At 46.5% G+C, this 288,358-nt stretch overlaps 2 protein-coding genes across 6 annotated transcripts in view; one reads left to right on the forward strand and one right to left on the reverse strand.

The window, feature by feature from the left end:
- Positions 1-8,977: 8,977 nt before the first annotated feature.
- On the forward strand, positions 8,978-125,071 carry MAPK8 (mitogen-activated protein kinase 8). Of its 4 annotated transcripts, none has more exons than XM_074999903.1 (13): positions 8,978-9,053; positions 61,855-61,946; positions 83,446-83,612; positions 84,745-84,874; positions 85,712-85,770; positions 85,883-86,021; positions 91,838-92,003; positions 99,070-99,141; positions 101,731-101,913; positions 105,069-105,193; positions 106,674-106,737; positions 118,999-119,076; positions 121,009-125,071. In XM_074999903.1, the coding sequence occupies exons 3-13, from the start codon at positions 83,491-83,493 to the stop codon at positions 121,152-121,154; spliced, it is 1,284 nt and encodes a 427-aa protein (XP_074856004.1). In that variant the 5' UTR covers positions 8,978-9,053; positions 61,855-61,946; positions 83,446-83,490; the 3' UTR covers positions 121,155-125,071. The 4 variants fall into 4 exon arrangements, with proteins under 4 accessions (XP_074856004.1, XP_074856008.1, XP_074856006.1 ...); XM_074999907.1 differs by having other exon boundaries at positions 121,004-121,169; XM_074999905.1 differs by lacking the exon at positions 8,978-9,053 and adding an exon at positions 9,972-10,153.
- An 8,124-nt stretch (positions 125,072-133,195) lies between these two features.
- Positions 133,196-288,358, reverse strand: part of ARHGAP22 (Rho GTPase activating protein 22) — a 180,557-nt gene continuing 25,394 nt past the window's right edge. The window contains exons 3-9 of one of the 2 annotated variants that reach the window (XM_074999409.1): positions 189,562-189,690; positions 167,473-167,680; positions 150,946-151,078; positions 142,963-143,036; positions 142,518-142,639; positions 140,390-141,281; positions 133,196-134,057 (exon numbers count right to left, since the gene is read on the reverse strand). In XM_074999409.1, the coding sequence (XP_074855510.1) occupies positions 133,829-134,057; positions 140,390-141,281; positions 142,518-142,639; positions 142,963-143,036; positions 150,946-151,078; positions 167,473-167,680; positions 189,562-189,690 (1,787 nt within the window). In that variant the 3' untranslated portion in view covers positions 133,196-133,828. Of the gene's footprint in view, positions 134,058-140,389; positions 141,282-142,517; positions 142,640-142,962; positions 143,037-150,945; positions 151,079-167,472; positions 167,681-189,513; positions 189,691-288,358 lie in introns of both variants that reach the window. The other variant, XM_074999408.1, reaches the window with a different exon arrangement.

Raw genomic sequence — 288,358 nt, forward strand, 5'->3', positions numbered from 1 at the left:
GGGGATGCTAATGAGACACTTTGGGACATGCTAATGAGGTGCTTCCTTAGCATAATAGCAGCTGTAGCTCTTCAAAAGTGCTGCTTTCAATTGAGTGTGGCTTGTCTAAACGGGGTCATTTTCAAAAGGACCCCGCACGCTTCGAAATCCCCTTATTTCTATAACCAAATATTCATTGCAGTGCCTCATTAGAATATCTTGGAGTGTTGCATTAGCATCCCTCTTTCAAAAGGGAGGTGCTAGTGTAGACACAGCCATATTGGCATTAGAAAAGCTTCAGAAAAGGGCAACTAAAACTAAGTGTTTGGAACAGGTTCCATATGAAGAGAGATTAGAGACTAGGACTTTTCATCTTGGAAAAGAGAAGACTTAGGGGATATGATAGAGGTATATAAAATGAGTGGTGGTGGAGAAAGTGAACAAGGAAAAATCATTTACTTGTTCTCACAATATAAGAATTAGGTGACACCAAATTAAACTAACGTGCAGCAGGTTTAAAACAAAAGAAAATTCTTCTTCATACAGCACATAGGCAACCTGTGGAACTCCTTACCAGAGGAGGCTGTGAAGCCTAAGACTATATCAGGGTTTAAAAAAGAGCTAGATAATTCAGGGAGGTTAGGTCTATAAATGGCTATTAGCCAGGAAGGGTAAGGAATGGAGTCCCTAGCCTCTGTCTGTCAGAAACTGGACATGTGTGTCAGCAGAGAAATCATTACCCATTTGGTTCATGCCCTCTGGGGCACCTGGCATTGGCCCCTGTTGGCAGATAGGATATTGGGCTGGATGGACCATTGGTCTGTCTGAGCCAGTGTGGCTGTTCTTACATTCTTCTACCCTCTCCTCATAAATCATGTGTCCCTGCCCCCTAGTCATTTTCATTACCCTCCACTGGACTCTTTCCAATTTCTCCATGTTCTTTCTGTAGTGAGAGACCCAAAACTAGACCCAATACTCCAGATGTGGCCTCACTGGTGCCCAATGCAGGGGAGTAATCACTTCCCTCAATCTGCTGGCAATGTGCCTAATAATACAGCCCAATGCCGCTAGCATTCTTGATGCTTATCCACTGTAATCCCCAGTTCCTTTTCTGCAGAACAGCCACCTAGCCAGCCTGTAGCAATGTCTGAGATCCTTCTGGCCTATGCCAAACCTCACACTGTTGGCCCAATCATCCAATTTGTTTAGGTCACTCTGGACCCTATCTCTACCCTTCAGCATATCTATCACTCCTCCCAGCTTACTGTTATCTACGAACCTGCTGAGGGTGCAAACTATCCATCATTCAGATCATTAATGAAGATGCTGAACAAAACCAGCCCCAAGACTGACCCCTTGAGGGGCACTCCATTTGATACTAGCTACCAACTAGGCATCAAGCAATTGATCACTACCCAATGATGATCTAGCCAGTTTTCTATCCACTTCCTAGTCCATTCACCCAAGCCATAATTCTTTAATTTGCTGACAAGAGTACTGCAGTAGATTTTATTGAAAACTTTGCTAAAGGCAAGATATACCACGTCCACTGCTTATCTCTTCATAACAACAAGGAGTCCTGTGACACCTTATAGATTAGTAGATATTTTGGAGCATCAGCTTTCGTGGGGCAAGACTCATGCATCTGATGAAGCGGGTCTTTGCCCACGAAAACTTATGCTCCAAAATATCTGCTAGTCTGTAAGGTGTCACAGGACTTCTTGTTGCTATCGAAGACAAACTAACATGGCTACCTCTGTGATACTTATCTCATCATAGTTGGTCAGGCATGACTTGCCCTTAATGAATCCATGCTGACTGCACCTGATTGTCTTCCTTTCCTCTAAGTGCCTCAGAATGGATTCCTTGAGGACCTACTCCATGATTTTTCTGGGGACTGAGATGAGGCTGACCGGTCTGTAGTTTTCCAAATTCTGTTTCTTAATTTGAACGTAGTATCAGCTCTGAGCCTTAAAACCTGTCTTTATATGACAAAAAACACTGGACTGTGACAAATGCCCATAATGTGGAACGCTTGTTTTTTTTCAATTTTGGTTCATGCCATAACTGCCAGATTTTATTGTTAATAGATATAATGTAGTTGCAAAGGTGTTTTCTCTTTATATAAATTAAGCAATTTTTAAAAAGAAAAAGGGAAAAAGGATTTCCATAAGAAGTACCTTGTTGGCTTGATGACTGGACCAAAAGTTCCTACTGCAAATTTCTGTCTCTTCAGCTAAAACAGCAACTTCTAGCCTGGAGGGCAACCCCCAACTAGAGCAGGGCTCTGCAACCAAAATAGGGAGAAGAACCATTTTTTTGTTTTTCAAATTCAGTTACAAAATCAATCCTTCATGAGCTGCAATGCACATGAATGAGTCAGTTCTTAATAAATAACATCAAACTGTGCTTTTTATCACCCCTATTTTAAGAACAGCACACACAATTATTTGTACCCATTAGAAAGTTGTTACCCGTCTCCAGGCTTTACCCACCTCAGCCCCCAAATCGGCCTCCTATCCCCAGGCTTTACCCCCCCCCACCACACACACATACAACCTGCAAACTAACCCCCACCATCTTCAGGATTAACCCCTCTCATTCTCCCTCTCCCCATCCTGCAGGCTTAATTTGCCTCAATGTGCGTAGTTCTGCTGCCTCCCCACCATCTCCATTTTTCTTTTCATCTCAAGTCCCATCCCCTGGGGTGTCCTGCTGTCAGGTGTTGATTGTTGGGATGTCTCTTTGTCTTGGTGGACCCTCTGTTGATTGGGATGAGTTTGAGCCAATTTTTAATGACTGTGTTCATTCCTGCCCAAACGAAGCAAGGGGACATACGAACACCTCCTGCAGTGGTAGGTAATCAAGAGGCTTAATAACGATGCTTCTAGGAGTCAAAGCCCTCGAAAGTGTCATGTCAGGCAATATATTTACACTAGTCAAGAACCTGCTGCCTAGATGTTCCTGCAAGAAAGAGCACTGAAAAGCCAAATGAAGGATGTGAGGTCAGAGAGTAAGTAGCTGAAGTGCACACTCAGCCAGGCACTGAGAGACAGACACTGGGAGTGAGGCACTTGGGAATCTTACATTAGGGTAGCACTGGAGCTCTAAAGAAAAAAATGGTGCCAAAGCAGTTATAGGAGAAAACACCAGCACCAAGCATCAGATTGGTGAGATAGAGTGCTGTACATTAGGGAATGCTCACCTCTTGAGCACCTCTTAGGGGCTGGGTGGGGACCACAGTCCTTTTCTCTATCCAAGACACAAGAAGTCATTCTCAAGACACGAGAAGTCATTCTCCTGCTCTACTCTGCGCTGGTTAGGCCTCAGCTGGAGTATTGTGTCCAGTTCTGGGTACCACCGTTCAGGAAGGATGTGGAGAAATTGGAGAGGGTCCAGAGGAGAGCAACGAGAATGATCAAAGGTCTAGAGAACATGACCTATGAAGAAAGGCTGAAAGAATTGGGCTTGTTTCGTTTGGAAAAGAGAAGATTGAGGGGGGACATGATAGCAGTTTTCAGGTATCTAAAAGGGTGTCATAATGCAGAGAGAGGGAACTTGTTCTTCCTTGCCTCTGAGGATAGAACAAGAGGCAATGGACTTAAACTGCAGCAGGGGAGGTTCAGGCTGGACATTGGGAAAAAGTTCCTAACTGTCAGGGTGATCAAACACTGGAACGAATTGCCAAGGGAGGTGGTAGAATCTCCATCACTGGAGATATTTAAGAAGAGGTTAGATAGATGGCTTTCAGGGATTGTCTAGAAAGTGCTTGGTCCTGCCATGAGGGCAGGGGGCTGGACTCGATGGCTTCTCGAGGTCCCTTCCAGTCCTACTCTTCTATGATTCTATCCAACCACTCCCTGTAGGCTGCCAGACATCCCTGCTGAGCCCTCCATGGCTTGGTCCTCTGACCAAGTCACAAAGTCCACACGAACCCTTTCTACAGTAGTAGAGTCTAATAAATAAATCATCCTCACAGTGCCATCTCAGTGCTGTTCAAATCAATGCTGTTCCTTTCTTGGGATTTATGCCACATGGCCATCAGGGACAGCTAGGTCTGTCCACAGGTATGGGGATTTGTCCCTGTTAGGGACACGCTGATGGAGGGAGGTCTGGTAGGATTACCTGTTCTATTCATTCCCTCTAGGGCAGCTGGCATTGGCTACTATCAGAAGACAGGATATTGGGCTAGATGGTCTGTTGGTCTGAACCAGTATGGCCCTTTTTACAACCACCTGTCCTTTAAGGGACATCCCTGGATTCCCCTGTTTGATTTGTCTCAAGTAAGAGACGGCTGAAGCCAATCTGTACAGAGCAGTAAGCCATGTAAACCTTGATTTGAAGCTTGTTTCCAGAGTAAATTCAGACTGAAGAAACATGAGCAATAAGTCATGTAAACCTTGATTTGAAGGTTGTTTTCAGAGTAGATTCAGACTGAAGAAACATGGCCTTTTAACAAAAATTCACCCCAAAGTTACAAATAAAATAAAATAAAATAAAATAAAGCTTCTCCTAAAACTGCACTGAATTGTGCACCTAAAATAAAAATCATGGATATTGCTTCAGATTTGAGACTTTGCCTATTAAAATGTTAAATATTCAGAAGTTTTTCCACCTCATCCCTTTGGTTATGTACTTGTAATACAAGTAAGGAAATGCTAAGAATTTAGAAAAAATTGTGGAAAGGGTAAGGTGTATTATTGACTAAATAGTGTGCTGCACAGGGCTACCATATGCTATATTTTATTGCAAAAAAAAGAAAAAAAAGTTCAGTGAGTGCTGCACACAGGGGAAGGATAGGGCTTTGAACATGATAGCCAGGTCATTCTCCCAATTTCTAAAAAAATTGTGGAATTTCTTATGTTCATAAGAACGGCCATACTGGGTCAGACCAAAGGTCCATCTAGCCCAGCATCCTGTCTGTCGACAGTAGCCAATGCCTGGTGCCCTAGAGGGGGTGAACCGAAGACAATGATCAAGTGATTTGTCTCCTGCCATCCATCTCCCGCCTTCGACAAAAGGCTAGGGGCACCGTACCTTACCCCTTGCTAATAGCCATCTATGGACCTAACCTCCAAATATTTATTGAGCTCTTTTTTAAACTCTGTTAGAGTCCTGGCCTTCACAGCGTCCTCTGGTAAGGAGTTCCACAGGTTGACTGTGCGCTGTGTGAAGAAAAACTTTCTTTTATTAGTTTTGAACCTGCTACCCATTAATTACATTTGGTGTCCTCTAGTTCTTATATTATGGGAACAAGTAAATAGCTTTTCTGCATTCACTTTCTCCACACCATTCATGATTTTATATACCTCTATCATATCACCCCTCAGTCTCCTCTTTCTAGACTGAAAAGTCCCAGTCTCTCTAGCCTCTCCTCATATGGGACCCATTCCAAACCCTTAATCATTTTAGTTGCCCTTTTCTGAACCTTTTCTAATACCAATATATCTTTTCGAGGTGAGGAGACCACATCTGCACGCAGTACTCAAGATGTGGGCATACCATAGTTTTATATAGGGGAAGTAAGATATTCTTTGTCTTATTTTCTATCCCTTTTTTAATTATTCCTAACATCCTATTTGCTTTACTGACTGCCGCTGTACACGGCGTGGATGTTTTCAGAGAACTATCCACTGTAATTCCAAGATCCCTTTCCTGATCTGTTGTAGCTAAATTTGCCCCCATCATATTATATGTATAATTAGGGTTATTTTTCCCAATGTGCATTACCTTACACTTACCTAAATTTCATTTGCCATTTTGCTGCGCAATCACTCAGTTTGCTGAGATGTTTTTGAAGTTCTTCACAGTCTGCTTTGGTTTTGACTATCCTGAACAGTTTGGTGTCATCTGCAAACTTTGCCACCTCACTGCTTACCCCTTTCTCTAGATCATTGACGAATAAGTTGAACAAGATTGGTCCCCGGACTGACCCTTGGGGAACGCCACTAGTTACCCACTTCCATTGTGAAAATTTACCATTTATTCCTACCCTTTGTTTCCTGTCTTTTAACCAGTTCCCAATCCATGAAAGGATCTTTCCTCCTATCCCATGACCACCTAATTTACATAACAGCCTTTGGTGACGGACCGTGTCAAAGGCTTTCTGGAAATATAAGTATACTACATCTACTGGATCCCCCCTGTCCGCATGCTTGTTAACCCCTTCAAAGAACTCTAACAGATTAGTAAGACACGACTTCCCTGTTCAGAAACCATGTTGACTTTTGCTCAACAAATCATGTTCCTCTATGTGTCTGACAATTTTATTCTTTACTATTGTTTCTACTAATTTGCCCGGTACTGACGTTAGACTTACCGGTCTATAATTGCTAGGGTCTCCTTTAGAGCCCTTTTAAAATATTGGTGTTATATTAGCTGTCTTCCAATCATTGGGTACCGAAGCTGATTTAAAGGATAGGTTACAAACCGTCGTTAATAGTTCTGCAATTTCACATTTGAGTTCTTTCAGAACCCTTGGGCGAATACCATCTGGTCCTGGAGACTTGTGACTGTTTAGCCTATCAATTAGTTCCAAAACCTCCTCTAATGATACTTCAATCTGGGACAGTTCCTCAGATTTGTCACCCGTAAAGGACGGCTCAGATTTGGGAATCTCTCTAACATCCTCAGCCGTGAAGACTGAGGAAAGAAATCATTTAGTTTTTCTGCAATGGCATTATCATCCTTGGTTGCTCCTTTTATGTCTCTACTGTCCAGGGGCCCCACTGCTCTTTTAGCACGCTTCCTGCTTCTAGTGTGCTTAAAAAACATTTTATTATTGTTTTTTGAATTTATGGCTAACTGTTCCTCAAAATCTTTTTTGGCTTTTCTTATTACATTTTTACATTTAATTTGGCAGTGTTTATGTTCCTTTCTATTTTGATCACTAGGATTTGACTTCCACTGTTTAAAAGATGCCTTTTTATCTCTCACTGCCTCTTTTACATGGTTGTTAAGCCATGGTGGCTCTTTTTAGGTCTCTTACTGTGTTTCTTAATTTGGGGTATACATTTAGTTGGGCCTCTAAGATGGTATCTGTGAAAAGTTTCCACGCAGCTTGCAGGGATTTTACTCTAGTTACTCTTCCTAGTTCAGTCTTACCCAAAATGCAGCAGTGGAAAGAATATTTTATTATACAGCTATAGGCAGATTGCAAAAACTTGCTAAATATTTACGTTGGTAAAGCTGAGCTTCCAATGAACATTATTTGTTCCTTGGACATTTAAAGAGCTTTATTAATTGATTAAAAAAACCCAAAGATGTGCTGAAAGTTTTTAACACACGTAAGTAAAATTTTAAACAAGCTTATGATGACTGCACCGTATGTGTGAGAGCAGTAGAAATGTACACATGCCAGATAAATACCTGCTCTGCTATAGGAAATGGTTTTTCCCTAAAATGTCCCTTATAACAAACCCTTTGTCCCTTACCTTTTATGTTGTGTTCTTTTTATTTCCACCTCACAGAGGTGGTGACTCTCGGGACCAGTTCTCAGTGGGGAAGGAATACTTAGCAGGGGAGACAGAGCTGCACACAGCCATGGTGGGTGTGGGGGGGACTGCTCCCCGATCGGGGGCATATGTAACTGGGGCCCAGAGGCACAGAACAGAGTAGCTGGTGCCATGGGGGACTGTCCTGGGGGGCCATACGGAGGTCAGGGAGCTGACTGTCTTGGTGGTGTACACAGAGACAGGGTCTGTCCTAGCGTGGGACATGAAGTTGACAGGCACATCATTGGGGATGGGGGTGAGAATGGAGACAAAGGGGACCATCCCAGGCAGGGGGCTTGTAGAACAGGGGAGTCTGTTGGGGTGCACAGGGAGCAGGAGTGGGGGGTTGTCTGAGGATGAGAGATGCAGAGGCTGGGGCCTCTGTTGGGGGGCACACAGAGCTGGGTGCCTGTCCAGCAGCTGGACCTGGGGGGTAGTGCACAGAACAGGCTCCTGTTCAGAAGGCAGGTGGGGGAGCAATTGGGGGGTGCACAGAGCAAGGGGGTCTGTCTGGGGGAACCAGGAGAGGTGATGGGGGAACACAGAGCAGGGGGGGTCTGTCTCAGGAAACTGGGGGAGGTGATGGGGGGGGAGAGTGGGGGCTGGACTGTCTGGGGGAACTGGGGGAGGAGAGGGGGGTACAGGGAATGGGGGGCTGTGTGGGGGTGCACAGAGCAGGGGGGTCTATCGGGGGAACTGGGGGAGGAGATGGGGGTACAGGGAATGGGGGGCTGCGTGGGGGTGCACAGAGCGGGAGGGGTCTGTCTGGGGGAACGTGGGGAGGAGAGGAGAGGGGTACAGTGAATGAGGGGCTGTGTGGGGGTGCACAGAGCAGGAGGGGTCTGCCTGGGGGAATGTGGGGAGGAGAGGAGAGGAGAGGGGTACAGGGAATGAGGGGCTGTGTGGGGGTGCACAGAGCAGGAGGGGTCTGCCTGGGGGAACGTGGGGAGGGGAGGAGAGGAGAGGAGAGGAGAGGGGTACAGGGAATGAGGGGCTGTGTGGGGGTGCACAGAGCAGGAGGGGTCTGTCTGGGGGAACGTGGGGAGGAGAGGAGAGGAGAGGAGAGGAGAGGGGTACAGGGAATGAGGGGCTGTGTGGGGGTGCACAGAGCGGGAGGGGTCTGCCTGGGGGAACGTGGGGAGGAGAGGAGAGGGGTACAGGGAATGAGGGGCTGTGTGGGGGTGCACAGAGCGGGAGGGGTCTGCCTGGAGGAACGTGGGGAGGGGAGGAGAGGGGTACAGGGAATGAGGGGCTGTGTGGGGGTGCACAGAGCGGGAGGGGTCTGCCTGGGGGAACCGGCGAAGGTGAGGGGCCTGCCCGAGGGTGCACAGAAGGGAGATTCTGTGTGAGGGACGGGGGGAGCACCCAGCGTGGGGGTCCTGGCACGGGGGCTGTGGCGGGGACGGCCGGGAGCGCTGTGGGGGCCCCTCCGGGGAGGCGGGGGGGAACCGGGCCCCGCGCGAGCCAGCGGCGGCGGCGCAGGGGGCGGGGCGCTGCGTCTGTGCGCGCGGCCCGGGCCCGGCTCCGGCTCCGGCTCCGGCTGGTTACTGGGCGGCCGCGGCGGAGGCGGTGGCGGTGGCGGTGAGTGCGGGGTCGCGGCCTGGCCCGGGGCTGGGCAGCAGCAGGAGGCCGGGCCGCTTCGGCAGCTGTTTCTGTCCTGCGAGGCTGCGGGAGGCCGAGCCGAGCCGAGCCGGGCCGGGCCGGGGTGGGGGTGGTGCCGGCGCTGCTGTGTGGCTCCTTGGGGGAGGGGCAGCGGCGCGGGGCGCACGAATTCTCGGGGGGAGGGTAGCTGGGGGAGGGGCCGCTCAGGGGGTGCGATAAGTGGCGGTTATGGGGAGGGATGAAGGGGGTAGGTGCAGTGGTCTGTTGGGGGAGGGGCAGCTAGTGGGGGTGCACGAAGGGCAGCTGATGGGGGAGGGGCAGCTGGTGGGACTGCCTGCAATAACAAATCGTGTGGGGGTGGGGAGGCTGAAGGGGCAGTGGTTTGCTGGGGGGAGGGCAGCGAATGGGGGTGCGATAACGGGCGGTTGCGCGGGGGGCGGCTGAAAGGGGTCGGTGCAATGGGCTGTTGGGAGGGGGAGGGCGGCGGGTGGGCATGCCTGCAGTGGGGTGCAATAATATGGGGGTGGTTGTGGTGGGGGAGGGGCGGCAGAAGGGGATATGTGCAGTGGTGTCGTGGGGTGGGGGTGGCTAGTGCGATGCTCGCAGTGGAGGTGCAGTAATAATGGGGGGCAGTTGGAGGGAATAGTGATCTCAGTGGAGGTGAATATGGAGAAATGAGAGATAGTGGGGGAAGAAGGGGTGCTAAAGCTGGGGGCTGTACACAAGAGGCTCTTGCTGTGAGCATTTGATTCAGGGGCTTTCATCATCTGTTCACTAAGTTTCATCTTTTTTGTGTTTTATACATAGGCAGAAGCAGGTGGATGGCTTTCCACAGGTTTTTGGTCTGGGAGGAAGGAGGGAGAGGTGCATGACCTAGAGGTGGTGGTGAATGGGGACCAGGAGAGCTTTCCCAAATGTGGAGATATGTTTGGAGGCGAGAGAGACAGGAGAAATATCTTTTTGTTGATCAGGCAGTAGAGGCATTAGGGCTAATGTACAACAGAGAGACACCTCTCCTTCGGACCAAGGCAACATAAGCTGAAGCTCTGGGAGGACCTCTCATCTTGCATACCTGCCCTGTATGGAGGCTTGGTAGAATTTGATATTACTTTTTTTTCTTTAAATAATTTTGACAAATGTTAATGTTATTTGAAAGTGTAATTTCCATCAGTTTAAATATCCACAGTTGTGGAAAATAGTGGGGGTTGGTCAAACAAAAATTTAGTTACAGCAGACATTAAGATTTACAAATCTCAAGTTTAATAGTCATTAAAACACAAATTGTCAACATTATGCCAGAATATACAAAGTAAACATACTTAAGTCAAACTCTAATAGTTTCTCAAGTAGTATTTTTCTTAATTGGCATATGTACCTGTAAATTTTTATTATTGTCAATGGAAATGTGTTTTGTTTTGTGTCTATAGTAGGATCACTGTTTATCAACACTTACCAATAATAATCTTTTTGTCCAAACTTACTTGTACTTACAAGCTTTTTGGGAGAAGGAGGTTTGAGTTGCTGTAAAATGTAGCAGTTTGAAATTAATGAGATCTGTAACAAAATTCCTTTTTGTCCTTTTGAATGTTTGACCTCCAAAGACAAACTGCTTTGTCCCTTCACTATTTTGTCTCTTTTAACCCTGATTTTTTTTTTGTCAAAAAGAAGTGAAGTGTTTGCAGCTTTTCTGTTGCCCATTTTTTAGTTGTTCTCTATTGCAAGTAGTATCATAATTGACTCTCAAAGCTTCTGTTCCCTCCCCCACATTTTTCTCTTGCTGTGGTTTTATTAATGTGAAGTACAAGAGTTTTGTTAATGGTCTCTGTTAGTAAGCTGTGCATGTGAATCCTATAAGCCTTGTTTCTTCCCAGGTATGGTGACACAGTTGGGTTTATACTGTCTTGCTGAATTTCAGTGTTACATAGAGGGGCCTTGGAAAAAGTAATACAATCATTTTTCAGCCCTGGCAATGTATCTGCTTTTTTGGCCTGACTATAGTTATGTAAACAGAAATAATATTTTATCTATCTATTTGGCAAAGTCCACTTACTCTAGGGTGAGTGTGTGAGCAGAATTTTTCAAGCTTATACTACAGTGTGGTTTCATTTAGCACTTTGGAGATTATTATTGGGAACAGCCTGCAATAGATTCATTTGAAAAACTAGTTTAATTTTAGAATTACAGGCAAATGCACTCCTGTTTGGCTTAATCAGGTGTTTTGAACAATGGTCTGTAGCATGTTTTATTTATTTGCATAAATTAGTGTGCCCTCAAGTGTTGAATTCATTTAGAATTAAATCATATTGTAGCCTGAAAGGGGATAGGGTCAAATTCTTACTTAGGGGACCTAACTAAAAGTGAATAGTCACAGAGAGGTAGCTGTGTTAGTCTGTATCTTCACAAAACAAAAAAGCAGCCCTGCAGCATTCTAAAGACTACCAAAATAATTTATTAGGCCTGTCCCATGAAAGTTCATCACCTAATAAATTATTTTGTTAGTCTTTGAAGTGCTACAGGACTGCTTTTTTAACTAAAAGTGAGTTCAGTGACTTTTCACACCTTTTGTACTGTACTTTCTGTGAAAAAGAATATATAATAAAGACCTCACTGATGAAATTTAAACATATGTACAATTCTGTTTTGACTCAATGGAGGCAGCCATCTTAAATTATTTTTCTCATATCTGAATCTAGTTGCATTTTTGTTTTGCATTGTTTCTGTGAAGTAAGTTTTACTAGGTAGAGCAAAACACTTTCCCTCATATATATGAAATTGTTTTCTTCACAGGTGTGGTCCTCTGCTTGCAGAGTGAGTTGAATGAAGTCTCTGCTAGTGCAGGATTTTAATTGTACACTTGACAGTTTGATGTCCATTCTTGTATTCTGATCAGTGAGATCTGATTTACATAGGTACACACATATGGAGATACATATGGGTTTAAAAAAGAGCTTGATAAATTTTTGCAGGTTAGGTCCATAAATGGCTATTAGCCCGGGATAAAGTATGGTGCCCTAACCTTCATAACAAGGGCAGGAGATAAATCACTTGATCATTGTCTTCTGTTCTCCTTCTCTGAGGCACCTGGCATTGGCCACTGTCGGCAGATGGGATGCTGGGCTCGATGGACCTTTGGTCTGACCCAGTATGGCCATTCTTATGTTCTTACACATGTCTCATGGAGCTAGCAGGGACCTCAAGTGGTCATTGAGTCCAGTCCCCTGCCTTCTTAGCAGGACTAAGATAAGCAGCGTGTATCTCTGACAGATTTCTTTTCAATCTGTTTTCCCCAGGTCCCTAAATGGCCTCCTGAAGGATCAAACTCTCAACCCTGGGTTTGCAAGGGCACTGCTCAAACCACTGAGCTACTTCCCCTCGCCAAAATCAAACCAAAAAAATACGAAACAACCCGCTCCCCCAATAGCGTGATTAGTCAGGGACCCTGTCTGTGGTAATGGCTGAAACGGCTAAGCATAGGGTTTGGGTTCTGAAGAAGGCCTCTGACATATTTCAGAAAAATTACTCCAAGTTCTGAACAAGCTGTTAGCTTTTTTTTCCCTGTTAGTTTTAATTTAACCTTGAAATTCTTGAAATATCAATTTATCATTGAAGTGCAGGGAGTTGGGGGGAGGAATCGACAATGGAGATCTGAAATTTTGGAAATACACTAGTCTTTCAGAATGGAATTATAGTCTTTAAAAAAGACTATAGAAAAATTATAGCATCTGATTTTATAAATGTGCTTTCTGTGCACCCTGAAAACCATATTATCTTGCTTTTTACTGACCAGTAAGAGTATTACTCCTGTTAGTCCTGCAGAGCCCATTTAGCAGTGGTAGGTGGAACATGATTCACTTCTGGCTTGTGCATCGTTACTGATAGAACTGCTAAGCAGATTTGTGACTGTAGAATCTTCACTGAGATGATTCAGGAATTAGAAGAGAACCAGCTTGCTTTTGTGATTTTTTTCAGGTGAGTTTTCAGGGTCGGTAGTTCGCTGGGTGGTGGTGCGGGGGAACCACTGCTTTGTATACTGAGCAAATTTGAACTAGAGTTGCTGAGAGACAATATGTTGAACTTCACAATGTTACTTTAAAATAATTTTCCATAATAGGAGAATTAGTGTAAAAGCTGTAGAAAAGGATTTTCCAAGGAAAGAACAGTTTTGTCAAACATGCTGATTTTTAGAGAGCAGTGCTTCTGAAGCTCTGCAGAAATGCATGTACAATTTATTTGGAAAATCCATTAGGTACATTTGTTTTAAGGTTAGGTATCTTTAATAAATTTAATAATATTCAGGTTCTTGATCTGAGGTACCTATAAGTTTAGGATACTTTTTATGTCTTACTAGCGGCCTGTGCTCTGAAGCAGTTCTTTAGCTACAGAGATGAAATTTTGATGTGGCCATTTTAAGCAATGTGTTAATGTTAGAAACTTGTTGGATTGTGGTTTTTTTCCATTAATGTTCAACAACAGTTTGTTGCTACCTTTCATTCTCAGCTATAAATACTTTTTTCATTTCTAGCAGACTGTTCCACAAGAGGTATGGAGTGCACATTGAACATTCCAGTTGTGAATGATCAAATATTGTTCATATGTCACAGAAATCACATGTTTAATGGAAAAAAAGTTGTAATTTGTAATGTGCTGAGAAATATACTACACTGTCGCCGTAGATGTTTTTTTTCTCCTAAGTTGCAGTTGAGGCATCTCGTATTAAGTAGAGATGTACTGTGTATTCTTTGACAAGTTATTCTGCTGAGTCTCTTTTGGTCAGAAGTACCCTTTTAATAATGGGTATAAGATAGTTCATCTACAAAATTAGTTTAAAGCACTAAGTCAAAATGTTCTCAACAGATTTCTTTGGCTATATTAATAATTAATAGGTATTATTAATAATAATAATTATTATTATTAATAAATGAATTAAAAAATTAAAACAACAGTTGGGTTAAGTAAAAATCTATCATTTATTGCTCTCTTGTCAGCTCAGGTACTCCACCAGACCAAGAAGCAAAAAGGAAGTTACTCGGAGAGCTTCTCCCACCTATCCCTTACAGTGTAGACCCCATGACAATTTGACCTAAGATATGTCGCCTCCAGTTACACTATTTGTGTAGCTGGAGTTGTGTACCTTAGGTTGACATTAACACTTGGCGTAGACATGTTTAGTATTGGTGGAAAATGTGAGGTTGGTAGCCTCTGGGACTTTTTGGGACACATGTAGCCTAGATGGCATCTGTACTTAGCCCTCTACTACTTCATTCTGCTGGCATACTTATGTTTCCGTATTAATTCTACGTATTTATCTATCTAAGGATACCATACAAGATGTTTGTTCTGTTTGGTTGTATGTGCCATCGAGGTCAGACTGTGAAAGTATTGTCATTGGGACTGGGAGAAATGCCTGTTCATGTCATGTAGGGAGCTGAATATTAACCTAGAACAGATGTGAGCTGGTAACTGGGGGTGTGTCCATGAGGAGGACTTTCACTTATTCATTTGAGCCAGTGCAAACACATAGATGGACACTTGGTGGAAAAACTGGCTGTGGGTTTATTTTGCGGGGGAGAGAGAGCCCATGGTTTGAGCATCGGCCAGCTAAACCCAGGGTTGTGAGCTCCGTCCTTGAGGGGGGCCATTTAGGGATCTGGGGCAAATACATATAAAAAAAAAAAAACTCTATTAGGGATGGTGATAGGTCCTGCTGCGAGTCCAGGGGACTGGACTCAATGACTTCTGAAGGTCCCTTCCAGTTTTTTGACATAGTATCTTATCTTTGTAAATTTTGCTTGTGGAAACTAAACCAGTATAAACCGGATTAAATGGGATGTGTTTGCCAAACTACAAAACTTCACTGATGTGATTATAAAGAAAATTAGTTACACTTTTATTTAGACCAATGAAACTTTGTGAGGAGATCAGCCTTTGAAGTGAGGGGTTCTTTATCTCATTATCAATGCCTTGAGGCATTCTAATGTGCTTTGTCTTGAAAAATATCACTGTAAGCATGTTAATCTTAGAATTTAACAGGTAACAATCACCAGCAGCTGTGGCAGAGTTCTTTTACTCCAAGACTTGAGCAATGGTTAAAGGATAATTTGGTGTGTTGTTTTTATGTGCCCCTGAAATAGAATAAGTTTTTTGGAAATATTTCAAAGAAAGTTGGGGTACAGCTAGAGGGAAATCTTGGGGAAATGATCCAGGAGAAGGCAGAGAATTCCTCTTTTTAAAGCTGTAATGCTTTTATTGCTATTGTGATAGTTATTTTGGGGAGTTGGTGCTGCTGTGACTTGTTTACATCCTACTCATTTATCTTCATTGAAGACAGTAATTTAAAAATAATCCAAATTGTTTTTTTGGAATTTTCTGGATTAGAAGGAAACTTGCCTATAAATAGAATTTTTTTTTAAATTCTTTGTAGGGAATACAGGTGGTTTATTTTAATGGTATATTGTAATATTTAGAAACTAATAGTTTAGGACTTTCCCCAGAGAAGGATTGCTATTGGAATTCCAGTGTTATGCCATGAGAGCACAGCATGCAAATACTCTGAAGATATGTCTGTATGCATTGAGATATGAGTGCAGCTTGTGCAGACATACATGCACCAGCACAGTTAAAAATAGATGTGGCAACACAGTCTTCAGTAATCTAAGTAGGTATCCGAGGTCTCCAGCATGCATGTACAGTCCATGCTGAAATCTTGTGCTCCCATACTCATTCCAATAATTTCAACTATGACAGTGCATATATACCTGCCTGAGCTGCAGTCACACCTCACACTGCAGTATAGACATTACTATGCTATCCATGAAGTCCTCCAATAAACCCAGATTTAATATTGCCGATATATCTTGAAAACTTTCAGAACGTCTATGTATTGTATAAAGACAGACAAAAAGGAGCAATCCTAAAATCCATGTTGGGTAAGTTTAAAACAGCATTTGCCAAGCTGTGTTCTGCGGAACACTGGTGTTCCGTGCAAGGTGAATAGGTGTTCTGTGACAAAATTCTGATGATAACATTTTTCCTTCTAAAATATTAAATTTGAAATTGTGTGTGTATCAAAAATATTTGAATAATATTTAGATTGCAGTTATATTACTATTTATAATGCATTCATAATAGTATAATTATGCAACGCATGCTGAAACAGTTGATTTGGATTATTTCGTCACGAGTTGTGTTCAGAGAAAGCATGTGATGCTACATTTGCTATGAGGAGCCAACTCTCCAGCATCGTTCCTAATCAGGGGTTTCAAGCGAGTAAAAAGTTAATCGCAATTAGTGTGATAAATCGTGCTGTTAAATGATGATAATGCTATCTAACCCTGAACCCCAGTGGGAAGTTTGTTTGCACAAAGAGGCAGCTTTTGCGCTGTGTGGGTGTCTCAGACAAAAAGAAGTAGAAGGATAAACAAAATTTCTTCTTTATTTCAATTCTAGACTTTTGAAGTCCTAACAATATCTAGGCTTACTAAAAAATAACCATCAAAATATCTTTTTCAGACTTATTTTGTAAAGGTTCGTATAAGGCCCTTAGGGACAGATTTTTAAAAGGATTTAAGCTACTGGCAGTAGTATCCATATGCCTTCAACACTGAAATTTCTGGCCATTAGTGAGTATTTAGGAATCAAATTCTATGCACAAATGGGACCTGAGAAAAAGCGCCAAGGCTCTTGATAGAGAGACAAAAGAACAATTGGATTATAACAGGAGTAAAACACAGGGGAATAGGAACAGTGGCCAAGATGCTTCACTGAAGTGCTGGTAGCTTTATGCAAACATAGAAACTGGGATCCTGATTCTTTTAAACACTGAATGGGGATGACCATTATATGGTTGTGGGGTGCATGTAAATAGTTCACTGGACCATGTCTACTTTAGAAGCTAATTAACATCTTATACAGGTGGGTGGAGGGGCTCCGGTCAGGCCCTGTGATGCTCTGTGGACATGGTCCTGGGACATGGCAGCCAAGATCCTGGCAGATGTGGGGGGAACCCTTCTGTCCCTGGCCCCCTGCCATTTTTGCAAATTCTGCAGCTGTCTTGTCCTGGCTAAGGAAACTTTTAGCTTCTCTGCCCTCTTATTCCTGGGTTCCCGCTCTGCCATGTCTGGCAGGGCCTGTGTCTTCCCGCAGGGTGTCTCAAGGTGTGGCTACCCAGCCTCAGTGTGGCTCCCCACACTCCCCAGCAGCTGGCAGCATCTTTTCTGGGCACAGGGCAGGGAATTGCAGTCAGCTCTGCTGGGAGCATCCCAGGGCCAAACTCTCCCTCTGCAGCCTGCCTGACTGGGGAAGCCGGGGCACCCCTCCAGAGGCTGTACTGTGGGGGAATCTCTCTTATCTTCTCCCTCCCCCAAGTGCTGCACACCCTGGTCCAGGTGTTGTGCAGGGGTTCTGGCCAGGCTGGGAGTGCTGCCCACTCTTGGGGGGCAGAGGGATTGCCCAGCTGGCGATTCCTCTCTTACAGCTATAGCCAAAGCTCTGGAGGACCAGCAGCCCTGGCTGGGTCTCGGGGATCTGACTATACTAAAGGGAGCTAGTGAGCAGAAGCCCTGCAATGGCTGCTGCTCACTTCCTGTAGGTGGCTGGAGGGACCCAGCAATCCTTTGTACCCAGTGGCTCCTGAGTCCTGGTGAGAAATCTTCTGCGTTAAAACCCCTGGCCCAACTCCCCTGGGGTCAGGCAGCTTCTTCAAGCACTATGTAAGTATTAGGGCTGTCATTTAACATACCTGAACTTCTACAATTAATACATTTTTTTTTCTGTGTTAAGTCTGTCCTGTTTTTTTATGGGGATTGACTCATGTTAATTGACAGCCCTTTTCCTAATATTAAGCAGATTGGCAATCAAAAGATGCAAAACCACTGTTTTCATTTAAAAAACAAAAAAACTGTCAAATGTTATTTTTACAGAAAACTACTGGAAAATAAAAATAAATAACAAGTTTATAAAAACACAATTATTAATTCATAGCTAATTAGTTTTGTATTTCTTCATAAAAATCTTTTTAAGCTTTAAGAAAGGACAGTCCTTTCTATTTTTTGTGCTAAAGTCCAACACTGACTATCCTGCTTTCCACTGTTGTTGATGTTTTGTTTTGAGTTTGTACTTAACTTTTATACTTAATTATAGGGCTGCTGTCAGAAGGACATTAATTTTTCATTCAGATGATTTTCTCTTATTTGTTGTTCTTTGTATAATAAAAGGCCTCTAAAAATGTAACTCTTTTAAATCAACTTCTGAGCATTATAGTAACAGAGATAGCCATGCTAATCTATATACTATCAAAACAAAAAAGCAGTCCAGTAGCACTTTAAAGACTAACAAAATTATTTATTAGGTGATGAGCTTTTGTGGGACAGACCCAGTTCTTCAGATCATAGCCATACCAGAACAGACTCAATATTTAAGGCACAGAGAACCGAAAATATGGTTATGGTCTGAAGAAGTGGGTCTGTCCCATGAAAGCTCATCACCTAATAAACTATTTTGTTAGTCTTTAAAGTGCTGCTGGACTGCTTTTCAGTTCTGAGCATTGTGTGGTAGTTTTTCAATATGAAACCCTCCATCCTCTATCCTCTCCCCTGCCCCCCCCGCTGCCCCGCCTAGCATGTATGTATTCCATCAGTATGTTCCAAGCCCAAAAGAGTTCCATGGTCAAATTAGTTTGGGAAATGCTGGTTTAAAAGATACCTTGAAAAGTATAGGTGTCAAGCAAAATTGAACAGAGAAAATACAGACTTGAACAGAGATTTCATGCTGTGGAGAAAAACAAATGAACATTTAAAGCCCTTTGGCTGGGGCAGCAATGTATAGCAGACCTCCCATTGCTGTTGGTGAGGTTCCGCAATCAACAGTGTTTGTGAAGAAATTTAGTGTTTTAAGCCTCTGAGTTGTAGAGACAGAGCAAGGGGCTCCTACCATTGCGTGTGCGTGATTGATGCATACTGCACTTGATGCTTTGTACACAGTGGAACTCCAGTTCTGATGCTGTGAAACAAGCTCATATTGGTGGGACCACATTTTTCTGCAGGTATAAGACAATCAGCAGTGGCTACAAAACTTCTGCATGCGTAAGGCCAATTTCATGGAGCTTTGTGAATTGCTTTCCCCTGCCCTGAAGCACTGTGATAACAAAGTGAGACCTGCTCTTGCAGTTGAGAAGCATGTGGCAGTTGCTCTGGGGAAGCTTGCAGTGCCAGACAGCTACCACTCAGTGGGCTATCAGTTTAGAGTGGGCAGATCTACAGTGGGGACTGCTATCATCCAGGTAGCCCAGGCAATCAGTACCCTTCTGCTAGGAAAGACAATGACTCTGGGAAATGCACAGGACTTAGTGGATGGCTTTGGCAGGATGGGGTTTCCTAACTTGGAGCCGGGAGGGAGAGAAAATAGGTGGAACGCACATAACTATCTGGGCACTGGACCACCTTGCTGCAGAGTACGTAAACTGCAAGGGGTGCTTTTTCATGGTGTGCAGGTGTCGGTGGATGAGGAGGGTTGTTTCACTGATACCGATGTGTGTTGGTTGGGAAAGGTGTATGATATGCACGTCTTTAGGAACTTTGTTTAGAAAGATGCAACATAAAATCATGCTTAGAAAGCTGCAGCATGGGACTTCCTTCCCAGACCAGACAATCCACATTGGAGATGTGGAGGTGACAGCAGTGATTCTGGATGACCTAGCTTTACCCTTTGCGCCCTTGGCTCAAGAAGTCCTACACAGGCAGCCTGGACTGCAGTAAACAGCTGTCAGCTACAGGGTGAGCAACTGCAGAATGGCGGTTGAATGTGAATTTGGCCATTTGAAAGCCGTGTTCAGGGCCTCCTGACTCAGTTAGACCTCAGTGAAGGCAACATTTCCCCTCATGATGGCAGCCTGCTGTGTATGTCATAATTTATGTGAGAACAAGGGGGGAAATTTCATGCCAAGATGGAGGGCAGTAACAGATCACTTAGCTGATAATTAGGAGCCACCAGACACCAGGGCAATAAGGAGAGCACTGCTAATCAGGGGGTCTTTGGGGGGAAAAAACCTGCTTTTTGAATGAGCAGACAGGGATACAAAATTCATGTCTGTTGCTTTTAAGGAGGTCCTCCCAAATGATGTGTGCTTGTCTCTAAGCTCTTCTCCCCCTCTCTGCCCCCTCTCCCCCGAGTCATGCGACACAAGACATAGACTCTTTTTTTAGTTCAATTATTTTTATTCAGGGGATGCTAAAGGATTTTGTGGCAAGGGCTTCAGCGGTGGGTAAGCAAGGGCATTTTGCCATTACAGGTGGGGGAATGTCAGCCTTCTGCTCTCAGAAGTGTTTCTGGGAATAGAATGCAAGGCTGCCCTTAACTTCCCCTCTGCATTCCGGGGTGCTGAGGGAACATGGTGAGGGGGACATGTGGAACTCTGTGCTCCTGTGTGAGGGACTGCAGGAGCTCTGTTCACTGCCTTATCAGCTGCAGCATCTCACGCTGGGTCTCCAGTTCATGTTCTCTATACTCTCTCATTGCCTCATGAACCACTTTCCTTTCTTCTTGATCAGCTTGGCTCTCATCCAGCATGGTTCTACTCCACACATTAACTGTGTGCGCATGGCTTCCATGTGCTCTGTGAACATATCTTCCCACGTTGGTTTTCTCCTATGAATCTGTGCCAGTCTTCACAGCTAGGGGAAAGGGTGGCAGAGGTGGGGGTGAGCAGTGGTCAAAGAGCCCACCGATGAACATACTGCAACAAAACATACGTGAATGCCAGACATGGAGGAGGTATTTACTGTAGATAAGTTTAACAACACACAAAGGAATCTCATAAAAGAACCTCTGTGAAAGACAATAGACACGTACTCCCTGCAAGGACAAATTTTGACTTTTAAACATCCTCTATGCAACACGTACTGCATAAAAATTTGGAGGGACCTCTTTGACACAATTTGCTTCCAGCCATATTAGAGCACAGATTGGGAGCATGCTTTCAAGCCTGTAACTGCAAAAGCAAAAGCAAAAGCAAAAGCAAAAGCAGTTTTTGCAGCTGTGCCTGTTGCAGACAGATGGGGTGTGGGCCTATGGGCTGTGGCAGTGGTGGTCACTGAGTTTGTCTGACTCTGTCACCTCTCCCTTTGTGTCAGCCAAAATTTCCTCTCCCCAGCAGCCTAGAGAAGGTACGAGATAGTCCACGCGCGATGGAGCATTTTGTGCTATCATATAGTAGCTTAATGCTCCTTCCTCTGCTTCTTCTAGGTTGCAAAAAGAGGTATTAGTTTCCTTAGAGCAGGGGTTGGCAACCAAAAGAGCAAGAAGAGCCATTTTTCCAATTTTGTTAAAAAAAAAAAAAAAATCAATAATTCAAGAGCCGCAATGCGTGTAAACACAAGACAGTGCTTAAATAACGTCAAACCTTACTTCTTGTAACCCCTATTTTGAGAACAGTGCACACACAAAGATGCATAATGCAATCCATGTTTACTTCTGGGCAGTCACAAACTTTTAATGTATTCCGTTTTCTCACGCTTTATGTGTGTTTGTACCACTGTCATCTTGATTTTTCGCTCCTGAACCTTCTCTGTCTCTCAGGAGCACGCTATGGGGAGTTATCCCATGATTTGAGATCACATATCGTTTGCTATTTAGATACAGTTGTTCATTTTTGGGCTTTTAGATGTTCATTTATCAAAAATAATGAGGAGGGTTTTACAAAGTCCTTAAAGAGCCACAGATTACAGACCCGTGGCTGAGAGTGACTAACATTGATCAGGAATGTATGCTCTCTGAAAGTGGCCGCAAGGCCAGTCATTATGCTGCACAGCTCTGTGGTGCCATGACACCCGTTTACTTACTGGTGGCTTGGTGTCGAAAGGTGTCGTGGAGGAGGTTGGAATCAGGCAGGCCTCCACAAAAGCTTGTGAGAAGAATTAGAGTACCTGTCTGAAAACTTTATGGAGATGTTCAAGAAGTATCAGCGCTCTGTCCCCAGACGCATTAGCAGGCGGTTCCAGGGGCCCTGGGTGTGTAGGTACAACGGCCGTCATACATCACATCCAGTTGTCTTTGCCCACTTTTAGCATTATTAAAAACAAGAACTAACCAGAGGTGCCCACCCCACCAAGAGGGTCCTGCTGCGAAATGTTCAGAGAGGAGAGGATGTAATCCAGTGTTAAGAAAAGTTTCCGGCTGTTGGTGAGATCAGCTGCTCCATTCTCCTGTTGGCCACTTTTGTCCTCCTCATCTTACACATTCACCTTGTTCTCCTTGCTGTTGCCAGAGGATGCCTGAGGAGTCTTTTCAGAGGTATCCACAGACTGTTTGGGGGCAGTGATTGGGGTCACTCCCTAGAATCCCTTGCAGCTGTTCATAGAAGCGGCATATTTGTGGCAATGACCCAGAAAGTTTGTTTTGTGGTATGCCTGCCTGTTCTCCTTTATTTTCACTCAGTACTGCTCGGCATCCCTGGTGTATCCTTTTCCTCTGTGTCCTGTGAGATCTTGGCATATATGTCTCCATTTCTTTTGCTGCTTCATAGCTTTCCCCACACAGATTCAACCCTGCCGCCCCTGGGAGCTATGAAGTCCTGCACACTCTGTGCTGGAGCTCATATGCGACCTGGGAATTTATGGCCAGATGCACACCTGAGGTGTGCTGTCTGCTCTGGTCACCATGCTAACCAAACAGAAAATGAAATTTCAAATTTTCCTGAGCTGATTCCTGCACACCTGGGGCATTGTGGGACACCTTCAGGACGTTAAGAATTTCAAATGTCATAATGCTTCATCTGCACTATCCAAAGGTCAACCATGCAAAGTCAAATTTGCTGTAACTTCTTGTTAAAAGCGGGAGTACAAAAATCAACCTTAGGAACCCTTAAAGATGCCGGACCGTCCCCTGTGGTGTGGACTGATCCCTTAGAAATATGACCTAAGTCTCCTAAATTTGACCTAGTCTCCTGAGCTATGTCTAGATTGCAGGGCTTTGTCGACAAAATGGACGTTTTGTTGACACATCTCGTGGAGCATCCAGATTGGACAGCATGTTCTGTCGACAGTAAGTTGACAGAATGCAGTGCTTTTGTTGACAGCTGTACCCCACTCACCAAGAGGAAGAACACCACTGTCAAGAGAGATCTGTTGACAAAAAGTCAGTCTGAACGTGGCGGGGGGGGGCTGTCTGTGTCTTCTGTTGATGGAAAAGGCCGCCAGGATGATGTGCACATGCCCTGGCGGACACTGTCCATAGCAACCAGAGCACTATGGTTCCTGCCTCCAGCCCCCTTAAAGCCACAGGGAGCCCTGTGAACCTTGTGGCAGGAAGCTCGGAGTGTGTGAGCATCAGAGCTACAAGTTGCTCACTGCAGCGTCCTCACAGGCGCACCTAGCACCCAGATGCAATGGTAGAGGCCTCCCAAGACCACCCCTAGGGCCTTCAAGGGGGCAGTCCGAGGGTACCCAGGATCCAACCAGGGGCTCCAAACGCCGTGCCCCCTGTAGGCAGGGCAGAAATCCAGGCCCTCCTGTGCTTGTGTGCAGAGGAGAAATGCTTGCAGGACCCCCAGGCCCACCACAGAAATGTATAGATTTATAACGGAATGGTCATCACCCTGGAGCAGGTCTAGGAGAAGGTAAAGAACTTCACCAGGGCTACGTGCAGGTCTGGGATGTTCCAGACCCAAAGCTCTGGGGCAGGACCAACAACATGCCCCTACTACAGCGAGCTCAATGACATCCTGGAGGGGGCACATCATCCTATGCTTGATCTTTGGCACAGGGCTCAAGGCACCCCCACTGCAGTAGGAGCACCCAGAGGAGGAAGAGGAGGAATCCCAGCCCTAACGTTTGCCAGAGCCAGATTTGGAGGCCAGCAGCCTCGCCCTCATTCTGGACCTCGTCCTTGCCAGCCAAGCCACCTCCCAGGCATCATAGGAGCTGGGCAAGGGTCCCTCTGGTGAGTACCCCATGTGTCACACACACCAGGGTGTGGAATGTGGGTGCAGATGTGGTGTGCTGAGAGTGTCATTTGGCTGGCTCATGTGGAACCTCATGATGTGGTCCCAGCATGTGGAACCATGTGCAGTGGTAGCATGCACCACCCAGCCCCAGCAGACAGCCCCCATTCACAGGAGACCAGATGAGTCCCAGTGATCAACCAGGCCTTGTAGCAACAAGGAAGAGTAGCCATTGCGGTTGATGTACTTGGCTGTGCTATGCTCTGGGAGACGGATCAGGATGTGGGTCCCATTGATGGCCCCGATGCAGTTTGGGAACCCCAGGGCAGCGAATCCTGCCATGACTTCGTCAATATCTCCCAGATGCATGACCTTCGTAGCAGAATCATGTTGATGGCCATCACAACCTGCAGAGGAACGTGACCAAACACACATGACAGGGACTGAGGAGGGAGTCCCTGGGACCTGAGAGGGGTCTCATGGCCCCCTCCTGTCCCCCCGCTCCCCCCAGCTCTCTGGGAGCCCTCCTGTGAGGCCATCCCCCCAGCAGCAGGGTTGTGCGAGGGTGGGAAGGCACAGTCCCCAAGGGCTGGGGCTTCTCCCACCCTAACTCCACCCTTCGCACCCCTGACCCTGCTTCCTGAGGGTCTCCTTTGGCAGGAGACACCCCCCCCACCCATGCAGGGACTGCAGCCTGAGAATGCATTACCTCCATAAGGAAGGTCCCCGTGGTGGACTTCCCTAAGCTGCACTGGTTGCCCACTGAATGGTAGCTTTCAGAGGGTGGTGAGCTTCCAGATGGTGATTGTGACTTGCTTCTCCGCACGGATAGTGGACCACAGCTGGGTGTTGTGCCTCCAGAGGGCAGGGACAAGCCAGGCGAAGAGCTTCAGGAAGGTGATCTTCCACATTCAAAAGTTCTGGAGCATGACCACCCAGTCCCACCAGTCTGAACTGGTGCGGTGCCTCCAGAGCCATGTGTGCACGCGTGTGCCTGCAGATGTGAGAGTCCCCAAAGTTGGCCTCGGGCTCGGGCTCGCCCTCGATGAGCAAGAGGACAGCAGTTGTTGGCAAGTTTGGCAGATGCTGCAGGATGTTGGTGAGGAGTCCCTGCAAGCCCAAGGGCAGCTCCAGCAGCGTGGCTCCCAGGAACCAGCTGTGTCACCAACAAAGTCATGAAGCCCTGTGCTAGCTGTGTTGTCCCTCAAGGAAGTAGGCACACCTGCAGCAGAGTCAGAAAACCAGTGTCTGGGGAGTCCCTTTAAAGCATGCGTCTTGGTGGGACTTCTGGAAGGAACAGGTAACTAGCAACCCTGGCCGACATGCTTCCGGATGCCCCTTTTGCCAGTAGAGGGGTCGGGCAGTCTGACAAGCAGTTGATATCATGCTTTGCTCCTGTCTAAAAGGCATGTTGGTTGTGAACCTGCCTAGCCTTACCTACCAGTTTTGGATTAGATTACTCCATCTGCTGGGACAGTAGGTTACTTACCTGGTCTCCTAACAACTTTAGCGCTTTGTCTCAAGTCACAGTCATGCTGTTTTGGGGTGTACTGCTCCCACCTTCTGGTTCGGCTGAAGGCAAGGGGTTGTGGTCAGATAGGTAATTGCCCATCCGCGTCCAAAAGGTTGCCATGGTGGCACTTGTTAAAAGTTAGTGGTCAGGTTGTCCATTGGTGATCTCCAGTGTACCTCTAGGGTAATTTTATTTTCCCAACCCAAACATGCCTGCTTAACCTGTATCCAATTAATCTGATTATTTCTCGGTCTCTGGAAAGAAGTTAATACCTTGCTATTGAGTAGACAGCAATACAGACGCAATCCAATGGCACACGGCTGGCGTCTCCACCTGCAGCGAGGCAGCTGCAGCCTCATAAACTAAGTCAAACATAATTTTAACCCTTCCCCTGCTTCTCTCCTCCCCAAAAAAATTCTCATTCTCTGTGCAGCCAACAACTGGATATACTGACTAGAGAGGCTGTGGAATTTCCATCATTGGAGTTACTGAAGAGTAGGTTAGATAAACGTCTATCAGGGATGATCTAGTCCATGGTGTCCATCCATTTCAGAAGCAGTAACTGCCATAGTGGCTACTGTACAGTAAACTCTCAATTTTACGGACCCTGATTTAACGGACTTTGGGAACAATGGGCATCCCCCTGTTGTTTCCGGATCCCGCTGGGGTCTATAAAATCCTAAATCCTTCCCCTGCTGCCACATAAAAAAAAAAAAAAAAAAACAGGGAGACTTAACCACATACGCAGACTGGACCCTGATGGGAGAAGCGTGCAGGGGCTCCTGCAGGCTACGAGGTGGCCCCTCCACTGGCACATGGCGTGCACCTCCACATGCAGCGAGGCAGCTGCAGCCATGCATGGTGAGGTACCATTAGCTGCACACAGTATGTGCCTCAAGCCGCATGTAGCGAGACGCTTTTAGCTGTGTGTGGCTAGGTGCCTCCAGCCGCACACAGTGAGGCAGCTGCAGCTGTGTGGTGGCAGGGTCCCAAATGCTGGGCAGGATCTAAGCCAGGGTGGGGTTCAGGGGCTCCTCCAGTGGTGGCTTTCGTCAGTGGCAGGGTTTTGTTTTTTTTTTTAATTTATTTAACTTATTTTATTTTTTGCTTTTGGGTTGTTGTTGTTTTTGGGCGGGGCAGGGTTGGAGGGGGGCAGTAAACCCTTGCATGTAACAGACTTTCTGGAATACCAGACACCTATCCCTGCATTAGTCCATTAAATGGGGAGATATCGTATAGTAAACTAGCCCCATTATTCTGCAAATATATTTATTGTTCAAGCCCACTAGCTAGACTCAACCAGTCAGATAGCCACAAGTGGCTAGCAGCTAGCATGGTGGACACCACTGCTCTAGATGGTGCCTGGTCCTGCCATGAGGGCAAGAGATTGAACTTGATGACCTCTTGAGGTTCGTTCTAATTTTAGTATTCTATGATTGTATGTTTCTGCAGAAATGATCAGCAAATACTAGTTTTCACTTTTGAACTGGCATCATTATGCTTTAGAATCAACATTTTACTGGAAAGAAAAATAGGGCAGTTTACACCTTTTAGTGCCGTTACTTCAGACAGTATCTCCAGACTCTCTAAAACAGCACTTCTGGATGACATAAATAAGGTTATTTGTGCAAATAGATGTGCTAAATGCTTTTTTTTTAATTGAAGAATAACATCTCCTGGATGCAAAATTGATGTGCTGACTGAATTAGTACAGCAAGAGAAGTGGTGTAGTAACCTGTAGGCAGGAGTTAGAAATGTATTGTTTAAATCATTGAGGAATGTGCCAAACAGTACTGCGTTTGACCAGAATGGCCACCTTCGAGTCCTAGAATTTAAGAACCCTTTTGAAGGAGGAACATGTTGGGAAGGAATCCCAATGCGGAAGGAGGGAATCTGGAACTGATGAAGTCTAGCTGTGAGATAGAACAGATCAATGACTAATAGTGAAGTACCTCTAAGGTGTGTGACAGAATTGGCAGACACCTGAAAGGCAGGGGCCTTATTTGGAATTCCTCTTGCCTGGTAAGTTTGCCCTTTTTGCATGTAAATTGTGTAAATATTTCTTATGCACTTTTACTGTGACATAAAACTCATTCCAAACTTATCTATGAATTCACTGGTACCCAAATAACATATCTGTGTGTAGAATTAAGTCCAGAGATCCTTCGAATTCTGACATCCTTTACATTTAATCCACCACGCTACACTCGTCATATATTCAGCATTAACAATGGACTATGGCTGATGTGTATAAATATCATATAGTAATGCCTTAGGCCTTATTTTTATCGTTTTAAATGTTTTTATAAGCTTGGGAATGATAACTACTTCTCTGTACAGGTTTTGTTTTATGGAAGCCTATCTCTTTCACCCATGTGTGGAGTGGGTTGGAGGAAAATTTAGTGTGCGCAAGATCATCTGATTTCATCTGAACTATGTACTTCACGATGGATTAATTTAATAGTTTTAAAATAAACAACAGTGTGGCTAAGCTTTTTACTTCCCCCAGTGGTTATTGAACAATGTCTCTGCTATTGTTCCATACAGCGTTTCAGTCAACCTTCAGCGCATATAGGTTTTGCAGTAAAATGACGATCCTCACATTTATATTGCCTATTTTGTTGTACTTTTTGCAGTTGCATAGATCCAGCTTGTTGTGTGACCACACTGGATGCTTATTCCTCTCCTACTCTTAGGTGCCATAAACTAATATCATAACTGATATTGGGAGAATATGCAACTTTAAATTACTTAGTGGTTATGTGTTAGAAATTTAAAGATATTATATACTAATTCCTGAGTGTGTTCATTTCAAATGAACAAGGAGAAAAACATTAATCCAGAGCACAGCTGGAAGGCCTAATCACTGTAATTATGGATTTAAGTGTTCTATGGTTGTGGGTTTTTTCTTTTTTTTTTTTAAGTCCATATATATACCTCTGGCAACTCTTTTCATTGTTTAATTAAACAGATATTATGGAAGGGATTACAGCATACAGTACAACAGTGACTACTAATAACATCTCTGAGACCAAGATTTAGTTTTGACCATTATTGAATAGCTTTGCAGTAAGGCCATAATGTGTATAGAGGGAACATGTAACTTAGGATAGCATGTTGTGGTGGCTGAGGTACTTCCATTCCAGGCCCTATTGGGAGGGTGTACGAATGTGTTCTGAAAAAAAAATCCTTTATTCTGAAATGTCTCATGTTCGTGTTTCTGTAGAAAAACAATGGTGCTGTTTATTTCATTGTAATAATAATTGGAGAACAAATTTCTTAAGATATGAAATCTAACATGCTGATTTTATATGTATCATTTATTGCTGTGAGTATCATCTCTTGCTGTAAAACTTCAAGCTTTGTGTGCATGTGGACCTGCTTTGGTCAGATGCATAGGAAGGTCATTAGTTTAAGAATACAGTGGGACTAATTTTAAGAAAGCACTGCTAGATGGAGCCACCAATGACAGTTTTAAACCTAAATGTTATCCCGGATGCTTAGCTGTTGTGCTGGTTTCTTAACACTTCTTAGGTAGCTGGCTTGAGCGTGGTTTTTTGTTCTTTATTTATGTTTTTATATTCTGAAAATTGAGCAAATCCACTGGATTTTCATAAACTTTCTGCTTGTACGGCTTCTGAATTTTGGGGTTAGTGTGAAATATATCTGTGACATAAACCTCAGAACCTTCTTTACAGTTTAGTACTTTTGAATAGTTAACAACCATGGTATAGTTTAGTTCTTCCATACTTAACAATCAAGTCTTCTTGAAACACCGAGCTGACACCCTTTGGCCATTTCTTTGGGAAAGGATTAAGGTTTGGAAGAATTAAGGTTTGGAAGATGTCCGTCTCCCTCCCTCCCTTACACCCATCCCTGCACACTCATCATCCTGTTAATTGTGTAAGAGAATTTTGCTAAGAATAGTTTATTAAGCTGCTGTGCTAACATCATCTTAGTTAAACTGTAGAATTGCACTGGTTGTCTTTTGATGGACCCATTTCGATCACAGCTTATAGCTGCGTCTACACGTGCACGCTACTTCGAAGTAGCGGCACCAACTTCGAAATAGCGCCCGTCGCGTCTACACGCGTCGGGCGCTATTTCGAAGTTAACTTCGACGTTAGGCGGCGAGACGTCGAAGTCGCTAACCTCATGAGGAGATAGGAATAGCGCCCTACTTCGACGTTCAACGTTGAAGTAGGGACCGTGTAGACGATCCGCGTCCCGCAGCGTCGAAATTGCTGGGTCCTCCATGGCGGCCATCAGCTGGGGGGTTGAGAGATGCTCTCTCTCCAGCCCCTGCGGGGCTCTATGGTCACCGTGGGCAGCAGCCCTTAGCCCAGGGCTTCTGGCTGCTTCTGCGGCAGCTGGGGATCTATGTTGCAGGCACAGGGTCTGCAACCAGTTGTCAGCTCTGTGTATCTTGTGTTGTTTAGTGCAACTGTGTCTGGGAGGGGCCCTTTAAGGGAGCGGCTGGCTGTTGAGTCCGCCCTGTGACCCTGTCTGCAGCTGTGCCTGGCATCCCTATTTCGATGTGTGCTACTTTGACGTGTAGACGTTCCCTCGCTGCGCCTATTTCGATGTTGGGCTGAGCAACGTCGAAGTTGAACATCGACGTTGCCGGCCCTGGAGGACGTGTAGACGTTATTCATCGAAATAGACTATTTCGATGTTGGCTGCACGTGTAGACGTAGCCTATGTGTGACAAAACAGACCTGCAAAAAATGTCATTTTGGACCTTCTGAACGATCCGTGGTGAAGTCCCACTGGACAAATATACTGTAGGCCGATAAAATGTAGTGCCATAAAGTATTTGTTTTTTCCAATTATGTAGCACTTTTCAGTAATGCTTGTTGTAGAAAAGTGATATTTTGTTGAAATGGTTTGAATTTTTTAAATTCAGGTCACAGTTGGAAAGTTTGCAAAAATACTCAAATTTAGGAAAAAACGTACTGCATTTGGTAACATTTAATGGACAGCTGGTAAGCTGTTGATTATGTTCTGTAAACAGCATACCTTTTCAGGAGCATCCTGTTGACACAAGGATTTTAAATCATTTTGAAACAAAGTGAATAGCTTGCCTTTCCATTTTAATTGTTTCAGTAGTTTTGTTTTTGAAAAATCTGTGCTGTTGTCTAATCTGTTTTTAATTAAATGATTTTCTTAAGAATACAGCATATGCTCCACAGATACTTTCCATTTAAGGGTAGATCATTCAGGTATAAACTCCTACCATAATAGGTTTTGTTATTTTAGTGGTAGGTTCTAAGGCTGGGGTGGGGAGCTTTTTTGGGTCAGGGGCCACTGACCGTAGAAAAATCAGTGAGGGGCACATAAAAATGAGAAGAAGAAAACCCATCTTCTCTGATGTGGCCCCTGACAGAGACACCTCACTCCCCTCATGTTCCACCTTCAGAGGTGGGGGATGGAGGTTCGGGGCTTCTCTCCGGCTAGATTAACTCTTGTGGGGGCCTGAGGTGGGACCAAAATTGAGGATTCAGTGTGGTAAGGAGCTGCTGGGGAGCGGGTGTGGGCTCTCAGAGGGCTGGCTATGGTCTGAAGAAGTGGGTCTGTCCCACGAAAGCTCGCCTAATAAACCATTTTGCTAGTCTTTAAAGTGCTACTTGGCTGCTTCTTGTTTTGATGCTGAGGGTGGGGAGTCTTTATGGGAGGGTGCAGGAACTGGGTGTGGGGTCTGGGCTAGAGAGGAGGTGCAGGAGTGAGCTGGAGGTATGGGAGATGGGGGCATGTACCTGGCACAATTCACCCTGCTGCTCCCTGACACTGATCCTGCGGCACTGATTGGCTGCGATTGTTGGTGAAAGTCTCCAGGCAGTGCTGTGCTGCTGTTCCCCCAGCTGGGGGAGTGGGAGAGGTCATGATGGTGATGCAGAGAGCCTGGAGCCACTTTTTTCCCCAGCCAAGCAGAGCCCATGGGTGGGATCTGGCCCTGGCTTGCCTGACTCTGGCTGCAGGCTGGATGCTGGGGAGGCTGGATCCAGGCAAGCTGTGGTGCAGAGCTAGCCTATAGGCTGGTGGTTTCCCACTCCATTCGAATCAATGAGAAACTAGCTGCAAAAATTTTGCCTGTGCTAGAGAATTTACTGTGCAGACCAACACATTGTCTGTATAACATAGCTGTAATAAACCTAATTCTAAAGCAAGTCATGACTTGCTACCTTTTTTCTTTTTTTTTTTTTTTTAATTATCAACAGTACGTGTTCATTGCTATTCTTGTGCTCCTCCATGCCTCTGTCAAAAGGTATATTCTTTTCAGTTAAATGAGCCTCATGGACTCACCACATCCAGATATGGACAGTGTACTCCAACTACTGACCGGTGACTGATGTTAAAAAAACAATTATGCTCACCTGACTTAAAAAAAAAAAAAGCGGTCAAGTAGCACCTGACTAAATTATCATTAATCACACTGTAAATGAAAAAGATGTTTCAAGGCTGAATGAAATGTAAGTAGAACAGTTACAAGCCCTGAGTTTTAATATTAGCAAATTACATAAAACCTACGTCGTGGCATTTAAACACTTGAGACAGTGTGTTTACCCTGGAATGCATGTGCTGACTTTTTATACCCCCTTCACCTCCCATGATTCCAGGTTACTCTATCCCTCTTCCTGTACTGAACAAGAAATTTAAATTTTTCCTGGAGCTGGTAGTATGTGTATGTGTGTACTTCTTGCTATCTTTATTCTCAAAGTGAAGGAGTATATGTTAGAAATAGATGGGATAGTCCATAAGTGCTATTGGTGGTAGGGAGACTGTTTCTCTCTTTCTACTTCCAAAATGCGAATTTAGTTCATTTTGACCTAAATACTTGAAAAGTAGCCTAGGTGAACAGTCAGGCTGTCACAGGATGGAACAGGATACTGACCTCCAACCAAGAAGAATGTGTATGTGTTTCTTAAGGTCTTTGAGTCCCTCATATCCCACAAGTAGTCTTATTTTTGGAAAATATGAATTGGACTATCTTTTTGACAATCTCTTTTTCTTTGTTTTTAGATGTACTAGTGCTTCCTACTGCTTCAGCAGGGGTTGGTGTCTCTGTGGGGTCCAGAACGCATTGTGGAATCAGAATAGATTTGAATGCGAAGGAAGCCCAACTTCTGCTTTAGTTTGTACCTCTGTATGGAATAATTTGGCTTGGGTTGCTTCCCGTAGCTCCCATTGGCCAAGAATGTCAAACCGCAGCCAACAGGAGCTGTGAATGACTGTATCTGTGAATGCTTAGGTAAACAAAGCATCTGGTGGCCTGTCAGAGGCTAACCCTGGAAAACTGTGTCCCCCCCTTGGGTCCCTTATTGCCCACTCCTGTTGTATGAAGTTTTAATTTGTACTGATTTTGTTACTTTTTTAATGTAGCTTGTTGTAAATTAGGCAAATATCTGGATGAGTTGGTGTTCTCAAGATGTCTGCATACTCCCAGGAGCAGCGCTCTTGATTCAGAACCACTGAGTTGTGGGATGTGATGTTGGTGTTTTCCTGGCATCTGGGCTCTTTCTAAGAGCAGTATTCTAGACAGGTTGCAGTTTAAAGCTCTTGCTTGCATCCAGAAATATCCCAATCAAATAACACACACCGCACAGCACCCTCATGTCAGCAGCCTAGTTTGGTGGACACAAAGACTTTCTCTTGTTTTTCACATGTACATGGAGGGGTTGGGAGTTCACAAGAAGGCAGAACTCAAGGAGATCAGAGACTGCAGTTACCGACTGCTTCTCCTAAAAAAAAAACTGACTTGGAAGCAAGTATGTTTCTCTCTGCTAAAGAGAGTTACCGCCTTGATTTACAGTCAAGATCCTTCTTTACTGACTGCCAGAAGCAATCTCCCCCTCCTCAAACCCTTGCACTGGTTGTTCTTATAAGTCTTGTCTGTTCACCTGTTCTCTCCTCTGGTAGCTGCATCTCTGTGTCTGCAGTGGTGGGAGGAAGGAACAGGTGGAATGGCTCAAGATGGAGGATGGACAGCACGATGCAATGCAGGGTGTGTTTGTTCTAAGTTTCTGTAATATAAGGGCTACTCTAATGCTTTGTATACCGGCTTTCAGATGTGTGTAATTTTTTTAACAATTCCATGGAGACATTTTCTTGTCTCTCTAAAACAGTGATTCCCATAGGGATAATGCCAATTTAAACATGTTTAGACTTGGATTTATGTTTCACTAAGTAGCTCTAGAGAACATAGATATTAAGATGAGAAGGATTTAAATTAAGGAAATACACAAATAACTAAAAGAAGGGCCTAAACATTAGAATGACTCTTTTTCAGGTATATATGTGTTTTGTTTTTTTTTCTATCAGTCTTCTCCTTTCCTACCTTTCAACCTCTATGGCTGCATCTACACGTGTCCCTTCCTCCAGAAGGGGCATGGTAATGAGCAGCCTGGAAGATGCTAATGAGGCATGGATGTTAATTTACCGCGCCTCGTTAGCATCTGGCTATGTGATTTGGAGTCCAGAAGAAGCTCTTCCAGACTCCAAAATATCTGTGTAGATGCATGGCCCGGGGGGCTCTCCGGGAAGGAAATCCTCCTTCCTGAAGCCCCCTCTTCCTGAAGGGCTTCCAGAAGGAGGGTTTCCTTCCGGGAGATCCCCATGGGCCACACGTCTAAACCTCTAAGAGCAGTGGAAGTGTTGGTAGTGTGCTAAACAACATTGACCTCCCATGTTCCTGGCAAATTCTCTCATTCAGCACTGGTCAGGTCCCAGGGGTGCCAGACAAGAGAGGTTCAACCTGTATTACAGTAGCTGAGCCAATTAGGTGATAATGGTGTTGAAAGTCATGGCAAGGTTTGTGCTAGACAAGGAGAGATCTTTTATTTCTCTTTGAAAACAAAAGGGCAGTCCAGGGGCACTTTAAAGACTAAGAAAATAGTTTATTAGGTTGTGAGCTTTCATGAGACAGACCCACTTCTTAAGGTCTTGCAGGTTACATGCATTTTGTGGTGTTCCATCATTCAGATCAGACCAAAGCTGTTGCAAAGGGAAGCATCCTTATTTCCATTAAGTCTGACCACAAACTGAGAAACTGAATTACTAACTGTCTGAGTTTATAAATCTGACAAGTGGTTACAACCATCAGGGAGATTATTGGCTCAGTATTAATGGACTTCATGATCTTTCATCGAAGACAGTCATTTGCATAAAACATACTGAGACAGCTCTGTTAAACTATTTCTAGCTTTAAAACTTCATGAGCAATGACGTTTCCTGAACAACTGATTGAATTCACAGGTATGAAACAGCCCACACTGTATCTTTATATTAGGCTACATTTTGCCACCACATTTGCAAGATGTTTTTTCACTAACACTGTTTATTTGTTTTTCTGTGCAAAGCCTGTCAAGTGTTCTAGAATTATTACTTTTGAGTGTAGAAAGCTGGTTGTTCAACAGCCTTTAGGGCAATGTCTTGTCTTTGAATTTCTTGTGGTAAATGAATACCATGTGTGCGTAAGGGAAAAAAGCTATATAGCAACCTCAAATTTAAAAGAAGGAAAATATATCTTTAGTTGTCTTCACTTTTGGTTGAGGGCATGTACTTCTGTCTACTTTTCCCATATCTGAGTGCCTCCGCCTTGCCGTATTTGGCCAACTAATTCAGTGCGTAGGCAAGACCCAGTAATGTTCAAATATGGTCTGTACTATGTATGTGTCTTAGTGTCCTCCTGCAAGCTCTGAACCTTTAGCTGTGGGCCAACCTTCCCACATCTAGTGTCAGTGTAGCATACAACATCAGCATAATAATGACTGCTTGCTCAGTAATTGAATTTGATGGTGGCATTTTGTGTCTTCATGAAATAGGCCCAGAGATAGGCATGTCACAAAATCTCACAGCCACACAGGCTATCTATTAGTGACATAAGGTAAACAGAGACATCGTATAATGGAGATGTACATTAGACTGAGGAGAAAGCACTTTCAGTGTTAATTAGTGAACAATCCAGAGACCTCATTAAACTTGTATCAGCACTAACAGAAGTTAAAGCAAAACAAAACAGCAGAAACGTACCACTTTAAAGACTAACAAAATTAAGCTAAGGCAGTCATCCGGAAGTTGTTGAATTCATAACCATCTGATCTGCAAAGACCTAATTTAAATGCTGTGCAGAGAGAGAAAAAAGGGGAGGAGGAACCATCACAACAAACTAGGAGGCTTCTTTATTTAATGAGCTTCAAACCCCTCAGAACACCTTGCAGTCATAAAGGTATAGTGCAACCTTATTGCAGTGTTCTCCCAATTGAGATTTACTCCTTACCTCAAATCCCTGATCTGTGTTACAAATGAGATGTAATAGAGCTTGGATCCTTGCAAAATATAACTCTTCAGTTCTAAGGGCAGTGTGGAAGGTGAAAATGTTAATAAAGCCAATATTGCTTTGCATATACCTATGCAAATTACAAGATTGTGTTTTAAGAAGCAGAATAGTTCATTTTCCAGGGTGTTCCCTTTGAGCATTTGAGGAACTCATTTGACTAAACATCTGAGAAATGGGCTGTATTTAAAATGCACAATTTAGCAGATATCTAGAAGCCTTTAAAAGTGACAGCTGGAAATTAGGAAAGCATTCAAGGCAACCCCACCATGCATGCAAATCAACTATGTATAAACTGAATTTGTATTTCAACAAGAACTAAATGGCAAATATTAATACTAGGGACTTTAAACACCACTGAATAGCATTTGCTTATTTCTCCTCCCCGCCTCCCTCATGATGTGTTACCATATAATCATAATCCCATCAGTTTTGTGCTACTTTTTAGATGACTTGGTACTATTTTCAAAGATCAATTTTCTATACAGTAACTTAACTTATTGTAAACTGTCACATTTACATGTGGAAATTACTTCTTTTTGACTTTGTCTCAAAAATAGTTGAGCTTTTCAAGCTTTTGGCTTGTCTATACTTGCCCCCAACTTCAAAGGGGCAATGGTAATCAGGGTGATGGGAGATTACGAATGAAATGCTGGCATGACTATGCAGCGCTTCATTAGGCTAATTCTCCCCCGCGGCAACTTCGAAGTGTCAAACTTCGAAGTGCCGGCATGCATGTAGCTGTGGGCACTTGGAAGGCCCCAGGCTACTTCAGAACACCTTTATGCCCCAAAATTTTGCAGGCACTTCAAAGTGCCCGTGGCTACATACATGCTGGCACTTTGAAGTTCGACACTTCGAAGTTGCTGTTGGGGAGAATTAACATAATGACCATATTACAGCAGCACTTCATTAGTAATCTCCTATCACCCTGATTACCATGCCCCCTTCGAAGTTGGGGGCAAGTGCAGATGAGCTCTGTCATAATTTAACCAGAGCTTCTATTTAGGGCTACTTGGTTTGCGAGAAATAGACCACATTGCTTAAAAGTAGCTCCAAGAGTGACTATTAGGGAAGGGCGCTACCATAGCTCTTTTAGGTCTTTCGTGGTACATACTGGATGCCAAAAGTGGTGTCAGAGTTGTATCTCTTATTAGATAATGCTGAAACAGTGTTAACATGGACCATCCATTAATTAAGTCCTACGGTTGCCATAATGCTGTACAGTTTGTCTTTATAACACAATGTAGGGAAATTCTGTAAAGTGAATGGCTGATGGAATGTCAGTTGCTCTTTGTTTTCTAAATTGTAATATCAGGTATCCGTGCTTTTCCAATAGTGGCTGCAGGCCAGTCAGAATTAGTTGGAGAAATGATGTGCTGATATCTTAATTGCTTATTAAAAACTGAATGCAGTTTTGAAAAACGACCTTTTCAATTATGCCTCTTCATCTCTTTCCCCTGTATCCCCTCCCCAAAGTTCCATTTAAAAGGATGGTTGTTTCCTGCCCTTCTAAGTTTCCTAACTTCCCTGGAGATGAGTTTTCCCGCATAAATACTCTTGCTGCTGCCATTCATTGGCATTGTGGTAGCTCCTAGGGACTCCAATTATAGACTGGGAGTCCCACTGTGGTGGACTCTGCACAAACACACTATTAAAAAGATGGTTCCTGCCCTAAAGAGCATGTGCTCTGCCACCTACTTAGGTTTTGTTCTCTGAATACATCTCTCCATGCTCATCCTACTGCTGAGACTGTATTAGAAGAATGAAATCTGATAACCAAATCAAAACACAAAAGCAGTACAGTAGCACTTTAAAGACTAACAAAATAATTTATTAGGTGAGCTTTCGTGGGAAAGACCTACTTCTTCAGACCATACCCATATCAGAACAGACTCAATATTTAAGGCATATTTTTTATTCTTATTTTTTGTTTTCTTTATTTTATTTGTTTTTATTTGCCGTAAACATTGAGTCTGTTCTGATATGGCTATGGTCTGAATAAGTGTGTCTGTCCCTTAAAAGCTCACCTCATAAATTATTTTGTTAGTCTTTAAAATGCTACTTCACTACTTTTTTGTTTTGATAGTCTATAGACTAGCACAGCTTTCTCTCTATTACTGATAACCAACTGTCTTCTAAACTTCACTTCCTCTTTCGGATGCTTTCCAGACCTTCCAATTGCTTAACTTGTATCTTAGCTCAGTCTCCCTGAGAGTGTGAGGGTTTTTTTTTTTTAAACTCCTTCAACTAACCCTAGAGGTGCCCAATTAATTAAAATATAATTGCTATTAAGTGGGCATATTTTTGTTACTTTCTAAAATCTAAATTTAATCTGAAGGATCAGAATGGGGGAAATATGTGAAGTCTAGTACCTTTTGTTTGCATCTGCATGGCAGTTTTTGTAATAGTAAAGTATTCTGTTTGTAACTGGTCTCCTTGATGGCATAATAATTCACTGTATGAATGCATTCCCGATGTGCTTTTGCCTTATCAATGAGAGCTGTGGGTTTGTAGCATTTTTGAAAATAAGGTTACATTAAATTGGCTGCCTAACTTTGGGCAGCCATTTTTATAATCTTGGACCTGCTATATTTGAGCAAGTAGAGTAATAGTAGCATCATAGAAGATCCAGGAATGGGAGAGGGAGAAATATAAAGGGGAAATTGGTATTTGTAAAGCCGATGGAGCTGGGTCATCAGCAGGAGGCATAGAGCCCGTGATTTTAGGGGCTAAAGCCCTGGGCTGGCCTTGCTCACATGGTAGAGCAAAGGGCTTTAACCCCTATAGCCACAGGTTCAATCCCTTCTGCTGACAGCCTGGCTCTGTTGTTGTTACAAGTGGAGGCTTGCCCAGGCTGAACTGCTGGAAGATCTCAGAAGCTCAGGATGTGCTTCCTCAGCCAAAGGAAATATGTAACCCCAGAGACAGTGAGACCATGTACTCAGGAGAATGAAGTCTGTGCTCTACAGCCTTGTCTGAGAGCTGGCTGGCCTTTAGCTCAAGTGGTAGAGCACAGGGGTTTAGGCCCAAAGGTCACAGGATCAGTCCCTCCTGCCAATGACCCAGGTCTGTCAGCATTACATCCTGTTAGAGTAAAAGAGGTGGTAAGTACTTTGCGGTGTTGTCAGATGATTCTACTGCATTGTTGGGTGAAAAAGTCATTCTGGTTTAGTACCTCACAATCTTGTAATGTGTTTTCTCAGTACACCTGTGATATAGGGAAAGGTAATGATCCCCATTGTACAGAGAGGCTAAGTGACTTGCCCAAGGTCATATCATACAGGAAAGCTGTAGCAGAGCAGGGAATGACATGCAGGTATCCCAAGTCCTAATTTACTGCATTAACCGTGGAGTGACCCTTCCTCTCTATTGGTGACCATCAACTTTTCTGATGCTGAGTACTTCTGCATCCCTCAGCCCCTGTCCTTGTTGATAGCTTCCTGTCTTCTCAGGTTTTTCTGTGTGGCTATTTTTGTGCCTCCTCTTCTCTCCTTTCATTCGGGCTTTTGTAAGTCTGCTGCTAAAACTAGGCCTTGATGAATTCTTCTTCAGCTCCTCCGCTAGCCAGCAGATATTCTTTTAGAAATGTTGTCTAGCAGTGCTGACCTTCTTGATGCCTTCCCATGCCTTGTGCCTTTTTTTCTTGGTACATGTTCCCCACCACATCAGATTCCAGCCTTCCGCTCTGTTTCTTCTTGTACTCCTGTGACCGTGAGTGTAAGGGTATAGCTCAGTTACCACATGAGGGTGATAAAATTGTCAATAACAGTGATGTAGTGTTGAGTGAATATTTCTGTTCAGTATTTTGAAAGAATCAGGATGTTTTCATATTTCACAGTGATAATGAATGCTTTCTATTTTAACAATAACCAGGGATGGTATTAAATGGCAGTTACTAAAGTAAAACACTTTCAGATTTGCAGGAGGTAATTACTTACAACCAAATAATTGGCCAAGGGCTCTGAGCAATTTGTTTTGGGTTTTAACAACTCTTGGAACATTGAGAAGCTTCCAGAATACTTGAAAAAATTATTATATTCATGTTTGTCCTTTTAAATTATCAGCACTCTGTTAACTATAGGATGATTAGATTGATGTAAGCTATGAAAAGGCTGATTCAGAACTGTCAGTACAAAATTAAAAGATAGCAATTTAACTATGGCCTAGCGAAATGGTGGTGTGTCGATGGGTCTTGTCAAACTTGAAATGCTGCCATGAGATTACATAAATCTTCTGTAAGTAGTTTGACTTAACACTGTATCATATAAGAAGCCCAAGCCCAGGTGGTGATGGTGGGTTGGGAAGCTGCTGAAAAGATGACTGATAACAGCTGTTAGTTAATAGAGTTCACGCTTAGGGATGTTTCTAAACGTCCAATTGGTCCTATTATAGCAGTGGCCCAAGTGGCTGTTTTTACCATTTATATCTGGGTAAGTGAGCGTAACCTTTCCTTTTCTTTTCAATATGGATCTGCCTGGCCACTGTTGTTCATGTCTTTGTTACCACAATACTAGACTGTGTGGGGTGCAGTGAAAAAATCATGTGGAGACTGCGTATGGTACAGAATGTAGCATCCGGCTTAGTGATCAGGGTGTGTTTCTGGGAGCACATGCCCCCAGTGTGCTGGGATCTGCATTGGCTGCCCATCAGTCTCTGTGTAGGATTTTTAAATTGTTTATGACATCACATGGAGTCCAAAATGGCATGGAACTGGCCTGCATGAGAAATTGCCTCTATCCATGTGCGATACTGCTGCATTTGTGGTCATTTGGATGCCTGAGCTGAATTCCTCTTATTGTAAAAAGAGAGGGAGAGGCTGGCAGGACATTCCCTGAGACTGTGGCACTCTTGCTTTCTCTCCTGAACTGAAAGAGCCTGGTTTTGGTGTCTTTGAGCTATTATGTAAAAGTTAGTTAGGCTTTTGGTGAGGATGAAGTCACATTTGTGGTAATAAAATAGGGGTGGAAAGGAGTTTAAGTGTTGCATTCCTGTTGAAATAACTAACGCTGCTTGGTTTTCATTATGTCAGTGATGTTAAGGTGGCTAACGCCTTGGCTAGGCATATCTTTGGATTTAAAATTAAGAGGTGAACTTCTCATCTTAAAAAAGAGACACTAGCACTATAGAAAATTAATATGGAATGTAATGAACTGATTTAAAAACTGGAAAACTGGAGGATCTCAGTCACTGTAAATGGGGAATAATCAACCAAGAGCAGGTTCTCATGGGGTTGTAGGGCATCTTTTCTTGACCCATTGCCATTAAATATCTTTATCAACATCTCAAATTTATAAAATTACAACTGAAAATTCGTCAGTGTCTCATAAGTTGGCCACTACTTTGCAGTACTACAGGTCAGTCTGGGTTGCTTGGTAGTCTGAGCTCATTTAGACAGTGTGCACTTTAATGCAGCCAAATGCAAGGTTGTCCATCTAGAACCAAAGAGCATATGTTACATTTAAAGAAGAGGGGAAATGAATATGGCAAAAGAGTAACTCTGAGAAGGACTTTAAGGGTTATGGTAGGAACCACTAAATATGAATTTGCACATGCAATGTTTAAATGTATCAAAGTCAAGTTACAGTAGATGTTTTAAAAAGTAGCATGGGAATAGGGAGTCTGGGGACAAGTTTTTGGCTGGGGGAGGAGCACAGAGATTGGTGTAGGTAGTGTGCGTGCAAATGCTTTACATATGTCACAATGCTGTGTGACATGTACAGACTCAAATTTACATAGTGGATGAGATACATAGGTCCTGTGTCACCCTGAATAGATGCAGGTTATGGTAGAAATGGATTAGTACAGTACATGGGCATATTCTGTTGGATGACAGAGGTGTGGTGGGGTGAGCGGGGAAGGAGTTTCAAGAAATGGATTACAAAGCTGCCAGTTAGTACTTGGAGCATAGCCTGCATTTTCCCGAATTGAGGTGGGTGGTTGTTTTAGAAAACTCAGTCCATATAAGGTGTTGCGGACACTTCCCTTACGGCAGGAAGAGTCACTGTTTCTGGCTCAGTTCATAGGATTAGAAGCAGAGCATGTCCTGTGGCATGGTGTAGTTTAAAGTTTGTTGCTATCCAGAGAGTCGTAAATATTGTCTGTCAAGGGAAGGCAGCATGTGCTTTGCCCGACTCTGTCCCTTGTTGGTCATCTTCTGTCCTGGCTGGGAGTATATGTGTCTGGTTGGAATAAAGTGGCTGGTGTCCCGCCTTGGCAGGTGGCTTCCAGTGTCTTTCTCTGGTATTAGAGTACATAGACTTGGGGAAGCAGGTGCTTTCTCTAGTCGTCTTTGTCCCTTTTCATCCTCTTCTTGGCTGTCTCAGTAAGAAACATAGTTCTCAGGGAAGGAAGGAAGCAAGGGGTCTTCCCCTAACCTAGTCTGCCTCTCCAGCACCAAGCACCATCTAGGCTGTCCCTGACAGATGTTAGTCTACCTTCTCTTAAAAATCTCCAGTGATGGCAATTCCACAACCTCCCTACGCAATTTATTCCAGTGCTTAACCACCCTGACAAGAAGTTTTTCCTAGTGTCCAACCTAAGCCTCTCTTGCTGCAATTTACATTCATTGCTTCTTGTCCTAACCTCAGAGGTTAAGAAGAATAATTTTTCTCTCTTCTCCTTGTAACAACCTTGTAGATACAGTGAACCCTTGAAATGTGTGATTTCAAGTAGCTCTTAACTCACATTAACACAAGTTAAGCGCAACTCAAAATCCCCCTGGCCCTGCACGGCTCCAGCTCATCCTCCTGCCCCATGTGGTCCTGGTTCAAACATCCCCTGGCCCCAGTTCACTGCCACCCCATGTGGCTCCAGTTCATGCCACTGCCTGCGCAGCCCCTGCTCTGGCTCACCCCTCCCCATGTGGCTCCAGCTCATCCCCTGCATGCCAATCTCTGGCTCACACCTCCCCCGCCCCCCAGCCCTGGTTCATCCCCATTCCTCACAGCTCCGGCTCACAACCCGCCCCCCCCCATGCTGGGCTCTGCTCGGCTCCCTTCTCCCCCAGTTCACCTCCACTCTGTGTGGCTCTGGCTCAACCCCCCAAAGGGTGACGCAGCCCCATCTCACCCCCCTGACCCCCCCAGGCTTAATCCCCTGCCCTCCTCCCACGACCCCAACCCACCACTGGGTTTAACTCTTTCCAACTGCCCCCCCCAACCCCAGGACTTACCTTGCAAAAGGAGCTCCAGGTGTTCCTGCTGCTTCCCAGCTGCAGAACATGTGTTCTGCTGTGGAAATAGCGCCCCCCCAACTTACACGAAATCTGAGTTATGCAAGGGTGCATGGGAACGCAACCCTCTCATAACTCAAGGGACTACTGTACTTTGAAAGCTTTCATCATGTCCCCTCCAGTAAATCCTTGCTACCCTAGCATCGAGAGTGGGATTTGCATCTCTTCAGCCTTATCTGCACCAGAAAGGTTTGCTGTAGAGTATGGTTTCCCAACCTAAGGGTCAGGACGCAAACGATTACATTTCAAAAGGGTGGCTGGCTGGGCTGGGCAGTTCTGCAGGTGGCTCTTAAGAAGCCATTTACACTCCTGAAGTCGTTCTCAACCTCTTAACTGGATTAACAGCCATCAGGCAGTTAAGCCAATCAGTTAAATTGAGAACCATTTCAGCTGCAGGATAGAGAACTGTATACTTGAGGAGCAGCAGCAAGCTCAGGTAAGGGGGGGGGCCTGAGTCCAAGGTTAGGAGGGAGGGCAGAGCTGATCAGTTCCCTGGGTTCCAGCCTCCTCAGGAGGTGGGGTCCCTGCAGCTCCCAGCAAGGTTCCTGGAGCTTATGAATATGTAACATGAGGAGGCACAATTTTATATTTTTGCCTCGGACACAAAAATTAGCAGGTTATGGCACTGCTCCCCCTGTTTTTGAATTGCATTGGGTCACCAAGTCTTCCTGAATTGTCAAAATGGGTCCCCAGCTGGAAAAGGTTGGGAACCGCTGCTGAAGAGGTATACCCTCAAACCTTCAGAATGGAAATGCAGGTTATTTAATTTCCACAAATAAAATAAGTTATCCTGGCAAAAACACTTTTTTATTGCTATGACTATATGTATTCTAGGGCTTTTGCCAGCATAGCTATGAGCTATATCTGGCGTCTAGTTCCCTTCCTAGTCTTTAAAGTGCTATATTTCTGCTGTTTTGTGTTGATAGCATAGTTATGCCAGCAAAACTTATAATGCAGAGGAGACCTTACTTTAACTGTTGACTAGTAAACTGAAGTTTTCTGCAGCATGGATTATATTATACATTTCTGTAAAAATTTGTGGCACACTACAAATCTGAAGCATAGAAGATAAAACTAGCAAGGTGAACTACATCTCATTTATAACGGATCTTTTTAAACTACCACAGTTTAAAAGGTGACATCTCCACTTCCTTTGAAGTGTTTTGTTTTAAAACATAAAATTTACAGCATAGCACAAAACATGTTATTAATATGGGGACTATTTGCATTCTAAATGCCTGTTTTTATGGTGCTTATAACCTCTCACTGTTGGCTCCTAGCAGCTGGTGTGCATTACAGAGATGCCATACCCTGGGCAACTGCGTCAGCTCGCAGGCGAAACACAGTGAGGGGGGTCTGGTCTGTCTCGCATACCAACCTTATGGAGGGACTTGTTCCTTCTCCCTTCTAATGCACAGTCTTAATGGTGGACCAGGAGGTGTGGTGCTGCAAATTGACAAGTCTTGTGAAGGCAGAGGAAGACGCCCCACTGCCTTGTGGGTTATCCTGGGAAGGAGTAAGGTGAAGGGAGTAAACCCTGACAGAAAATCTGGAGGGGAGTCCTAAGGTGGTTCTGTGTCAACTTCTGGCACTGTCCTGGCAAGTCCTGCAGCTGAGCTGGTACCAAACGCAGAGATTATCCTTTTCTTTGGACTATATCAGTAAAGCCGAGAGGGGGGGCCTGGTGTTTGGGTAGCCCAGGGTCTCCATAAAAATTGCCCAGGCTCGCATCTGGAGAGGTACTCCAGCATCGCTTAACAGCGTTGAACCAACACGGGAGGCAACAGATACTGGTTATAAGCTCTTGCTCGATTGGACATATGCTGCAGATGTAGCAAGGACTGTCACTCTCATGTGGGCCTCCACAGTCACAGTCATAGAATCATAGAAGAGTAGGACTGGAAGGGACCTCAAGAGGCCATCGAGTCCAGCCCCCTGCCCTCATGGCAGGACCAAGCACTTTCTAGACCATCCCTGAAAGCCATCTATCTAACCTCTTCTTAAATATCTCCAGTGATGGAGATTCTACCACTTCCCTTGGCAATTCGTTCCAGTGTTTGATCACCCTGGCAGTTAGGAACTTTTTCCCAATGTCCAACCTGAACCTCCCCTGCTGCAATTTAAGTCCATTGCCTCTTGTTCTATCCTCAGAGGCAAGGAAGAACAAGTTCCCTCCCTCTGCCTTATGACACCCTTTTAGATTCCTGAAAACTGCTATCATGTCCCCCCTCAATTTTCTCTTTTCCAAACGAAACAAGCCCAATTCTTTCAGCCTTTCTTCATAGGTCATGTTCTCTAGACCTTTGATCATTCTCGTTGCTCTCCTCTGGACCCTCTCCAATTTCTCCACATCCTTCCTGAACTGCGGTGCCCAGAACTGGACACGATACTCCAGCTGAGGCCTAACCAGCGCAGAGTAGAGCGGGAGAATGACTTCTCGTGTCTTGTTCACAACACACCTGTTGATGCATCCTAGAATCATGTTTGCTTTTTTTGCAACAGCATCACACTGTTGACTCATATTTAGCTTGTGGTCCACTATAACCCCTAGATCCCTTTCTGCTGTACTCATTCCTAGGCAGTCCTTTCCCATTCTGTACGTGTGATACTGATTGTTCCTTCCTAAGTGGAGCACTTTGCATTTGTCCTTATTAAACTTCATCCTGTTTACCTCAGCCCATTTCTCCAGTTTATCCAGATCCTTTTGAATTATGACCCTAACCTCCAAAGAGGTTGCAACCCCTCCCAGCTTGGTATCATCTGCAAACTTAATAAGTGTACTTTCTATGTCAATATCTAAATCGTTAATGAAGATATTGAACAGAACCAGTCCTAAAACAGACCCTTGTGGAACCCCACTAGTTATACTTTTCCAGCAGGATTGAAAACCATTAATACCTACTCTCTGGGTACGGTTATCCAGCCAGTTGTTCACCCACCTTAGAGTAGCCCCATCTAAGTTGTATTTGAGTAGTTTATTGACAAGTATATTATGTGAGACCGTGTCAAATGCTTTACTGAAGTCTAGGTATATCACATCCACCGCTTCTCCCTTATCCACAAGGCTCGTTATTCTATCAAAGAAAGCTATTAGATTGGTTTGACATGATCTGTTTTTAACAAAACCATGCTGGCTGTTCCCTATCGCCTTACCACCTTCCAATTGCTTGCAGATGAATTCTTTAATGACCTGCTCCATTATCTTTCCTGGCACAGAAGTTAAGCTGACTGGCCTATAGTTTCCCGGGTTATTCTTGTTCCCCTTTTTATAAATGGGTACTACATTTGCCCTTTTCCAGTCTTCTGGAATCTCTCCCGTCTCCCACGATTTTCCAAAAATGATTGCTAAAGGCTCAGATACCTCTTCTATCAGCTCCTTGAGGATTCTAGGATGCATTTCATCAGGCCCTGGTGATTTGCAGACATCTAATTTTTCTAAGTAAATTTTAATTTGTTCTTTTCGTATTTCAACTTCTAAACCTACCCCTTTTTCACTAGCATTCTCTATGTCAGGCATTCCTTCAGATTTCTCAGTGAAGACCGAAACAAATCGTTAAACATCTCTGCCATTTCCAAATTCCCTGTTACTGTTTCTCCCTCCTCACGGACCAATGGCCCTACCCTGTCCTTGGTCTTCCTCTTGTTACCAAGATATTTGTAAAAAGCCTTCTTGTTTCCCTTTATGCTTGTAGCTAGCTTGAGCTCATTTTGTGCCTTAGCCTTTCTAATCTTGCTCCTGCATGCTCGTGTTGTTTGCCTATATTCATCCTTTGTAATTTGTCCTAGTTTCCATTTCTTATACAATTCCTTTTTTAGTTTGAGATCATGCAAGATCTCCTGGTTAAGCCAAGGCAGTCTTTTGCCATGTTTTCTATCTTTCCTACGCGGCAGGATAGCTTGCTTTTGGGCCCTTAATAATGTCCCTTTGAAAAACTGCCAGCTCTCCTCAGCCGTTTTTCCCTCAGTTTAGCTTCCCATGGGACCTTACCTACCAGCTGTCTGAGTTTACCAAAATCTGCCTTCCTGAAATCCATTTTCTCTATTGTACTGTTCTTCTTCGAGTGGTCCCCGTGGGTGTTCCACAATAGGTGTCGGGCTCGCCTGGCGCCGCAGATCGGAAATCTTCCAGCAGTTTCTCCTGGATTGCGCATGTGCTGGCGCGCGCCGTTCCCCTGCACACCCCCACGCACCCCCGGCCACGTGCGCGATCCGGTCCCCGCCAGTTCCTTCGCAACTGCCATCGGCTGCAGACGGAATCCGCTCAGGCTAATGCCAGAGTCAGATTAAATAGTGGTTTTCTACATGTAATTTGTTGTTTTGGTTACTAAAAAAAAAAAGAGAGAGAGAAAGCAAAGATAAAGAGAATATCAGCAAAAAAAGAAAAAGAAAAAAAGAGAGGAGCGGAGAAGAGAAGAGCGGACGTGAAGGCCATTTAGGCCGCCCGCTGCCCCGCAGGCCGGTGATCACTATTTGGGGTGGAAAGGCACGGATTAAGTGCTAAGTACCCTATTAACAGTAAAGGACTCACCGCAATGGCCTCTTCAGGCTTTAAAGGTGTGAGTCACGCCGCGAAGCTATGCCGGCCTCCGTTGGGCATAGCGAATGCATCCACTGCCTGGGGGAATCACTCACTGTGCTAAGCTCACAGCCAGGGCCAGGAAGGACAGAGAGATGAGGCTCAAAATGCTCTTGTTGATAAGGCTCTCCAGCCGGACTTGCCAGAGAAGCCTCACCCAGAAGGGCCCTCTGGGTTGCATAAGAGGAGGGCAGCTTCTCTGACCTCCTCGGTGCAGAAACGGAGGAAACTCTCCCTGGCTCGATCCTTGACAGCGTTTTCAGCGAGCAGGACGAGCTGTGCATACAGCCCCCAGCCGCATACTCAGGCAAGCGGCAGCGTGGCAGCACACGTGGCAGAGGCTGAGCCTCCGGTTACACAATAGCCGGCACGCACGACGCCCAGAGCGTCAGTGAGGCAAGTGCTGGACCCGGCAGCACCGGCCCCCGCGGCACCGACGGTGCAGGGGCACCAGGCACGGCGCCTGCAGGCGCCGGAGGAAGCTACCCGCGCGGCACCGCAGCTGATTGTGCCGAGCGCGGCGCCGACAGCGGGGCCGAGATCCCCGGCATGGGAGGGGGCGGTGCCGGCCCCGCAGGGGAGGGGCAAGGCGAAATCAAGAACCTGGCACCGCAGCCCATCTCCGGACAGGGCTGCGCTGCTGTTAGCACCAAGCCCTCCCCCTGTGATACACACGCTGCACCGAAGGCCTGTGTCTCCACCGGCTTATCCAGAACCTCCTTCTCCATTCCTCCAACCAATGTCACCATGGCTTGGGCCACCTTCACCATTTCTGGGAGTGGATCCCCTGGAGTACTCTCACAAGCCAGTTTCACCTCTGTGTCGTCGCGGAGGTCTTGCTCTCCCAGACATTAGGGGTACACACTCCGTGGGTGGTCCAGGTCTACGTCCCCGGACCCTTGCCCATGCTGCTATGGTCGTCCTCATCATGCTGGATGCAGACACCTCAGGTCTACGCCCAGGGGCAGGTTCCCCCCACCCCCCGGCCGCTTAATACCCCCATGGATACTCTCGATCGGGGATGGAAACACAGTTGTCTCAAGGGGAGTTAGTTTTAGAACCCCGAGACTTTCCTTCACAATCCTCCAGGGAGCAAGTGTATCATCGACCACAGGAGCCTGAGGGTTTGAGGGAGGTTTACCCCAGTGGTTCCTCCTCATCCTTTCCAGATGAGGCCATGGCCCCCGGGGATGTCTCCCCCCCGGATGACCTTAAACAATTTCAGGAGCTATTTAAAAGGGTAGCTTTCACGCAAGACATTCAAACGGCAGAGGTGCAGGAGAAACATCACAAACTCCTGAAAAATTTGAGACCCCCGGCTTCATCCAAAACTGCTATTCTGCTGGACGAAGCCATGACGGAGTCAGCCACGACCATATGGCAGACTCCGGCCTCTCTCCCGCCTACGAACAAGAGAGCGGATAAGAAGTACTTCGTCCTGGCAAAGAGCATGGAGTTCCTCTTTAGTCACCCACAACCAAATTCCTTGGTGGTCGAATCGTCCCAGCAGAGGTCGAAGGCTTCTCAGTACAAATTGGGGAGATCGAACAAAGATGCTAAGAAGCTAGAGCTGTTTGGCAGGAAGGTATATTCCTCTATTACCCTGCTATTGAGAGTGGCAAATTACGCGGCACACCTAGCTAAACATAATTTTGATAATTACTCCAGACTTACTCCCCACATGGATTCACTTCCGGAAGACAAGAAGCCGGTGTTACGCAGCATCGCAGATGGGAGTCCAGATTGCCCTGGACGTGGCGGACACGGCAGCACGTTCAACGGCTACAGCAGTGGTCATGCGTAGAGAATCTTGGCTCCAGACATCGGGTATCCCGAGGGACCTATAGGCGAAGATCGTGGATCTTCCCTTTGACACGCAAAAGTTGTTTGCAGATTCAACCGACTTGGTCCTCCACTCCAGTAAGGACTCGAGAGCTACACTTAGAACCTTGGGCACTTATACTCCCCCATACAGGAGGAAAAAATTTTATCCTCAGCAAAGACGCTACGCTTACAACCACAGCGCGCTCAATATCAATGGGGCTACGGCCAAGGGCGCCATCAACAGCAGCAACAGTACAGAACTCCTAGGCGACGTTCTCAACAAAGCCGTACACCCTCAGGGCAGGCCCAAAGGCAACAAGTTTGACGGGTATGTCGGGGGGCTGCACTATCAATACCATCGCTCAATGCCACTCTCATCTCATGTTCCATCATCGCCTCAGACCGTTCCACTCCCAATGGCAAAAGATCACCCACAGACAAATGGGTGCTGGAGATCATAGCCACGGGTTACACGATCCCCTTCCAGTCGCTTCCACCGACAAAGCCTCCCACCAGGCCTCACCTCAGGGGCGCTGCCCACGAGGCGAGGCTCAAGCAGAAGGTGGATCACCTTATGTTCATAGGGGCGTTGGAAAGAGTGCCAGAAGAATTCCAGGGGAAGGTTTTTATTCACGCTACTTCCTAACAGTGAAGAAAACAGGAGGCTGGAGGCCCATCTTAGATCTTCGGGGCCTCAGCCGTTACTTGCGCAAGCAACGTTTTTCGGATGATCACAGTTGCCTTGATACTCACGGCACTGGACGATGGAGACTGGGTTGCAGCCCTCGACTTACAAGATGCTTACTTTCATATAACAATCCACCCGGCACACAGATGCTTCCTCCGCTTCACGGTCGGCAAGGAGCGCTTCCAGTACAGGGTTCTTCCGTTCGGCCTCTCCTCGGCCCCCGGAGTCTTTACCAAAACCCTGGTAGTGGTGTCAGCCTACCTGCACAGACAGGGGGTGTTTATTTTTTCCATATCTGGACGACTGCCTGCTGAAGGGGACCTCGAAGGCAGAGGTCTCACGCATGATACGCGTCACAGAGGACACGTTTTCTTCGTTGGGCCTAGTCATCAACCTCGCAAAGTCAAAGACCGAACCCATACAAGATATAGAGTTCATAGGGGCACGCATACACTCTCACAGCTAGGGTGTACCTACCCGACGCCCGCTTCCGCGCCATCAGTTCGCTGGTGCAAGTCATCACATACAGCCCCACGGTGCTGGTCTTAACGTGCTTACAGCTGCTGGGCCATATGGTGGCAGTGACGTTTGTGGTACAAAATGCCAGGTTGCACATGCGAAGCCTGCAGCATTGGCTGGCGAGCGTTTACAAACCAGCATCCCACACTGTCCACAGGGTGGTGTCGCCCACAACAGAGGTGCGCAGATCCCTGGCGTGGTGGGAAAACCCCAAGAATCTGCTAGTGGGGGTGCCCTTTTCACCAACCACAAATTTCTATTTTTCTTACTACCGACGCCTCCCACATAGGATGGGGAGCATACATTGGCGACAAGGTGACACAAGGGCTATGGTCCCCTGCAGAACAGACACTGCACATAAACATACTGGAGCTCAGAGCAGTGTTCAACGCCTGCAAACATTTTCGAGATTACCTACGTGGCAAAGTAGTCGGGATCAATACCGACAATACCTCCACTATGTTTTACATCAATCGACAAGGAGGAGCACGATCCTGTGCCCTATGTGCGGAAGCAGTCCGATTTGTGGAACTGGTGCACCGCCAACAACATAACGTTGAAAGCCTCGTACTTGCCGGGTGCTCGCACCGTGAAAGCAGATCAGCTGAGCAGGTGCTTCACACTCACGCACGAATGGCAGATCCGCTCCGATCTGCTACGGCGCATTTTTCGTACATGGGGGTTTCCCCAGATCGATCTGTTTGCCACCCAGTACAAAAAGAAGTGTCCCCAGTACTGCTCCAGGGCAGGAGTGGGGCGGGGGTCCCTGGGGAACGCATTCATGTTTTCATGGAGGGGCCGCCTACTTTACGTGTTTCCCCCCACAGCGTTTATCCACAAGGTCTTGCAGAAAGCCAGAAGGGAGAGAGCTCGCATGATACTCATAGTCCCGACTTGGGATTGGCAGCAATGGTTTCCCTTGCTTCTGCGCATGTCGGACCGCCCACCGCTCCCTCTAATGGTGGCACCGGACTTACTCACGCAGGCTCAGGGGTCCATAGTGCACCCGCACCCTCAGGGTCTGCACCTACAAGCATGGCTAATCCATGGCTCAGCTCCTTAGAGAGCACGTGTACGGAGGGAGTACAACAAGTCCTGGAATGTAGCCGAAGGACCTCCACCAGGAGGACTTACAAGCAGAAATGGACTCGATTCACAGCCTGGTGTTCCGCCAAGCAGTTAGCTCCCCTTGACGTTCCTATACCTGTAATACTAGAATACTCATTGGACCTCGAGAGAGGCGGGTTTTCTCTAGCCTCGCTAAAGGTCCACCCTGCCGCTATATCAACCTTTTGGCATACAGAGGAAGGGCCCACGGTCTTCACCCATCCTGTCGTTACCAGGTTCTTGAAGGGGGTGGTAAACCTGTACCCCCCTCGGAAACCGCTTCCACCATCGTGGAATTTGGACTTGGTGCTCAGCACGCTATCGGGTCCTCCTTTTGAACCATTAGCCACAGTTCCCCTACGTCTCCTTGCGATAAAAACAACCTTCCTCCTTGTAATTACGTCAGCCCGCAGGGTGAGTGACCTTGCAGCAGCAATGGCAACGCCGCCCTGCACAGTATTCTCAAAGGAGGCGGTAACCTTAAGGCTGCACCCAGCCTTTGTTCCAAAAGTCTCTTTGGAGTTTCATCTTAACGAGGCAATAGTTGTACGCTCGTTTTCCCCGAAGCCTCACAGCTCCAGCAAGGAGGCACGCCTGCATCTCCTGGATGTGAGGAGGGCGTTGGCCTTCTTCATAGACAGAACTAAGTCCTTCCAGAAAACGGACAGGCTTCTAGTCTCTCTCGCTCCCAGGTCAAAAGGAGAAGAGAGACTCTCAAAGCACATTGTGTCCTGTATAAAAATGTGTTGCAAGCTTCGAAAGACTCCTTTGCTGGCCCCGCCCAGGGCTCACTCCACCAGGGCGGTGGCGGCATCAACAACCTTCTTCAAGGGCATCGCATTAAAAGACATCTGTAGAGCGGCGACCTGGTCATCCTACGACACCTTCGCCAAACATTATGCCCTGCATCGGGTGTTCGAAGAGGATACCTGTCTGTCGACAGCAGTCCTCTCGGGGGCAAGCTGCACATAAACCAATTACCCACCTCCTTACTTGGGTTACTGCTGGGTAGTCACCTATTGTGGAGCACCCACGGGGACCACTCGAAGAAGAAAGAGAAGTTACTCACCTGTAGTAACGATGGTTCTTCGAGATGTGTCCCCGTGGGTGCTCCATCACCCGCCCATCCTCCCCGCTTCGGATCTCTGTCCAGTGTTTTTCAGGGGCATCCGAGGCGGTTGGTCAAGGAACTGGCGGGGACCGGATCGTGCATGTGGCCGGGGGCACGTAGGGGAGCGGCACGCGCCGGCGCATGTGCGATCCAGGAGAAACTGCTGGAAGATTTCCAATCTGCGGCGCTGGGCAAGCCCGACACCTATTGTGGAGCACCCACGGGGACACATCTTGAAGAACCATCGTTACTACAGGTGGATAACTTCTCTTTTTCTCTTCTACCCTTCCTTAGAATTGTGAACTCTATGATTTCATGATCACTTTCACCCAAGCATCCTTCCACTTTCAAATTCTCAATAATTTCCTCCCTATTTGTAAAAATTAAATCTAGAACAGCTTCCCCCTGTAGCTTTTTCAACCTTTTGGAATAAAAAGTTGTCTGCAATGCAATCCAAGAGTGTATTGGACAGTCTGTCCCCTGCTGTATTAGTTTCCCAACATATACCTGCATAGTTGAAGTCCCCCATCACCTCCAAATTCTGGGCCCTGGATGATTTTGTTAGCCTCATCCACCTCTTCCACCTCGCTAGGGGGCCTGTAGTAGACTCCTAGTAGGACCTCATCCTTGTTTTTTACTCCTCTGAGTCTAACCCAGAGACTTTCAACCCGTCCATCTCCACCTCTGTCCAAGTGTGTACATTTGTAATATACAAGGCAACACCTCCTCCCTTCTTTCCCTGTCTGTCCTTCCTAAGCAGGCTGTACCCTTCAATACCAACATTCCAATCATGAGTATTATCCCACCAAGTTTCTGTGATGCCAACGATATCATAGTTGTATTCATTTATTAGTACTTCCAATTCTTCTTGTTTATTTCCCATACTTCTTGCATTTGTATATAGGCATCTCAGACATTGATTTGGTCTTGCCTCCCAGTTTTGCCCTGGCCCTCTTTTTACTCTCCCAGTGTAGCCCGTACTCCCTCCCATTTCAAGTTCATCTCCCAGGTATCCATGCTCTCCACTTACCTTCAGGCTTTGCTCCCCTGCCCCCGTCGAACCTAGTTTAAAGCCCTCGTCACTAGGTTAGCCAGCCTGTGTCCGAATATGGTCTTCCCCCTCCTCAAAAGGTGAACGCCATCTCTGTCTAGCAGTCCTTCCCGGAAAAGGATCCCGTGGTCAAAGAAACCAAAGCCTTCCTGGCAACACCATCTACGCAACCAAGCATTCACTTCCAGGATACACCTGTCTCTGCCTGGGCCCCTACGTCTGACAGGCAGGATTGAAGAGAATACCACCTGTGCCCCAAGCTCCCTGACCCGTGCCCCCAGAGCTCTGAAGTCACTCTTGACCTGCTCAGCGTCACACCTCGCAGTATCATTAGCGCCCACATGGATGAGAAGCATGGGATAGTAGTCAGAGGGCCAGATAATCCTCGACAATGCCTGCGTAACATCTCGGATACGGGCCCCCGGCAGGCAGCACACCTCCTGAGAGGAAATGTCAGGGCGACAGATGGGCGCCTCCGTCCCCCTCAGAAGAGAGTCTCCAACCATCACTACTCTACGTTTCCTTCTTGCAGGGGTGGCAGTAGAATTTCCAGCCTTGGGGGTACGGGGTAATTCTTGGTCTCCTGTATCAAGTGCAGCATAACGGTTTTCCAGTACCACGGTGGGAGGGTTCTGAGCAGGGGTGGGACACTGTCCGCTGTGAGAAGTAACCAGCTGCCAGTGTCCACCCTGGTCCACCTCCTCCAGTGGTTTATCAGCCATCCTGTGCACTGGGACAGTTACCTCCGCAGTCTCCACCTGAATACTATCCAGGAACTGCTCATGGACTCGGATACTCCTCAACCTGGCCACCTCCTCCTGTAGCTCCCCCACCTGCCGCCTGAGAGATTCCACCAGCAGGCACCTTTCACACTGAATATTCCCCTCAGCCTGGGTATCAGTAAGTGGGAACGGCAAGTCACAGTCCTTGCAGAACCACACCAGGATCTGCGTAGAAACATCCATGGTCAGGCAGTCAGTCTGGCTACAGGCACAAGTGGAGGAGACAGCAGTAGCGCTGGCACAGGTGTTGCGGGTCTTCCTAACCGTTATAGTCCTCTCTGTCACACTCCCTCCCACACTCCCTCTTAAACTCCCCTGTCTGCAGCTCCCTGTCCGCTTCGCTCCCCGGCTTGCTCCTGCCTCTGGCTTTTAAGCCTGCTGGCCTCTCTCAGGCCCTCCCCCTATGAGTCACACAGGGGAAGGCTGATCAAGTGAGCAAAGGGTCAGGCAGGCGGTGCCAGCTGCCACTGAAACTGAAGCTCCCCCCACCTGGAATCAAAATGGCAGTTCAAATGCCTGAAGTTAAAGCACACGCTCGCTCACCCAGAGATCAGCACTCTCACCTGGTAGCTCACTTGCTCTCCTCCCTCTTAAACTCCCCTGTCTGCAGCTCCCTGTCCGCTTCGCTCCAAATGATGATCTCAAATGGAGTGTCGAAAGGCACGATCCATAGTCTACGCAGACTGAAGGAAACCTTGGACAACCTCCTCCATTCCTCCTCCAGCTCTGTTTCAATTCACGGTTTTTATTTATTTATAAAAGCAGTATAGAACTGCTGCAGACATGTTTTACAACATGCACCAAGGAAATTTTCACATTGTCTGACTTGTCTCACTTTTTCTAGGGAGCTGTTTGGTAGTAAACTTAGGTGTTGAATAAAATCAAGATGCCTCTTCATATCATGACACTGCAAAAAAATCATCATTTTTCTTCAGCGATCAGTATTAAAAGATAATGTAAAGTTAATTCCTGATGATATAATAATCATTTTAACTGTCTGAAGTATAGCTTTTTCTTTAAATAATGCCAATAACTGCGTTTACAAGACCAGTGCTGTAACCACTGAACTATCCCACCCCTAAAAGGGAACTGCCTTGTAATTGCAAGACGGGAACTCCCCATGGGGCTTGGAACCAGGAGCCTGAGAGGAAAAGTCTCATGCTCTGCCAGCTGATCTACCCAGGCTGTGTTCTCATATTGGCAAACATGTCATCAGGCTTTGCACTAGGAAGTGAGTTGGGTAAAATGGTGATATATATTGCATTTTGGCATCTAGTAGAGATGAAAGTGGAAGACCTGGAAGGCAGGAGTAATTATTTATCCCAGATGCAAAATTATGTTGAGATAGAGTTAAATTGAGAGCATGCCTGCCTTATTTAAGCATATAAAATATTGTGTCTATATCTACACTAGCCCCCACCTTTCAAAAGGGGGATGCTAATGAGACACTTTGGCAGATGCTAATGAGGTGCTGCCCTTAATTTGCAGTGCCTCATTAGCATAATGCCAGCCGCAGCAGTTTGAAAGTGATGCTTTCAAATAGCGTGCCGCCCGTGTAGTCTTTCTTGTCTTAAAGATTGTTAAGCTGGGAAACTTTCCAGCTTAAAATGGATGTGTGTGGCTGTTGGAGGGCTTACAAATATTAACTTATTTTTTAAAAAGTCAATACAGTACCTAGCCATGCTTAAGATCATATTATGTCAGTGTTTGCAGTGTTCATTGTGCATTTCTGATAACATTAACTAGTTATCTTACTATCCTTATTTATGGCAATTCAGCAATTGTTAAGGGCAGCCTCTGTATTTATCTGCTACTGTAGGTATCTTAGTTTCACTTATGGGAAACTAAGGCAGAAAGGATAAATGACACTTGCCATGTCAGTACAGAGAAATAGTGATCTATGTATAGATGTAGCTGGCTCTTAAAATAGCTTCCAAATGAGCTCTGCACGTTGTTTTGTGTGATGTGAATGTGTGTCTGACTAGGGTGGCAGTTTCAAGCCAAATTAACCCTTGGCCATTGCTTTGCTGAAAGGTGACCATACAAGCCACTTCTACAGTAGCTGTTGCTCTGTGGAATTGCTTCCCTTCCTTTGATGCTCATAATTATCTCAGACAGACAATTAACATCCCCTTACCTCTCACCCCCTTTCTTCAATCCTATTTGATTTGTCAGTTTTTATTGCAATTTTTTTTTCTTTTTGGTCCTCCTATAAACGTCAGTCTGCATTGCAAATGAAATTGATCTGAAGAAGTGGGTCTGTCCCACAAAAGCTCATTACCGAATAAATCATTTTGTTAGTCTTTAAATTGTTACATTTCTGCTGCTTTGTTTTGTTGGAGTACAGAATAACACAGCTACCTCTTTGTTGCTCTGTGGGACAGCAATGGATGGGGTTGTTGGCTTTGAATGTTACGGTAGCGGGATGTAACCACACAGGCACTAAAATCAATAGAGCAGCTCTGGCTGAAGCTCATCCCCTCAGGGAACTGAGATAACTCATACCAATGGATGTCCAGTGACAAAGCAAGTTTGTGTGGCTGCCAGAGCAATTTCCACTGGTGCAAATATATAGTTCACAATTTCTGTCCCCATATAGTAGCCTAAGGTTACTGAATGAGTTAGTGTTAGCACCTGGGCTAGAAACAGAAATATCTTGCTGTTAGTAAAATACTAGACTGTACTGCTTCTTATGCTATTAAAGTTCATCTCTTTGTGGCCAGAGGCCACAGCTGCTCAGCAAAGAGGCCAGCTATGGAGCTTGCAGCAACATGGACATTATCAACAGAAATTCAGATGTCCTTGCCTCTTGCAGCTATGAATTGTTTTTCAGGTCAGCTCTACTCCCTTTCCCTACCCTGGAGGAGGTCAGTGGGTTTAGGGAAGGTGACTCACAAATAACTATGATTGTCGGGAGAAACCAGTGACAGACTTTGAACCTTAAACCAGTGAACTCTGAACTGTTTTCACCTTATACACAAGTAAAAGAGGTAGGAAATTTTGGATGGTGAAAGCTCAGGTTTAGGATATCCCAAATGCTGGATATCCATGGAAATTGAAGACAGGAGGTGATGGAGAATTCTATGCCAGTTTGCAAGTGTGAGGGAATTTAGGAAGATATGTGATTACCAGAATTGGTATCTGGTCTGGACACTGAAGGTTAAAACTTCTACGTGCGAACTCCTATTCTACATTCCATTTGTTTGAGTTGATACTGAACCAGAATCCCGTTTCCGAAATCATGTCTTGAGGGCACCCAGCCCTGATGCATTGTTAAAATTTTAGTTCAATACAAGAGTGTGAAAGTGTGACTCCTGACACTTTCATTTAGCTGACCTACCCCAGGGGAGGCATGGTTCTATGGATGTAGAAATTTTTCCTACTTCTATTAGCTATCATTTCTTGGGAAGAACTTTTTTTTCCTCATGATACAGTAAGTGCATAACCTACAGCAGCATAGCTGTAGATGTTCAGCTCTAGCATCTGCAGAATAGATGAGCCTGAAGACAAATTTGGGAGGGATTTCATTCCAAATGCTGACCCAGTCTGTCTCTACTTAGCTTTTGAGAGCCACTGGGACCACAGCAAAAGGTGGTATGCCTACAGGGAGCAGCAAAAGCACATTTCATTGTTCTGATCATCATCTTTGATGACCATGTCAGGTAAAAGCTGTGACTCATTTGGGGAAAACAGAGTATCTGGTGATCTTATTCTTGACCACAAGATAATTAAAATTATCATGAGCACTAGTGGTAAATGATCTTGAGACGTAAGTGTGCATTTCTTATTTCTGATTTTAAAGCTGTGTTTCCTAAACTAATTCAGGTTTTAACAATAGAACAGCTAACAGTTAAAGTGATTTTTATTTACATTATTTTCTCATATTTTGAAAAGGGCTTGGTGACAGTATTCAGTCTCACTTTCTCAAGGAAGATGTTCAGAACTTTGTAACATCGTTGTAGGGTGTTGGCCTGCAGTATTTGATTAATATAGTTCTCAATTAGTTTGTCTTAAAGTGAAACATTTCTGGTGGAATTTGAACGTATTTTGAAGAAAGAGAAGGGAAAATGTTTCAGAAATTAATGTTTGCTTTTTGGATGTCTTTTCCCTGACATTTTTTTGACACCTGTATTAAAACCATGCTTGTCTGATGTCCACGAAAGAAGCTCAACAGTTGTTTTGAGAGTGGAAAAGCAAGATGGTCTTTGTGGGATCCCTCCCCCATCATCACTAGTGACAACAGTCTGGCACACTCCCTGCTGGTGATGGCAAATGTTAGCTTCTCATTAATAGGAAAAAAATTAATTCCATATATCTTCTTTCTTCCCATATGTGTTTCTATAAATATTGCTTGAAACTGGAACAAAATCTTAAACTTTAAACAGACAAGTTTATCTTATGTAGTTTAACTACATTCACTCTTGCAAATGATGGAAACTACCTGTACAAGAATTTTAAAAGTTTGCCTAGTTTAGTTTTCTATTATGTATTACTAAACCCTTATGGTATATTGGTATTGCCAAAGGGAGGTGTAGATGTACACGTGGTAGCTGTGATCAAGTAGTGTGGCCATAACAGCTTAGGCTAACGTCACAGACGGGGTTGTATTCAGCTGGCTCTCACAAGGTGCAGCCTGTGTTGCTCAGGCCATTCTGCTATTTTCAGTGTACTAGCTTGTTCAGAACTCATGAAGATGTCTACCCAAGCTGCACATCGCATATTCTTAGTGCCTGGATATATCTACTGTACAGCCACGCAGCTGTGGTAGTGCCGCTGTTATAGCACATAAAATGTGCTAGGTTAAGAAATTAGTAGAAGTTAGTCTTTGGCCTCAGATATGTGGGAAATTGAATTTATCAACGTAAACAAAAGTTAGAGATCAGCTGGAGATGTGAAATGGGAAGAAAAAGTTAGCAGGGACTTGACCCTGGGTTATTTCATTGGTATGGTGGTTAAAACTGGTTTTATCAGGATTTTTAATGAGTGTTTGATAATTTGGAATGTTAAATTAAAATTTTTCTGTATTGATACTATTGGGAGGGACATTGGAACAGATGTTATTTTAAATAATGTGTAATGTAAAGCGCGGACAGAAATGTTGATATGATAATTGGTAGGTTTAATGTTAATTAGTATAATAATGGGTTATAAGAAGAGTGATGGTGCATAATTGCCAGAGAGTTAAAGGTTATACTTCATTCTCTTGTCCAAGGCCTGATCACCTATTGATACACCTTTCTATCTTTGAATGTGAGTGTAATTGTCATACTCACGTAAGTAGTAATCACCTGCCTCTTTGCTTAACTGACTGTTTTTCTTTTAAATTCATTCTCTTTCATTCTCTTAAATAAAGTTTATCATGCAAAGTGTCATCCAAGGTCCTCTATTAAGTTTAGTTGTCTGTAACTGACCTTGAGTCTCTAACCTGAAAGCTAAGTTTGGTTAATTGCATTCTGAACTTTAACAATTTTAATATTGTGAATATTTAAATTTCAGTGTTACAGTATGGCACTGTAGTGTCATAATGTAAACATTTCCTACCTTTATGGAAGTGGCTAATCTATCTCTGTGATATGCAGTGGCTAGTCTATGGAAGAATCCTTCCATCAACATAACCACATATACACCTGGAATTAGCTCTATCTCACCTCGGTTCTCAAAATACAAAGTTTTCCCCAGGGACAAGTGAGGTAGTTAAGACTATCTAATTTTTGTGTGTAGACCAGTCCATAGGCTCTTTCAGCTTGGCATTATGCTGAGCTGTTTTCATAGAGTGATAGAATCACAGAGCTGGAAAGGACCTCAGGAAATCAATTCCAGCACCCTACCCCAAGGCACCCAGACTTCAGGAGATTAGGCACCAATACATAAGCAGCCAAAGGAGCTATAATATATGGGCTTTGTTCTACGTAGTGTGTTTACAAAATTAGGTGGCGAGAGGCTTTTCTCAAGTGAAGAAATTCTATGCCACATGAAAAGGCAATAGAAATAGTGAGCACGGAACAGTTTTGGCTATGTGGAACTTAAATTTAAGCCTATTTTCCTTCAGAGCTTAATGGTTAGTAGGCTAGTAGACTGAAAAAATTGAAACTTTTAGAATCACACCTCTTCCTGAATCGGACAACAAAAAGTTGAATCCCTCTTTAGTTCCAAAATCTGGGTTAAATATGCAGGCAGAGGAAGAGCAGCAGATTAGCTAGGGTGGGACAATGTGGAAATGAGCACCAGTGCTCTCATTCCGATTGATATAGTAGAGGCTGGCAGCTCTTCAAGCACAGAGACAAGGCAGGCATGGTTTTGGCAGGCTAGTCTATTGAGTGGTCAGTCAGCACCTGTTGCTTGACTGTTATCAAATATCATCAAATATCCTTGAAAGAATGTTCCAGTATTAGTTGTGGCCTACCTTTGCAACAGCATTATGAAGCCTGCTTCAGTGCCTTGATCCCTTACTGCACAACGTGCTAATGCATCCTGTTTTTGAAAAGATGACCTAATTAAATGTTCAGCATCTTCCTGTTCTGGAATATTATGCAGTATTTGTTCCTGTGTACGTAACAGATATCTTGCAGTTAAGTTGGGTTTCCATCCTTCTCTCATGCCCTGAATGATGAACTTTAAACAGTAATGTTCTTCCACTGCAGAGCAGTCTATATATTTCAGTGATTGATTGCACTTTGGAATGAAAATGCATTATATTATATATTTTACAGTTATAAGACTAAGACAGAACATGAACTACAGAAAGTAGAGCGAAAGCTGGTCAGTACACTTGTTTGTTAGATGCAACACTTCCAAAAAGATCTAGCAGAACATACTGGTTTGTTCGTGTTGTGATGTGTTTAGTTTGGCTTCCAAAGTGCCTATTAATAAGAAGTTTCTCATTAATTCTTTCAGCTCCTTATCTTCCGTGCAGGGTTTGAAAATAATCCCCTTTCCTGAAGTCATGGCTTAGTGAGCATGCAGGATGTGTTCAGCTTTACTGAGAGTAGGGCTGTTTATTTTTAGTGGCTTATTCTTATATTTCTTCCACTTAACAGTTTTTATATACTTTCAAACTTCTGTGCTGCGAAAAGGCTCACCAGCCTCTCATTTTTTTTATTCAACTTCCAGGGCTTGAAAATAAAATTGAATGATTAGAAGACAACCACCTGAGGAACGTTTGAGATTTCAAGTCTATGAAGGCCAATTACGTTTGGAGCAAGGTACCTTTGGTGCTTGGGAAACAGCAAAATCGCAGTGGAATTAACATTTTGATTTGCAGTATAGATGAAGTACACCTTTACAATATGGAGATTTGTCACCATTAGCAGAGTTACTTGGCACACAGTGCAAATGTATGATGGATTCAAAAACATAACTCACTAAGGCTCTTTAATTGACAAAAGAACTGCTTAGCTATACATACAGCTAAAGAAATTGACTGAATTACAGATTAATTAGAATAAAGGAAAGATATAGGATAGTTTTGGGTTATGTTCTGTTTCATTCAGATAGAGGGCAAGCCTGTTAATACAATTTTAAAGAATTCAATAAAGGATATAGAATTTTAACTTCAAGTACACACGGTTAACTTTAAGTTACACCAATGTTATTGCATGGATTTTTCAGGTTTACTTTAAATGCTAATTTGTTCATTACCTATTTGTTTTTCTCCTGATTTTCCAATGTTAAAGGTCATGATTGATTGTGAAATTAAACTAGTAATATTTTTTCAACAGGGCACAGGCATACAATTACAGTTGGCTGGTTGTCAGTGAATCATCTCCCTCAGACACCTACCCAATTCTTTTTTTAAACCAGAATCATAATTATGCTGTTGATGCCATGAATTTGTGATATTGTGTGTGCAATTAACAGATAGTCATATAATCCTTGGAATTTGGAAGCATTAGGGGCATTTCTAAATTACCTTACTAATACTCCAGATTGCGAGGCAATGTGTCAACAATTGCTTTGGGTAACATTGGAATAGCTCCGTGAAAACTTTTAACAAAACCTCTTCGGGTAGGATTAAAAGATTTTAAATTTGAAAAATAATCTTTTAAACTTTATGTATTAAATTGAATGTTCCCTTTCTCGAGCTGAACAGTCCAAATATAATAGAATTTTTTTCTCTCGCTTATTTAACTCTTTGATGCAAAAACATCTTGAATTTGGATTGAGGGTTGGATAAACCTGCTTGCTGTAAGCTAGCCAAAATTTTTTTGGGTGAGTGAGGGGAAAACTGTCCCTTCCTCTGGAGGGGAATGGAAAGGAAGGCGCAGAACAGACCAAACTAGGTGTGTGGATAAGGAAGAAAGGGGTGAAAGGCCCAGCACGAACAGGTGGGCCTTCTGTAAGCCTAGGAGTGTAGCAGCAGAATGAGCAAGAAATTAACTTGGTAAAGATGCTGATTCGAAGATGTAATGTTAGGGGAAGGACAGCATTAATTAGCTTCGTGTGTAGTATATTCTGGACTAGGGGTAGGTAACAGTTTTTGATGGTGGGCCACTGCAAGATTTTGGCAAGTGGTGGAGGTGTGGGGTCTGGGATGGGGGTTGGGTTCAGAAGGGAGTTTGGGGTAGGGGACTGGGATGCAGGAGGGAGTCGGGGGGATCTGAGAGGGAGTTTAGGTTTTGGAGAGGTTTGTGCCTGGTGCAGGAGAGGACTCTGGCCCATGGGAAGGGTGTAGGAGTGGGTGCAGAGTCTGGGAGGGAGTTGGGGAGAGGAGGGCACAGAATTGGGTTGTGATCTTAGACAAGGGGCAGGGTGCAGAATCCAGGAGCTGGGATATGGGCACAGGGTAGGATTCTGGAATCTAGCCAGTGGAACTTGAGAGATTTTGAGGGTGGGAGTACTGTGCAAATCCTCTCCTCCCTCTGCTGAAGCGCAGAGAGTTTCAGGGAGCAGCTAGCTGCTTTGAGTGGCACTGCTCCGTGCACAGGAGTGGGTTGGATTAAAAGGCCCATGGGTTGTATCGTGACCTTCCCTGTTCTAGACTGATGGGATAGCTGTTATGATTACCATACCCTGGGTATTAATTAAAACAGTTTGTAGATCAGAGGTTTTGGTAATCAAGTATCAGTAGGAGTTGTGCTAAAAGGTACCTCCATTTTTATCTTCAGCTGGCAGGTGTGAATGTTACTTGTACAGCAGCCTGCATTCAGGTCTCAGCGAGAAATGGTTTTTATGCATTTGCTTTTATTAGATTGTAAGATCCTGGGGGCTGGGATTTTGTCTCATATAGTGGCACTTTACTGACCATGGTGTACTGGGTACTCCATTTGATAAACATTTAGTATGAGAAAACACTGAAAAGTCCTATCCAGTTTGCAGTTGTTACCACAGACGCTAAATATAGTCTGTGCCATGCAGGATGTCCGACTAGATCAGAGGTGGGGTACCCCCAGCCAGTGGTCCAGATGCGGACTGCAGCTTGTCTGGATCCAGACCCTGAGTCTTGGGGCTCACCTCCCCAGCATCTGGCCCACAGCAGAATGGAGGGTGCATACTCCCAGGCCAGAATAGGCAATCAAAGCAGTGGAGGGTAGTGCCTGGGAATGGGGAGAGTATGCAGATTCATGTGCATCTGGGGATGCTGCAAAGGTCTCCAGATAACTCCTGTGCCTCACACCCATACTGACCCCCAACTCTCATCCCCTTCCTCCCTTCTAGGCCCCTCATCTCCACCCTGATGTCTTTTTCAGATCTTGCACCCCACACCCCCAACCTGCACCCTGCTACTGCCTCCCACTTCCCAGAGACCTCACCCCAAACTCTCCTTCACCTTTCCTCTCATCTAGGCCCACGCCCTCAGCCTGCTTCTATACTCCCCTCCTGCCCAGACCCCCCAACACCACCACTCTTGCACCTTCCCTCACTCCCTTCCTACCTCCCTCCCATACCGTTGGCCCTCATAACACTGGGGGACCACATCAGTGAGGCTTTGTGGTTTGTTGTGGGATTATTATTATTGTGCATCTCACTTTGCTGGCAGATACAAAGCAAGCTTTTAACAGCAATTAATTTTAAAAGGAATTATCTGCATGTACAGGTTGAACCCCTCTAGTCTGGCACTCTCATCCAAGAACATCCATCGTCGGGCATGGTTTTGGTTAGCTGTACAACCACTTATAGGTGTGGCCAAGTTTTACCCTGGTTTCATAAAGTTTGTTTATAGTCACCAGTCCTGGCTCTTAGAGGACATTTTGGCGTAAATTATAGCTAAATAAATGCACAGAACACTAAAAGCCCAGTAAGCAGTGGGAGTGTTGGTAATGCTAGAGAATATTGACCTCCCATGGTCCAGCAAATTCTCTCTTTTGGCACAGGTCAGGTCCCCAGAATGCTGAAGTAGGGAGGTTCAACTTGCATTATTGTGGAGGGGAGGAAATGCAAATTTTTGTTACTGGGAATTTTTTTTTGCATCCATCTTCCACATCTGAAAGAGTAGATTTATTTGAACCCTTTAGCCATCTGTCATCAACAACTTCACTATTAAAAACAAATATTTCTACAGATATCACAATCCAGGTTCCTTATTTAAAAATATAATAGCTGGTCTAAAGAAATGGCTCCAGTTAACAGCAGAAGAGCACTTAAAACAAAAAAACAAAAAAAAAAGTTAAAATCTGTAGACAATTAAACACCTAAATCAGGCAAAGTCACTGGAAACATTGCATGGAAAATGGCTACGTGAACATTTTGACCTATGCAAGAGCTATTGTCCTCTGGAACCACCATATGTGGTTTCATTGTAAAAAGTACTATAAACTCTCAAAATGCACAACTCAAAATCCCTTTTCCCCCCAGCCCTGGCTCAACACACAGCTCCAACTCACCCCCACAGCCAGCTCTGGCTCACCACCCCTTGTGCACTTCTGGCTTAACTGGCCCCGGTTCAAACCCCCTGCTGGTTCACCATCAGAGCTCGGCTCCACTTCAGCCCACCCTCTGCGCACAGCTCCGGCTCAGCTCTGATTCAAACCCCTCACGTGTGGCTCTGGTTCAACGCCCCTGCTGGCTTGCCACCCAAGTGCAGCTCCAGCTCACCACTATTCCTTGCACAGCTCTGTCTCAACCTTCTCTTCCAGGTTCAAGCCGTGTGGTTCTGGTTCAACCTCAGCCCTGGCCTCAGTTCAAATCCCCCATGGCCCAGCTCACCACCTGAGCATGGCTTTAGCTCAGCTCCCTCCCCAACCTATGCGAGGCCCTGACTCACCAACCTTTGCTCCCCTGCAGCCCTAACCCACCCCAGGCTTAACCCGCCGTCCCACTCCCATGGCCCCAACCCACCACCAGACTTAATCCTCCCCAACTGCCCCCCCCCCCCAACCCCAGGACTTACCTTTCAAAGGGAGCTGCAGGTGCTCCTGCTGCTTCCCCAGCTGCAGAATGTGCATTCTGCTGGGTAAAAAAGCACCCCCCCCAACATAGGCGAGATTCAAGTTACACGAGGGTGCATGGGAACATGCGGAAATCGAGACACTACTGTATTAACGATAAACTGTTCCCTTACCTACTGTTGTTACTATAGTGCCTGTCGCAAGGTCAGATACAAACACTTTTAGTTGAATAAATGTGATGTAACTTAAGAATAAAAGCACTGTTCTGAACCTGTTACTTATAACTTTATACAGTCTCCTACAGCATTTGCAAACACCTTTTCTTGTTCTGTGGCAAAAACAAAATATGTTTGGGGTGAATATTAGTTTTCAGAACGCTTGCATTCCCTAATGTCTGTCTGTCAATTGTATGCTTTCTGCGGATTTACAATTTGCTGGTAGTATTGAACACACAACAAAAAATGTATGATGCCCATTCTTAATGGTTAACTGATGTGACCTTCTGATTATATAAGTGAGGTGGCACATTCTCCAACAACACAATGCAAGCAAAAAAGGTGATCTGCATATATAGTTGTAGGTGTCTCCTGAAGTATACAGTCCCCATATGACAGAAACCATTAATGCTCCCTCCTCAAGAGTGTGTTGACCCATTTTATCAGGGGTCGGGAACATTTTGAGGGGGTCGGAGGGCATTGATGCACAGAAAAATCCATGTGGAACCACGCATTAGTGAGAAGCACAAAAAAATCCACCCTACAAATATAACTCCCCCACCTTCACCTCATTGACCTAATCGCCAAGTGAGGTGAAAAAACCCTCACAGATGTGCCCCCAACTGTGAAGTAGGAAAAAGACTCCTCTCAAACTCCAGCCCCACAGGGTAAGGAGGGAGGGCTCCATGGGTGAGTACTTATCCCCAATGTTGGATTAACTCTTCTGTTGGACTTGGGTTAGTAGATGTTGTGGGAGGCCTCCTACATTCACAGGTGAGACCAAAAATTATGCATTCAATATACAGAAGCAAGGTGTATGTGTGTGGTTGGTCTGGGCAGGAGGAGGAATGAGATGGGGGCATGAGTGAGGTGGGGGCTGGATGGAAGGTAGGATGAAGCAGCAGAGTGGGGGTTGGAGTACAAGCAGGAGGGGGAATGTGGGAAAGGACAAAGGACTGGAGCATTTACCTGGAATAGCTCTGAGGGAGGAGCAGGGATCATTACGCAGCTCTGCTTGTGGTGGAGAAGCCCTCCATGCATGAGTTTGCTCAAGGGAGGAGGGGGTAGCTCAGTGGATTGAGCACTGACCTGCTAAACCCAGGGTTGTGAGTTCAATCCTTGAGAGGGCCATTTTGGGATCTGGGGCAAATACATTATAAATAAAAATCTGTCAGGGATGGTGGCAGGTTCTGCTGTGAGTTCAGGGGACTGGACTCAATGACCTCTGAAGGTCCCTTCCCATTCTTTAAGATAGGCATATCTCCAAAAAAAAAAAAAAATGGGGGGGGCAGGGGGAGATGTGGCCTTCAGGCCCTAGGTTCCCCACTTCTGCATTTTAAGATCAGTTGACAGTGGGCTCTTCAAATTTGTTCTGCTACCTAGGGGCCTGGTACTAAATCTAGCAGATCTTATGACCTCTAAGAAGTTGCAGATAGCAAGAGGGAATTGAGGACCAACCAGTTTTAAGAAGATGCAAATGTTGTATTCCAAAGACAGATAGGGTATCATAGGGCCACCCATGCTTTATGAAAATTAGCTAATGAATATGCATAACTCAGGTGCTTTATGCAAAATGGGTCATGTAATGGATTTTTAAAATTTCAATCTGTTGAGTCTGTATATTCCATTTTTGTGCATGTATCATTATTATATGTAGTGAAGAAATATGAAATGTGAATCTGGTTTTAATTGTAAATGTGATAATGAGGGCCATTAGTGGTACTTCAGGAACTTAACAGCTCACTACTCAAACCAATGATTCATGAATGGTTTTATTTTTCTTGTGTCTACTACTTACGATATGATTGGTCCTAGAAAGACATGTGACCATGCCACCTGACACTGGAATCAATCTTGAATGTGGAGCAGGGGAGAAAGAGAAGCTAAACAAAGGGTTCTGGCCCTGGGGAAAGTTAGGGAATGGGAAGCAATAAGGTCTTTGTCTTCATCTGGCTTTTGAAATTGCTAACAGAATATTCATGAAGAAAACAAAGGACTCTAAAGAACTCTGAAAAGCTATAGACCCTGGACAGAGTAAGGAACTTCTGACTTGAAGCATTTTACCTGAAATAAGAACAACTGTTTAGGACAAGCATTTGCATGTAACAGGTTTTAGTGTATTAGAATTAGCTGTCCTCTTATTTGTTTTAACTTAAATCCTGTTTACACTTGATAATAAAGTGTTTTTATTAAGCCCAGAGTAAGTGTTACCTAAGGGGAGCAACCACTGTGCATATCTCTTTCACTGTTAGAGAGCAGACATCTTTGTGAGTTTTCTCTGAGTAAAACTTTTACACAGGGTGAGATGGATTTTAATTTAGGGTTTTGCTCCCTTTGGGGGTTGGCTTCCTGGGTGCAATCAGTGGCCTTACAGCTAAGTTCTCCCAGAGCTGAGCTGGTTCAATGTCAGGGTTACTGCCCCCCTGCAGAGCAACACAAACTCTGTGCCTTGGCTGGGAAGATCAGAGCTTCTGGCCCAGTGGGGCAGGATGGTTGGGAGCCCCAGAGCAAGAAGGCAGATATTAGTGTCTAGATCAGCATGCTGGGTAACAGCACCAAGAGGGGACAGCCATGATCCAGCCCATCACAAGAGGCAAATTGTATAAGAAGAAAACGGAAAGGGCAGGAACCAAGGACGGATGGGAAAGGCAGGGGAATCAAGAATTGCAACTAACTAATCACACAGCAATAATTCAACACTCCCATAAGTTCTGAACCCCCTGTAAAAAAACAAAAAAAACAGAACCCCCCCCCCACAAAAAAAAAACCCCTTGAAAGTGCACTCAAGGCTCCCCACAGCCCTTAGCTGTCTCGTGGAGTTGGAAGTGGTTCGGGGGGAGTAGTGCATTCCTCATTGAGAAGTTGGTAGCTGTCTGATTTGGTTGGAATAGCTCTCAGGCCAGCTGCCAGTGCGGAAGAGGCCCACTAGGCTCATGTGGCAGGCACCATTTTGGGCACATCATAGTACTGAGCCTCAGTGTTCTCTCTGGTGTGTCATTAAGGCCTATGGCCTGGTATTTCTTCCTCTCTCCTAGCCCTTACTATGGGGATCATTCTCAAAGTCAGATTAGCAGGTAATTTTAGCTCCCCAGTAGTGCCTCTGCACTGCTTTGTGTCTATTAGACAGCACCCATCTGCTCACACCCCTGGTTGGGGCTACACTTACCTTGAATGTTGATGGCAGCTACCAAAAATTGATTTTGCAGCCATCAATATTCACCCCTGTCCCCATTGCAGAACCCAGTGGGAATGCTGCTCCCATTGGCATTCCTTTAATCCTTGTGGCTTGCAAGGAGTTCCAGGGTCAACATCGACCCCAGATCGCACAGTTTCGCGCAACAGCACCCCAGAAGATTGAATGTAAGCATTCGATCTTCCAGGATGAGTGTAGACCCAGCCTCAGGCTCTCCAAATGTTTTTTTAATGGCTTACACCAAAAGGATTTTCATAGTTATTTAATTAATACACTTCCTGAGGCTGTGTGGGGCTGGAATGTGACCATTTTCTGGTTATCTGTGCTGAAACAAGTAAACTGAAGTGACATTTATATTATTAGATTTTTGGATTAAGACACTTGGGCTCATGCTGCTTAGCACTAGTGTTTCATACTGTGTACAGATTAAAAAAAGATAATGTTGCTTCCATTTGGTTTATGCTCAAATTAAGTTGACAGCCATGAGAGCTAGAACCAAATTGTATTTTAAAATAAAAGCTTGGATTCTGGTTTACAGTTGTATTCTGGGGGAGGAGAGTTCTGTGGTAAATCTCATGGGACTGGAATCATACGTTAACGTACAAAGGTCCCATGTCACAATGATGTGTGCTTCTTTAGTTTTCTGTGGTGTCTTATTTCTTACATATGTTTCTTGTTTGGGCAATTGCTCATGTGCAGTCCAACAGGTGTGTGTGTACGATCATCAAAAGGGTTTTTCCCGAGTGGTATACGTTGGGCTGGTTGTGGAGTGCCCTAGAGTGGTGCCAGTGACAGTGGTTGAAGCGCTTGCTCTCTTACTCTTTAAGACAACCTGAGATGTATTTTGCTTACCTGTTTCTTGTTTGTAGTTCATTAGTGTTGTTGGTAGTTAGGTAGCTGCAGTTGGGGGGCTGGGGGTTTCACCCCTCCACCCTTTGTTCTGTTTTTGTTTCTTGCTTGAGTTCCCCTGTAGCATGCAGTGAGAGGCTTGGGGTGAGAACTGCATCTCTTGTGCCCTAGCCTGTGCCCAGAAGGGAATTCAGTATGGTTTGCCTCAAGTGCTCAGGTGAAGGACACTTAGTCTCAGAGGTATAGCTGTGGCACCATTGGGACTAACAAAGTTATTGGTTCATAAGCTTTTGTGGATAAAACCCACTTCATCAGACTGATTTTTGGAGTAGAAATACAGAAGCTAGGGTTTATATAGCAGGGAGCAAATTGGGGGAGGAGGAAGTTACCTGTCACTAGCAGGGTCACCTAATAAAGCAAATTAAGCTGAATGCATCTCCTTCCTGGGAAGGGTGGGGAAATTACCCTTGTAATGCAGAAGTGAGTTAAGGTCTGTGTTCAGTCCAAGGGTAAAAGTGTTAAATTTGTAAATGAACTCCAATTCAGATGTCTCCCTCTGTAAAGCTTGTGGTAAAATTCTTTTGTAGAAGAATGACTAAAATAAACCCTCAAGATACACACAATCAAATTGCACCTGTCTCAGGTTAATGTGACTGCCACCGCTGACTGGAGTGGCAGCCGTGAATCAGGTTGCTGTCCCTGATAGTATCAGGGAAACCGCTCCTGTCAGGGGTGGCAGCCACTGCTCTCAAGGGTGGAGCCATGAGTCAGGCTGCTGCCCCTGACAGGAGTGGTTTCCCTGTCTCCAGAGTGGTGGGGAACTAGGAACCAGGCAGCAACCTGGCTCCTGGCTCCCCCCCACTTGCAGAGCCCAGAAGCTGAGCAGGGAAGCAGCCCTGGTTAGTTTCCTGACTCCAGGGAGCAGAGAGAAGCCAGGTTGCCCCTGGTTCCCAGCTCCCAGACACTGGCTGTAGCCAAAAAAACTGAACAAGGCTACTGCCCTGCTCAGTTTCCCCTCTGTGCAAGTGGTGGGGAGCTGGGAACCAGGCTGCTCCCTGATTCCTGGCTCCCTGTTACTCTGGGAGCCAGGAAACAGACCAGTCCTTCTGGGTTGGTCAGTTTCCCAGCTCCTGCAAGCCCAGGGGAGCCAGGAACCAGGCTGCAGCCTGGCTCCGGGCTCCACTTGACTTTCATGAAAATTTGAGTTATGCAGGGGTTGCAGAAATGCAATCCCGTGTAACTCAAGGGTTTACTGTACTTTTAAATACATTAATGACTATCCAGGGAGGTGAAAAGAATTGCTAACAGGTTTGTGTGTAATTGCTTAAAGGTTGTTTCCTGATGTCAGGTTTATGACCATTTACATTTGGCACAGAGAGCGTCTGGTTTGTCCAGTATACACGGCAGAGGGGCATTGCTGGCACTTGATTACATTTTTTTATATTAGTGGATGTGCGAGTGTGTGACTTGTCCATCAGAGAAGCTGGAGAGGATGCTGTTGCTGTAATGGAGGTTAAGATAACACAATGAGGAGGAAGGACAGATAAGAGACTGCTGTAAAGAGAGAGCCAACAAAATGGGTGTCTGTCAGCTTGCATGTAGGTTGAGAGAAGTGGAAACTGAGCTGACATCAAGTATGGGAGACAGGATAGCGGAATTGGCAGTGGAGAAAGGTTGGTGAGAGTAGCGGGAAGAAGAGTCCTCTACTCACTGTGTTCGGTATGAGTTACAAGAGCACTGGTCAGAAAGTCTTAGTGTGGAGGCTGAAAAGGGTGAGGATTGTTAACATTTAGCTGGGGCCTGAAGCTAAGTGAACAGGTAAGGTAGTGACAGAGGGAGAGCCATGTTAGTCTGTATTCTATCAAAACAAAAAAGCAGTAATGTAGGACTTTAAAGACTAACAAAATAATTTATTAAGTCAAAACAAAAAGCAGTCAAGTAGCACTTTAAAGACTAGCAAAATAGTTTATTAGGTGAGCTTTCGTGGGACAGACCCACTTCTTCAGACCATAGCCAGACCAGAACAGACTCAATATTTAAGACACAGAGAACCAAAAACAGTAATCAAGGAGGACAAATCAGAAAAAGATAATCAAGGTGAGCAAATCAGAGAGTGGAGGGGAGGGGGGAGGAGCTCAAGAATTAGATTGAGCCAAGTATGCAGACGAGCCCCTATAGTGACTCAGAAAGTTCCCATCACGATTTAAACCATGTGTTAATGTGCCGAATTTGAATATAAAAGCCAGCTCGGCTGTTTCCCTTTCCAGAACGGTGCGATAATTCTTCTTCAGTAACACACATACCTTGAGGTCATTGACAGAATGCCCCATTCCATTAAAATGTTGACTAACTGGTTTGTGGATCTGGAGTGTTTTGATGTCTGTTTTGTACCCATTGACCCTTTGTCTAAGGGAGTTAGAAGTCTGTCCATTATACAAAGCATCTGGGCATTGTTGGCACATGATGGCATATATGATGTTAGTAGAGGAGCATGAGCAAGTGCCTGTGATTCTGTGAGTAACCTGGTTAGGTCCAGTGATGGTATTTCCAGAGAAGATATGTGGACAAAGCTGGCAGTGGTCTTTGTTGCAGGGAAAGGTTCCAGGACTGGTATTCCTGCGGTATAGACTGTGGCTGTTAGTGAGGATCCTCATGAGGTTGGGAGGTTGTCTGTAGGAGAGAACAGGCATGTCACCTAGGGCCTTCTGGCGTGTGGCATCCTGATTAAGGATAGGTTGTAGGTCTTTAATAATTCGTTGCAGTGGTCTGAGTTGGGGGCTGTAGTTGGTGACCAGTGGTGTTCTGTTCTTGGCTTTTTTGGGCCGATCTTGGAGTAGCTGGTCTCTGGGTATTCATCTGTCAATTTGTTTTTTTACTTCTCCTGGTGGGTACTTCAGGTTTGTGAATATTTGGTAAAGTTCTTGTAGTTTTTGGTCTCTGTCAGTTGGATCAGAGCAAATGCGATTGTACCTAAGAGCTTGACTGTAAACAGTGGATCTAGTCACATGTGCAGGATGGAAACTAGAAGGGTGTAGATAAGTATAGCGATCAGTAGGTTTTTGGTACAGTGTGGTACTGATCAGGCCATCCTTGATTAGTACTGTAGTGTCCAGGACATGTATCTCTTGCATGTTGTAATCAAGGCATAAGTTGATGGTGGGATGTAGATTGTTAGTCTCTGTGGAATTCTTCTAGAGCCTCTATACCATGGGTCCAAATCATGAAGATGTCATCAATGTATCTTAAGTAGAGGAGTGGTAATAGGGGACGAGAGCTGAGGAATCGTTGTTCCAGGTCAGCCATAAATATATTAGTATATTGTGGGACCATGCGGGTGCCCATAGCAGTTCCACTAATCTGGAGGTATAAATTGTCCCCAAAACGGAAATGATTGTGTGTGAGAACAAAGTTACAGAGGTCAGACACCAGATTGGCTGTGGTGCCATCAGGGATGGTATTCCTGATTGCCTGTGATCCGTCTTTATGTGGAATATTAGTGTACAGAGCCTCTAATTACTCTGTTACTAATTTATTAAGTGATGAGCTTTCATGGGCCAGACCCATTTCTTCAGATTATAGCCTTACCGGAACAGACTCTATATATAAAGCACAGAGGTCCAAAAATTCTTAAGGTTGGCACATCAGAAGAACAAAGGAACGGGAGGTTTGGGGAGGGAAGTTAAGAGTTAGATGAAACATCAAAGTGTAAAAGTCCTTATAATGGGCCAGGTAATAGCTGTCCCTGTTCAAACCACATGTTAATGTATCGAATTTGAATATGGATGTTCTGAGCATTCCCTCTGTAGACAGTTGTTAAAGTCCCTTTTCAGTAGAACACAAACTCTCAGGTCTTTAACAGAATGGCCCACTCCATTAAAGTGCTGGCTGACAGGTTTGTGTATTTGGAGATTTTTGATGTCTGTTCTGTGTCCATTCATTCTTTGTCAAAAAGTGTTTTCAGTCTGTCCTATATACATGGTGTGTGGGGGTATTGTTGGCATGTAATGGCAGTTGAGGGACAGGAGAATGTGCCTGTGATTCTGTAATTAAATGTGATTAGTTCTAGTGGTGGTATCTCCAGAACAGATATGTGGGCAAAGTTGGTAATGGGGCTTGTTGCAAGGAAAAGTTCTAGGATTAGTACTATTGCAGTAGAGCCTGTGGTTGCTAGTGAGAATCCTCATAAGGTTGGGAGGTTGTCTGTATGAAAGAACAGGTCTGTCAGCTAGGGCCTTCTAGAGTGTGGCAGCATGATTTAGAATAGGTTGTAAGTCTTTAATGATAAGTTGCAGTGGTTTGAGTTGGAGGGTTATAGGTAAAGACAAGTGGTGTTCTGCTATTGGCTTTTTTGGGCCTATCTTGGAGTAGTTGGTTTCTGGGTATTCATGTGGCTGTTCCAATTTTTTTTTTTTTAAATTCTGGTGGGTAATTCAGATTTATCAATGTTTGGTACAGATCTTGTAGTTTTCGATCTCTGTCAGTAGGATCAGAGCAGATGTGATTGTATCTCAGGGCTTGACTGTAAACAATGGATTGTGTTGTGTGTGCAGGATGGAAGCTACAAGCATGTAGATAAGTGTAGCAGTCAGTGGGTTTCCGGTACAGAATGGTATTGATCAGGCTATCAGTGATTTATACTGTAGTGTCCGGGAAATGTCTCTCTCATGTGGAGCGGTCAAGGCATAAGTTGATGGTGGGGTGCAGATTGTTGAAGTATCTGTAGAATTCTTCCAGAGTCTCTTTACCATGGGTCCAAATGATAAAGCTGTCATTGATGTATTGAAAGTAAAGGAGGGGTAATAGGAGATGAAAGCTGAGGAATCATTGTTCCAAGTCAGCCATAAATATATTAGCATATTGTGGGGCCATGCGGGTGCTGAACAGATTGAGAACTAGATCAAAGACAAACCCCTGATGGGTATTTACAGAGTGGGAATGAAGAGGAGGAGCCCATATACTAAGGGCCTAAGGGAAGTAAATACATATCCTTAGACTTCTGTTTCCATCCTTTGTTTACAGTATGGGCTCAGAACTTTTATGCCACTTTCCTTTCCTGTCTTTGTGACAGTTGTCTGCTCCAGTGAGGCAGTCCATATCTGATGATGGAGAACTTTTCCACCCTGTTCAGTGAGCTGACATCAACTCCTGTAATTAGTGAATTGAGCTTTTAAGTCGTGTGTGACAAAGGTACAATTTAATAGTTGGGACGAGTGCTAGTTTCACAAGCCTTTCTTCTCAGACAGATGATGTCCATTATGGCAGTTTAGTTTTAGCTTACATACTATACTAAATAATTTTAAACTATATAGTTTTAGTCCCTTCTAATTACCTTTGTTTTATTGCAGCTGCTAGCTGGATTGAATGCAGATCAGCTAAATGAGAACTGAATTTGCTGAACTTTTAGATCCTTGGAGAGTTCTAATTTTAGAACACACTTATTTTAATGACTTACACTAAATACATGACTTCTAAGGACATAAATCATACCAGCTACAAACACAAATTCTAATTTTTCTTTCTGGAAAAAAATTATCCCCATTTTCAAATTTTTTTAAATAAAGCAAATATACATAGTACAAATAAATAATCCTAAATGTTTCATAGGATCTTAGAACTTGTCATTGTTTCTGTTAAGTAGCTAAATAAATGACTAAATTGATGATGAATTAAAACATACTCTTTCTTAGCCATTAGAGCAGCGAGGGGCAACATAGGATAGTGAGTGGCCCACCTGAGTGGTCCTCCTTCATCTCAGTGGACCACAAGATTGTTGTAATCAAGACAGACACCTGGGGCAGAGTGGTTTTGCTGACTGCTCTTGCATACTTTAGATTTTGCGGGGTGTGCCAGCTGAACCATAGCAACACTTCCATTGAATGCAGAGGGAGTGCACAGCTCTCACAATATTGTGTACAATCAGAACACACCTCAGTTTTTCTTCGAGTGTCCACGTGGGTGCTCCACAATAGGTGTCGGGCTCGCCCGGCGCCGCAGATCGGATCTTCCAAGCAGTTTCTGCCGGACCGCGCATGCGCCGGCGCGCGCCGCTCCCTTGCGCGCTCCTGGCCATGTGCGCGATCCGGTCCCCGCCAGTTCCTCTTAACCGCCGTCGGCTGCAGACGGAATCCGAACTAGGCTAAGGCCAAGTTAGCGTATTCAATGGTTTTAACTGTTTTTTCTTTAAAGTTTTCAAGTTCTTAGGCTACTGCAAGTTAGTCGGTTGTTATTTTTCAAAAAAAAACAAAAAAACAAACAAACAGACAGCAAGCGGGACAGCTTTCAGTCCAGTCCCAGTAACAAGCGCCGGAGGCCAGGAGCATAGGGCCATCAGCCCTCCTGCTGCGGCAGGCCATCAGAAGGGGAAAACAGCACAGAGAAGGTGCTAAGTACCCGTTTAACAGCTGAAAGACTCACCAACAATGTCCTCTTCAGGATTTAAGAAATGTGAGTCCTGCCGAGAGGCAATGCCAGCGTCTGATGGGCACAGTCTATGCATAAGGTGCCTTGGGGAGTCCCATGTTACACAGAAATGCTCCTTCTGTGCAAAGCTAACAGCCAGAGCAAGGAGGGACAGGGAGATGCGGCTTAAAATGCTGCTCTTCGACAAGGCCCTCCAGCCAGACATGCCGGAGCGGCCGCAGCAGGAGGGACCCTCCGGGGCCCATAAAAGGAAAGCTGCCTCCCTCACCCCATCAGCGCAAAAACGGAGGAAAGCCTCCCCAGCCCGATCCCTGCCGGCAGCAACAGCGAGCGGGACGGGAGGAGCGAGCAGCCCCCAGCCGCAGCAACAGCTGATCGGCGGCGGCACGGAGAGCCACGTGGAAGCGGCTCAGCCTCTGATAATCAAGCAGCCGCCCCTCACCACAGGCAGGGCGGCGGCTAAACAAGCGCCGGAACCGGTGGTGCAGAGCGCGCAGGCACGCAGCCTGCAGGCACCGGAGGACACCGCACGTGCGGCACCGCCCTCGAGCGCGCCGAGCACGGCGCGGATGGGGCAGAGATCCCCTACACGCCAAGGGGCGGAGTTACCTCCTCAAGGGAGGGGGAAGGCTGCACACAAGACGAGGCGTCGCAGCCCCTCTCCAGACAGGGCTGTGGAGTTGCTTTCTCACAGCCCTCCGCTTATGTTGCAGACTCCAACCAGAAGGCAGGGGTCCCCCCTAGCCTACCCGGAGCCCCCTTCTCCATTTTTGCAGCCAGCCTCACCCTGGCTGGGACCACCTTCACCCTTCCTGGGGTTTGAACCGCTGGAATACTATTCAAAATCGCTCTCTCCAGTGTCCCAGATCTCTCGACGATCTTGCTCCCCTAGACGCAGAGGGTATGCACCAAGGGAGTGGTCTAGGTCACCTTCCCAAGAACAGTGCCTATACTGCCATGGTCGCCCCTACCATGCGGGGCATAGACACCATCGGCAATCTACTAGGGAAAGATCCCCACAGACGATCTCGTATCCCCAAGGACAATTGCGACCGGGGACAGAGACTCCAGCATCTCAGGGGGGACTGGTTATGGAACCCCGAGATTTTCCCTCGCAAACCTCTAGTGAGAGGGTGTACCATCACCAACAGGAACCGGAAGGGTCCAGAGAGGCGTACCCCAGCGGTTCCTCGCTCTCCTCCCCGGACGAGGCTACGGCCCTGGGGGACGTCCATCCCCCGGACGATCTCAAACAGTTTCAAGAGCTTTTTAAGAGGGTGGCCTTCACGCAAGGCATCCAGACAGCAGAGGTGCAAGAAAAACACCATAAGCTCCTCAAAAATCTGAGACCTCCGGCCTCCTCCAAAGTAGCAATACCGCTTGATGAAGCAATCTTGGAGTCCGCCACTATAATATGGCAGACCCCTGCGACTATTCCGCCTGTCCACAAGAGAGCGGATAAGAAATACTTCATGCCGGCGAAGGGCATGGAGTTCCTGTTCAGCCACCCACAGCCAAATTCCTTGGTGGTGGAGTCATCGCAACAAAGATCAAAGACATCCCAATTCAGGACAGGGGGAACAGACAAAGATGCCAAGAAGCTAGAGCTGTTCGGCAGAAAGGTCTACTCCTCCTCCACTCTAATGTTGCGAATGGCAAATTACGCAGCGCATTTAGCGAACCATAATTTCGACAACTATACTAGGTTAACCTCCCTCATGGACTCGCTTCCAGAGGACAAGAAGCCGGTGCTCAAGGCCATCGTGCAAGAAGGCTACGCGGCCTCGAGGACGGGAGTTCAGATCGCCCTGGACGTTGCGGACACAGCAGCACGTTCCACAGCTATGGCAGTGGTGATGTGAAGGGAGTCCTGGCTCCAGACTTCGGGTATACCGAGGGATCTGCAGGCAAAGATAGTTGACCTTCCCTTCGACTCGCAGAAGCTGTTTGCTGAATCAACCGACTCGGTCCTTCATTCCAGTAAAGATTCAAGAGCCACACTTAGGACCTTGGGGATTTACACCCCTCCATACAGAAAGAAAAAGTACTACCCTCAACAAAGACGGTACCAGTACCAGCAACAGCGTCCCCAGTACCACAGGGGTTACGAGCAAGGGCGACATCAACAGCACCAGCAGTACAGGACTCCCAGGCGACGTTCACAACAGAGCCGTGCGTCCTCGGGGCAGGGCCAAAGGCCACAAGTTTGACACACAGATCCAGGGCTGCGCCATCACTACCATCGCACAAGGTCATCCGAAGCGGCTATTCCACCATCGCCTCCGACCATTCTACGACCAGTGGCAAAGGATCACCACAGACAAATGGGTGCTGGAGATCATAGCCACGGGGTACGCCATCCCCTTCCAGTCGCTCCCACCGCCACGACCTCCACCCAGGCCCCACCTCCAGGACGCCTCCCATGTAGCGAGGCTCAAGCAGGAGGTAGACCATCTCATGCTCATAGGGGCAGTGGAAAGAGTACCGGAGCAACTGCAAGGAAAAGGGTTCTACTCGAGGTACTTCCTCACGGAGAAAAAGACAGGAGGCTGGAGGCCCATCTTAGATCTTCGCGGCCTCAACCGGTACCTGCGCAAGCAACGCTTTCGGATGATCACAATCGCCTCCATCCTTACAGCACTGGACGATGGAGACTGGTTCGCAGCCCTCGATTTACAAGACGCGTACTTCCACATAACTATCCATCTGGCTCACCGGCGATTCCTCCGGTTCATGGTAGGCAACGAACACTTCCAATACAAGGTCCTACCGTTTGGCCTCTCCTCGGCCCCCAGAGTCTTCACCAAGACCTTGGCAGTGGTGTCAGCCTACCTGCACAGACGGGGGTATTTATATTCCCGTATCTGGACGACTGCCTGCTCAAAGGGGCCTCGAAGGGGGAGGTACTACGCATGATACGCGTCACAGCAAACACGTTCTCTTCACTCGGCCTGGTTATCAATCTGGCACAATCAAAAATAGACCCCACACAGGACATAGAGTTCATAGGGGCTCACATAAACTCTGTTACAGCGAGAGTATATCTACCAGAGGCTCACTTTCGGGCCATCGGCTCCCTCGTGCAGGTCATCACTTTCAGCCCTACGGTGCCGGTCTTGACGTGCTTACAGCTGCTGGGCCACATGGCAGCGGCGACGTTTGTAGTACAGAACGCCAGGTTACACATGCGCAGCATGCAGCACTGGCTGGCGAGCGTATACAAACCGGCAGTACACACCGTTCACAGGGTGGTGTCGCCCACAGCGGAGGTGCGCAAATCCCTGCAATGGTGGGTAAACCCCAGGAACTTGCTAACAGGGGTACCCTTCCACCAGCCACAAATATCGGTTTTTCTCACTACAGATGCCTCCCTCATAGGGTGGGGAGCGCACATGGGCGAAGAGGTGACTCAAGGACTGTGGTCATCCACGGAGCAGTCACTGCACATAAATATACTGGAGCTCAGAGCAGTTTTCAACACCTGCAGACACTTTAGAGACCATATACAAGGCAAAGTCGTCGGGATCAGTACAGACAATACCTCCACGATGTTTTATATAAACAGGCAAGGAGGAGCTCGATCCCGTGCCTTATGCGCGGAAGCAGTCCGCTTATGGAACTGGTGCATTGCCAACAATATAGTCTTGAAAGCCTCATACTTACCAGGTGCGCACAATGTGAAGGCAGACCAGCTGAGCAGGCGTTTTGCACTCACACACGAGTGGCAGATCCGTCCCGATCTGCTACGGCCGATTTTCCACGCATGGGGTTTTCCCCAGATAGACCTGTTTGCCACTCAGCACAACAAGAAGTGCCCACGATTCTGCTCCAGGGCAGGACTGGGATGGGGGTCCCTGGGGGACGCGTTCGCGATCCCGTGGAGGGGCCCCCTGCTTTATGCTTTTCCTCCCACAGTGCTGATCCACAAAGTCTTGCAGAAAGCCAGGAGGGAAGGGGCCCGGATGATCCTGTTAGTCCCAACGTGGGATCGATAACAATGGTTCCCCCTACTCCTGCACATGTCGGACCGTCCACCGATGCCTCTTCCGGTGGCGCCGGATCTGCTCACGCAAGCCCAGGGGTCCATAGTGCACCCGCACCCCCAAAGCCTGCGACTGCAAGCGTGGTTAATCCATGGCTCAGCTCCCTGGAGAGCACATGCACAGAGGAAGTGCAGCAGGTCCTAGAAAGTAGCAGGAGGACTTCCACCAGGAAGACCTACAAGCAGAAATGGACTCGCTTCACGGCTTGGTGTTCTACCAAACAGCTGGACCCCCCTTTCGGTGCCTATACCTACAATACTAGAGTATTTACTGGACCTCAAGAGAGGAGGACTCTTGCTATCCTCGTTGAAGGTCCACCTTGCCGCCATTTCGGCGTTCAGACACGAGGAGGAAGGGCACACGGTGTTTGCCCATCCTATGGTTACCAGGTTCCTCAAAGGGTTGGTAAACCTATACCCCCCTCGGAAACCGATTCCACCTTCGTGGAACTTGGACCTGGTGCTTACCGCGCTAATGGGATCACCGTTCGAGCCCTTGGCCACGGTCCCCCTCCGCCTCCTTACAATAAAGACTACCTTTCTTCTTGCAATTACGTCAGCTCGCAGGGTGAGCGAGCTTGCGGCAGTCATGGCAACGCCACCCTGCACTGTTTTTTCCAAGGAGGCGGTAACCATACGGCTGCATCCAGCCTTTGTTCCCAAAGTTTCTTCTGAGTTTCACATTAACGAACCTATTGTTCTACCCTCGTTTTATCCAAAGCCTCATAACTCCAACGAAGAGGCGCGCCTACACCTCCTGGACGTGAGGAGGGCGCTAGCCTTCTACGTAGACAGGACCAAGTCCTTCCGGAAAACGGATAGACTCCTAGTCTCCCTCGCTCCGAAATCGAAAGGAGAAGGTCTCTCCTCGCAGAGAATCTCAAAGTACATTGTATCCTGCATAAAAATGTGCTACGAGCTCAAAAAGACTCCTTTATTGGCCACTCCCAGGGCTCATTCCACTAGGGCGGTGGCGGCATCAACAGCCTTTTTCAAGGGCGTTGCGTTAAAAGACATTTGCAGAGCGGCGACCTGGTCATCCTACAACACCTTCGCCAAACATTACGCCCTTCACAGGGTATTCCAAGAGGATACCCGTCTCTCTACAGCGGTCCTCTCGGGGACAAGCTGCACATAATCCGATTACCCACCTCCTATCTTGGGTTACTGCTGGGTAGTCACCTATTGTGGAGCACCCACGGGGACACTCGAAGAAGAAAGACAGGTTACTCACTGTAGTAACGGTGGTTCTTCGAGATGTGTCCCCGTGGGTGCTCTACTACCCGCCCATCCTCCCCGCTTCGGATCTCTGTTAGTGTTTTTCAGGGGCATCCGAGGCGGTTGGTCAAGGAACTGGCGGGGACCGGATCGCGCACATGGCCAGGAGTGTACAAGGGAGCGGCGCGCGCCAGCGCATGCGCGGTCCGGCAGAAACTGCTTGGAAGATCCGATCTGCGGCGCCGGGCGAGCCCGACACCTATTGTGGAGCACCCACGGGGACACATCTCGAAGAACCACCGTTACTACGGTGAGTAACCTGTCTTTCATATGCCATTGCTTTAAATGTGTGTCACTTTGGTAGTACCAGTAGGAAAAAAAACTATGCAGATGAAAACCAGCATAATCTGGCAAACCCATGCATGGGCAACAGAAAATAAAATATCTCGTGGACTGACCCAGTGGGCTCCCCCAAGGCCCACAGGCCACAAGTTGCCCACCACTGCATTTGTGGTAAAATGCTGCTTCTAGTCAAATGTGAAAGAGGTTTTATTATTAGATTCCCTTCTAAGGACTGCTGACTCTGTTAATAATGCACAGAACACATAATAAGAGAACTTGAAGCCTACTCAGTTAGCATTTATCTAAACTTCATTCACAGCAATGCACAGGTGAGAGAAAAGTATTTAATAGTATTTAATCACAATGACTCTGGCGGTGCATAGGCAGAAGAGAACAGAGATAAGGCTGCATAATGTCATAATGTAACCTTAATATTTTTTTAAATAGTTTATTGATGAATCTTTAGCCTAGGATCTTTAAGGAATATATACACTATGATGAGATGTTCTCCCTTCCTGTGAAGGAGGAGGAAGAATTTCCTTTCCTTCTGTTTTTTTTTTTTTTTTTTTTAAATAGTTCGTATTTGTCAGTCAGACCACCTGTTTCCCCAGTTTCAGTACAAATTTAAACTCCAAGGAGTTTGAAACTTACTTCCGGTAAGTTAAAAGGTAAATAGTACTCCTCCTTCCCTGCAACTCATCAGTTTTTCTCCATGGAATACTTTGGCTTAGTGTTTCAGTGTTTTATACTTGGTAACGTGGTAGGCCTCTGTTTGGCAGGATTTAGGTTTTAGCCTCAGGTTGTATATTAATAATTTTTGTTTCAGTAGTCCCTAATCATGGGACCCGGATCTTATCTGCCCCCCCTCCCTTTTTTTTTCCAAGTGTCATACAGGTATATGCAAACACAGTGTCTCTCGCCTGAAGACTTTGTAGTGTGAAACCTCAGAGTGATGGATCTGGTGTTGTCTCACTGGAGTTGTTCCCCATATAATTGGCAAACATGGATCTAGAAGAAGAAATCCTGTGATAAGGCAGCTTTTTTATTTGATACTTAGACAATCAAATTTTGACAACTACAATTGTTTCTATTTTGCAGGTTGCAAGTGAATTTTGGATGAAGCTATCTAACTAACTTGTCATCATGAGTAGAAGCAAGCGTGACAGCAATTTCTACAGTGTAGAGATTGGAGATTCTACTTTCACTGTACTGAAACGATATCAGAATTTAAAACCTATTGGATCAGGGGCACAAGGAATTGTGTGGTAAGTAAGCCATCAGCTAAGCAAACCAAATATATTACACACACATGCACACACACATTTTTCTTTACCTCACTTATTTCTAGGATCTGTTCTACAAGATACAACATTTCTATGTAAAAAGACTTAATACAAAATTTCTATGTTCTATGTGAAAAGATACACAATTTCTGTGTAAAAGGACTTACTACAATGATATATAAAAGGACCTGATATCATATTAAAAACTCCAATGAGAAAATGGTTAACACAGAGGTGTATCTACACAGGAGCTTGTACTGTGGTGTGATAGCAGAAAATGAATGTGAATTCTAGGTGGCTCTATCTTGTCATACTTGCCAGCCAATACCTGAAAGCAGTAGACACATGGTGAAGGATTGTTTAGCATATTAAAAATGAGAGGTGCAATGTGATGAGTTTTAAGGAAAAGTCAATGTCAGGATGAGTTTCTGGAGCAACATCCAGATTGTGCAATAGACTCCTGAGGGAAAAGCCAGAAGGCTCCTATCATGGGGTCTACTCACTACTGGGACATCTCCTCCTGGCCAGTTTGGGGATTATCGCCCAAGTCAAGCACTTTCTTCTCCCTCTCCTCGGCTCAGAGTGTTCTGTTTGTAATTTGCTTCTATTCTCACCTTTTTTTCCTTTCCACAACCCCCACTCCCAAGTCTGAAGAGTGATTGCAGCTCCTTCTGCTGCCTTTGTGGATATGTGTTTTGTTTTTGTAGTCTAATCTATAATGCCTTATGTCTATTAGCAGGTAGCAGGAACTCTGGCTTCAGTTAAGAAGCATTGGTATTTTGGGTCTCCTAGGAGATGGAGGTATATAAGACTTGCAAACTGTGAAGCTGGAAAATCTTTTCTGAACACTGTTATTGCTGCTGATGATGGAGATTCTTGTTTGTATACTCCTTGTACTGGAGTTTAATGGGAATTCTGGATCACTTGTTGAGTTGTAGCGTGACCTCGGAGATAGTCCATTAGCCTGTGTCAGAGTCCCATCTGTGAAATGGGAACAATACTCTTCCTTCTTCCTGAGATAGAAGAGCCTGTTCTAAGGAATAACCAGTTTATAAGGCACTTGGAGCCCGTGAAGTGCTGTCTCCATGTAACAGTGGTTTACTTTTAATTGCAGTGCAGCCTATGATGCCATCCTGGAACGAAATGTTGCAATCAAGAAGCTAAGCCGACCATTTCAGAATCAAACCCATGCTAAACGAGCCTACAGAGAGCTTGTTCTCATGAAATGTGTAAATCACAAAAATGTAAGTTAAATGTTTTGACTTCGCTGTTTGTAAGAAAAATACTGTTAGATGTAAAACAATATTGGCAGCTCAAGGTGGTAACACCTTACATGAGATAAAGGGTGGCCTGTCCCCATCTAAAGTATAGGATGATGCTTCAGAGTGCCACCACTGTGCTTTTCCTTAACTCCTGTCTCCACTCTTTGCTGAAGGCAGGAGACATGATGCAACTCCTCTTGGTGTGGTACAGTAAGGCAATTTGTTGACGTGCTACAGGTAACTTCATTCTCCCTTCTGTGCTGCATCTGCTAAAGACACTGTTGGGGAGGATGGGAAGGTGCAGCAGGTTTTGGTGCACGTGTATCAGGGATCTTGCAGGACATCAGTAGAGCATTTAAATAGGTCATTTTGGAGACGGCCATAAAATTAGAGCACCAGAGATGCTGTTAGGCCAAGTGGCTACTTATCAGAATTGCCCTGGAGATAGCTGGTAGGAGCCGCCTTCTTCCTTTGCTAGGGCTGAATTATCTTCAATTCTTCCAATGGTTCAGGTAACTGAAGGAGTTCCTCAGTCTTTGTGTCGCTTTGTCCTGTGACTACCTGGGTAATTTATTTGGTCATGCATTTTGCCAGTGATAATGCATATTATAGTGGAAAAATGCTGTAGTCTGAGCTCGGGGATTAAGTTGAAAGCTGGTAAATTCGGTTCTCAGCCAATGACGACTTTGTCTTTGCTTACTGGAGAGCAGAGTGCACTTGTGTGACCAGAAAATATCCTAGACCTAATTTTACTTCTTTCCACCACAGGCGAGAAAAATCGAATTGTTCGCATTTTGTGACTTTTCTTTCTCTCCATAGATAATTGGCCTGCTGAATGTGTTCACGCCACAGAAATCCCTGGAAGAATTTCAAGACGTGTAAGTCTAATTTTTATCCAGGTTTATTTAGTAGCTTGTCATAAGCATATTGAGTGGACTGGACCTCAGACAAATGTACCATCTAATTACTCTCTTGTTGTTGCTTCATAAGTTACATAGTGATGGAGCTCATGGACGCAAATCTCTGCCAAGTGATTCAGATGGAACTAGACCATGAACGAATGTCATACCTTCTTTATCAAATGCTGTGTGGTATCAAGCATCTTCACTCTGCTGGAATTATACATAGGGTTAGTGGTATATTATATTTTTAAAAATTCACGTATTGTTCTTGCCTTCTATTAAGGATCCAGGAGAAAAATCCTGTTAATATGGAAACCACGTATATACTCTGAGACTGTCATGTGTGAGTGTGCATGCGCACCTTTTGCGTATATGTCTGGAAATTTGAAACAAAAGTCTGAGTCCATCCTGAACTGAATCTCAATTTGCTAAAACTAAACTGTCTAAAATCTGTTAAATAGGTTGCATCACCTCCTTTAATTTACAGTAGAATTCTTATCCCAGTGAATATCAGAAGGAGAAAACACCTGGAGAGAGTGATATTTTTTCATACTAATTGATTAACCAACTAAGTTCCCGTTTCGTTTTTTGGTAACCAAACGTAAAATTCCATATATTTTAAAACTGACGTGATGTAATCTTTGTTTCTACAGTTTTTAAAATAACAAAACACATTACACACCTCTAAAAATTGTTTGCATAATTACCAAGTCCCGTGAGTGAAATTTTATGCAACTTTGTAGTTTGGAATATTCTATCCTGTATGACTCAAGATCTTCCTCATTGTGGTGTTTATATTAAGTTGAGATTGCACTCAGCTCAGGAAACTGAAGTTAAGGTTGTCCGTGCTTTGCAATACTGTGTAAGTTACATAATTTCATATGGTTTCTTAAATATTGAACTTTTTTCTTTAATTTTACAATCTTATAAGTAGGTCAGATCTTGTAATACTGTGCTTAATCTGTTTTCGGTGTTAAAATATTTCATTTTATGTATGTGTGTATTGATGTCTTAAGTTCTCATCTTTCTTTAAAGTATGCATTTAATTATTTTTCAGCACCCCCATACCTTCTCTTCAGTCATCAGTGCAGCCTTCCTTTAGGTGCAGTTCAGGGGATTAGACAGTTAACTATCCAGGGTAATTTGCTTGGATATGTATTTGCCGCAGAACTTTATTATTATTCTGATATACTCATCCTGTTGTGGTTGACCTCTAATATTGTGTGCTGTTATTATTTTCCATGTACTCTTCCTTTCAATGTATTTTCCTGTGTATAGCATATAAAAAAACTACAGAATATTGCATTTGTTTATTTAGGATGATGCCAAAAATGTGATCAATACTTTGTTAGATAAGGAATTGTCTTTTTTTTGTTTTTGACACTTATTGTCATTTAAAGTCTCTGTCATAATGCATATGCCCAGGGATAAAGGAAAAAAAAATGCTGCATATGAAACCTTGGTGCAGGTGTGTTCATCCCTCAGCCCGCGGGCCACATGCAGCCCTGGACAGCTAGTAATGTGGCCCCACAAGATTGTAAACTTTTAACATTATGTGATTTATATACATTAACTATATTATATATTTTATATGCGGCCCAAGACAATTCCTCTTCACTCAATGCGGCCCAGGCAAGCCAAGACGTTGGACACCCATGCCTTAGTGTTTCCTGTCTTTTGAACCCTTAGCTGTGTAACCTTAATATTTCTCAGTTTATGTTATGGACTTTCCAAGGTTTTTTTTTCTGTGGAGGAAAAGAAATCCCAATGGTGTGGACATATTTGGCTAGATACGACGGCTGTGGTTACACTACAGCACTCTGTCAACAGAAGTCACTGTTGGAAATGATTTCCCGCCAAAATTTCTGTTGACAGAATGCAGCCACAAAAAAGCCAGTTGGGAGAGCGCTTCACTCTGTCAACAGAACAGCTGGACTGCCCAGCTACTCTCTCAACAAAACAGGCTCCCGGAAGCACAGTAGACAGGGCTGCCCATTGTTCTGGATGCCCTGTCTGTCAATTGAAGCCCCCCAACAGAGCATCCACACACCATTTTTTGTCTGCTGAATCTGTCGACAGCAGCGTTGTGCCTCATGTCTTTAAGGCAGAACACTGCCAGTGAAAGTGCTGAGTTTTGTCAACAAGCTGTCAACAAGATGTGTTTTGTGTGTGGACGTTCCATCAGTTTTGTCAAAAAAAATGGGGTTTTGTCAGCAAAACTTGCTAATGTAACTGTAGCCTATGAGAATGCCCTCCCCTAACCCATGTTGAAATACATAGGAGGATCTTCCAATTCTGTGAGCTTTAGAAGTTGTAGCTAGTCTTCTTTCATACCTAAGCACATCATAATATAGAGCCCCTGCTTTCAGAGAATCTGCAAGTGAATGGAAATCTTTATGTAGTTATAAAAGGAGCAGTTTCTCCCACAGTGTTCAGTGTCATTTCAGATATTATTGCTGGTGGGTGATGGTTTGAAAATGAGGAAATCTGGCTTCAGTGCTTCTTGGTAGTGGTAATTTAGAATTTGTGCTGATACATTCCTGAAGCATTGGAATTGCTTCCTTCTGTAGTACAGTGTAATTTCACAAGACAACCTGTTCTAGCAAGACTAACTTCTAGCGCATTTTCTATGTAAATGGTGAGCTTTGAGTGCATTAGTGGCTCCGAATGACATGGATGGATGAATGGTCAGAGTAATATGACAGTTCATTCTCAGCCTGCCTCAAATAATCAGACTTCTGTTCGTGAAAATGTTGTATTGCTTAATTTTACATTGATTAATCATTATTACTTAAAAGTATAAAGCTTTGGCTTTCCTTGTGTCTGTCAAGCTGGTACAAAAAACCACCTGAAAAAAAGGATATTTGAAAAGGAACATAGGTAGCTTCAGCACCACACTCAGACAGATCCTCAGCAGCAATGTCATTAATGTCTAACTCCAATTTTCCCATTGGCGCTGTACATCACATTTAATCTGTTTTTGTGATTGTGTGTGGTGAGTTCTAGATATTGATATCTTAATAGTACGTGGGAGTCAGGAACTCCTGAGTTCTAAATCTTTCTCTGCCTTTAACATAGCGTAATTGGGTTGCTTAGCTTCTCTGTGAAATAGTCATATTTATCTCACATAGACTGAAGGTTACTATTTGCACAATGGTTTGAAGGTGTAAAGCATAGTACAAATAATAGCTTTTTGCAGAACATGTTGCATGGCTCAAACAGTAGCATGCTTGATATGCTACTGATACGCCAGAAACACAATGCGTGTAGTGTTAAGGCTGAACATAGGAAACCTGCAACAGTTTTTCATGCTAAGCAAATTGGCCTAACTCTTGGTTGCCACCCGTCAGGGCCAGCAGTCACATTAACCTGAAACACGCACAACTTGGTTGTGCATATCTCGAAAGCTTACTGTATACAACAGTAATTATTAAAATAGGATATGAACACAGCCCCAGCACAATGTAAAATATGCATGGTCTCAAGTAGCTGAAATATATCATCACACTTGAGTAAGAAGAGTAAAAGAAGTGAAGAACTGAAAGAGAGATCTCTGCTGAGCATCAAGAGTGAGACTGATATTTCAAAGGAGGAAGTAGAAAGAGTAGTGAAATGACTAAAGAACTACAAGAGCCCTGGAAATAAGATCATGGGAGAGGTGATAAAATATGGCAGAGAAAGTATGAATCAGGAAATACACCAGCTATGTAGTACAGTGTGGAAAGAAGGGAAGGCACCTAAGGAATGGACAAGATCCATGCTGGTGACAATATACAGAAAAGGAAGTGTGTTGGAGTGCAAGAACTACAGAACGATTGCCCTAATGAGTCATCTAGGCAAGGTGCTGATGATGATACTGACAGAGAGACTGAGATTGCAGGTAGAAGAACATCTAGCAGATGAATAAGCAGGATTCAGGAAAGATAGAAGTGTCATGCAACAGATATTGGCACTAAGATTGATAGCAGAGAAAGCTCAACAAAAGAACAAGAATATCTACAGTTGCTTCATCAATTTTTCAGAAGGCATTTCACAGTATAAATCAGAAAGTGACTTGGGCAGAGTTGGAATCATACTAGAGAACGTAGAGAAGTTCACGTACCTGGGAAGCAGCATAACGTGACCTAAACTGTAAGAAGGAAATAGCGACTAGAATGGCAAATGCAAGAGCAAGTTTGAAGGTGATGGATAAGATCTGGAAAAGCAAAGCGATTAGCTTAGGAACAAAGCTGAATGTCTGGAAAACGTGTATATTCAGCAGTGTGTTGTATAGATATGAGACATGGGTGATAACAGAAGATTCAAAGAGAAGGATTTTGGCATTCAAGAGGAGTGGTTATAGAAAGATCCTGAGAATAGAATGGATGCAGAAGGTCACCAATGAGAAATTACATAGGAAGATACAGCTGAAAGAGAACCTACCGCAGAAGGTTATACAATGGAAATTGCAGCTATTCGGGTATATCTGAAGAATGAATGATCTGTGAAAAATCAAGACCCTGATAGCATAGTGGACAGTTCGAATAGGAGAGGCAGACCTTGAAGCGGATGGGTAGATGATGTAGTAGTTTGGTGTGGAGCTAATCTACAGAAACTAAGCCACTCTGCACTGGACAGGGAAAGATAGAAGGAATAGTCAGGGAGGCATTGGACACCAGTGGGAGCTGAGCCCATGGTTGTTGTTGATGATGATGATGATTTTGTAAACAGAAATCTTCTGTGTTGGGTGGATAGAAGCACTATTTATGCAGCATATCTTCAAAAAAAAACCACATTCTCCTAGTGTGTGATTTGGGGAGAGATGGGAAGATGACTGACTTCAAAAGTCAGTGTGCACTAGTTCAATTTACTTTATATTTTGTACCAATTGTTGCAGCATTCTTTGTATGTTAGTGGGGCTCAATGGAAGACTGAAAGTTGTCATATAAAATTTCCTGTATCATGCAAATAGTCACTCTCAGGCCAGGATGAAATAACAAAATGCAGAACTAGTATTTCACACTCTTACACAGTATCTTCTGTCTCAAAGTGATACCAGATCTTGGTGTTCTGTGCCATGGTAATCGTGTCTTTTGGGATCACCTCCAGTGATTAGTTAGGTGGGAATGAGACATCTCTGCAAACCTTTTGATGTTATGGCCAGAGTTTGCTTTGTGACATCTGAAGATGTGGAAGATAAAACAGTTGCTTTGTATGCTTCTGCAGGCACTGTGTGGGCAGTATTTAGCTCATAGTCTCCACAGGTGCATTACAAAGCTGAGTTTAAAAGGGGCAGTGGAAAAGTCAAAATCTGGTTGGAGAACTCAAATGTTCAGTTGCAGATCTTCCAACTAAAATGTCTTAATTCTTGTTTTTTAAAGGGGCAGAGTTTTAGGGGTTCCATTGTCATTAAACTTAAAAGTTGGTTAAGCTATGACAAGGCAAGTAATTATTGCATACTTAATCTTTGCCACCATGAATTTCCTTCTGATCATTCAGAGAAATATCTACAACAAATCAAAAGAGGTAATGCAACCTTGATTGGTAGAATTGTTGGAGGGTAATTCAACTTTTTAACAGGTATTTTACCTATGAAGTTTTACTCGAATAAATCCAAAGAATCTTCATGTTTTGAATACTTTTTATGATGAAAAGTCCTCCTGTGATATGCTCTTATATTTGAACCATCCTTATTCTTTCATACCGTAAATTCTTTGAGCAATTTGTAATGCTTGTCTTAACATTCTTGCTAAAATTTCCCACTAAATTTAAATTATTTGAAATATTGCTAACATGTCTAATAACCTTGGTTTTTATTTTGTCCCTCTACTTGTACATAAACAGCTGAAGGTGTAATTCTTTGGTGGGTTGAAGATATGAAAATTAATTCATACAAGAGAAAAGTATCAGAAGACTTAAATGATAAAAATGGCCCAGTTTTTCCTATCTATCTATATAGATATATGGATATATCAGTTTATAGCAGTGGTTATTTTATTTAAGATGTGAACTACAGAGTGTTTTATTCTTGTCTTAGCAGTCATATATGATGTTTCTTTTTAAGGATTTAAAGCCCAGTAATATAGTAGTAAAATCAGACTGCACTTTGAAGATTCTTGACTTTGGACTGGCCAGAACTGCAGGAACTAGTTTTATGATGACGCCTTATGTAGTGACTCGTTACTACAGAGCACCAGAGGTCATCCTAGGGATGGGATACAAAGAAAACGGTCAGCAAATATAGTCTTTCTTTGGCATTATTTTTTATTTTTTGTTTTGCACACCACATTTTACATATTTAATGTTTTTCAAGCAAAAACTTAAGTCATATGTGACCAGAATGTATAATATGGTTACACCCAGTAGTTAATATTAAAGAAAACCTATCAGAAATGTTTACCTTTGAGCTCAAAAAGAAATTGGGGGTCTTGTTTGTTTAAAAAGATGAGTACCATGTTTGGAACAATGGTTTGTTTTCACCTGCAAAAAGTGAGAAATTCATTTTTCCATATGTACTACCTGCCTTGATATAGAGCTTTCAGTTTTAGTTGAGAGTTTATCAGTGGGCATGTCGGTAACTGCAATTGCAAATAATTCTCCTGAATTGACATAAAGGAAAAGGCTGCACCCAAATGCATTTGCTGCTTTTTGAAAGAGACTCCGAAGAGGGATATGCAGGTTGAGTCTGCTCACTACTGACATTAATTGGCTTCTGTGTTAAAGTGTGCCAGTTCTAAGAAATTAGCCTCCTCTTTAGTTGAGCATAAAAGAATATACCAGTGCAGTTGCCATGATGGTGCAGAGCATCCTCTTAAAGAGGGATTCTGTTGGGGTCCATAACAAGTTAAAGATTTGGAGGTCAAGGACAGTTCATGAGTTAGTCTAGTGTCATCTTTATGGCTTTTTTATCACTTTACATTGGTGGTAGTCTTCTTCTGGCCTTTCATTTGTAACTATATTATTAGTAGTAACAGAGGGGTAACTGTGTTAATCTGTACTCCAAGAAAACAAAACAGCAGAGATGTAGCACTTTAACAACATGATTTATTCAGTAATGAGCTTTAGTGGGACAGACCCACTTCATCAGATCAGATCATGTTTAAGTACGGAGGACCAAAGGAAAAAAAAGCAATAAAAACTGACAAATCAAGTACATAGGACTAAAGTAGGTGGCAGAGTGATGAGGGATGTTAAGTGACCTGCCTGAGATAATTACGAGCATCAAAAGAAGGGACGCAGTCCTTGTAATGTGGGATCTAACTGATGTCTCTGTTTATACTGTGTGTTGAATTTGAATATGTACTCTAGCTCCTAAATCTCTCGCTCTAATCTGTTTTTAAATTCTTTTTGTTCCAGGACACAAATTTTCAGGTCTTTAACAGAACGGCCCACTCCACTGAAGTGTTGACTGACCGGCTTATGTGTATTAAGTTTCCTGATGTCTGCTCTGTGTCCATTTATTCTTTGGCGAAGGTTTTGCCTAGTCTGTCCAATGTACATAGTGGAAGGGCATAGTTGGCACATAATTGTTGCAAGGAAAAGTTCCAGATTTGTATTGCTGTGGTGTAACCTGTGATTGCTAGTGAGAATCTTTCTTAGGTTAGGAGGTTGTCTGTAGGAGAGAACAGGCCTGTCACCTATGGCCTTCCAGAGTAGAGCATCATGATCTAGAAGGCCCTAGGTGACAACAAACCCCGCTGCCAGCTTTGTCCACCTATTTAGTCTGGGGATACCATCACTGGACCCAACCATGTTAGTTGCAAGATCAAGGGCACATTCTCATGCACTTTCAGTGACATTATGGCTGGGTCTACACTTGCCCCCAACTTTGAAGGGGTATGGTAATCAGGGTGACGGGCAATTACTAATTCTTACCTGCGGCAATTTCAAAGCGTCAAACTTTGAAGTGCCGGCGTGCATGTAGCTACTTCATTTTCAGAATTTTGAGGAGTAAAGTTTGATGCTTCAAAGTTGCCATAGGGTAGAATTAGCCTAATGAAGTGCTGCGTGTTTACTGCAGCACTTGATTAGTAATCTCCCATCGCCCTGATTACCATGCTCCCTTCGGAGTTGGGAGCAAATGTAGGCAAGCCCTATATATGCCATTATGTGCCAACAGTGCCCTGTCGCTATGTACATTGAGCAGACTGGGCAAAACCTTCGCCAAAGAATAAATGGACACAGAGCAGACATCAGGAAACACAATACACATAGGCCAGTCAGTGAACACTTCAGTGGAGTAGGCCATTCTGTTAAAGACCTGAGAATTTGCATCCTGGAACAAAAAGAATTTAAAAACAGATTACAGTCAGAAAGTTGTGAATTGGAATTCATATTCAAATTCAACACATTAACACGTGGTTTGACCAGAGACATCAATTACCTCACACATTACAAGGCCTGCTTCCCTTTCTTTGATGCTTGTGATTTATCTCAGGCAGGTCACTTAACATCCCCCATCCCTCTGCCACCTACTTCAGTCCTATGTACTTGATTTGTCTGTCTTTATTGCAAACTTTTTTTTTCTTTTGGTCCTCTGTCCTTAAACATTTCAGTCTGTATTGGAAATGAGATTGATCTGATGAAATGAGTCTGTCCCATGAAAGCTCATCACCAAATAAATCATTTTGTTAGTCTTTAAAGTGCTACGTTTCTGCTGTTTTATGTTAGTAGTAGTAGAAGAAAGCAAGAGGGATGCCACACAATGTTTGAGGAAAGTTAGTATTCACGGAATATCTGGAATATATGACACCTTTCCCCAGGAGTACCCTGGCCATCATTCCTGAAATACCAGCATTCTGGTCCCAGTTCTGCTACTGGCTTAATGGCCTTGCCTGCAGGTTGAACCTCTCTACTCTGGCACCCTCCGGACCTGACCAGTGCTGAATGAGAGAGTTTGCAAAATGACATGGGGGGAATCAATATTGTTTAGCACATTACCCGTACTTCCACTGCTTACTGGGCTCTTAAAAGGTATTTAGGGGTAAATTAGAGCTAAATAACAGCACACGATGTTGAGAACCAGGATTCGTGGCTGTAAATAAACTTATCTGGCTAACTAACATTATTCCGGATTACAGATGTTGCCAATCAAGCGAGTGCCAAACTAGAGAGGTTCAACCCTGTAGTTCAGGCCCACTGATGTTAGCACTCTGGGGCAGTCTAACGTGTGAGAGTCACTAGCTGCTCAGGCCTTATTAATTAGCCCAACTTTGAACATGGTTAAATGACCTGGTGCTTAAAAATGCTGTCAGCAGTAATCAGCTTATGTGTATTAGGGCTCCCTAATGCTGCTGCCATCCAAGGGGCTAAACCATTTTGGAGCATGATGGGGAATTTTCTGAAAACTTCATCTAGTCCTGTCAAGGCAGCTGTGTGGTTTTCAGCAAATCAGTTCATATCTTAATTTCCACAGATTGGTTTAGTATTTACAAGCCCAGGTACAAAACCAGTCCTCCGCCCTTATGACGGCTGTAGCTGTACTAGAGAGCTTACGGTGGCACAGGTGCAAATGCAGCAATTCTAAGCCAATGGGAAAGAGCTCTCTTGGCTTCACTACTGCAGCCCCTGCAATCAGCGGTAGCTATGTCAGCAACATAGGACTGTGCGCACCGGCTACACCCAATAGTTAATATTGAAGAAAACCTTTTAGAAACTTTTAGTTTTGATCGCTAAAAGAAACTGGGGGTCTTGTTTGTTTAAAAAGATAAAAGCCATATTTGGGACAGTGGGGTCCCACCACTTACATTGGTATAATTTATGTTGTTGGGATGGGGGTGTTATTTATTCCCCTGAGTTATGCCTGTCTTATAGACTTTGCCCAAGACAGTGATGAAAAAATTACTCTAGGTGGGCGAATGATCAGGGTTTTTTTCAAAGCTGGGGCCATATTTTCCTCCCAAGCCTGTTAGCTTGTATTGGTATGTACGTTCCTCCAAAATGCTGTATAAAGGGCTAGGCAGGAGTTCTGCATTACTATTGCTTAGAAGACTAGTGCTGAATGAAGTAAGTGAGGGATGAAGTTTCTCTCCCCCACCCTACCACTCCATCCCCTTCTCACCTGCATCCCTTAAATTGACCTAGTCCAGCACTCGTTTCTTTCTTTCTTTCTTTTTTTTTCGGGGGTGGGGAAGAGATTTAAAGTGGCTTATTAGAGGAGAAAAGGGAAAAGCAAACCTTGTTTAAAAAACAAAACAGAAGTTTTCCCTGAGTGAGAAACATTCTTTAAAAGAAGCATTGCACCTTTTCTGTTGATATTGCCTGCTGTCTCATAATTGTACAGTGTAAGTCCCAGGCCTTCAGCAGATTTCCTTGTTTAAAATAAATAAATAAATACCACTTATCTTTTGGAAGGCTAACAGTATTTTCAGCCTATTGACAGGAATTACCTTCTAACTTACTGTAGAGTGGAGCAAATATAATGGTTAATACCGATGTCTTATACAAGAATTCATACACTTGAAAATTTAAACCAGGCGTGTCCAACCTGCGGCCCGCGGGCCACATGCGGCACTGGACAGCTAGTAATGCGGCCCCACAAGATCGTAAACTTTTAACATTATTATGTGATTTATATACATTAACTATATTATATATTTTGTATGTGGCCCAAAACTATCTTCACTCAATGCGGCCCAGGCAAGCCAAAAGGTTGGACACCCATGATTTAAACAGTACATTCTCTGATGCACCAAAGTAGCCTGCGAGAGCACACTGGCCAGTTAAAAGTGGAAATGTAGACTGGGCAAATAGGGCAGTGACTTCCCATTGCACATTGGCTCATCAAAAAAGAGCTGTAAAAGATTCAAGGTTGATAGTGTGAAACTTTACATGAACTATCACATACATGGTAGCATTCTCTTGGATTTCTTATTTAGTGCTTTTGTGCGGAAACTTGATTTTTTAAAAGGTAAAAAAAATCAGACAAAAAATTGCTAAAATGGGCTTATAGATCAGCATGTGTCAGTAACTAACAATTGAAAACCATTACAGGGAAGTGGAAGTTGTCTAAAACCAAGTATTTTAAATCCAGGAAATTAAAACATCCTTGTAATATTTTACCCTTTATTAATGTGTTATCTCAGCTTTACTTCCACCTTAACATAAGGGTTTTGTTCTTTGAATTTTAAGAAGGCATAAGTGCTTCTCATGTAGGTATTTTAGACAACAGTTACCTTATCACAATTAGAAGAATAATCAACAAAATCGTCTTTGATCCAGATGTTTTATTCCAAACTTCCTGGAATCTCTTAAGGCTTATTTACATTTTAGTTTTACAACATCTGTGTAATTGACAGTGTTCTGTAGAGCGAAATTCTGGAAGTTTTGAAGACTGAACAAAATGTGGTTTCTAAAATTAATTCATTAATCTCTGGCTTTTGTTGAACGAAGAGACGTCTTGGATGGTCATATACTGTTGCTTTTCTCTCACTCTCCATGCAATTAACTTTTATCATTTTGAGCCCCCACACTATCTTTAGTACATTCTCTTCATGAGAGCAGAGAATTGCTTTGCAGGTGGAAAAACCAAAATTTAGAATCTTCATTAAATTGTTGAGAACAAAATTTTACTTTTTCTTTTTTGTCAAAAATGCACCGTTCATGAAATACCTGAAAATAATTTATGAAGACAGTATTACCACCAATCTTCTCATGTGGTCATGACTTTTATGCCACAACTCCTGTAATTATTATCTGGGATTTAAAGGCAATAAACCTTTTTAAAAATGAACCAGGCCCTTAATTTTAAGATCCAATATGTAAATTGTGATTGTGTTCAGGAGATGGATTTAGATAATATTTTTGAGGAACTCTTAAATATGGGGAATGGGAATATTTTTAATAAAAAGGGGCTCTGTTTGTAGTTTGTTTAGCTCAGTACTATTACACGTGCTTTATATATGCACGTTCTCTCACTTTATAAGTCGTTTTCTACTTCAGTGAAATTCTAAGTTTACAAGGAGCTAATTGTAATAATAAAAATGCATCACTGTGATCTCAAGAAAACTGATACACAAAAATCAGCACCAATATCAAAGAAAATTGGCATACCCGTGAAAAGTAAACTTGTACTGTAGTGGGGATGTCTTCCAAGGTTGTTATGGTTTTTAGAGAGAAAGTGAGAGGGTAGAGCAGAAAGTCTAAGTACTTGTCTTACAAGAACTCATATTATTGTGAGAGTTTGTTTCTTTTGTATCAGATGCTACGTTCCGGTGTTGCTGGAGAAGTATTTTTAAGTCAATTATTTCTAGTTTAACTACTTCCAGGAACATACTGATCTTGTTAACTGATCCTCTAAAGTTCTAAATGATCTTTCACTGCTTGTATTCCCTTTTAATTTAAAGGGAGAGAGGACTGCACAGTAAAATATATTTCAGGAAGTACTTGACAAAAGTTTCTTCTTTTCCCACTTAATCATATTTAACCATTAACCCTTAAATTCTGCTCCAAAAGTATGCACTCCTGAAACCCCTCTTTCTTCTTTTACGTGGAAATTTGGTTTTAAATGATTCCTTCAAGCACAATGAAACATTTAAATAAATGTACTTATCGTTGCTATTCCAAGCAAATCTGTCTGTGGAAATAGTAACGTTGTTCCAAGCCCCAGAATTTCAAGATAGGCTTGAAATTGTCTGATCTATGTGCATCTCTCTCACTTTATCTTTAGACAGTGTATTACACAAAAGACTGTTCTTTTGCTTTTGTTTGAGCCAGTGAAAACATAATTTTAAAAGATACTGTGTGTTAAAATAGTTTAACTGCTTAATACCACAATGGTTTCTTTTCTTTCTGTGCTGTCTGCAATTAATAGGATGCAGTCATGTTATGCTTCTTTAATTTTAAATGACCGTTTGCTTTGCTTTTCCTTCTTTTTGTGCTACAAACATAGTGGATTTATGGTCTGTGGGGTGCATTATGGGCGAAATGGTTTGCCACAAAATCCTCTTTCCAGGAAGGGACTGTATCCTTGTGCTTCTGCAGCAGGTTTAATTAGTTAGGTGATTAACCTTCTAATGTGCTCTTGTGAAAATGCATATGGGTCTATTTTTTTCTTAAATGGACATGAATTTTTGTGATACATTTCAAAAATTGTCAAGGTGAGAACTTCTGTTATACTCAGGCTGCATCTAGCAGTAGGACATAGTCTCTGCTGGTACTGTAGTTAGCACACATTCACCTTCACCCATTTCCATTGTTCATGGCTTTTTTATAATTCACGTATGTGTGGATTAATTTTAATTTAATTTTATTTTAATAACTACCTTTTATGTTAATGTCATTGCATTTTGTTTTCAGTTGACATTTGGTCAGTTGGGTGCATCATGGGAGAAATGATCAAAGGTGGTGTTTTATTTCCTGGTACAGATCGTATCCTTACTGTTGGCCTAGGGTATAGTTTTGAAAGGTCAAAGCATACTGCAGCATTTCAGTTCCATGTCGGAGTAGCGTGTGTCTGCTCCACTGCTGACTGCCAAGACATATTTAAATTCCTGTTCCAAAATACCATTTGTAAGTTCTGGTTGTCACAAAGATGTTTTATGGGAATATCATGTTTAAAAAAACAAAGCAAATTACTATAGTTTACAGTGCTGCATTTAGCAAGTCATGCAAACTAACTTTAGAGAGGTGAGCAGCTAACCACTTGGCCACACTGAGATTTTTTATTGCTTTTTTTTAATTTAGATGTTTATGTTGTACGTTTCCATTGCTTCCCAGAGTTGCCTTGGTAAAGTTGGACTTATTTTGGTGTGCAGTCCTTTTACCTGTTATATAAGTTGAGTTTTCTTTTCAAGCAAATATTTTATGGCATGATCTGCTATTCTACTAATCTTGGCTGTTGTCTGAATATTTCGACAATGTTGCTTTTTTATGTTTGTAAGCAGACATTGAAAAAACTCCTAACCGGTCTGGCTGGTGTTGGCATCGTCTCAGGATACGTTTTGTGTGCTATTTTAAAGGAAAGTTCCAGTGATGATTTTCTTAGATAGCTGGCTATATGGAGAGAGAAATGTATACTAAAAAGTGAATATTCAAAGCATTTCTATATAGAACTACCAATCCCGTGTTTTCTATTCAGTAAATTAGGTTGTAGTGTATGTCTGGGTATTGCTCTCTTGAAGAGACTTCCAGCAGGGATTTGCTAAGCAGAAACTGGACTGAAGACTCTGCATCGCCGATAGACTTTACTACACCTGAGAAGTTTTGTTTGTGCGGAGATTTTTTCACTTCCTCCCCCAAATGCTTTGACTAATTTAATTGGTTAAACCAAGCATTAAATTCTGTATTTGTTGGCATTAAGGGTAAAGTTACAGGGAAAAGCCAAAGTCTTTAAACCAACAGTGGACAACCCAGGCTAGTGAGTGGATCACATGAGTGGTCTGCCTTCATCTCCATAGGCTGCAAGAATGTTATAATCAAGACAGTCTCCTGGGGTAGAGTAGCTTTGCTACCTGTGCTCATGCACCTAGAATTGGTTAGGTGAGCTCATTGAACCATAGCAACACTTTGTCTGGATGCAGAGGGAGCACCCAGCTCTCAATCAAATGTTGTGTGCAGTCAGCAAACATCTTACTTCACATGCCCTTGCTGTATGTGCATGTCTAGAGGGGGGAAAAAAGCTATGCAGATGGAAACCAGGAGAGTCTGGCACCCCTGCCTGTGGGCAGTGATAAACAAAATGTCTTGTGGGCCCCACATAAAACCCTGATGGTCCGCATTGCAACCCATAGGCCACAGATTGCCCACCACCACCTTAAACTCTTATTTCTTATATTTCCAGATTGGAGCAGAATTATCAGTCTGATTCTGCATCATTCAGCTGTTGGGGGTGCAGTTATTTATTTGAGACGCTGGCCCTCATTCAGCTCGATAGCTTTAATCTGCCAGGTTTAGGCATGTAAGTAGCTTTATTGACTTCAGTGGGACTTGTTCCGTATTTGTAGTTCAGCACAAGTATTTTATTGAATTAGGGCCGCTTTCTGTTACATTAAGAGTTGAGAGCCCAAGTTGTCAAATATGTGTACCCAAAGTTTGGGTGCCCTAATAAAAATAGTTTTTTCCCACATCTGCTGAGCCGCCACAGTTTCTGTTTAACTCTACAGAAGGTATAAGTGCTCAACAGCCCTTACAGTTAAGCCCCTCTTATTTGCTAACTTACGTTTTGTTAATTTGTGTTTGAAAAGCTTGGCCTGAATTTTAAGACATACTGAAGTAATTTTCTTGTACTTATGACATTTAAAATGAGAAATGCACTAGATTTATGGGGTTTGTTAGATACATCATATTCCATAGGCATTTTATAATGTGCTGATGACTAGTGTTTAGTACTTGGGCAAGTTAGGAGAACAGGCTGAGTTCCCATTGACTTCACTGTAGCCTGGGTTTCAACCCTGGTGTGCTATCTGTAACCCAAATGTGACCTTTCTCCTACTTTAACACATGCCCCTTGTTGCACAGTCAGAGCTCAAGTCAGGCTGTCGAATAGCTAGCTAGGATACCGGTGACTGGCTTTGCCTGCAGTGCATTACTGATGCCAAGCAAGTTTGGGAGTTGAATCCAGCAGAACTCAACTATGTGTGTCTCTAGATAGTGATACAAATAGTAATGTGGTACGATCAGGAGGTAAGTAGTTTCTGTTGATTTTTGTTAATCTTTTATTTGAGATTTGCTTTAACTTAGTGGGTTTTTAAATCACTATGCTTTCTGTAAGTGTATCCTTTTGGCTGGTCTGGATATTTTATTGATAAAATCAATGTTAGCCTCACTACTCATCAGCAAAGCTTGCAATTATTCATCATCACTATCTTCTTTGACAAGATAGACCCAGCTGATAATAAGTGTCTTGTTCTTTATTACAGCTTGCTACCTTCATCTCTGTTAGATATGTTGTATTGTTTTAACATAGCCTTTATGCTGAGTGTTAGACATGCCATGTTTTTCTTAGCTGCTTGACCTTAGATATTGATCAATGGAATAAAGTTATTGAGCAGCTAGGAACACCGTGCCCTGAATTCATGAAGAAACTGCAGCCAACAGTCCGGACATATGTGGAGAACAGACCTAAATATGCAGGATACAGTTTTGAGAAACTCTTCCCAGATGTACTTTTCCCAGCAGATTCTGAGCACAACAAACTGAAAGGTAAGATCTTTGTAAGTGTATGTTGTATCATTTTTAACATTGTACCCACCTCATGAATGAAAGTTTAAATATTGTGCACTGTCAGATGAATTTTTTTTTAAAGAACTAAGCTTTAATATGGTGTTATCTACAGATGGGATGTATGTGCTGGAATTACATTTTTCTCCTGAGCTACTACTGCATATTTTTATAGAAGCTTCTTTCTACCCATAAACAGATTTTCCTTCACAACTGACACTGAGTGCTTTGAGGGGGATGTGGAAATTGGAGGAAATGAGGGGTGAAGGGAAAGACATAAAGGAAGAGTATTGTTGTAAGATGTGTAGCTGGAATTCTTTCTTTATTTAGAGATCAAGTAATGTACATCTGTTTTGTATCCTGTTTTGTGTCTACATGTGCCTTTGGCTCTGGGATCCCTTCATTCTTCAAATAAGAAATTCTGCCTGCTCGAAAACAACGCTGCTTAGCATAATAGACTAGCCTGGGCTTATCACATTATGTACTCTCGCAGAAGGTGATTAACCTGATAGTGTTTTGAAGCATTATGCTCTGTTGTTGCCTGGTCTTATAGAGCTTTTGGCAAAAATTACTGCAGCACAAAGGAGGATGCAAAGTGATTGCTGTTATAGCCCTGGCTGCCCATGGGACAGCCTAGGTCAGGGGTTGGCAACCAAAATAGCAAGAAGAGCCATTTTTTTTCCAATTCAGTAAAAAAACACAATAATTCAAGAACTGTAATGCATGTGAATACATTGGGAGCCACAAAGAAGTCCTTAAAGAGACACATGCCGCTTCAGAGCCACAGGTTGCAGACCCCGGCATAGGTTGTATCACAAAACAGGGATTTGTCATTTCCACAGTTAGTCAAGGAAGGGAAATGACCAAAACTATGACCGTAGCCCGTCGATATGCAGGAAGATTCATGGGATGAAGAAAGGAAAAATAGAAATGTTTAGAACTCTCCTCTTTGCCTCTGTGTTTACACATGGCAAATGGATTGTTGGACTCTTTATGTGTACAGTGAAGGAATTTTGCAACTGTGGAAGCTCCACATTGTAAAAACGCTGGCAGTGACAGGGACTCTTACACTGAACAAACTGAACTTTAATACAGCTTCTCTAATATGGCTCACTCTGCTGCCTACAAGATCTTATATGTGGGCAAGGATGTTTGAAGAAAGTAAAGAGTGCATATTTAGCAGTGAAAATAATTCACCGTTGAAACAGTCTACCTAAGGCATGGGTCTGTTCTCCACCACTGACCATTTTTTAAATCAAGATTGGATCTTTTTTTCTGAAAGGTCTGCTCTAGGAATTGTGGGAGAAGTTCTCTGGCCTGAGTTATACAGAACTCAGAACAGATGATCATAAAGGTCTTTTCTTGCCAAATCCATGTCCGTCTCTTAACCTCACAACTTCTTAGCAGCTACGAAACTTTCTCCTGTTGAGTTCTGAGTAATTCAAGTGATATAGATGCCACCCATTATTTTGATTGTTCTACAGTTCACTTCCAGAAATATTTCCAGTCAGAAATATTTCCCCTGATTTCCTCTGACCTTCTAAATGCTTCTCTCTCTCTCTCCCTCTTAATTTCACCCCTTTACTCCTAGTTCTACTTGTATAGACAACCATAAATAATTCTTTGCCTCTTCAGTGTTTATGCCCTTCAAACTCTTCTAAATTGTTGTTCATATTTCCCCTCCTGTTAGTGTCAAGAGCCTGAACAACTTAGTTTTCTCTGTCCCTTACTTCCTTTACTTCTCTGTGGCTTCTCACCAGTTCTGTTTCTTTCCAACACTGAGGTGCCCAAATACAGAATTGCCTGTAGCTGTGGTTTTGCAGCTGGAATACAGTGGAAGGGTTGACTTACATTCCAGCTTCATTTAATGATGTGTGTGCCATCAAGAATTTCATATTACACTGCAGTTGCTTTCCTAGTATATGCAGCTTGTTGAAATGATAGACCTTTTTCTAGATACACTGCCCCATATACTTCCCTTTGTTTAATCACTTTTTATTTCCTGTCCATCTGTTTAGCCCCTCAAGATATGTTTCTCTGGCCTTGTTGGAATTTGTTCCGTCTCACCTCTCAATTATTCTGTTTTCTTACTACCTCTTGTTCAAGACTATCAATAAAGATATTAAATAAAATTGGACCAAATTCTGATTATTTGACTGTAGGGTTAGAGACTTTTCCCTCTGTTTGCTGCAGGGATCTCACCTACTTACTTGAGGTCTGTTTGCCATATTTGAGGTCAGTAAGGAATTTCTCCCCAGGTCAGATTGGCAGCGATGCCGAGGAGAGGGGGATTCGTCTTCTAGAAGCCTTTAAACTGTGATGTCGGGAGCCGAGTAACGCAGCTAGAGGTTATGGGCCTATTGTAGGAATGGGTTGGTGAGGTTTTTCAGCCAGCAGTTGTGTAGGTCAAATTAGATGATCTTTCTGGTCTTGGACCTTAAAGTTTGATTCTATCAGCTTTTTTCATACTTAGTCCAGTTTTCATTCCACATCACGATGCTCAGATACAGTGCTCAGACACAAGCCCATTTGAAACCAATCCAGAGTTTAGTTGCTCTCAATTCACGTATCCGATATGTGATGAGAGGTTTATTTTGGCAGGAGGGAGTCCTTCATACAAAAGTATAGCTACTTATCAGATACTAGTTACCAGGTATCTCTTTTTCCTTTGTTTGGTATCCTCTATCACGTGGGGTTTTTTTTTCTTTTTTTTTTTAAGTTCCTGGTAGCTGTCCAGTTCTGATTTCCATCCCCCCGAAACTGCCATTTCAATAAATATCTAGTTGCTGGGCATATGTGTATCAGTAAAACTTAACAGACTTGAAAGTGTCATGTTGCCTTGTTTGCATGAAGGAGGGCAGTGCTCAAATACTAATTAGTAGCTCTTCCATGTAGGTTATTTTGTTCTTGTTACATGTGATTCAAATGCAAAAACTCTTGCCAATTTTACTCATTATTTTGACTTTGCTTTTCAATGTGGTATTTTTGTATAATACCAGCTTGGCTAAATCTTGAATTCTGTTCAGCCATTTTTTTGCTCTCTGCTAAGCCTTTTAAGTGTGTTTCTTCATAATATTTTAAACATTGTCTAATGTGCATTCAGCAGAAACCTAACTACAAAATTTCACTCTTTGCAGCCAGTCAAGCGAGGGACTTGTTATCAAAAATGCTGGTTATAGATGCTTCTAAAAGAATCTCTGTGGATGAGGCTCTGCAGCACCCATACATCAATGTCTGGTATGATCCATCTGAAGCAGAAGCAGTAAGTTCTTGGCATTGTTCTCTTGTTAGTGAGGTACTCTACTGAAGAAAGCAAATTGGAATGTGGTGACTGGTATAATTGTTTACCGTAATAATACACTCCTTTTCTGGCCTGCAACTGTCAGAATTGTAATTGAAATTGGTAGGCACATTTGTTAGAATATTCTTTCTAGGGATAATATTTCAGGTGATTGTAATTCATCTGTATTTCTTTGCATAATGATGCAAATATCACACGTAAAATGTCTCCTGAAAATCAGGCTCTTGATTTATTGAACCCAGTGTTTTCCATGGTTATTCCTATGCACACATGTTGCAGTTAACAGGAATTTTACCCTTTGGCTCCTGGGTAAGTAGAGGAAAAAGTTATTTTCACTAGTTGTGGCAATTTGGTAGTATCTTGACACTAACAAAATAGGTACTAGAGGCAAAATTCAGTGCAAGAGCATGTACTGTCATATGCTACCACTGATGAAAGTAATTAGTTGAAAAACAAAAGTATATCGCATGAAAAGTACTTCCAGTTTACTGAAATAAGATGAAAAATGGCAGCGTCAGAAGAAAGGGAAGAGTTGGCTGTGAACTAATAAGAAGTGAAGACAAAACTCCAGCCTCCTAAATAGCATTTCATGTAAATGGTGCAACTAAAATTCTACAGAATATTTACAACTGGCAGAGAGGAAAATGAACTATTGACAGTAAATGTCCCAAAAGGGCAGTCAGGCATGGAAGATGGTGAACCTAGATAGACCGTCTCCATCTAGCTACATTGGTCAAATATAGCTGTAATAATACAAGAAAGAGTATTAATCACTAGGGATGTGTCTACATTACAGCGATCTTTTGAAAGAAGTTCTTCCGGAAGATCTCTTCTGAAAAATCTTCTTTTGAAAGAGTGCGTCCACACGCACAAAAGTGGATAAAAAGATCAATCCGCTTTTTCGATAGAGAGCGTCCACACAGCCCCAGATCTTTTGAAAGAACGGGACAGGGATCAAAAAATCCAGTGCCGTGAGGACTGCTCTTTTGAAATAAAGGCCCACGGAGCATCTATACGTGCTTTTTTTTTTTTTTTTTGAAAGAAGCTTTTGAAAGAGGGTGCTCTTCCTGATCTTGGAGCAGAAAGCAGCTTCTGCAAGAAGAGCCACGTTCTTTTGATTTCCGATCGAAAGAGCGCAATTTGTATGTGGATGCTCCACGTGTTCTTTCGTGAAAGAGACTCATTTTCTGAAAGAATTTGGTAATGTAGATGTGACCAAGGAGTATGAAACTGACCTAAAGGATAGAAAAATGGTCAGATATGAGATGACTATTTTTCTAACAGCTTTGGTCAGACATAATGCTGCATTTTTCAGTTATTGGGTTGGCACCGTGAGAACTGTTCTTTGTACAACAGCCTGCCTGTTAGGAGATGTGTGTTTTCCCTTTCATTTCACTTTAGTTGTTTTGAGTTCTTTATCTTGCAACAATTCTGTTTGCAGCCTCCACCAAAGATACCGGACAAGCAGTTAGATGAAAGAGAGCACACAATAGAAGAATGGAAAGGTAAGAAGAACGTTTTAAATTTGTCTTTGGGGCTTGCCATCTAATAAAGGATTATTGTGTTACTGGAGTTCTCTTAGCAGGTTGGAATGACTAGCAGCTTCAGTGTCCCTCACAGCTCAGAAACTTGCAAATCATTTAAGTGTATGATAAGATGTGATTCTTATTGTATCCCTTCCAAATTCGTTAAGCACATACCATGCTTGCACGTCTGATTAAGTTTAGTTAATGAGTCTTCTTAAAAGGCATGGTTTTGGAAAGGAAGTTCTCTTCCATGGCAGAGATCAGGTTCTCACAGATTTCAGGTAAGATGGATGGGTCTCCGGCCAGTAAAGCTTGCTATGGTCCAGGAGATAAGGAACATGCTTTATTCCTTGAAACTTGTCTAACCTAGGAAGATTACTTGTTGCTGGTAGTGACATCAGCTGTGAGTGAAGCTGCCATGGCACTAAGCATGCTTTAACTGCAAGTGTAGCCGAGGATGAGATCATGGGCAGCACTGTTTCTGGAAGTGTGATGGAAGGATCGAGCCATGGTTTTGGGAGTGGTTTTATTCCTTAGTTATGCTCCCTGAAAAGAAGCTTATGATTGGCCACATCTGTACAAGAGAGACCAACCCTTCTTTGAGTAGCTACAGCTGAGCATTCTTCATAGGTGTGTGTGCACCCAGCACACTGAAGCCCAGGAAATTTGCCCACCAGTGCCCATAGAAGGGCAGTGTTTTCACTTCACGGCCATACTTCTCCCCCTGGCCATACTACTTCCTCCGGCTACGTGAGGCAGTGCTGCCCCAGTCCTTCAGCGGTTCGTTCTTACATCCTGTGTCTGGAGTCAGAACTCTGTATGGTGATAACCTTACAACCTTTCAGCTTGTGTAGTTTTTCCTTAGTACCATTGGTATTCACTTTATGTTAATTGTATTAGTTTAATTTCCGCAGTGATGTCCTTAAAAGGGTTAAATGTTGTTCTTTGTGAAGGGGGCAATCCCCACCTTCAGTCCATACATGCGGTGCTTGCGTTTGAGCCAGTCCATGTTAAAGAGCACTATGCTATTGGCAGATCAGTCAGTAAATAGACTCAAGAGGCTTGTGACCTTTGTCTAAAGTAGCACCTGCTTGAACAAGCTATGTGGCCTGCTTCAAAACTGAGGATTTTGTCAGGCTGGAGATTGCCCTCAGGTGTTTTGTGTTCTAGAGCAAGTGCCACGCCGAAGAAACAGAGGAGCCAGTCCCCGTCGTCATACGTCCACAGTTGGCTCGTTTATCTCAAAATTCTAGTTAATCTTTAATTGAAAAGCGCATATTAGATGGATGGGGACTGCTCCAGGTTTTGAGAAACCTTTTCTGCCTCCCCCAGGAAGAGCCTGACCTGGCACAATTGGTGCCAGAGCTCCGGCTGACACGGGTGCCTCTAAACCTCCCCAGATACTGAATAGGGAGGGTTCTGGACTTTGTCTGTCCTTTTTGTATGTATAATTTATACATTAGGTAATAGCAAATACAGCCGTTGCTCTTTTGTAATGAGATTTGAAAGAAAACTTGGTAAAAAGAAGTCCTCACTCCATGCTTCTGTTGTTGAAATTAACATCAATGCATTACTGAATCTTTGGGGTTCTTCTTCGAGTGTCCCCATGGGTGCTCCACGTTAGGTGTCGGGCTCACCCCGGCGCCGCAGGTCGGATCTTCCAAGCAGTTTCTGCTGGACCGCGCATGCGCCGGTGCGCGCCGCTCCCTTGCACGCTCCTGGCCACATGCGCGATCCGGTCCCCACCAGTTCCTCTTTAACCGCCATCGGCTGCAGACGGAATCTGCTCAGGCTACGGCCAGAGTTAGCGTATTTAACGTTTTAATCATTTTAAAGTTTCTTCAGTCTTAGATTAAGTTAGTCGGTTGTTGTTTTCAACAAAAAAAAAAAAAAAACAAAGAAAGGGAAGGAATTCAAAGCTTCCAATCCTAGTAACAAGCGGAGCACTGGAGGCCAGGAGCCTAGGGCCATTAGCCCTCCTGCCGCGGCAGGCTTTATCCGAGAGGGGAACAAGCACAGAGAAGGTGCTGAGTACCCTATTAACAACTCAAAGACTCACCACAATGTCCTCTTCAGGATTCAAGAAGTGTGAGTCGTGCCGCGAGGCGATGCCAGCATCTGATGGGCACAGTCAGTGTATAAGGTGCTTGGGGGAATCCCATGTCACTTAGAAATGTTCCTTCTGCGCCAAGTTAACAGCCAGAGCAAGGAAGGACAGGGAAATGCGGCTGAAAATGCTGCTGTTCGACAAGGCCCTCCAGCCAGACGTGCTGGAGCGGCCGCAGCAGGAGGGACCCTCCGGGGCCCATAAAAGGAAAGCCGCATCCCTAACCCCATCAGCGCAAAAACGGAGGAAAATCTCCCCAACCCGATCCCTGCCGGCAGCAACAGCGAGCGGGACGGGTGGAGCACACAGCACCCAGCCGCAGCTACAGCTGATCGGCGGCGGCGCGGAGACGCACGTGGCAGAGGTTCAGCCTCCGATGATCAAACAGCCGCCCCGCACTGCGGGCAGGACGGTGGCTAAGCAAGCGCCGGAACCGGCAGCTCCACAAACAGCGGCACTGACCCCCGGGGAACCGGCGGCGCAGAGCTCGCAGGCACGTGGCCTGCAGGCACCAGGGGAGACCGCCCACACGGCACCACTGAGAAGCGTGCCGAGCGCGGTGCAGACTACGGGGCTGAGATCCCCGACGCGTCAGGGGGCGGAGCCACCCCCACAGGGGAGGGGAAAGGCAGCACAGAAAACACGGCACTGCAGTCCCTCTCCAGACAGGGCTGCAGAGCTGCTTTCTCTGAGCCCTCCGCTCGTGCTGCGGACTCCAACGAGAAGGCAGGGGTCACCCCTAGCCTATCCGGAGCCCCCATCTCCATTTCTACAGCCAGCCTCCCCATGGCTTGCACCACCTTCGCCCTTCTTGGGCTTCGAGCCACTTGAGTACTATCACAAATCGGCCTCTCCAGCATCCCATGTCTCCAGAAGATCTCGCTCCCCCAGACGTAGGGGGTATGCACCAAGGGAGTGGTCCAGGTCACCATCCCAGGAGCAGTGCCCATGTTGCCATGGTCACCCCTATCATGTGGGGCATAGACACCATAGGCATACTACCAGGGACAGATCCCCACAGACGGTCCCGTATCCCCGAGGGCAATCGCGAACGGGGACAAAGACTCAGATATCTCAGGGGTAGTTGGTTCTGGAACCCCGGGATTTTCCCTCACAAGCTTCTAGCGAGCAGATGTACCACCGTCAACAGGACCCAGAGGGGTCCAGAGAGGCGTACCCTAGCGGTTCCTCGCTGTCCTCCCCGGATGAGGCTATGGCCCCAGGGGACATCCATCCTCCGGACGATCTCAAACAGTTCCAAGAGCTGTTTAAAAGGGTGGCCTTCACGCAAGGCATCCAGATAGCAGAGGTGCAAGAGAAGCACCATAAGCTCCTTAAAAATCTGAGACCTCCGGCCTCCTCTAAAATAGCCATACCGCTTGACGAAGCAATCTTGGAGTCCGCCACCACGATATGGCAGACCCCTGCGACTATTCTGCCTGTCCACAAGAGAGCGGACAAGAAATACTTCGTGCCGGCGAAGTGCATGGAGTTCCTATTCAGCCACCCGCAACTAAATTCTCTGGTGGTAGGATTGTCTCAACAGAGATCAAAAACGTCTCAGTTCAAAACAGGGGGAACGGACAAAGATGCCAAGAAACTAGAGCTGTTTGGTAGAAAGGTCTACTCCTCCTCCACCCTACTGTTGAGAATGGCGAATTACGCAGCGCATCTAGCGAACCACAATTTCGACAACTACTCTAGGTTAACCTCCCTCATGGACTCGCTTCCAGAGGACAAGAAGCCGGTGCTCAAGGCTATCGTGCAAGAAGGTTACGCGGCCTCGAGGACGGGAGTTCAGATCGCCCTGGATGTTGCGGACACAGCAGCACGCTCAACAGCTACGGCAGTGGTAATGCGAAGGGAGTCCTGGCTCCAAACATCGGGTATACCGAGGGATCTGCAGGCGAAGATCGTCTGTCTCCCCTTCGACATGCAGAAGCTGTTTGCTGAATCAACTGACTCGGTCCTTTATTCCAGTAAAGACTCAAGAGCCACTCTTAGGACCTTAGGGATCTACACCCCTCCATACAGAAAGAAAAAGTACTACCCTCAGCAAAGATGGTACCAGTGTCAGCCACAGCGTCCCCAGTACCACAGGGGTTACGAGCAAGGGCGACATCAACAGCATCAACAATATAGAACTCCCAGGCGACATTCCCAACAGAGCCATGCGTCCTCGGGGCAGGGCCAAAGGCCACAAGTTTGACACACAGATCCAGGGCCGCGCCATCACTACCATCGCACAATGTCATCCGAAGCTGTTATTCCACCATCGCCTCCGACCATTCTACGACCAGTGGCACAGGATCATCACAGACAAATGGGTGCTGGAGATCATAGCCATGGGGTACGCGATCCCCTTCCAGTCGCTCCCACCGCCACGACCTCCACCCAGGCCCCACCTGCAGGATGCCTCCCACGAAGCGAGACTCAAGCAGGAGGTAGACCATCTTATGCTCATAGGGGCAGTGGAAAGAGTGCCGGAGCAACTGCAAGGGAAAGGGTTCTACTCCAGATACTTCCTCACAGAGAAAAAGACAGGAGGCTGGAGGCCCATCTTAGATCTTCGAGGCCTCAACCGGTACCTGTGCAAGCAACGCTTTCGGATGATCACAATCGCCTCCATCCTTACGGCACTGGACGATGGAGATTGGTTCGCAGCCCTCGACTTACAAGACGCGTATTTTCACATAACTATCCATCCGGCTCACCGACGATTCCTCCGGTTCATGGTAGGCAAAGAACATTTTCAATACAAGGTCCTACCGTTCGGCCTCTCCTCGGCCCCCAGAGTCTTCCCCAAGACCTGGGCAGTGGTGTCAGCCTACCTGCCCAGACGGGGTATTTATATTCCCGTATCTGGACGACTGCCTACTCAAAGGGGCCTCGAAGGAGGAGGTACTACGCATGATACGCGTCACAGCAGGCACGTTCTCTTCGCTCGGCCTGGTTATCAATCTGGCAAAATCAAAGATAGACCCCACACAAGACATAGAGTTCATAGGGGCACGCATAAATTCTATTACAGCGAGAGTGTATCTACCAGAGACACGCTTTCGGGCCATCAGCTCCCTCGTGCAAGTCATCACCTTCAGCCCTACGGTGCCGGTTCTGACGTGCTTACAGCTGCTGGGCCACATGGCAGCAGCGACATTCGTAGTACAGAACGTCAGGTTACACACGCGCAGCATGCAGCACTGGCTGGCAAGCGTATACAAACCGGCAGCACACACCGTTCACAGGGTGGTGTTGCCCACGACAGAGGTGCGCAAATCCCTCCAATGGTGGGTAAACCCCAAGAACATGCTAACATGGGTACCCTTCCACCAACCACAAGTATCGGTTTTTCTTACTACAGATGCCTCCCACATAGGGTGGGGAGCACACATGGGCGAAGAGGTGATGCAAGGACTGTGGTCCTCCATGGAACAGTCACTGCACATAAATATACTGGAGCTCAGAGTGGTGTTCAACGCCTGCAGACACTTTCGAGACCATATACAAGGCAAAGTAGTCGGGATCAGTACAGACAATACCTCCACCATGTTTTATATAAATCGGCAAGGAGGAGCTCGGTCCCGTGCCTTATGTGCGGAAGCAGTCTGGTTGTGGAACTGGTGCATCGCCAACAATATAACCTTGAAAGCCTCGTACTTACCAGGCGCTCACAATGTGAAGGCAGACCAGCTGAGCAAGCGTTTCGCACTCACGCACGAGTGGCAGATCCGTCCCGATCTGCTACGACCGATTTTTCACGCAGGGCGCTTTCCCCAGATAGACCTGTTTGTCACTCAACACAACAAGAAGTGCCCACGATACTGCTCCAAGGCAGGACTGGGACGGGGGTCCCTGGAGGACGCATTTGCGATCTCCTGGAGGGGCCCCCTGCTTTACACTTTTCCTCCCACAGTGCTGATCCACAAAGTCTTGCAGAAAGCCAGGAGAGAAGGAGCCCGAATGATCCTGATAGTCCCAACGTGGGATCGACAGCAATGGTTCCCCCTACTCCTGCGCCTGTCGGACCGTCCACCGATGCCCCTCCCGGTGGCGCCGGATCTGCTCATGCAAGCCCAGGGGTCCATAGTGCATCTGCACCCCCAAGGCCTGCGACTACAAGCGTGGTTAATCCATGGCTCAGCTCCCTGGAGAGCACGTGTACGGGGAAGTGCAACAAGTCCTAGAAAGTAGCAGGAGGGCTTCCAGCAGGCAGACCTACAAGCAGAAGTGGACTCGCTTCGCAGCATGGTGTTCTACCAAACAGTTAGCCCCCCTTTCGGTGCCTATACCTGTAATATTAGAGTATTTACTGGACCTCAAGAGATGAGGACTCTCACTATCCTCGTTAAAGGTCCGCCTTGCCGCCCTTTCGGCATTCAGACATGAAGAGGAAGGGCACACGGTGTTCGCCCATCCCATGGTTACCAGGTTCCTCAAAGGGTTGGTAAACCTATACCCCCCTCGGAAACCGCTTCCACCTTCGTGGAACTTGGACCTGGTGCTTAGTGCACTAACGGGACCACCGTTCGAGCCTTTAGCCACGGTTTCCCTCCTCCTTCTTACGATAAAGACGACCTTCCTTCTCGCAATCACGTCAGCTCGCAGGGTGAGCGAGCTTGCGGCAGTTATGGCAACGCCACCCTGCACAGTATTTTCCAAGGAGGTGGTAACCATACGGCTGCATCCAGCCTTTGTTCCTAAAGTTTCTTCTGAGTTTCACATTAACGAACCTATTGTTTTACCCTCGTTTTATCCAAAGCCTCATATCTCTAACAAAGAGGCGCGCCTACACCTCCTGGACGTGAGGAGGGCGCTAGCCTTCTATATAGACAGGACCAAGTCCTTCTGGAAAACGGATAGACTCCTAGTCTCTCTCACTCCCAAATCGAAAGGAGAAGGTCTCTCTTCGCAGAGAATCTCGAAGCACATCGTGTCCTGCATAAAAATGTGCTACGAACTCAAAAAGACTCCTTTACTGGCCACGCCCAGGGCTCACTCCACTAGGGCGGTGGCGGCATCAACAGCCTTTTTCAAGGGCGTTGCCCTAAAAGACATTTGCAGAGCGGCGACCTGGTCATCCCACGACACCTTCGCCAAGCACTATGCCCTTCACAGGGTATTCCAAGAGGATACCCAGCTCTCGACAGCGGTCCTCTCGGGGACAAGCTGCACATGATTCGATTACCCACCTCCTATTTTGGGTTACTGCTGGGTAGTCACCTAACATGGAGCACCCACGGGGACACTCAAAGAAGAAAGAGAGGTTACTCACCGTAGTAACGGTGGTTCTTCGAGATGTGTCCCCGTGGGTGCTCCACCACCCGCCCATCCTCCCCGCTTTGGATCTCTGTTTAGTGTTTTGCAGGAGCATCCGAGGCAGTTGGTCAAGGAGCTGGCGGGGGCCGGATTGCACACGTGGCCAGGAGCGCGCGGGGGAGTGGCGCGCACCGGCGCGCACACGGTCCAGCAGAAACTGCTTGGAATATCCGACCTGCGGCGCTGGGGCGAGCCCGACACCTAACATGGAGCACCCACGGGGACACATCTCGAAGAACCACCGTTACTACGGTGAGTAACTTCTCTTTTTAAAAGCTGGAAAGAACAAAGAAGGGACTTTCATTTCCGCCTCCTAGATTTCTTACTGCTAGGTTTTCTGTCGTTTGCTGCACTTCTTGCAGGTAAGCCTGTCGTAGTAAATGTTTGTTTAGAGAATGTCTTCACAGATAACCAAAGTACTCTGTACCCACTCCGCACCTTCTCCCCAGTTGGCTCTTGTGATCTAGCATATGACAGAATTTATGCTGCATCAGGTTACAGACTTGGCAAAAGTAGTCCTGCCTTGCGTTGTGGATGAACAGGCACAAAGTCCCTTTCCTGTCAATTACGTCTTAGAGACACACTTAGCGGGAGTGAGAGCAGCCAAGATTTTCTTCCTGTACTTGCTACATGCCATGTTCTGGATCCATTTGACTCTGTGCCTTATATGGCACATCTAGTTGTCAAGGGAAAGACGTAGACGGTCGCACACCATAACCATCTCTTGTTCTTCTCTCCGATAGTGCAGCCAGGCTTGGAACCATGTTCTTCTACTTCCACAGTTGGCTAGTTTATGTCAAAATTCTAGTTAATCTTTAATTGTCTGGATATTTTAATACTTCTATTGATAGGATCCATGTAAGATTTATCCAGAGAAGTATTATGGTAAATATGTGAATAAAATGCACTGGGTGGACTGGTATCCTTTTAGGTGCTTAAGGTACCTGGGAAAAAGTTCAGCCTTTGCTGCCAAAAAGAGGAGGAAGTTGGAGAGGTGTTTCATGGTCCCCTTCTGGGGGATTTCACTGTGCATGCAATAGGGATATAAAATCCTGTTTAATGAATTAACCAGTTAAACGTTAGGTTTAAGTGATGAACCATTAAATGAGGTGGGGGGCACTCCAGCCTGGCTGGGCTGGCGGGGGCCTCCCTGCCATGGATTAGGGATGGCTCTGGCTGGGCTGGAGAGCCCCCTTCTGTTGTGCACTGGGGAGCGGTGCTGCTCCAGCCTCGCTGTAGCTTTCTGCCCATGGTGCTGATGTAGGTGGGTTGTGCTCTGGCACGGCCACCGCAGTCCCCAGCCACACTGGCCCAGCAATGTGTGCCTTGGGTAGAGTCGTTCCAGCCCATCTGGAAAAGCCCAGGTTGGCAGTGTGTGGCCCCCTCACCCAAACCACGTATGTGAGCTGCTCTGGCTGCACTGGAACGCCCTTCCAGGTGTGGCAGCCACACAGGACTGGAGCAGACCCCTGCCCACTGCGGTAGTCCCTGCTGGTTAATTGTTAACATCCCTCACATGCAAATGGCAGCGGTGACCTTCTGACTTAAAAATTTACGACCCATGCGCCCGCCACAGGCTTACCTCAAATAGTTTGGAACAGTGTTCCCTGTAAGCCGAGTGCTAGGGCAGCCACCCAGGAGAGATTGGCAGAGTTCTCACAGACGGCAGCATGTGTGTCTGTGGGTGGTGCACACCCACGCATGCCTTGATGCATGTAACAAAATTTATTCTGCCCATGGATGTGAAAATTAGAGGGAGCCTTGGTCTCGGTCCCTTTGCATTTAGATTCTGTACATAGTCTTCAGCATGGGTCAAGCTTGAGAAGAAGGCAAATGTTCCACTCCTGGTTTTACCATCCTCGCCTCGAGAGAGGCCATGACTCTTCCATTTCCTTCTTGAGAAAGATGTGCAGTTATCAGCTTCCCAAGGAGACTGAAGTAACCTCCAGTACCTCTGTCCTGCCTTTGTGCTGGGGGCACACAGCTATGTGGGTTGCTATGCTACACCCATCTGCTCTCTCTGAGCATTGATAGGGCTCTTAAACAATACCTTCTTCTATATTCCACTCAGAAATCACCTCCATCTCCATCTAATCTCCCACTAACAGTTAGTGTCTAAGGCATTGTCCTTTTCTTCTGTCAGTGCTTCCACCAAAGCAAAACTTCTCTAGGTGGCTGGTTATCTTAACAATTTAGAGAACCCTGTTCTGGCTGTAGAAGCATCTTTTTCATGCCATGTGTGGCTTTTAATTGCCACAGAAAAGGACCATCTGATCTAGAGTGGCTTCTGAATATTTATGGTGATGTTCAGATGAGGGATGGTACAGCCATACTACTGTCCTTTAGTAAGTCTCGGGCAGTGTCCTAATAATGCTGCTAAGAGTTGTGCCACACTTCTTTGATCTAGACCTGTGAATGTTGTAATTCATGAAATCTAGTGGGGTTTGTCTGAGCCTCCTCTTGGAAAGAGTTGTTCATGTATCTCAGATAGGGTTGTCTCCCAGCATCTCTCAAGTTAAGGTTTTGCCTCTGCTAAGAAAGAACGATCGGATAAGAATACGTTGGTTACCTACCGTGCAACATAAGAACATAAGAATGGCCATACTGGGTCAGACCAAAGGTCCATCCAGCCCAGTATCCCGTCTGCTGACAGTGGCCAATGCCAGGTGCCCCAGAGAAGGAGAACAGAAGACAATGATCAAGTGATTTATCTCCTGCCATCCATCTCCTACCCTTGTACTGAAGGCTAGGGCACCACACTTTACCTCTGGCTAATAGCCATTTATGGACCTAACCTGCAAAAATTTATCGAGCTCTTTTTTAAACCCTAATAGAGTCCTGGCCTTCACAGCCTCCTCCGGCAAGGAGTTCCACAGGTTGACTGTGCGCTGTGTGAAGAAAAATTTCCTTTTATTAGTTTTGAACCTACTACCCATCAATTTCATTTGGTGTCCCCTAGTTCTTGTATTATGGGAAAAGGTAAATAATTTTTCTATGTTCACTTTCTCCACACCATTCATGATTTTATAGACCTCTGTCATATCACCCCTCAATCGCCTCTTTTCCAGACTGAAAAGTCCCAGTCTCTCTAGCCTCTCCCCATATGGGACCCGTTCCAAACCCCTAATCATCTTAGTCGCCCTTTTCTGTACCTTTTCTAATGCCAATATATCTTTTTTGAGGTGAGGAGACCACATCTGCAGACAATACTCAAGATGTGGGCGTACCATAGTTTTATGTAGGGGAAGTATGATATCTTTTGTCTTATTATCTATCCCTTTTTTAATAATTCCTAACGTCCTATTTGCTTTACTAACTGCCGCTGCACACTGCACGGATGTCTTCAGAGAACTATCCACTATAACTCCAAGATCCCTTTCCTGATCTGTCGTAGCTAAATTTGACCCCATCATGTTGTACGTGTAATTTGGGTTATTTTTTCCAATGTGCATTACCTTACACTTACCCCCATTAAATTTCATTTGCCATTTTGCTGCCCAATCACGCAGTTTGCTGAGATCTTTTTGTAGTTCTTCACAATCCCTTTTGGTTTTGACTGTCCTGAACAACTTGGTGTCATCTGCAAACTTTGCCACCTCACTGCTTACCTCATTTTCTAGATCATTGATGAACAAGTTGAACAGGATCGGTCCCAGGACTGACCCCTGGGGAACACCACTAGTTACCCACCTCCATTGTGAACATTTACCATTTATTCCAACCCTTTGTTTTCTGTCTTTTAACCAATTCCCGATCCATGAAAGGATCTTTTCTCTTATCCCATGACCACCTAATTTACATAAAAGCCTTTGGTGTGGGACCGTGTCAAAGGCTTTCTGGAAATCTAGGTATATTATGTCCACTGGGTGCCCCTTGTCCGCATGTTTATTAACCCCTTCAAAGAATTCTAATAGATTAGTTAGACATGACTTCTGTCTGCAGAAACCATGCTGACTTTTGCCCAACAATTCGTGCTCTTCTACGTGCCTTGCAATTTGATTCTTTACTATTGTTTCTACTAATTTGCCTGGTACTGATGTTAGACTTATCGGTCTATAATTGCCAGGGTCTCCTCTGGAGCCTTTTTTAAATATTGGCGGTATATTGGCCATCTTCCAGTCATTGGGTACCGAAGCGCTTCAAGCAAAGATATCTGGGAAGAGAGAGGCAGGCCAGCACTGACAGCATTTGAAGCTTGTTTGAAGGACTCTCAGGGCATCAGTCTGGGTCCGGGCATGAGCATACACTGGTGAGAAAAATCAGTGGTGAGATTGGGGTGGAAGAACATTTCTTCTACTGGGAATGTTGTGCAGAACTGTTCTGTAGCTTTGCACACGAGCCCAAGTGTGCTGCCAAGAAGATTGTTATAGACTTACATAAGCACAGCCTGCCCGTCTAACCAGGAACTGTGGTGTGCTGGGTACGAAGTCTGTTGTCTTGAGCCATCCGACTCCCAGCTAGAGAAGGCTGCCTGTGTTCCCTGTTCTTCCCTCAGACCTATTCATCTTCGCAGGAGGCCTCCATAGCATTGAGTGAATTGATCACCTCAGCCTTGTGGTTCCACTCTGAAGTCCTTCTCCTCAAGGCAGCCTTGACAAAATCACAAACCTTGGATGCTGCAGCAGAAGGGTGCTGTCAACTGGTTATGTCACTTCCAGTTTTACATACATGGCTACCTTCTTCGTAGTCTAATATTATCTAAAATAATTCTACAAAAGTGGAATAATACTTCTCATAAGATGTGCATGTATTATTATCTGTTTGAAGTATTGGAGTGGTATAACTACCTTTTTTTTTTTTTTTTGTCATGTTGACAGAGTTGATATACAAGGAGGTCATGGACCTGGAGGAAAGGACCAAGAACGGGGTTATACGTGGACAGCCAGCCCCTTTAGGTTGGTTACAATAAAAGCACTGTACAAGCCTGTCTTATGTGGTAAGCTAGAAAGGCACAAAGCTTATCCAAGGATAGTATTACTGTAGTTCAGACTCTAGAAATCCAAGAACACTTGGGCAGAAGCTGCTTTCAGCTAATTTACTTCATGGGTGGTGATATTTGATGCTGGTGCTCTGCTTTGGAAATGTAAAGCACTATACAGAGATTAGTTAACTAACCCTCCCACCACCCCCATGAAGCAGGGTTTTGTGGCAGGAGCTGAGTTTTTTTTTTCCTCTATTTGCCCATCGCCTAATACAATGGCCTTCCTTCCCATGACTGAAGAGACAGCTATGGAGCAGAAACCCTCAGAAGCGAGGCTCAGGCTCGTGCTACAATACTAAGAATAGCTTTTTAGACATTGGAGCTTGAACCCACCCTCACCCAACCAGCTGCGACAGCTGTTTTTAGCACGGTAGCGTGAGCCTGGCTGCTTCAGGTTTTTGCTTGTCATTTATAGTAACCAAAAGCTCATAGGAGCCACCACAGTACAAGTAAATGATACCCTATGTTACAGCTGGAAGATAACGTGTCAGGACCAAAGTAACACAATGCGTCAGTAGCAGAATTCAGAATAGAAATCAGAGTTGCTAACGCTTTCTGGCACTACATTAGATTAGAGTCTTTCAGAAGAGTGACTTGGTAATGAGGTTCCAGTGAGCATCATCAGAAGCAGGCATTTAACCAAGAAACTCACTACAAGGGATGCCAAAAATTAACCTCCTGAGTAAGTTTGGCCTGAGACCCAAAAGTATTTAGCCCCACTGGCTGTATTTCAGTGAGATTCAGCCTTCCTCCTCTGCAAACTCTCATAGCAACTGTGTCTGGACCTGCCCAGCCCATGTAGAAACCTGCAGTAGGATGCCATAGAGGTCAGCTTTTAGCAAGTCCTCCTGAAATCTTGGCATCTTGTTGAGTTTGCTTAAAGTGCTTGTTCGTAACCTCAGCTCTTCTCATGACTTTTAATGTTGGGGCTCCTCACACTGTTTCATTAAATACCCTTTTACTTTCCTGCCGTGTTCTTTTCCCACCAGCAACTCCTTGCTACCCAACGTTAACTTCTTGTATCATTTCTCAGGAATTCCATAATATATTAGTAACTTTACTGCCACAGTTCAATAGCATGTGATTAGATATTGGACTTGAAACTGAACAACACTAAGCTGCTCTTTCCTCTTAAATTTGCTTTAAAATCCTCATTATAATGAAATTACATCCCTGGACAGTCACAATAAAATACACTTAAATGTCTATGAAATATTAAAATCAAGCTTCTGGCAGAAAGGCCTTTGGAAGCCACTCTTGTAGTTTTGTATCAAACACAACTGGGTCATGAGAGCACCCCCTTTCCACGGCTGGCGGATCTGTGGTACAGGTGGCGTGATGGAGAATAACTGCCATTGTCTGCCTATGTGATCTAGAGCAGCTCAAACTAAATAGAGCACCAGGAGTCCTGGCTCCCAACACCTTCTGAAGCTGTGTTCGTCTCAAGTTTACTGGCATCTTGTTATGGAAGTCCCATGGCTTTTGGCATGGAGCAGTAGTTCTCAGACTGTGAATTGCGGCCCCAAAGTGAGTCACAACCTCATTTTAATGGTTTGTGAGGCCTGTCTTAGACTTGTTGGGGGCCAGAGCTGGAGCCCTGCTGCCCGGGGCCAAAGCCTGAGGACTCCAGACCTGAGTGGCAGGGCTCAGGTTACAGGCCCCTCTGCCTGGGGAGGTCTTCAGCCTTACCCCCCTCCCCTGCAGAGTTTTGGGGCTGAGGCTTTGCCCCCACTTCCTCCCAGCACAACAGGACTTAAGCTGGGGTGGGTCGAGAAATACTAATGCAAGGATTAAACCATGCAACTGTATCTGCAACTGATTTGCTGTTTTGTTTCTCATAGCACAGGTGCAGCAATGATCAATGGGTCTCAGCATCCATCTTCATCATCATCTGTCAATGATGTGTCTTCAATGTCAACAGATCCAACATTGGCCTCTGATACTGACAGCAGTCTGGAAACATCAGCTGGACCTCTGGGTTGCTGCAGATGACTGCTTAGTCTTTTAGGGGGGAGGGAAGGGAGTCCTTTAGTCATTGGTCGGGCACCTTTAAAAAAAAATCAGCGGTATTATTTTCGAGTGGCTTTTTTTCCCCCAAAAATAATGGTAGGATTCATTTTCAAGTGCTGTGATTTTAAACTGTAAGTTGTGTTGAAGGCAGCCACAAAAATGTATTTTTTTCTGTAATTAAATGTAAAATATTAAACGTGATAATTTTATCATGGTTTTAAAAAATCTGCATATTTGCTTTACTATTATGCTGCTGATCTTTTTTTTACTGAATTTGTAAGATTTGTTTTATCAAAGCACATATTAATGTTGTGTCTCTACCGTGTCATGTATTATTTAAGATTTTGTAGGTTTTTTGATTTATTAGAAATTTTCCAAATATTTTGTTCACGATTATTCTTCAAAGTTATATGCCTGGTCGCTTGTCTTATCCATGGGCAAGAGAAAATGATTCATTGTAGCCAGTTATAGCTTCTGCTGTAGTGGTAGCAGTGAACACAGAATCCTTTAAATCTGTCTACTTGCTTATAAGAATTGAATGAAAGCAGCTGTTAGCGAGTCACCTTAGGGAAACCGTTGATGACCCTTGACAAAGTCACCTCATCTGAGTGGCGTTGTAAACGTAAAGCAAAGCCTATCTTTAAAGCTGCAGAAGTATCCAGCCTGCCAAAAGGAGACGGTGGCCGAACTGTGGCATGCTGATACTGATGAGCAGATAAAACAAAAAGAGGATACTTTGTGAATAATACATTGCAGTGCAAATACACTGTTTACTTCCATGAGCTATTATTAGCTTGTCTTTGTACATGCCAAACAACAGGATATCTAGATTTCCAACAGGGAAAACTGTAGTGGTAGTTATACCTTCACATAGCATGTGGTTCTTTGGAGTTCAGTACCTTTCTTATTTCTGTGGTAGGGTAGGGCAGTTCTGTGTTGGGTGCGTGTATGGAAAACACCAGCTATTTGACCACTCTTTCTACACCCAAAGTAACTTATTCCTGTAAACCAGTCACTGGTACAAGAACCTCAGGTTGTGAGATTTCTGTAGCTAATGCATTAAGAGATCAGTATACACCATGGTAGTGGCAGGAAATGGCAATGCTGGATAAACATTTTTTTGTTTTACTTCACTATCAGGCCAGCACAACAGAAACATTAATCATGGTTCTTTTTAAGCCATGAATATTCAGTATCTTTAAGCATTGAAACCCCAGCTGTCAATGCTCTTTTTTTTTTTTTAAAAAAAAAAAAAAAAAAAAAAGAGTAACATGTAGATCAGCTACTAAGTAGTCAAGTACAATGGTGCTGCTCCTTACAGAAGTATGTTAATTGTTTACATTTTATATTTACAGAATGATTTGTGTGTAACTGACTTTGTTTATGAATGAGTAAAACAATCATCCAGGATTTATTCCTTTGAAGACTGCAGATTTCTCGTGAACTTAAGCTGTACTGATTACTTTGTGTAGGTAAATATTTTGTGTGGTGAATTAAAATGTGAAGAGAGATTTAAATTAGTGACATCTACAAAAATGAACTTTTAAAAGAAAAGCACAGGAGGCTTGCCAGGAACAAGTCTAAGAGAATGAGTAAGAATAGTTATTGAGATCATCCAAGAAAGAAACCAGTGCTGCTCAATGTTTGTTCCTTTAGACTTTGTTGGATAGATAGAATAAATATTATTTTTAAATTTCCAGTTGGAAGACAGATATATTGCCTTTACCCAGTTTATCTTCCTGAATTATCTTTTACTATTTTCAGTATCTACCAGAAGTTAGTCCTCTTAAAAAAAAAAAAAAAAAAAAAAAAAAAAAAAAGCTGGGGGAGGGGCGGGCAGGGTTGCAAGAAAGGGTAATGTCTCAAAGAAAGATGACTGTCAGTTGTCAAAGTTCAGAGTTGTATTTTCGTAGCCTGGCTAGACTGCTGTTGAGCAATAGCAGTGTGTACTTTTGCTGTTCTTGCTTTTATCAGATATTTCAGAAATTAACTTTAAAGCTGTACTTATTAAGGCAATTATTTTTACAGAACGCTGCCAAACTTCATGTTACTTAAAAACTGACAGGCTATGTGGTAGGGACTGGAGCATACCAGATTTGGTTTTATTGTATTTGGACCAAAAAGGCAGTCTATTTTATGTCGGTCTATCAGATTTTAAACTGTGACTTAAATCCAACTATATTTGGTCATATATTGCAGGATAATGTTATTGTGTAGGCCCAGATTATGTTCTGGTACATTGTTATACTGATAGACTAACTAAACCATAGGTAATAGAATTACTCTTGGTTTTTGTCAGTGTAACAGAGCAGAATTTGGCCCTAATCATTCTTGTTTCAGCTGAATTCAGGAACAGCGGTCATCTCTGGCTTCCCCATGTTAGATTTCAGTTCGCGTTGCTGTTATTCTAAGTGCTTTTGAATGAGTTTTAATAAAGCACTTCCTTGGCTTCCCCCATCTTAGACTTCTCTAAGTAGATACTGGCAGAGAAGAGACTATTGGTAGAGCAAGAGACCACTACAGTCAGGATAAGGCATATCAGCACACTGGGCCTCCTGGGTCCCGCCTTGCTAGTAAGTATGCTGATTATTGCAGTCTGTATCTTATGCAAAGTACTTGCTACTTGTTGGCTCCTGGCAGACTTCCAGTGAAGTGCATTGAGCCAGGCAAAGTTAGAGCTCTGCAGATCTCAGCCATTGCAACAGGTTGCTAATCTGAATTCTCTCTTTTGTCAGCAAAATTCATTTTATATTGCAAAGACAATTGCAAACAGTAAGCAGATGGGTGGCTAGAGCTGTCCTGTCTCCTCTTTAAAACTGTCCTGTCCGCTGCTGTTCTTGCATTATGAGGTCAATGTCTCATGTACCTTACACTTTTGAATGCACTAACTTTTGAATGAATGAGTTAGTTATTTTGATAAATAATTCCATGATCTTTCTATTCCAACAGTCTGTGCTAAAAAATATGCAGGTTTCCCACCTCTAGGACTCCAGCTCTAGTCCAACTCAAAATGGCAGTGAATGAATGTGACCCACAGCTAATGTCCTTTGTGAAGTGAGGTGTACACCTGCCCACTGAGAAATGAAAGAATGAATTCCCATGCTCTCTGGCTAATTGCAGCAAATCCCAGGGTTGAACATACAGGTCCTCCTAGAAGTGGGTCCTTCCAGGTCAGTATTAAACGTAGTCGTAAGGAGAAGTTTGTACTGCCTTTGCCTGTATTTTTTCTGCCTGTTGAGGTATGTAGAGGAGTTCAGCCAGTGCAGCAAGAGGAGGCAGACTGCCTTTATCTGGCATTATACCACAGTACTGATTGGTTTAATAATCCTACATGCCAACATGGATAGGCCCAGACTCCATCAATTACCTCATTTGGGTAAACGGCCCAATCTCTGCTCCAGGATAACTTTTAGCAGCTTGGGTTTCTAAATTAGAAGAGATTTGCTATATATGGGGTAGAACTTTTCATGCTATAAATCCCCAGGAAACAAAAGAATAGCAATATAAATTATCTGTAAAACGCCAAGGATTTTTTGAGGGTAGAGCAAGTCTTATTTTTACAAGTTATGGTGACAGTGCCCTCTTCTGGCACTACACAAGTAAGTAGGAGGATGAAGTTAGATGTGGATTTGTAATAGCATCTGCCCCCCAGACAAACACTTCCTGAGTTACAATGCAAGATCTATGCACCTAATAGACCAATCTGTGGTCCCATATTAAATATACAATGCACCTATCTCAAACCTAGACACACCACTATAAACCATCAAAATACTAGTAGTACACATGAGCCGTCCCTTACACACACAGTATTTTAGTAACAGAGAGGAAGCCGTGCTAGTCTATACACTATCAAAACAAAAAGCAGTCAAGTAGCACTTTAAAGACTAGCAAAATAGTTTATTAGGTGAGCTTTTGTGGGACAGACCCACTTCTTCAGACCATAGCCAGACCAGAATCTGAGTCACTACAGGGGCTCGTCTGCGTACTTGGCTCAATCTAATTCTTGATCTTCCCCCCCCACCCTCCACTCTCTGATTTGCTCACCTTGATTATCTTTTTCTGATTTGTGCTCCTTGCTTACTGTTTTTGGTTCCCTGTGTCTTAAATATTGAGTCTGTTCTGGTCTGGCTATGGTCTGAAGAAGTGGGTCTGTCCCACGAAAGCTCACCTAATAAACTATTTTGCTAGTCTTTAAAGTGCTACTTGACTGCTTTTTGTTTTGACACAGTATTTTAGACACTCTCTATCAGTTGACGTCTGGGAGAAGAGACTGTTCCAGGTTACCTGATTTTCATGGCTTGAACCACTGTAGAAGTTTGGGATGGGCTGCTGACGTCGAAGTATTTTCTAATCTGCTTTATAGTAGTTTCTTTTATTTAGCCTTCTGCATCTTCCCGCTAATGTTTCACTTGACATGGGCTTCCCTACATAGCTGTAGGAAGTTGGAAGAATAGAGATGAATTACAGATCATCTGCATTTTTCAGTAAGACCGGAGAGAGGTTCTTAGTGGAGGAATATGTTGTATTGGTAACTCTCTCTTCTAACTTTCCAGCTCACTTAATTGCTCTCACTTAAGTGCTCTTAAATGAGTTGCAGTAAAACATTTTATTGGCTTCCCGCATCTTATATTTTTCTGCATTACAGAAATTTTCTTTGGATAAGGTTAACTTTATTTATTTCCACTTTCACTGCTGAAAAGTTAAACTAGTTTATTATTGAACTACCTCACACAAACTTTCTATGCTTTCTTGAGTAAGCATATCTAACCGTCTCAATTAGATCTACCCTGAATGGGAAATACAAAGTACATTTACCTTTTTAAAAAGCCCAACGTATTGGCCAATGTTGAGACAGTACCAGTATGTATCATGTATACTTCCCGTAAGATGTTCATGTGTAATTTATAGTTCACGTACGATAATGTACATCCAGAAAAGTGTGTTAGATGTAAATTGGTGAATTTATTATTGTAGTCTGGTTTTTGTAGGTAAAAATAACTTATCAGTAATATCAGTCCATCCTTTACATTTTACAAAAGGAATAGTTCTTGGTAAGCTTTGCATACAGATAAATTACTTTTGTAGGCCCAATATCTTGTCTATTTTTGAGAGTTCTTAAACTTTTAACTTATTATGAAAGTTGAACAAAACTGGCTGAATTCTTGTGATTGTTCCTCCTGCCCTCTTTAATGTGGATACTGAAGTGTATTCTGCCCTGGGAAGTGTGGAGGGGAAGGACACACCTTTTAAATATGGAAAAATTACCGTTCATTTTCTTTCCCGCTTGCCATCCTCCCCTCCCCGATAAGTCAGTGGTGGGGAAATATTGAGAGCATTGTGGTTTTTATCATCCACACCATCAGTCATTACATGTGCACCACTAGAATGTAAGCATCGTTATCTAGTATGTCAATTGGTTATAATGATATTTTAAATAAAAAATGACAAAATTTGTTTAATGACTACTCTCTAGTTAGTGTTTCTTCATTGCAGCTCTGGAGCTCTAAGGCACCGTGTGGTGGACTTCATAGGGCAGTTGCCATTTAACTTGTATGTGCTGCCGTCATTTGGGGGAAGTGTGTGTTCTTTACGATGCCTGTTAGACTGGGCAAGTCAGCCTGTTTGATGGCGCAGCTCAGACTTGTCAGTTACTGACAGCAGAGAAATGCTCCGCCCCCTTCCTCTTCCACCTTTTTTGGCTTTCCTATCACTCCCTGCTCTCCCATTGGAGCTTATAGATCTGCCCTGGTGTGATTCTGTGGTACAGCCTTGGGCTATGCGTCTCTTACTTGGTGTTGCTGTCCCTGAACTTGGCTGAGGAGAGAACCAACGGCATTTCTGCAACTCCACCACCACCGTCCTCTGCCAGGTGTCTTGTAGGGAGCAACAAGAAGTCTTGTGACGCCTCATAGACTGACAGATATTTTGGAGCATAAGCTTTCGTGAGCAAAGACCCGCTTCATCAGATGCGTGAGTGGGAGGTGGTTTCAGAGGGGTATTTAAAGAGGGGGGTCCCAGTAAGAGGGAGGTCCAGAGCTGACAAGGTCTATTCAGCAAGGTGGAAATGGCCCAGTATCAACCGCACTTATCAAAAGAGGAAAAAAGTAAGATCTGACAGGGGGATGTGAGCCTGATTAAACAGAGACTGGGAGTGGTTCACAGCTTACAAAGGCAGTTTCTCTGCTCTGGGTGCTAATATCTCCCCATTAGACTCTGACAAAGGCTCACATCCTCCTGTCTGATCAGACTTGGTTTTTCCCTCTTTTGATAAGTACTGTTGATACCGGGCCATTTCCACCTTGTTGAATAGACCTTGTCAGCTCTGGCCCTCCCTCTTACTGGGACCCCGCTCTTTAAATACCCCTCTGAAACCACCTCCCACTGTGCATCTGATCTAGCGGGTCTTTGCCCACAAAAGCTTATGCTCCAAAATATCTGTTAGTCTATAAGGTGTCACAAGACTTCTTGTTGTTCTCACAGCTACAGACTAATATGGCAACCTCTCTGATACTTGTAGGGAGCAGCGTCACTTGTTGAGTGGGCAGAAAGCAGTATTTCCTGGTCTTGGCAGGGATGGAGCCATTGAACAGGAGAGGTTGGCTGTGGGGCAAACAGTTACTTCGTCTTCTCTTCCTCAGAAGAGCGACACCAGAATGACAGGGCAGCTGATGAAAAGTGGTAATGAGTTACTAGAACCTGCACCTCAGCCACACTCCTAGCCAGAGCAGACACTGGACCCAGCACAGACCCAGACGTCAGAGCGTGCAGTAAGGCCCTTTGGGCACCTGTTATCTCCACCTCTAATAGGCCATCTGCGGCTTACCTGTTGCCCCTCAGGGCAGTGGCTACGGGGTGCAGGCACCTCTCATGGGCAAACTGGGCCCTGGGCTTCAGTTTCATGCAAGGCCCAGTCTCATACGCCAGCCTACTCTTTGGGAGGCCCAGAGAGGAAGGGGTACAGTAAGACCTGCCTCTTTGAGAGTGTTTCAGCTGTTCTGGTGATGGCTGCTCCCTGCATTCCAGTACGAGATCCCTGTGACAGTGCCATAGGAAAGCCAGCAAATAAAATCAGTTCCTTATCTTAGTGCAGCTCCCTGTTTTATGTTCCAGCACATCCTGGGAAAATTACTTAACAGCGTGAGCGACTGCTTTGAGCAACTGCTGTGGGTAGGTAACGAGTCGAGTGTTTTTTGGAGGGAAAGGTGCCTTGTAAATGAAAACTGTCATTTAATCTAGTCTCTGTCACTTGAGTAAAGTGGATGGGGGCAGAAATGTTAGCAGCATGTCCTCCGAGGAAGCTTTGTTAACTTAATGCCGACTGCTGTTTGATTGCAATAACATTAGAATAAATGTTTGGCTGACTGTTGAAACCAGGTCTGATAGTTTAATCTCAGTCAGAGGCCCTGAGTATAGTTGGCTTCAGTGATGTCTACTTTCAGATCTGGGAACATATGTGGTTGTGGTTTAACTGCAATCTCTGTTTTTTGTTTTAGAAGCCCCCAGTGCTTTGAACTTATGGAGGATGTCGTACCTGTTGTTTTTATCACCTTTGATCTCTCTTTAGCTCTGGCTAAAGTGGAAGTGGAGGGTGAAGGGGACTAACTGGAATCCCACATCAATCCTTTGGGAATTTCTGCTCTGATCTCAGCTCCTTAAGAGGCCGGGCTTCTCAGTAAATCAAAAGAAATGTTCAACGAGAAGAGTGCGTTCATCTTGCTGGTGTGGGCAGGAGAGTGGAGGTGGGGTGGGTTGTTGGTTTAGAGAGAGATTTTTTTCTTTTTTCCCCCCTTGACTGTAACTTCAGATATAAGGCTACTGAAAGGAAGATATTCTTGAATGAAGCCTGAGCCCTGCTTTTTGGGAGCGTGAAGTAGGGAGGATGCTTATTCTTCAGCGTATTAAACTTGCTTAAAATGTCATTAATTGTAGGAGTTCTAGTTCTAATGACCTTGCTTCACACACTAGAAATGTCACCAGCAAAGAACTGAATAAAGTGCTTCTGCCGCTAGCTAGCTGTACAGCCCTGGGACCCACGGAACAGCTTCCTTCCTGAGGTGCGGCGTCTGGCTTTGTTGCTTCGTGCAGATTCTTGTGCTAAGGTATTTGCTGCATTGCTAATTTCATTTTGTGCTTTCCCCTCTCCTCCTGTCACATCCCTTGTGCTCAGCTATGTTACTTAAGAGAGATTTTCTGCATGGAATGATGGTGAAGCAAAGCTACCAAAGGGCTCACTCCGTGGCAGGCGCCTGCCTGCATCTTTTGGAGTATTATGAGTATGTGGCTCCTGGAACAGGCTGCACTCCCAACTCGGCCAAAGCCAGATAATTCTGTGGGGGTTGTCATAAAGTAATCGTCACTTGCAGGAGGGAGTTTTGATGACAAGGGGGCAGATAGCAAAGCTCTTTATGAAGCTGCAAGATGAAACAGAGTGATAGGCTCTTCTGTCATAAACAGATACCCCTAAAATTGAATAAACTAAGCAGCCTCCTTAATGGCAGTGGCTAAAGAAAGCCTAGAACAGCAGCCTCATGCAAATCTCTGCAGGAATTCATCTTCCCTCCCCTCCATGCTTCCCCAGTCTGTAGATGTTTCTTTCTGTGGTAGTGTCTGTCCGCCAGTAGGAGCAGGAGTGGGTTGGGGTAAAGAGAGAGAGAGTGATCGTACTTCCAAGCAACACCTCAAAGACAGAACCGTGGCTATTAGATGGCCCAGAACTGCACAAAAAATGCCTCTTCTCTTTCACGCATGCTCTGATCGTCGATGAATGCTAAATTGTCAGTGTTAGCTTTCAGGGTTAACATATAATGAGCAGCTTGTTCTGCTAGGTTTTCCAATGACCTCCACTCCAAAAAGACACCGCTGCAGCGCATACCAGTCAGACTGAACAGAAAATGTTCCGTGCAACTGTAAGGGTGAGAGGTATCTTTAACAATCTCAAATGCTGTACAGGAACGACTCAGGGGTTCTCAGACTTCACGACAGTGCAGCCCCCTTTTCACAACAAAATTACTGCATGACCCCAGGAAAGGGGACCAAAGCCTGAGTTCCACCACCCTGGTGGAAGGCAAAGCTGAAGCTTGTGGGCTTCAGCTCTGGGCAGGGCAGGCAGGGGTCGGACTTTGGTTCCAGTCCCAGGCCTCAACAAGTCTCACTGCGGCCCTGGTGACTCACTTAAACTGGCTTTGGAACCCACAACTGCTGAACTAGATAATTTGCTAAACAGAAGTTTATGCACCTAGTAGCCAGCATGGGACACGATTTGGCTCCCTAGTCAGCCCAGTGTGAGACTCATGTAAGTGAAAGCACCACTTCATATGGTTGCTGTGCAGGTGCCAGAGAGTAATGGCGAATGGACGGCTGGGTGGTTCATGCAGGAGCTGCGGCTGTGGGAGGGAACTTCAGTTCCCTTCTCTGCCATAGCCTTCCTGTGTGACCCTGGACTAGTCACTTAGCCTTTCTGTGCCTCTTCTCTGTATCAGTGCTGTGGGGTTAGTAGTACTTCCCTGCCTGACAGGTTAGTCGGAGGATAAATACATGAATGAGGGAGCAGTGCCAGGTTTGTGCAGGTATGGAAGCCATAGATGTAACTTAGACAATTTAGTTGCTATGTCTGTGAATCAAATGCTATAAAGAAGAAAATCTCCAGTTACTGATCCTGTGAGCTGGGCAGATGCAATGAAGCAGTCTCCTTGATTGTCCCTGGACATACCTGCATAAAATGCATCCTCTGCAGTTGCTGTTTAGTCACGGGAGAGGGTTGTTGTATGATGGTAGTGTTTTAGGAAAAGTGCCCAAGGAGCCACTTCACATATTATTGCTACATTGAATTTAGGAAGCGGATCCTAGTTCTTCTGGGTGCATGTTCGTTGGCTTGACTGGAGTCATAGTAAAATACACTCCAATGGATGAAGACCAAACAATTTCCAAAGCACAACAAATAAAGCTCCTTTCAGGCCCTGCAGGTGGCAGGCTACTCTTGGGAACAGGCTGGGGTCTGGGAGCACTTTTAACACTGGACTGGGGCAGAGGTTGCAGGTGGAAAAGCCGATGCTGGCAGGGGAGGGGTGTGCGTGACTGTTTACTGCCATCATTTCAAATTGCTTTTAATGCAGTGGTTCTGAACCAGCACTGCCAAGAGGTCTTCCAGGGGTACGAGGCAAATGCGTGGATGAGTGTGTTTTACAACAGGCTGCATAAATGTGGGTACAAAGGTTGCGTGTGCCTCTGATCTTCCGAGTTGTACGGTGCGATACATTAAAAACAAACAGCAAAGTCAGTGCAGAAACTAAAATTTCATGTTGGCAATGATTTGTATATACTGCTCTGTATGCTAATGCTGACATGTAAGGGCAACATGTACATACTAATTGTTACCATGTTATAGATCAACTAGAAAGTCGGTACTACTTCTCTAATTGTGCTGAGGCATTTTTGTGTTTTTTATCTCTGATTGATTAATTTTGATGAACCTTAGACAAATTAGGCTCCTGAAAGTACAGTAGTTTGGTACCTTAGAATAATGGTTCTCAACCTGTCCACAGTGGTAACAACAGAATCTCCCCTCTTGCCAGAGCATTCACAGTTTGAGAGGAATAGCTTTCACTGAGTTTATCTCATTAGCAACACTTTCATCACTGTGGGAAGAAAAGGGACTGGATGGATGTGCCTAACACCTGAGACACTAAGGTGCACATGAGCCAAAAAGAACCAAAAGCCATGGATTAGCTTAAGGAGACGTAGCCTTGCCCACTGCTCACAACGGAGAAGGCTGGGACGGCACAGGGGCAAAGGAGTGCAGATAAATCTGACTTTGAAAATCCTGTGAGGAAGAGTGATAAACCCTGGGCAGCTCTGAAAATTTTACAGCAGCTACAGTCCTGTGACCCTAGCCCCCAGACCAGGTGTCAGTAACCAAAAGAACACAAAGAAAGAGCCCTTTTTTTCAAATTCAGAAAAACGTCAGTAATTCGAGAACCGCAATGCATGTGCCTATGAGATGGTCCTTAAAGTGGGGGTTATAAAAAAGTATGGTTTGATGCTATTTATTAAGAAACAGTGCCCGTGCATATCCTCCAATGCACTGCACGTATTGAAGGGGGAGTTATCCAGCGCTTCGACAGGACATGTAATTTGCTATTTAGAGAAAAGCTGTTTGTTCTTGGGCTTTTAGATGTTCACTGAAAAATGCAAAACAATCAGGATGCAGCATTTGGTTTATTTGTGTTTTTTTTTTTAAAACTTTGCAGTTATAGTGGCAGGAGCCACACGGAATTTCTTAAAGAGCCAGATGGCGGCTCCGGAGCTGCAAGCCACCCCTTTGGCTTGTTTGTCCTACCCTTGTGGGGCTAGCAGTGCTGAACTCCTTGTTCCAGCCTCTTTCATTGCTAATTTCTGCTGTGGAGTGTCCAGCCCAGGCCAGCTCGTGACAGCTCAGGTGACATCAGTGCCTGCACGTAGTGCTGGATGTTGGGGGAACGATACAGTGTGCTGCATTGGGAGGGTGCCAGGGAGACTTGATTTCCCCCTCAGTAACAGCTGAAGCTGGGGGTGATGACCTCTCTGTCTTACGTAGTTGTGTGCCTACCTGATTGATAGTAGCCCTCTGTGTTGAGAGCCACACGCACGCACACATGGCATTAAATAGATTTATCACCTCTGGCCCTGAGACTAGTGTTCCCCATGCCAAAATTGGGGTCAATGGGCAAGGAACATAATTTGTCTGTCTTAGTGTCATCAGGTTACCCCACTGTCTGTCAGGTACTTCTAGGCCTGCATTTAAAACTTTTCTTTTACAGCCAAATCTGGAAGTGCTTGGGTAGTTCCCATGCTGTGGCCTTTCAAATGAATAAGCCCTTGTTAACTAAACAGAGCAACAAGGAAATGAAAAATCTCTCTCCTTGCCCCATGGTCAGCTCCATTTCTGCAATTATTTCAGACTTAACATCAGAGCAGACAAGATGTGTCTCGTTAAATCACGGAGGAGTAACCCTCCCTTTCCCCTCCCCACCCCACCCAAGCTCTTTATTAAATCACATTCGCTGTAAGTAATATTTAGAGTCAGATTTTGGTTGCGGGGAGGGGGGAATGGGAAATAGGGTGACAACCTTTAATGAAGATACCAGTCTTTCAAGTGCTTGTAAGCTAGTTTTGCAAAACACCTTCATAAAATTAATACCAAGGACAAGCATCAAGAACTTTCACCAAGGAGATTTTTAAACAAGTTTCACACAGAATAGAAATCCTGCCAAGTTCAACTTAATTCATCACAGGAGCTAAACTGACTGCCAGGCTAGCAGCACGGTCTCCTCCAGGGGAACCCTGCGTGCTCACTTAGGCCCTGGCACCCATGATTGTTGTCCATGGACCAGCAAAGGGTGGCATAGTAAAGCCAAAGACGCGACACTTCTGCAGCAACAGTTGTCCTTTTGACACTAGACCGGTCCAGCCCTCTGCAGTCTACAGTTTCCAGCATTGCCTGTAACAGTTTCCCTGATAGTCCAAATACTATAACATATGTAAACAAAACACCATAGCAAAAATTCTTGGAGCAGGGAATCACTGCAGAGTTACTCATGATGCATGAATAACCCCGAACAAAATGAGTTGTGCTGGAATTGAAAACCACAGTGCAGTTCATGTAACTTCTGCTTCCTTTACTTTGGCACCTTAGCTGCCCGGCTTGCAACAGTCAGATTTCCTAATGTAGAAAAAAACTCTTCCATTTCTGTCTGCAGGAGCTGGTTTCTCTTTTCAGCATCTTCACGCGCACGCTCGGAATTCCTCAGTTTGATCTCCAGCATTGTGTATTTCTTTCGTTCCTGGTCCAGCTCCTCTTCTAACCTTGTCACCCGTTTTCTCAGTTCAGTGCTTGTTTCTTCAATTCTTAAAGTGAAGAGAAAATAAGAGTATTTTAGTCCCTTGACAACTGCTAGGTTGATTGTTGTGAAAAAACACAAGTTTTCCGTATGACAGCCAGAACAAGCATCTTCCACAATACCATCAACAGTGGGGTTTGTTATGGAGATACCAGCTGCAACTGAGGATGTAATGCTGAGTTGAATCTTTCATGATTAATTAAAAGCTTCAACCCCATTTTAGGCATGAAAGAGACAGCACGTCTCTACCAGCTTAAACTACTGATTCTCCAGGCAGAGAATCAACCTTCCAAGGATTTACAAATTGATCTCTTCACTAGTTTGAGATAAAATTAATATGTGGTTCTGTTCTTCCTTCATGCGTTTGCTTTTCATGTTGAGATGTCCTTTAACCTACAGGAATGTAACCTGCATTAGAAGCCAGGCATTCTAGACTTGCTGCTTCTACTAACTGGCACTGTAAGTCCTTCCTTGCCTTTCAGAACCCTTATTAATTAAGCAGAGTCCTAGCTCCACACCCACTAATGGGAATGGAACCCAAATCCCACTCACAAAAAGACAGCCATGCTGCCTCACAAGCTCTAACAGGGGCCTGCTCATGCACAGGTCACCTGTGGTTGATTTGTGCATAGTACAGGGTGGTATCTGACAGATTCATATGGGACAGACTCATGGAGCTTCTACCCGCAGTAAGGCCGTGTGTAGCGCCAGTGGTTGAAACGTAGGCTTTTGTGTTGGAATTCAGAACTCACTGAAGAGCAAGGGAGAAGTTCTTGCAGTTGTGCCTAACAAAATGTCTCTTTTAAAAAGGCAAAAATAACCCTAGGAAGTTACATGTTTAAAAAAAAAAAAAAAGAAATAAGACTTGAAGCACTCAAAAGGGTTAGATTGTCTGCACAGGCTTAGCTCATCCCCCTTGTGCTTACACATAATGCTCCAGTCTCTTAACAACAGGATTATGTAGTATTTTTTTCTGCTGCACCCTGCCTCATTCAGTGCACAGGATGGAGCTGGCTCTGCAAATGAAGAAGCTATTTAATATATCTTATCCTCATGTAACATGGCCCCATCTGTCAATCACACTATATCATCCCCATCTTGCTTAGAAGGCAAAACAATTAATTTCCTCACTGCGGTTTCTGTCACAAAAGAGGCTGCCTGCTTTGCCAACACCAATGAACTTTGATATAGAATGGAAAACTTGGAACAACACACTGGAGAAACTTATCTAAGGCTACACTGTGAGCCTACGCTCCAGGAATTCACATCCTTGTGACACTCAGTCCCCTAACTCATTAAAGTCAGGCATGTACTGTACTTGGCTTTGGGGGTCATTATAAAACTGTCATGGTTCTGGAGGCCTACAGCTGCGTATTTCTTTAATACTGCAACACAGGCATCCACTCTCATGGGTTCTGCAAGGCCGAGACTTGCATCTTGCTCCCTGATGACTAAGGTACTAGCAGGTTGCCCACTTATGTTAGCTTTCTCCGCAGCAACTGATAAGTGATTGACCACTTCTAGGGTACCGGACAGTTCTTCCAGAGCAGGCCTGTTTTAGTCTCAAGCTAAAAGCACTAGAAGGACGTACTCACATTCTAATAGTTACCAGAGGACACTCTGCTCCCATGCCCACACCAGCAGCTCTGGCAGGAGCAGTCTTTCAACCTCATTCACAGGTGGTCACAAGGCCATCACAGCTTTTGTACAGAACAAATTTAGTCTACCCTTTACCCAGTTCAGAGACTCTGATATGGATTTTCGAGGAGCAGGTAAGTAGTAGCAAACAGGTTTTCCTCTCCAGGGCCCAGCTTCGGAAGGATCAAGTCCAACTGGGTCATTTGCTTGCGCGTGCCCACCCCCACCCCCAATTCCTAAGAAATCCATTTTACACACAGCTCTACCATTTACTACCAAGGTACCCAACCCAAGAAGCCTTACCTGAATTCCAGGACATGCAGGGTACTGTCAGTCTGGTGCAATACACAGCCCTATTGTGTTTTTAACCCCTACGTTAATGCATTATTTGTGTCTTAACTCCATGTCCACCGTGCGTCTCTGGGAACACAGTGGGCCACCAATCATTTACTTAGTAGTCTGCAACTCACGTCTCTGTATGAGCTTTCTTCAGAGCTTCATGTGTGAGTTAAACTATGGCCACATCTACTTGGGTTAAATGAACAGTTGCTTGTAAGTGTCTTCTACATACAGTTTTACGTGAAGCATCAGTGCTATTTCAAAGCAGTCCTTCGCTGGCAGCTAAGGGTCACTGCCTTGTCAACTTCTTATCAACCATAAGCGACACACCTAAGACTTGACCAACCAGTCACCCTTTCTGTTCCTTAACCAGATGGCCCCAGTACCAAGGAGATCTTGTAGATCACTGCCTGAACAGATTGTGGGCTGGGTCCCTGCTGGATAACTGTAAACAGGTTTTGAAACAAATATAGTAAACCCTCGATTTAATGGACTAATGGGGAACGGGCGTCCATTAATGCCAAAAAGTCCACTCTAGCTGAATGGCTACCCCGTATTATGAGGCACTGACCTTCCCAGCCTATGGCACTTGTGTCCTCTGCCTCTCTTCCCTTCCTCGCTCCTGCCCCGTTCTTCCCCTCACACCTCCATCTCCCTCTGCCAATTACCAGGAGAGGAGCTGAATGCCAGCCTGGCTCCTTCCAGCTCCTGCAGCTCTCAGCACTGCTGCTCCTCCAGCCCCCAGCTCAGAGCCACCCACAAGAAAGTGGATCATGGCTGCCCCCAGCCTGCCAGCAGGCAGCAGCCTCTGACACCATGCAGGCAGCGGCAGCCAGGCACCAATATGCTCCATGCACACGGGGCTGGGGAAGGAGAGCAGCTGCACCCCACCACAGGTCCCACCCCACCCCACAGCTGCTCTGGCCCCTCCAGCCCTGGCGGCGGATCTGGTGAGTCTCCAGCATTTAGCTGGAGGCATGGGGCTGGCAAACAGCATCCGTTTTTTCCTAAGTCGGTTACATCAGGTGCCGTTAAACTGAGGTTTTATTCTATTGCTTCTAATCAAGGTGGTTTTTCTAGCACCCAGCAGGTTATCTGGCAAGAAAATCCAGCTTTTGGTTTGGAAAAGGTCTGGAGAATTTCGAAGAAACCTAAAGTCTTACTATGAAATTTCAGCATCCTGTAGAACTGAATTGCTAATTAAATCCTCTCTCCCCATCTGATTCTGTAAAACAAACAGCCTTTGTTAAGAGTCTAATTCTCTGCTTTAATTCTGAGGTTTAGCAGCCCCAGTGGTTTCATCTCTCTTACATTCTCCAGGAGGTTTCCATGAGGAAAGAATCTCTCCTGGAGCTGCTGCTATGCAGTCCTATCTGTAGCTGTCCTTTTCCCACCTGGCATTCTAATATAGGGAGTCTGATCATTACAACACCCACAAATTGTGTGGAACAGATTTCTTATCTGGCAGTTAAAAAAAACCTACCTCCTGCTGAGAGACAGAGACACAAACACAACAGGCACATGGCAGCCTTTCCAGGGACTCCTGCCTCTGCCTCAAGCACTATGAGGTCACACTTATAGCTTCTTTGCACCCAAAATAAAAGCAAAGTCCTTCATTAAAACATGCCTCTCTGAACATTATACAAGCACAGGCACAGACCCACAGCCACTAGAAAGAGGTTTGTAGATAAATAGATTTAAATCCATCACATTTCCTGAATAAGTAGAGCAGGAGGGCAAAGCCAAAACTCATCGAACTCTGCAAGACTGCCTGCCCACCTCTGCAACCATGTACCACTGCTCCTGCAAGGCAGGCTTGCACCCAGCTATCCAAACTGTTGCAGATGCATCCAAAATGGGGGAAGGGGGTCAAACCACTCATTCACCTTTCCCCTTTCCATTCCCCTCTCTCCCAGCCATGGCAGGAATGCCAGCATGCAGTGCCTCGACTCCACATGCAGCGCTCACCTGTTTAGGCAGCTGGGCTGTTAACCAGGACAATTATGCCAGGTTCCTTAGCACTACTTGCAGGAGCATTCATTGTTCTACCTCTCCCTGCACTTTGGTCTCTGCAGCAGGGGAACGTCAATGGACTGCTCTGGGTGGCTTCCCACCGCCCCCAGCCCTGTTTTTCCTCACCTTGCATGTTACTAACCCCCATATTTTGCCGAGGGGCCACATTGAAGGGTTAGATTTTGTTCCTCCCGCACACCTGAGGCCAACTGCAGCTCTGTCATGTGCGCATGAGTCCCCTGGAGGGGGATGGGAGGTGAGTGCATCCTGCTTGGTTTTGAAAGGAAAACCTCTGTTCAAAGATGAAACAGATTATAAACAGCTCCAGCTTATAAACCAGCCTGTACCAAGGCCCAGCAGCCTATGACCCAGTGGGTAAGAGATCGGATGGTTCAGGAAAGCAGGCTCCACTCGAGGAGAAATGACCATTTCCCTGCACATCTCTGAATGGTGGAGTCACAATGCATAACAGAAAAGAGCAAACCAGGATCTGCAGAGAGGGGACACCTGAGCAAATACCTCCCAAACTTTCCTCTCCACCAAGAAGGGAGCTACCTTGGGAAGGACTCCCAAACTGCTTCCCGTCCCCAACCGTTTCCCACAAAACAGCTTCAGCTAAGCTCGGACTCTTCAGGAGCAGCCCATGGCAAGTGATTGCCCACGTGGCACATTCTGGGGCATAGACTCGGGCAGTCTGATCTGTGTCTGTGCAAGACGGCACAAGGCCCTTGCCACTTGCTTGGAGAAAACACCCGCCTTGTTATGGTCTGCAGAACTCCCTCCCCCCCAGCCTATGAAGATATGAAGATAAATATTTACAATGAACATTAGAAAAGCAGCAAAGGAAGTGGTTGTGTTGGGATTTCACTGAGACAAGACGGCAGGTGCCGGACAAACAGCTGCGAGAAAGGGGCTCTATGGGGCTGAATCCCAGCTCAGACTAGATGGTCCCAGCTCAGACTGGAGGAGCCACTGAATTACTTGTAACATATAAGAAACAATGAGGAACAACAAACACTCGACTGAAAATTGCACGGCATCTATCTAGACCAGTCTAAACTCTTCTGTTCTGTGTTTGAACAGCACTCGGTGTAACGGGCCCCTGCTCACCATGTACATGACAGCCTGTGAATAAGGATCAAAGTAACATGTAACCTCCAAGGGCCCTACTATTTACAAAAAATGCATCACCAGCTATTACTGCACCAACCTGTGTCTAATGCAGTTACACCACACACTCGAACATAAAACTTTTCTTCAGCAGGGCCTGCTGGTGGACCCTAGGGAAATCACCACACTGCCATGCCTCTGTTTCCCCATCTGTAAAAATGGGATAATGATGATTCCCTCCTTTGCAAAGTTCTTTGAGCACCACAGATGACCATGCTACATAAGAGCTAGGTGCATAGAACAACATGGCACCATCCATCAGCCTGTCTCTCTCATACGTAACAGCACATCCAAGTCTTGTAACCCCCCATACATTTCATATGCATGCTTACCTCTGTGCTTACCTGCAAATAGCCCTATAAAACACACGCACACTTTAAAACAGCCTTCTGAGCCTGCAGCTCCTATGTTTGTGTGCCCTGAGCCTCCTGGAGGCTGCAGAGTTGCATGTGCAATGCCTGCAGGACCAGGCTCTAAAGCAGGGTGCCGTTTTCAAACCAGCACAAGAATTTGCTCAAGTTGTGCCTGTTTGTGCTCAAGGGTGTTTACACAAAAAGGAGTCCAAGCGCAGACTGTACTTTCACTTTAGACGTGAGCAAAGTTGCAAATAGGGCTAATCTAAAAATTGCAACTGAATCACATTCCTGTTGGAAAATGGGGCTCTGTCAAAACTCTCATGCTCCCCCGCCTCAAGAAAAGTTGGATTTTGGTGGAATTTTCCAATGGTAAAATCTGAACCCAACCTTTCGCTTTAGGCTGGGCAGCTTTAGTGCCTCTGAGTTGTTTGGGTGCCCCATTCCCTCTCCTCACATGTGGCCTGGCTCTCCAGCTGGCCTACAGCTCCCAGGAGATCAACAGACTGAGCTAGAACCCCAGCAGTGTTCACCAACAAAGACAAAATATTGGCATTTCCCCCAGGGCAGAAATCTCGTTTTTCAGTCGCAGCACATTGTAGGGTGTTAGAGATGGGGAATGAAGCTGAGCTCTGGGAGAAGATCAGATCTGGATCTCAAATTCTTAGCCTTGCTTTCATAAGTCAAACTCAATCCCTGGGTCTGAGTGCTCCCCATTGCAGCTCAGGCCCAGAGCGGAGTCTGTTTTCTGTCTGAGCAGGAGTGTTGTGCTCAGACAAGGACAATGCTTCAGGGAGCAATCAGTCACAGCTGGTAGTTGCGTTACCTTTTCATACTAGATTCGTACTCAGTCCTCTGTTTGCTCAGTTCTGACTTGAGCTCTGAAACCAGACTCTGCAGAGCCCTGGAGCACTTGGCCGAGTCTTTGGAAGCGGCCACCAGATCGCTCTGCTCGCTGCAGCTGCTGACGCACATTTCAAACCTTTCCAGGCTGTTCTCCAGCTCCGCGCTCTTGACCTCACTCTGCGACAATGAGCCCTGCATGGCCCATTCTGTTTTGAGGGAGCTTAAAGCAGAGGAGTCACTGGCCCTGCAGGCCGGGCAGCTGCTGACAGAATCAACGACTGAGAGCTCGCAAGACGAGGTGGACCAGGCTGTGCTGGCAATGCTGTGTGCGCTCAGGGAGAGGCTGGAGGAGGGAACGTTGTCGTAGGTGGAGAGTCTTTGGGACGAACTCGAGTCTTTCACCCTCTCCCCAGAGGATGTCCGGCGGTGGCCTCGGAGAGAATACAGTCCGTTCATCAGCCAGTTCCCGCTGGAGGAGAGATTAGGAAGATCTAAGGATGAGCTACCCAGCTTGGGGCTGTCAGACCTTGCCCCCTGTTGCCGGAAGGAGTACTTCCAGGGGGGTAATGTCTGCACTCTCTTGCTGGGGCTGGTGGCTTTGCTGCCACGCTCCGGAGGTGCATTTTTAGTCAGAAAGCTGGGGGTGGCATCCGGCGCCACAGCACTGCTAGAAGGGAGGTTGGCAGGGCGGAGGCCACTCGTTTCCACCCTGCTCTCCTCCCCCTCTTCCTCAGAGATCCACTCCACCATGCTACGCTGCAGCACAGATCGAGCTTCTGGCTGGGCCCCTGCTGCATCGGCCTGCGAAGCAGCAAAGATCTGTCCATGTTCGCTTATCAACACAGTCATCAAGTGCTGGACCAGCGAGGTGCCTGCAGGAAAGAGAACAGAGGCAACAACTCAACTCACTGCAAGAAACAAGATGGCCTCGGATGCTGGTTTCCTGTCTGTAAGGAACTCAGGGGCTTTCCAGGCAGGGGCAAGTCCTTGAGCACCAAGCACAATTCATCTCTTTCAGCAACACATAACCAGGACTCTGAGCACCTCTCTCTCAAGGACTGCGGAAGGGAAGTGAGTATCACTGAGGCACAGAAGACGCTGACTCAGACCACTTACCACAATACAAGAGGTTAACTCCCACTGCCCTCCCCCAGCCCTAACCACTACACCAGGCTCCCTCCCTCTGTTAAGCAAAGAGCCCTGGAGAAAGCCTTATACCAGTATAATTTTCCTGCGCACTTGTTACTCAGGTGGGCAGGTTACATACATAAGCCAAACAAATGGCTTTCTGCACCATTCAGTCCATCTAACTTCCAATACTTCAGTTTTGAATGCAACGGTAAGGATCTTCAATCCTGTCCTGAAGTATTGGACAGTTGTTATGCAACCTGGAAAGTGGTTGCTTTTCAAGACAAAGTCATCCAGCGTTGACAAGGATACCAGACCATGCTGCCCCCTGAAAAGGCAGCTGCAGCACAGCCAGAGATTTGTGGTTGCTTTTCTGACTCTGATGGAGCCACAAACCCAGAAAAGGGACCTCACCTCGATGGGACCTGCTTTATAATGCTGGCATCAGTACCATCTCCACAGTTACAGCTGAATCCAGGCTTCCATTCAAAGCCGTTTCCTGCCACCCATTTGTTTGGGACACGTTAGGAATAGAATTTTTCTAGGGATTTTGTACAGTTTAAAGACTTTTAAGAGTACGTTGATTCCAAATGAATGGTGCGTTTAAACCGATTGCCTGGGTCTTACAAAGCTCTGTCGCACGTGGTTTTGCATAGCAAACGCTTTGCAAGACAACATTTGGAAGGCTACCTCTCCACTGTGGCTGGGAAGCATACATGCCAGCTCTGGAACGCACAGCACTGTCTCACTCCCAGACACATACTCCCGTCACCTCCTTGTAGGGATCATAGGGGAGGCTGTTACAAGAGCTAGAGAAAACGGAAGGCCCCAGGCACAGGCCTTGCAGAGCACGCCTGGTGTGCTGGTGGTGATGGCTCCCCTCGCATATTATCCACAGTGTGCATGACAGATGCCATCTGATTTCTAACAGCATCATTTTACAAGAGATTTCCATGCAGGTCCACCACAAGAACACCCACCTTCCATGATGGTGACTGGATCTTCCATTTTGGGCCGCAGTATATTTGGGCCAAAGACTGTGGCAAGGTTCTGAACACTCATCTTGTTCATGCTGGAGTGAGACTGAACTTCATCCAGGAATCTTCAGGAGTACCCCCCAGAAGAAGAAAACAGAAAAAGAGTGAGGGGGTGGGGGAGAGAGAGGGGTTTGTCTCTTCCTAGGCACTACCATATAAACATGGTTAATACTGAGGCCTGCAGGTAGGGTGGGGTGAGACTAGCCTGCCTTTAAGTCACATGGAGCATTTCACTGACCAGAGCTGTGTGAGCACTGACTCCATTTGTAAAGCAAGACTTTAGTTAGGTGCAAATTAGCTCATTATCCACTTGGCATGTGGTATCACGAATGAAGCCACACACAACTTAGCCGCGCTGGTGTTCCTGGACCTTCTTAACGCCACTTACTTGCATATGTATTTGAGAAGGTTGTAGTTTGCCTGGGGCAGGGTCTTCACCTGTTTGGCCAGCTCTCGAGTGCCCTACAGGAAGAGACATACAACGAGAACTGTGATGTGGAGAAGGGTGCAGCCTGTTCCTCTGCAGTCTGGGGCAAGGCTTCCCCCCGGAGGTAAGCCCATGCCCCAGACTCTGAAAGCATGGTGCTGCGCTGAACCCCGGGGTGGGCTTGCCCTGTCACCCACAGCAAACTGGATGCCTCACCCTACCACAGGAGGGAGTGGGGAGAGATCCTGCAGCTGCACCCTGCTTCCAGCGTTCACACACCCTGTCAGGAGCTCCTCCCCACCTCTACACTCCGAGTGCAGAAAGTGGGGCCCCACAGAGACTTAAGCACCTTGTCTGTAAAAAGGCTTTACCTTAAAACTTCCCAGGGTCACACATTCCCTGGCCCTGGGGGTAGTTTCGCTGCCACCACTAAGTGAGAGAGAAAAAAAAAACACCTAACCCCAAGGAGAGACACTCTCACCTATGCCTGTGGGGATGCTCCAAGCTCGTAACCCTCCCTTGAGACGAGAGCTTGAACACAAAAACCTGTAAGTTAGTAGCTGACCATTTGGTCTGAGGCACGGGCTCCTCTTAGGATGCAGAAATCAGATCAGTTGCTTACAACGGTGATTTATTCACAAAACGGGAGAAGACAAATCCTGGGTTGCGTGCAGAGAAAAATGTTTCCCTGGGATTCAGCTTAAAAGTTACAAGGGGAAAAGCTCAAGTCAAACACCACCAAACAACCCGAGCAGCCAACAACAAAACAAGGTAACACGCCAACAGTCCATCCACATTGAAAATAACCACAAACCCGAACGCGTCTGTCTATACATTTCCCTGATACTTACATCCCTGTGGCTGATTTTGCATAGTGAGGATATTTCTGATTTTAGTCCCACTGCCTGGGAGCTCTCTCCCCTCTAGGTCTTTCTCCCTGCAGCAGACAGACAAAAGCCCTGGGAACTACAATTGTTCTCAGTTCAAATAGAACTACTTCACACCCACTGGCTCACCTGGGATTCATGTTACCTCAGAAGATTAACCCCTTCCCTGCACTCCTTCATGACACCCCCACTTCAGAGAGGCTTTGTGTGAGCAAGCCATGTGCTCTGGGCTCCAAGGAGCTGCCCCTGTTGTGCTGCTGGCACTGGCTCTGTTTCAGTCAGGGCATTTTTAGTGAATGTCATGGGCAATAACCAAACATTCACAATCCATGACTTCTGCTGTGGAGCCCCCACTAGAACTGGATGCTCTGGGGCCCAGGGTGCTGCACGTGCCGTCACTGCCCAGAATCCCCACTGCTGCTGGTGGATGGGGGAGAAGGGGGCCTGACAGGCTCTGTATGGAACCCAGAAGCAGCCAGCATGCCCCTGGGGCTCACCGAGGGTTGGGGGAGGGATGGACGGACATGTTGCCACTTCTGGGGAGCCCTCCTGAGGTAAGCACTGCCCAGAGCCCTCACCCCCCTCCTGTGCCCCAGCCCCAGCACACTCCCAACTCCCGCTGCCGGTGGGGAGGAGGGTGCAGGGGTGGTGCAATCCAGGCAGCTGGCCCAGGGGCTGCCTCAGCTGCTCAGGGACTATCAGGCCAGCAGCACCGGCTGCTGCAGAAGTCACAGATCCCCAGAAGTCACAGAACCTGTGACCTCCATGACAGACTGGCAGCTTTATTCCTCCCCCCCAGAATGTTACCTGCACAGGGCTGCCTTCAAAACTCCTAAGAACAGCCACACTGGGTCAGACCAAAGGAGCATCTAGCCCAGCATCCTGTCTTCCGACTATGGCCAATGCCAGGCGCCCAGGAGAGTGAACGGAGGAGGGAATTATGGAGCGATCCATCCCATCATCCACTCCCAGCTTCTGACAAACAGCAGACGGGGCACCATCCCTGCTCGGTTTGGTCTTATCCTCCAGGAATCTGGCCGTTCTTTTTCGACCTGTGGCCGAATAATATAATCTTCAAGATTATAATAAGGAATCCCACAAACTGACTGTGCTGCATGAAGCAGTACTTCCTTTTGTTGGTTTTATAAGTGCTGCCTGTTCATTTCAGTGGGTGCCCCTAGTTCTTATGTTTTGGAGTGAGTAAATAACACTTCCTTATTTCCTTTTTCCACACCAGTCATGATTTTATCCTATCCCTCCTTCCAAGCTGAGAAGTCCCAGTCTTCTTAATCTCTCTTCATCTGGCAGCAGTTCCACATCACCGATAATTTTTGTTTGTCCTTTTCTGAACCTTTTCCCATTTCAGTAGCTCTTTATCTGCACAGCTGGGTGGCAGGCTAGAAGCGGACTCCTGCATTTGCAAATTCAGTTCCCAGCGGGGTTTTATGGAATCACCTATTTGACAGCAGGATCCCCCAGCTCTTCTAGCCCTAACTCTGCATCTCCCCATTTTCCCAGTACTAACTCTGCCCCTGGCCTTAGGCAAGGCACTGCACCTCTGTGCCTCAATTTCCTCACCTGTAACACCACACTACCCCTGCCTTGCAGAGCAGCTAGGAGGCTTAAGTCACTTCTACTGATAACGATCCTTTGCAGTTCTTCCATCTGACGAAGCTGGTCTTTGCCCACGAAAGCTCATGCTCCAAAATATCTGTCAGTCTATGAGGTGCCACGGGACTTCCTGTTGTTTTTGCAGTTCTGTGACATCTTTCTTACACGCAAGAATCTCAAAGTCCTGTACAGACAGACAGACCTCAAAGGATTTAGCTTCAGCAGCCCCTGGAGGGGAAGGGAAGTATCATCTCCCAGGCCCCGCAAGAGTCAGCTCACAGCTGGGATCCGTACCATGTCTCTGCACTCCCCAAATCTGGCCACAGTTTGTGCAACAGAAGTGTGCACCGTGCCTAGCAAGCAGCCGGAGTTACCCTAAGTAGTCTGCCAGGGCTCTTCCAAAGTCAGAAAACCCCCGCTTGGAACTGTCAGACAACACACGCAGGTGGGCAAAGAATATTGGGGTGGTGCATGGGACAGGGAGCACGCTCGGCTTTTATGAAGCGAAACAAACTCCCTGCTCTGCAGTTCAGGAAGTGAGCAGCCTTTCTCCTTCAGCCTAAAAAGCACGTACCGTCCAACATGAAGTTGCAAAATTCAGTACATCAAACATGAAAGGGTAACAGACTAGGGGATGCTTACTGCACTTCCTGAAAATCAGGCCATTGTAACGATGTGAACACCCGTGGCACCCAGAAGCCAGCAGACACTTGTAAAAATGCCAACTATGGATTTTTGACCGTCTGAAGATGAAGTTTGGGATGAAAATTCAGCTTTTTTTTTAAGTTAATCTAAGAACGGCCATGTGAGGGTCAGAGCAAAGGTGCATCTAGCCCAGTGTCCTGTCTTCCAACAGCGGCCAATGCCAGTGCCCCGGAGGGAATAAAAGGAACAGGCAATCATCAAGTGATCCACCCCGTCACCCATTGCAAGCATCTAACAAACAGAGGCTATGGACACCGAGCCTACCTACCATTGCTGGCTAACAGCCATTGATGGACCTAACCTCCATGAATTGATCGAGTTCCTTTGTGAACCCTGTTACACTCCGAGTCTTCTCAACACCTTCTGGCCAGGAGTTCTACCGGCTGACTGTGTTGTGTGTGAAGAAATACTTCCTTCTGTTTGTTTTAACCTGCTGCTGGTTAATTTCATTGGGTGACCCCTAGTTCTTGTGTTATGGGAGCAGTAAATGACTTGTGTGAAAAAAGTGAATAAAGATACAGTAAAATAACTCTTGCATAGAGATGGGCTGCATTGAAAGAAGTTGAACTCATAGGACAAATTCTTCCCTGGCTTTCACTCTATGTGCGAAATGGTGTACTTCAGAAAGTTAAATCAGGGCAGAATCTGGCTGTGTTTCATTAAATTGCTCCATGCCCACAGGACTGAGTCCACAGCTTTGCAATAGGAGCAGGAGCTGATCCTTCTGCTAAGTTAGAGGGTCTGTTTGATGCAGAGCCCACAGTCTGTAAATAGAGAAAACGGGATTAAAAAGATGGTGTCCTTGAGCTGATCACTGAACGATATTTGCCAGATAAAACTTCTGTCTTTAGTGCTGCAGACTGTGCAGGGGCACTGGTCATTGTGTCAGAGGCTGGCACCCACTGACGACAAGACCAAGCATGGCTGTTATCCTGGAGCCAGCAGCACTACACAGGAAGAGAGAAACCCACCTTCTTGAATGCTGGGAGCCCAACAGTAACTGTCGGATAACCCTGGCCATGCATGATGGCTGGGATCGCCCACGAGAGCCAAGTGCACTGGTGCTCTTTCACTTACTGGTACGCTGTGTTTTATTAATGGCTCAACTCGCTGGGCTAGCATAGACATCCGTGTGCTGATCTGCAGGCTGATTCACAAGGACTGGTTCAGGTATAACCAAGGAGCAAAACGAGCCTAAGGGCAACCTTGGAACCCCAAGCCTGGCCTAGGAGAACCAGGGTTCAGCAAAGTTAACTCAAATCTTTGCCCCAAATACTAAAACGAACCCTCACCCCCACCCCTTTGTAAATATTCAAAACCATTTACTGGTTTCTTTAATTGCTTGAGTGCCACGTTCCCTGAGGAAGTGGAGAGGCCAAAAATACCAGTGGGAGAGTTTGGCCTGAACCCAAAATGATTTTTACAAGGTTTCAGATAGGGATGTTAGTGGTTAACCGGCCAGGGGCAGGGGGCTACTCCCAGCCTGGCGGGTCCCACTCCCGGCAGACTTTTCCAGCCCAGACAGAGCAATCCCCGGCTGTCCTCACCCGTTTAACTGGTAAACTAATTAAACAGGATTTTACATCTCTAGATTTAATGCGTACCCCTAATTTTCCATTCTCTCACACCTTGGCAGTGCCCTGCACTGGCTAGGACCAAAACCCAAGCATGAAAATACCCAGAGAAAGACTACTCCTACCCTTGTCCCATTTACAGCACCATAGCCACACTAGGGCATTTGGAGGTTTTACCATCATTCAAGGACACCATTAAAAACCTGTCTGGATAATAGCAGCCCACTGCAGCTATACCAGAGCTGAGGGGCGAAGGCCAGTGTTGGAAGAGAAGCTGGGATGCCACACACAAAGGTTAAAACAGTTTCAGAGGCTTGTTTGCTGCAGCTGGAGTGGGGACGGGGGGCGGGTAGTTGCCTTGAGTGGCACTCATGTTTCATAGAAGGATATCCAGTTCCGTTCAAAACAGAACGGTCCAGCGAATCAGACACATTTTTGCCAGGGTCAATTTTAAATGTGTGAAAGCTTCAATCAAAAAGCTTTGTCCAAAAATATTTAAGTTCCCCTGGAAAATTTCAAACCTCTTCAAAATCAACTTTTTGAAACAAAACATAAGTTTCCATTTTAGTTTAACAGGCCACGAAATTTAGGGCTTTTCCAAACAAAAAAGGTTTTGTTTAGAATTGACCTTTTGACTTAAAATGCCTTGCCATTTTATTTGTTTTCAACCTGAAAAGCCAGCTGACATTTTTTTTTAAGTGAAAATATCCAATTCTAAACAAAGATTTTGTTGATAAAAACTGTTAGCTGGCGTCAAAATGTATACTTGTTTTGAATCAAGACTTCCAAATACAAGTTTTGGGTTCAAAAATCACCAGGGGAAGCCTGACATTTTTCATCAGAATCAACACTTCCCTCCTGGAAAATTTCAGTTTCAACGAAACTGAATTTTTCAGCAGGAAAAACCTTCCAAATAAGTGGCAGCCAGCTCTACTGGCCTGTGTTTCATGTTACATTGGGCTGTCTGTTCCCCTGGGCACATGATGACTTTGAGGAAATCTCTTTCCTTGCTGCATGTGGTCCAGTCCCTTCCAGGAAACAACCCACCTCGAGACTCAAAATTTTGACAGCTAAGAAGTTGCGACAAGCACGTTTTCGGTTGTGGTTTAAAGACAACACCAAGGCAGTAGCTCTACTCTGTGCCGCATCGGATAATAGAATCAGATTCCTAGGGCTGCAAGGGACCTTAGGAGCTCACTTAGTCGAGCCCCCAACCTAAGGCAGAATCAACCCCAACTAAATCATCCCAGCCAGGACTCTGTCAGGCTGGGACTTAAACTCTAGGGATGGAGATTCCACCACTTCTCTAGGTAACACATTCGAGTGCTTCACCACCCGCCTGGTGAAATGTTTTGTTTCCCTAATATCCAGCAGACACCTCCCACTCTGTAACTTCAGACCATTGCTCCTCGTTCTGCCATCTGCCCCCACTGGGAACAGCCTTTCCCCATCCTCTTTAGCGCCCCCCTTCAGGAGGTTGAAGGCTCCTATCAAATTGCCCCTCACTCTTCTCTTCTGCAAACTAAATGAGCCCAAATCTCTCGGCCTCTCCTCATAGATCTACTTCATTCGCAGAAAAGGAACTCAGATGCTGCTTTCCGGACAAGTACATCCAGAACAGGCAAATACAGGCCAACTGCACAGTTGGAAACTCAATGACGGTTGCAGGACTTGGCACTGAGTCTGCTTTGGGAATCCAGATCTCTCTCTCTCGTCTGTGCAAGTTAAACCCAATCCACACAGCGACTGAAGTAAACCAGGGATAGTGCTGTGACTTTGTAGGCAGCAGAGCAGCTAGTGTCCTAGTGTAAGAAATTTGTGTGCCGAACACAGAATCCAGGCCTGGCAGCTGCACCACTCTCTTTCTGATGATGGTACATGATCAGCAGTGATTGAAATCCAGGACCATCGGCATCACTACACAGACCTTTGCCACTTGAAACAAAAAGCAGTCAAGTAGCACTTTAAAGACTAGCAAAATAGTTTATTAGGTGAGCTTTCCTGGGACAGACTCACTTCTTCAGACCATAGCCAGACCAGAACAGACTCAATATTTAAGACACAGAGAACCAAAAACAGTAATCAAGGAGGACAAATCAGAAAAAAGATAATCAAGGTGAGCAAATCAGAGAGTGGAGGGGTGGGGGGGAAGATCAAGGATTAGATTGAGCCAAGTATGCAGACGAGCCCCTGTAGTGAGTCAGAAAGTTCCCATCACTAGCAGAGCTTTCTCTCTGTTACTTTGGCACTTGAGTTAGAGAGTAACTATGTAACTTGCTATAAGTAGCAGGGGTTTTACTACAGGCCATTAGGAGCAGCCAACAGATGGAGATACGGGTGTGTGTTATGGACCGCCTGCAGTACATGGCAGAGGTGAACCAACCCTCAGCTGACACTAGAATCAGGCTTGTAAAATCCCCACTCAGCAAGTGGCACGTTCGCAGCAGCAGCAGCAGCTCTGACATGGCGACCTGTACAGCGCTGAGCTGACACGCTGACGGGCACAGGGTGGATGGACCTGATCAGTATCACTGTGTCACTGATCCTGCCCCTTCTAACAAGTACCCAGCAGAACCAATCCTCCCAAATCTCCCTCATCGCTGGAGCACAGGAGGGCTCCTTCAGCCCCTTCCATTGCTCGGAATATCGTAGGGAAGATGCTGAAGAAAAGACCCTCACACCATAGAGGTACTGAGTGTTATTTCCCCCCTCAAACGCACACGGGATTGTATAGTATGACCTTTTTTGGCTCCTTTGCTCTGAGAAACTCAAAGCCCTTGACAAACAGCAGCTGGAAAAATCTCCCTGTGCCCAAGGTAGGAACGGTTGTCCCCAGGGAAGAGATAGACACTGAGGCAAAGGGACAGAACCCAACTCTCCTGCCCCCCAGTTGTTATGGCAACACCTCAAGGATGGCCCTGTAAATGAAGGAACAGATGCAGCCCCAAGAGGACCTGAAAAACATGCACAACCGGAGGATTTGAAGACTAACCAAAAGATGCTGCCTCCAGGCTAGAGCTTATAACATTAAGGTTCAAAGCCCATCAGAGTCATGGGGAGGTTTGTCAGGGGGCTTTGGCTCAGGCCTAGGAGGAGAAAATGGAGAGGCTGTTGCTGGCAACTCAACATCACTGAGGTAAAGGAGGCATGTTAGAAGGAGCACTGACCTCTCCCTTATCCTTGGAGAGCAGCTGTCCACAAGACAGGAAGTCTTCATACTTGGCAAAGGGGATGACAGGCTCTGGCAGCTCTCGGAGATAAAGCTTCAGGAGCGATGCCACCGTGTGAACATCTGTGTTGCTGAAACAGGAGGAGAGGGGGGAATTTTAGAAACCTGCAGGCCAACTGCCCCATACAGCCTTCGCACCTTCCCTGGGAGGGGGCCAACAGGCCCTGCTTGAGTTGTGTGGAAAAACAGGCTCTGAGGAGGGCAGTCCTGCCAAGTGGCCAACCCACACAAGCGAGTTGACTACAAAATTGTCTGGCAAACCCTCTGGGAGCACATGCGCAACTTCGCTGTGGCCGGTGGCAGAATTCACGCCCTTGTGCCTCGCCACAGAGTCCGACAGACACAGCACGAGACCAGTGAGGAAAGCACTGCCAAGCACTGCCATTGCTCAGCTGCTTACAGGCAGGCCCTAAAATCTCCAGATCTGTGCAGGAGCGTGCAGCCAGGTGAGCGGGGAAAGCTGGGTGGAGGGGAGTGGACCCTTAGGATGTGGGGAGAGCAGAGGGGCGCTGCTCAGGTGAGCGTGCCCTGGCGCCTGCTGCACTGAAAAGAAACCTCTACTTTCTAAACCCCAAACTGCTACAGGCTCTGGCACGACAGCATAACCTTTGTCTCTTTCTATAACTGTCACTCTCCCCTGCCAGTGCCCATCGCCATGATTGTTACAGCAGAACTCAGCCACTCAGAGCTGTGTCTTTGTCCAGCTCTGCTCTGCATGCAGTATGGCAAGTGACCCTCCTGCCTGGGTTCCCCCTTTGGCTTGGGCCCTCTGCCCCCCCAAGCCAGGCCGCTTGGCACCTGCTGTGTCAAACTCCACACTGGAGCAGAATCTCTGCTTCACTCCCACAACTCCTATGGCTCTGCTTGGGTTCTGCTTTCTGGGACAAGCTGTCTGTCTTCATCATCCTCTGCAGACAGCACACCCAGAAAGAGGTGGAGCCTTTGTCACGGGATGGGCAGACTGAAATCAGTGGTCTGCACACAAAGCAGAGTGCTTGGGAGAGGATGTACTGGGAACTGCCTGTCTGGTTCAGCTCCATAGTCCCACTGGCCCAGTGACCTGTTTTGACAGTTCCCAGCAATAGAAGGTGCAGAGGATGGTGTCAGAACGCAGCAGTAGCCGCTGTGGAGTGATCTGCCGCCACCCCCATAGGTCCCATCGCAGTCTCTAGTAATTAGCAATTGGATAAAGTCTTGATATCAAAAGATTCCTGTTGCAATGAGTTCCGCAGTTTAATCACATGCCGGACAAACATATATTTACTTGTATGAGTTTTGAATTTCCCACCCTCAAAATTTCCTTTCTCTAGACCATTCTCAATTTAGAGATTTTTACCATAGTCCTCTTACTCATCTCCTTTCAATGGTAACAATACCAATCTTCTCAATCTCTCCTCAGAAGAGGTTCCCCCCGCCCCCCAGGTCCTCGATCATTCTCACTGCTCTTCTTTGAACTTCCTTCTACATCTACAGTGCCTTTTTAAAGAGTGGGGGCAGGGTGCTCACTGCTGCACTCAGGATCCAGATGGAGCTGTGTCATAGAGTAGACTGAAGGTCAGCTGCCTCTATGGTGCAATTAGTGATTGCAAACTGCTTTCAGCCAAAAGGTTAGTGGTTTCACAGCAAACAAGGAGGAATTGGTTGTAAATCAGAAGGTGGAAGGCAATTTGGGTGAATGAGAGATTTTAAGATCCTAAGGAAAGGAACGTTTGGGCACAACAGAATAAGGCCAATGGACTGCAAAAAAAATCCCTTGTACAATGGGTAGGTAAGATCCCAGGGGAAGAAATCCAAGAGAGAAAAGGTAAGCAGGAGAGGTGGCAGTTTCCTGAGGACGTGATAATAGAAGTACAACTGCAAACCACCCTGATGCTGGGAAAGCTAGGAAGAATAGCGAGAAGCCAATGCGACTCCACCAGGAACTCTTTAATGTTCTGAAAATCCTACAAAGGAACCCTGCGAAAAGAGGAAACATGGACAAATTGCTAAAGGAGAACAAAAGAACAGCGCAGCATGGAGGGAGAAAATCGGAAAGGCTGACAAGAAAGGAGATATACTAGCAAGGTACATGAAAGGCCGTGAGAAGTTCTTTAAGTGTATTAGGAGCATGAGAAAGATGAAGAAAAGAAAAAGAGAAAAGCAGGAAAAGCTAGTAACTGAGGACACAAAGCAGAAGCGTTTATTGCCTGTTTTGCTTCACTCTTTACTAAAACGGTGACGGGTGACCAGCTACTCAACACAATGAATATTAAGAAGAGGGAAGGGACACATGCCAAAGTAGGGAAAGAACAGCTTAAACCAATAGTTAAATAAATGTATTCAACCCATCAGGGTTGACGAAAATTATCCTAGAGTATTTAAGGAACTAGCTGAAGCAGCTGAGAAAACACATGGCGGGTGGGTGAAACCCCAGAGGACTCAAGAAGGGCAAACACCATAACTTCCTTTAAAAAAGGGAATAAAGAGGACCTGTGGATTTATAGACCAGTCAGCCCAACTTTGATACCAGGAAAGATACCACAACCAATTATTACAATCAGTTTGTAAGCACTAAAAGGATAAGAAGGTTATCAGGACTAACCAGCATGGATTTGTCAAGAACAAATCATGCCAAACAAAGCTAATTTCCTTCTTTGATGGAATTGCTGGTTCGTGGATGGGGAAAAGCAGTAAATGGGATAGATCTTGATTTTAGTGAGGCTTTTGATCCAGTCCCTCTTGAGAGCCCCATAAGCAAACTAAGCCAATGTGCTCTACATGAAATTACTACAACATAGATGCAAAACCGAGACCACACTCAAAACTAATTATCAGTGGTTTGCTGTCAAACTGGGAGGGCTTATCTCACGGAGACTTGCAGGGTCTGTCTTGTGTCTGGTATGATTCAATGCTTCTATTAATGACTTGGAGAACAGAGTGAGGAGTGTGCATATAAAGTGCACAGATGACACTAAACTGGGAGGGCACTCTTAGAATTCCAAACTGCTTTGGCAAATTAGATCATTGGTCAAAAATCAACAAGAAGGATAGTTAGGTTCTGGAATAGACTTCCAAGAGAGATTGTGGAATCACCATCACTGAAGGTTTCTTTTAGGGATGTAGATCCCCTTTAATTAGTTAACCGGTTAAACAGGAGGGGGTGGGGTGGGGAGCTGTGCCAGCCTAGCTGAAGCACCCCCCAGCTGTGGACAGGGGCTCCTCTGGCCACGCTGGAATGTCCCTGCCCACAGCATTTCTAGGCTGGGCCTGCTACAGACGAGAGATGCACAAGGGCTGCTCTGGCCGTGCTGGAACATCCCAGCCCACAGCAGGCCCCACAGGCCTGACCAGTCCCCTGTCCAAGGTGGGTGAGGGGCTGCTCCAGCCCCCAATGGTTAACCGTAACTGGTAAGCCTCATCCATTTATGGCAAGACATCCCTACTAGTTTCATTTTTGGATTGCAGATGCCCCTGAAGCAGAGGTCTTCATTGACCTGTCAGCAGTGACAGCCAAGTCCCTTTCTTGAGTGAGAGAACCAATTAAAACCCCTGTAAGGGTTGAGTAATTTCTATTAATCCCTCCCATGGGCCTCACTCTGTATTTATGGACATTGAGTTTTATTGCCCGTTCCCTTGGCTTGCTGAGATTGTTCTGAATTTTCCCTCTGGGCCTTTCTAGTTCTGCAAATTTTCTCACCCTGCTGCTCTTCTGCCCCCTCCCCCACCCCTCCCACCCCAGTTTTCCAGATCATGAGTAATTAATTAATGGAACTAAATCAAGCAAAGAACATAGGCCCTCCCTGATGCTCTCCAATGTTAACCTTTAACCATGATGAAAACTGACCATTACTTCTCCTGTTTTCCTTCTGACTCCCAGACAGTTTTTGATCCAGGGCAATTCTTTGCCTCTCACCCCTGACTAACAGCATTTCCCAAACTAAACTGGGCACGGAACACTTTTGGGCTTGGAATATATCAACAGAACACATCCATGCAGGTTGGAGGGTTACATATCAAATAATTACTGCACGTAATGCTCAAAAGTCGATTTAAAAGAGTTTGGTTTTTTAGATGACTTATTTTACAAAAAAAGACAAAAGAGAAAAATCAGATGAATAAAGAACTGTCCTTTTGATAGGACGGTTAGCAGCCCTATAATTAAGTATAAAAATTAAATACAAACCCAAAACTAAACAATACAACAGCCAAAAGAAGGATGGCTGGTGTCATTCTTTTGTACAAAAATAGGACAATATTGTTTAAAAAATGACTGTTCTTCCTTAAAGCTTAAAAAATATTATGAAAAAGGTATGCAAAACAAATTAGGTATGGAAAATATTTTTAAACTTTGTCTCTATAAACTTGTAATTTTCTGTAAAAATAACTGGAAAATAAAAAGTAACATTTGACAGTTTTTAAATGAGGAGAGTTGCATCTTTTGATCACAAATCCACTTAATATTAGGAGTAATGCTGGAGAGTTGGATCCTCATATCAGGTGCATCATCACATGATTTCTCTGAACATAACTTGTGACAAAACAATACGAATCAACTCATTGTTTTGGCGCGAGTTGCATAACAACAATACTATTATGAATACATTATAAATAATATACATACAATCTAAATACTATTCAAATATCTTAGTATTTTTGATGCACACAATTTCATATTTAATATTTTAGACAAAAAAATATCACTAGCATCAAAATCTTGTCACGTAACACCTATTCACATAGTGCGGAACACCAGTGCTCCACAGAGCTTGGTTTGGGAAACACTGCTCTAGTGGTACTTCGGTGATCTCCTCTGCGGGACTTTGTCAAAGGCCTTTTGGGAATCTAAATACATTACTGCAGCTGGCTGCCCACTTCTGACATGTTCAAAGACTCCTAAGAAAAATGTGCCTGGTGACTATGGGGAACTAACTGGAAGAGTGGAACATCCTCATCATTGCAACAACACCCCATTCTATTGAGTTCAGCTTCTTCAGCATTTTTGGTAATGGTATTAACCCCACCAAACCTCTCAGTTTTTCCTCTGGCATGCAAGATACACAGCGGTGGATCTTTGGGGTTACTGAAAGGCCCATGTCTTCCATACAGAAGATTAGCATCAGCCTCCCGGCCCTACTGCCTGTGCTTTTGCAGCCGTTCTAATAACTACCCTCGGAGATCACACAGGGCTGGATTAAATCGGATGGGAGTCTGAAGACGTTATCTTTCAGGTGCCTTTCCTTGCATAATCAGTTCTTTCCCTCTCTCTACCAACGTCCTCCCACCCCCAACTGCCTAATGACAAACAGAATACCATATTCCAATGAAGTCATGCAAACAACTAATTATACAAATACACTGTAATGCAATTAAATCAGGATGATATTAATTGTATTAAACCTAATTAAAATGAGAAGGCAAACTCACAAGACATTAACTGACATCTAGTTTTCCTTTTGAAAGTTTGCCACTTCCTTGCACGGTCCCTTTTTCAGAAGAGTACTGGGCAGCACACAATCAAGTTCTGTAATGGAAGTACTTTGGGTTACACAAATATCTAAGTGCCTGGTTCAAAGTGTACCACTGGAAGTCACAATGCCTCAACACAATCAAGCACCAATACGTTTAAATGGACATGAAATGTTTCTAAATTAAATCTGTGCAATGACAGTAAACACCAGAAAAACAAACATCTCTGCCCAGACCCAATCGAGCCTCCTGTTTCCATCAGCTCTGCGTTTATTGCCCCATCTGCCCAACCCCCCTCTCCGCTCTGCCCCCTTGCAGCTCCTTCTCTGCTCCCACAAGAGTTTGTCAGACCCCTCTGCAGAATCCAGCCCCTTTCCAGGATTCCTTCTGCCCCTCCTCTTGCCCAGGCTGGGTGTTACTTGGAGGAAGGGGGCGGGGGGGGGCATTCTTGCCCCTGGGGAGGGGGGGCAGAAGAGAGCATGGAGCCATAGTAATCTGCCAGGCTCATCTTCTCTCCTCCCCTTCTGTGAGCAGGGCCAACTCCTCTGCTCCTCCTGGTCAGACATGCAACACTTGGATGGTGCTGTGTGCAAACAAGGCCTCTTAGCAAGGTTGGGAGTCATGCAGAGGGGATCCCTTTCACCCCATGCAACCCCAAAAGCAGGCAAACGGGTATCCCTAGAGGCTGCAGAAAAGCGTTCACCTCAGGATGCATGACCCTCTGTGGCAAACAGGGAAGGACAGGAGGAATGGAAACTGCAGGCAGAGGAATGGACGTTGAAACTCACCCTTAGCTACACTGCACAGCGGTTTTGCCCAAGCACTTCCCTCAGCCTTCACTCGACAGGGTGCACTCCCTTTGCCCACATGCTGCTGTCTGCCTCAGCTGTCTTGCCTGCTGTCCACCGTCTCAGCCACACTGGCCACTCCTCTTCCCCTTAGCAAAGCTGGGCTCTGTCCTGGCCCACGTGCTCCCCATCGCCTATGTACGCTCAGGCTCACAGACTTTAAGGTCAGACAGGGTCATCGTGATCACCTAGTCTGACCTGCATGAGGCAGGCCACAAAGCCTCCCCCCACCCAATCCTGTGACAGACCCCTCACCTCTGGCTGTGCCCCTGAAGTCCTCACATCATACTTAATTACATGGGATCCACCACTGACACCAGCTTAAACCTGAAAGTGCCCTGCACCCGACACCAAGGCAGGTGAAAATCTCCCCAAGGTCTCAGCCAGTCTCGATTCAGGGGAAAATTCCTTCCCGAGGCCCAAACAAGGGTCAGTCAGACCCTAAGCTTGTGGGTGAGACCCACCAGCCAGATACCTGGGAAGGGTTCTCTGCAGTAACTCACAGCGCCCCCTGCCTGGTGCCCCTCTCTCGGCATTGGGCTCCTCACCATTGTAGTCTGTCCCACTTTATCAACCCCTCCAAGCTCAATGTTGAAGCCAGTTGGACTTTTTCGTTTTTTGCCCTCCCTCCTTGGAAGCTGTTCCAGACTCACCCTACTCTAATTTGGTCCAATTTCAAGCCTAAAACTTCATGGTGACCTGTTTAGAGCCATTTGTTCTTGGGTCCACCTTGGTGCTTAAGAACTCCTCCCCTGCTCGGTATTCACCCCTATGATGTATTTCCTTTCTTCCCTCGGCCTTCGTTTGTCAGGCTGAACTAGCCAAGGTCATGGGGTTTCCTCTACAGAGGGACGTTCTCCATTCCGCAGATAACCCCTGCAGCTCTTCTCTGCACCTGGTCCAGTCCGAATACCTCTTTGTTAGCCATGGGGGACCAGAACTTCATTACAAGCAGGGGCTCACCAGTTTAGTAAAATACACGCTCCCTGCCCATGCACAGCCCAAGGCCTTTGCTGAACATCGCCCTGGCCCATGCTTTCCTCTAATGGGGTCAGATGCCTCCCCTGGGCCTCAAGTTTCTGATGTCCTGCCACAGCCAGCTTGCCTCAGTTTCCCCTCTTGGGCTGCACAAATAAAAACTTCAACCTAGGCTTCATATGCTCAAAAATATCCCTCTGTTGGGGCTGAGCTTATTAATATAAAATAGTCTTCCCGTGCCTTATGAGGGTAATTCATTCCTAAAAAACCCCTCGTAGGGCGAATTCTCATAAGTCAAAAACGTAATTACCATTAATTTCAATGGGAAAATTTTTTATGCGTTCCTGAGCCCCAAAATTGACACCCATTTATGCTAAAACACCACCAAATCCCATTAAAATGGACACAGTTACTTCAATAGTTAACATTAGTTATCATAACACAACCTAACAAGGCATTTTCCCTTCACTAATTACTCCATGTCTGTTTACCTGCTCTCGTTAAGCTTTCGTAGCTATTACGCACCATACACTTATGACTATGCTCACAAACAAAACATACATATGATACTCAATGTTTATGTAATTCAACCTTTATTGTTCTGTTTGGGTTTTTTTGCATTAAAGACAAAATACATCAATGAAAACAATGCAAACAACATCACACTCAACAAACAAGTTGTCGTCATGTGGAAAGGCAAGAGGATGAGGCGAGGGAGACTGCGAGGAGAGTCACTGTTGTTCGTTGGTTGGTGATGGTGGCATTGGTGAGGATGGAGTGGAAAATGAAGGCAAAGGTGAGGAGGATGAAGAGTGGCTGAGTTCTTCACACTCCATAATTTCTGGATCATCGTCGTCGCCTTCTTCTTCTTCCTCTTCCATTGCAATGGGAGGACAAGAGATGCCAGAGGTTGAAGGTTGAGGCTTGGAAGCAGCACAAGTAGCAGCAGCAGCAATAGCAGGGGTGGCTGGACGAAAAAACGATAAAATACTTGTCTGCTTGGCTTCTCGCACCTATCATATGGTTGTTTGTAATATCCAAGCGATTCTCTCACGAGGATTTTAGCTTTCCAAGCTCTTTCAAAATTTCTGTAATTTTCATCCACCAAAGCACAAGCACCATCGATAACGGAGAACAAATTGCGTAACTGTTTTGTGCCAAATTCTTTTACTGGTTCTTCCGCTTTGTCGAATTTCCCTTCTTTCAAACGTTCAGCCTTCTCCTTCAAACACACTTCTTCTCGTTGAATTAACTTGTAATCCATCAGGTCTTCAGAGTGAGGTTCCAACACCTCTTGCACACCTTCAATGTCGACCTTGTTGAAACCTGCTTTTGCTGCCAGCCGTACAATGTCATCACAGATCATCTTCTTCACAGCTTCAAAACCTTGAAAGTCACGCACAGCCTCAGGAAGAAGTTTTTTCCCCAACAGCTATCAATGATAGCGCCTTTTTTCTTATGAGAAGTTACGTGGTGTTTCTTCAAATCCTCTATCCATTTCAACAAAAGTTTCTCAAGTTTCTCCATAATGGGGTGGCTACTCAAAGACAACATTGTTAAACTTGCACCAACAGCAGTCTCAGCAGTCTTCGGTATGTTTTCCTTTTGCATGTAGATAGCGCTCACGGTGGATGACAATAAATGGAATGCCTGCATCACATCCTTGTTACGCTGTCCTTCGCCGGTATGCTTTATCACATGCAATTTTACACTTAAACGTACGGCCTTTTGGGTTTTTTTTTGGCTTTTCTAGCACCTTACTTAGTTTTTTTAATACCTTCTTCATTTTAGGGGGCATGATGCACGAGATTATTACTGCTATAAACTGGCAAACCACGAGTACTCTGAGAGGAGAGCTTAACGCAACACATGCCAACTATACAACTGTGAAGATGACCGCATGGTGGCTCTTGTCTCGTGGCACTAACCTGCTAACGAGGCACATGAAATCCAAACTGGTCCTGGTAAATGCGAAGAAATGCCTCATAAGCTGAAGTGGGGGTATTAAATGAAACTCCTCGTAAAGTCGAATTCTCGTAACCCAAATGGGTGTACCTCGAGGTATGACTGTAAACTCCAAACCAAAACCCTACAACAGCCCCCCCAACACACACACACACACACACACACACAAGCCCCTGCCTAGGACCTTCCTGCCTACATGGGCCCCTTCTAGCCCCTCTCTGGGTGTAGTCCCAGTCTTCTCCAGTCTGCTCATTGCTGACGGTCTCTGTTCTCTGAGGATTCCTGGTCTCTGCCACTTTCTTGGTTAGTGTTAAAAAAAAAAATGTTCACTAGCATAGGACCAAAGCCCAATCCCTGCAGGGCCTCACAGCTAGCACACCTACACAAGGATAATGTCCCATTTGAGACTGATTAAAAATGATATACAATGAACATGGCACACATTAGAATGAATTAAAATCTGGCCAATCAAATTTTTAATCAAAATGCCAGGCAGTACCAGGTCAAATGCCTTACAGAAGTCTAAGCATATCACCATCGTTATCAACCAAACTTGTAATTTAAAAAAAATATCCAGAATTTGTTTGCCAGGGCTATTTTCCATAAGTCCATGTTAATTGCCATTAATATTACCACCTTTTAATTCTTTATTCACTGAGATCAATGTCAAATAGACACAGGTATAATTACTAGAGAGTCATGGTACTTGCACTCTTTAAATATTATCACAACATGGGCTTTTAGTCTCCTGGAACTTCCTCTTTGTTCCAGGATTTACTGAAATACCATCAACAGCCAAGCAAGCTCTTCAACCAATTATTTTAAAACTCTTGGAGGAAAGATGTCTGGACCTACCAATTTTAAAAATGTCTAACTTGCATAGATACTGCGTAACAACTTTGTGAGATGGCAAATGTTTTATCACGTGACAAGGCCTCACCACCTGGTTTTTACCCCTATAAAGAACAAATATTTATTCAACACTTCTGCCTTTTCTGAACTATTCACTACTGGGGGAATTCAGCAATTTTACTACGATGCCAACTGCAGAATTCCCCCACACTAATTGTCACTGATAACTATAATTTCCACAAAGGAGGAGTGGGGTTTTTTGTTTTTTTTTTGGTTCCTAATAGACTCTGAAAATGCCTTATTGTCCCCACCCCTCTGTTGGTCATCCCTTTGCTTCCCTTCTCAGTGTTCTATAATGCTTAACTGCTGATGTATATACCTTATGTAGCAGGGTGCCGGTGTAAAAGCACCTAATTAACCCCTGGCCCATGCCAATCAAGGAGAACAAATTGGGGCTAATGAAGAGGCCAGAGGCTGGCCTGGGGATTGCCAACACCTTCCAGCCATATGAGCCAAAGACTATGAAGGCTGAGAAGGAAGCAGGGGGAGCTGTCTCCTCCTGGCTGAAAACTCACTGCCTTGAACAAGAGAAAAACCTGTAGTCACTGGATATAGTTGGGCACTGGTGATGGGACAAGACACACAGGTTTTGCACAGCTCTGAGTCTGATTTTGGATGGCAATCTGCACCCAGGAAGGGTGGGGGGAAGCTGGCTGTGCACCCTGTTACACTTACCAACTTATCCTTTCTTCCATAGTAACAGAGAAGGAGCCGTGTTAGTCTATATACTATCAAAACAAGAAAGCAGTCAAATAGCACTTTAAAGACTAACAAAATAAATTATTAGGTGAGCTTTCGTGGGACAGACCCACTGTTCTCGTCTGGCTATGATCTGAAGAAGTGGGTCTGTCCCACGAAAGCTCACCTAATAAATTATTTTGTTAGTCTTTAAAGTGCTATTTGACTGCTTCCTTTCTGCCTTGTGTGTGAAAATAACCACCCTCACTTCCCCTTTCAGCCCAGGCATTTTTTGTGTGCACATGTGTGAAAATAGCTACCCTCACTTCCCCTTTCAACCCAGGCATTTTTAACCAAAATGGCCTTCTTCATTTTTGGCTTTTGAGGCATCTAAGTAAAACGTTCTTAATTCCCAACCATCATCCCCATTTTTTCATTAAATTCCTCTCGCCAGGAGATCTGACACACGATTGTTTCCTGCTTTGCGAAAGCAACAGGTGTAGAATCACAGGACTGGACTTTAATCTGTTTGCTCTTTATAAATATGATTGAGTCATGCAGACTTGTACCTGAGCTACCATTAATTGCTAGCTCTGTGATCAGTTCCTTTTTATCCATTACGATGAGGTCTAATACAGAGTTCCCCTAGGTGAGCTGCAACCAGGGGCCCCTCTTAATTTTCTTCATCCATGGGCAGAATGAATTTTATGTGCACCAGACTAGAGGTGGCACAAGGCAGGGGTGGAGCTGAGGGGTTAGGAGTGTGAAACGGTGCTCAGGAATGGAACAGGGGGTTGGCTACAGTGGGAAGATGGCAGTGGTTGAAGACCAGGTGGGCAGGCTCTGGGGTGAGGGATTTGGGAAGGACCACAATGCCATGACGAAGGGATGGGGACAGGGTTGACAAACATCTGTAAATTAACAGTCAGTGTGTAAAAAAAGAGCTAAAATTGGGCCTGTCTGTAAAATCGCTAAAACAATTAGACAGCGATAAAAAACCACAGAGCTCTGCAGTGGAGTGAGATGTCCCTCCCCTTGCTCCCAGGCTGAGCTGCGCACTGTGGGGCAGCTCTGGGGACTCCACAATTCCCGGAGACAGGGTGGAGAGGAGAATTCTCTTGGCAGGGACGAGAGTTCCCTGCAAGCTGAGCACTTGGGTAGCTGCCCAGGAAAGATTCTGGTGCCGCCCAGCTGATTAGCAGAGAGCCCACAGTCACCAGCCTGTGTTTCCATTGGTGGTGCACATCTGCACATGCCTCTGTGCACATAAAATTTATTCCACACGTGGATGGAAAAAGTAGATGGAACACTAGTGGGGACTTCTGCTAGCCTGCTGCGGGGCAGGGACTTTTCTTCTCCAGGTCAATAGTGCCAGCAGAGCAGCACCCCCCTGCCCCGCCTGCTCCTCCTGGCTGGGTATGGGCCGAGACAGGATACAGCAGGTCACGCTGAGCAGCCTCCCACAGACTCCCTGCCACTAAGTCGTAGCAGGAAGACTGAGCAGCTCCTGGGCATCCTCTCCCAAGCTGGGAGGAGGGCCTGAAGGAGGGGAGATGGTTTGGGTGGTGGCATACCTCTCCCCACCTGTGAAGCTGCTCTGGTGTGACTGGTCTGGGCAAGGGGCACCTTTCCCCACCTGCATGGCCCCTGACAACCTGCTGCGCAGCCAAGCAGCTTAGAGGGACATTAGACTGCAACACTTCAGGAAATTGCCATCTCCAATAGTGTGCAATTCCAGGGCTCTTTAGCGCGGGCAGCACGAGCCCTCAGCATGCGTCATACCAACTGACATCCTTGCTGCTTGACACCCTTTTGCCTGTGTAGTACAGCCAGATGTAGAAAGAGCTGTCATCCTCCTCCCCAGTCTCTCTCTTCAGCTTCGGCTGTCCACCGTGCGCTTCTGTTCCCATAGGCTCCCACCTGCCTTAACCATGCTGCGCGTGCCCCTCGTCCATACAGTCCGCTGGCCTCAGACCCACAGGGCTTGCTCCATGCTCTCCCTACCTCAGCCTTTACTGCGCTGGGCATGTTCCCTGGCCTAAGTCTCTGAAAAACCAATGCTAACCTGACGAGGTGTTTCCAAAAGCAGTCCAGTAGCACCTTACAGACTAACAATATTATTTATTAGGTGAGGAATTTTCGTGGGACAGACCCACTTCTCCTGGTCATCACCTCCTAAGTAATACCGTTAGTCTTTAAGATGTTACAGGACCACTTGTTTTGTTTTAGACCAGTTTAGTTAAACTTGTGCAAACCCGATTTTGGTTTAATTGTGGCTTTTTCAGGTGTAACTTGGTTAGGACAAACTAAATAAATGCATCAAAACAGGAGTTTATCGCAGTTCAAACCGGAGCAAGCTTGAGCTAGGTTGAGGTGGTCAATAATTTTTGAAGAGGGGCCACTCCATGAATTTTGGCACAGCAAGGTCGTGACAGTTGCAAGTGTGACATTCGCAAATTCAATCATTTGCGAACACCACTTCCCTGGGACTCTGGGTTGGGGGTGGGGAGGGAGCACCAGCATCCACCGCTTTCCCGGGGCTCCGAGCCCCCTATATTTGCTAAAATCAACATTTACAAGGGTTCTGAACAGAGAACCCTTGCGAATGTTGCGACTCCGCTGTACTCATTGCAGGCCAGCTCTGGGCCCCCCGGAAGGGGCAGAGCCTTGGGCTGAAAGAGGGGGCTTGGGGGCTACAGAGAAACACAGAGTGGGAGTGTGAAAGAAAAAACTTCATGTGTGAGAGAGATTTTGTGACAGATTGGCTGTGTGCTGCGGTGGGTATATGACAGTGAGTGTGTGTACACAACACAAACTGGGCGTGTGTGTCAGTGACACAGAGTATGCGCTGGCTGCTGCTGGGTAAGTTTCTGAGAGAAGCCATCCTCTTGCCTCTTTCAGAGGAATCTGTCCTGCTCTGTTGTCTCCCCCCTCCCCAGTCACCTACCCTCCAGGCTTCAGGCTGGAGCAGCGCCGCTGTGTCTCCCCCTCTCTCCGATCCCTGCTCTGCAGAGACAGGGTACAGGGGCGGGGGAACATGCTGACTTCAGAACTACCCTCTCCTCTCTACTCCTCCCGCTCTGCACTGCTAGCAGGAAAATCCCAGGAGCAGCTCAGCTGCAGACGGAACAAGTGTGGGGACAGGCAGCTGAACACATGCTGGTGGCTGTAAGTGTGCAGGCTCTGCTAACTGGCTGAGGGGGCAGAAAGAAATGCTTGGCTGGCTGGATCCAGCCCTGGATGTGATTTTGCCAACCCCTGGCACAGATAGTGACAAAATCTCCCACATAACTGGGCCTCTGCTTCTCAGGCACGTGCCCAGGAAGGTTTGATTGCAATACAGTATAACAGCATCTACACCACGCAGCTGGGCCAGCACAGGGGTGTTCAGAGCCAGGGCAGGTGGAAATTGGGGTTTTTAGTTTGGGCTCAGTTTCCAATCAGGCTTTAGGGTCAGTTATCCCAGCAGCAAATTCTCACAAGGCCCCAAAGGGCAGAACTCTCTTGAGCCCAGCTGAGCTCACAAGCCGCATTACCAGCCCCCTCACCCCTTCCCCTCCCCTCACCCCTCGGACTGCAAGCCTTTTCTGCAAGCACAAACAGAGCTGCTTCTCCCGACACAAGGGGCCAACTTCTGCCCTCGACAGGCACCTGTCAGTCGCACTGAACTCAGGCGTGTGCTATGGCCATGGGGAAGCTTGCTTTAAGAGGGCCAGGGCTGCACCCATTCTGGAGCTGCAGCTACCTTTGGGAGTGTGCACCAGAGGACAAGCTGAATCAGCTAAGAGTGTGAAGTGAAGACGCATTAAAGCCCAGCGTGGGCACTCTCATTCAGAAGGAAAGCAGCTTTGGTTTGCTGCAGCAGAATTGCCTTTGCCTGTGGTTAAGACTCAAGGAGAACGGATGGGTGGCCTGGAAGCGGAGATGGGAAGAGAAGAATTAGAAGAATGTCTGCAGTAAACTCATAAAGACATTCCTCCCAGACCGGAAAGGAGCATCCCACACAAGCCCTTCCTGCAGCAGCGAGGCAGGGGAGAGGGGGGCACACACAGGCCTAAGCCACGGCCCAGCCTGCAGGGGCAAGGAGATGGTGGAATTTTCAGTTCTGGCCACAAGCACCACTCAGGTCACCAATGAAACTGATTTTGCCCAGCCAAATTACTAGCAACAGGCACTCTGGTCACGATATGAGGCTCCAAACTCCACCAGTGTCTGGGGCTGGACCCAAATCGCTCCGGGGCTCAGCCGTGCAGACAAGATTTGCTCAGGGCTTCTGGGGGAGGGAGTGGGGGCCTTTCTAAAAGCCCTGTGTGGTTTGACACGCTGCATGTCTCTTCGGGAGAGGCACAGCCTCACCCTGTATTCCAGGGGGGGTGAGTTAATCCCTTTCCTCTGAAGCATCACAGACAGCCTGGACTGGTGATGGGACACTGGGGCAGAATGGGCTCAGAGAGGGGACACAGAGCTCCGGTGCAGGGCTACTGATTCCTGCTCACGGGAGCAGGGTCTCACCGACCTCCGTAGGTGGGGGTGCAGGGAATTTGCCCCCAGGTCACATTGGCAGCGAGCTTAGGGGGCATTCACTTTCCTCTGCAGCATGGGGCACTGGTCGCTTGCCAGGATATCTGGGTAGGTCTCAATCATTCCCCAGCCACAGTGGAGGCCTCGGGCCTGCTGCACCTCGGTCCTCCCACTTTCTGCCTCCCACTTTCATCCCATCCACAAGGTGGTGTGGGACACGCACCCTGGGCCTGGCACTTTGGGGGCCGCCCCCGTTAGAGGGATATGGAAGCATGGAGCCAATGGCGGCCTGGCAGCAGGGGTTGGATCTGCTCTGGCACTCAGCAGCAGCTCTTGACATATAAGGGGTCAGGCTGGATCTGGCCTCACACCTGCTGACAATATGAAAGTCACCTGGCAGGCCTGGGGGACCTGCTTGTCCAACCCCCACCGCCATGCACACCTCGTGTCTAGGCTGGGAGCGAGTTCTCTCCTTCTCACTAAAACCAGAAATCACAGAAATCAACATTTTGTCAAAACTCTGAATGTTGGGGCAGCCCTGGGTTTGAAAACAGAAATGTTTCAATTTTCTCCCAGCCAAAAGCAGCCGTTTTTTACTTTTCAACCCCAAACTCTTCCAGTTGCAGGAATTTTAGGGCGGAAAAAAAAATTGCCACTTTCTAATTAAGAAGCCATTTTAGTGGAAAATGGTTAACTAGCTCTCCAGACTTCAGGTGTCATCCTCGGGACACCCGTTTGGTGCATCCGACCAAAGAGGAAGAAAAAAAAACGGACCAGGGCTCTCGAGAGATCCAACACATGGCGAGAGGACTCTGTGGAAGCAAGTGTCCGGACACCAGCCCAGAGAGAGCATCATTCACACCACACGTGTTCTGTGGCTTGACCCCGTAAGCAGCTGAGGACTCTGTGAGAAGCTTCATCGACTAAGCACATGCTCAGTTTGCAGGTCATGCTTAAGCACCTAGGGTCAGAGCCCAGGGGATCGTGTAGGACTGAGCCCAGAGAAACTGTTAAAAAAACCCACACAGTCAGGAATGAACATCTTCCGAACCAGCCACATCTGGGTAAGGTCATCAACGCGCTAGGACTGACCTTGAGTGCCTAAGCTACCAACTCACCTGTCAAAGAGGGGCTTCTCTCCACAGTCAAACGAGTCCTGCAGGTCCTTGACCAGGTTGGCCTGACCAGGCATACGGAAGAGCCCTTCCTCGGTCAGGCCTCGTTCGCGGATAAAATCCACACACTGCTCCACCAGCAGCGGGGCCAGCCGCAGGCCATACTTCCGCTCATATTGCACCGTGTCTTCCAGCCGTTGGCCGAAGATCCCTGCCAACGAGAGATACACCCTGGTGTTAGTTTTTCATTTGCCACAAGCCAGCAAAGGGGACAGGGTGGGAGTCGTATTTCACACCCAAGGGAGCAAGCCTGGAACATGAATGTATTTAATACCAGCATCAGCAAAAATCAGCTTGGACAAATCACAAACTCCATCTTTTTTTCCTACGGAGAATGAAAAATACTAACGGTCAAATTCTGCCCTGAGGTACAGCCACCCTGGTTCTCAACCTGCAGCCCATGGGCCTTTTGCAGCCAATCAGCACAGAGCTGCAGCCCATGTGACAGTCTTAGGCCTATTGGGGTAATATTGCATGTAGCCTACATAACACATTGTGGGACACATATGCAGCCCATAATGGCAACTAGGTCGAGAGCCACTGAACCAGAGCTCCCACTGCGTTCCTGGGCAGGTGCCCAACAAAGGGCATTTTTTCCTCCCAAGAAAGGTATAAAAGAATTCATCATTGGTTGTGATGCCTTGCAACTCATCTCCACCTTCAAGTTAAGGCAAGCACCGTAATTGCACTGACACAGCACATGTGGTCCAAAGGACAACGGAGCCGTGCTTGTCAGTGGATGCGCTGGCTTGGCTGATCAGAATACACACAAGGTAGGTGTGGCCCTATGGAGAAGGACATTGGCTGTTTCACAGCTAGGACAAGAAATAAAGCTTTATGTGACCCTCTGACACTGCCAAGGGAATGGTAAGAAGGCCAGGCTGGAACCAGTCAGAGACCTGGGAATTAGTGAGAACACATTCACTGCTGTGACAGATCCATCCTGACCAGGGGCCTTTCCTTCTACATCTCATTTTCAACCTTCTCAGTTAGTCTCCTCTGCAGCCTTAACTGTGATTACTTCATATGTGCAAGCATCCAGCCAGTGACAGGCCCCCCCTGGCCTATACAGTAATTAATGCACAGGGTGTATACATGGTCGTGTTCTCTCCCAGGAAAATCCCTCGTGTAACATCTCTGCAGATCAAACCCTCCAATCTCAGAATGTGGAAGTGGGGACAGGGAGGGCCGTCCAGCGCAGGGAGCAGTTAGGAATGCACCCAATGCCACAGGGAAGTGCTGTCTCTCCAGGACCAACTGCACTGCATGCACATGGAGAACTAACTGAAACAAGCCCAATTAAGCCACTGTCCTAGAAGGGACAGCTACGCACACTATTCAATCACGCCTGCCTTTATTTCCTGCACCCTGGATGCTCCTGTGTGGTCATGTGTAAACATAAGCCACACTTGCACCATATACGGCCCCTGCTCCATGTGGCACTGTGTCTTCCTCTAGTGTTCGCTGGACGCAGCCAGAGCCGGATGAGCTGGCTGTGACCTGAAATTAGAGCGTATGAGTCTTGGCTTAGGTACTGCAGCGTCATGCTGTGAGAGTCCAATGTCCCAGGTTCAATCACCACTGCGAAAGCCCCAGCTGTGTGGTAGCACCTAACATAAGCATTCTGAACCCTGCTTGTCAGGGTGGTAGCCATGGAGTAAGAGGAGGTGGCATCCAAATCATCCGCCCTGATCAGAACACTGATTGCAGAGAAAGGGATTATCTGACAGAGACTTGTGCAGCTAAAAACAAAATCAATTCAATTTCAGACGCAAGCAAACCATAGCATGTATGCAGCCTCTTCCGTAGCCACCCATGTCAATAAGAGGCTTTCCCTAATTAATCTTATAACCCTGAAGATACAGCAACATACAAAACCACCATAAGAGCCAGAGCAACATCTGGTCTGTTCTGTGCACAGTAGGATTGTGATGCCCCGTTTACGACCCAACAATACCCACACCACCTCACGTTGCATGCTTGTTTTACTGCTGCTTTTACAGCAGGTGTGGGGCTCCTCCAAGGAAGTTTCCCCAAGCACCGTTTGCTGTCATCCGATGGAGATGCCATACTGGTTTGACTGCATGGTCCACATTTGGCACAATCCAGTACACACCCTGCTGAGATACTTCACACTAACTTCCAGGGAGATACACCTGCCTTGTGTGCAGGACTGGACCCTCTAATCCACAATCCTGTTTCTGTGGTCATCAGTAACTGATGCTTCAGAGTAAGGTATAATCTCTTCCTATAATATACCTAATTGTGCCTTACTGTTTCGTGGGGTGGAGGGACAGGAGGGAGCTCCCCTCCTGACTCCACCTGGGGATCTGGTTATGCCCTGAAGCAGTGGCCAGTCCTAACCAGTGTACCTGCAGATTTAAATTCTTATTGATAGCAGTAACCAATCCACTTGTGAAGCTTAGTTAAGTCATATGCCTCAGTAATAACCTGTGGAACTCCCTGCCCCAGGATAACAATAAGTTCTGTAAAAACAATTATTAAGCAGTTGCTTTTTAAACTAATCAAGCAGCCACTTGTTCTTGTGCTATGGTTCCGGGCAAGCAGAAGTGTGTTCGGCCTCTCAGGAAGGTCGTTTTTTTCTACACACAGGCAGAGCTCTCCAATAACAAGGCTGTTCAGTGGCTGTCAATGAAGGAGGAGGAGAGAGATTTATCCTGTCAGACTCTTGCCTCTCCCCGTTTCCTAGCTCCCTTTGCAGCCCTGGTTTCCACTCTGCACCTGTTCCCAGGCTCCCCGTCCTAGCACCACCTGGATTTGAGCTAACCTTCAGATCCCACCTCAGTGGCTTCAAAAATACAACAAATATCCCAGCCATTTCCCCAGGTCCTTAGTCAGTTCTGGCTTTTTGCCAGCTTCCCAGCAGGGGCCTGGTGAGAAAAAGCTCCATCTCCCATTACCTTCAACTGACACAGTTTTTCCTCTACCCTGGGACCAGCAGGTCTGGTGTGATGATCGCGGTCATCAGGGAAAGGAGACTCCTGTTCACAGTATAGTCAAGTTGGGGGAGACTTCAGGGCAGTGTCACAGGATGGCAGCTCCCTACGCGCTGCCGTCCACAGATCTCTCTAGCACCCACTTCCTGCCCACATAGTCCTCTGCCCCCACGTAACTTGCCAGTGAGGTACACCACCGTTTCTCCTGCTGGCTACAGGCACTGGTCTGGAAGGGAGAAGGGAGGCAATATGGACCCTCCTGGGAAGGAGGTCAGGATTTGGCCACCTCTCAGGAAGAGGCGATGGGGTTACAGCTACTTTATGGCTGGCCTGGAGCAGGCCAGGTCTCCCTGCAACACACTGTCTCTGAGCTATGCCCCTTCCCTCCCCCCCACAGTGTTTAGACCACCCAGCAGTTCAGGAACCTGCCCCAGGCGGCAGAGGCTCATGCTTTCGGATCTGGCACATGAGCATGACGCAGGGAGGCTGAGGTTACAGAGTAGGCACCAGAGCACAGTCACCTCCTTTTCCATGACATCAAAATCCACCTCTAACCACGGCGCCGGGAGCCCCCTGCGTTAAGCCTGCTCTGCATGCAGCATGGCCGCCGAGTGAGTCAAATCGATCCCAGCCCCCGGGGGGTTAAAATAGGGCAGCTCGCTGTTTCCATGGGGATCGCAAAGTGCATTGAGAGCCACGGGTGAGAAGTGCTGGGTGAGGACTAGGTATGAGTTCCGAGAGTGGACGCTATGGCAGACATGCTTTTATTAGCAAAAGCACTAGTCCTTGGACTGTCACATTTGTTAACCAACAGCACCTGAGCGCAGCAGCTGAGTCCCACAGCTCTTCCCCTCCAGGCTGATCTGAGAGGGGATGACTATTCTCTGGATAAAGCTCTCTTCTGCATCTCCTAACCTCCCATCTCATTCAGCTCTGCCCACCAAGGGCTTGTCACAGGGCGGCAGCCACGTGATCCCAGTGCCTCCCCATCCATTGGACTGGCTTTCTACTAACTTTGACACACAAAGCAAACTAGGAGCCAGTTCCACCAGCCTTGATTCATGGGCTCAGGCTCAGGCCTGTTTTTAATCAGTGGGGCCTGCCGCTCACGCTGGGCTTCACTCCCTTTGACCATCCAGCTGGAAGATGTTACTGCCCTGCACTGCTCACTCTTTCTGGCCCAGCAGATGACAGCCAAGGCCCCTCACCCTATGGATCCACCAGCCAGGGGTTAGCCTAGAAATCAGGCCCAAAGCTATTGGCACCCAAACAGTTAACACCTCCTGTCCTCGGCTTATCTAGGCCAGTGTTTTGTTTGGTTTCAAAGCAGTAAAAGAAGGCAGATCCAATGGAGACCAGCAAACAGGTTAACAACTGGAGGGGGTGGGAAATTCCAACAAGTTCTCCCCTCTCTGTGCTTTAGGCAATGAGATGGATCTCTGCAGAAAACCCAGCCAGCAAGGATGCACTGACTCAGCCAGGCTCTCAGGCACCAGCTCTGGGCATACGCATACAGACATGCAGGGGGCAGAGCCCTCTCCATCCCAGCTAAGCTACTGGGACAAACAAGGATGTCAAAGCGTGGATCCCTTCAGCTCAGATCACTGCTCCGGGAGAACACATTCATTCCTAACATTCAGCACATGCTCAGACTGGAAAGATCAAAGTAACATACGTGTGCTATTACACACACACACACACACGTTCACTCTTACATGCACATGTTCATGCACAGCAGTCAGCCTCACTCAAACACACACACGAGGTTGCACAGGGTTGCCTATATGTACTAACCCAGAGGTGCACAAAGTTGGGGGCGGGACTCTGCACGGAGGGCTTTAAATTTTGTGGCGGGGGAGGGGGGCACAGCGCGATTGGCTGCTGGGTTTCAGGCTCATCCATCTCATTAAAAGTGTTGAAATCTGTCACTGTTTTATGTCTGTGTATTCACATGCATATACTGCTTAGTGCAGTTTTACATTCTACAGACTTATTTTCTTACAAGTGCCTAAAGGTTTCCCCCCCCCGCCCTCTCAAATGAACATAACCAACATTTCCATTGGTTTGGATTACATTAGGTGAGGGAAACCTGCTAATTGCTGGGACGAAAAGTGGAGTCTAACAAAAAGTTTGCTCACTCTTGTAACCCATATCCGGACACCGGTTCTCTCCCATACACCCTGTCCACTTCCCCATCCCGGATGGACCCAGGCAGCCATCCCCTCCCCCCACATCTCCCTCCCCATGCGTGGACACACGAACACACACATTCACCATCCTATTGGTTGTCCTCGCTCGTGCACTTTGACAAGCTCACGCACACTGCTCTGCATGTCATGAGTATTTCAGTAGCAGCTACAGGTCAAACTGTGCATGGGCTCACACAGAGTTCCTGCCCCTAAGAGCTGGTGCTCTCTCTAGCCAAGGCAGACAGCGACACCACAGACTATCAGGACTAAACAGAGAGATTATGAGACTTGCCCAAGGTCAAACAGAGACTCCATGGGAGAGCTGTGCAATGAACTCTGCTTTCCTCACTCCCAGTCCTTTCACCACTGCCCATCCTTCACACATTAGGGCATGTTCCCCCTCACGCACACGCAGTAATTCTGCTGAAAAACGCTCCCCTAAACATTTCCATAGCCCTTAGTGTTGGGTCTGGGTGGCATTTCAGGCCCTAAGTCATATCCTCCTCTGTGCTTTACCTCTGTAAAGACCAAAGTTATACTCAGGCTTTGTTGGCACTTACCCAGTGATTAATGCCAAACTCCGCTTTTCCGCTAGCAAAAGAAAACCATCACAGCAAAAGCCGCAAAGCGGGGCATACCTCGGGTTCTTGTGCAGCACCCAGGGGCATTGCAGCCTGCAAGCTGCAGGCAGAAGCCAGGCAGGGTCAGGCAGCAGGAGCGGCAGAGAATGAAAGTCCTGACTTCAGGCATCAGACACATTCTGAGTCCCGGCCCTGGCAGTCTTCCATCCACCCAGCACTGGAGAGCAGAGAGCAGCCGCTCTGCCCTGGGAGACAATCAGCCGCACATCTGGGCTCAGCTCCGCCACTCAGCATTAATTATGACTTGTGCAGAAAGCATTTGAAATAGCCAATGAGCTGCAGAGCTAGCCAGCAGCCTCAGCCAGGGGAAGAGAGGCAGGCAGGCAGGCAGGTAGGGTCATGCTCACGCTCACGCTCACGCTCACTCTCCAGTCTAGGCTGCAGCCTGTGTAAACAGCAGCTAAGTGGGGGTCACAAGTTTTAACAAAGGCATCCCTGACAGGCTGGGGGATATATTCAGACTCTGCTTGCCTGTCAGATCTGCTCCTGAGAGCAGGGAGAATGCAGCAAGAGTAGCTGTCTGCCTGCCACGCTCTTGGCCCCTTTGTGCTATCCCACTGACAGTCTGCTGTCCCTGCCTGGCATTTGATTGCATACTCAAGTACCAGAACAAGAGGGGTCTGTCAGTGGGAGGTCCCTCCCCACCTGAGCTAGTCAGGGGGGCTTCCACTCAGCTCCAGTTTAATTTGTAGCTTCTCACAGGGTCTAACAGAGGCAGAAATCTCTGGCCCAGCAGCAGTGACTGAGCAGCAGGCCCAGCTTTATTGACTGCACAGCCTCTGCTTTAGCCATGGCACCAGAAGCTACCCAACATTACTGACAAGTGCTCAGCAACAGGACAGTCAATGGGACAGATGACTTAAGGGTCCCTGCCCTATGGGGAGCAGTTTGCAAATGTGAAGGCTACAGTGACCACAGGCATCAGGTGTTAGCCAGCAGCCTCCAGGACTAGAATCAGGATTTGAGAGACTTCCCCACCTTCTTGGTCTGGCTGAGAAATGCACTCACCAGTGGGCTCAGCAGAGCTTGGACGCAGTGCAGTAAGTTCATTCCATTTAAAACACAGCAATATCAGACTGCAACTCAGTGACCCATACCCAGGGGAATATTTTCCCCAGCCTGGGGAGATGTGACAAAACCCTCCCAATCTGAAGCCCTCAGAGATCAAGACTCAAAAGCCAAACTGCTGTGAGATTAAAAGAAAAAGCCCCTGATTTTAAGCCTCCTGGGTTCTGAGACACTTCCATGCGCTTCTGTGCCACTGCAAAACATGCTTTTTAATCATAAAGAAAGCAGAGAATCTCACCTAAGTAGGAGCTGTGGATTCACAAAGCTCACCCAACATTACAAGACCCCTGGGAAGGACTTTAGAGCTGGAGTGGAAAGGTTCTCCCTTTGGCTCTGGCTGGCAGGACCTTTGAGGATGGAACAGACACACACATAGTCCACCAGGGTCCTCTCTATTACTTCTTACACTCCAGACACATCTTACTATAGCTGTCATTGTAGGAAGCCCTTTTCTTGACCCTGGCTCAGCCGTTCATACAGTTTGCTTTCTCCCCAGAGCTTGCCAGATGGTCAGCTCATTACCCCTCCTTAGCTCGTCAGGCTCCCTGCAGGTGCATGTGATCCCTTCAGCCTTCCATGCCCAAACCACCTATGCCCCTCCCGCTCTAACCACACCCAGAGCCCTGCATGTTCTAAGGAGCCAGGGAACAGGCTTCCAAAGAGCTCAGCTACTAGCTTACAAATTATTCTACCGGCAGTAAGTGCTCCAGCTGGACAATGGAGACTGACCACCTCTTGCCCCATGGGGATGGAGTTGCTGGGGGGTAGTATATGCTGCACTATCCATACTGCTCTTCTTCTGTTGCTCAAGCCTTGGTCTCCAAGGCTATGTGGCAAGCCTCCACTCCCCACCCCCCAGATGTTCTACCAGGGAGAAGAGCTGTTTGGGTCCCTAGTACCCCAGCTCTGGCACAATGTGTGGTTGAGGGTGGTCTCCCAGGACACGCCCATGAGCTGTTAATGCATAGGGGCCAGAGCTATGGGACCAGGTTGCTCATGTCTTTACAAGCCTTGTGACTCAGCCCAGGCTTGCTGGAAAGTTCACTCCCCCCCTGCCCCTCCAAAACTAGGGCAGGTTTCTAGCTTGACACGTGAGGTCTGCCAAATTCAGCCCTGAAACAGACAGCAGAACATGGGGGGCTGCAAGCCCCTGAGAACTGCATGCCCATGGGAGCTGTACACGGTTCCATTCCAATCACCTGTGCGCATGCAACCTGTGGCTTTCACCCAGCTGGATTGTGTGCGTGCATGTGGGCGTTTGTGTCGGGGCTACATTCAGGGATGCAAAATCACAGGGTGTGCTTTGCTTTTTTTCCAGGTAAGGCCCAGTCTTAAAAGTCTGAATCCAGATCTTAACTCCCTTAAACTTTGAGCATATTGAGATCCAGGATTCTCACGTCAGGCCCATTTCTTTTCTGGTCAAACTGAGGTGGATGGGTCACTTCTTTATGCCAACAGAAAACTGGCAACCATCTAATTAAGGGCAATCAGACATACCACTACACTCAGCAGAAAATCATCTCGCAAGCAATTATCCTTCTCTGGGCACAGCACAATTCCCTTCTATCCTCCGCACTCCCAAATGTTTGGCACAGAGCCACTTAAGGAAACTCCAGCCTGCCCCAATATTCTAGACTAGGGAGTCATTGACTGGTGTCTGAATGAAAATGCAAGCCTGAGAGTACAGGGTCCTCTGTAAGATGACTGAAATAACCAGATCACACTGATTTCCAGCAGTGGCTATTGGATAAACAGGGGACACAGAGCAAGACAAGCCCAGAAGGGGTATTAAACATCACTGCTTATCCTCCCTAAGTAACAGGGGAGTCTCAACTCATCCTATGTAAACACTTTTTTCCTTTCTCCGAAGTCTGATGGGAAGGAGGCTCATTAAATGGTGCAGTAAATTACACTGCAGCAACTCCCACACTCAGACTCTGAAGGAGATTTAAAACTGTTTGCAGGGAGAAAACAGAGATGATAAAACAACCCTGAGCACAGCTTAGCCATGACATCCCAAGTGCCGGGCTGAAGACTGCCCCTCCAAACAACATCAGGGAGAGGTATTTGGAGAATTAAATGTCAAGAGTGACATAAAAATACCTTTCCAATGAACAGGCAGCAATGGGATTGGAGCACATACATATTCCTTGAGAAATATCCCTGATTCCCCACGCACTCTGACATGGTGGACATACATTTGGTAAAGGGCTCCTCGGTCTAGCCAGCAACTGTACAAGACCCAGAGTTTGTAAGCTGAAGCTAAACAAATTCAGACTGGAAAGGAGAGGTTTGTTTTTTAACAGTAAGGACAATTAAGCACTGGATCAGAATTTGCAGTAATCTGACCCACAAAAGCTCAGTACCTAATACATAAAATTGTTAGTCTCCAAGGTGCTACAGAACTGCTTTGTTTATAGTTGAAGAGTGAGTTCAGGCCAGGCCAAAACTGAGACCTATCTTGCAGTAACCCACTCTTCCCAGCCAGGGAGCTGTTTGTGCATGAGAAGCTGGAATGACTTGCATTGCACACTTCAAATTACAAAGAGATTGCAAGAGATACTGATGAGTCCTCTGAGATCTGCATTTACAAGGAAGCTCTGAATTCCTCCCATGTGTGAATTGATTCTGAACTGCCTGCTTTCCCATCCTGGACTGTAGGAGGGCCCAGGGCTATGCCGTGGAGGCAGGAAGGAGGGTGGGTGATCTGGACAGGAGTGGGATGCAGGTGGGGAATCTGGGCGGTAGGGGGGCAGGAGCAGACTGGGGGTGTGGTTCTAGATGGGAGGAAGGGTGCAGGAGGGTTTGGGTTTCAGGGTCTGGAAGGGAGGGGTCGGCGGGGTGAGCAGTCAGGGAGGGAGGAGGCAGGAGTAGGGTGTGGTGGTGAGTCTGGGCTGCTGGGGAATGCAGGAGAGGGGTGTGGGGTCTGGGCAGGGTGGTAGAGGGTTTGGGTTGTGGGGACTGGGCAGGAAGGGGATGGGATGGGGGTCTGTATGGGGAGGGTACAGGAGTGGTTGAGGGGCACAGGGTCTTGATGACAGGGGTGCACACACCTGACTCTGAGCCCCCTCCCTCTGCTGCTCTGAGTGGCTGGAATTCCAGCCACTCAGAGCAGCAGGATGAAGCCTCCAGGAAGCACTGCCAAGGCTGCAGCTGCTCCCACTCCCCACTCCTGCCTTCGAGAGGAGCACAGAAGTGCTTGGGCAGCCACCCAGGAAAGAGTCACACGCCACCCAGCTGATTGGCAGAGCGCTCAGCTTTCCCCACAGCTAGCACCATGTGTTTCTGTTGGTGGTGTACCTCCACACATGCCTTGGTGCACGTAAAATTTATTCCATATATGGATGGAAAAGTATCAGAGGGAAAACAGGTGGAGCCTCATTCCCATTTCTGCCAATGACTTCCCCTGTGTGACTGCTCTGTGCCTCAGTTTCCCCTCCATAGACTGGAAATATGAATACTTAGATTTAGCTCCCTGGAGGGTAGGGAAGCTGATTTACAAATGACGCTCTCCATCCAGACTAAGATCCTCTGACGGCCAGCATTAGAGATGTAAGGCTTCTGCTAAAGTCATTTGTGGGCAACTAATCCACTGCATCCCTGTCTGCCCAGCTGAGAAAAATCCTAGTCTCTGGCCCACTGAGACAAGCAAACTCAAGCTGAGAAACTTGCACTGAGAAACCACGTGTCCCGGCTGAGCAGCAGCCAGTCAAGGCTGATACTGAAAACCAGATCTGACCCTGGCTCAGACAGTGTCCTGTCCACTTCCTCACAGGGCAGATGTGGTCGTGGGGAAGTGAACACAAACCCTGAGCACTGTGCCTCCTTCCCTGTGCTGAGGAGGAAGCTGGTTTACCGGCTAAAGGACTGTCTGGCGGGGGGAGGGGGGAGGGGGGCGTGTAGTGGGAGGTGTCAGACATGGGTTCTAATCAGATTTGCTGTATGACCTTCAGTAAACCTCTCAGTTCCTCCTCCCACCCTTTCTCTGCTCACTACTGTAAGGAGAACAAAAGCAGTACAGGTTGTTATTCAATGAGGATGTGGCACTTACTCCTGTGACAGGAACAAATTGGTCTGAGAACTGACCTGCTCAAGGCTCCTGGAATTGGTAAAGCTAAATCACATCAGTAAGGGTGTGTCTACACAGCAAAGTTATTTTGGAATAACGACCGCTATTCTGAAATAACTTTGTGAGCATCTACACAACACAACGGCTATTTCAAAATTGGGTGGCTTACTTCCAATTTGGTAAATCTCATTGTATGAGGAATAGAGTCTATTCCAAAATAGATATTTTGTTTCAGTTTCTGTGTGGTTTCAGGAAGAAGGGTTCTTTCGAGGATGGGGTTTATTTTCGAATGAGCCCTGTCTACGCTGCTTTTTGTCTTTCGAAAGAATCTCTTTTGAAAAGAGTTTATGCAAATGAAGCAGGAGCTATGTACATCAGTGCCTCATTTGCATTTTCAGTTTCCTTCATTTGCATTCCTCTTTCAAAGGATGAATGCGAGTGTAGACATAGCTGTAGTGTGGGCGCATTATTCTGGAATAACTTATTTTGGAATAACAACTCTGGAATAAACTATCCCAGAATAACTCTTTAGTGTAGTAACAGAGAGAAAGCCATGCTAGTCTACATACTATTAAAACAAAAAAGCAGTCCAGTAGCACTTTAAAGACTAACAAAATAATTTATTAGGTGAGCTTTTGTGGGACAGACCTGTATGGCTATGGTCTGAAGAAGTGGGTCTGTCCCACGAAAGCTCATCACCTAATAAATTACTTTGTTAGTCTTTAAAGTGCTGCTCGACTGCTTTTTTTGTTCTGTAGTGTGGACATACCCTAAGAGACCCACTCCTGCTCCCCTAAAACTCCTGTCCAACGGTCAGCTGCCTGAGGCAGTTCCTGTACTCCTCCACCAGGCCAGGTGATCCTTGATATTTCACCTGCAATCAGGAATGAGACAGTCAGCTTCCAGGAGCTGAAACCAAGCGGACACTGAGACTGGATGGTTCAGAAAGGATACAGCACAGAGATAAACAGTGACTTTCACCCCTTGGGCATCACCTTGATTCCAGCCAGAGCCGTAACTGGCAAGCAAGGAAGAACCTCAGAGGAGCCAGAAAAGCACTGAAAGGGTCAAAGGTTTAGTTACCATTGTAGGGCTGGAAAGAGCAGGGTAGCTGCTCTTTCTTGCAGCATTCAGGCATTCCTGAACCAGGGTGCGAGAAATTCTCTTTGCATGAGTTAACCAAAATTTTCTGGGCCATCCCAGCAGAGGCCCAGGATAGAGTGAGCCACAGTAGCCAAACCCACACCTAAAAGCTGTCAAGTGGGGACTGTAAAGGTGGAGACTAACTGACTGGCGGAAAGAGAGGTCTTCTAACACTTCAGTGGAGCGGGCCATTCTGTTTAAGACCTGAGAATTTGTATCTTAGAGCAAAGAGACTTTAAAAACAGATTACATAGAGAAAGTTCTGAATTGGAGTTCATGTTCAAATTTGACACATTAACACGTGGTATGAACAGAGACACCAATTACCCATGCATTACAAGGACTGCTTCCCTTCCTTTGATGCTCATAATTATCTCAGGCAAGACACTTAACATCCCACAGCCCTCCGCCCCTCCTTCAGTTCTATGTACTTGATTTGTCGGTTTTTATTGCAATTTTTTTTTGGCCCTCTGTATTTATAAATGTCAGTCTGTACTGGAAATGAGACTGATCTGAAGAAGTGGGTCTGTCCCAGGAAAGCTCATCACCAAATAAATCATTTTTAAAGTGCTACATTTCTACTGTTTTGTTTTGTTGGAGTACAGACTAATACCACTACCTCTACACCACTACGGTCACATCAATACCACCCTATACCGAAAACCCACAGACTGCTATGCTTATCTACGCGCCTCCATCTTCCATCCAGGGCACACCACACGATTCATTGTTTACAGCCAGGCACTCAGGTACAACCCCATTTGCTCTGATCCATCAGACAGAGACAAATATCTACAAGACCTTTACCAAGCTTTCCTCAAACTACAATACCCACCTAAGGAAGTGAGGAAACAGACTGATAGACACAGACGGTACCCAGAAGCCACCTGCTACAAAACAGGCCTCGCAAGGAAAACAAGAGAACACCACTGACCACCACATACAGCCCCCACCTAAGGCCTCTCCAGCCCATCATCAGTGATCTGCAACCCATCCTGAACAATGATCTTTCACTCTCACAGACCTTGGGAGGCAGGCCTGTCCTCGCCTATAGACAGCCTGCCAACCTTAAACAAATCCTCACCAGCCACTATGAACCACAAACCAGTGGCTCTAGGCCTGGAAACAGCCCCTGCAACAGTCCTCGCTGCCAACGCTGCTCACATATCTACGTCAGTGACATCATCACAGGACCCAACACCAACTATACCATCAGGGGCTCCTTTACCTGCACATCTACTAATACAGTATAAGCCATCCTGTGCCAGCAATGCCCCACTGCAATTTACATTGGCCAGATTGGACAGTCTCTCCATAAAAGAATAAATGGACACAAATCAGACATCAGGAACGGTAATGTACAGAAGCCTGTGGGGGAACAACACTTCAATCTCCCTGGACGCTCAGTGGCAGATTTAAGGGTGACAGTTCTAAAACAAAAAAATTTCAAAAATCAAATGGAGAGAGAAATCTCTGAGCTGCAATTTATTTGCACATTTGACTCCATTAACCGTGGATTAAAGAGACGGGGAGAGGCTCGCAGCTTACACATGTAGTTTCTCTGCTCTGGGTGCTAATATCTCCCCATTAGACTCTGACCAAGGCTCACATCCCCCTGTCTGATCTGACTTGTTTTTAACTCTTTTGATAAGTGCTGTTGATACTGGGCCATTTCCACCTTGTTAAATAGACCTTGTCAGCTCTGGCCCTCCCTCTTACTGGGACCCCGCTCTTTAAATATCCCTCTGAAACCACCCCCCAACTCATGCATCTGATGAAGCGGGTCTTTGCCCACGAAAGCTTATGCTCCAAAATATCTGTTAGTCTATAAGGTGCCACAAGACTTCTTGTTGTTCTCGAAGCTACAAACTAACATGGCGACCTCTTTGATACTCACTACCTCTCTGTTACTCTTCTAATACTTGTGAAGGTCCCAGAGGAGCTGAAGAGGTCGGAGGGGCTGTCACAGTGTTACATCTGCCACCTGCAGGTTGCTAGCTACCTTTCTCCTTCAACACAGATTCTCCCAACGCTAGAAACACTTGCCTGAAAGGGGAGAAATACTACAGGTACATATTTGGTCTGTTAATCACCTCCTGCCCTGGCCTGCTTTCAGTGCCAGCGGGGCTGTGAGCCTGTCAGCTCTCAAACCCAGCACTAACATGGCCAGTGCTTGCAGGGGCAGCCGGTGTGGGAAACCAAAGGTGTGGTAACAGAGAGGAAGCCGTGCTAGTCTATACTCTATCAGAACAAAAAGCAGTCAAGTAGCACTTTAAAGACTAGCAAAATAGGTTTTTAGGTGAGCTTTTGTGGGACAGACCCACTTCTTCAGACCATAGCCAGACCAGAACAGACTCAATATTTAAGGCACAGAGAACCAAAAACAGTAATCAAGGAGGACAAATCAGAAAAAGATAATCAAGGTGAGCAAATCAGAGAGTGGAGGGGTGGGGGGGAAGGTCAAGAATTAGACTGAGCCAAGTATGCAGACGAGCCCCTATAGTGACTCAGAAAGTTCTCATCACGATTTAAACAATGTCTTAATGTGCCGAATTTGAATATAAACAGCTGAGCTGGCTTTTATATTCAAATTCGGCACATTAACAATCGTGATGGGAACTTTCTGAGTCACTATAGGGGCTCATCTGCATACTTGGCTCAGTCTAATTCTTGACCTTCCCCCCGACCCCTCCACTCTCCGATTTGCTCACCTTGATCATTTTTTTCTGATTTGTCCTCCTTGATTACTGTTTTTGGTTCTCTGTGCCTTAAATATTGAGTCTGTTCTGGTCTGGTTATGGTCTGAAGAAGTGGGTCTGTCCCACGAAAGCTCACCTAATAAACTATTTTGCTAGTCTTTAAAGTGCTACTTGACTGCTTTTTGTTTTCAAAGGTGTGGTAGTAAGTGGTGTGATTCATTCAATGCAGGGGTCAGAGGGGCACTTCCATTCTGAATCAGCCCCCAGGCACGCTCCCCTCCATGGCTGGAAGCTGGCATTAAATAAACCAGCTAAGATTTCACCATTGTCACTTAAGGGTGGCCACTACAGCCAAAAAGAATGGAATTCAGATCAGGCTGCTGAAAAACAAGCCCCACTATGCTTGGTTCAGAGACGAGAATCACCATCAGCAGTAAAGCCATATGACAGACTCCAGCAGAAATGGAAACATACACGAGCCTGTTGATGAGAATTCGTAATGCCCATAGGGGGTCTTTTGGAAGGAAAGGTGCTGCAGTCATTTCTGTGCTCACCCAGAACCACAGGGCCTGGCCTTTGCCCATGTGTCAGGAGGAATCTCTTTGCAAGGCACAAGAAGTATTACTGGCCTCACAAAATCCAGAAACTGTGCCATGCATTCCTGAGTACCATCTACTGCTGCTATTTACATATATGTGGACAGGCATCTTGTTCGAACACTTCTATAATGGGAGCTATGGTCAAATTGAAAGATTACTCCAAGTTGAAGCTCTCTGATCTGGCACTCTCTGGTCGGGCAACATCTGTAGTCCAGCGACGGACCCTCAGTCCAGCACCTTGGGGGCAAGGACCTGGGAGGGAGCCCAGCCAGCAGGCTGGCACCCCAGGGGCCTGACCTCCCCTGTTCTGGCAAACTCCTTCATTCAGGTTCCGAGGGTGCTGGACCATGGAGATGCCACTGCAATAATTCAGAACAGATTGTGAGGCATAGCAGCAGGTATTGCTTTTTTTTAGTCTGTAGGGGGAGCTTCTGCTTTGTCAGTGAGTCCAGCATGCCCTGTAACACAGGACAAGCCCTGTCACTGCTGGGTGCCGCTTGGGACCTTTCATGTTCCTGGGCTGTCGGGCATCAATCTGGAGCCAGGTAGAGCTTGGGAGTTTGTGCCGAGCAAGTAATGGTTTCATAGACCTACACCACCAGAAACGTCCACTATGAGCACCCCATTGGAGTGCCTGTGTAGTGCAGGTCACAGAACTGCCCTGAATTAATTCCAGGAGAAGACTTATTGGGGAAGGAAATCCAGGCTTTTCTAAACTCATCACTAGTCTTGATCCATTGATTTCGGGAAGCTCACAAGTCGTACGTATGAGGGGAATGAACCCCACTGAGCAGAAACCTAGGAGTATCTCAAGGAGCCCAAAGAGACGGAAAGGCTCTGGTTCATCTCTGGACAGTAAGCTCTAGAGGTCAGGATCTCAGAGCTCCCTATGTCACTTAGGAATGCAAGTCCCACTCCATGCATGGAGTTTGCCTTGTAAGAATCATAGAATCACTGAACAATAGAGCTGGAAGAGACTTAAAAAAAGCCATCGAGCCCAGCCCCCTGCTCTAAGCAGGACCAAACCCATCAGATCAGCCCCGCCAGGGCTTTGTCGAGGTGAGACTTAAACACCTCCAGGGATGGAGACTCCACTATAAGGCCTCTTCCAGTAACTCTAACCACCTCTGCAGTGGACAGGACAACCCCGGCTTCTAGCCAGAGAACTAGGCCCACTCCACCACAGCGAGCCTGTGTGACATTGGGCAAGTCCCTTGGCTGTTCTGTGCCTCAGTTTCCCCACCTGTACAGGGGGGGAACAGCACTTCCCTGCCTCCAAGGAGTATTGTCAAGGTAAACCCAGGATGAGGTGACCAGACCCTGGGCAGTGAGCCCACAGGGGTGCCTTAGATATTAGGTAAGTCAGGTCTCACTGCATCCCAGATTTAAGATACTAAGACGCTGCTGGCGAGAACACTGACTGGGCTAAAGTGGATCACAAGCACCTCTCAGATATTTTGTCTCTCCCCATGTCCCAGGTGGATCCATATGGACTCATCCAGCCCCATCAGCCCCATGCCTCCTCTGTTCTCCCCCATTGCCTCCAACCACCAGACAACACTGACTCGGGGGGTGGAAGAACAAACACTGATAAAGCTAGCCTGGCGCCAGCCCTATCTCTGGGCAGAGATAACACACACAGAGGCCAGGCAAACACCCGCCAGCTGCTCAGGGAGTTCACCAGATTTTAACCTGCCTCCTGGCAGGTCCCTTGTGGCTCCCTGCCAGGAAACTGAGGTAAGCACCTGACTCAGAGCTGTCTCCACATGCATGTGAAAGAAAGGAAAGTGACACGTGGCAGAGCCATGGATGGAGCAATGCTAGAGGAGGCTGGCCTCCACTTACAGGAAGCATCTCATCTACCATGACCTCCTGAGGTCCCTTCCAACCCTAGAACGCTATGATTCTACCAGGCCTATATTGCTGCAGTGCCAGTTGCACCCACAGCCACGAATGGGCTCTCGCCACAGCAGGCCCACTGGGAAATCCCTGCTTTATACAAAGGAAGCAGGCACGAGAGATTAAATGATTTACCCTGATCACACCGAGTCTGGGGCTAATCCGGGAGCTGAACCCCACCTCCCCAAGTCCCAGTGTAGTGTCCTAGCCACTAACCTGCCCAGCTTCCCACTGGGCACATGAGCCTCATGGGAGTATTCGACCCTCATACAGCAACTCCCATGCAAAGCAGCAGCATCCCCTGTAAGCTGAGCACTTGGCAGGTGCACAGGACAGATTCAGGTGCCACCCAGCTGATTAGTGGAGCACCCCCAGCTGCCAGCATGTGTTTGTATGGGTGGTGCACATCCGCACATGCCTCGGTGCATATAAAATTCATTCCATCAATGGAAGCTAAAAATGAGAAGGAACCCTGCAAGGCAGAGTCATCAGTTCAGCCTGAGTGGGACTTTCCCCACGTCAGCAGTGAGAGCAAACTTGAGGACCCACCTGCTCCAGGCAGGTCTCCAGCCACCCTAGTGCTTCTGGGAATTCCTGCCTTTCACAGGATGGATGTCGGACAAGAGGCCGTAGATCCCAGGTTCGCTGAGCTGAGGGACTCAGCAAATCTGGGTTTGTTTACATGGGGGAACTGACTGGAGCAGATAGACTGGATGTCAGAATGCAATTGCTATTTACCCTGGAATAAAGTGCTGTCTACCAGCACACAGGGGCCAAACCAGGAGCCACTTTCCTGGTGTAGGGATGTTCTGAGAACACAACTGGCTGGCTCCTTCCACTTGAGGCAAGTTCGCTCCCTCTGGCCCATGGCCTGGTGCTGGGCTTGGCCATGGGAACAGCCTCATAGCAGAGTGATCTGTGCGGCTGAGGGTGGGGGTGGCGGTTGAGGGAGGAGATGAGGAGCCACACAGAAGGGCCTCCCATGCCGATGAGATGCCAGAGCTGGCCAGGCTCGGGGTGGGAGGTGAGCAGGGCTGCTGGAGGCACAGCAAAGCAGGTGTAGCAGACGAAGAGGAGGGAGTGGAAGGAAAGAGCAAGGGGAACAAGGAGCTGCCCACAGCCCAAGAGCTCAGGGAGAAAGGAAAGGAAGTGAATAGCTGAAGCCCAGTCTCATGCAGTCTGGCTCTCCCCGCTAGCGCTGCGCCAGCGGAGAGGCCCACGGGTTAGCTGCATGCCTGGGTTTCAGCTCGCGCTTTGGAAGCGCAGGCCCTAACGTCAGTCCTGCAGCCAATCGCACTGGGACTTCCTTAGGGGAGATGATGAAGGATCAAGAACCTGAGGCAAAGGGGGAAGTGAACAAGCAGCCTGGCCCGCCAGCTAGCGCTGACACAAGCGAGCATTACCCAGCCCACTGAAGCAATAATCTCACCCAACTCCTCCACAAAGGCAGCGTCTCCCAGTTGGCTTTGGTGGATGCTGGGAGCTGCAGCTAAACCCAGCACTGCACAGCAGTCCGTGTTGCCCAGGAGCAGGGTTGCCAGGGCTCCAGTCGGCACTGCCAGTCAGGCCACTGGAGGTCCAGTTGGCAGTGCTGTGAGACTATCAGGCTCCCTCCTTGCCTGCCTGCCTGCCACCCTTCAGCACAGCTCCTGGAAGTAGCGATATGTCCCCACTCCAGCAGTTCCTCTGTGTGGGAGCAGCCAGGGGACCCCACCTGCCAGCTCTGCAGCTCCCCTTGGCTGGGAAATGGGAGCTGCCCGAGGTAAGCGCCACCTGGAGCCTCCCTCCTCTGCCTTCCCGAGCACCCCCCCCCCAGCCCTGATCTGTCTGCCTCCTCAGAACCCTTCAATCCCAGCCTAGAGCCCCCCCGCACCCCAATCCTCTCATCCCCAGCCTGCCCCCCCAGCCAGAATTTCACCCACCTGCACCCTAACCCCCTGCTCCAGCATGGAACCCTCTCCAGCCCTCCTAATCCCTTGGTCCTAGCCTCACCCCTGAATCTGCACCCCCTCCTGTACCCAAACCCCTTTACCCCAGCACCATCCCTGAGCCCACATCCACAGCCAGAACCTCATCCACCCGCAACCCAAGCCCCCGCCCCAGCACTGATCTGCCTCCTGCCCTCTGAACCTCTTGGTCTCAGCCCCGCTCCTCAGCTGCACCCCCAGCCAGGCTCTCACTCCCTCCTGTACCCCAGCCAGCCTGGATCCCCCTCCTGCATTCTGAACTACTCATTTCTGGCCCCACCCCAGAGCCCGCACACCCCGCCAGCCAGAGCCCTTACCAAGCCCCACACCCCAACCCCGCGCCAGCGCAGTGCAAATGAGAGTGAGGGTGGGAAAACAGCAACAGAGGAGGGGGTAGAGGGAGCAGGGGGGAGCCTTGGAGAAGGGATGGGGCAGGCAACAGGGTAATGGTATTCGGTTTTGTGAGTAGGAAGGTGGTAACCCTATTCCACAAGCCAGGTGTGTGCTGTAACCACTAGACCACACTGCCCCATTTGGCAGGACAGCTGCAACCAAGCCCTAAGGGAGAGTAAGGAGAAAACAGCAGGCCTGTGGGGACTGGAGGTGACTCTCCAGCTGAAGAGAAGGGCGCCCCCACTGGCAAGGAAAGGGGTGGGCAGGAAGCAGCATTTTGGGGTCTGACCTGCCCACCTGTCTCAGAGCCACACACAGGTGTCCCAGGGGTACATTGTGCTCTTGGTTACGATACAGAGAGCTCCATGGACCTCAGCGGCACAAAGAGAGACTTGTTCCTGGGAGAGTAAGGCAGGGGCTGACGGAGTTTTAATCAAGCCTGGAGAACTCTGCCCAACCCAGCTGTAGCCATTCCTTTTAAAACACATGCTCTTGAAAATAAAAACCAGCCATAAGGAAAGACAATGCGCCCACCCCCTTGCCAAAGCTGAGCTCTCCAAAGCATCTCTTCCAGCTGCCTAGACACATGGATCCCAGGCCCTGCACACCAGGGGACCCAGTTAGAAACCACACAGGCCCTACACAGGCTCAGGAGCCCACAGATTTAATTCAAGGCCAAAATTTAAGAAGTTGTTTTGAAGCATGAACTCGATGTGGCTTCTAATTCTGCATCTGACTCCAGTGAACGAATGGAGACCCTCCACAGCTTAGGAGGGTTTTCCGACTCTGCTTTGAAAGGGTGTGCTGTTCACATGCCCACACTGACACGTCTCTACTTCTCTTCAATCCTGGAATTTCTTCAATCGGCAAAGATGAAAGCACTTGGACCTTTCATCTTGGCACAAGTCATTCGCCCATCCTATCTACCTTCACCAGGGCTGGATATTTACATATTAATAATAAACTCTGATTTTTGACTCCTCAGCTTCAAATATTAGAATGTGTGGGCAGATAAGACTCGGCTCTCAAGATAGAAGTGACACTAAAGCAGAGTTCAAATGATTTCCTTAACACGCAAATACTACAGTTACGCTAGTGAGTTTTGCCAACTAAACCCTCGTATTGTCAACAAAACTGGTGGAAAGTCCACACACAAAATGCATTTTGTGCAAACAACATTGACAAAAGTTGGTGCTTCTGTCAACAACCTTCTGCCTCTCCTAGATAAGAACGAGCACCTTTTGTCTTCTCTTGACAGACAAGGCACCAGAACAATGGGCAGCCCTGTCTGCTGTGCTCCTGGGTGCCTGTTTTGTCAAGAAAGTGGCTGGGCAGTACAGCTGCTCTCTCTTCTGATTGGCTTTTGTGTGTGACCGCTCTCCATCAACAGCAGTTTTGTCAGGAAATCTCTTCCAATGGTGACTTCTGTTGATAGATGACTGTAGTGTAACTGTAGCCAAAGAGACAGCTCTGACTACAAGGTGCCCCTATAGTGAAGCAGGCTGAAATGGTACATGCAAAGAGCCTGGCTCTAAGTCCAGTGGAGTGGGTGGGTGAATGGAGTCCTTTCCTCAAAGCCTAATGAAAAACTTTGGAAATGAACATGGAGATTAGATCTCTGGGTGATTGGTGCACTATAAATAGCAGGGAAAGGAAGACACAGGCAGACAGCCAAAACAGAGTTAGGTTAATTAATACCATTGTAAATTAATACCAATCAATCAATGAGCTGAAAGGAAATGACTGGAATTTCAATTCCCATCCCCCAACTCCTTGACAATTAAATTTCAGGGGCTCTGTGATCTACTGATTACCACTTTACAAAGAAGGTCGGCATCACTATCTCCATTGTACAGATGAGAAAACTGAGGCACAGAGAAGGGAAGTGCTCTGCCCAAGGTTATCCAGCCTACAGGCTGCAGGCTCCCCACACCTGCCTTACACAGACAAACCACCCCTGAAGCGAATCAGAGCTCCGCCTGCATGTAAGCTTCAGGACTGGGCCCTGTCTTGGTCAATTGGAAGGTGACCCTGCCCGAGTGTTTGGAACTGGGCATCTGGCCCAGTGGTGGCGAATGGGCATGACTGGACACTCTCCTTCACAGCAGAAAAGAAAGAGGAGGCAGAGTCAGGGACAAGGGACTAAAAAGAGCTGTAAAGAAGGAGCCTTAAAATAAAAATAGCTTTATCTTCCACCAAAATCAGCTCCTGTGGTGGGGGCAAAGAGGAAGAGAAACGCAGGTCACCCCCACCCCACAGCGTGCTGTACAAAGCTTGAGGAGGAGGAGGAGAATTTAGCCAGACTTGGCAGTGGTTTTACAGTGCTACGTGTGCCCCAGTATCACAAGAATGTGCTTTACCTTGAGGTAAGAGTTCTAATTTATGTGCGTGTGAGCTATGTGCAATACCTCCACCAAAGGGGGCCCAGATGACCCGCCGGATGGCTTTCACCCAATCTTCCATCTCATTCTGGGAATTAGCCATGAGCAAGAAGGCTTCCTGATTGACGGGCATCTTTTCCCGGTCCCCTGCACCACCTGAAAAACAAAACACAGGCCTCGGTTAGCATCTAGCCCAGGAGTCACTCCTCCTGGGCTGATAGAACTACCCCGGCCTCAACCACACCAGCCTCGCTGGGCTCGCCTGATGCCCGCTTTGCCCTGAGGTACAAAATCACATGTGGTGCAGGTCTGTGGAGAGAGGCGTGAAGCCAGTGTCCTAATGGGTGCAGCTGGGAGAAAGTTCCTTCAGATTCATCAACATGGGGTGTGCGTAAGCTGCATTATCCTAAGAACAGTGCAGGCCAGCCCTCCTGTCGGGGAACCACACACCACCTGCACTAAGGGATGGAGAGTTGGCGCCATCCTTATTAGAATGATTCGATGCCGTTGAGGTGCCAAAGGGAGAATGGGGCTGGACAAGTTAGTTGTAGGCTTCACATGCTTCAAACAAGGAATCCAGGTGAGGGTATCTGGTTCGAATTACCTAGTGAGGGATTTACAATCAAGATCATCAGTGAGACACCAGCATGGCTACACTGGAGGAGATCAAAAAAGCTAGACAAACCTCATCCTGAGCATACAGGCAGAATTCGATATCTGCCCTGTCTAGGAGGGTCCAGATCAAATCTAGACTCCAGATTTGAGCTGAACCAGGTCCAGAGCTCAGACTTAGGCCACTAGAAAAGCTGGAGTCATCATCAAGGAACCTGGAGACTAAGGTTTTAACTTCTCAAGCAGCAGAAATCTCACAAGGCGATCTCCTGAGAACAACTAGTCCTCATCTGAAGCCGCTTCTGAACCTGGAAAAAAGCTGCCCTCACCTCCCCGCCACATTTGGTTTTGGATCCACCCCACAACCAGCCTTTTAGGGAGCTGAGGATTTGAAGATGAACCCCCTGTCTGAAATTCAGGGGAGGGGGCCAGTTTGGGATTCAGGCCCAGGCCTCCCTACAGGATGAACTGGTGATGCCCAGAAAAACTGACCATCCAATGCACACAGCCTGCACTGTATGCTGTTTACTGAGGAATGCTCAGATTACCACCAGCCACACTCTCTCCCCCATTCTGATTTTCCTCTCTGCTACAGTACACAAGGCCCAACGCAACACCCACTGCAGCCAGTGAGAATCTCTCCCTCTCTGCCCCCCTCACCCCTTGCTGCCCCAGACTTAGACACTCTCCAGCGAGTGCACACAAGAGGTACACTGGAGCAACTTCTTCTATTAGAGGTGTGGGATGTGGGATTTTGGCCAACTTCTAATCATAACGGGGTGATTGTGGAATGGGTGACTTTTCCACTCCACTGCTGTTTATCCTGCAGGTCAGCCCTGTGATGGAAGGAAAGGACTGGTGAAAACAGAAGTATCCTGGGGGTGGAGCAATTGGCAGCTGATCTTGGAAAGTTTTAGGTGATTTTAACTTGCCCTACTGGAACAGCACAAGCACAGCAGAAGACCCTGCAAAAAAGGATACAGGACCAAGCAGTGGGCACATAGATGGGAACAGCACACCTACAACACAGAGCACCTGCCACGCCCATGCCAACACCACAATGCTGCCTGTCGACACTGTCTATTCAGATGGAAGCAGCTAGTCTGCTGACGTAGTCACGCTGCCTCCCCCGATGACGCTATACCTAAGCTGGCAGGAACACATTTTTGCTGGCATGGTCAAGTCTATCCTGGGGTTCTTCCAGCAGCGCTATGGTGTCAAGGAGTGACCATTTTTCATGACCTTTGCTAGCCAAATTTTGCAGTGGACACCTGACCAGAAACCTATGGACAGTAAGAGTTGACTTGCTGTGGCAGTAGTGTCCCATCCGACACCTGTTTTGACTCAGTCAAAAGGAGGCAGAGCTGATCAGGTGCCTGGAAATCTGTTGGCTCATTGGTCAGACCTTAATCCCACTTTCAAAAACTAATGAAACCAAGATATGAGTTCAGCATTTTGTGAAGGTGGTTTGGGATTCTTCCAACTTAAAAAGGGTTGAAAGAAACAGACAAGCTACAGAAGCCTTTTTCAGTTTTGGTGCGTAACACTGCAGCAGCCTTTTCTATGGAAATATACAAGTTATTCATGTAGCCACATACAGTGGGGGGGTTGCTGAAAAGCTCGTAGAGTATCTTAGAATAGGAAATGAACCTTGAGAGTTCATTAAATTCAGTCCCCTGCACTCACAGCACGAACAAGCACCATCTAGATCAACCCTGATAGACAGATTGTCTAACTTGCTCTTAAATATCTCCAATGATGGAGATTCTACAACCTCCCTAAGCAGTTTGCTCCAGCAATTAACCACTGTGACAATTAGGAAGTTTTTCCTAATGTCCAGTCTAAATTTTCCTTGATGCAATTTAATCTCATTGTTTCTTGACTTCTCCTCAGAGGCTGAGGAGAATAATTTTTCTCCCTGCTCCTTGTAACACCCTTTTAGGTACTTGAAAGCAGTTACGTCCCCGCTCAGTCTTCTCTTTTCCAAACTAAACAAATCCCATTCCTTCAGTCTTCCAGGTCATGTTTTCTAGACTTTTAAATCCTTTTGATGCCCTTCTAAGGACTTTCTCCACGTTTCCTGAAATGCGGTGCCCAAAAGTGGACACAATACTCCATATGAGACCTAAACAGTGCAAAGTAGAGTGGAAGAATTACTTATCTTGTCTTGCTTACAACACTCCTGTACAGCAGTGACAACAGATGCTGTGGCCTCAGGGCAAACGGGAGGGGCCCCCAGCCACATGCCCTGGAAGGGGCAGGCCAAGACCAGAAGGGGAGGGGCTTAGGGCATTTGGCCCTCAGCGGTGCTGGGCCCTCCTTTCCCTCACAGCTACAGGCAGCTGGACCTGCACTGCTGCAGCAATTCAAAGAAGCCCAGAGCTCTGGCTGCTTCGGCAGTGGTGGCAGCTGCTGGAGCTCTGAGCCTCTTTGAAACACCAGGCCGGGGGGCCAGCTGCCCCCTTGGCCACCCCCTGCCCCCCGTCAGTAGATCCGCACCTGTATGTGTCACACAATCAGGGACTCAGAGGTTTCTCAAGTGAGACCTTTTCTGTTGTGTTATTGTGTGGGAGCGATTTTCCAACTCCAGCTGAGAGCCCATCTGGTTGTGGATTGACACAGTTCACATTTACATCTGCTGAGATCTTCAAAAAGTTGGGTGCTCAGCAACCCTTCACTTCCCATGGAATGTGGGCCCTACGTCTCATGGGCATTCGTGACAACTGCAGCCTTAGTGCTGATATCCACAAACAGGAGATGGTCAGTTTCCTACTGGACGTCTCTTGGGTGGCATTTTGGAAAATGCCAAAGTGATTTAGGAGCACAAGTCCCAGAAGATGCACTGCAAACCAAACACTCTGTATGCCAGCTCCATAAATTCACACATCTGGTGATTTCAAAGCAACATTTCTGCGAATTTCAAAATTCCCATGCACTGCTTCAGAGAAGCATCATCCACGTGATTAAGTCACAGAACTGCGGTTTGATTTGCCAAGCATTGGACAAAGCTTAACATGAACAGAACCCACCCTATCAGAACTGCACTAGTACATAAATACAGGAAGTGGTTACAAGTGGAACATGAAACTAGTGTGGTTTTCTCTGAGCTCAGGGCTAATTCTATAGGCTCAGGAACAGCGTGTGTAAGTGTGTAAAGAAGAAGAAATCAAATCTTAGGCCTTGTCTAGCCATGAAAGTTGTTCCAGTTCAATTTAAATCAGTTTTAAACTGATAAGATGGCACAAATCCCCAGTATTCTGAGTGTAAGAGTGGTTAATTTGCTTTCTCTTAAAAAAAAAACATGTAAAATAAATTGACACAGCCAGATAACCAAACATAATCTGGGTCTGAATGAGCTCTCCCCTGACATCTGGTGATGCACAGAGGCAAAAGAATTTGGGAGCAGACTGCGCACAGACACACAGTCTGCCTATTTGTTTAGCAGATGGAGCTGCTTTGGCAACATGATCTCTTTTGGTTGGTTTTGGGTTACAGTACGTTTCTACAAGAGATGTGCCCAAACCAAACCCCTGCACGGGAATTAGCCAAAACTTTGAGGGAGCTAGACACCAGCTTTGTAGTTCAGGCTCATCTTTATACTCCCATGCTCCCAGAGATGGGAGGTGAATGCAAGCTAACAGCAGAAATAGGAGAGATTTTTACAGTTCTTTCCACTGCGATAATCTCAGGTGTTATTACTGATGGAGTGGCTCGTTGCCTTAGATTTTCAAATCTGAGATCCTGTGTTAGTAGCTGATTACTTTGCAAACCTTTAACCACTTAAATTTTCCATGCTACCTGTCTGCTTGAGGCTAAAATTTGTAGAAAAGTTTCAGTAAGAATGAACTACTTATTATTATAATTATTATTATTGTTAAGTTGTTTTGCACATGATAAAATGTCTTACAATCATTTTATTAAGAAGCTCCAATGTCCTCAGGTTTTGGAGGAAAAAAACCTTGAAATTTGGTTGAGTGTAGCCCTGGGTCATAAAATCATAGGATCCTAGGGTTGGAAGAGACCTCCGGAAGTCAATGAGTCCAACCCCCTGCTGAAAGCAGAACTAATTCCATCTAAATCATCCCAGCCAGAGCTTTGTCAAGCCAGGACTTTAAGACCTCCAGGCTATGTCTACACAGCAATGTTATTTCATAATAAGCTATTCCAGAAGAGATTTTCTAGAATAGCTTATTTCAAAGTAGCACAGCTACACACAAAATTCATTTTGAAATAGTGCTCAGTTACTTCAAAATAGAGCGTCTCTACACATAGAGCCTTATTTTGAAATAGGCTCTATTCCCTGCCTACACAGCCCCTATTTTGAAATACCTGTTTTGAAATAGTGACAGAGAGATAGCCATGTTAGTCTCTATTTTATCAAAACAAAAAAGCAGTCATGTAGCACTTTAAAGACTAACAAAATAATTTATTAGGTGATGCACTCTCATGGGACAGACCCACTTCTTCAGATCATAGCCTTACCAGAACAGACTCAATATATACAGCAGAGAGGTCCAATAATTCTTATAAAGGTTGACAAATCAGAAACATTGTTATTAAGGTTGGCAAATCAGAAGAGCAGAGGGACGGCGATGGGGGTCTGGGATCGGGAAGTTAAGAATTAGATGAAACATCACAGTGTGTAAAAGTGTCCTTATAATGGGTCAGGTAATTGCTGTCCCTGTTCAAACCACGTGTTAATGTATCAAATTTGAATACGGATGTTAGTTCTGAGCATTCCCTCTGTAGACGGTTGTTAAAGTCCCTTTTCAATAGAACAGAAACTTTCAGGTATTTAACAGAGTGGCCCACTCCATTAAAGTGCTGGCTGACAGGTTTGTGTATCTGGAGTTTTGTGATGTCTGTTCTATGTCCATTCATTCTGTGTTGAAGAGTGTTTGCAGTCTGTCCTGTATACATGATATATGGTCATTGTTGGCACATGATGGCATATATGATGTTAGTTGAGGAACAGGAGAATGTGCCCATGATTCTGTAATTAAGGTGGTTAGGTCCAGTGATGGTATCTCAGACATCATCTTTCTCTCCAAATGCAAGAAAATGGACATCGTACCCAAGGGACTGACAGTGAAAAACCCATTACAAACAACATACTACACCAACTACAGTGAGAATCTATGCCACACACTTTCTAAGACACTGAGGAACCACTTGATCAAAATCCTTTACAATAAACAAACAAGATTAATGAACTCTCTGAACTTGAAACTCTCATCAATAATTAGGCATCCATGCAAAATTCCACAGAACAAGACTTTACTTATCCTAGACAATAAATATATGAAACACACTTCTATTCCCTACAAAAAAGAAAGGACAATAAGCTATCTAAATTACTTCATACCTCAGGATACTACAACAACCACAACTCAACAAACAATATTGTTAACTTTTTCAGCTACAAACTCAGCCCAGCAGAAGGGTCTCCCTTATCCTGGGGTCTTTCTTTCTGCCTCACTACCTCCACGAACTTCACACAATTCTGTGGTGACCTTGAAGCCTTCTTTTGCCATCTCCATCTAAAGGAATTCTTCCAACGCACCTATGAACATCAGTCTGACTTGCTCGACCCCCACCACCAACACCAAAAGAAAAAGAACTCTATGTGGATAACAATTTTTGGATCGCTATGCTTGATATATGGAGTCTGTTCTGGTAAGGCTATGATCTGAAGAAGTGGGTCTGTCCCATGAAAAATTTTGTTAGTCTTTAAAGTGCTACTTGACTGCTTTTTTTTGTTTCAAAATAGGCACTATTCCTCATACAATAAGGTGTACCAATTTTTTTACCAATACTGAAGAAAGATGCCCAGTATTTCAAGATTATTTTGAAATAGCGGTTGCGTTGTGTAGACACTCACAAAGTTATGTCAGAACAGCAGCTGTTTTTTCCACACTCCTAGAGAAGGCGATTCTACCGTCTCCCCAGGTAATGCATTCCAGAGCCTCACCACTCTCCTCGTGAAATACTAGGCCAGACCAGAATGGTCATGGGATTTGGGAGTACAAGCCCAGACCTAAGTCCCAGAGCACGCAGTGTAAACACACACTCTATATGCTCCCTCCACAAATTCACCCATCTGCTGGAGCTTCCAGAGTCAGGAATGTGCCTTTTGCCATTCCAATGGGGGAAGAGGGAAGCAAGTATCTTTAGCAACAAAAAGAGGACTATTTCTATGCAGCATGAGCACAGCCAGGATGAGGGTTTGACGTAGGCCAGTTTTGGAAGGTGAGGAGGAAGGCTGTCTGCCCCTTATCCTGTCCTTTCACTGGCTTCATCACACACCCAGGTGACCTCTTCCCTAGAAACATTTCAGGGAATGTCCAGGGCAAGTGTCAGTAGTTCCCTGTTAAACAAAGACCTTAATCGATACAGCTGTGGGCTTTCTCCCATCAAGTACTGTTAAAGAACTGCAAGAGATGAAAGTCCCCCAAACACAGTCATAGCTAATTCATGGAGCCCGGCAGCACCTACTCCATATAGAAATGAACCAATGCTAGTTAGCACTAGAAGCAAGCGCTAAGCTGACAAATGCAGCATTTACTGGCAACTGCACGACACAATTTTGTCTCTGCCTTGACATGAGCATTTCATCCGGAGCACAAGAACCAGTGCTTACATTGCTCTTATCTCCAAAGAGGATGCTTCAGGGCTTGGATCAGCAAATGAGTGATGGCTCACTCAAGTCAATTAAATCCTGGTGGCTGAAAACTGGAATAATGGGTTTCCCAGCAGGGAATTACTAACACGAAGCAACTGGGTTCACTTAGAAACCCTGTTCATTAGTGAAATGGGCAACATGATGTGCTAGGCTCTGAGCTATGGATTTCACTATGAACAGGGCACAGTGACAAGCTCTTACAGAGGTATCTGTAGAAGAACAGGCCAGTAGATATTGTTTCCCATTTGCCAGCATTCACAGACCAATGCAAACAGCAATGTTGTCTTTGTTGAACACTAAAGGATACCCAGAGCCTTTCAAATCAGCTTCCCCTTAGTGCAAACCTTGGTATATTCTTAAGGTAATTTGTTTTATATAAAAACTTCCCAGCCCTGGAACAGTGGGGGTCATAAAAAGCATGCAGGCAATCCCTTCTCTCAAGAAATCTTCTCCCTTTGGGAGCAAACAGGCTCAAGATTTACCTCTAGGTGGAGCAATAAAGGCAGAGAGAATCATCTTCTGTTGGCCCACAGCTCCCCTTCTAAAACGCTATACAGCAGCAACAATAAAATAAAAACAATGCAGCATTGCTTCAAATATTAAAAATTTGCATGCACTCTATGGAAAACTTGGAAGATAACATAACAGCACTGTCTGGTGACTACTACCATAAAAGTAGTTTCCATGTTCAAAACTGAGCCCCTAGCTGTAGTCAGGTGACCTGATGATGTTATATCACAGGTCAGGCTTGCATTTGTGGGCAGTGCTAAACTGTATTATAATCTGATTATGGAAACAAAGTCCCTGGGCCAGATTTCTGTTCTCACTTGTGCCAATATAAATCAGTAGTAACAGCACTGCCCCAGCAGGGTATCAATTGCAAGCTGGGACTATAACACTCTGATGTGCTGGACACAAAATTCCAGCACACTGGAATATGAGTCAGCCCTCTGTATTCATGAAAACAGCTTAAATACCACAACCTTTTTAATGATAAAAGAGATGACAAATTAAAAAAAATCATGGGTTTAGGGATTTTCTTTAACCCACGGGGATTTTGTTTATGTTTATGATTATGTTTTCTAAATTTTCTGTGCCACCATGAAGGCCAAAATACTCTTCATTTTAATTCTTAAAAAGGGATTCTCTTATGATGACATGACTCCAGGAGCAGGCACTTTAAGTCCGATATCAGACCTCAAAACACTTGCGAAACAGCAATAAAAATCACCGAAAATCTTATACAGTCATAATCTTTCAGGCCAGAAGGAGCCATCAGTTCATCTCTAGATCAGAGGCCACCACCTGCACACTCAACTCAACAACTGGAATATTCTAGTCCATGGTGGCGCTTCTCAGCCAGGGATCTGGGGCCCCCTTAGGGGCTGCAAGCAGATTTCAGGATGGCCACCAAGCAGAGCCAGCATTAGACTCATTGCGGCTCAGGGCAAAAAGCTGAAGTCCCAAGGCGTGAAGCCGAAACCCCGGGGCTGCAGCCGAAAGCTGAGCAGTGCAGCTTTGTGAGGGACTCCCTGGTGAGGCGCACTAGACAACAGCCCTGATTGCCACTTCCTTATGTCAAGCCTTGCTTTTATATACAGAAAAAGCAGTTCTTGCGGCACACAGGTGCCAGGGACTTTTAATAGCACATTGGGGGAGAGCTCAGAAGGAAACATGTTGAGAACTACTATGTACCACAGGAGAAGAATAAGGGGGACTGAGTTGCACTAGAATGGCAGGGAAACATTTAAGTCAGGTACACAGATAACCCTGGTAAATGACCCACTCTTTTGCGCTACAGAGGAAGGCTGGAAAAGAATGCTGAAAAACGGGAAAGACTTCAGAAATGATCGACAAGAATGGATTTGAGGTCTGGAAAAATATGCCTTAAAGATGAGGGACCATAGAAGCTCAAGCTACCAGTGAGACAGTTAAGTGATGATTCACACATAGCCTGTGAGGGGAGGAGGTTTCTGGCTGCAGACAGCTCTTTAAACTAGCAGAAAATGGCATAAGAAGATCTAGTGGGTATAAGCTGAAGCCAGACAATTCAGACTAGAAATAAGGCATGGATTTAAAACAAGCATAATTCACCACGAGACCACCTTATTATAAAGGTGTAGGGTGAACTCTCTGTCAGTTGAAGTGTTTCTCCAGTTCAAATAGAAATTGTGGGCTTGATGCAAAACTTGAGTGAGAGCTTCTGGCCCGTGATATATAGGAGGTCAGACTTAATGATTATTATGGTCCCTTCTGTCCTTCAACTCTATAAAACAATTGACCTAATGGTTTTTGATTATAAAGAAAGACTAACTCTATTAAATACAACACACACATGCACCCAATAGGCAGTGACCTCCCAGAGTCATCAAAGTCAGTTCTCTTCAGAAAGCAGTGAGTGACATTACCGGCCCTTTCCTGGGGTGTGGCTGTGAATGCACCCATCCCTTCCATGTCCAATTTCTCTGCCTTCCTCTCTGTTGTACTCTGCATGATGGGGGCAAATAAGACACCCTGGGAGCTGTAGTTCCTTGGCCAGCTCCCTGCCTAGAGAACTGGCGCTGGAGCAGGAAAGGGATTACCTTTCCCTGAATGCCCTTGACCACTAGCAACAGGAAAGGGAGAGGGATGATGGAATATTGTTTTTCACTTTCACTATTATAGCAAGATCCAGAAGGTAATTTCTATAAAGCATTTCTCACACAATACATTTTTAGTGTGTTATAACAAAATCATTTTACCAATCACTGTTTAGACTCAAATTTTTCGTTAACCTCTCTTATGCACACTCATTGCATGACTATTTTGAACTCCACAATTACAAAAAGCTCACCCCACCCAAAAAAAAAAAAAGCCTTCCTGTGTACGGCATTCGCATCCATCAATGACACGCCACATCAGACGGTTACATCATCAGGACATTTTCTCTTAGAGGCTAATTCTAAACTGAGAACACTGATAGCTACCAACTACTGAGAGATGATTAACCGTTTTATGGCTGACATATACACCACCCACAGGTAAAAACTACTAGCTTTGGTATCCCGGTCAAATTCCAAACTGGAGTAAATCCCCTGGTGACTCTCCATGGAAAATACTTTCCTACAAACTGAACTGAAAGAGACGCTGCTACAGAAGGTCAGAGCTCTCCACCACAGAAGCGACTGTGTGTCTCAGAGCACTGCCCCAAAGCCACAGACCCGGTAATAATGTCTTGTTTGTGAAATAAGAATAATTTTGAATATCTTTTTTCTTCACGATGGCTATTCCAGCCTTTCTCCTGCACATGTCTGAGTTTCCCCATTATGACCAGAGGAGGAACCAGAAGGGTCTAAAATGAGAAAGGTTCTTCTTGCAGAATTTTGGTTTCCAGCATGACTACATACAGGAAGTGCTTTGAGGTTTTGATAAAGGCATACTCCAAATCTCATAAGCAAGTCGGCAAACTGCCAATTCAGAGGTTTGGTAGGTTTACACCACTGAGTTAACGGTGGCATACTTCTTTTGAAGTCTATGGCACTGCACCATTTACACCAGATGAGAATGTGATCCCTTGTTTGGGGATGGGGTTCCCCGTAAGTAGAAAGAAACCATATATTTACAAAGCATAAGTTTTGGACTCAAATTTTTTTGATCTATCGAAACCCAAAACTGTTTGCAAGAAAGGGTCTGTTTTCACATATTTTCCATTTTTAAAAAAGTTTTAAACTTGTCATTTTGTAAATTAAAAAGTTTAATTTTTCAGGTCAAATGACATTCAATTTGAAATTTAAATTAAAAAATCACAGTTTCAAATTATTGAAAAAAATGCTTTTATTGACTCAATTAACAATAAAAACAATTTTGAAATCCTTATTTTGTCCCAATTTGAGAAAGGAAAATCCCTTGAAATCTCAAAAAAAAATCACATGGGTAGGAAATGGGTTTCCTCTCCCAAGTCTAGTATAAAGGTTGTTTATTTTAGATTACAGGGAAAGAACAAAAGGAAAGCCCTCACAAGACAGCAAAGGGTGTGCATCTCTTCTACACCGGGCTGCAGCTGAACTTGACATAATAAGGTCTGATTCTCCTAGCACTTTGTGTAGCTGTCTGAATTAGTAACATTTTACAGATGTAAGAAACTGGATAAGGTTTGAAACAGAATTAGGGCTCAAAACAGTGAGTTGCTAAGACCATAGACTCAGAAATGCTAAAGTGTAGTAAAGAGAAAACAAAACTGGAACAAATACAAAGCGACACAGATCACATAAAGCCTTCAATCAGCATCTGAATATTTGGGCATATAGTGGAACCCAGCACTAAAACTCTGAATCTTTTGAGGCTCTCCAGTCAGCAGGTTTTACCTAGATGTTCTTGATTACCACAGGTGGGTGAATTACAATAAACTCAAGACATTCCTAAACATGCATTCATATTTTTAAAATCAATCAGTTGTAGCCCCATTTGTCTCGCTTGTGGGTTTGCTTGTCACAGTCAAAACCATTGTGTTTTTCTAGCAAAAAAAGCAGAGGTGAATTTTGAAACAAAAGTTCATTGTTGGCCCCCAAAATAAAACCTAAGTCCACTCGGTTAAGAAGCAAAAATAACACATGATTGGTGTTCCCTTTAATTTTTTATGTTCATGGGTGGAGAAAATTGTTATGTGCATCAAGGTATGTGTGAATGTGCACCACCAAGAGAAACACACGCTGCTGGCTGTGGGTGCTCTGCTAACCAGCTGGGCAGCACCTGACTCTCTTTTGGGAGGCCACCCAGTTTACAAAGAACACCGCGTAAGAATTAACCAACCTAAGCAATGAAATTGGAGCTGAGGCTAGTCATTGTCAATCCATAAATAATTCAAAAAGGTTATTAGTCAAATAACTGTAGATAATTAGTGGGTACATCTGAGGAAAATGTGACCCATTCAGGTATATGCTGCAAATGGCAAGGATGGCTAAATTTGTTGAATTAATTGTTTGGGGCAAATTATTCCCTCAACTCTGCAAATACACCGTGAGAAGCAAGGCCATGCACTCAACTTAATGTCTGCAATGTTGCTGTAGCAGTGTCAGTCCCAGGAGAGACAAAGTAGGTGAGGTAATCTCTCACCAGCAGAATAAAATAAAAAGATATTACCTCAGCCTCTTGTCACTCAACTTGATGGGATTTTTTTTCCCTTTTGTTTCACTGCATGCAAGATGATAACTTTTGAACATATAATCTGATCAGTTTCAAAATGTCAGGGAATGTGCTATGCAGCTATGGGTGGAACAGCTGATTTGGTGAAATTTGGAAGAGTGAAAAGGAGGGAGATGGGGAGACACACACACAGAGTAGCTGGCTTCTGGTTAGCAAAATCACTAGTTTCAGGCCAATCTAAACATACAGATTGTGGGGGGAAGGCAGGTTACTATATTTGAATTAAACAAAACAAAAAAAAAAACCAAAAACTGGCACCACTGAGAGGGATTATTTACTAACTCGTGTTGTCAGGAGGTGGCTCAATTATGTTGGTGGCCAGCAACAGTCTGAAGATGCGAGCTGCCTTAGGCACTGTGAGGGAAGGAAGGGACAAGATGATTTCAGGCATGTGGGCAGGGAGTGGAGGAGAGGAAAGAGCTTTGAAAAGACCCAGGCCAGACCAACTCCCTCCCACCATGGTTGGAATCAACTTCCATCCCTTCCCACCCACACTGTGCCAAAAGGCTGCTGCTGGCCATGCTCTGGCACAAATCCACAAAGGGCAGCATACAACCCCAGGTGAGCCCCTCCACACATGATGCCTCAGGAAGACACTTTGCCAGGTACTGAAGGGGTTGAGGGGGAGGGATCATCCCAGGGGCCCAGCCAGGCATGAAGGGTGGAGTGTGCCAAACATGGAAGGCCAGGTCACATCACCCCCTCAACCCCAACCCCCGCAGTATGAGAAAGGGATGTGTGCAAGAGTGTCACCTGTGTGTGTGTGTGCATGTGCGTGTCTGTGAGAGAGAGAGAGAGACCCTTCCCTGTGTGCGTGTGTGCGTGTGCGTGTGCGTGTGCGTGTGTGTGTGTGAGAGAGAGAGAGAGAGAGAGACCCTTCCCTGTGTGGACCCTAAAACCTTAAAGATAAAATGGTAAATAAAAAGAATTGAGTGATGCCATATTTCTTTTTAACGGCAGCTCAGTCTACCTCATGTTAATTTCAGGGTTTATACTGCTGACAGATTCTCACTGAAGTTGCTTGAATATAAATGATTTTCCCAGGGGCCCTGTATTCAGCAGGAGGAAATATAGTCACTTGGCTCCAGCACCTCCAGCCAGCTATTAACATCTGCATCATTTGTCTCCACTCCACACAGCCTGGGTGATCTCCTCCACTGGGCACGCAGCCAACATCTCATGATGACAAGTTACTGCTGAAATGACCCCCACGGCCTCTTGCACCCCGTATCTGACTCTGGTTGCCAAAAGGAGAGCTGCATGAAGGCCAACAGCTGGAACAGGTCATTGTTGTGAGCTGGGCTGAGTCTCAGCAGCGGATGAAATACAGCCTGGACACAGAAGCCTCGAGCACACCAAGCCAGAAGTGGTTTAAGCTACTTAGTTGGCAGCCAAGAGCACTTTTGCATTGTCCTTCCCAAGCAGGTGAGTATTCTCCCACCATGCACTGGAAATTAATTCATAAAGCAGTACAGAGCTGAGAACCAACCATGAACGATGCCCACTGAAGTCCCAGAATCTCACATGCGTGAGGGCAGCCCCAGGATGAACACAGCATTTTGGCTTTGGCTTGAGTGTGGACACTCATACTTCGGCTATCCTATGCCGAGGGAAGTTGAGGAATCTCCATCAATGGAGATATTTAAGAGCAGGTTAGGTAGACTTCTCTCAAGGATGGTCTAGACAGTGCTTGGTCCTGCTGTTAGGGTCGGGGACTGGACTCAATGATCTCTTGAGGTTCCCTTCAGTTCTAGTGTTCTGTGATGCTATCCAAGGTGCCTAGATCTGGGTATATTGTGCTCTGAAGGAACACTATAGTTGGCCTTCTTGCTGGAAGTCTTTGCAGAAAGGCTGGAGACTGAATTGGGGGGGGTGAGCTGAACTCTCTCCAGTCTGGAGTGAAAACACAGTTGTAAGGTGACGCAGGAGTGGGGGAAAGCTTCCTTTGCATTTGTGACAAAGTCCCTTGTCAGCCTCTGTGGGTCCCTGCGCTTCCTGGAGGATCTGTGCTGCCTCAGAGACTCACGGAGGCCCCCTTTTGCCCAGGCCCTTCCAAAGGCAGGGGTCTCCGCTTAGCGAGCCATCCTCATCATAGGCAGGACCAGTACAGGGAGAATAATACCAGTCCCCTTGCAGGCCCGTGCCTGCTCCAGTAAAGTGATCCCTCGGGGGAAGGGTGGGGGAGTCCAGACCCACCCTCTACCCTGGACTCTGGCCCAGGGTCCCTATGAGAACAAGAGGCAACCGGCAGGACCTTTACCCCTGCCCCAAAGTAGTAGCCTCACCCTGGGCCACTTCGCCCACCACTTCCCCGTGGTACCTTTTCGCTGTGCTCCTGCTCTCGCTCTGCTCCTCTGGTGCACCTCCCAAAACCTCCCCACTGCTACCAGATGGTGAGCCTTTTATAGGGAGCACAGGGCCTATCTGACCAATGAAGGTCTGGGCCTAGACAGGGAACAGAAATGCATTGGCCCACCACCCAGTATACTGTCCTTCTAGAAGGCTCCAGAAGCTTCCAGGTAAGGGTCTACCACCAGGTTTACCACACATTATATTGGCTGCTGACAAGCCCAAGAAGTGCTACCCAAAACATATCAAGAGGGACACAATTCCCACACCTAAATGCTCTGTTTCCCTCACTGAAGCCTGTGCTGTACTAGCTCTAGAAGCAGACTGTTACGGAAGACATGCACACCCTTTGCTCTCTCATGGAGACAACATATAAAAGCTTAGCTACCCAGAGTAGGCCAGAGGGATCCAGCACTTGGGTGAGAACCGGGGAAAGCATCTCTCGATTGCCAAGGGTGCTAGCCACTGAAGATAGAACTATGAAAAACTCAAGTATCTCCAGTAACTGAGAGTTAGCCCTGTTAGTCTGTACTCCAACAAAACGAAACAGCAGAAATGGAGCACTTTAAAGACTAACAATAAATAATAATTAATCATTTTGCTAGTCTTTAAAGTGCTCCATTTCTGCTGCTTTGTTTTGTTCAAGTATCTCTATACATAGCTGAACAATCAGTTTGTGGTGTAAACCCATCAGGGTTGCACCAGAGCAGAATCTGGGCTCGCTCATGCACTGACTATATCCATGAGCGAAAAAAACAGAAAGAAAGAAAACCACTGGAGAAGGCTTCTCTTTTTTATGGTCTTGAAAAGGCTCAGGCTGTGCAGGGAAACTTTAATAGTCTTTGCCCAAAGGATGGTGCTTCTTATGGGATTTGTGTTTCTACATTTAAACGGCAGGAGGACAACCGGCAGACCAGATATGCGCAGCCAGTGATGTGGTCTATAGAAAGGCCTTCCCAGTTCTATTTTGAAACAAAGCGCTCTTGATCAGCCCGAAGATGGCCACCTCTGCTTACCACACGCTGCCTTCTCGGGAACACCTGCTGGGCCATTGCCTCTTGAATAATACATTAAAGAGTGGCTTTCCAGGGAATGAATTATGCATCTGCAGTGCAAGCACTAGGACACAGGGAGCAAGGAGATGCAATAACTGCTTCTGCTGCTGGTACTATTGGGCTGGAGAGAGAATCGCTGCAGGCTGTATCATGTGTCTGACCCCAAGAGGTAGGGGGCCACAATATGGTAATTAATTGTCCCATCCCAATCTTGCATCCAGATATGGAATCAGGGTAGCCTGTGCATTGCTAAGGCCGTATGTGACTTCTAGACTAAAAATGATACATAATCAGCTGTGCTGGCATCAGTAAAGACACAGAAAGGTTGTTAACAAGTATTCACAGTGATGAGGGCAGGCTGTTAGCAGCAGCCAGCCACAATCTGTTCTTTTTCCTGCAAACCCCTAGCCCAGCCTCCTGAAGTGCAAAATGGTCTTCAGACTCTGAAGCCTCGCCCCTTGTTGTAACACAGCAGGGCTACCGACTTTCTACGCCAGACAGGCTGAGTGGATTTCACAATCATCTTGCCTTTGTTTCTTATAACCAGAGGGTTTGCAAAGACGGTGGACAGTGATGTGTTAAAACAGCAGCTACCACTAAATGATTATTATTTAAGAATGAATATTCATAATAGATTGTCAGCAGGCTTTGTGTACAGCCCATTCCTTTCAAGAGCTCCCCAGATGCTGAAAAAATGGTGTTAAATGCTTGGGACTAAAAACACCCTACTCTCAGAAGCAAGCACGTGATCAAAACAGCTCTTTACACCAGAAGCGCAATTCTATGGGCTGGTCTACATTACAGCCCTATGCGGGACTGTTTTTCAAAGCCTGCTCCTGTCCCCACACCACAATATCCACTCCTACCTGTCCTGTATTGTTTTTTGCATGTTTACTCCACTCCCAACTGCGATCACCTTCGATCCCACAAGAGAGAGACAGATTCCTTCATAAAACTAAAACTAAAAAAAGTCTACAGGCTGAACCTCTCTAGCCCGGCACCCTTAGGACCTGATTAGTGCCGAACGAGAGACTTTGCCTAACTACGGGAGGTCAATGTTGTCTAGCAGCATCACCAACACTTACATGGCTAACTGGGCTCTTAGAAGATACTGAGGGGCAAATTAGAGATAAATAACAGCACAGAACATTGAGAACCAGGACATGTGGCTGTAAACAAACTTTACTGGAGCATGAGAAACTTGGCCACACCCATGATAAGTGGACATCTGGCTAATTAAAATCATGCTGGACCAGAGAATGCCAAACTACAGAGATTCAGCCTATATTCTATACAGATGGAATTCAGATACAATTTTTACCAACTGCTAAAACAAATCATGCTTAAACCATGTAAAAAACCCCCGACCGTTCAATTCCCATTATAATTGACATTAAACCTTTTTCTAGCCTTTGCTTAAATTTAAGTATTAAAATCTTTACCTTAAAAAAGTTAGAAAAAATTGGTTGATGTCACGGAAATACTATTTATGACACACTGATGAGAAATTTAGTCTTTCCCTGCCCATCCCTGCAGTGTGGATTTTTTGCCCACCCAATCCAACCTGCAACAAAGGACATTTTACCCACTCCAGCAGTGATGGCAGAATCCTGTGGGGTCCCAGTCCCGTTGCGGGGCTCTAATCTACACTATGAAGACTGTACTGACATCACTATGGCACTGTAGATAGCCAGAGACGCATACACACTGAACATGCTGAAGGAAGGTGTCCCCTGCTGACAGTAGCTACATCAGGGGAAGTCCTGGGGCAGCTTATAGACGAACAGATATTTTGGAGCATAAGCTTTCATGGCTCTTTGCCTAAGAAAGCTTATGCTCCAAATATTTGTTCGTCTAGAAGGTGCCACAGGACGTCTTCTTATTTTTGGAGATACAGACTAGCATGGTTACCTCTCTGATAGACATCAAGGGAAGCACTCTTCTGTTAACATAGCTGCATCTACATTGGAGGTTAGTCTGTAAAGCTGTATCACTCAGGGCAGTAGTTTTTTCACACTCCAGACTGTGGAAGATCTGTTCGCCTAACTTGAGACTAAGCCTAAGATTCAGACTCATCCAACCAGGAGCTATGAAAGGTGTTTTGCTGCCTACCTGCCCAGTCGGAAACACCCAACACAGCTGGAACAGCACTCTTCAGACAGCCACTAGTAATGCACGCATCGTAAAACAGCCAAAAGACCAAGAGCTGATCTGGGTAAAAGTTTAGAACAACGAATGTGTTTGAGGAAATCACAGACTGGTTGAGGCCAAGGTAAGTTAAAAAGTGAGGCTATGCTGAAGGAGTCCACTATGTGTCATGGATTACTGACTTAGTCCTGAGCATTGTCTTCATTTTACAGAAGAGGAACTGAGGCTTAGAGACTGGAGGCAGCTGTAGGTGGTTTTAAAAATATGAGGCTTATGGAGGAGTTCATCTGCCTCTTTAGGCACCTATGTCTCTTTCAAAGTCTGGCTTAAGCAGGCCTGACAAGGGGGGCATGCAAGGGGGCCGTTGTTCCTGGCCCCTTTGAAAAGCTGTGGTAGCCCTACTCTGCTGCTTTGTGTGGCTCTGAGGGAGGGAGCGGGACATGGGCTGAGTGGCGCTTAGGGCTAACTGCCACTCCTTCCTCCCTTGGTTCTGCCCTTCCACCCTGCCAACTCCTGGAGCCACACCTTCTGTGAGGGGTGATGAGTCCTGCTTCCTGGCCTCCCTCTGCACTGCATGGGAAGATGGCTGCTGGAGTCTGCATAAGGATTTGCAGGGAGTCAAGGGTCTGCCAGTATTACTGTCCGCCGTTTTGAGTGAAAGGACCAGCTTAACAATTCAAGGAGGGCTCAGAGGGGGGCCATGTTAGTCTGTAGCTTCACAAGAAACAAGCAGTCCTGTAGCACTCCAATCTGAAGATGTGGGTCTCACCCCCGAAAGCTCCTTATCTAGTAAATACATTTGTTACTATCTAAGGTGCTACAGGACTGCTTGTTTTCGGTAAATCCATGAAAGTGATGCCGTCCCTCCACAGCACAGGGATGGCTCATGGAGCAGCAAGACAAGCTTTACCCAACCCTTCCGACCTCAGGCGGGGCATAAAGGCACTTTTATATGGGTACTGCGGTCGATCTTCCAGAGTTTGATTTAGCCCACCTAGCAGGGACACGTTAAATTGAATTTACAGGGCGCCTACTTTGGAACTGGTGTTCCTGTCCCTCCCGCCCGTTAGGCATAAGGAAAATAAATGGGAGAGTTGTTCCTGTCAACCTTCCACAGTGTGAATGGTGGCCAAAAAAAAAAAAATCGATTTTAGATAAGTTGATTCCAGCTACTCAATTATCATAGCTAGATTTGCATATATATATAATAGATTTTTCCCTCCTAGAGTAGACCGGTCATAACCTTAAACAGTAAGGGTCCTCTTCTGGATCCTCTGTTACATCATCTGCCAGGTGCAAGGGAAAGCAGTGAGATGAAAAGGACAGGTCTATGCAACCCAGGGAACCCAACAATGCCCCAAACCCGTGAGTCCTTGCTGGGCTCCTTAGCATCAGAGCTCATGCTGGAGTTGAACTGCCATTCAGTCACCAGTCTGGCTACCCACAACAATGGATTGCTGTCAGGCTGGTGGCTGGACTGGTACAAATATTAGCTCAGCTAGCAGTAGGTTTTAGGCCCTCTACCCAAGAGATTACAATGGGAACAGCAGCTGCTCCATGATTTTCTTGGCCATGCATCCTGGTTACCGTCACGTAAACAGAGCTCCCAAAGCACTGGCCTTCTGCTAGCTGAGCAGCAGAACTGTGTTTTCCTCAGTGAAATACCCGTTTTGCAAGCACACAGGGAAGACACCAATCAGGGAGAGGAGGGTACAGTCCAGAAGAAGAGGCACAGGCTTCGGAGCCAGGACTTTTAGGTGTGCTTCGAGATGAACCCTTGGTGCTTCTCATCCCTTTCCCATATGGTGGGGACACTGGGAGAGTCCAGCATCAGCTCTGCAGTTTGGAGTGGCATTACCAGAACTTCTGAGACCTGGGCTCACCGCTCCTCCCACATAGCAGCCAGAGCTTCTGCCATCAGCGGCACTAGTCCAATGCCAGCAGCACTTCCCCATCAGACCCATTTGCTGAGCTCCATGGACATGCCGGCAACATGAAAGAGTTCAAATGAACATGTCCCCTCCTTTAAAAGGAGTGATTGTTTTGCTTGTCGGGCTAGGAACTCAAGCTGTTTCCTAATTGGCTGACTTTCAAGCCCTGTAAATCTACAGCTGCAGCAGAGTTGGAATCACTTGGCAACAGAAGACGCACTATTAGTTTTCTGAATTGAGGAGGACAAGGAAACAACATATTCGGAGAAGATGAAACATTTTCTCCCTTTGGAATCAACAGGCAGGAGAAAAAAGATCTATGAGGATTTGGCTGTTTCAGGATATTTCATCACTCCTCCCAAACCCAGGGGGGACTGCAGGTGCCCAGCACTGCTCAGGATGTATCCCACATTGCAGTGCTAACAGTATATATGAGGCTGGAGAGGATATACAGAATTGTAGAACTCGAAGAAACTTCAAGAAGTCATCAAGTCCAGTGACCTGCACTCATGGCAGGAGCAAGTACCATCTAGACAGCTGGGGCAAGATCCCACTGGTTCTAAGAGCAGGCAAATACAGGTTGTACCCCTCATATTCAGTATCCTCTTGTCCAGCTACATCCATGGTCTGGCAGGACCAAAGATATTGCCAGACAAGAGAATAGCAGGACATGCAGGAGACTCAGCAGGGCTGGGAGCCAGAGCCAGTGCCTGCCGCACCGTGGGGTGGGACTGGGAGGCTGCCGCAGGGTTGGGAGCCATAGCCTCCACCTGCACTGTGGTAGCCAGGGGCCAGGGGGCCAGGGGCTGGCTGGAGCCCTGGGGGGACAACCCTAGGCCTCTGTCTGGCAAATTCTCTTGTTTAGGATCTGTCAGGTCCCGAGCAGGCAGGATAAGGGAGGGGCAACCAGTACCGTGCAATTCATTAAACTGTTCAGGCAAGAGCAAGCAGAGATTTTACTGTTGAGGATGGAGCTCTGAAAGACTGGAGAAAAGAAATAGGTTTTAACCACAAATTGCCAAGAGGAAAACATTGCTGCTCCTGGCCTTGACAGTGCCAGAAGTGGGGGTGTTTGTGCGTAGCTGGCAGAAGCTAATGGGAATTGAGATGCCAGTGAAGTGTCACTTTCCTGCTGGCTGGGCTGAAGTGGCTACACCCCACAACTGTGTGTTTCCAGATTCTCCAGTGCCAGGGATTTTACAGGTGCACGCCACAGAGGCCCAGAAACTTGCTGCTGGGTGGGGGATCAGTGTTCCTTGTAAGCAGAGCACTTGGGCGGCTGGTCAGGAGAGACTCAAATGCTGCCCAGCTGATTAGCAGTGTGCCCACAGCCACCCACAGTGTGCAGCATGTTTCTATTGGTGGCGCACGTCTGCACATGCCTTGGCACACATAAGATTTATTCCGCACATGGATGAAAAAAATTAGAGGGAATAATGGCGGGGATTGTGGGAATGTTGACCCAACCCCCATGGCTGTTGATAGGACAGTAAAGCAGCAAGAAAGGGCATACGATGGCAAAACTCCACTTCCAGTTAAACACAAGTCACTCTTTAGCCAGTTCCTTTGCCATAAGCCTGGGCAAGGTACCCAGTGCTGGGAGCCCACTGCCCACCACAGTGTCTTCCCAATGATGCCAGCTTACTTACGGCTTCTCACAGCCTCCCAGGGTAGAGCCTTTGTACCTCTATTCTTGGGATGACCCTGGATCAGTTGTCATCTGTATGGGCAACCTAACATATTCCAGAAAATGTCTTAGCTCTGCTGCCTGCGGCTCATCCCACTCCTCTGCCAGCACAGCCCTGCTCACCAGGATGGGGGTAGAGAACAAGAACAGGCTGATCCCAAGTCTCCCGCCAGCTCCCACTGCGGCCTTCTGGAGGTCACGCAGGCTAAGGTGCTCAAACCTGGATGCCTGAAGTCAGGCTCCCAAACCCAGAGGGTTAATTACAGGGGTTGTTTTCAGACCTCCATGTCTGGGAATAGTCTTTGTAGCCTCCCCAAACTGCTGTTCCCATGTCAGTGAAGCAGGGTTAGGAGAACGTGACCTAGAGCTGAGAGGCAGGAGACATAGCCAGGACTCTCTCCAGGCATTCACATGCACCCCGCAAGAATCTGGATCAAAACACTGATTACAATTTAGGTCAGAATGTGACCGGAGTAATTCCTCGCTCCCCTGGTTGTGCTCACTACTCCAGTGAGCTCGAGTGACGACACTCAAGTCACTCGAGAGACAGCTGCCACACTGCCCCTTCCCACCTCCCATCTGTAATTACAACTACTACATCCCAACTGCATCACTACTGTCAGCAGCACCCAGAACGCCGCCTACTCGCCCCCAGCCCCACACGGAACATATAGCTCAAGACAGAAATTTGCAGGTGTGGATGGGAATCAGGCTGGGATAAAGTCAAGTTATAGCTTGGGACAATAATGTGGATGGAAAGCCCAAACACACACACTCTCTCTCCATGAGCTCTTCAAAGATTCCTGAATCCCAAGAAAGAGATCCTGAACAAAACTGGCTCCCCGAAGAAGTTAAAGTCATCTGTAGGAAATCAGACCCAACCAATGGCGGTAGGCTTGCTTCGTCCACTCTCATTCCTTGACTCCATTAATTCTGACAGCAAGGTCATGTGTTAAATACCAGCCTGATAGGAAAGACAGTTTGAAGACAAGATAATTTTCATGTTCAAAATCCTTTGTTCAACTTTAAACTCTCACAGTCCTGCCTCTGGATTTCGTCGTAGAGCCAATGTCCACTCAAAAGATGAATGACAGGTGAGAACATGGGAATCTGTGTGGTACGACTGGTTATTTAGGTAGCTAAGACAGATCTTTGGGAATGGATGGCTTATTCACTGCTATGAGAAATTATGGTTCTCCTTACTGCAGAACTCATATTTGGGCTGGCAGCTAGCTAACCACTGTCACAATACAGAAACAAGTAGTGAACTGAAAGAAACAGAGCAGACCACATTTTTAATGTGATCTCTCAGGCTGAAGGCTACAGCCTTGTTAATTTTTACACTGACAGATGCAAGCTGTTCTCAAACATCTAGACATCTACCTGAATGCAGAACAATTACATTGCTGAGGAAAGCACAGACAGCCATTCTGAAGGCAAACACCACAGCCACTCAAAAAATCTATGCACAGGCAGGCACTCAGGTTTCCCAAATGTACAGATTTTTCCATTTTGTGGGGTGGGTTATCATCTCAAGACACAAAAACAAGCAAATCCTTTTGATTAACACAAACGCTAAAATGTTCTTCCCCGTCCAGAGGCATAGCTAACTGGCACGAAAAAGACAAAACCAGAACACAACATGTAGGTTTTTTGTTCTGAAATAGGAAATCAATCCATGTGTCAGCAAATGCTGGCAGTGTTTATAGGGTTAAAGGTTCCGGTTAGTCAGCTTTACTGAATGTACAAAGCAGAATATTAACGCATACGGTATCTGGAATGAAAATTGTACAGATCTGAATAAAACCCCTCTGTGAACCGAGCTGCTGTATGCACAGCTCCATTCTCACTGCATGTTAATAGAGGATAAATCTTTCCCAGGATTTAAAGTAAAACACCCAACCCTAAACACCCCAAAAATATCGTGACTTACCCTTGCGGAGACACTTGCTTTTCTTAAGATATTTGGCAGTGAAAAACGGCATTGCTGCAATAGCAAGGTTTCAGCCAAAGCTAACCTTTTATTACCAAGTGCTAAGAGCAAAATGACTGGACCAAAGAGAGAAAGCAGATTATTATACCAGATCTTTAAAATGCTTGATGATGAGCAAAGGGAATTCAGAGTGGGGTAAAGTATGTCAAGTTGCACGGGGGGGATAGCAGATATCTTTCTGCTCATTAGCACTGCTGTTCGAGTTATTTAAAGTGCGCTCGGGGGAAATGAGGACAATTTCCATGACAATATGTACAGTATCATATAAGGAGGAAGCTTTTTTTTTTTTTTGTTCTTCAGGCAGAACTTCTGCAATACTCAGCTGCCACAGCAACCAGCAGTATGTTCAGAAGGAAAGAAAGGGGGAGGGCCATCGGGAAATCCAGCTACTCTGGGAAGGGTAAAAACTGAGCCCTTCAACCAGGTCTTGTCCACAATGGAAAATGTGCTACTGCAAACCTTCATACTGGGATATCCTTTGTTTGTTCTTAGCAACCTCTCTGTAAAGGAAGCACTGTCAAGAGCTGGTAATCAGCCACAGATCTGCTGTGTGATCTGAGACGAGCCACTTCACTGCTCTCTGCCTCAGTTTCCCCTTTAAATTGGCAGTAACAGTATGGCAATGATTCCCACGAATGCTGTTCTGCTTAGTTCATCAAAAGCTTTGAGAATCTCTGATGGAACATGCTATCAAGCTACAAATCACGATAAATAATAACTCCATGGTGTTCATACTCTGTCAACATGGCTGGATTTTATTACCAATATTTACCCTTTGGAATAAAATGCTTCTTAGGGGATAAAGCCTCATTCCATCAGGGCTCGTCTATATGGTTGGTTAGCACGCAGCAAGCCAGGGTGTGAATGTACTACAGTGCACGAGCCTTCCATGTGCTCCCGGGATCCTGCTAACATTCAACAGAACTTTGATGGGCTCCTGTTTCAAAATACACCATGTCAAAGGGCAGTACCTGATTCGGCACACCACAGCCCCTGGGCCAGTGGGAGCGTGGCAGGTTAGCACACAGTGCAGCCGCAGACCAGCTTACCAAGCATGGCTTGCCCAGGTAGACAAGCCGTGAGACATCATTTGCTCCCTCACCATCTCCTCTCCTTCCCTGGAGAACTCTGGGGAGTTCAGAGCTGGTTTGGCACCCCTGGAACTCAAAGGCTGCCAAGAGAGACAGCGCATGCCATTGCAAAGGAAGTACCAACCCATGTGACTCTCATTCGTTAGACTTCAGGGTCTCTCTTTGAGCCCAGCTGCCTCATAACACCACAGAGCATGGCTCAGCTCCAGTGAACAGCAGCATCGCCAGTGAACAGAACACAGGAGCAGGCTGGGAGATTTGGATTTTGTTGCTGGTTGAATCACTGTGGCTACGTCTACACGTGCACCCAACTTCGAAATAGCTTATTTCGATGTTGCGACATCGAAATAGGCTATTTCGATGAATAACGTCTACACGTCCTCCAGGGCTGGCAACGTCGATGTTCAACTTCGACGTTGCTCAGCCCAACATCGAAATAGGCACAGCGAGGGAACGTCTACACGCCAAAGTAGCACACATCGAAATAAGGGAGCCAGGCACAGCTGCAGACAGGGTCACGGGGCGGACTCAACAGCAAGTCGCTCCCTTAAAGGGCCCATCCCAGACACACTTTCATTAAACAGTGCAAGATACACAGAGCCAACAACTAGTTGCAGACCCTGTATATGCAGCACGGACCCCCAGCTGCAGCAGCAGCAGCCAGAAGCCCTGGGCTAAGGGCTGCTGCCCACGGTGACCACAGAGCCCCGCAAGGGCTGGAGAGAGAGTATCTCTCAACCCCCCAGCTGATGGCCGCCATGGAGGACCCCGCTATTTCGATGTTGCGGGACGCGGATCGTCTACACGTCCCTACTTCGATGTTGAACGTCGAAGTAGGGCGCTATTCCCATCCCCTCATGGGGTTAGCGACTTCGACGTCTCGCCGCCTAACGTCGATTTCAACTTCGAAATAGCGCCCGACGCGTGTAGACGTGACGGGCGCTATTTCGAAGTTAGTGCCGCTACTTCGAAGTAGCGTGCACGTGTAGACGCAGCTTGTGTGACCTAGGGTAAGTTTCTTCATTCCATGCCTCGGTTTCGCCACCCAAAAGAGAGAGAGAATCATAGACTCATAAAATGCCATGGTTGGAAGAGCTCTCAGGAAACCATCGAGTCCAGCCCCCTGCCTAAAGCAGGATCAACCCCAACTACATCATCCCAGCTGGGACTTTGTCAAGCCAGCACTTAAAAACGTCTAGGGATGGAGATTCCATCACCTCTCTCGGTAACGCATGCCAGTGCTTCCCCTGGTGAAATCCTGGTGAAATGTTTTTTCCTAATATCTGACCCAGACTTCCCCTACTGCAACTGAGACCATTGCACCTCGTTCTGTTATATTGGTGTGTTGGGTGTTTTACTTTAACTCCTGGGAAAGATTTGAGAGGAGACTGAGATCTTTAGAATGAGCTCTGGACTCTTTGGTGAAAAGAGCTTGACACATAGCAAGAACGGGCATTTTCCAGGTCTGTTGAGCCCTTGGCCTCTCAGACACCAGCATGTCATTGCTACCCTTGGGAATACTGAAACCAGTCACCAGGAGGTGAAAGGGTCTGTAATCCACTACTAATCACCACAATCATTGCTGGCCAATCTTAGCTTGGGTTCAAACACCATGGATGTGGGTGCGGAGCAATATTCCCTCTAATTTTTCCATCCATGGGCAGAATAAATTTTGTTGTGTGCACTGAGCCTCATGGGGATGTGCACCAGCAATAGAAACACCTGCTGCCAGCTGTGGGTGCTCTGCTAACCAGTTGGGAAGCACTGGACTCTCTCAGCACTCATCTCACAGGGAACACTGGTGTGGAGGCCCTCCCTAGCTTGGAAGGGCAGGAGTTCGGAATGAAGCCTCCCCAGTGTGATGGAGCCCATCTCGGGGTCGTCAAGGGTTTTAAATCAATCAGCTCTTGGCAAGGCAATATTCTGTAGCGAGAACTTCATAAATGGGAGCGTGAAGGTCCTGGGAGAAGCTGGACGATGAGAGCTCTGCCCTGTGTTGGAAAGTCTTCCTTCTGCTTAGCCACTTCCACATCTTAGGGGTGCCCAGATCACGTTGAACAGGAATCAGTTGGAGTCAGTACACTGGAACAGAGCATCTGCCTAGCCAGCTGCTCTCCTGGGAGTAGCCCAGACCTCTGGCTTGCCAGGGTGGAAATATCCCATTTTTTATCAGTACTCACCCTAACTGCACCTCCTCCACTTGAGTAAGATTGTGGGCAATGGGGGCCATCTCTCCCCAAGTCAGGAAGGACTAACATCATCCCCGGAGGTCCAGTTTAATCCCTTCTATTTAAAGAGTAGCCCAGCACATCAATCTTCTCTTTCCCCAGCGCAGTCTTCTGCAGGGGTCTATCTACTCCCTACAGGTTTCAACTCACCTGGAGCCATTCACTGCTTCAGCACCTGCCACAGGAGCCAGCCTGCTTCCTTTCTGCCCACCACCTTCTGTTCAGACCCTCACTCAGTGTAGACCCGGCCTCAGTCATTTATCCAAGGTCACACAGGGAGGCGATGTGGAATAGACCCAGGAAATTAACTCTGGACCCCTGCATCCCCAGACAGGGCTCTAACAAGTGCTCCCTGTAAGCTGATCGCATGGGCGGCTGCCCAGGAGAGATTTACCTGATGTCCAGCTGATTAGCAGAGTGCCCACAGCTGGCAGCATGTGTTTCCACTGATGGTGCACAGCTGAACATGCCTCGGTGCACATCACAAAATTTATTCCACACATGGATGAAAAAAAAATTAGAGGGAACCCTGGCCCTAACCACTGTGTCATATTCCCTGTGGTCAGATTTTGCCTTCTCTCACACCTCCCCACCCATGAGGGTGCCAGGCCAGGGTTAGCTGCCATCCCTTTGCTTCTCTTAGATTTAATGGAGGAAGATTTCTTTCATGTAAAAGGAGAACTAAATCCCTCCCTCCCATCTGGCAGGCACAATCTGGGGTAGCTGCCTCTTCTCACAGATGGCTGGAAGCATTGCTGGGCTTTGCAACACCTCGTACCCACACCCAATGTTTACCTCCGAATCGGACTATTTTAAAGCGTTAATTAGACCATTTCGCTGCAAACTTCGCTAATGATCTCACGCCTCCTCCTCCTCCTCCTCCCAGCTGTCACAGCAGAGCACAGGGTGGGAAAGCCAGAGAGCAAAAGTACAACTACAACTTCCCCTTTATCCATCGGCTCCCTCGTCAGACTGTCGCTACCTACCACGTTCCTGCGCACCGAGGCAGTTGTTGGGGCTTTTGCTGGAGGAAGTCGTCTCTGTTTCACTCCCGGCTAAAAGGATCTGTTGAAACCACAGCAACCAGAAGGGACTTTCTTACCCGGCACTTGAATCAGGGCCAAAGTTAGACTTCTCAGCTTCTAGGGATCTGCCCTTCCAAGGACCTGTCACCCTCCCTCCACCACTGCCTGTCTCAGGCCTAACTCCTGCTGACACTGGATCTAGGGGGACAGAGACTGAATTTCCAGGAGGAACCTGGTTTATTTCTAAAAAAACGAGAAAAGACAGACATCAAATGGATTCAGATCAGGACAATAATATATACACACACGAGTCCCATATACTGCTGGAAGGACCATAGGGGCCTGTGGACTGGGGAATAAGAGTTACACCTTGCATGTATTTCATTTCTGCCAGTGTAGCTTTGTACTTCCAGAGCAATTGTGTCAGGAACCCTATTCTGCCGAAGTCTGTGGGCTCTAGGGCAAGAGATGACCTCTGAAGAGAACACCTGGCCTCGTGTGCACACCCTGCTGATTACAGATTCACTTAACAGGGCCATGGGTGTTTTTAGAAGGGGATCTATGTAACACAAGTCCCTTGGGGTCCGAATATCCTGGTGCTACATAATGGGATCACAGGGCCCCATCGTTCCAGAGACTCCAAAACTCCACAAGTCAAACTAGCTCTGCTGAGGGTGTTAAGTTCCACTATCCCCCCATTTCACAGAGGGGGAGCCTGAGGGACTCAGAAGAGGCATTTTTTGCCCAAAGTTACAAGGCAAGTTAGCAGCTGAGCAGGGAACACAACTGGAGAGGAGTGGTTGTCCTGGGTTCCCAGACTCCCTCCGGTAACTGCTACACAAGATGCTTCACTGCATGAGAGGAAAAGAGAAATGGCTGACAGAGAGGGATACAGGCAAGAGTGGCCTTAATGGACAGAGGTAATTCTCAGGTGCACCCACGTATGGGGATTTTTCATTGAAACCCTGCAGTGGGGGACTTCCTGAGGTCACCTTCTGCTCCGTAAAATGAGTGTGAACCTCAAGGCACCAGGCACTGGAAGATCAGACCCAGGCTTTCTACGCTGGAGCAGCTTAAGAGCTCAGCAATGCTTCCACGTCTTTCCCTTCACTGACTGATATCCACGGGAGGTAGGTGCCCAGATGGGGAAGGCAAACTCCAGCCCTGCCCCTTCTGCCTAAGGCTCCACCCCCTGGGCAACCTTCCCACCCCCAGTAGAGTCAAGCTCAGTCCCCAGTGCAGCGACGGACTCCTACCCCAAGTTTCCTGCCTCCAGCCCCTGAACACCCGCCAGGCCTCTTAGCCTCCCCTCTCTCCCAGTGGATGCTGAGGCTCCACCTCAGACACCCAGCGCAGAGGCAAGCAGTGTGGGGATTCTAGGGGGTGAACTGGCCAAGTGCCCCCGCCCCACTCCTCTTCTGCTCCTGCCCCACTTTCTCCCCACCCCTGCTCCTCTCCCGTCCGCTTTTTCCTGCAGAAGCACCTTGCCACTTATGCTGGGTTCAGGGGTATTCCCCACTTCCCGTGGAGTGACATGGTCTAGGAGTAGCGCTTTCAGGCTGTGCTGCTGCAGTGGAGGGGCAGGATAGCCCTCATGTTCATTGCAAGTGGCACTGACTGTACACCCCACTGTGGGCTGGGGCTCCTCTTGGCTGTGCAGCCACACTGGAGCCTGATTCTTCCTGCCCAGCTGGAGAACCAGGTAGCCACACTATATCCCCAGCCTTCCCGGCTGGCCGGCACATGAGCTGTTTTGGGAAGGCAATGCTTTTCCTTGCCTACGTTACCCACCACCCATGCTCATACCCTTGCACCCCCCATTAGCATTGCAGGATGCAGAACTGACTGCAGCGAATAGAGTGAAGATGAGTGTGGTGGGCGAGGGCACAACTTCCTTTTGCCCTCCCCCCCAGCAACAGGAGTTTAGCAGGGCTGCAGCAGTCAGAGGGACAGAGCCTTTGAGGCAGGATCCATGGTAAAGGAGCAGCCTGCGGGGTAGGGTACATGCTTTCTGAAAAGAGATGGCTAAGTGAGCCCTCAGACTGGGAGGAGGATTGTGGCAAAATGTCTCTCTGGCATGGACTGAGTGAGCAGTGTTGAGGGTGGGGCTGTCCCTAGCCCCACCCCTTCTGGCTGTGGACCCACCTCTTCCCATCTGGCCCATGGCTTGCTGAAGTCTGTCACCAGCCCTGCTCTGGCTTGTTGTTCAGCAGCTATCCCTTCAACGCATGTGCTATTGAACAGAACAGATATACGCATTGGGTGCAAGGAAAGGAGGGGAATCATTTGCAAAGATTTTTCCTTGTCTGAAACATCCAAATAATTAGCAATCTGCAGTGTTGTTGCTGCTGCCAGGTTGGTTTCAGGATATTAGGGACCCAAAGAAGAGCCCTAAATTGTTTATGTCCTTCGGCAACAGAACTGATCCAATGAAAGATATTACCTCCCCCACTCCAATAATTAGTGTTTTCTAATTGCACTTAGACGTGTCTTTATAACCTGTGCAGTAATCTTGGTGTTGTACACATTACATTTCCAAAGCCAGATGGCTTTACCTTGTAATTGTGCCTAAATTGTATTGATAGAACAAAGGAATCTCACACTCTGTTAAAAATGACTGTGACCACAACATATCTGCGGGAAGCTGGGAATACTTCCTTACCCTGCAATATCTTACTCACTCATTTGCCTGGGGGCAAGTCAAATAAGATGTATTTTGCATCACCATCATCTTCCAGCAATGAGGACTGAGATGATATATGGACTGAGATGATCTATGGATTCATAAAAGTTCATAGCAATAAAGCAAGGCTGCCTTATTTTGTTATTGGTGTAGCCCAGTCATAATTTACTAAGGCTTCCTTACAGAAACTCCAAAATGAGCGACATAACTGTGGCTCAGACCCTGCAAAGAGAAGCACACAGTCAGAGCCCTGGCATCTGTGTGGCTCTCACAGCCAGCTTGGGATCTAAGGTCTGCACTATTCGGTCACAAACACACATAGAGTGCATATAAGAACATGCCCAGCTGACTTCCAGTGGGCACAGAGTCTTTTGGCTGTCACTAGATAACAAACAGGATGCCTTCATGTCACCCTATTGGTGAATCCGTTGATGGCTATCAGCCTGATTCTGCAGCTCAGGTCTTGTCAGAATGGGCAGGTGTTGGTAGCTGTTGCAGGGGTGCAGAGCAGTTTTTGAAACTCTTTTCTTCTTCTCTGCCTCTCATCGTGTGCAGAGTGGCAGGGCCTCTGAAATTGCACCACTCCCTCACGGATTACTATTCTTCACTGCGGAGGGTCTTGGGCAAGGTTCTCCCAAGTGTTGACACCAAAGCTGCGGTTTTTCATGGGTGCCTTCAGCATGTCCTTATATTGCTTCTGCTGGCCCCGAAAGCTCCTCTGTCCTTCCTCCAACTCAGAAAACAGAATCTGTTTTGGGAGGTGCTGATCAGACATACGGAACACATGACTAGTCCAACCAAATTGTTGATGAATGATCATGGCTTTAATGCTGGTCACGTTCAACTCTTCCAGGACACTAGTGTTCATGCACCTATCCTCCAAAGAGGATTCTCCTGAGACAGCATTGATGATATTGTTCAAGTGCCTTCAGATGATGCTTGTATGTTGTCCAGGTTTCACATGCGTACAGTAGCATTGGAACAACCACTGCACGGTGTACAAAGAACTGTGTCTTGGCATAGATGTTCCATTTCTCAAAGACCCTTTGTCTCAGCCAGGCAAAAGCAGAGCTTGCACAGCTCAGACAATACTGGACTTTTGCATCAATGTCTGCTTTAGCGGAAAGATGACTTCCAAGGCATGGGAAGTGCTTGGGATACAGACAATTTTGCTGGTTGTTCCAAAAATCTAATCAGAGATTTAGAGAGTATTTGCTGGACAGTGGGGCTGGGATTTATGGGAGTTTGGTACCCAAAAACCACTGAATTACAGGGGGATTACTACCTCACTTAGCTATCTTTGCAAAACTAGCCATCTGAAAACAGGAATTCAAATTTTGCACTAACTCCTGTCCTCCTTATTAGCATCCCACTGACATTCCTGGGAATTTTTCCCTGAATAAGTGCAGAGAGATTTGACTCATTTTGAAAGCTTTAAAGAAAAGCAATGTAACACATTCCCCAAGACAGCTCTCTTTGCTTTCTTTCACTGCCTAAGGCTCCCCGAGATGAAGAGGATGATGCACTGAAAGCCCCTTTGACACCAAAGATTAAGACATAGAGTGAAGTGCATTGAAAGTTTCCAGTCAGAAGTTTTATCTTGATCTATATTTAAATGACTGATGTGTTTCCAAATGAACAGTGACAAGCTAGAGTTTATTCTCCTCCTGCAGAATCTGGCTTCTGCAGCATGGCCAACTCAGACATTCCAAAACCTTGCATCAGGCACCTGAAAATCACAAGTGTTCCTGGGTGACTGGCACCCAGGTCAGCTTAGCCCAGGGGTGAGTAGTCACTGCAAAACCTGCTCATGTTACTGTGAGTCTTTACTTTTGATTTATTGTGGCTACCATGGCCCCAGGGCTTCAGGGTCACTTTGCATTGCCCTTTACAGACCACATAACATAAAGGACCCACATGACCCAGATAAATATCCACCTGATTGTTCTGGCAAGTTTCTAAATAGAGAACCCGGAGAGCGCCACTAGATGGCTCACAACCTTTTTAATGTGTTGCCACTAAATTTTACACCACATTTTCCAAAGAACAAACAATGGGGGAGACAAGAAGGGATGGGGCAGGAAAGATGGAAAGGATGGAGGGGGAGGGAAGATTTCTCTGGGCACTGGGGCAGAAAGCCTAAACACCAATGAAATTCATCTGCCAGTGCTTGCTTAAGGGAGACTGTTCAGAATCCAGGGCCAGAATCTGTGCCACGTTCACCATGGAACTATTACTCTGATTCCACTGAATCCCATGAGGGCTGCAGGCACTTCAAAGATCAGCAGAAGTTTTGGAGCCCTTAATGTCAAAGGATAACAATCTGCCAACAGCCAATCCAAGAGCCCCCCGCCCCACGCAGCTGCACAGAGTGGCAGAGCAGTGCTGCCGCAGCACTTGAAAAGGGCCGGTGGCAATTGCCCCCTTCTGCTCCCCCACCATTGGCAGGCCTGTCTGTGTGACTCACAAGGGTGACTCGGGACTGACAGGGAAGCTGTTTGGTTCATAGCAGATCAGGCAGGAATAAGGAGAACCTGCTCTGCAGCTGTCCTTTGCAGGAGGTGACAACCCTCCAGTTACTGTCAGCACCACAGGGGTCGGTACCATCTGCAGGGTGAGGCCATGGCTCCCCAAACAGCCTATCGAGCCCCACCCACAGGCCAGCATGATTCCCCACAGGGCCTTAGGGGACACTAGTGCAGCTGGTGCCCTGCTGCCAGCCCATTGCTCTAGGGCTGGCCCCCAGCATCCCTCGGACAGTGGGTGCAGCACCCACATGGCCCAGGGGCTGAGACTGCAGTGCAGTGGGGCTGGGGCCCCACTCCTGATCCCTGACTGTTTAGTGTGAAGGCAGGGAGGGATGCAAGGGGAGGGAAAGAGGAGGGCAGAAGGGGAAGGGCTGGGAGCTAACCTCCCCTGGTGGCTGGGTCACTCCAGTTGCCTGTGGTCGCTGGACCCTGCAGCCAGTGCATCAGCATGCTGAACAGCCATGACAGTATTCTGTTGCCTGGCCATCCAGCCACTGACTTTTCTCCCTCCGAGAAGCCCAGCCAGAAAGCCCTGCCCCAGCTGGATGTTAAAGGTTATGTCACTGCTGGAAGGACAACCCACTATGGGCACAGTTCTATCAATGGCTGCGTAAGGATTTCAGAGCAACACAGGACATTGAACTAGGCCTGCAGGCAAGGGCATTACTGTGGGTAGCAATGAAAGGTTAACATCGGGGTCCTCTCCTCAGGGATTCCTCATTACTCACTTTCCCATTAAGTGGGGCTATGCAGAATTGTCTCCCTATTACCTAGCACTCCTGCCCCGTCTCCCCACCTCTTGTCCCTTTTCTTACACTGTCAGGAAGCCTGTCGGGGGGGGGACTGTTTTTGTTACTTGTGTGTACATATGTGCTAGAAAAGGGGTTGCTGCTGAACCCTGTGGCTTGAAGCAGTTTCCAGTTTAGGCAGGGCTTACAGTTTGGTTCAACAGCTCTCAGCACCACCACTCGACAAATTGTTCCAGCACCTTGTGTGAGTATGGCACTTGGCACGAAAGGGTTACTGATACCTGCTTGGGCCTATAAGAGCTACCTCAGAACAATAATAAAGCTAGTGAGATTTCCAAATTACACTGTTACAAACTACCTTGTGTCTGTACACATCACTGCCCTCGACTGGACGGGATCAATAACATTCACCTGCGTGCTATAGACCCCACACTGCCAACTCTGAAATAAAGATTCTCCCATAGCTTATGCTGTTGAGGCCTGTTCTATACCAATAAGATCTGGATTGCACTGACTCCACCATCCCTCCACCTTCACTGTGATGTTTCATTTAGCACGACAATAAACATGAAACTCTAGGTTCATATTATCCTTACTTTACAGGTACATAGTGTATTAAAGGAAAGAAGAAAGATCCTGGTCATTACTGCCCCAAACCTGATTCCTCACCAACTAAATAATAAGAAAAATATTAGGCAGAGCAGGGCAATCACTAAGCAAGAAGATGACCAACATGAAAAACAACAGAGACAACTCTGGTTTGTAAAGAACTAATCATCCCAGACAAACTGGATTGTCGGTTTTTTAAAATGAGATTACAGACTGAGCAAAGGAAGGAAATGCCACACAGGCAGGCAGCATCCTCAGAGTTCAGTAAAGCAGCAGAACCAGTGTCTCCCGAATTCTCACCAAATTAACTCCAATCACCTGGGATATTAACACCATCATGAGCATCCAAAACCGTTGGAAGGACCATGTATAAAAAAGATGACATTTTCTCCCAAATGGGCTAACAGAGGGCTAGAGAGGACACATGGTCTTCTGGCTAACATATTAAAATAGATTTACTGTCTCTCCCTAAGCCACAGGTTCCCAGAAAACAGTGATACTACTACTCCCTTTATGCAAGTTATCTCTTTAGATTGCAAATTCTTCAGGCTGGGGACTGTCTCTTATTGCAGTGATGCACAGCACCTAGCACCATGGGATCTAGATCCCAAATGGGGTTAGGCACTCCACTCCACTACAGGGATACATCTAAGCTATGTCCAGATTACAGGGATTTGTCATCAGAATTTTTTGGAAGAAGATAACTTCTGACAAAACTTCTGTCAACAGATGGCAGCGAGATCGCCAAGCAGCTTGCAAGAGTGCTCTGTTATGTCAGTAAAGAGCGGCTGGACTGCCTGGCCTCTCTCTTGACAAACAGCCAACTGGAAGCACAGCAGACAGGGCTGCCCTGTGTCCTGGAAGCCCTGGCTGTCAACAGAGGGCCCCCAGAACATCCAAACTGTCTTTCTGCTGACAGAGACATTCTGCTTCATGGGGGGATGGCAGAACGCTATCGACAAAAGTGCCACATTCTGTCAATTTACAGTTGACCAAACACCTTGGTAATGTGGATGCTCTACATAGGGTTTGTCGACAAAACTCTAGTGTAGACATAGCCCTAGAGTCTAGACACCTGTTATGTCTAGCCATTTCTAATGGTCTATTGCTCTAGAATTAAGCCCTTGTAATACTGCATATGTTGTATTTAATATCCAGCTAGTATCTACATTAACAGTCAGAGTGGAGGTGAAGGGCATGAGAGCGCAGCCAACACTACACTGAGAGAGGTTGCCGGTAGCACAGAGAAGCAAAAGGAAAGGCTTTTGCAAGGGTTAGAAAGACAAGCAGAAAATAACTGCTCAGGTCCAGCCCGAAAACACACATATCCCAGGGTGAAAATAATCCAGCCACATGGTGATACTTTCATAGAATACAAGAACTGGAGGGAACCTCGAGGGGTTATCAAGTCCAGTCCCCTGCCCTCACAGCAGGCCCAAACACCATTTATATCATCCCTGTTAAATACAGTAGACCACCAACTTCCATGGATGTTGCACTCTCCGCCACTCTGGAAGCCAGTAGTGGCTTTTCCCCGGCCTCTTACGGCTGGGGGAAGCCAGGGAAAATTTGCAGCTGTGCGGCTGTCTGTCTGCCTGGCTTCTCCCAGCTGGCAGAAGCCACACTGGGCAGACAGCTGCAGCGGCATGGCTTCTCCCAGCTGGGGGAAGGTGGAGAGAAGCCAGGCTGGCACAGCTGCCTGCCCAGCTTCCCCAGCTGGGGGACAGACAACAGTGGTGGTCTGTCCACCTCACTTCCCACAGCTGGGGGAGCCAGGCAGGCAGACAGCTGAGATCGGCTTCGAGTTGCTCTAAACTCGCGTTAATGCAAGTTAAGCGCAACTTGAAGTTGCAAGTTGCACATTTTTGGGGTTTACTGTATTTATCTAACTTGTTCTTCAATAGCTCCAATGATGAAGATTCTACAACCACCCTCAGCATTTTTTCCAGTACTTAACCAACCTGATGGGAAATTTTTTCTAATATCCAGCCTAAACCTCCCTTGCTGCAATTTAAGCTCATTGCTTCTTGTCCTTTCCTCAGGAGGTTATGGAGAATAATTTTCCCTCCCTCCTCCTTGTAACACCCTTTCAGGTACTTGAAAGGTACTTTGGGGTTCAACTGAGACCCATATGGGGTAGTGTCACCACCTGCTCTGCAACTCTGGGTGCCTTTTGTTGCTCAGAGCCCCGACACCACAGCCAACCATGCATACCTTCAGGTCACATGCTGGCTGGCTTTTACTGCCCCAGCTATACTTTGAGGTGTCCCCAAAACCCCCCGTCCTGAATTTGCCTCCTCCCTCCAACAGCAGCCCTTTAGTATCTAATCCTCCTGACTATAGCACTCATAAGCCGCGTCTACACGTGCACGCTACTTCGAAGTAGCAGTGCCAATTTCGAAATAGCGCCCGTTACGGCTACACGTGTTGGGCGCTATTTCGAAGTTGAAATCGACGTTAGGCGGCGAGACGTCGAAGTCGCTAACCCCATGAGGGGATGGGAATAGCGCCCTACTTCGAAGTTGAACGTTGAAGTAGGGCACGTGTAGACGATCCGCGTCCCGCAACATCAAAATAGCAGGGTCCGCCATGGCGGCCATCAGCTGAGGGGTTGAGAGACGCTCTCTCTCCAGCCCCTGGGGGGCTCTATGGTCACCGTGTGCAGCAGCCCTTAGCCCAGGGCTTCTGGCTGCTGCTGCGGCAGCTGGGGATCCATGCTGCAGGCACAAGGTCTGCAACCAGTTGTCGGCTCTGTGGATCTTGTGTTGTTTAGTGCAACTGTGTCTGGGAGGGGCCCTTTAAGGGAGCGGCTTGCTGTTGAGTCCGCCCTGTGACCCTGTCTGCAGCTGTTCCTGGCACCCTTATTTCAATGTGTGCTACTTTGGCGTGTAGACGTTCCCTCGCAGCGCCTATTTCGATGTGGTGCTGCCCAACGTCAAAGTTGAACGTCGACGTTGCCAGCCCTGGAGGACGTGTAGACGTTATTCATCGAAATAGACTATTTTGATGTCGCTACATCGAAATAAGCTATTTCGATGTAGCGTGCACGTGTAGACATAGCCATAGAAGCTAAGTATGTTGCCCCCAGTGCAGTTCACTACTTTAATTAGGGTTTGACAAATTCCTATTTCAATCACAGCACTGAACTGGGTCATAGCAACTATAAGACAAATTAATGAAATGAAACAAACAGAAGAGTCACAGGTGTAAGTGAAACCAAGTACAAATAGTAATGACAGAAATGGTCACAGACAAAAGGAAAAATATGCTTCTAAGATTAACACTTATCTTTGGCAAAGCATAGCCTTTGCCTAAGCAGGTTTATCACCACTATTCAGTTCTCAGAGGCATCAACCACGTTGGCCAAAGGCCCCTACATTCAGTGATTTTGAGAGCTAGGGCCATAGTTCGAACACTTGTCTGTAACTCTCCATACATGCCCCACACATACACCATGCAAGAATACTCGTGATCAGTGAGTTATTAACTGGCCAGTAACATATTGCACACCACCTTTTGGTGATACGTCATGACAGCTGTGTGTTGGGGTAGTGACAGTTGTGTGTTAGGTGAGTGTGTCAGGCCTGGAGAGAGTTGCTAACATGGTAGTGACCAGCCACACACTCATCTGCAACAGAATGGTGAATCTTGCCAGCAGTGAGAGAAGACAGTAAACAACAAATTGGATATGAACCTGCAACGTGACCAGATGGAGCAGCAAAGCCACTGCCACTTGGGCTGGTTATGCAAAATCATCTGATCACAACGGCAACATTCCTATTCTAAATAGAACCATAGAATCACAGACATGGAAGGGACCTCAAGAGGTCATCGAGTCCAGCCCCCTGCTTCAAGCAGGATTAACCCCCACTAAGTCACCCCAGCCAGGACCTTGTCAAGCCAGGACTTAAAAGCCTCCAGGGATGGAGATTCCATCACCTCCCTAGGCAACGCATCCCAGTGCTTCACCACCCTCCTAGTGAAGTAGTTTTTTCCCAATAGCCAACCTACTCCTCTCTTTCTGTAACTTCAGACCATTACCCCTTGTTCTGCTGTCTGTCACCAGTGAGAACCATTTCTCTCCATCCTTTTTAGAGCATCCGCTTCAGGAAGTTGAAGGCTGCTATTAAATCACTCCTCAGCCTTCTCTTCTGCATACTAAATAAGCCCAGATCCCTCAGCTTCTCCTCATAGGTCATGTGCTCCAGCCCTGTAATCATTTTTGTTGCCCTCTGCTGAACCTGCTCCAGCACATTCACATTCCTTCTATACTGGGGGCCCAAAACTGGATGCAATAGTCTAGCTGTGGTCTCACCAGTGCCAAACAGAGGGGAATAACCACTTCTCTAGATCTTCTCGCAATGCTCCTCCTAATGCACTCTAATAGGCCATTAGCCTTCTTGGCTACAAGGGCACACTGTTTACTCATATCCAGCCTTTCATCCTCCAGAACCCCTAGGTCCCTTTCCACTGTACTATTGCTTAGCCGGTTGGCCCCCAGCCTATAACAATGCTTGAGATTCTTCTGTCCCAGGTGCAGGACTCTACACTTCTCCTTGTTGAACTGCATCAGATTTCTTTTGGCCCAATCCTCCAATTTATCCACATCACTCTGGATCCTATCTCTACCCTCCAATGTATCTACCTCTCCTCCTAGCTTGGTGTCATCTGCAAACTTGCTAAGGGTGCAAACCAGTCCCTCATCCAGGTCATTAATACAGATGTTGAACAACACCGGCCCCAGAATCGAGCCTCGGGGCCCTCCACTTGAAACCGACCGCCATCCAGATATTGAGCCTTTGACCACTACCCATTGGGCCCGACTGCTAAGCCAGCTTTCTATCCATCTCATAGTCCATGTATCCAATCCATACTTCCTTAACTTATGGGCAAGAATGGTGTGGGAGACTGTATCAAAAGTTTTACTGAATATTACATTTTGGACACCAGAAAAGTAAAGAGGCATGTACTTCATTGCTTATGTGGCTAAGCTATACACCCTGCTGGACCCTTTTCCTGAGCAGAACTGTAACGATTTGGATGAAAAATCAGAAACAGGAAGAAGTCTGGTGTTCAGCTGACCAGACTAAGGGGGAGAGAGCTCATGGTGAGGCTGGCCAGAATGGGTAAGATGCCATTAATCCTACCTCTGAGGTTGGTGCCTCCTCCCTGTATCCAGAGTCACTCTGCTCCCCTCCCCCACCCCTGGAGATCTCTGCTTCGCCCTCAAATTTGGTGCAAATGAGGCTTTTCCAGTATCCACCAGCAGGATTTTGCACCTCCCCGATGCCTAGAAGACTCCCTAGGGATCAGAACAGATTAGAAGCAGTTACCAAGAACGTTCACATCGGAGACCAACAGAGAAACACCATCAAACTGCGTGATGGGGGAGGGGCTGGTTGCAGAAGGCAGAGGAGGAGGAGGAAGAAAACAGATTACAATTATGGTGGTGCAGTTCTGAAGCCATAAGTAAAGGCCAGTTCTGTGTGGCACTAAATGCCGGGATTCAATTTCTTCGTTCTGTGTGGAAAGCACAGCACGCCCTCCTCAGACGTACAGCGCTGACTCATCGGGCCCAGAATTCATTTGCTAAGATTTATATGGAAATTTGTTCACTATTTTAAAAGTTTAAATTAATGACAAATGGGCCCTTAAAGAACCACACAATCTCTCCTGTCTCTTGGTGGCTCCAAAATAATTCGATAACCGCACAACGCAGGTGCCTCAAAACTTTCCATACAGTTAAAATTCATCAACATCTACATGTAATTACAACTTCAAGTGCAGCTGAAACTAGGTTGTAACCCTTGCGATCACTGTGACTGTATAGGGTCAGATGGACAGTTCAGTGGGGCCACTAACCCCTTCTGAGGAAGTTCCCTAGTTTTACTGAACAGCCAGTGGGGGCATTCCAGCCAGCAGTGAGAGGGGTTACATCTTGGACAGACAGCCCAGGCAACCCCCAGGGACTCCCTAGAACTGTGTGGAGACAGATGAGGAGCCAGGAGGTGTGTCTCACTCCACTTCCTCCTTCCTCCCCTATCCGTCTGCTCCCAGCTTTTCACCTGCAGGATTGGCTCTCACCTTGCCCCCACCCCCAGCTCTCTTACTCATCCCCCCCGTCACCTGCAGGGAAAGCTGGCAGGAAGCCCCATTGACAGTTCTTCATCTCAACCGCCTCTCTGGCTGAGTTTGTGTGATCAGGGCCCTTTATGATGGACTTTATTAAAACAGTCCATTATGATGCATATTCCCTGCTTGCATCTCTATGACAGCCAGCCACCAGCTCACTACAGTAACACTCCAGCACTCAGAACAAATCAATGGGGCTTCGTGAACAAAACTAGCCTTCCCTGTACCACAGAGCTTTTCCGCTGAGACACCTTTAGCTCAGATGGATTTTAGCCTCTTTGTCTGCTCAGGCCTTGGTCCATTTTGGCACAGATATTTACACGGCCCTGCTGGGTGGTGCTGTGTATACAGTAGAGGAGTTTACAGCCCCCCCCCCCCACAACATCATAGTGAGGTGGGCAGATACACATGAGGACCTAAGGCCAGGAGTAAGTTATATGACATCTACACTGCAAATGGAGAGGGGATTGAAGCTCAAGCTGACAAACCTGCACTGGCCTTAGTCAAAAATAGCCAAGACCAGGCAGTGACTTGAGACCGTAGCCTGATCAAGCCTGCCTAGAATGGTAGGTAGTTAAACATCCTGCCATGCCATTGCATCACCCCCTGTTGTTTTCAGCCACGCTAAGCTACTGAGAAACTAGCTTGGGTCCGGAGCAACGTTCCCTGTAAGCTGAGCGCTTCGGCGGCTGCCCAGGTGAGATTCCAAAGCTGCCTAGCTGATTAGCAGAGCGCCCATAGCCAACCCCAGCTGGCAGCATGTGTTTCTATTAGTGGTGAACATCTACAGATGCCTTGGTGCACACAATAAAATGCATTCGACACATGGATTGAAAAAATTAGAGGAAACGCTAGCAGGACTCCCTCCGATCTGCTGCTGGCTGGGCATGGGGGACAGGGTACACAGGACTGGGTACAAGGTCACCCGGAGCAGCCTTCAACAGACTCTCAGCTGCAGCCACCTGCATCCCATGTGACCCAGAGACCAGCTGCTGGTTAACTCTATTTGCTGAAGAGGTGCCAGGAGAACCTCATCTGTCAGGCAGAGAGCACAAGAACAGACCCAACTATGGGTTAACACAAGCTAGATGAATGATCCAGAAAGCCAGCAACACAGCTAGCATCCATCAGTGTATGGGAGCTGTACTGATTTACACCCACTAAGAAGCTAGCCTGAAGGTCTTGAGCATGCGAGCACAAAGTATTCCCTCAGACACACAGGAGAACATACAGCCAACACTGCTCCATAGTCAGACAGGAGCAGGCATGGGAAGTTGTGAAAGGCTAGCGTCTGCCATGCACCTCGTGCACCCAACAACTGGCACCTACTTCTGGGAGACAGGCACTTATGGTCTTTGGAGGGGCAGCTGCCTCCCACACACCTCCTGGGTAGAGGCATGTCCCTACATGCCTGCTAGCCACTTCTTCCTCTGAGCCTTCAACCAACTCCACATAGACTTTGCCAGCCTACACCCCAGGCCTTCTCCAGGATCCCGATTCATTCCCTTAAATCAAACTCAAAATCCCAAGCCCCAGATGACACTGCAGGCTATTCCCTCAGCCCCTTGCCCCAGGCCTTTCTGCCAGAGCCAACAGTCTCCAATTCACCCCATTCCCAGACCCTTCCCTGCTATGACCACCACGCCCAGGCCCTACCAGGATGGAAACTCAGCTTTCAACCCCCCAGCTGTATTATGCTCTTACCTATGGGAGCTCTTCTTGCTTCCTGGAGTTCCCCGACTTTCCTCCTTTACTGCAGCCACCCACAGCCTTCTCTAGGGCATAACCCTGATCTCTGCCAGCTGGAGCTAATGCTGCAATCAGAAGCCTCAGGGGTGATGAGAACCACTGTTACAGTCACCCAAGTATGTGTGTGGGCCCCAGGCTCAGGTGTTGCAGGGCTAGACACACCCAGATGGGGAAAATGAGGCAGACGGTGGTGGCAGCCAACATTTCCAAACCTGTTCAATGGCTTTGGGACCTTGGACTCAAAGGCAGTTGTGGAACCTCCATCACTGGAGATATGTAAGTGCAGGTTAGATAGACAGGGATGGTCTAGATGGCACTTGGTCCTGCCTTGAGGTCAGGGGACTGGACTGGTCCCTTCCAGTTCTAGTGTTCTATGTTTCTATGACCTGCTTTTCTAGTGGGGCTGAACAAAGCACCCGTTGTCCTGAGGGGCCAAGTTCATTGTGGCCTCTCTCCTTCCCTTTCTGCTTCCTCTTTCTCTGTCCGTTCCCTTCACCCAGCCACCCTCTCTCCTTCATTCCCTGCCTCACATTCCAGGTCCCTTACTCTGCACGGCTCCTTCCTTCTCTGCCTTCCCCCACACATCTGGCCTCCTGTCCACTCTCACTCAGTGTGAAGGAGACAGAAAATGGAGGGAGAAAGAGAAGTAAGAAGAGGGGTGGGTGAGAAGGTGCCCTGGTAGCAGGGGACGAGGGAACATGGCCCCTCATGAAGGGAAGTTGTTGCAGTAGGCATCTCTCTCAGGGGGCATGTGCACAGGCTGCATGGGAGACCTAGTGCTCCGCTGAAATCAATGGCAGCTCTGAGGACTCAGCATCTTTGAGAGGCAGAACCAAGTGGGGCTCACACCAACATTTCCTCTATTTTTCTCATCCATGCATGGAATAAATTTTGTTACATGCACTGAGGCATGTGCAGATGTACACCAGCCAGAGAAACACATGCTGCCCACTGCAGGCACTCAGCTAATCAGCTGTGTGGCACCTGAATCTTTCCTGGGGATCTCTCCTGGGGAAACCTTGGCTCGCACTGAGCTCCGGAAATGACTAACTACTTTTGCAAACATTGCTGTGAGTAACAAACAGCCCCAAGCCAGAAGGCGTTAGCAGTGGGCATGGAAGGATGTCTGTTCCCAGGCCTGCATTCCAGTCAGTAGGTGCCCTCATCCGCCTGGAGGGCCCTGAACCCTGAAAGCAGACTGGCGAACAGCTGAGAGAAGGAGACTGAAAATAAACAAGGGAAAGAGCTCTGTGAATAACAGCCTGTGGAATGAATGAGCTAGGCGGATTCTGAGCCAGGATTGGGAGAAGGGGCAGGTTGGCTTTGGGGTGCCAAAGAAAGTGGGGAGCTGTGAGAAAGCCATGCCCAGAATTAAACACTTCAAAAATACATGCTGTTCTCTTCCAGCGTATCTATTTATTGCACCATTGGCAGCCCTGAGTTCCTACCCACAGCAAAGTCTCGGGAGCCCAGCCAAGGAGGATTTGAAAACTCAAGACCTCCCCCTGCATCCTCTGGTTTGACATATTTTTAGGCGTTCCCACAGATGGGAACACACTGATGGACAAGAGAAGCTGATGCCTGGGGCTTGGGGATCTCAGACAGACCCAGGCATTGCACACAGTTAGAATCATTGATGGGGTACCAGGGCAGCCCACCTTAGAACCCTTTCACCGCCCTGCTCTGCTGCCCTTTCACTGGGGGCAGTGATTTGCAACTTTCCCATCTGTTTCTCACTGGGCAAAGCATAGGGGACTGGCAAAGCTGGCCCGAACACATCCGGGGGTTAAGGAAATACCACGTATTCCTAGGAAGATGAATTAATGAGCTATGTGGAGCGTCAGAGAGCCAGGGATGGAGTTAATAATTTATATTACAGGGGTAGCCTAGAGACCTCAGCTGGGAATGGGACTTCATTATGCTCCTCTGCAAGCATGTAACTGACAGTCCCCAGCTCACTGAGCCCACAGACTAACAAGTGGTGGACACAAGCACATAGCCAGGGTGGTATCAAGCACAAGGGGTAACAAACAAAGATGTCGGGATATTTCCCCTCCCTAGATTTGTTGATTGCTCATGCTGGTTTAAAACCAGAGCAGCTAGAGCAGCATGCAAAAGACTGAACAGGCTGGCGTGCTCTCGTATGACACGCGTATGACAACTTTGAAGAGCAGCAACGTGTATGCCTCATTGATACTCATGAGAGGAAGACAGCAACAGCAGCAGCTGCACCAACAGAGCCAGGACAATTGCCTTGCCCCCACTGTGAATGCCCATGCCGTTCAAAGCTTGGTTTCCTCAGCCACATGTGAGTCCACAACTAATAAGCCTGTGCAAGCTCAAGAAGTCATTGTCGGACACGGCGGACTACCTACATACCTACACAATAGATTTGTTGATTCCAACGCCAGAAGGGGCCAGCGTGATGATCTAGTCTGACCTCCTGTGTGACACAGCCTAGGGAACCTCCCCCACGAGAACTGCTCGAGCAGATCAGCGAGAGAACATTCCACCTTGATTTTAAAAAATGGTCCAGGATGAAGAATCCACCATGATGCTTGGCAAATTGTTCCAGAAGTTAATTACCCTCATGGGGGTGGGCCTTGGTGGGGGATTTGGGAGTTTCACCAAAACAGCTCCTGTTTCATGTACAATTCTGGTTTTGACCAAATCAGCATTTTTTCTTTTTTGCTTGAATAATGGTTTGTCAAAATAAAGTCCCACCTAGCCTGCCTTAGCGACACAAACTAGCCCCAAGTAGAGGAACAAGCTCAGAAAGAGGCTGTGACTCTGCCCAGCTAACACAACTCAAGAGAAAGAAGAGGGACTAGAACCCACATCACCTGATTCTCTGTCCAGGGCCCTACCAGCAGTGTCCAAGAGTAACTCAAGGATTACCACACCTGCAGTTGTTGTCCTTCCATATTTACCACACCCTGCTTTAACAATGCCCTCTCCCTCTCTCTCTGCCACAGCCAGGCATCCCCAGCCCCTCCCTCTTCTAACAATGCCCTCCTCCTGAGCTTGGTCCCTCCTCTTCCCCCACGCAAACTGAATGCAGCAACTCACCACCAGAGCCACCACTGCAGGAGTCACACCAGGGCCTGAAGTGTGTCCACAGGCACTGCACCAGGACCCGTTGGAGCCACAGGAGCTGCTGCCATTGCCACCATGTGCTTGTCCCATCAACAGGTGGGGGGTGTGCGCAGAGGGCATGCTATGCGCGTGGCTCTGAGGAGCTGCACTTAAAGGCTCCAAGAGCTGCATGCAGCTCCAGAGCCTGGAATTGCCACATCATGGTGTCCCATTCACTACATGTGGCGAGTGGCAAACATACTGGACACCATGGCACTAAACCCTGTTGCGTCATTCACAAAGGCTGCAGTTCAACCATGAATCCCTACATATGTCAGAGCTCTTCCCTGGTATTGCTATACTTCACCCTTACGAGATTGTCTTAAGTACCGTGCACTGCAAACTTCTGGGCTGCACTCTGCCTGTTGTTACATGCCAACAGCAAGTGACTACACTTGTCAACTATAGCACAGGCTGCCAAAACCCACAACTTTTAGCCCAGTGCCAGTTAGCCAGTTTTCAGGATCTTGAGAGCTGTTCGTGTCAGCAGGAGAAATCGATGACTCAGGTATTTATTTGTAAATAATGAGTCGTAAGACTCCTGCTTCTGAACACAGCAGGAATCAAGGAGCCGACAAGTTCTTTGCTCACAGCTCCAAGACTCTTTCGGCTGGCAGGCTGCCCAAATCCTCCCTCCCTCTCTTAGCTTTTTCTCAGCGTCACGCTTGGTGCTTCCATGCTGACTTTTGCTTGCTCTCCCACGCAGCTGCACTCCAATCAATCCCATACCTCTGTACTTATTATCACAGCCCCTTGGGCAGCATGGCCCAGACACTGCCCAGGTTTCAATGCTGTCTAATTCTTGGGCAGTGCTTTTCCATTTCCAGCTGTCATTAAACAAAGGGGAGCTTAATGTTGTACAATCTTATCACTCAGCAGGAGGGTCTTACTGGCACTCAGGTTTTTGTTCCGATTTAACTAAGGCCATGTCTACGTTACCTGGAGCGGGTCGATCTACCAGGGTTTGATTTCATGCACCTGATAGGGGCACATGAAATCGACCTATCAGGGTCAGCAGTCAATCCCTGTACTCCCCACTATCACGAAGGGCATTGGAGGTGGATGGGAGAAACTCTCTTGTCGACCTTCCTCAGTGAGGAGGGCCAAGTAAGTCGATTTCAGATAAGTCAATTCTAGCTACGCAGTTGAGCTAAAATTGCATGTCTGCAATCAACTTACTTTCCTCGTGTAGACCAAGCCTTAATCTACCTGAAGAAGAATCCAGTTAAAATGGTATTGGCCTCTTAGGAAGGCTGCAGTCATTAGGGCTATGTCTACACTAGCACACTACGTCGAAGTAGCCTATTTCGACGTAAGAACATTGAAATAGGCTACTTCGACGTGTATCATCTACACGTCCTCCAGGGCTGGTGCCGTCGACGATCGATGTCGAAGTAGCGACGGGGAACGTCGAAAGGAGCCGCCCCAGAAGGAAATGTGGAGCGTCCACACACACAAGTTCTCCCCGTCGAAATAAGGGGCCAGCAAAGCCCCAAGCCGCTCCCTTAAAGGGCCCCTCCCAGACACACTCGGCCTGCACAGCACAAGATCCACAGAGCTGACAACTGGTTGCAGACCCTGTGAACGCAGCATGGACCCCCAGCTGCAGCTGCAGCAGCAGCAGCAGCAGCAGCCAGAAGCCCTGGGCTAAGGGCTGCTGCATGTGGTGACCATAAAGTCCCGTGGGGGCCAGACAGAGTGTCTCTCAACCCCTCAGCTGATGGCCGCCATGGAGGACCCTGCTATTTCTAAGCAGCAGGACACGGATTGTCTACACACACTCTACTTCGACGTTGAATGTCGAAGTAGGGCACTATTCTCATCTTTGGATGGGAATAGCGATTTCGACGTCTTGCCGCCTAACATCGATTTCAACGTCGAAATAGCACCCGGCGTGTGTAGACGCGATGCGTGCTATTTCGATGTTGTGCTGGCTACTTCGAAGTAGCCGGCTAGTGTAGACGCACCCAAGAAGATTAAAGCATTTATGTTGATCTGGCATCAAATTAACAAAACTGCTTTTCATAATAATTTGTCTTACTTGATGGAGTGCAGACAAGGCCACGGCAATACTGAAATCTCACCATCATGGAATTATTTCTTCCCTGGGCTTCCTCACCATGCAGGTTGTGTGGCTGCCTCATTTGGTAGGCAGCCTTACCATACTGGTTTAATAAAACCTTAATAATGTACATCCCTGGTGGAGAACCTGTCCACTGAGTGCTTTAAAAGACATCAGGAAAAACCCAGGAGGGGCTGACGGTGGACAACCTGTGACTCAACAGGCTTTCCCATCTCCATCGCCTTTGCTTCACAATAACTAGGGGCAGGATATCGGAAGGGGCACAATTTCCTCTGTTCAGGACCCTGATAAAGAGAAAGATGCTGCTGTTTCAATAAGGCAATGTATGAGGTTCTCTCCAGCCTGAAGTCTGTGTGATGTCTTGCTCAGAGGCTTCCCCTTGTGGCAAGAAAAGCTATTAGTTTCATTCCTAAGACAACTGACATGCTCTAAGGGCATTTCTACACTACAGTGTTCTTCCAAAATAAGCATGTCTGATATAACACGTCCACACTACAGAGAGGTCCCAAAATAAGCAAAACTTATTGCTAATAGCGTGTCCACACACAAGACAGCCTACTTCAGATTACAGCCCCTGGAAGGACATAGAAGATAGGCTCTTTCAACCAGTGTTGTGTGTCTACACAGCAGCATTATTTCTGAATAAACTATTCCAGAATAATTTATTTTGAAATATCCCCTACACAGCTGGTTTATGCAGCCCCTATTCCTCATAGAATGATGTTGACAGAATTCAGAATAAGCCATCCATTATTTCAAAATAGTGGTTTTGCTGTGTAGATGCTCGCCAAGTTGTTTCAAAAGAGCGGCTGTTATTCCAAAATAACTTTCCTGTGTAGACATACCCTTAATGATCCTTTCTTCCCTACAGATACACATTGCTGGGGGTGACACATTGTTGTGTTAATATAGGCTGTGCTGTACCTTCTTGGCAGCTAAACAGGGAACCCTTGTGGCACCGCAGTAATGAGAGATTAGTTCCCAGGGACCAGTTGCACCATTCTGCAACTGACACCCAGAGGCTCAAATCCCACAGAATTTTTTTAGGATGGAAAATTCTTGTGCAGCACTTTCCCCCTTTCCCTTTTAAAATCCAAGTCAAAAGGAGCAGAACTGTCACACTGCTGAGTTTTGCTGCAAACTATACACAAGGCTCTGGTCCTGTCTATCCCAGCTCCCAGCATTGGTCATGCAGTGTCAGGGAGACAGCAGAGGCATCGGGAATGAGGGCTTGTGGGCTGCTGGCCTGGCACCAAGAGACAGCAGGCCAGCTCTTAAGCCCAGTGGCCACTTGGTGGTTGCTTACAGCATTTTCCCAAGGCTATGCTCTAACCACAAGGTACGGCTGTGCAGGGCTGAGAATGGCCCTGGGAAACCCCAACCAGAACTGCTAGGAAAATCAGCCTTCCGGGATGGCCACAGGTGATCTCACAAAATCTGCCGGTGATCTCACAAAAAAAGCCCTTTGCCGGCTGCTGTAATCATTCATATTGCCACATTGAGCACCATGGCCACTGGGAATTTGGTATAGTGAGGAGAGAGCTTGGGCTCCTCGTTCCAAGTGTAGAGTTCCCTGCCATGGGAGCTAAAGGAGAACCTCCACACAGTGTTAGCTTCCATATGGTAAAACTGGCAGTGCAGGTATGCCCGCTCTTGCTCCTGCCAGGCCCTTACTCTGACAAGGGGTCGAAAAAGGCCACAGGCTGGGCTGGGGTGCATACACTCTGGGCAGCGCTGAGGGCTGGCTGCCCCAGCCCTGCCCCTTCTGCAATGGGGTCCCACCCTTCCAGACAGCACAGAACTAGCCCCCACTTCTTGCCCAGCGGCTTAGTAATTCCATCAGTCTCCCTGGCCGTGACAATAACACCACTGTACCAATACTTATCACTCAGATGTACTTTACATTTCCAAGGCGACGCCTGGTTGAGATGGTGAACAGCCTGCAAAGCCAGCCTAGTATATACATTTTAAATAGCCTGTGGAGCCCTCTGGCTCCGTCTACCTTTATTTTTACAACCCAGCAGCTAACACAAACAAACTTAGCAGCGTTTAGCAGCAGGAGAGCAGAACCCTGCGGCTTCCCAAGGGAAGAAGAGCGGAATTCTCCTAAATCACCGCTTGGTGATGACTGCCCATTTATATCATAGAACAAGCTGCCTTGGGATAACACAACACTGCACTGTGGGGAACATCCCTTCTGAGGCTCTCCATCTGGCTTTCTGAAGGACATGACTGTTGCCCTTCTTCACTGAGACTCTCTTCCTATTAGCCCTGCCCAGCAGATTGCATTATGGACAGGAGCGAACTGAGTTAGCTCCCTGGTCCCCAGGCAATCCGTCATCCTGATGGACAGCAGTTAGGAAGGCACCCAGTGTTGCCTGTCAGCTGGACTCTTCCTGCTTTGCCCACTTCCGTGGGAAGGAGCCATGAGACGGAGGAAAATAAACAAACTGGCCCCAGTCAAAGCAAAACCTACCAGGTTTCGTGCTGGCTAGCGATTGGCACAAGCTTCTTTTAAAGGCAGCAGAATCCCAGGGTCAGAGGGGTTTGCTCTGATGGCCAGTTCGCAAGTAGCCAGGTCCATTCCCAGGATGGCCCAAAGTCTTTTGCAGGGGAATGAAAAAGTTTCCATACACTTCAGTTATTTGCACTGGGCCCCCACCTACTCTGTGAGTGTAACCCACACACCCAGGGGTGGTTCACTGTCTCTGGGAGTGGCACAGAGGAAGACCAGGTCTCCGCTACAGCCTTAGCTGCCTTTTAGCTCCACTTATAGAAACTCCTGTACAAAGGTCCCAGGCTCAAGTCTACCTGGTAGCAATTACACTAGGCACTGTACAAACCCAGCAGCACAAAGTGATGGGCCTGCCCCAACAGCTTAAACATGAGAACAGGTGGATACCTGCAGAGACTAATGCGAAGCTCCCCGGCATACCAGCTGCCTGGCCCCTGGCGAGCATTTTCTAGACCCCGGATGTCCAACCAGTTCTGAAGCGAGATAGCCACATTGTTCTTAAAATACATTTATTGTTCAAGCCAACTAGCCACACTGAACATCCAAATAACCCCATGTGGCTAGTGTGTTGGACACCACAGTTCTAGGCATTACAGCAAAGCTTTGAGGAGGACGGCAAGGGGGGATTTTTACACAGTCCTCCTCCTGTGCATGGGAGAAAACACAGAAATGTTACAAAATGGACATTCAAGACTGTCACCATTAACAAAGCAAAGCCACAGGTCAGGGGCTCAAGAGCGTATCAGATAAGTGCACAGGGCAGGGTGTCAAGGGCCTTGAAAGCAAAGACAAGCTGTTTGTGTTTGATATGCTGGAGGGGAGGAGGGTGATGCGCATGAAGCAATAAGGTTTCTTGGAGTTCCATCGTTAGCATAAAGTGGGATCTCTATAAAGCATCATTTATCCATATGATTTCAGTGGAGTTTTTCTTTTCCCTTTTAAATCCACACAGACACTCATAGCTTTTAAGTCACACGAATTTACAGCTACCAGCTTTTTGGAGATCCATGATGAAGTGTAATATGGAGTGTCATTTCCGTTACTCTTGGGGTAGGATCAGAGAGAAGACGACTGTTAACCTTCAACGCTAAACATACAAAGGCGTTAGGAAGTTGGAAAAACAGCCTGCAGCTGCTATAAATGTTAGCCTGTATCTAGTGACAGCAAAGCAAAGACCTTCCAGGACTGCATTAAGGAAGACTAAAAGGGAAAGCCATTTATTTGCATGCTTCATTTAGGGTGTAAACCTAGTCCATGCTGCACAAAACATGCTGCACAAAACAATCCAGAATGTCCTATGGATAACCTGAAACGGCTGTTGATGCAGAGTTAGGGCCTGTATTGGTACTGCCTATTAGATACTTATTTCTATATCACAGACAGCTAAGAAACACGGTTAGGGTTGGGAAGGAGAAAAGACAGCACACTCCCACACCTGCCCTGAACCCCTAAGTGTGCCCCTACATGTGCCCTGGCAGACTATTCCCACCCTAGATGTCTCTCTCAAGACATCAGCCTCGGCTGACACGGTGGGATCTGAGATTAGCACTGTGTCTCCTTCTCCTCCCTTTCACCTTGAGACTTGTTCTTAGTGGTCCCCCTGTAATAACATCTGGCAGGGGTTCATTTAATAATGGTTTCCAACCGTGAGCACTGGTAAATCACTGAATGTTCCAGAGATGGCCTGGCAAATTGCCCCGCCTCTGCTGCTGAATGTAACACTCTCACATGCCAGTGGCTTAAGTGGAAGGTTTGCAGAACAACAGGATTTGCCAAGATCTAGCGAAAAATGGGTGTTTAACCCATGCACGGGTCATTTTACTACCTCACAGAACAACTCTGCACCCTTCTAATGCTACACTGTGACGTTTCAAATGGTGGAGAAATAACTAAAAGGGTGGTGATGGAGGGGGAGGGTATTGTCATGCTCTGAGCACCTGGATATGCTCTTTCCATTGTCCTTAAAAGACATTACCCAAAATACCCAGCCTACGTCTATGCGACAGCCCTATTTCGAAATAAGCTATTCTGAAATGGGGATTTCAAAATATCTTTTTTTGAAATAACACAGCCACACAGAAAATGCATTTCAAAATAGCACCCAGCTATTCTGAAATAACATTTCTGGGGTCCATAGCGCTATTTCGAAATAGTGCCGTTGGAGCCCATTATGGCTGATATCAAAATAGGTGTTACGCCTCAGGAAATGAGGTTTACTGGAACCAAAATAACGCACCCGCTATTTCAAATTTATTTTGATGCAGCACGTGCATCATTTAGACAATACCAAAGTTATTTCAAAATAACTGCTGTTATTTCAAGATAACTTGGCCATGTGATATAGCCCCAGTGACCTTCCCTTCAGGAGGATTCCATCTGTCTTGGCTATATTAAATCACTGCCGTCTGGAGTCATGTTACACTTTTCCTCTAAAAGAACCAGATGTACAGCGTGAAGGAAATTAAAAACTGGGTAGAGACTGTTTGACAGCGTCTTTCCACTGCAGTTTAAAGCACTTGCCACATTCCAAGCAGAAAGGTCACCAAGGCATCTGGGGATATAATTGCCTCTGTCAGTTCATTTTTAGTCAGAATACTTCCTCACCCCACACCACGTGAACGATCTCTTTGAACACCTTCTGAATCTACAGGGCACAGGGAGGGCGTTACTGGGATAAACTGTTTAATTCCCCATTGCATCTTCTTCCTTCCCCATGGTGCTTTACCCTTCTTTAACTGCAGAGTACAGCACACAGCTGCGTATCACCGGGCCAAGCTTACCTGTAAGGACTGAGCAACCCAGCTGGAAGTCTGCAGTGCAGTTAAGTATGTGCCTTGGTGAAGAGGGGTGGACTGGGAGGCCAGATTCCTGGGTTCCTCTCCCAGCTCCACTATTGACTTGCTGTGCCACTTGGGAGATGTCACATAATCCTTGACTGAAGTGATGCCAAGTGCCTCTGACTTCAGCTGGATCAGGACTTCTGAAAGTTAGCCATGCCACTGCTCTGTGCCTCAGTTTCTCCATTTGTAAAGTCACAATGAATGAGATTTGCATGCCACCTGAAGCCTGCTGGAAGTGATAGTATATTTTTTCCCATCACTTCTGAGCTTATGAAACCCTCAGCCAAAACTGAAGATTTACAGTTGCTGTGTGAGGTTTCCTTGGCAGAGCAGTTCTGGGAATATCAGCTATTGTTCTGGCTGCTTGTGCCACGAGGTTCACCAGTAAATTGTCCAGTAATTACTCCGGGTGGAATTCTCAGCACACCAGGTCCTGCTGGGAACTAAACCTGAACTTCACTAGGTTAAGTACAGCCAGAGCAGAATGCACATTGTGCCCTTCTAAAGACCTGAGCTTCTGTGCTGCCAGAGTATTACACCTTTGCCTGTGAAACTTACTGGCTAAATATGCACTAGACAGGGGCAGCAGAGCCAGCAGGCAGCCCCACAAACACTCCCATGAGGGGGCCCAGGGTGCAGGTAGCGGTGCCAGAATGAGCCCAGGAGTAGGGACCCTCCTTTCCCACCCAGGAGCTGGCTGTCCCCTGGCCAACTTTCAGCACCTCCACTCACTCCCGCTCTTTTTCCTCTGTCTCCCATTCACAGGAAGTTTCTGCCCCTTTACCCTGGGCTGTGGGAGAATGGATGGTATATGGATTTATGAGTTGTGTCTTCTCATTAGGATTGCCTTGTCTTAGAGCCACGAACTCTCACATGGACATCAGACTGCAGGCAGATCATCTCCCGCCTTCTGCCTGGCACCGGGTACAGACTTGGGGTTCTTGAAACTCTGCACATGGATTTTTCTTCCAAAAGGGCGGTATGGTTAAAGCACGGACCTGGGAGAAAGGGGCTCCTGTCCTGACTCACTGTGCAACTGTAAGCAAGTTGCTTACCCACCCCGTGCCTCAGTCTCCCCATCTGTAAAACGTGGGTGATGCCAAGGTGCAGAGGGAGCAATTGTTACTGAGCTACATGGTCACACTGGTGCACTAGGGCATGAAAGGTTCCCCCCTCTGCCCATGTGGCCATCTTGCATTTGGAGTCCAGTTGTTTTGGGGCAAACAGGTTCCATGAGGCCCATACAACCACTGTTTCCTCTAATCTTTTCCATCCCTTTCACATGCACCGAGGCATGTGCAAATGTGTACCACTAATAGAAACACAAGTCCAGCTGTGGGCTCGCTGCTAATCTGCTACTTGGCATCAGAATCTCAGAAGGAGTCAGGGAAAGAACAGAGAGCCCCAAGTAGGTGGATGCAGTTAACAAAGCATGGCTGCTGGCCTAGCACAGCTGTATGCTGCCCCTCCCATGGTGTTTAAATCGAGGCCAGTGATGGGAGATGCAGATCGCCAAAGAAAGTGCTTTGAGATGGTCTGAGGAAATTGCCAAGCAGTAATGACCCCACTGGCTCCCACTCAGGAGAGTGCTGGAGAACAAACCGCCAGCAAGCAAAGAGGCAGATAATAAGGGAAGGTCGGACCCTGATCTCTCACAGTGACTGAAGTCTGGAAGCTGGCAGAAGCAGCAAGAACTTCCATGCCCTGTCTCCAAGCAAAAGACCCGGGGGACTCTCTGAAATTAAAAGATGGCAAATCAGCCATCGATGAAATGACAGGCTTAGAGCAGCGCCAGGCACTGTGTCCTTCAACTTGCTGGCAGCTTTGAAAAGCCACAGCAATAGTTGGGTTTGACCCAAATAGCATATTTCCAAAGGGTTAATTCAGAGAACTGACCTCGAACAAAGCAGAAGCTCATTCAGGCTAGTGCATGTGGGATGCCTGACTCTCTGTTAGCAGCCACAGTTCGCTGGTGCTTAGATCCTGTGTAGACTCTGTCATGCCCAGAGTGGGAGTGGATGGTGCTTGGCCCTCCTAGGGTTGGGCCAAGTGGCTAGGGATGTAGGCTCAGGTCTGCCCTTGGCTGAACCATTCAGTCTGGACAATCTGGATGTGGAGCAGGGTGGCTAGGTGGAGAGATGATGTGGTTGATAAAGCCATGAAGTTACCTGGGTGACTTGGCTACATGCAGCAGAGAGGGTACAGCTCTGGGACAGCGCTGAGCAGGGATCGCAGAGGCTGCACACCAGGAGACTGGCTAAAAAACAGTAATTTGCCTGCACTGTGACCCAAACCAATAGCCAAAGTGGCTCTGGTGGCAGCATACCTAGCCAATTAAGTGTCTTTGTAAAGGTGAGACTTCACATTCCTTCCCCCAGCCCCACCTCTCTCCCCACTCCTAGCAAAGCCCCTTTCCCTCTCTGGCAGGCACATCAGAGGTCCCATGGGACACAAGCCAAGCCTTAAAACATGACTTCCTTGGGAACTCCAGGGAAGTCAATGCCCGTTACTGTAGCTCTGGCACTCTATGGCTCAGACTAAACCAGCTAAGATTCCCCACCCGTATCACACCACTGCCATCTGTCTGCATTCCCGGCATTCCTCCAGACTCTCATTCTCTTTCTCACAAAGAGTATACCGCGACATTTGCAGCTTCCCAGGGGAAACATTGGAAGCCCAATCACTTGAATTGCTTGAGGCCAGGCTGGACAAAGCACCAGGGAGGAGGCAGCCGAGAACAAGGCCACATGTGCTCTCTCAGCATTCCTGAGAACTGCAGACACAAAGGGCCAGTAGTGCTTACACTCCCAGTGCTGCAGTGCACTCTTATGCCTCAGGGCCGATCTGCAAGGCACGCGCTCAGTGTGGGGAAGGAGGGGGCTGCAGCGGCACAAGGACACTTCTAAACCCACATGCCAGGTTTAGAAAGGAGGGAGGCACAAACTTCACCACACTCACACTGATCACAGTCATCGTGGGCGGCAGGCAGGGTTCCCTCCAATTTTTATCATCCGTGGGTGGAATAAATTTTGTTATGCGCACCCAGGCTGTGTAATTGTGTACCACTAATAGAAACACACTGCCCACTGTGGGCACTCTGCTAATGAGCTGGGCGGCAGCTGAATCGCTCCCGGGCGGCCGTCCAAGTGCTCTGCTTACAGGGAACACTGGTTATAAAGGTCTGATGGGATGACAGGGGCAGGCAGAGCTTTGGACACTCTCTTTCTGATCTAGTGTTACCCAGGTTTCTAGCACCTTCCTGTGACCTGCTTGCACAGACAGAAGCCCGACTTGGTATGGACGTTGTCTGTTCCAGTGGCTTAGCGCAAGCATCGGTGGAATCACACCAGGGTTAAATGGGCCCTTCTTCCCCGAGTAGATATAGGCTTTCAGACCCACTGCAGCTGTTTCCTTGGTGTTACCAGTCTCCCGTGAAGGGACTAGAACATGACTCCTCCCTGTGTGTTTGGCTGAAGTGTCAGCTCCCGTTCTGGCTGCCTCGGGTGCTTGTGCACTGCCTACCCACCCCTCCTAGATGTGGCTGCAGGAAATGGAATCCCATGTTTCCTGGAACACAGGGGAAGAAAGGCAAAGCGGCTCAGCCAGGCAATGCAAAGATAAGCTGCACTCAGCCAGCACCTGCCCATTGCCTGTGTCCATATTGTTAAGCTGCAAGATGCTCAAGGCAGAAGCAAGGGTGGGAGGGAGGATGCTGGAATTAATGACAATTCCAGCCCTGATTACAGCCAGTGGGTGCCAAGCACACTTTCAGGCTCAAGAAAAGGAGCAATTATGTAGTAAAAACAGCTGGGGTTGCCACACAAAGGCAGGAAGCTGCATGGCCAGCTACACTGTGCTGACTGAGGGATTCCCTGGTTGCAAACACAGGAGCTCATGTGGAGTGAAGCCTGTGTGGGTCTGTGTCCGTTTCAGTCAGCAGGAGTTGTGAGTGTAACCCAGAAAAGCACAGGGACAGAGCTTCGGGTACACAGATTTCATTATAGTGGCAGGCTTGGAAATTTCTGAGCCCGGAAATTACCTGATGTTGGATCTATGCAGCAGGACTTTGTGCATGTTTTTTAAACAAATCACCTTACAGTAAGCATAGACCCAGCTCCAATCATCTTTTTCTCACCCTAACAACCCTGCAAGGTCTCAAAGGTTGGCGGGCTATTTGGGCCAAGTGTACCATTACAGCAGCTTTCAAGGATGTGACCACTTTTTCCCACAGCCTCAGATGCACATTGGTGGTATCTTGTCATCTTCCCCATTCCTCTACACTTACGCTAATTTCATTGTCCTACTGGCTTAGTGTGAAACTCTTACAGCTACTGGCCATAACCCACTCCTGTTTGCTTCAATTGCATTTTGACAGGCTCTGGTCCTCTCAGGCAGTTGACAAGTTTGGGTTTGCCTCTCTGCTTTCTAGGATCTGCGTTGCAATCATTTCCCTGATGCCCACGTACTGTACAGATAAGAAGGAGTTTTCTTCCCACAGGTAGAAATGTCATTTATTAGGCTGATATCTCATAAGAACTAAACACACAGACAGCCCCTCAGAACCTTAAAGCTTATGCTTGAAAAGCAAACATTTACATTCCACAGGTTTAAAGGGAAGGCTCTGTAAACCTGGGGCCAGGCGTAGGGCCACACGACGCCTCAGCCAAACACTCTGTTCAGCTCCTTATGGTACCCAATGCAGAGCAATCCTCACATCTTTAAGCTCCTACGGACCTTTTGAGCTGCCAATTTTTTCCTACAGGCTAAATTAGCTAATTGCACACATGAGCAGCCATGTATCTGATGAAGTGGGTCACTCCCACAAAAGCTTGCGCTCCAAAAATTCTGTTAATCGATAAGATGCCACGGGACTTCTCATTGCTTTTGTGGATACAGACTACCATGGCTGCTACTCAGATACATGAGAAGCCATCAAAACAAAAAGGAGTCAAGTAGCGCTTTAAAGACTAGCAAAATAGTTTATTAGGTGATGAGCTTTCATGGGACAGACCTACTTCTTCAGACCATAGCCATACCAGAACAGACTCAATATTTAAGGCACAGATAACCAAAAACAGTAATCAAGGAGGACAAATCAGAAAAAAATGATCAAGGTGAGCAAATCAGAGAGTGGTGGGGTGGGGGGGAAGGTCAAGAATTAGATTAAGCCAAGTATGCAGACGAACCCCTATAGTGACTCAGAAAATTCCCATCCCAGTTCAAACCACGTGTTAGTGTGCCGAATTTGAATATGAAAGCCTGCTCGGCTGCTAATTCTTGACCTTCCCCCTTCCTACTCTCTGATTTGCTCACCTTGATCATTTTTTTCTGATTTGTCCTCCTTGATTACTGTTTTTGGTTACCTGTGCCTTAAATATTGAGTCTGTTCTGGTATGGCTATGGTCTGAAGAAGTGGGTCTGTCCCACGAAAGCTCACCTAATAAATTATTTTGCTAGTCTTTAAAGTGCTACTTGACTGCTTCTTGTTTTGATAGTATATAGACTAGCACGGCTTCCTCTCTTTTACTATTCAACATGAGAAGCCATGTGTTCCTGAGGGGCCCAATCCAACACATGGGATTTAGTGGAAAGGTTTGCATTGATTTAAATAGGCCCAAGGCCCCAGACACTCATTGTTTGAGGTAATTAATATCCCCTGTATAAAATGTAGCACCACATTAATTTTTCAACAGGTCACAACTCTCTAATCCAGCCCAGTTTACACTAGGAAAATGAAATGAATGAAGGATGATTCCCTTCCAGATCTCAGTTTTCCACTCCCACTCATTCCAGTGGTGGGCCAGCCAGTCAAAACACAGGCATAAGAATGTTTGCAGTACCAGGAAAAGAATTTTAATTGTCTCTCTTATGTTCTCAACACGAGAGAGTGATTTCTCTCAGACTTCTAGCAATGCTCCCAAAAATTTCACCTGTGGGCAGAGACTGTGCCTAAAATGTTTGCCTAGCGAGTGAACAATTCAGAAAGCTAGGAATTCCTAAAGATAGGAAGTTAGAATGGAAAAATCTGACAGGGGTACTCTATTACTTCCCTGTATCTAAACATAATACATTACTTTGTGCTGTATTGCAAAGTAGCTGTAAGTATTGCTTGATATGCCATACTCTGCTGTTTTAAAATATGATAAAGTTCTCTGATATGTGTATATTTCCTTACCCACTGTCTTATAGCAATGCCATACAGCATTACAGTCTACATATTGTACCTTGTCTAGCCTTGTTGCACAGGATCTCACAAACAGCCATATATATTAGATACTTCTATGGTCCTCATTGTCACAGTATCTGAGTGACTCACAGTCTTTAATATATTCATACTCACAGCATGCCTGTGAGGTAGGATTGTGCTACAATCCCCATTTTATCAATGCAGAAACAGAAGCACAAAGCATTAAGTGATTTTCCCAAGGTGATACAGTAAGTCCGTGGCAGAGAAAGGAACTGAAGCCATGTCTGTACCCTAAGATCTAAACTAGCAGCATAAGCATTGCTGTTGCAATGCTTTAGAGCATCTGAAGCACCTGCCACCTTCCACACCATCACCTGACACCCCTGGCAGGACAGCAGTTGATAGGCTGTGAACTTCAGGAGGCCAAGAACCACCAGATGTGCTGCCCCCAGCAGGCATGACTCGCATGCTCCCAGGGTTCCTGAGTGGCCCAGGAACTCAACTGAAGCCTGGATGAAACACCATAAAGTTGTCTGTACATTGTTTATCTGCCTTGCTCTGACCCTCAGCTTTGGCACTTTGTGCCTGACCTGAGCTCTGACCCTTGGAAACAACCTTACCCGCTAGGCCTGACCACTCACACCCCAACCATGAAAACAGTTTTTCTAGCTTTCAGATTAATGTCAAGATTATGACATCAGGGACAGTTCAGTCAGTCAGTAGAGAGCTGGCTTATTTCATTTCCACACTGCCATCCTATGGGTTAAAAGGCTGTTTAATTTGTTTCTTGTCCTCCAATAAACTCCCATTTTCTGACAATGAAGGAGTAGCAAATCGGTGAACTCATGCATCTGAGTTGTGAAATTTGACCTTCTGGCTCTTGGGTTGTTCCTGTGTCACTACCAGGGCTGAGTGAGGGGCAGGAATTAACAGCTCACAGAGGTGATGAAAAGTACAGTGGCTGTGCAGTAGCCTCCCAGATCAAATCATCTAAAACATTTTTGATTACTAGGGAACAGACTAAACTAAAACCTGTTGACTTCCCGAACTCCCGTGCTGTGATGTCTATTGAGAAGCCCACTCATTAGCCTGCTGATGTCCTGATGCCATGACTTGTCAAGCTGACCAATACAGTATTGTCTCATTGTTTCCTCATACTCCTCCATGAGTCTGTGTTCAGCCATTGCCTCTTCTGTTATACTTGGACTGTCAACTCTTGGCAAAAGGGAATTTTTGTTCTGTGCTTGTATAGCACCTAGTACAGGGAAGTTCCTGACACAGGCCTGTACCTCCTAGAAACCACCATAAACACAAATAATCTACAATGACCTGAAGGGGTTCCAAAGTTCTCAGTGGTGGCAGATGACAGAACGAGGTGCAATGGTCTCAAATTGCAGTGGGGGAGATCTAGGTTGGATATTAGGAAAAACTCCTTCACCAGGAGGGTGGTGAAGCACTGGAATGTGTTGCCTAGGGAAGTGGTAGAATCTGCATCCCTAGAGGTCTTTAAGACCCGGCTTGACAAAGCCCTGGCTGGGATGATTTAGTTGAGGTTGATCCTGTTTTGAGGAAGGAGATGGTCTAGATTACCTTCTCAGGTCTCTGGCAACCCTAATCTTCTATGGTTCTCTGTAGGAAAGACTGGGATTTGCATCTGGTCCAAACTTCTTGGTTAACTGGGTTCTCAATAACAAAGCAAACCAACCTAAACTCTTGTAACTATCTGATGAATAAACTTCTCTCTCTTTATGTTTCTTTTAATTATTTTATTATTAATGAGTCATTTTTAATTTTAATTATTTCTTAGATACCACAGTGACCATACCTTGGAAAGACCTCAGAGAAAGGCAAATATACTATAGATAGTTTTAAAAACACCTCACTTTTACTGACTGTTAAACCTCTAAGCTTTGCAAGACAAAATTACAGTCAAATGTATTCAATCATTTATTATCCTAACAAAATATTCATGAAGTTTAACCAGACAGGAATTAGTCCAGCTGCTGAACTCAAGAGTGTGTAATGGATCTCAAAAGCCCTTTTGGGAGGGCAGCTGCTAAGAGCAACGTGATCACCTACAACAGATGCAAGCCATCCAACGTTAACGCCTGAACCAAGGATAAAACATTAATTACAGTGAAACCAGTTGATAACAATACAGCTGTTGTCAACATATGCCACAGAGGAGCGTTAATCCCTCCAAGTGAGAGAACATGTCCCAGCAGAGGCTCTAATAAGACATCCACCAAGTCAGAGATGATAGGGGGGAAGCTCACCTCATAAATCATCTTGTGCAACCCCTGCTATGGAGAAGTACAGGAGCCTTTCCTGCAATGGCTCTGCAGTTCTGCTGTATGCGTGCCAAGCAATGGAGTTTCCAAAGCCCTGTTCTAGTCTAATAAACCTCACCAACAGGAGTTTATGTACAGATATTCAGCCAATGTATTCCTTTATTAATTACATCCTATGAGACCTCATTCTACTCTGTCAGATTACCCTTGTTCCCCTCCATAGCATTCACACTGCTACAGACAATCTGCCCCACCTTAATTATCACTGTGGCAAAATGAATGTAGCAGGGGTTGAGGGGGTCATTTCATTTGGCTGAAATTTGGTTGAGGAATATTCATTTCCCTCCATACATCCTGCTCACCAAATGTGCATTTATTTAGGACAGTGCTCACCATGGGCTAGTTTTCCAGACAGAAAGGGTGGAACCAACCCTTTCTTGTGGCTACGGCTTTAGTTTGGAGCTCAGGAGATCTAGGTTCTTTCCTGGCTCTGCCACAGACTCCCTAGTCACACTGGCCAAGTCCCTTAAGGACTTGCCAACACACAATAATTAATCCAGCATAGGGCAGGGTGTGAATTTAATATGGATGAACTATTAATGATTAACTCCATTTGTGGATGCTCTTATTCCAGAATCAGACTGCTTTATTTCAAATTACCTTTATTGTTTTAAACGAATGATTTATGTATGCCTGGGCTGGGTATTACTCCAAGAGCGAAGGCTGACACAGCTCCTCCAGGGACTGAAAACAGCCAGGGTGGTTGAGGTAAATCATCCAGTTTGTACCTTCCCAGGCAAGTACTACACACCCGGGGAAGCTTGCATAGAATCACAGAATACTTGAACTGGAGGGAACCTCAAGAAGTCATTAAGTCCAGCCCCCTTTCCTCATGGTAGAACCAAGCTCCATCCATATCATTCCTGTCAGATATTTATCTAATCTGTTCTTAAATATCTCCAATGATGGAGATTCTACAACCAACCGCAGCAATTTATTCACATATGTACCCAACCTGACAGTTAGGAAACTTTTCCTAATGCCCAATCTAAACCTCCCATGCTGCAATTCAAGGCCAATGTTTTTTGTCCTATTATCAGAGGGTTAAGGAGAATAATTCTTCTCCCTCCTCCTTGTAACACCCTTTTAGGTACTTAAAAACCTCTATCATGTCCCTTCTCAGCCTTCTCTTTTCCAAACTAAACAAACTCAATTCTTTTAACCTTTCCGCTCAAAGATCCTATTTTCACTTAAGTATTTTAGTTGCTCTTCTCTGGACCCTTTCCAATTTCTCCAAATCTTTCCTAAAATGTAGGGCCGAGAACTGGACACAATACTCCAGTTGAAGCCAAAACAGTGCAGGGAAGAGCTGAAGAATTACACCTCATGTCTTTCTCACAGCTTTCTCTTGCATATACTGAGTTTTCCAAAGACCAGCAAAGAAAGGACTGTGGGATAAACAGCCTGAGTTTAAACTGACTGAGGGCCTGCTTTCTGGTCCAGTAAATGGACAGGACCTTCTGTCCAGTGGGGCCTTCTCCTCAATTCATAGGGAAGAGACAGAAGGAATGAAACCTGCCAGCCCCTGAGGCTGGAATGGGGTGATTCCTTGTGAGCTTATTAGCATGTGTCAGTTCTTTTATCGCTTTTAATATGTTTTCTCTGTTGTGCTTCCACCAATAGAATAAACGTGCTTGTTTAGAAATTGCTGTGTGGTAGCTTATATATTGGCAATTAACATGCTCCTAGCCTCTGGAGAAAGAGTAAAGCACAGATGCTGAGTCTGGCTTGCAGGGGAATTTGTAGTGTAGGCAGGGAACGCTGCACCCTGGATAAAATGCAGGTCTGGTGGGAGAGAGATGTGGGCTCCACTCAAGAGATGATTGAGGGGCTGTGAGCCCAGAGTGAGAGACCTTGGTAGACCAGAGAGGGGGAATACAGGGGCTGTTGCCCTTAACTATGACACCATACATGGAGTTAATGAGGAATAACTAGTCCACATTCACTCCCCCTGTAGACAATCCCTGAGTTTCTACAAGTCTCACATGCCCCTCCTATAAAATGGGGACAATATTACCATAAAAGCCCTGCACCAACCGGAGAGCTCCATAAATGGGCATTACTGATCCTCACTGAAAGCCTGGTTTACTGTATGGTTGGCACAGGCAGGCCTGCCGACAGAAGGGGGCAAGGCGGGCATCTGCATAGGGGCCCAGAGCTCCCAGCCACCACCACTGCCTTCAGTAGCAGCAGTGGAGGCTGGGAGATCTGGGCCCCTTTGAAACCCTTTGGGAGCATCACTCTGCCGCTATGCGGGAATTCCGTGGGTGGTGGGGTGGCGCCCAGCGCCATGCATCAGCCAGCACTAAGGTCTGACTGCCGACTGCCCTAGGCCCCACCCCTTCTGCCCACGGTCCTAGCGGCTGTCGCCCCCACACACACCTTGCGCCCGGACCCACCGTGGCTGTTGGCCACACTGGGCACAGGGTTGGCAGGCTCCCCAGAAGTGGTTACCTGTTCCTGCTGCTCTTAGGTGGAGGAAGGGCCACAGGGACTCTGTGTGCTGCTCTTGCCCTACCTGAGCACTGGCTCTGCAGTTGCCATTGGCCAGGCAGAGCAGCATGCAGAGCAGCTTAGTCATGCCTCTGCTAAGAGCAGCAGGGGCAGGATGCCACTAAAGTGTAGATGCTAGAAGTGAGCACAAAACAGGTCTGGCATCTTGAAACCCTTCCCACAACCTAACCTCCTGCCCTGAGCCCCCACCTGCACCAAATCGCATCCCATGCCCCAGGCCCAGCCCCAGCCCTGCACCCCCTCCTGCATCCAAACTCCTTCTCTCTTAGTGAACTGGAGTTCTTTGCTCACCAACACCTCCCATTCCCCCACCTTTTACTGTACCTCCTTTCTCCCATCCTTGGTCTTGTCTGCTCAGACAGAAACATTTTCAGGGGAGTGCTGACTCTTAGGAAGAGTCTGTGCAGCACCTGGTACAACGAGGCTCTGATCTCAACTGGGGTCTCTACGGGCAGAGGCAGAAAAAGTACCCAAAAAGTTACTTGAGTGAAAGTCTAATTGCTTTCAATTCAGGATACTTGAGTACAATCTAGATGCGATGTGTGTACTTTTTCTCAAGTACTTTTCCAGGGAAACATCAGTAACTTTTACTTAAGTACATTCCCCCCTAAAGTGGCTGAACTTTTACTAAGTAACTTTTGGGGTACTTTTCCTGCCTCTGTCTAGGAGTTACTGTAATACAAATAACATGCAGCACAACATTCAGCTTCCCAGGCAGTCCCTGTCCTGGGCAAATATTCAGTCCATCCCAGCAAGTCTAACCAAGCCAAGGACACACCAGACACATCTGGCCATAACAAACCTTACCCCCACATTCACCAGGATGCTTATGAGTTTTGCCTTTCCCTGTAGGCATAGGATTGTATTCAAAGAGGCATCTTATTAAAGGAGTTTCCTGCCTATGATGGGGTTAATACTGCACTATCACTTCACCTTTGAGAGTCCTTCCTTCTGCTGTGTCAAGCCCTTATTGAGACTGAGTTCATCCATTTGAAATGTAAACTCTAAACAGCATGACCCTGACTGTCCCCAAAATACAAAAAAAAAAAAAAAAAAAAAAAAAAAGCCTGAGTTATCTAGCATCCAGAGCAAAGCAAGAATTATGCTATCAAGACTGTACCCATAACACAACTTTTTATACCTGTGCACCAGAGACAAATTAATGGGAGCAGAGATGCATCACTGCTGGAGCTTCAAATCCCATAGTACTAAAAGAGTTTTTGGGCCAATAATAAAGAGTACAATGGGTATCCTCACAGCTACGTGTGCATTAAAGAACAGTGCACTAGGTCTCTAGAGGCCTGGGCTTTGCATTTTGCCTTAGTGTCCCCATCTGTAAAATGGGAACAATGACACTGACCTCCTCTGTGAAGCATTCTGAGATCTATCCATAAAAGATGTAGATATTATTATACTTGGTGTGCAGCATCGTTTTGCATCTTGTAGCTTAATGTTTTCTTCTGAGTTCCACCTGTGGCAGGAATGGGCAACCATGAACGGTGAGCGGGCCGCAGGAACGGCTCTCCTTCACTTCAGAGGACTGCAGCAGCCCGTGGCTCACTGGAGTTCCACCTACAGCCCATACAGACCCCCATCTGCCTTCCCCTTTATGCTTCTCACATACTGGGGCACTGGAGCTCCACACTTACCTACTCCCCTTCCCTCCTCCCTGCACTTTTGTAGCACTACACCAGATTGGTGCTCCCTTCCTGCTACTCCCTCTCCCTCCCAGAGCTGGAACACCACGAACAGCTGATTCATGGAATTCCGGCTCTGGGAGAGCAGGGGAGGAGCAGAGATGGAGCACGAATCAGGCGATTTGCCACTCCTCTGAATGTGCTGGGCGGGAGGGGGAGGCATAGGAAGTGTGGGGCTACAGTGCCCCAGTGGCATGTGGAGAAAGGAGCAGCCAGGGGTCCACAGTCCACAAGGAGAGCCCCAGTGGGCCACACTCAGGCCGTAGGCCCCACATTGCCTACCATTACCCTACATTCTCATTTAGCTCTGAGTCTGGAGGAGTTGCACCACTAGTCGAAGCGTTTGCCATACACAGACCTGGAACGTGCTTTCATTTGATGTCAATATGTCCACAGGATATTAATATTTTCAAACAATTTTTTTTCAGAAAGTCTTTGTCAGGCCCTGACTGATACATTTATACAGGTTGAACCTCCCTAGTCCAGCACCCTCGGACCCTGACTGGTGCTGAGCGAGAGAGTTTGCCAGAATATGGGACGTCAATATGATCTAGCACATTACCAACACTTCCACTGCTTCCTGGACTCTTAGAAGACATTTAGGTGTAAATTAGAGCTAAATAACAGGACAGAACACTCAGAGCCAAGACTGGTGGCTGCCACCAAACTTTATGGGACAGCAGGAAATGTGGCCACACCTGTGATAAGGTGTCATTCAACTCACTGAAGTCATGCTGGATTACAAAAGGTGCTGGATGAGAAAGTGCCAGATTAGAGAGGTTCAGTCTGTATTAGCATGTACACGTGCATGAGTTCTGACTGCAGAATATACAAGCCTTGGCTTCTGCCAGGATGCCTTTACAATCAGGACAGAACTAGGAGATTTGGGTAAGTATTATACAAAAGTACATCAAAGGCTAGAAAGGAAAGAAAGAACAGAATCCATACTCTTTTTAAATGGTTCTTGTCAGAAAACAAGACATTCAGAAAGGGCAAGATGGTGGTAAGGGTACACCACTCACCTTCCCTCCATTCAGGTCATGTTCCTGCAGCAAAGAAAAGATTTGGTAATAGACTGAGGAAGAAACGGCATTGTATGAATCAATGCTGCCTCCGAGAGCACACATGAGCCTCTCTCTCAGGGGAGCCTGAAATCAGATCAGATGCTAAGTAAAGTCCATAAGTTGTAACCATTTAAATTACCCAGAGCTCATGGATTTCATGGAAGTTACAAAGTCTTCAGGTATTGAGTTCAGTTGCAAAGTCTTCAGGTATTGAGTTCAGTTGCAGTAGACACAGAAGACTGCAAATGGGAGTTCATCCAAGGGGCAGGTAGACAACATCTTTGCCAAAGCAAGCGTCTTATCTTAGCCAAAACAAGTAGTTAGTGCATCCTCATAGTCCTTGTGCAATTACTTTCTATGACTTATAGTCCCACCTCCCTTTTCTCTTTCTCCTTGGTGGCTGCTTGTACCCAGCCTGTGGCTGACTGCCTTACTGGACCTCAGCAGCCTGCTGCTGTTCTCTGCCTTTCATAAACATCCATAGGGGGACTAGATAGAAGTGTGAAAATCAGGGACCTCCCACCCTGCCCCTACTCATGCATCATATCCAGAGAGGCACATTTTGGGCACAACCCTACAAGATGACCTGTGACCTCCACTCCTGTTGAGACCCCGGACAGCTGATAGCACTCAGCATGTGACTCTCTCAAAAACGTGTTTCATTTTCTGTGAACAACCCCTCAAAATCCTTATAAAAATCAAAATTTCGGCAGGTGGAGTCTCTCAAGAATGATTTTTTTCCTGTTTTCACCAACGAACAGCTGGAAAAAATTATAATCAAAAAGCCACTTTCCATTTTAAAAAGTGCCAAAGAAAAATTTCTTACAAGCTTTCCTCTTCAAGCACCCAGCCTTCCTCTTTGGTGCATAAGGGACAAAGTCAATGAAGGTTAATGGCACTTTTGTACCCTAGTGATACAGGAACAGCTTCACTTGCCTGAAGATACAAGGACTGTGCTCGCTTTTGTGGAAACAAACAAAATCACGGATGAGATTTCCAGATTTACAGTTAAAATTGCACAAGAGCGTACAAAAATAAAGTCCTTAGTACCTAAAACCACTCAAGTGTTTCCAAATTTCTACTTAGATTTTTAATTTAAACCTCTCACCACAAAAACTCTCCTCGAATTGCATCCCTTTTATAACCAGTTCTATTATTAAAAACAAGAAAAAAATAATCCAAGGGAACAGCAGGCTAGCAAGTCACATTAGGGAGTGTAGAATCTCATCTCTGCTGCTTTAGAGAGATCTCCTTTGTAACTGTAACCCACAGGCACTGACAAGGATGAGTGGAGTTTGCTTTGCAGCCTTGACCAAAGGCCAGCTGGCTTTTAGGTCATGCAGTACAGCCCATGGCTTTAGCCCCTAATGTCACAGGTTCATTCCCACCTGCTGACGGCCTGGATCTGTCATGAGCAATTGCCTGCCCAATTCAGGAAGAATCTGGGAATAAATTCCATGTCCTGGAGGACAAACGAGGGACCATCTTGCACTGTGTTTGTACAACATAGAGTGCAACGGGGGGCCTGGTCCATGATTGGAGCTCCTAGGCACGATGATAGTAAAAATAAATGAAAAATAATACTTGATCATAGTGTCCCTTCTGGCCTTTAAGTCTACAGCCAAACTGTGGTGACTGTTATGAGAGGGACAAAGAACTGGGCCGACACCCACCACTTCAATGGGCCCTCAGCCCCTAGCCTCTGATGGTAATAGGTCATAGTTAACCTGAGCCTAGAGATGACTGAGCAGTCACTCCATTCCCATAAGCCAGCCAGAGCCTCTCAGCTGCCATTGTATATTAATTAGCTCCTGAGATGGAGGGAATCACTTTGCATTTCAGCACAGGGTGCGCATGCCTGCTAGGAAAGGTATCTGGCTGTAGCAAAGTGCCGCTAAATGTTCGAGGAAAACACCTCCTATAAAAGAGGTGAGATTGCAGTGTGACACAGATGCATACCTACCCACACCCAGCCTACCAGCTGACTGCCTGCACTCAAACCACTAGCAGTGTGCCATCCTTCACTGCATGGCTCCGCACCTCTCCACGGTGGGGACCAAATGCATGAAATCACAGCCAGTAATCCACAGTCTTGTTTGCCATTTTTGTTGCTGTTGTTTTTAAAATAAGAACTTTGACAGCTGGCAAAAATAGAATCCTAGAGTTAGAAGAGGTCATTGAGCCCAACCCCTGGTGAAAGTGAGACTAATACCAACTCAGTCATTCCAGCCAGGACTTTGTCAAGCTGGGACCTCTAAGGAAGGAGATTCTACCACTTCCCTAGGTAACCCATTCCAGAGAGTCACCACTCTGCTAGTGAAATAATTTTTCCTAATATCCAACCTAGACCTTCCCCAGGAGGAGAAATCTGGAAAATAATGAGAAAAACATAAAAAGGGAGACTTCAACTTTGTGATTCCTAAGAGCCTTCCCTCCTTTAATTCACATAGCTGGTATTGGCAGCGAAGGGTCCTGTGGCACCTTATAGACTAACAGAAAAGTTTTGAGCATGAGCTTTCGTGAGCACAGACTCACTTCATCAGATGCTGGTCTGATGATGAAGTGAGTCTGTGCTCACGAAAGCTCATGCTCAAAACTTTTCTGTTAGTCTATAAGGTGCCACAGGACCCTTCGTTGCTGTTACAGATCCAGACTAACACGGCTACCCCTCCGATACATAGCTGGTATTATGAGACTTCCGCACTCGGTGACTGCAGAGTGCTTTGAGAACCCTGGCTCAGCTAGATTATATAAAGCTTAAAATAATTTTTTTTTGTAAATGTACAGGTTGAACATACGGGACCTGACTGGTGCCAAATAAGAGAATTTGCCAGACCACGGGAGGTCAATATTGTCTCGCAGCATTATCAATACTTCCAGTGCTTACTGTCTCTTAGAAGACATTTGGGGTAAACTATAGCTAAATAACAGCACAGAACACAGAGCCAGGACTGGTGGCAGGAAACAAATTTTACAGGATTGTGGGAAAGTTGGCCACACCCATGATAAGCGGTTGTGAAGCTAATCATGCTGGATACGGATGTTGCTGGATGAGACAGTGCCAGACTAGGGAGGTTCAACCTGTATTTACTAGATATTATCTTCCCTGATTTTTTTGGAACTTCTTTGAATGGACAAATCAATTATTTTAATGGCTTTCCCACTCAACTCTCCCATCAGAACATAGCTGGGACACCTGGGAGCTATGATATTCCAAATACCACCCCCCACCCCAATCTCTCACTGTGCTCACTGGACTTTGTACCTTCTCAAGCACAGGATCCAGGCAGAGAGCACTAAATGGCTATCAGCAGCCACACTGACGCCAGATAAAATCTAACAGGCAAACTGCAGCTGGCTGTGAACTGAGAAGGTCTCGACTCCTGTTTGCCTGAGCTTGGAATTTGTAGTAACCAGTTCATGGGAGTTGATTTTTACGGCTGCAAACACACTATAGGTCTCTTAGCAGAGTTAAATCAAACAGAGCAAACTGATGGCCAAGCTAATGGTGGCAAACAGAATACGTGTTGATTTTCATTTATATTGCCCCACTGGAAAGCCCCATACAAGAAAACATCTGAAAACCCATAACAGGAGCATTTTCTATAGCTCGCCTAAGGCAACAACAACCAGTGCCAAAAAATCAAGAGGAGATAAAAAGGAAGGAATACCATTAAGTTCAAAAGAGTAAGAGATCTTGGCAAGGAGTGTGGTCACATTCACTTACAAGCTTCATGTCAGAATCTGGCCCAGGCTGGCAGGCACTGCTAGCAGGTGGAAAGTGGCCTGTCTCTCCAGTTGCATTTGAATTCCTCTTCTCTTCCACACCTCTCCCAAAAGTCTCACCACCTTTTTGACAAGCCCAGATGCTTAAGAACTCCTCCAAGCCAAGCACATGGTCTAAGGGAGCATGTGTAACCCACACACCCATCTGTGGTTAACTGTCCCACGTAGTAGTACCTAGACCACTTCACACAGAATGAATCAGTGTCCTCTACAGCCTAAGCTGAGAGCCAGTTGGCCTTTAGCTCAAGCTGCAGAGGCAACTTCACTGAGCTCCAGAGGTCCCAGGTCCTGAGGGAAGTTACATCTACTGCCAGCGAATCTCCTGCCTTTTGCCAGCGCGGCACACCCAGTTGTGTAACCCAGGCATCAGCACCATTTCCTAGACAGAGCGTCGAGATTTGACCTTTTGACCTCTGAGTATGGTTGGAGTGCCAATGAGGCTTTTTAAAGTCACTAATAGTCCTACTTACACGGCTTAATTCACACATAAATTAAGAGGCAGAGCTTAACTGTGTAGGTGGTGGTTGGTGGCATTACCTTATCTTTTGTTAATCCACAGGCAGCATGGCTTTGAGCAAGCTCCTGGCTGCATGGGGAGGAGGGGCAGGGCTGAGCTCCCACCTCATAGGTCGATGAAAATTGGCTTGCATGCCACTCCTGGCACCCATGCCATGGGTTGCTGACCCCTGGTGTAACCCTTGCTGAAAACGCTGCTGGCCTGGCTTCGTCACTTCATCCTCTTTTATTGCTACTCAAGCGTTACCATTTTAGATTAAGTGGACTTCTTGGTTACTTAGATCTCTCTCCTGCTGACGAGCAAGACAAGCACAGCATGTCTGTTTCCCTGGGCTTGAAATGCTTTCTACACTAATCTCTCCAAAAGCCAATAATGTGGACTGGCATGAAGACAGTCTGGCTCAGTGACCAGAGCAAGAGTCAAGTTTGTAGGGAAAAGGACATGTCCTGGCAGGGGAATGAAGCCAAGGGTCCACCCCAGTGTCAACTATTGAGCATCTCAGCCAGGAGTCAAGCTAAAGTCAGAGCCGCCAATCAAAGATGAGGGTCAGAGCCAAGGCTTGAGTTAGAGTTAGAATTAGTTACAGATGGAAGTAAGGCATAAGAGCAGGAATTGGAGGAGAGGCAAGGATCAGGAGCATGGTGGGAGCAGGAGCGAAGGCAGAGGTGAGTCAGGAATCAGAAATGGGTGGGGAGAAGCAGGGTCCAATGCAGTCACAAGAGGAAGTCACCTTGCTGCTCAGGGTACGGCTACACTTACCAGAAGATCAACGTGCTGATGGTCGATCTCCCAGGGTTCGATTTAGTGTGCTTAGTGGGGCTGCACTAAATCGAACCAGCAGGGCTTCACCATCATCCCCGGTACTCCTCGCTGTCACAAGGAGCAAGGGAGGTCAACAGGAGAGTTTCTCCTGTCGCTCTCCCACTGTCAGGGTGGCAGGCAAAAAATCACTTGAGGATATGCTGACTCCAGCTACGCAAGTCATGTAGCCGGAGTTACATATCTTAAATAGATTTTTCCCCATAGTGTTGACCTGGCCTCAGACAGCTTCCAGTGTCTCCTTTTGGATTAAATAGCCAGTTCATACCAATCAATGGAGACAGGCAATCCTTCGCTCAGGGCTCCAGTGGGTGGATCTTGGCTGAGGCTGTCGTCCTAGGAGGTTCTCGGCCCAGCAGGTTTTAGCACCCATTGGGAGGCCAGAATGTGATGGCTGTCTGGGCACTCATAGGCCTGGGTTCATGACCTGGGACATCACACCTTGGATGAATGCTCACAGACAGGGAGATCTATGAATCTGGTTTCCCTCAGATCAGAATCCACTCACCTGCCAGCCCTGAAGTGCCAGGGACAGACTGAACTGGTGGAAGCTCGCAGGGTCAGTGCAACAGCCCAATGGGTGCAACCATTCAGGCTTTGGCAGCAAGCCACATCCTCACTCTTGTGTCCACCACCAAGCTCATCAAAGAGTGCCAGTTAAAGCACATGGGCAAAAGGCCAGAGCAATAGCGGCACAGAACCATGCTCTGAAACCACAGCACAAAAAATCTGCCAGCAGCCTTCCACTACAGCAGCAACAGAACCAAGGAAAACCTCCACAGAAGACAAAGGGATACGCTGGTGTGAAAGCAACATGGGAATCAGAACCAAGTTCCCTGTCTGTGTTTGACAAACCCTACTCCCCACACACTAAGACGGCAATCTGACTTCAGAGACACCACACTGGAGGAGGATTTGGCAGGGAGCCCAAATCCAGCCCCCAGTTCTGCAGCTGAGGCCTATCACAAAAACAGTTTGAGGTGGAAAATACCCAGCCTCTCTAGCTGCACAAAGATCAGGTTGATACAGTACAAAGCTTACATCAGTCTCCAGTTTTGTAAAAGTCTGCGTAACCCCAGAGGCACTGAGATCTCAGACAAAGGAGAGTGAAGGCTCTGCTTGGCTGAGAGACAAGGGGTTTTTAGTTCATGTGGTAGAGTATGTAGCTTTTGCCCCATAAGTCACAGGTTCAATCCCTCCTGCCCATGACCTGAGTCAATCAGCCTTAAACTTGTTTGTTCAAAACCGATACTGGGGATGAAGTTTGAGTGTGACATTTTCTCTTCAAACAGCCTGAAAGAGAGAGTTGTTATAGTGGGAAACATTTATAAAGGTTGACCCTATCTAGTTCAGCACCCTCAGAATCTGACCAGTCCTAAATGAGAGAATTTGCCAGACCATGGGAGGTCAAACTTGTCTAGCACATTACCAAAATTTCCACTGCTTACTGGGCTCTTAAAAGACATTTGGGGCAAATTAGAGTTAAATAACAGCACAGGAGACGGAGAGCCAGGACTGATGGCTGTAAACAAACTTTATCAGACCACAAGAAACTTGGCCACACCCATGATAAGTGGTTGTCCAGCTAACTAAAATCAGGCTGGATTTATGGAAGTTGCTGGATGAGAGAGAGTGCCAAACTGGAGACACACCTACCTCATAGAAATGGAAGGGACCTTGAGAAGCCATGGAGTCCAGTCCAGTCCCCTGCACTCAGAGAAGGACCTTGACCTATCACCAGCCCTAGCAGATTTTTTTTTTTAAATCTATTTGCCTCAGGTCCCTAAATGGTCCCCTCAAAGGCTGAGCTCATAACCCTGCGTGTAGAGGGCAAATGCTCAAACCACTACACTATCCCTCCCAAGGTTCAACCTGTATTTCCAAGATAAAATAAAATGCGGCAGGCACATTAAAGGGCTAAGCTGAAAAGAATACCCCACCATAGCTACGTCTACATGGGGATGCTGCATCGAAATAGCTTATTTTGATGTAGCGAAATCAAAATAAGCTATTTCGATGAATAATGTCTACACGTCCTCCAGGGCTGCTGCCGTCGATGTTCCACGTCGACGTTGGGCAGCACTACATCGAAGTAGGCGCTGCAGGGGAGCATCTACACGCCAAAGCAGCCCACATCGAAATAAGGGTGCCAGGAACAGCTGCAGACAGGGTCACAGGGCGGACTAGCACTTCTCGGGCAACAGCAAGCCGCTCCCTTAAAGGGCCGCTCCCAGACACACTTGCACTAAACAGCACAAGATCCACATAGCCGACAACTGGTTGCAGACCCTGTGCATGCAGCATGAATCCCCAGCTGCAGCAGCAGCAGCCAGAAGCCCTGGGCTAAGGGCTGCTGCACACGGTGACCACAGAGCCCCGCAGGGGCTGGAGAGAGCGTCTCTCAACCCCTCAGCTGATGGCCGCCATGGAGGACCCCGCTAATTCGATGTTGTGGGACGCGGATCATCTACACGTGCCCTACTTCGACGTTCAACGTCGAAGTAGGGCGCTATTCCCATCTCCTGTTGGGGATACCGACTTCGACGTCTCACTGCCTTACGTCGATTTCAACTTCGAAATAGTGCTCGCCACGTGTAGACGTGGCGGGCGCTATTTTGAAGTTGGCACGGCTACTTCGAAGTAGCCAGCTCGTGTAGATGCGGCTCACGTCTGTAAGTATGAAATACTCATATTTTCTGGTTTTTCTAGCCAGGTGGCTCAGTAGATAAAGAACAGCTTGACTAATGCTGGACTTTCATTGCCCCTAGGATACAAGTGTGGTGTTACCAAGCCTTGCAGACTTAATTAATGGTACAGATTGGACACGCAAATACTCAACACTTCCAAGCCTGAATGAAGTGCTCCCTCCCTAGAGAAGGTTTCCCCTGGGGTGAGGAGTCATGTTTGGGGTAGGGATGTGTATTAGAGTATTAATCATCCGGTCTTTAGAGGCACAGAGCCAGATTCTGATTTTACTTGTACCAGTGCAAACAGGAATAATTTAGCTAAAGTCAATGGAGCAACTCTGGATTCAAACCACTATAATTGGGATCAAATTGTTTGGCTCATGGATTCAAGCCTCATTCAATCCAAGAATGAAATTAGTAGAGCTCCAGAGCCAAAGCTCAGAGTTGCTTTGATCCAGGGGATTGGTTTGGGCTCACCTCTGGAGAGGAGCCTGATACCTCTCATGCTGGGGTCCCTATTTTTGAGCTTTAACAAAGGTAATGTCTACACTGATAAAAAAAGCCATACCATGAACAAGTTGTGGTAGTTTTGTTGCCAGGAGCTCCTGATGATAAAGTCCTGTCTATATCAGTGCTTTTCAGTGCTAACACTTTAACTGCTCAGGTTTTTCCCCCCGTCCCCCACGCCCCTGAAAGACTAAAATTTCAGCGCTGAAATTGGAAGTGTAGACATAGGCAAAAAATAGCGAGTAGCTTTGGGATCAGGTTAACCAAGTTTCTATTGTCTCTGACTTAAAATAGACAAGGCACATATTTATTCTCACCTTGATCTGACCCTTGATGTTTCTGAGCTCCCATGTGAGAAGCTCCAGGAAGAGAAACTGCATCTCATCTGGTTTTGATTAACTGCATTTCAGCATCTACCCCTTTCCAATGTGGATGACTGAACAGATATCAACTCATTGTGTGTTCCTCATTTAGCTTCGTTTTTGGGATCAAGTTTTATTTATCTTAATGTAGCTCACATATGCTGATTTGTGGCTCGCTGGAACAATAAAACTGCATGGAGTAGTGCACATATGGAAGCTACACATTGCATTAAGGCTGCACCAAACATCTTGTATTTTTCTTTCAAGAGCAGAATAAAATAAAAAAATCTGTATAATGCCCTACAACTAAAACTGTGACCCTGAAAGACAGAGCTGCTCAAAAAGTGTATTTTTACTATCCATGAAAAAATTCAAAGAAAATAGACATTTGTTGACTATGTCAAAAATCCCTAGAATATTTAGGGTTTCCATCAAAAACCTGAAAATTGTTGGTCTTCAGTTGTGGAAACAGCTTTAAATTGTTAGTTTTGATCATCAAAAATGGGAAAGATTTTTTTTTGGTAGCCCTTCTCCAAATTATTTTTTTCTCCTCAATCAAATCACTCCATGAATCACTGAAAAGTGTGATTTTCTTGTCAAGGTTACTATTTTGTTTAAAATAAAAAAACCTACTTTTCATCTCCCCAAATCTGGGGATGAAAAATGTTTGACTAACTGCACTGATGGTTTAGTACCCAATTCACATTGTTCTCCTGTTTAATTTGAATATAGCCACAGAATTGCTCATTGGTCACCTGTTTCCATTTTGCCCAGAAAGTAGGTTCATGTTTTATAACAGCTCCCACCTTTCACCTTTGCCAACAGATTAGTTAAGTCTGGCCATGACAGATTAAGATCTGCATGACAGAGGACTCTGAAGGGGTTTATCATCCTTAGAACAGGTAGGAACTGAAATCAGTCAGGACTCCTGCTTAGCCAGAGAAAGTGAAACTCCCCTGCTTACCTGCACCCTTAAATAATTCCTAATTCCATGGACGTCTCCTTCTGCAGGAAGCGTCTAAGTCTCACAGGATATAAATGATCAAAACAAAAAGCAGTCAAGTAGCACTTGATATAAATGGGAACAGATCAGAAACTTGGTGCATCAGATAGGACCCGGGGGAAACATCTGCAGTTTATTTATCAAGATTCATTTTGCATTTGGGAAGAAAGAAGAACGGTTGAACTGTCTTTTCAATGTAATTTACACCCCCAGTGATATACCATGGTGGCTGTTCCTGATCACGTTTCAAAGGATTTGATGGTCTCAGAAAACAGGGGAAAATGACATATTTCCCCATTCCACTTATGCTGATATAATCCAATTAATATCCAATTCATGCTAGGCTAGATAGGGTCAGACTGGTAATAACTCTAGGTGTTGTAAGCAGTGTTCCCTGTAAGCTAAGTGCTTGGGCGCCCACCCAAGAGAGATTCAGGTGTCACCCAGATGATTAGCAGAACTACCACAGCAGGCAGCATATGTTTCTATTGATGGTGCACATTCCCCCATGACTCGGTGCACATAACACAATTTATTCTGCCCATGAATAGAAAAAATTAGAGGGAGCCCATGTGGCAAAATTGTCCCCCACTTTCAATGCATTAATGATTTTACAGGCCGCACATTGCATGCAGCACCAAGTCTGTGAAATGTACATATTGTGCACTGATCACCCATCAGCTGAAATCAAAGTGATCAGCCACTGTCCCCTGCCCCTGCAGTCAGCATCTCTCAAGGTAACTGTTTGTCTTGGTTCAGAAGCTGGCATGTAGCTGCCCTTGCAGCACAGCTGCTGAATGCTCCATACGTCAGCACTGTGAAAAAGGGGCTGGGGGGAGGAGGAAGGGGTGCAGGGTACAAAAGGGATGATTTGTTCCCATTGCATCAGACATCAGGAACACTAATTCTGAACCTGGGATAGGAGCCTTTTTAACATCAATGGACCTAATGAAGTCGCAAGGTCGTGCTATTCCAGGAGCAATTTTATTCTGCAAAATAGCAACCCGCTGGGGAGGCAGGAGAGGCGGGGATGGGAGGAGGGAGACTTGCCTCTGAAGCTTGCAGGGCAGTTTCAGAAAGCAAAAGTTACCTTTGGGCTCCTGAGAGTGGTCTTCCCAGTCTTTGCTGCAGCACAGCCCCATCTCAGGTGCTGCGTCTCTCCAAGCCTCACAGCAAACGGGTTGTCATCCTTGTTCCCAGGACACTGCTTCCCATCAGGCAGGGACCCACAGCAGCATCCTAGGCAGCAGGTGCCCGGGGAGGATGCAAACGGCCTGAGCGACATCGCTGACCCCAAACCAAGTGCTCTGAGGCGGTCAGCCGAAGCTCAGACATGCTATTCTCTCTGATTACCCGGCTGGTTTGTAACCCTGCTGGCTGGACAGTTTTCCCGGCTTGTTTTCCAACTCACACCAACCCTCAAGATGTGCAGCCTGAGCTCATTCCCTGCCAAGTCCTGCAAACATCCCAAACACAAACAGACCCTGCTAATCAATTTGAGAACTAGCAGATTGTTGCCTCGAGTCTGCCCCTCTTTATCTCCTACATTTCTGGCTGGCCTCAGCACGTTTCACTGGCTTCTTTGCCTGTTAAATTTTCACCGCTTATTAATTATAAAAACAAAGAAGCAGTCAAGTAGCACTTTAAAGACTAACAAAATAATTTATTAGGTGAGCTTTTGTGGGACAGACCCACTTCTTCAGACCATAGCCAGACCAGAACAGACTCAATATTTAAGGCATAGAGAACCAAAAACAGTAATCAAGTTTGACAAATCAGAAAAAAATTATCAAGGTGAGCAAATCGGAGAGCGGGGGGCGGGGAGTCAAGAATTAGATTAAGCCACGTATGCAAAAGAGCCCCTATAATGTCTCAGAAAGTTTGCATCCCTGTTCAAACCACGTGTTAATGTGTTGAATTTGAATATGAAAGAGAGTTCAGCAGTTTATCTTTCCAAAGCAGACCGAAAATTCTTCTTCAATAAGACGCAAACTCTTAAGTCATTAACAGAATGGCCCACTCCATTAAAACGTAGACTAATTGGTTTGTGGATCAGGAATGTTTCGATGTCTGTTTTGTGCCCATTAACTCTTTGTCTGTGAGAGTTTGAAGTCTGTCCAATATACAAAGCATCTGGGCATTGTTGGCACATCATGGCATATATGGTGTTAGTTGAGGAACATGAGAATGAGAACGTGATTCTGTGAATAACCTGGCTAGGTCCAGTGGTGGTATCGCGGGAATAGATATGTGGACAAAGCTGACAGTGGGCTTTGTTGCAAGGAAAAGTCCCAGGACTGGTATTCCTGCAGTATAGACTGTGGCTATTGGTTAGAATCCTCATAAGGTTGGGAGGTTGTCTATAGGAAAGAACAGGCATGTCACCTAGGGCCTTCTGAGCTGCGTCTACACGTGCAAGCTACTTCGAAGTAGCGGCACCAACTTCGACGTTAGGCAGCGAGACGTCGAAGTCGCTAACCTCATGAGGAGATAGGAATAGCGCCCTACTTCGATGTTCAACGTCGAAGTAGGGACCGTGTAGACGATCCGCGTCCCACAACGTCGAAATTGCCGGGTCCTCCATGGCGGCCATCAGCTGGGGGGTTGAGAGATGCTCTCTCTCCAGCCCCTGTGGGGCTCTATGGTCACCGTGGGCAGCAGCCCTTAGCCCAGGGCTTCTGGCTGTTTCTGCGGCAGCTGGGGATCTATGCTGCAGGCACAGGGTCTGCAACCAGTTGTCAGCTCTGTGTATCTTGTGTTGTTTAGTGCAACTGTGTCTGGGAGGGGCCCTTTAAGGGAGCGGCTTGCTGTTGAGTCCGCCCTGTGACCCTGTCTGCAGCTGTGCCTGGCATCCCTATTTCGATGTGTGCTACTTTGACGTGTAGACGTTCCCTCGCTGCGCCTATTTCGATGTTGGGCTGAGCAACGTCGAAGTTGAACATCGACGTTGCTGGCCCTGTAGGACGTGTAGACGTTATTCATCGAAATAGACGTGTAGACTATTTCGATGTTGGCTGCACGTGTAGACGTAGCCCTGGAGTGTGGCATCCTGATTAAGGATAGGTTGTAGGTCTTTAATAATTCATTGCAGTGGTTTGAGTTGAGGGCTGTAGATGATGACCAGCAGTGTTCTGTTCTTGGCTTTTTTGGGCCTATCTTGGAGTAGCTGGTCTCTGGGTATTCGTCTGGCCCTGTTGATTTGTTTCTTTATTTCTCCTGCTGTGTAATTCAAGTTACGTGGCTTAATCTAATTCTTGACTCCCCGCCCCCCACTCTCCGATTTGCTCACCTTGATAATTTTTTTCTGATTTGTCAACCTTGATTACTGTTTTTGGATCTCTATGCCTTAAATATTGAGTCTGTTCTGGTCTGGCTATGGTCTGAAGAAGTGGGTCTGTCCCACAAAAGCTCACCTAATAAATTATTTTGTTAGTCTTTAAAGTGATACTTGACCACTTCTTTGTTTTGATAGTATATAGACTAGCACGGCTCCCTCTCTGTTATTATTAATTATACTCACCCCATCTGAAAGGAGAGAAAGGCCACAAGAGGGGGCTTTATGTTAGCATCAGATGCCTGTTCTCTGATAGCTCGTGGGCAGCAGACAGATTCTGAATAAACCCTAAGTGTGCAGAACAGACAAAGATACCAGAAAGGCCATTTAACCTTATGCAAAATTATGTCAGCAGAAGAAAGAGATGTCCCATTCCCCTGCCTTTCTCCATATTGTACCTCTGGGGCTCTCTGTAGATATTGGGAAGCACCAAAGCCTATGGAGACCGTGCTTTCTCTTAAAGGTCAGCGCCACTATAGTAAAGGATGAATCTCTCTTGTCTGGGAGACTTGGGATCTGACTGGTGCCAGATGAGAGAATTTGCCAGGCCATGGGAGGTCAATATTATCTAGCACATTACCAACACTTCCACAGCTTACTGTGCCCTTAGAAGACATTTAGGGGTTAATTAGAGATACATAACAGCACAGAACACTGAGAGCCAGGACTGATGGCTGGAAAAAATCTTTACGGGACCTGGGAAACATAGCTACATACATGATAAATGGTCACCCAACTAACTAAATTTATGACAGATTACATATGGTGCAGGATGAGAGAGTTCCAGATTAGAGAGGTTCAGCCTGTACTATTCCAGGGGGTTGGGTAAATACCTGCTTTTAATAGCACTCACCCACAGGAGCGCCCACCACACAGTTTGCGTTCTGATACTTGTTTCAGGTAAAAGAGAAAGGTTATAATCACACTGACACTGCCAGACTTGGATCATTCCCACTTTGTTTTCTAGGCTGTTCAGTGCCCTGTTTTAAAAACAGGTGGTGTCCTGGTTTCTTGAAGACCCGCTGCCTAGTAGGAGCGAGTCCCTGTTGTACCTTTGACAGTGCAATAACACAGCTTTGTTTTGCTTCGCACCTCTGGTACACCCTGGGTCCCTGTATAGAGTTAGGGTTGTGGTGCTCAGTCATAATCGACAGTGGAGGGAGAGAAATGCGGATGCACAAGCGGACGATTGGACAAGAAAAAGATATGCGAGAGCACTTTCAGGGGGTACAAGGCCGACTTGAAGAACTGAAGGCCCTTCACCAACAGTGATGAGAGCACCAAGGGAATCAGAGAGAAACTCGCTGGGAGAAAATTATGGAGGATTTTAAAAACAAGGAACCTTGTTTTGAAAAACAATTACATCTATACAGGATGGGCCTGATCCTGAGAGGCACATACAACCTGTATCTTATATTGATTTCAATGAGACCCTGAGGTGCCTAGCAGGTCTCTGTATTGGGCCCCCAAAGCAGCAGAGATTGTCCCAAACCAGCCAGAATGAATTCAAGGACAGAAGTTTACCTGCTCTCGAACTAGTCCAGGTTCTTTTTCTAGGTGATTCAGAGGGAAGAGGTCCCTACTGAGCGTGCTGTTGCCATTGTTAGTTAGAGCCACCCCTAAATGCTAGCGTTCAGCACACACCAGGTCGTAGGAGATGCAAGTCCAGCTTGTTCAAACCAACTGCAAGAGAGCCAGATACTGTCTGTCTCCTCTCAGTTGTTGAAGCAACTGCAAGCCTCTCTGAAATGAACTCGACTAGGCAGGCTAATCCTGTTCTGAAATGCCATGGGCAGCTTGGAACCCTTTCCCAAGGAGAAGACAGCTGCCCGGGCAAAGGACACTAACACAGCAAGAACCAGCTCTTTTCTGAGAGGCAAGACCCATTTTCTGAGCTTGCCCACCAGCCAAGGAGTGGGAGGGTAGGCACACAAACCACCTGTCTGCGAAGCCTGGGTAGCGAGCTGGCCAAGTTCCCCGAGTTTAGCAGAAAACCCAACTCCAAATAGTTCCCAGGAAAGAGGAAGCTTTTTCGCCATTTTCACTAGATCCCCCTGACTGCTGGGTCAAAGAGGAGCAGGGGGCTGTTGGAGTCAGAACATACTATTCACGAGCAAACCCCAAGTGTGGCCTTAGGGCAAGGTGAAAAAGGTGGTTGCCTTGGGTCTCATGCCTGCAGGGCCTTGTGCTCCAATGGGTTACAAAAAAAAAGTTTGAGAAACACTGCTATAAAGAGCCTCTTTTTTTTAAAAAAATAAGTACCCTCAGACTTCTCTCATGTGCCCCTAAGGGCATGCATACCACTGGTTGAGAAACATGGTCCTAAGGTAATCTGAGGTCTTGAAACAAGAGCCACTCAACCTTTACGGATTACTGTACTCTTTCAGGAATCAGATTTGTTTTGCATACCACCAAGCTACACCTCACTTACAAAAACATGGAAAAATATCACAGAAAACTACTACTGAAAACATGCCGACCCTCTATCATATTATCAAATAAATGAATTGGAATAGAAATATTGCGTGTCCATTTCACTTAAAAAAACAAAGCAGTAGAAACAAGTCATTGTCTGAATGAACTTTTAGATTGAACTGACTTTACTAGTGGTTTTTATGTAGCCTTTTGTAAAACTAGCTGAATCTCTAGGTGAATTGATGTACCCCTGGGAAGACCTCGGTGCATCCCCAAGGGTACTCGTGCCCCTGGTTGAGAAATACTGGATTATTGCATCTGACAAAGTGGGTAGTTGCCCATGCACGGTTATGCTCCATAAAATCTGTTATTCTATAAGGTGCCACAGAACTTCTCATTGCTTTGCGGATACAGACTAACATGGCTACCCCACTCGGCCAGGTCTGGCAAGCCCTGTTTAGCAGATGGGCTCTTGTGAGCAATTAAAAGTGCCTCTACTAAGCTTCCATCTGGAAGTTACTCTGCCTTCAGGCATTTTAAAATAAAACTATTGCTAAGTTCCACATCATCTCCAAGAGAGGTCATGGAATCTCCACCACAGGAGGTTTTTAAGAACCTGTTGGACAAAGACCCATCAGGGCTGATGTAGGTTTATTTGGTCCTCCCCCAAAGCAGGGGACTAGGTTTGACTTCTTTAAGTCCGTTCCTACCTTGCATTTCCATCATTTTGTGCTGCCAGATTGACCAACAGAGACTGATGTTTAGTTACATGTTTTACATTTAAACAATTCAAAAGTCAGCCTCACTTCCTGACCCCCATGTACGCACCAGAAAGTGGTAAGAATTTTTATATTTACCAGGTGTCACTTCACATTTAAATTCTAACTACACCAAAGTGCCCAGAGGTACCTTGGGAAGACAATAAGATGCTTTTTTTGTGCGTCTTTGTGAGTATTAAGCTAAATAGTCCCAGGGAGAACACAGACAAGGTTGTCATCATTGCCTTTCTCATATGCACTGACACTGTGTTGCATTTAGCATAGAAACCTTTTCAAATACAGTCGACATAAACGCAATGACAAGGGAGATGGAGATCGGGGAAGGAAAGTTTCTGACGTGTTGAGCATATGTCATTTGAACGTGTTCTCACATTGCAAGTGTTTCAGAATGAGTACCAATTCTACGCACATAGGCAGGGATTTTCAAGAGGGCTTAGCATTGGTCTATTCCCACTGGAGACAATGGGAATGTTACCACTGGGGTTAATCAGAGAAACCCAGCACTGGAAGGAACCTCACAAAGTTGTCTAGTCCATCCTCTACACCAAGGCAGGAGTAAGTAAACTATTCGCAACAGATGTCTGTCTAACCTCTTCTTAAAAATGTCCAGGGAGGGAGATTCCACAGCCTCCCTAAATAACCAGCTCCAAGGCTTAACTATGATCATAGTTAGGAAGAGCTGTCCCAATGGAGGCAGAGTTAAGCCAGTTCTGAATAAATCCCACCCATAATTTATTCATAATCCCACCTGCACACATAACCAAGTCTCAAGATCTTCCAATTCCCAGAAGCAAATGACTCACTCTGAAAAGGCCCTTATGTAAATAAAGCTCTCCCCCAAGAAAGTTTTGAAGTGTGGGCGTGTGTTTGTTAGATACCGGCTGGCTAAAAAGGAGGAGGAGGTGGTGGCAGTGATTAGGAAAAAGCTCACAGAGTAATTGGTTAGGAGGAATATTTCACACCATTAGCGCTGCCAAGTTATTTATTTCCACCAAATAGATACGGGAAGTTACATCGAGTTTCACTGAGGCATTTCAGTAAAATAGCTGCAGCCTTAATGGCAGAGACATAAATCATGTCTCTCCTTAATGACTCCATACACCTCATATGCCCCGTGTACTCACAAGATCCCCTATATCAGGAATTCCAAACCTACAGGTTGGGACCCAAACATGGGTTGCGATTAGATTTGGTAAGGGTCGCTGGCTGGGTGAGCTGCATCTGGATCTTGAAGGAGCCATTTGTAGCTCTCCCAAGGCTCACTCCTCTGGCTCCCAGTTCCTGCCCGGCCTGGCCTCGCTGAAATGAAACTCAGTTTAATTGGTTTAACAGCCGGATCCTTCCTGCTAGCCATTAAGCCAATTAAACTGAGTTTAATTTCAGCAGCCTCCAAGAGGGATCCAGCCGTTGAAACAATTAAATTGGGTCCCATTTCGGTGCAGCAGAGCAGGGAACTGCCCATGCTACAGGTGGGGGAAGGGAATAGCAGGGGTGGGGGGAGCTGCGCAGAGGAGGCAGCGGCCCAGTAAAGGAGCAGCAGGAGGGTAGCAGCGGCAGTGTGAGGAACTCATGTGAGGTAGGTGGCGGGGGATGAAGAGGGGTTAAAGCCTGGGGCCAGGGAGTGCAGGGGGCTGAGAACCGGCCAGGGTTCTGCTGTGACTCAGACAGCTCCCAGCCATGGGTTGGGCGGGTTCCCCCAATCCCCGGCTGGAGATCCTGTGGCTGGCACTGCCGGCCAGGGTTCCATGCCCCAACTGCGGGGTGGCTGGGGCCTCCACCGTGGTTTTTGGAAATGAGGGACAGGCAACCCTGGCTGGGGATCCCGCTGGTGGGGCTGCCTGTCCCTCATGAGATTCCCAAAAGTCTGGCAACCTTACCTGAGAGGGGTTTAACCTGGGTTACGGGGGGGGGGTCATTTTTCCCAGGGAAGAAACTTTCCCCCCACCCCCACCTGGTTTTGAATTGCTTTTGGTCACAAAGTCTTCCTGAATTGTCAGAATGGGTCCCCATCTCAAAAAGGCTGGGAACTGCTGCTCTATATGCTCTGTTACCATCTACAGAGCCTGAACACCCCAGATGAGTTAATATAACCACCATGCATATGCCCCGTGTACACTGTGCTTCTCAGTGATCATTTGTCACGTGATTCTTCAGAACTGACACATTTTGCCACCTACAACTTGAACTGACAAGTGTATTTCTTGTCAAACCCATTTGACAATCAGATACTGTCTGGCAATGTAAGACTTGGCTGGGGCTCAGGGCAGTTGGAAGCCCTTGCAGAAGGGTGATTACTTAACTGAGAATCAAGAACATCCTTGGAGAACACCTCCGGAAGTGCAGAAGCCAGCTCTCCAGTACTTCAGAGGAGGGTAGGATTGCCAACCTTCCCCATTTCACCAGGAGTTTCCTGGAATGGGGCTTGATATCCTGGAGGCTCCCGAAGCAAAAATGGGAGATCGGTCACTAAAAGTCAGGCTGTGAAGCGCCATTAAGGCCGGCAGGGAGCATGCCTGAGGCCTGCAGAGCCAGTGTCTCAGACTCCTGAGATAAAAGCCGCTGGACTGGTGCCTGCACTCTGAACTCCTCCTGAACCCGCAACCCATGCCCCAGCCCTAAGCCCCCTCCCCAGACCTCCTCCTGTACCTCAACCCCTTGCCCCAGCTCTAACCAACCTCCTGCACCCAAACTCCCTCACACAGCCTGCACCCCGCCTCCCAGAGCCTGCAGCCCGCAGGCCCTCCTACATGCCAATCCCCCGCCCCAGCCCTGAGTCCACCCACACCCAGACTCCCTCCTAGAGCCTGAGCCCCCTCCTGTATCCTAACCCCCTGCTTCATGATCAGCCAGGGTCCCCTCCAACACTCCGAACCTCTCTGCCCCATCCCAGTGAAAGTGAGTGAAGGTGGGGGAGAATGAGCAGCACAGGGAGGCGGGATGGAGTGAGTAGGGGTGAGGCCTCTGGGAAGGGGGGAGGCAGTGGGGTAAAGGTGTTTGGGTGTGCATAATTAGACAGTTGGGAACCCCATCCAGGATCCTCCCGTATTGGATGAAAAGTCCATTTCACACTTCTTTGGGTCTTGCACGTAACCACACAGCATCAGAGGGGAGTTGTCATCCAGAGGTGTTCATGGATGTAAAGATGACTCTGAGACCTAGAATGATTATATTTCCCTATGCCAAACACAGGATACCCTGGGAAGCGGGTGGCTCCCCAGCTGTGGCTGGCCAAGCCAGTGCAGATCCCTGGCAGCCCTATGCCACTGGGCAACAGAACAGGGCTGCTGCCCCACGGTGGGGCTCCCCAGTTGCAGGGTGCTTGCCCTGCAGAATGGGGGTGGTTTGCTGGCTGTTGGGCTGCTCCCTGGCTCCACCAGTGGCTCCCACCCTGTGGGGGGGTCACTGCAACTCCCAGCTTCCCCACATCTCTGGGAGCCAGGAATGGGGCTGCCTCCCCGTGGTGGACTTCCTCGGCTGCTCCACACCTTCATGTACCAGGAATGGGGCTGCTGCCCATGCCTTCAGGTGCCACAAATGGGGCTGCCGCATCGCAGGGGACCTCTCTGTCTGCCCCACACCTCAGGGCAGTGACAATAGGGCTGCTGCCTCGTGAGGGACCTCGCTGATGGCCCCACACTTTGGGGCACCAGCAGGGGGGCTGCCACCCCATAGGAGAGCTCCCTAGCTGCAGAGGTGACTGCCTTGTGGCAGGGGGCAGGCAGCTACACGGGAGGCTGTCCTGCAGCAGGGATTGGGTAACCTCCCCACAGTGGTCTCCATGGCTGCAGGGGTAGTGACCTCACAAAGGGGCTGGCCAGCACTGCTGGGGAACCAGGCCCCCCTTAAAATCTTATAGGTGGGACAAAACACACTACCCTGCTGTACCCCCAACATACCCTGCCTTATCTCTTTGGCAGGGCCCCTGGCTCTCTCTCCTGCTGCTGCCTGTACCAGCCGGTCAGTACGTGCTGCATGTGCTGTCTGGACAGTTCCTGCTCTTTGGTCTTGAAACTGTTTGACAAGAGTCTTTGTCCATTCAGACTGATTTCCCCATATGTAAACTGGTGGTAATAATACGGACGTTTGTCGTGAAGCTCTTGGAGATGTAAGGATGGAAAGGGTTACAAGGAGACCTAGGTAATATTGTCATCATGGTCAATAGCAGATTAATGTTATTCTGCATAGTAATAGTGGGAATTGCTCAGACTGGCTTGGGATTGCCATAGCATTTAATATCTAGGCCTTTTAAAGGTATGTAAATCGCATAGATTTCTCTTGGACTACACTTACCAACGTGGACTTTAGGCCAAGAATTTCAACAGCTGAAACCTAGGAGCACACAGGTGTGTATCTCAGAGATCTGAATTTCACTATCTATTAAAGACAGCAGCCAGCCTGTATTGGTGGGATGGTCCCACATTTGGGATGCCAAAAAGGTGTCCCTACTTATTTTTTAAATTGTCCCATATTTGAGCCCTCCCCTGCTGACCTTTTGCTGGCTGGAGAGCATGTGGATCACTTGCCTGAGCCTCGGGGAAGCAGGGGGAGTGTGGGCAGCTGGCGCCTCCCTGGGGCTCCTGGAGAGCTCTTGGGGGATCTCACCTCCTTCTTGGCTCCCCAGAGCTTGGTAAAGCCAGGAGAAGGCACCCCTCCCCACTCATATCTCCCTGTTCCGTATTTAGGAGAAGGAGATAGGGTTGTCCTAATCCTGCCATGTGCATAGTGACTGGTCTCTGCAAACCTGCAATAAACCCCTGCTCTGAGCGCAGCTCCCCAATCCTGTTCCCTGATGTGCATTACTCTCCCACTGCTACTAGCTGATGTACCCTAGCACAGCAGCGCGGGCTTGCTCGGTTACCGACCATATTGTATTCTTCCTTTGGAGAGACGGACACCGTCGGTTGCCAAGATATTTTCTCCAGAACTTTTCACTATCACTGAAAAGAGAGAGAATTCACAGGGGTGCCCATGTTTTAAGAGTGGATTTGCTATTTTGGGGGCCCAGTTGACATCTGGAGGGTGACTGAATTTCAGAGGACGGTCTTGAAGGTGTCTCAAACTGGGTACCCAACACCAGTGAAGGCCAGTGTTCCTTATCCACTTCCTTTCTGTTTCACCCCCAAGAATTCTGTACTGTCCCAGTACTGTCTTTTCCTTGCTCCTCTCCTCTGGGTAATACTCAGGCTGCTGCTTGCTTTGTGCTTCAAGGTACGCATTCAGTGGGCTTTACCAGGTATCATAAGAAAATGCCACAGGTGCGCACAGCTCTGGATAAGTACTGTAACTCTACAGCCAGCTGAGGCAGGAGGGTCAGAAGCTCGGATTAAGTTTCCTCTGTAGACAAGGTCTCATGGGAAAAGGGGCTTTCTTATTGTAATTCAACATCATAGAAAAAAGATCATAGTGGGGTCAAACTCAGTTCACATAGCTCCTGTCTTACCATGCCTTTGAGGGCCTTTTTCAGCTCTTGTTAAGGTTTAAGACCAGAAATGTTTTCCCCAGGCCATTAGCCTGTCATCTTGGAACCACATAACTCCTCCTTAAGACAATATCAGCTCCATGTAAAAAAGCAAATGAGAGAGGTTGAAAAGAATTCTAACGCCTCTGATGTAAACTGTGAAGAACATGCTTTTGCAAAGTAAAGTCTCCATCCTCTAGCTGGGTACAGGCTCTGGACATACCCTGCCAGGCCTGCCCACTGGGGGCTGGGGGCAGGAGGAAAGGGCAGGGCAAAGGGGGCAGTTGCCCCAGGCCCCTTTCAAGTGCCAGAAGCGCTACTCTGTGCAGCTGTGGGGAGCCCAGCATTGCAGTCCTGAGCTACGTCTACACTAGCCCCAAACTTCGAAATGGCCATTTCAAAGTTTACTAATGAAGTGCTGAAATACATATTCAGCGCCTCATTAGCATGCGGGCGGCCGCGGCACTTCGAAATTGATGCGGCTCATCCCGACGGGACTCCTTCTCGAAAGGACCCCGCCTACTTCAAAGTCCCCTTATTCCCATCTGCGCATAGGAATAAGGGGACTTCGAAAAGGAGCCCCGTCGGGATGAGCCGAGCAGCGGTGAACTGCATCAATTTCAAAGTGCCGCGGCCGCCCGCATGCTAATGAGGCACTGAATATGTATTTCAGCGCTTCATTAGTAAACTTCAAAATGGCCATTTGCATGGCCATTTCGAAGTTTGGGGCTAGTGTAGACACAGCCCTGGTAGTGCTAAGGGTTACCACCCTTTGACGCACCCCTTCCAGGGAAGCCAGGCCCTGCTTCCACTTTGCCTCAGGACCTGCGGTGGCTGTCGGCCCTGCTATATGCCGCAGCGAGGAGATGCAGGTCTTCATAACCCCACAGGCAACTTACAGCCAGTCTGCCCATCCTGGTTATATCTTAACACAAATCAGCAGGAACATGGAGCTGAAGGAGTGCTTACACTGCAGTTAAAACCCGCTTTAGGTCCATGCCAGCTGACTGGGGTTTGCGAGGCTTGGGCCCAGAGGCTGTTTAATTGCAGTGTGCACATTTGAGTTCATGCTGCAGCCTCCAGGCTCCTGCACAATGGGAAGATCCCAGAGCTCGGGCTACAGCCCAAGTGTGAAAGTCAACCACACAATTAGTCCCTTAAGCCAAGCCCCTTCAACTCAGTTAGTGAGTTAGTTAGCAAAGGCCTGCTGTGCAGCATAAACACAACCTGAATGGCCTAGAGACCTCAGGGAAGCTGACGGGAGGTGAGTGTAGCATCAAATTCAAGGCGGCACAAAAATCGAGTCTCTCCCCTTCCTTCTTTCATGTGATAAACCAGGCCACACCAATTATTTGCTGCCAGTACTATCTTGGCAGTAATCCTGTGTGTTACAAAGGAATGTTGCATTCAGTGAAGAAGTGCCTTAAACGAAAAATCAGGATCAAAACTCCTTCTGATCAGGAACAGACTAAACTGTTTCTAGCCCAGAAAAATGAGAAAAACTGCAATTCCAAGAGGATTTCAACAGCTGAATCTTCCCAACTCCTAGACTTAGAGATCAACACTTTACACCAAAGTTTTTGAACTGTTTCATAATGTTGGGCACATGTTAATAACGCGATTGTCTGGAGACCCCTCTCCTCCCATTTATGATCACAACATCACAAAGCAACTACGGCAGCTGGTCACATGGGAAAAGTGATATTAAGAAGAGGTGGGAACATGTCTTTAGCATCTCTGGTTCTAACAGCTGAACCACCATGGCTCACACATGCCAAAGAAATTCAAGCAGAAGAATTTCAACCTGTAAAGGTTCAAGGATTCAAGAAGGCTGGGTTCTAATGGAAATATTTAGACACTCTTTGCTAGAGGAAGTGCTGCATAGCACATCCACAATATGATATGGCCCTCTGCCACAGAATGGCTGGCCCTGGTAAATATATTTGACCCAGGTCCCTGTACCAGAGCAAGTGCTCCCATGGGGCAGCATCTGAGGCCATGAAGGGTGAGAGAAAGAGATCCATGAAGAGGAATTCCCTGAAGAAAGCCAAGAAAGAGAGGTCTAGTGATTCAGAGCAATCAGGTTCACTCTAGAAAGGACAGTAGGAGCTGCCAGAGACCTGGTGACTGGCGGAGTCCCCAGAAGGAAGCGGAAGACATTTCCAGGAAGGGGGCTGAAGACAGGAGAGCAGCAAGACATTTTGCTGGCTGGACTCCCAAATAAGAGAGCCAGGGCTGAAGGCAGGAGGAGACCCAGAGGGATTTGCCTGAGGACTATAACCTGGAACCAAGAGCTTGAAAGGACTGGAGACAGAGGAGCAATAGATCTTACCCACTGACATCTCCATGCTGGAGAGTTGGAGGCAAGGGAACCACGAGAAGACCCACGGAGAGACACCATGGGGTTCCCTACAGCATGTATGGGCAAGTTTAACAGCATTACAGAAGACTAGCCTACAGACATGGAACAGATGAAGCACTAGCTTGTTCTCAGTGACAGCAGATGAGAAGGAAGAGCCCATGTTGCTGAATTATATGGGTGGCAACTTCATACTGCTTACTCTACAGGGTGTAGGGGTACCTAGTGCCAAGAGGTCCTTAATCTACATGTTTTGCAGTGGCCGCAGGTTGGCCATATTGAAAGCACAGCTCAGATCCCAAGAATGCCAGCAAGGGCTGCAAGATTCTGAGTGCAAGGGAGTCAGGCTCTTGTTTAACAGGTGCTATTAGCTTCCCCTCCCAGACCTTCCCTTGTAATGTGGGACTCTCCCACTTTCTTGCCTCTTATCTCCATCAGCCCTGTCCCCCACTTATTTTTGCCAGACTTGTTTAGCATCAGAAATCTGGTGCTTTAAAAGCAAAAACAGCTTAGGAACAAGTTCAGCATGATATAAAGCTTCCCTAGTACTAGGTGGGGATACAATTATTAACATTTTAAGTGGATTGCAATTAGATCAGCTCTGGTTTATGGATGTCAAGCATAGTATAATCCTATAGTTAAAAAGCAATCTGTCTATGTTGGCTGGGATTCAAATTGGCTGTTGAAAGAATGTGCATGTCGGGGCTTCTGAACCTGTCAAGCAATGAGGCTGGAGGAAGGAAGCTCTGGGGAAAGTTGATGTTTGGAGTTGGTTAAAAATACAAGTTGCAATTAGCATGAGCTGAACTCTAGTCTCTTTATGGAAAAAAGCTATAGTCATGTGACCGCAAAGGGTTTCAAAGAAAACAAGGAAGGCTGCACTTCTTACAAACACGCTACAGTAACAGGGCTCGAATCTGATCAGTATTTTTAGGGCTGTTTACATTGCAGTAGCACACTACCCTGATCTCAACCATGTTGTGCTTGATGCAATAAAGATCAACTCTAATAACCCATAACTCCTGCCACCAAAAGCTTACATCAACAAATCTTGTGCAACTCCCCCGAAGTTACTCCATATTTACACCATTCTCCACAGAAGCTGAGGCAAGAGGCTAAGATCTTTTGGAATACTGCAGGTAAACAAACCCAAGCATGGATTCTGCATTACCATAGCTATGTGCTTAAATTTAATCACAGATTTTTAAACACAGAGGGACCATTAAGATCATCATCTGTGGAGCATAAGCTAGGAATATCACACAGTGATTCCTAACTCAACTTTCTTGTGACTGATCAAGAGTCTACATTGTGTCAACACTTAATTTAAAAGGTTGTAAGACATGAATTACTCTTACATCACCAGGACTGCACAGGAGGGTAAAGTTAAGCATATCTGCTGGATAAGACCCTTCCCCACCACTGAAAGGAATGAAAATTGAGCAGCCAAGACCCACCAGCAGTTTTGAAAACATCAGTCCTAGTTAACAAACCCTTTAGAAACAAACAGTGGAAGTTAGTGGAAAGCTTTTAAAATCCCATTTGAATTTCCAAAACAACAGGTCTGTTTAATGGTGTAAACACACAAAAACTAAAATACAAAAGCTAAATGTTTTGCCCAAGGCTACATGACCTGTCCCTGTCAATCTCTCTCCCCCTCTCCCCGACCCCGCCGTCTTGTTTGGAAAGCCTTGTGCCCACTGATAGCAGGGACAGTAGCATGTCTGGAAAATCTCAGATGTAAACACGAAGAGCTTTGCACAGGAGATCCCTGCAGCTGTCTGACAGCGGGCCAGCTGCCACTTCAAACTGGCACTGGTTTATCATTCAGAGGGAAACGGGTTCATAAACACACCAGAGAGCATTTTACCAAATAGAACTCCTTCTACATGTCAGAATGGCCCATTACCAGCGCTGCCTCCCTGCTACACACCCTGGCTTTTTGGGGGGGGCTGTGTGCAATGGAAAGGTTCTTTCTTTTCCTACCTTAATGCACAAGAGCGACTTCAAGCTAGTATAGCTGAGTCAGCATATTGTACTGAGCAGCTAAGCTACCAGCACTAACAGGTACTCCAACTGCCTCAGAAACACTGCTGTAGCCTTCTGGATTTTTTTCCCCTAAATAACTACCTTGAAACATTTGACTTGTTGGGGCAGCATCTCCTTCTCTGGCATTATGGGGAGCAAATTGCCTGATTTATGTTTGGTCTGCACGCCAAGCTCCCACCCTCACAACACTACTGCTGAACTGTGGTGGTGGGGGTGGGGGTGTGAAGGATTTTGCTGAGGCTCACATAGACCATGTCTAACCCAGTGCTTTTGTGCAGCTACGCACCACAGTGAAAAGTGGGCTGCATCCACATTTACTCCATTCTATGCCCCTCAAAGCCAGGGCTGTGTTTCCCAGAGGGGAGGGGGATCACGGCCAGGGTGTGGGTACCGAGGCTGGGGCAATGGAAGGGGTGGGGCTGGGAGCAGGACTGGAGCCAGGAAGAGAGCTGTGGCCAGGGGCTGAGAGTGGGACTGAGTACAGAGCCAGAGTCGGGGGTCAAGGCTGGGGGGTAGGGTGAGCATGGGGCTGAGGGGCTGTGGCTGGGAGCAGAGCAGGGCTGGGTGCTATTCTCGCCCTGCCCCCCACAGGGGCTGGTCCCCCACCATGCCCCACTAGGAGGTTGTGCCACACAATTTGGTGACCTGTGACTACACAGCTATACTGGTGTTAAAGGAGCATGCAGTGCATGCATTCTACCCACTGCTGTATGAGCAGACATAGCCATTTTTGGAGCCTGCATCTGCTTAGCGGGTCACCCAGCCAGTTCAGTTGTTGGCTTCTGTGTCCAGGTGCGGTAATGCATGCCAGATGTCTGAGCCCCACTCCGCCACAGCACAAGGGGCAGGAACTGTGGGTCTGTGGCTGAGTAGATCCAACAGCCATTGCCCCTTGTGGAGGGGAACACGAGTGTTAGAGCAGCTCTGTGATTGCAGATCAGGGTGGCGGTGGACACCACTCACCTAAGATGCCCTCAGCATCCATCTGCTTCCATGAAGAGCCTGTGCTCTGTGGAATGCGTGGTGCAACAAAGGGATGGCTGGAGGGCTGCAGAACAGGCCAAGGGACAAAAGAGATCTGGAGGAGGCTGGGCCAAGCATGAGAAGTGAGATGTAAAAGGAGGCCTCAGGTGAGGAGTGGGAGGAAACACCACACAGGACAGTAAAGCAAAGAGCTCGAGTGGACTGCCATGAGCAACCGGCTACCTCTAACTCTGCCATTTGGGTGTGCTTGTCAGTTCTTGGGGTTTTTCTACCGTGCAAGGTGATCACCATTGAATTACACTGAGATCCTGTTAAAACCTAACCCAAACCAGGTGGTCTTTGCTCACAGGACACAAGGCATTCTGGGTCTCAGGCACCGTAAGCATGGAGATGACCTTTTATACAGCACCAAGCTGTGAACCACATGCAGCACTTGCATGCTCTGTTAAGCTTCTCACCTTTGAAAACTTCCCAAGTGAACTAAACTAAACTGATATAAGGTCACTTTGCACCAAAATGAGACTGTCCCTGAAGGACAGAGGTGAATTCATTTTAACTAATCCACACATTTCATTATTTCAGATTAACTTTTCTAAACAGTAACACCCCCAGGTAAATAAGACCAGGGTGGGTGTCCTAACTGGGTCCAGCCCCACCTGATTAATCAGCAACTTACCCACTGTGATGGTGAGGCCAAGGATCAGGTGACAGCTTGAAGATCTCCAGGTCCTCATAAAAGCCAGGAAGTAGTTGAGTGGGGCATACGAGCTGTAGGTAGTAGCGGACTGTTGTGGGAGACTGAATCATAGGAGAAGAACCAAGGTGTATGTCCCACAAAGGTTCCCATTTAAATCTGGGCCCTATTTCCTAGTATGGTTGCAAGACGACAGCTTGTAGGGGGCAGAATAAAGCTGGATTGTCATGGTAAAGAGTAAAACAGTCCAAAAAATATGATGAGTGTGGGGGAGGAGGTGTCATTGAAGCTCATTGTTAATTCAGGCCACATGCAAAAGAAAAAAAAAGTCAGCTGGAAAAAGGAGAAAACAACTGAGAAAACTTCAAATGTTTCAGTTTAGCCATTTCAAAAGAGAACCTTTGGACTTTGCATCTTAGCTATTAAAAACAAAGTGATCTGAAAGGGAAATGCCCCCAAAATCTTGTTGTGATCCCAAAGGAATGCTTTATGACTAGAAACAAGTGTTTCATTCAACCCAAAACAAAAACTGTGGTTTTTATTCCATGTTAATACCAATCAATCAATAAAATTGGTTTTGGTTCAAACCGAACCAATTTTTGTGTCAGGTTTTGTGGGCAGGTCCCAACACTAAAATACAACAAGCAGTCCTGTGGCACCTTACAGACTAACAGAGATTTTGGAGCATAAGCTTTTCTGGGTAAAGACCCTCTTTGTCAGTTGCATGGGGAGGTTGCATGGGTTCAAAGGAGGGTTTAAAGACAGAGTCTCAGTCGAGAGGAGGTCCAGAGTTGACAAGGTCTGTTCAGTCACGGAGGACGCATCCCACTAAAATAATCAATGTTTCCCTCAGCTCTGTCACAGACTAGTTCCTACAGAAGGTTCCAGGTCATGGGACATGGACCTTATTTGTATTCTGAAAGCACACAGAAGACTGATTGCAGCCCAGGACCCCTGTGCACTAAGTGTTGTAAACCACAGTGCCCACCCATATCTGTATAAATCAGGGACGTGTGGGAAATATCACTAAATGTTTGGCAGTCACCACAGTAAGGAAGCATTTGGGAATCATTTCGGTTTAGGCCTCCCCCTAGTAACAGCAAGTACAAACAGATGCCCTGTGCTCCACAGGGCTTGCAGTCGGATGCCTGAAATACTAAATGTGTGGTAAATCATTTTTATATTGAAAACATAAAACTGGAGCCCCGAAGAAAAGAGACTGCACTTTGGTGTCTGGAGAGCATTCTCTGGTGCATGGGCTGGTGAGTTTGCCTGCTGTCTTGCAAACCAGAGTGTGGGATTTCCTGGTCAGACCCAATTTTCCCCTTTATCTCCCTTTTCAAACTGCAGAGTTGGACCCCTCTCCATTTCAAATGTGGTCCCTGCCCTCCACCACTCTAATCTCTGCAGCTATGTCCACAGCAACTAGCTGTTTTCCTCCACAACAGCTTCTGTGCTGTCTCCATCTTTGTCGTTGCACCAGACAACCGGAAATGGGTAATTAATGCCTCTTAGCGATGTTAAAACGGTTAACAGCTGGGTGAAGTTCTGGCTTAGTGGGAAGAGATGAAAGTTGGGTTGATAACATAAAGCTAGCCACAGACTTAAGAGTCCCCCCAGAATCGAGTCCTTATACTTGAGGAACACACCCAATGTTCCCTGTAAGCTGCGCACTTGGGTGGCCACCCAGAAGAGATTCAGATGCCGCCCAGCCGATTAGCAGAATGCCCACAGCCACCAGCATGTGTTTCTCCTGCTGGTGCACATCGGCACATGCCTTGGTGCACATAACAGAGGGAATGTTGATGGTGTGGCCTATGCACATCTGGTCTGGCCCATGCTTTTGCTTCAGCCTCACCGCTGGGTGTACGTTACAAAACACTGTCCATTGGACTGTACATATTTCCCCAGGGTAGACACTGGGCCTGAGGATTATAAAGCGTTAAGGAACATCACCTAGGCCCGGCTGGTGAGTATGGTTTAGCAGCACTCTGCAAGAGGGAAATTATTTATGAAGCTGTTTAGGCTTAGTGCTCCTCTCCCTGCAGGCCATGTGTTGATTTGTTTGAAGTTGTTAAAACAGCGCTTCCTCCTGAAAGCTGGGGTGTGCACTTAACAAGCCAGGAAAGGCGTGTTCCCCAGACAGCCTGTAGCTGTCTAAAGAGTAGGCCTGCAGGCATGAGGCCCTTTTACCCATGGAGCTGGGGCTACATGCTACCAAGGGCCACATGACACTTGCTCCCAACAAGAGCCTGCATTTCATGGAGGGCCTGTTAACTACACGCATATTGGAGCTATGGGTCCCAAGCATGCATGAGTCTTGCATTGCCACAGGCCAGTTTCCTGGGGGACTTTGCCCTACCCCGAGCCCAGGATCACGCTAGTTGGAGCCAGCATAAGTTGGGTTGGGTCAAGCATGTAATATAACTGAACAAAGGCAAAATCAGTTTATAACCTGGGATAAAAAGGTTTCTAGGGGCATTGTCCCATGTAGTGGCACTAAGACCACTAACAGAAAAAGAGTGAGGCATCACTACAGCCTTAGCTGACAGCCATTTGGCTTTCAGCTCAAACTTTAGCGGCTGCTGCACTAAGCTCCAGAGGTCCCAGGTTCAAGTCTACCTGTGGGACCTCCAGCTAGGAAACGAACCTGAGTGACAAACTAGGGCTGCCTCCCAGCTGTCCTTGAAACACTTTAACTGCCAGTGTGGATTGGATCAAACCATTTTCGACACTAGCTGCTGAAAGCATGAAAGGAGGTGTAAGTACACTTTCAGTACGTGGGGCTGGAAGTGATTTTATCCTGTTGGAGAAGGTCCATCGGGGTCCTATAATGACACCTCTAGTCAGCCACGAGTCACTCTCCAGGGTCAGCGGGAGGTCCTGTGGTTAGGGCCACACAGCACTTTCTGATCCGGTAAGGTTGCACAAGCACCACTGACAACGCATCTTGGCCACGCCTCTTTCAGGATTTCTTTGTTAGAAAGAAGAAAGGGGAGATGGCTTGACTTTACCACACAAGCTGCACAGATTAAGGAAATAGGAGCATTTGGCTCAGGAGACTGGTACGGACCAGTAGACCCCAGGTCTGTACTGACTATACATGGTTACTGCATGAAGTCTGTCTATTGGCCTGTGAGGTGGGCTGGGGTTCTCAGAGAGTTCCCAAGAGACAGCTGTCCACAGCAGCAGCATCCCTGAGAATCTCACTGGCCTCTCCTGCAGTGCCAAAGGCACTGGATGGGCTGAGCAGGGTGAGTTTCCTTTGCAGCCTTAGAGAAATGCAGTCCCGCCATGGAAGTAATAGCCCAATGAGACTCACCTCCCAACTGCGGGACATGCCAGCAACTCAGTGCTGCGTCAGTAGCAACATGACCCAGATTGGAAATGGTGATTCAGTGAGGAAAGAACATTGATGGACTGCCACAGCAGTGAGTTCCAGCAATAAAGAAGTCAGGACTCACTAAGTGGATTGGCAGGGAAATGTTGCTTCATGGGGATTTGTTTGGGAGACAGGAGAATTGCTCAGGACTCCTGGGTTCCGCTACTGACATCCAGGGAAGTACAGTATCGGAGGGGTAGCCGTGTTAGTCTGGATCTGTAACAGCAACGAAGGGTCCTGTGGCACCTGATAGACTAACAGAAAAGTTTTGAGCACGAGCTTTTGTGAGCACAGACTCACTTCATCAGATGCATCTCATGAAGTGAGTCTGTGCTCACGAAAGCTCATGCTCAAAACTTTTCTGTTAGTCTATCAGGTGCCACAGGACCCTTCGTTGCTGTTACAGGGAAGTACAGATGCTCAGATCAAGACATGCACCCTCTGGATTTGTACAGATAACACTGGTTGGAAAGGGAACCCACTGTTTCCATGCTGAGTCACTCGTTGATGCTGGATCCAAATAATTCCTTTCCCTTTGCTTATCACCGAAATGAATTTAAAGACATAAAATGAATTAAAATACCAGCCCCTGTTGACAGTCACTGTGGTACCGAAGAACAGTGCTACCAGAGAACTCTAAGGTATTGATGGTTTGCTTTGGATCAAACAGCAGATGACGACTGGGGTTAATAACTTTTCATTTAATGGAGGCCCCAGGATTGAAAGGTTCTGGGCACTTAAGAAATAACAAAGTGAGACCTAAAAGCACAGCAGCAAGAAGCAGCACCACCTAGTGCTCACCGTGGGATTGGAGCCTGCGTCAGTAAAGGTTGCTGAATAGACACTGCAAGGTGGGCCAAAGGAGACAATC

Source organism: Carettochelys insculpta, chromosome 7 (genome assembly GCF_033958435.1).
Source record: "Carettochelys insculpta isolate YL-2023 chromosome 7, ASM3395843v1, whole genome shotgun sequence".
In the NCBI taxonomy this organism is placed as follows: Eukaryota; Metazoa; Chordata; order Testudines; family Carettochelyidae; genus Carettochelys; species Carettochelys insculpta.

Excerpts from the sequence above, each read along its gene's own strand:
- MAPK8 (XM_074999903.1), top strand. The coding sequence starts at position 83,491 with ATGAGTAGAAGCAAGCGTGACAGCAATTTCTACAGTGTAGAGATTGGA. Across the intron at positions 84,875-85,711 it reads AATGTGTAAATCACAAAAAT|ATAATTGGCCTGCTGAATGT; the intron begins GTAAGTTAAATG and ends TTCTCTCCATAG. Across the intron at positions 92,004-99,069 it reads GATGGGATACAAAGAAAACG|TTGACATTTGGTCAGTTGGG; the intron begins GTCAGCAAATAT and ends TTTTGTTTTCAG.